The following is a 284,486-nucleotide window of genomic DNA, read 5'->3' as shown; positions in this document are numbered from 1 at the left end:
CTCATGTTCTCATATACACAAGACTTTTTTTTCAATTATGTTGAGTTAACAAATCAGAGTTAGTATACAAAATTTCTCATTTTGCATGTCCTCTTTCAAGAAAGTTTCTACATTGTTGATTTATTTAAGGAGCAAGGAGGAGGCAGGGCCGCCGTGGATTCCCAGCTGATTTGATGGCGTTGGCTGGTTTGTCTGGCTAGGATGATTTCGGGCTAGTGGGTTGGGGTGGCTGGTTTCAATGCTGGCGGAGGGAGAATTCGGAAAGTGTAGATAAGAGTTTTTTAAATTTTTTCTTTTTAGGTGTGGTCTAGACATTTTGTTTTTGTCAAGGGAATTTAAAGGTCCATGCACTTTTAATTAATTAATAACATAACTTTGATCATTATAAAAAAAAAAAAAAAGTTGACCTTGCATTGTTGATTTGTAAAATGTAAGATAAAAATAAATTCATCAGCAAAGTGGGTAAGAGCTAGAAATTTAGTTAAAATGTCATTTTTTTTGTTTTTTTTTCTGAAAAATAAATCAATGTTATTTTACAAATACAAAAGTTTTTTTCATGTTGCTATATGATTGATGTGCTTTTCAACTCAATCATATATACTTAAGCATAGTCTTGCGTTCAAGGTATGATGGACTCGGGACCCGGTCAACCCGGTGGCTGGACCGGTTCGGGTTTAATAAAAGACCAGCTGTGGCAACAGCCCGGCCAAACCCGGGCGACCCGGGTGAACCCGAACGAGACCCGGTTTTTTTTTTGTTTTCAAATGTGGGATTTGAAATCCATTAGTATATATACTATATGTTTCCAAAAAAAAAAATCATGTTTTTTCAATGTGGGATAAAAAACCTTTTGGTTTAAATACTTCAACTTAAAAGGATAACATTATATCTTTTCAATGTGGGATTTGAAGCCCTTTCATATATATACTCTATGTTCCCATGAAAAACACCATGTTTTTTCAATGTGGGATTTGAAACCCATTAGTATATATACTCTATGTTTCCAAGAAAAAAATCATGTTTTTTCAATGTGGGATAAAAAACCTTTTGGTTTAAATATTTCAACTTAAAAAGATAACATATTATCTTTTCAATGTGGGATTTGAAACCCTTTCATATATATACTCTATGTTCCCATGAAAAAAGTTATGTTTTTTCAATGTGGGATTTGAAACCCATTAGTATATGTACTCTATGTTCCCAAGAAAAAAAATCATGTTTTTTCAATGTGGGATAAAAAAACCTCTTGGTTTAAATACTTTAACTTAAAAACTTAACATAATATCTTTTTAATGTGGGATAATTTTTTTAAAAAAATATTCTTTTAAACTTCATAATATGTATAATCTATATTTACATGGATTTTTTCATATGAAATATTAAAATTTAAATTTTTTTTAATTTTTCCGGATTAATCCGGGTTGACCCGAGTTGACCCGGGTTGACCCATGAAACCCGGGACCCGGCCTCTTGGACGGGTCAACCCCTGGACCGGGTTTAATAACCATGGCTGTAGGAGCTTTTAGAGATCAAAAGACAAAAACTGAGTGTTTAGTTACATTTCATTTATGCATGGCGCTCAAATAGCCCCCACTCCAAAATAACTCATGCAGAAATTACAAATTATAGCTTATATGGCTTTTCCCAATTACTAACGTATTTTCTAGTAGGGAAATTCTTTTCTATTATGAATACTGAATCAATAACATATTTTTAAATATTAAAATAGTAATATATTAAATGATACTTTTTAAAATAAAACTGAGGCACTTATACATTAGATTAACTCATATTAACCCAAGATAACATTTCCATTCAGCAACATAAGTTATAAGATTATGATAACTCTATATAAAAAAAATCAGAATAAATCATGAAGTTCAATTCCTAACTAACAAAATATTAAATGATAAAATTGAAAAAAAAAACTCAATTTAAAGAAAAAGGACCCAAAAATTATCACAATCAGTCTAGGTTAAACTATCAAACTGACAGCAGATGTCATGACAATGGGATACCCCATGGAAAAGAATAAAAAAAAATACAAATCTCAATTCCTAACCAATCTAATGTTTACAAATGAAATTGAAAAAAAAAATCAAATAAAAAAGGAAAAAAAAGTAGAGTAAACATGGGTTAGCTTGCCAAACCCATGACCTCGAGCCATGAGACTAGCATAAGCGTATAGAAAGCAAATTGAAAAATAAATTGCAAAACTCAATTCTCAACCAATCCAATAATAAATGATGAAATTTAAAAAAAAATTGATTAACAAAAAAACATAAAAATTCAACCCAATCCAACTCGCCAAATATGTAACCTAGTTTATGAAACTAGAATAACTCTATGGAAATCAAATAAAAAAAATCACAAAACCTATTTCCTAACCAACACAATATTGAAGGATAAAATTCACACAAAAAAAAGATAAAAAAATTAAGTCAACTAAGGTTAACCTACCAAACCAGCAATCCAGATTATGATATCGAGACAACCTCATAGAAAAAAAAAATAAAAAATATACGAAGCTCAATTCCCAACCAATTCAATGTTGAAGGATGAATTTGAAAAAATTAATAAATTAAATGAATGATGAGAAATCTAACATCCAAAAAAAATAAAATCAGCCCACGTTACTATTTGAAGAGAGTTAGGCGTGGAAACTGAGGAGATAAGAGGAAAAACAAAGGAGGAGAGGAAATAAAAAAAAAAAAAAAAGAAGAAGGAGAATGGGATGTTGGATTCAAACCGGTGAGCCGCCATCATCATAGTTGCTAGTGAAGGAAGATTATGTCGAGAAGATTCCAACAGCATCAAGAAATGTCATCTCTAGAGTTGTGTGGTCATCGCACTCACTGCCCAAATATACTAGCCTCTCTCATATGTTAGTGTGTGCAACTATTTTTTTTCTCTTTCGTTCAATTTAGTCTCTCATTTGTCAAAAAAAAAAAGTTATGAACATTTGTTTCAATTATAATTTTGGTTTAAAAGTTTTCATTGTTTTAAAGATTAAGACCTTTTAGTCTTTTCATAAAATATAAAGATAAATATCCATTAAAATCCACAATAATGCATGTTGTTTTTTTAAAATAAAAATATTTGTTGAATTTTTTTTATACAAGGTTACTGCTTGCGCTTTATTATGGATCTCTGATATAAAAAATTGAACATAACAAAAAAAAAAGAATATACTTACAAATACCTTGTTTATTTTTACGTTTCAAAAACGTTTTTTTTTAAATTAAAAAGTTTTTTTTTCAAAATAATATTTTTTTTGATATTTTCAAATCATTTTAATATTTTAATATCAAAACTAATTTTTTTTTTAAATATTATTTTAATATATTTTAAAATAAAAATAACCACCGCAATCAAGAAAACATTTATAGGCAGCCATCACCAGAGACAAAAACAGAGGTGGACCACTCTCTCACAGAATACTGCTCCGCCGAAATCTCCTTCTTTCCAAGTCATACACCAGCACGCTACACTTGAAGCTTAGCCAATACCAGCGGCTGTGAGGAGGCCAAGCAGAATTTAATTAACAGCGACAACCATTTTATTTTAATTAGAGGTTCGATCCTCCTAGCCTCGAAGTCGTCTTGTTTATGCGTTTTGCTATCTATCATGTTTTGTCAGGTGCCTGCACGCATATGGTTAAATTCATGAACCGCTAATCTTTGTGAATATGCTCTTTTTATTTTAATTTATTTATTATTTAAAAAAATGATCTGAAAGCCTTTTTCTTGTGAAATAAAAAAGAGTTTTTGATTTCTAATCCACAATAAAAGTTTTCATGAAATTGTTTTTAGAGTATTTGATTTTGTGTTTGTGTGTTCTACTCGTAATTGTTTATTTATATTCCATAAAAATAAATAAATATTTTTTTTTAGAAAAACAAGAGAATCCAAATCCGCGTGTTGATGGATGCCTTGACAATACCTCTTTGACTTGTTTTTCTTATGAGTTAATGAGCTGTTATCCTACCAACGAATCACCCTATAAAGGTGATAATATATTTAAAGAAATAATAAAAATATCAAAAAAAAGTGTAGCATTTTTTAAATATTTTTTCTATAATGCATGTTAAAATTCTCTTTGTTTACTAGTTTGTTTACTTATTTATTTTTATTTTTTTATTATTTAATTTTTTGACATTTGTACATATCATGAGTCGATTAGAACTAGGTAAACCGCAAAAGGATTAATTAAGAGTAAGTGATGATCTATAAATCTAATTTAGATATAATGAAGGAAATGAGCATAAAGGCCTAATCCAATATTCATCATCTTTCTAGGTTCAACACTCACATTTAGAAGTGAGGATTGAACTTTAAAGTTAAAATATCCCAAATCACTTATTAAACCCATATTGAGTTTAGGCAAACAATTAAAAAAGTCCAATAAGTACATCATCACAAGTTCAGAATTTAGAAGCAATTTACCTTAGATAAAATACTTTAAGGTAAAGAGTTTTCTCTTTAGTATAACCAACTCATTTACCTAAAAATAATTGTATACCAGTTATGGTTCCTACTTACCATAAACTAGGTGGAGTCTCCTTATTCATTATCCTTTTTTTTTTTTTCTAATTTTATCGCGATGTCGGGTGTGACACTCTTAAGTTGTTTGGTTTTAACTCTCATATTTGGCTTGGTTTGGGTAGCTATCTCCTTCCTCTAATTTGACCTCTATGTCAAAAATAAAAAATAAAAACTTGAATTTTAAACTTATTGTGAACTACCATTTCTCTTTAGTAATTGATCCACCTTTATAGTCATATGCACCATGTCTTCTAACTTTGCATAATGTTGTAACTTAACAACATTTGTAATCTCATAGCGCAAACCATTCAAGAATCCAACCATGATATCTTCTATATTCTCTGCTATATTTACATGAATCATAATTACCTTCATCTTTTTATGGTAGTCCTCTACATTTTTAGAATCTTGAGTTAAACTTTGAAATTTCTTATACAACTCCCCATGATAATAACCAGGAACAAATTGTTTTTCTCATGATTGCTTTCATCTCATCCCATGTATCAACATCTAATTTTACCTTTTTCCTTCTTCGAATAGTTATGACAGTTGAAAATCAACTCCATTTTTTTCTCTTATTCTAAGTAAGCTAATGGATCATCTTCCTTTGAAAGTAAACATCTTTATTTTAATACTCCTAAGATTCCTATCCAACCCATCATGAAACCCAATATCTCTTATAACTCCTTTATAGCTAAAATTTTCATGTTGTGAAATCTCTTATCATCGAGATTTTCTTGCTGCCAAAATTTACCCCTTAGGCCGAATGAAGCATAATAAGGATTACTAGCGTCTTCATCCTTATTCTCATGAATAAACTCATCTACAAATGTAATAGCATGTCTTGCAAGCTTTATAATATTATAAACCCTTTAGGATACCCTTTTTGTAAAATAGCAATCACAGCCTCTTGTCTATCCATTTAGTCCTTCATATCATTAAACATCACATTCATCCACTCAAATTGATGTTACATGGCCTGCAAAACAAAAAAAAAGTGTTCTCTTTCTTCATTTTAGGTGATGAAACGTCTTTGGAAGACATCATTAAATTTGAAATTTTTGTTAGTGAATAAAAAAAATCCTAACACATATTTTATTATATATTTACACTCAAAGATATGTCATTGCACTCAAACTTCACTCAAAATTTGGCTTTTCACGATAGTAGTCTCATATATTTTTTCTTTTTATCTCTCTTGCTCACCTTTTTAGTTCTTTAAGAAATTAAACAAAAACAACCAAAAACTTCAATTCGTAACGTCCAACCAATAATTTCAAGAAACAAGACAATTAAGAAAACAAAAACAAAATGAATTCAAAGACAAAAACAAATTTTAAAATTAATATCAAACAAACGAATACCCATTAAAGAAACAAACTAATAATTTTAATTTTTTTAGTACTCAAAATCAATCTTTCGTAATTTCAATTTGTGGCGAAAAGCAAATTTATGATATATTTTTTCTTTTTTAATCTATTTCAATGGTACCTATAATTTAATAGAATTTTAGCCCAATGGCAATTTCATCATTACACCTTTTCAATGAATAGTGTTATGAGTTTAGGATTAAGTAAAACCTCTTTCCTTTTAAGTTTTTTTTTTTTTAATTTAATTTGATTTGATTTTAATGTTAGTGTTAATCTTTTTTTTTATATAGCTATCTTTTTCGTACTCTTGTATGAAAAAATAAGTTATATTGATAATTAAAAAAATTGTATATAAATATAATATAGTATAAAATTACTTTTATGAATTAAATATAATAATACTATCTAGGATGATGGAGAAATATACTAGTATATATACATCGTGTCCTATACAAGTGCATAGATAATGTTAAACAAAGCTATTTTATTAATTCTATTTCATTCTATTTTTTTGGCCTAGGATTAAGTAATTAGGGAGCTGTATTTTTTTTACCCCTTCGGTGCATAAGTGAAAGGAAAACAAAAACTACACCAACACTATCACAGCTAAAAACAGAGACCTCACCCCTTAAGGGACAGTATTCAATGGGATTACAGCTTCAGGATTAATCTTTCCTGCCAAGGACCTTTAGAATCTCCTTAATGTTAGAAATGTGATTAAAATCCGGGTGATGAAGAGAAACTTGTAACTTTAATCAACCTAAAGAGATAGAGTTGGAAAGATTCTACATTAATTATCTGATTAAAAAACTGTTTAAGCCGAAAATATATATTATTGATAAAAAGTTTTAGTAAAAAATTATTGAAAACAACTCAATTCGTAAAAAGGAAAGATATTTCTCTGTTTTATGAATAATCATTCATATGATCAAATATTTGATGCACATTATTATACGGATTCAATGAATATTGCTATTTTTTATTTTTTATTTTGGTTACTGAACTTTATTTTTTATTTTTTATAATATCAAATAAATAAAAAAGCAAAAGGGTTTTTTTTCCACCACCAAAGTCACCCTTTAATTTTAGACTTTTACTTTATGTCCTGAGCATTATTTTTCACTTTTCAATCCTTGAATTGTAAGAGATAAGTGAGAAAAGCACTGAAAAATGAGGAGAAAGAGAAAAAATATTGTTGGCACACTTCTGGGATGAAGAAAACTAATTTAGGGGCAATGAGTTTCTTTTGTAAAAAAAATGTCATTAAGGTGGTAATGAACTTTCATCTTGTCGAAAAATTAGTTCATGGCTTAGGAAATTTTTCATTTGATTTAATTTTAGGTTTTTTCAACTGATTTAAGGGTGTTTTAAGATTGAAAATAGATTTATTGATGTGCTTAGAGTGGTTTTTTTTTTTAATATTTTCAGGTAAAAAGAAATAGTTGAAAATGAAATTTAGAGGTTAAAAAACTCGGAAGTGACATTAATTTTACCATTATGATAAATGTTCTTTGACAATAAGCGACGCGTCATATATTTTTTTAAAACAAATAGAATGAATGATGTGTTATACGCGTCATATATTTTATTGAGTAGGTGCACCGGCTAACCTCTTCGATCCAAACACCTAGCCTTCTAGTCTCTCTTTTATTCATATTTTCACACAATTGCACTATAGATAAAATAAGTAAAATGGTATTTAAATTACTATTTATTTATTTTCATTGTTTTTAATATAATCTAATAGCTTTATGGCAATATTAACAAAAAAACAATTATTATTATATACCTAATATGCAAAAAAAAAATTACACATCAATATTCAATGAAAATAAAATTTCATTTTTGTTATTATTTATAGAACGTTTTTATTATTCTGTCACATTAATTAATTCTTTTTCTTTAGTCACATATAAAATATCAAGGCATTATTTTAACTTTTTTAATTAATTATAAGTTTTTATTTAAAAAAAAAACCCTTCTAATTAAAAGACAGGTTTTTGTTTAAATAATTAAGAGATGTATTAATAAGAAAGTATAGTTCAAATTAAGGAGATATATTTTCTACTTATTTTAACTAATATATTTTTTAAGAATTATTATTTTAATTGTCATTGCCTTTTATTAAATAAACACGGTGCTAATAAAACAATATATATTTTATTCAGAAAACAAATACACCACAAAGAAAATAATAATTTATTGAAACTTGTTCTTCAATCATGGAATAATAGCATGGAGGCAGGTTGACTACACGTGCAAGTAATGAATTTCAAATGAAGAGAAATCAACGGTCAATGCATATCTTAGCAAAGACCAGATAAATTCTTGGAAAGGTGCTTGAAGAATGATGCAATACGTCTTCTGTTTCAAGCTAAAAACCTAGTACTTATCTCGTAATGTTTCACTCTTTGCCAGTCATGTATAACTCTGCTTTTAGGCCATTGACTTCGACCTCTGAATCCCAAACCCTTGTCTCTTTTAATATCATGGCGTGGAACTTTTTCTTTTTTCTTTTTTGAACAAATGGCTTCATTCATGATACTTGACTGCCTTTAAGAAAAAAGAAAATAGTATAATTGAAGGAAGCTAATTATATTCAATAAAGAAAGGAAAAGAATGATTGTTAGCCATTCCTAATGAAGTTAAAATACACTCTGGAAAGATAAAAACCATGTTTGATAGAACTCTAACTCAAAGATAATATTGTATTTAAGAACTAAATGTATTGGAATAAACTTGAATCCAGAGATGACTATGTGCCTAAGAACTCCAAGTGTACAAACCCCTTAATCATATAATCAAATAACCCGCAATGAAGTTAAAATACAACTCGAAAAGCTAAAAATCATGTTCGGTAGAACCTTGACCTAGAGGTAACCATGTACTTAAAACCAAGGTATTGAAATAAACTTGGGCCTAGAGATAATCATGTATACCCAAAGTATGTGAATAATGCCACGAAATCAGTTAATCGTTGATAAGTCGGATGTATGATCTTTGTCCATGCAAAGAAATAATGTTTTACCACAAATAATCAAAAGAAAAAAAATTCATGTTTATTATCACCAAGTTGCCAAAATTTGCTGGTCCAAAAACATTATATAGACTCCTCTAAATAACTCTAATGGACTTATACTTTTAAGTTGTAAGCTAATGAGCCTAAACTAGGAATCAACTAATATAAGTCAAATAATGAAATAAACCCCTAAACAATATTTAATGGGCTTGAACAAACCCAAATTAAAAATAATTTTCCAACATCAAATCAATAAAATAGGATAATAAAAATAAAGTCTTCATGCTAGAATTCTTTCAAGTAGTTGAAATCTCCAAACTCTCCTGAATGGTGTTTTGGCCTAACTTTTAGTGTAGAAATTCAACTAGCAAACTTTGTTTTGATTGCTAGAATTTCCTTTCTTATATTACCTTCTCTTAGTCTCCTTTATGTGCTAGGAATACTTAAAAAATAATAAAAAGAAACCGAAGAGAAACATCCCAATTGATGTCCACATCAAGTTTATATAGGATTTGGAATCCTTGCAAAGTATTGACTCCAACTCTTTAATGAATCCAAGTCATATTAATAACCCTTGTAGTTCAAGCTCATGCATAAGTTTAGAGCTTAAAAAAGCCTTATTTAATCCCTCTTTGTTGTCCAAAATTAACCCATTATAGGTCTGGACTAATTGGATAGAGAATAGCCAAGAAAAAACAGTTTGTCGATGAATATGTCAAATTAGTAACAACAATTTTGACCAATTTAAATAATATGTTTCTGAACTCCGATTGACCTGGGATTGTACCACAAGATAGTTCCATATTTCTAGTATCTCTATGTAAACTTCAACTCGATTCGATGTATGATTTGTGAGATATGCTTGATCTCGTAAAATTAGTCAGTAAGCATTTTAAGACAAAATTCAGACCTTACTTGGTTTGTATCATCTCCTCCCTCTTTGAAAGAATTTGTCCTCAAATCTATAACATGAAAATCATCCCCTAAAACAAAAAAATTAGTATTAAGCTAAAAAATAACATCATTACCAAAGTCTGGAAGAACTTTGTTAGCAAAGAAGGTCTCTCTGATATACAAACTCTCTTTTTCAGTCATCTTTAATTTCAGTTGATCATTATATATTTGCTTAAGTATCAAAGGTACAAGAGTTATATGCCTTCCATCCATCTCAAAGGAATACATATTTATCAACTCATCATTCATAACTCTCTTATCATATTGTCATGGTCTACCAAACAACAAATGATTAGCTTACATTGGTATAATGTCACATAAAACCTTATCACAATATTTATCAATAAAAAAAAAAGCAATTAAAACCTGTTTATTCACCTTTACCTCACCACTATCATTCAACCACTATAATTTATAAGGTATAAGATGTTTGGTAGTGTGCAAGTTTAATTTTTATACCAATTCAGTGCTAGTTACATTAGTGCAACTACCACCGTCTATAATTAAGTTAGATACCTTATCATGAACATGACATCTCATGTGGAATATGTTCTCACTCTGATTGTCCAAATCATCCACCTTGACATGCATATTCAATGTTCTCCTCACCATAGGTGTCTTTCCCTCAACTGGATACTTAACACAAACATCATCAGCATCCTTCAATGGTGGCATATTCACCTCTTTATCCTCATTGGTTTCAACCACATTATTAGCTTTCATAACCATGACTCTCTTTTTTTATATATATTATGAAGCAACATGATCAAATCCCAAATAACAAAGGCATTTAATGTCATAGTTATGATAAATAAGAGTATCATTATTACATTTACTAGCAGGCAAAAAGTCTTTTTTTCGTTCTATAGTATTTGGCCTTACCCTCTTCATTCGACTATGATGGAACATACCTGATGTTATACTTCTGATAAGGTTTCAAAGGTTCTAATAGTTGGCTTTTCCAAATGGTACCTTTTTGTTTGAGTTGTCTCTCCACCTTTACAATCATATACACCATCTCCTTCAACTTCACATAGTAAAGCAACTCCATAATATGAGTTATATTGCAATTAAGACCATTCATAAATCTAAGCCATAATAGCCTCTTTATCCTCATCAATATTAGCTTGAATCAAAACAAGTTTCATCTCTTTAAGTACTCATCAACACTCTTTGTACATTGGTTGAAACTCTGCAACCTTTGATACAACTTTCTGTAGTAGTGGCTAGACATAAATCTTCTTCTCATAATGGATTTCATTTCATCTCAACTATCAAATTCCCTTTTATAAGTCCATATATTGTTTGTCACTAACTAATCCCACTATATAATGACATAGTCAGTAAAAACAATCACAAAAAGCTTGATTTTCTTAAGTTTCAAATAGTTGTGACATCAAAAAATCTATTTCAACTTCTTATCTTATTCTAAATAAACTTCTAGATCATTCTTCCCCTAGAAAGCCAATATTTTCAACTTAATTATACCTAAATCTCCACCAAACTCAGCATTATAATCACAATACTTGTATTTACCCTTCTAACTGAAATTTTCATCATATTTATCCCTTACATACCAATTATTATGTTGTTGTCCAAACCCTTCCCCATCGCTCATGAACATATTAACAAAATCAATATCACCCATATTTGTAAAAAAATTTTAATAAAAAAACCCTAATTAACACAACCCTAGTGCTTCACGTGAAGAAAATCGACAACGAAAACAAAAACTCAAATTCTATGAAAAAACAAAACAAAAAAAAGGAAAATAAAGGATATAACCTGATTTTGGAGCCTAGCTTTGATACCAACTAATATGAAACTCTTGATCACGTGGTCAAGCAACCCCCAACAAAGTTGAAATACAACCAAGTTGGTAAAATTTGTAGCTCTAAAAAAATTATATAGACTCATTTAAATAACCTTAATAGACTCCTTTTAAGTTATAAGCCAATGAGCCCAAATTAGGAATCAACTAACTTAAGTCCAATAATAAAATAAATCCTTAAACGATGTTTAATGGGTCAGAACAAACCTAAATTAAAAATAATTTTTCAACATCAAATCAATAAAATAGGATAATAAAAACAAAGTCTTTATGCTAGAATTCTTCCATGTAGCCGAAATCTCCAAGTTCTTCTTAGTGGTGTTTTGATCGAAACTTTTAGTGTAGAAATTCAACTAGGAAACTTTGTTTTGATTGCAACAATTCCTTATATTGCCTTATCTTAGTCTCCTTGATGTGCTAAGAATATTTGTAAAGAAAAAAAAAACCCAAGAGAAAGATCCCCTTTAATGCCCACATAAAGTCCATGTGGAACTTGGAATCCTTTCAAAAATTAGACTTCAATTCTTTAATGAATCCCACATCAAGTCCATGTGGGACTTGGAATCCTTACAAAGAATGGACTTCAATTCCTTAATGAATCCAAGCCATATTAGTAACCCTTATAACTCAAGTTCATGCACAAGTCTAAGGCCTAAATAAGCCTCATTTAATTTCTATTTGTTGTCTAAAATTAACTCATTATAGGTCTAGACTGAATGAGCTGAAAATAGCTAAAAACAAATACTTTATCGACGAATATGTCAAAACAGTAACAAAAACTTTGACCAATTTAAATATTATGTTTCTGAATATTGATTGCTATGAAATTTTACCACAATATAATTCAATGTATCTAGTATGTTTCTATAAAAATTTAGCTCGACATAATATATAATTTGAGAAATATACTCGATTTTTCAAAATTGATAAATATGCATTTCAAGGTAAAATTCAAACATAACTTAGTTCATATCATTGATAGTAATAGTTCTTGATAGGATGCTCCATCATTAACAATTGGGATTTCTAATTAGAAATCTTAAATTAAAGTTCAACAAAGGATCACGAGGGGAATTTAGGAACAATTGCGAGCTAAGAACTTATTGGTCCTCGGGACAAAAAAATAAATAATAAAGAATAAAACTGGTGAACCTAATAATAAGCCAGAAGTAAGCAATTATCCATTTTGCATGATCGATATTGACATTTTGTTGCATAAAAATCTCCCTCCTGAAATGCATTCATTAGTAAAACAAAGTAATATGTCCTTAAATTTTGGATGAAAGATATTGACATATTGATGAAAGAATGAAGATGGCATGGTGAGATGTGAGAAGTCAAACAAAGTAATATGTCCTTAAATGTTTTTCAACAAAACATATATAAAAACCTCAATAAAATATTTTTTTTGGACAAATTAATAACAGGGATCAATGGAACGTGGAGGGAATTTATTTTACGACTTTCACTTTCTTTGTGCTCCACTATTTATAAAAAAATATATATAAATGGAAACTCATATATTTTTTATAGATTTAACTTTTCCTTATATTTATATTAGGCTTCTAAGCCGTCTCTGTAACTTAGCTACTCATAATATATTGTTATATTTGAAGTCTTTTTTTTTTAATCTATCATTCAAATATAAATTTTCATATAAACTAATAAAAATATCCTAATTTATGAAACTCAAAATCCATATATTGTTTTTACAAACACAAGTTACATAAAAAAGATTTCATATTGTGTAATATTTTTATGATTATTTTTGCTAATAAATTAGATTATGTTTGAGTTTTTAATACTTTCATCAATTTGGATAAGAATATCTACCATAACCATAGACTTTAGAATGATTCTATATTTGATAAATTGAAAATAATTAAGAGAATCAGATATAAAATATAATGAAAAATTAATAAAATATATAGGGTGCGGCCATTTCACTATAGTAGTAAACATGTATTATTGTGTATTGCTATAGTGAAATTATTATTTTGCACTTGAGTGGAAAAAATCGTTGTCTTGGTTGTGAGGGTGCTTTGGTCTTTTTCACTTGTCATTTGATCATTAAAAGATTGTTTAAGGGTATCTAAGTCTTGTACACTTTTACCCTTAGAGTCAACAAAATTTAGAGTTGTTAACCCAGAGCTTTCTTTACTTTTCATTAACTTTTAAATAACATCTTTACCCTATGATCAAAAAAGTATTAGGCTGTTGGACAAGGATTTTTTTTTTTTCATTCTTCATATGTAGTTAAAATACGTATTTAACCTTAGAAAAGACACAAAATAAGGTTTGCGTTCGAGGGTGTACTTTCACATATTTTGGGTAATTACTAGGATTATGAGGGTGTTTTGATATTTTTAATTTAAATTTTTAAGTTTTTAATAATAAAAAAAAAGTTGCTGACACGTGTTAAATACTCGCTAGCTACGTATTCAGTGTCATCCAATGATCAAACCTTACCTTCCTCTATGTTTTTAGAAGCATCACCAAGTTCTCTTTCACATTATGTGCCATGTGACAAGTGAGATCAGCTAGTTTAAGATAATTGCCGTAGCTTCCTATCATGAATGATCAGCAAGCTCGACACTGTTGCCGCTTAATTATTTTTCTTGATCCTTGGGATAAATATCTATTAACGCTGTAATAGTGTTTTATATTTGCTGAGTCAGCTTGTTGACAGTTATCCTCGATCATAGCTTGATTGAATTTCAGACATGATGTTTTGATTAGAATGAAGAAGTTTTATCTCTAATTCGTCCAGTGTATAGAAAAATTTCAAAGGCCACGTCACTTTTGAATTGGAAAATTCTTCAGAGGCAACAGAGTCATCGTCATGTTATATCAGAATCACTACATCAAATCATGAGTGACGCGACATTATTGTGACTTAATACAAAATCTTAAATAAAAATACTAAATAAAATGAAAATCATTAATTTTTTAATAAAGAAAAATTAGGTTGCTTTCTCATCAGTACTGTCGGTATCTATTAGATTTCAACTTTTTTAAAAAAAAAATGGTCTTTCGTACTCAACGTTAACATAATTTTTTTGGGATAAAATAATCATACAATATCAATAAATTTCTAATCTTATTATTTTTTTTCTTTGTTTAATTTAAATTATTTAACAGGTATGATGAAAGATACCAGACAAACCGGCATAGTTGTTCCATATATGATTCTTTAATATAGTATGATGTTCAACATAAGATCAATCTTATATTAATTAATAATTTTGAAATATATAATTTAACTGGTCAGATTTTAAATTTATATTTTAAAAATTATTAATTCGAGTCTTATAAATTTTAGGGCTATTAAAAGCTTACATGATCGTTAACTTCAGGACTAGTTGAATTAATCGAATTACTCGCAAGCTAGGGAATTAATCGAATTACTCGTAAGCTAGCTTGAACACCCGTGTAAATCTTAAAAAAAAGGTATAAAAAGGGTATTTAAATGATGTGGTTGAAATTGTTACATCTAGTGATATAAATTTGAGAGTGATTTTTCACAGCATAATATAGAGTAATTTTTCAGCAATGCACCAAGGTGTGTATTTGTACTTGAAACCATCACCATTCAAGCTAGCTGACGGTGTAAAAGAGTGATTTCCCGGCGTTGCACCGATGTGCTCATGGTTTGCTTGCTTTCCAGCCCATAGAACTAAGAGAAAAGAACCATCGATATCCCATTAGCATGACCACATGGAGAGACGAGCTAAGCCAATATATCGCATCACAGCAACATTATGTTACATATCCTATCACCGTCCCATACAGTATATACCATATCATAAGCTGTTTCACTCAGCAACACTAAAACATTATCGCAATACGAAAATTCAGAGACCTATATAATTTCCATAACAGTTATGGTTTTTCCTTATACAGCAATGTTGTTCAAGCTAAATTATACTGATAAGCAAATGCTTGTGTACATGGAATCTAATCCTCTAACCAGCAACCCAAAAAGCAAGGCTATTTTCACTTGCCTTGTTAATAAAAGCGGCCTCCATCTTCTCTCTTTTGGAATCTGAATCCCAAGAGGTACCCCCAAAGAATCCAATATTTACAGAAATGCACTCCTAATTCTGCCTAACATTTCTCACTGCCTAAACCCATACCCACTTCCCGGTTGGGTCGAATACCTTAGCTCATATGGGTCGAGTAAGGTAGAAGAGAAGTTCGGTGTCATCACGCCCGAGTTTTGTTGAAAAGCCCCCGAGTTGCCATCTCGCAGCTGAGTTCTAACCCCACTTTGGACCTCCTCTTCAACCGAGGTCCCCATCCTCCCTGTTGATGAATCCGCGTGGCAGAGTGGGGGCATTGAAGGGACATGCACACCATTGACATTGGTATTCGAGTAATTCGCACCAGGCTGAGTTTGTAGGAGTTCAGGCAACGAGTTGAGCCCAGCAAGTGTCGCCCAGTCAAAGCTCCCTGAACCCAGATTTGCTAAGTTGATTTTCTCTTCGTGTTGCATTTGTTTGAGTGAGTTGGTTCGAGGCAAAGCAAAGAGCCGGTCATCAATCTCTGTCAATGAGTCAAGGACATCTTCCAAATGAGAAGAGGATGATGAACATGAACCATTAGTACTGTATTCTTTGCTTGAAACGCTTGACATGGATTTCTGTGCAGCACTTGAATTCTTCTTGTAAATCCGACACAATACCCATTCATCCAACTGTAACAACAAAGAAACAAATAATTAAGAGAACATACACACTGAGGGGAAAAAAAACATTTATATAGCACACAGTTGTTCACGAATAAATTTCAAGCAACCAAAATAAATAAATATCAATCGTAAGGATTGAATCAAAACAAATTAAAATCTGTGGATGGAATTTTGTTGTTGGTACCTTTGTACTTCCACTTTTGCGAGAGGATTCAAGAAGGCGATATTCATGCATGATCCAATTAGTTTTGGTGCCTTTTGGGGCTTTGCCAACGTAAAAGACCAAAGCTTTCTTGATGCCAACTTTACGTCCCTCTGTCGTGATTACTTTGTCAGTACCGGTGGCCTTCCAATACCCAGACCCGGCAACCCTGTTGGGTCGGGATCCATTGGGGTACTTGCGGTCTCTCGGACTGAAAAAATACCATTCTTTTTCACCAAATATTGCCTTACCTATTAACAACAACAACAACAACAACAACAAAGAACATTAACCCACTAAATTTGTTGATACTATACATACAAGTAATTGAGTTTTAAGTATGATTATAACTAAGAGAATATAATAGAGCAAGATTACTAATAATTACCTGGTAAGAACCACGGATCAAACTTGTACAAATCAATTTCGCCAATGATTTGCAAGGAGAAATGGTGACCAGCAACCTTCTTACACAAGTATTGCACCAAAAGCTCTTCATCAGTCGGGTGAAACCGAAATCCCGGTGGCAAGCTCAATTGGGCTAGAGGGTCTGTTTCTTGCAGTCCCATTTTTGCACACGGCTGTTCGTTTGGCTGGAGAGAAGAATTGGAGCTTCGATTTTATTATTATTTTCTGGGTTTTTCTGCTCTCTTTTTTTCATGACTAGTTGATCATGGAGTAATTTATATAGGGATAAGTACGGCCGTCCTTGTCTGGGTTGATGGGGTCTACTTTATTCTTATCACCGTTAAAAGCATGACACGTTCTCCATCAAATAGCCGACCTTATCCATGTGGAAGTGCTTACTAATGTCCGGTCGTGTTTGATTTTGCGGCAGCTGGACATAATATTTTTAAAAGTATTTTTAAATTAAAAATACAATGATATTTTTTAAATTTCTTTTTAGTTTTAATACAAATACAATTTAAATTAAGAAAAAATGATATTTTTTAAATTTCTTTTTATTTTTAATATGAATACAGTAAAACATCTAAAATACTTTCAAAAAATCTGTTTTTTAATAAAAAATAATTTAAAATACAATTTAAAAATCCAAACCCCAACTCTGGTGCATGAACCGTCACAGAAAAGGCAGTCATCTCTAAAGTAGACACGTGTCAGCATAAATATCACATTACGCACATTTTGCATGTCCCGACAAAAAGATTTAATGTGTCCAACCATTTATCAAGTGACGACACGTGGATGTTTTGTGGAGTGAAGTTAGGCATGTGATTGTTTTCTTTTTTCTTTTTCTTTTTCTTTTCTTGTTTTATGTTAACGAAAGGAGACTGTGGAAGAGAGGAAAAACAAAAAATAACAGAAGAAAAAAGAGGGTACAAATGGAGGCTCTTATATTCTGACACGTTAACGTTGAGGGCTTTTACTTTGTTTTTTCTATTGGAGAGGGTACGCGTAAGATTAGGGTTTCTTCTACACTAAACCCTCCATGGTCTGGCGTGCAAGATACCTTCTTTTTTTTTTTGGTGACTCACGTGTCATTTTAACGGAGAGATATATAAATTGGTGATCATGATTGATGAATGGAAGGTCAAAGTTCGAGAAAAAGCATAAAAATTAAAGGAGCTGGATTGTTATCATGATTAAGGTGTTTTTAGAATTATGTGGGCGTGGAATTTGAAAGAATTATCCCAAATCAATTCAAATTCAAAAATAGTTTAAGTTCATATATTAAAAATTAAAATATAATTTATATTATTTTTTTAATTAAAAACTATTTGAATCTAAAACTTGTATATGTTTATATTACTTTATGCTAAAATTTTAACTTATTATTATTTAGTTATTAAAACTATGATATTATATTAAAAAATTATTTTAATTTTAAATTTTAAATTATAAATTATTAGATGAATTTTTAAAATATAATTTATATTTTATAACATAGAGAAAAAATATCAAAAGATGAGAATTTTAGAATTGTTTGGTGGGTCAAGGAGCAATGGTAACATAAATTTAGAGATACTTTGGTATTTTATCTTCTTCTTTTTTTGTGAAGATTAAACTTTGACAAATTAATACAATATTAAATCCACTTGATAGTGTTTAATTTATTGTCAATTATCAAAAAAAGAAAAAGAAAAGACAGATATAGTAGCTTGAACGGATATTTTAATGGGACACGTGAAGATAAATAGTGAGTTTGATGAGTAGGCAAGTTTGGCATTATGAGTACACACATGGATGGTTCTGCTTCGATGAAGACTTGCAGCTGTCAGGGACACCGGAGATTCGGCACCTAACTTTTTTGTTGGCATTTAAGTTTCCTGACAGTTTTTGAGGCTCTACGCGTTGATTTAGTCTGATGATGCAAACTAAAGTCATCCATGATCGATGCTTCCATGAACTTACAGTCCTTCTGCATATTGGGAGTTAACGAGGGCTGGCTGGCTAGCCGGGGGGTGATTTTGCATAGCCAAAAACAAGTTCTATGAATAAATATACGACCTATTTGCATTCAGTGAAGAAAATATTAGCAATAAAGTTGATTGATTTGAGCCTTTTCTCATATTAGCGACAACAATATTGAATCTTGGCTTTTCAATACCCACGAGATTAGACTTGTTGGCTGGAAAATAAATTAAAAATTCAATTAAGTGCCGTCGACAGAATCTTATATTAAGCTGATTTCCTCGTAGTTTCAAGTGCAATACAATGTTCAAAGGGAAGAAAATTGATTTTGTAGCTTTGTTTTAATGGCTAGGAGGGTCAATAGGGTGTTGAAGTACAAACAAAAGAGAAGTTTCATTCCGAGCTTCACCTTGTTTGCTACATGGCTCTTACAGTACTTCAACATGACCCGCAGTGTTTCTTCGGAAATGGAATATTCAAAATTTTTCGGAATTCTCAATTTAGTTTTCGACATATTGTTAGGTTCTAGATTTTGGGTTTTATCAATTTTATTTTGATATTAGAACACTTCCATCATTTTATTTTCAATGACAGTTAAAAAATTCTATGAAATTTACCTGTTTGTTTTTTTTTCGAAAGTGTTTTTAAAAAATTTTAAATTTTTCTTTTATTATTATTTTTAAATTAATATTTTTTTGGTGTTTTTATTTTGATGTGCTGATGTCAAAAATAATTTTTAAAAAATAAAAAAATAGTTTTAGACTATATTGAGATTAATTATGTAAAATCTTACATGCAAGGGTAGGCTTGCTCATCAATAGTCCTCTAGTCTCCTAATAGTGAGCTCCTTGTATTTGTTAGGACCCATGGATTTAAATCATAGTTTTAAAATCAAATCTGGATGTGGATTTCAGACAAAACATTAGGTTACGAGTTAATTAACAGGATCGACCCATATTGATTATTTTAAAAAAATTAAATATTGTTTTAATAAAAAAAAATTTACAAATTAATAGCCAAGTTTTATTCAAATCACCACGTCATCTAATTTTTTAAACATTTAGTTAAGTGTTTGTTTTTTTTTTATTTTGTTTCTTTCAACTCAAACAAGATAGATTAGGTCACAAGTCGGCTAGAGCTGAGGGTGGTCCTAGTTTTAAAATATTGATTTAAATTTTTTATGTTTGGGAGTGTGGTTGTGATTGCTTTTCAAAGTGTATTTTTCTTAGAAAACTATGCCAATAATATTTTTTTTATTTTTTAAAATTTATTTTTAAAATCAACACATAAAAATAATTTAAAAATATATAAAAAAAAAATTAATATTTTAAAAATACTTTTCAAACACAGGAAGAAACGCTTACAAATAAAACATGCGGCGTTGTAAGATGAGAGTACTAGAATTATCCCCCTAGCCTAAATGATAAAAGTCTTGAAGTCCTAAAAATGATGAATTCGTAAAAATATAAATAATTTATTTAATATTACGAATGACTGAATAAGTAGCAACCGGATTACTCTTTACCTTCCATCCATGTAATGAATCCAATTTTCAAGAACACATCTGAGATCGTAACTTTTGTTTTCCGATCCCAACAAGCCCATAACTAACTTCGGAAATCTTAATCCAGCATGTATGGCCTAGGGTGGCCGGAGGAAGCCGGGCGGAAGCCCCCGTCGTGTGATGTCAAAATGGCCCATTGTGAGTTAACTTCAAGTTTCCAGGTAGCTTCAGTGTGGATTCAGAACAGTCAATCGAATAATACGATGTTCTAAGTGTTGGATTCCAAATTCCAATTTGATTAAGAGAGCCTTTTTGAAACAACCCATTTTGGTAAATGGTAAACAGCCTCAAAGCAAGACTAGGCAAGCCGCAAATTAGGAAGTCAATTGTCTCCTGCATGTTCGTAAGCCATTGCATTGCCATAGACAGGCAGCTTCCTTTTCCCTCTTTTTTTTTTTTTATTCATATTATATTTGATCAAGTGATTTTAATGCATCTTACATTCCTAGGTCAGAATTAACGTTGTACATGAGAAGATTAAGAGAGGGGAAGGGAAGTGGGAGTAAGGAGGTGAATGTACACACATTTTCTTTCTGTTTGAATGAGTGGTAAAATGAGAGGGGGGGGGGGGGGGGGGGGGGGATGAAAAGAAAGTTTATTTTTTTCAATATTTAAATGGAAAAATTTAGAGGGGAATTTTCTGAAAGTTGAAATTACTATTTAAATTTAGGAAGATGCTCATAAAAGAATGGATTATAATTTCCTACTTTTTCCATCCACTTTTTAAGAAAATTCTCCTTCGTTTTCCTCTTCTTTTCAAATAAGAGAAAATTCTGCTTTGCTTCCTCCCTTTTTCTTTACTTGCCTTTTCCCCTGCCCCAAACGCTATGCAACTCTACAAGTGGTTGAGAAATTTTATGGTGCACATTAAGTAATCAATCCATGTTATTAATATTCTATTAATTATTCCCTGAATATATTTTAAATAGAAAAATAGATATAATTAGGAGAGAAAAATACTAAATAGAGATATTTTTATCTCTTTTATATATCATGAGTTTCATTTTTAATTTATTTTTAAAGATAGACTCAAAAAATAACTGATAAAATACCACTGGTTAAACTATAAAAATAAAATGGTAAGTAGATGGGCCTTCAAGAAATCGTTACCTAAGTAATAAATATAACACTTTGGGGCATATATTATTCTGAAAGCCCAATACATTGAGCTTGTTTTTTTAGAATAATTATTCCTGTTGGATTTCCACAAATTTGGGGCATGAATTAGGAACCTCGAGTTGTAGCACTCGGCTACCTCAACATGCCCTCCACATAAGAGGCATGTTTTCTGAGAATTTTACAGCCACCACACGTCCAGAGAATATTTACTGCTACAATCATCATTAAAAACAATTTTGATCTTCGAAAATTAGAACAATTTATTGGAATAAGAGTGTCCTGGCACAAAACTTAACCAAAAAGAAAAAAATCCACTCTACTTTTTAGTTACTCCAATCCTCATGAGAGCAAAGAAAGCGATCAGGCGATAAACCACAAGCATAATCCCTAATACAGCCGCACCAAGAACTTGGCCATCAAGCCCCACTTGTTTGATTGCAGGGTAATCTCCAACTAAACAAACTCCGCCAGCACCACCACATGGATAAGTGTCTGTGGGCTTGAATTGAGACCCCAGCAACAGCTTGTATGTGTATTGGCTAATGGAGATGTACTTCACCCAGCTAATGAAGGCAGGGACGTGTGTAACATAGTATCCGCCAGCAAGCAGGAACGACAGCATGATCACCGATCCCATTATGGTAGCAGATTTTTGGTTCAACACCAGAGCACCAAGTGCTAGTCCTAGACCTCCTGATACTAACACAGAATACAAGAGAACGAACAAGGTATGCAAGAAGTTTCCTGGTGTGCCTTTAAGCCCTGCCATCCAGTAGGTTATACTTACAAAAATGGTAGGAAGGACTAGCTCCATTGGGAGGTCACTGACAATCCTTGACATAAAGTATGATGATAGTCGATACATGCCGGAAGATCGTTCCTTTTCGAGCATACTACGTTCTTGAGGGAAGGTGAAAATCGCTTGGAATAAAGGGAAGAAGCCCCAGAATCCTGAGTAAAAGAAGAGGAGCCCCATCTGCATTTGTATTTTCGGATACATATCGTTATTATACCGAAATAGGTCAAAACTAACTCCCTGTTGACGAACCTGCTCTCAGAAATGTTAGATTGTCGCAAAATGTTACCTGATCTTGTAGATGGGATACATCAGATTGCCACCACAGAAGCCCTGAAAGGAAAGCAACCACCAAGACCTGAGCAATCTTGAGGCCAGAGAAGGAGTCATGCTTCCTTTCTTTCACTCCTCTTCTCAACAATACAGAAAACTGTTGCCACCAAGTTGTTGCCCACCGTGCAACTTTCTGATCATTTAATCCATCTTGAGGCTGATCATCAATGTCTTGAACCTCTGACTTCAACTTGCTTGCAAGATTGCTCTTGTAGGCTGACACTAGATTCTGCTTGACTGATCCAGGAACCTCACTATTTGATGATACACCTACAACAGCATAAGCATACAATGTCCTCATTGATCATTTTTAATAATTAACTAAAGCCCAAGTTCAACCCATGAGCAATATACCAAATTCCTTGAGTTTAGTACAGTGAAACTATTTAAAACCTTGTCCGGCCCTCTGTTTCAAATCTCTATTTGTCAACCCAAGCATCTCTTCATTTTAGCCCTCCCAAAACTCTTGTACAATAATGAAACTATAAAATATTGTTTAATTATTATATATATTAGGTCCTTAATTAAACTATATAGTGTGGACTCCCTTAATGTTTTCTAGGGCAGCCCCTGGAGAAATTGGAGATGTGCATGAATGACACGAGGGATTCAAGCCAAAATATACAACAAAGCAACCTAGATAGTCTACTGTATAGAAATCTGTGAACGCAGGAAATTGGAAACCGCATAGGAAACTTGTAGAAAGTGAGTTAATTCCAAGTCCAGCATAAACACTTAATCAGATACCAACTAACTAATTACAAACATAGAGAGAACATTAATTCCACTTGAATTGCATGAATTTGGAAAACATTTCCTAGGTATGTTCTACAATTTCCAACATTTTTAACGAGTTTCGACATGGCTTTAATTTTCCACCTGAAACTTCTCCAAATCTCAACACTGCATGGGAACGTTTTCTGATCAAACATGCTGCCAAGTGTCAAAAGCCATCTTTTCCATTGATGGAAAGAAAACAAAAATGGATTCAGTTCATTCAACACGCAAGGCAGACATTGTTTCCTGACGTCCTTTAAGGATATCGACAGTCTGATTTTAAAATGAAACAAAGTGGGTGCCATATATCTATTTTTGGAATGCTAGCTAAAATGCGTGCATGAAATTGGTTTAATCACATTCCTAATTAGAAACTTTATCAGCTAAACCAAGTACAGGTAATTGTTTATCTGGAAACTGAAATACGTACCAGAAATTAAATCAGCTAAAGCTTAAAGCTACACACAATCAACTATTTAAGTATTTTAGACGCAAAGCACTATAATTAACAACCACTAACAAAGCACGCAAAACATTTTCAAGAAACATAGAAACAAAAAACAATCACTACTAGCTAACGATATTAGTAAAATTCCTCTATACAGTACATGTATGATATACCACAATTACTGTCTTTTAAGTAGATTAAGATAGAGATTAGTATAATTTCACATACCATTTGCAAGGTCCAAAAGGAAATCAGCAGGATTCATGGGAACTGCTGGAGCATATCCATTGCTGGAAAAGTAATCCATAACTTGTGATCCCTCCCCAAAGTACAGTGGGCTGCCTTCTGATAATAGCAAAACCTTGTCAAACATGTAAAATAACCTACTTGAAGGTTGATGGATGGTCATTACAATTGTTCTTCCTCCTTTTGCCAGCTCCCACAAATTGGACACAATTCTTTGAGCTGTTGTAGAATCAAGACCTGATGTTGGCTCATCCAAGAAAAGAAGGCTAGGGTTTATGAGCATCTCTTGTCCTATACTAACCCTCTTTCTCTCACCCCCAGAAACTCCTCTCATAAATGGGCCCCCAATGATGCTATTCTTGCACTTGGTTAAACCTAGTTGAGTAATCACAGATTCTGCATGCATGATCTTTTCTTCTTTACTAAAAGTATTTTCTAACCTAAGAAGGGCAGTGAAAACCAAAGTTTCTGTCACTGTTAAATGAGGGTAAAGAACATCATCTTGAGTAACAAATCCCATGTTCCTTTTCATTGAGTTGGAGAAGTTCTTGCCGTTATAGCTTATGTTCCCATCAAGTAGTCCTCCAAGTTTGCCTCCTAATGCGGTTAAGAGAGTTGTTTTACCACTGCCTGATGGACCGAACATGGCTAGCATTTCACCAGGTAGAACCTTGCCTGTGATTCCCTTTAAGATAACCTTTTCTTCTGCTTTGACAATCTTTCCACAAAAACCTGCTTTCGTAAGCCTGACCTTGTAGACTACATCCTCAAACTGTACGTTTAATCAAAACTAAGACTGCCTTAATATATAACGCAAGAAATGGATAAAAAGAAGAAGAAGAAGAAGAAGAAAACATGCAAAGAAACCATCATTTAATAATCAAGCCATTTATATGGAAAGAAAAAAGACACTAAAATTAATGGAAAGAGAGAATTCTTAAATTCTCATTCATCAGTACCCTCAAAGAAACAGCCCTAGTTGCTTTCTTGAAGATGGTTGAGACTCCTGGTTCTTCCTCATTTAGCGCCTCTATGTCAGCCATCTCTCGTTCCATGCTGGTCCCTCAATCTATCTCTAACTCTCCTAACAAAAAAAACCAAAAAAACCAAAAAAAAACCTCTCTTTCAATATATATTCTTATAACAAATGACAGAGAGCCAAGATCCTCTTTTCTTTCTGTCAATGTATGTATATGTAGAAGCACGTATTGTATGTAACACAAAAGTTGGGGAAAAAAAAAGGAGAGAAGAGAGAGGAGGAGGCTGGAATAGGGTTCATGCGAGATAAATGAGAAACAGAGAGATCAGTAGGGCGCTACCTGATCAAACAAAGGGAGAGATACTTGGCTTTTCAAGAGGACTGTTAACTTGTTGAGCTATTCACGGCTCTATATACTTTGGCTTTAGTTTAATTACCATAATTTTTAGTAGTTCGATAAATAATTATACTCCGATGCCTTTGTTTTTGGCTCAGCCACTCAACTGGTGGACCTTTTTTCTTTTTTATTATTATTTCTAATAGAGGTTATAGAAGGCCACTCACCTCAGTTGAGAAGCTATGCCTTAATAAGAGTTCTTGCATTTGGTGCTTCCTTTCCTTTTCTTCCTTTTCCTTTCCTTTTCTTCTTTTTTTTTTTTATTATTATTATTATTTCTAATAGAGGTTATAGAATGCCATTCAACTCAGTTGAGAAGCTATGGGATCTCACCTTAATAAGACTTTTTTCTTTTCAAGAATTTTGTCCTTGTAAGAAAATATCTATTGATTCTACCCTCAAACTTGTGTTTCTTCTAAGGATTATGTCTTTTTGAAGAAATTTTATTGAACTCAATATGTAACTAGTCAAATTATCATGTTATTTTAATTGTACTTAATCGAAAAACCTAACAAAAAAGCAAACTAGATGAAAATTTCCAATTGTAACTCCACCTCTAATTTTGCAAACCTAATTTCTAATTCACTCATTTTATTAATCAACAAGAAAATCCATCAAAAGTTTACAACTTTGATTTCAATTCTTGTTTTTTCTTACTTTTTACCACAACAAATGTTAAACAGATCAGAACTCTTTTTTCTTGGTTATATTTTTGTATCTAATTCTAATTCATTTATGGCTACTTCTTTTTTGTATGATTCTTATATCATATCAAGATACTCATACCATTGTTACATAAATAGAAAGAATTTATCAAACATTGAAGGATAAAATCGGAAAAAAAAAATCAATTATACAAAAGGATCCAAAATAAATAAAAAAATAGCAATTGAAAGAATAAGGATAAAAAATAAAATAAAAAATAAATTAGAGGACAACAATATTTTTTTATTGAAGGGTGAAATTGAAAAGAAAAAATCAATTTAACAAAATGACAAAAAATAGAAACCAAATTAAAAAATAAATCATAAATTTGGATTGAAGAAAAAAATTAAAAACAAATAAAGATTTTACAAAGGAAAAGGAAAGAAAAATTAGAAATCAAAAGAATAAGAACGAAATTAAAAAATATATCACAAATTAGGATTGAAAGATGAAATAAAAAACAAACAAAAATTCTACAAAAAGATCAAGAACAAAAAATAAAAAATCAAAAGAATAAGAATAATATTGAAAAACAAATATACAACAACTTGGAATTGAATGATGAAAATGAAAACAAATAATTTTTTTACAAAATGTTCAAGAACAAAAATTAAAAATCAAAAGAATAAGGATTGAAGTTAAAATTCCAATAACCAAGAGGATAACTATTAAATTTTAAATGGCTAGTGTGAATTTCAATGGAAGGAAAGAGAAAAAAGAGAGAAACAAAACCTCGCCTACACCAAATTATGCCACCTAAACTGTTGCGTGCCGCTTAATCAGGAAGAGAACGCCATGAGGATTTCAATGATATGACAGAAAGGAGTTTTTGCCTATAGGGAGGCACGTACGCGCCGCCAAAAAGGCGCGGGTTCCTCTCATGCGCTGATGAGTGCGATCCATGCACCAACACCTTCTTGATTAAATTATTATTTTATATTTATTAAAAGACTTAATTACTCTCAATCTCAATCAACTGCATAATAACAAATGAACCAAGTTGCAAAGACAACAAAGCCCCAGTACATAAGCTTTAAAATTTTTAAGTAGGAGTCATTTTACCGTGAAAAAAATAAAATTGACTAAAAGGCCTATTATGCTAGCTCTAAAAAAATATATCTTTAAGGTTAAATGAGTCATTCCATAGAGTTTAAAAAATAAAAAGACAATTATATCCCCAATACCTTTTATAGAGAATATTAGGAACCAAAACTAATGAAATTCCCTTCATTAATAAATTTGATTATTCTCTATAAAACAAAAATTAAACCTAATATTTTTTGTTTTGTTTTAAAGAGCTACAAAAACTATCCAAGTAATGAAGAGTCGGTTCTAGAAAAAACTAAAGAAGATAATCAGACTTATTCCATTGGCTAGACAAGACAATAAGTTGGAAAAATTATTCTTTATGGATTAGAACTAGGAACAAACTAAAGAAGATAATCCAAGAAGAGAGAGTGTGTGGGAAATAAAGAAGAAGAGAAAAATCATCAGAAAGGAAATGCAAGAGAAAGAAAGATGAGCTTGGGAGTTGAAATAGTGATGGCAGTGGTGGGTCTATGGGCTTTTGTTTTGCGGCCATTGGCAATGAGGTACGCAGGAGAGATGGTGGAAGTGATGGGTTATGCGTTATGGCAGATGATGAGAGGGAGGCCTTCTGTTAGTCTCTCTACTTATCTTCCTTATTCAAATTATTTTCTTCACTAATGGTGGATCACTACTTCAAATCAAGTCGAAGAAAGAAGCTGAGATGCAGAGTACAAGTGATAAAGTTAGCTGCTTTGCAAAGTTTTCTTGTTAGGTAGCAGGGTTTTCAAGGAAGAGTTTCTAAACATTAATCCCTTTTTTTTTTTTTTAATTTGTACCTTAATGAAGTGAAATAATTTTTAATTTCTAAACATTAACATTGATGAATTTTTCTTGTGCATGGTAATGAAATCTTCATGTGAATTTTACCTGTGCACGGAGTGTATATCTCTTATTAGTGAAATAATATCCTTCACATCTCTTCATCCTATAACCGACTTCATTGAAGCCGCTTATCCCTGGGTGAGTCATTCAAGGATTAGGTTTGAATCTAAAGAAAGAAACGTAGAATACAAGCAGCAGTTTTGATTGAATGATTGTGTACTAGTAATTCTTTTTTGGTATGTTTGTTTCCGGAAAATTATTTTTAAAAAATTATTTTTTAAATTTTTTTATATTTGTTTGTCATTAGAAAAGTTGATTAACGAAAAACACTTTTCAGCCAATGGAAAACACTTTCCAGTTAAAGAAAAATTTAGCTTGGTTTTCAGGAAAGTGTTTTTCTTTTATTTTGGGCGGAAAACACTTTCTGAAAGTTGTGAAAAATTTAGAAATATCATATTATTTGATGATTATATCAAATTTGATCCTCAAACTTTTGATTTCTATATATATTTTGTTTTGAATATTTATTTTTCAATTTCATCCCTTAGAATTTAATTTTTATATTAACTTTAGTCCTCATTTTTATAATTGTTATTTGTTTTTTTCTTATTATTTTTTAATTAAAATTTTTTATTTATCAAATTTGGTCCTCATTCTTTTGATTGTTACTTATTTTATTTGAAATAATTTATAAAATGTTAATTATTATTATTTTAATTTCTTCATCTTTTAATTTTTTTTATTTTTTAGATTTGATCTCTATTATTTTTATTATTATTTATTTTATTTGAGATAATTTATAAAATTATATTTTTTTCAATTTCATTCTCATTCAACTTTTTAATTTGTAAGATTTGTTCCTCATTATTTTAATAAACTTGAAAAAAATAAAACATTAATAAGTTATTTTCCAGCTCATTTTCTATGACATAACCAAACACTGGAAAGTGTTTTCCAACTTATTTTCCATTACACTACCAAACATCGGAAAATAATTCACTTTCCCGGAATTCATTTTCCTGAAATTCACTTTTCAAAAGGAAATTACTTTCCAGCAAACAAACGGGGCCTAAATTAAAGTTCATGAGTAATATTATGGCAGTCTAAATAATAATAATAATAATAATAATAATAATAATAATATAAAAGTACATAGGACTTAGTTATCCATCTAACGCTATATTCAATATTAAGATAACAATTACTTTTTAAAATATTTTTTATTTAAAACTATATTAAAATAATTATTTTATTATTATTTTTTAAAATTTATTTTTGACATTAACACATCAAAACAATTTGAAAATATAAAAAGATAATTTGAAGTAAAGAAAAAAATATAAAAATTTATTTTTTTTCAAAAACACTTTTGAAATGCAAAAATAAATATGTTCTAAGACTAATAGCTTATACTAGGTGTGGACCCATGCCACGATGCAAGGCTAACTTTTTTTTCATAAAAAATAATGTTTAGTTGTAGCGAACGCATTTTAAAGAAGGAAGAAAAATTTGTCACTTAGGTCATAGAATCAACTGAGTTAAATAAATTAATTTTATTTTAATTAAATGATAAAAAATAAGAAATGATAGTAGATGAACCAATTTTTTTAATAAAAATGACTGCGATAAAATATGAAAAAATATTTTATTTTCAAAAGATGACAAACAATATAGCTCAATTTTCAGCCCATTAAATATAAAATTATGAAATTGGGTATAAAAAAAGGACCTGGAAAAAATCAGCTCTAGTCAACCGGAGTTAGCATAAAAAACTTGTAATCCTAGTAATTAAAGTTGAGTCAACCTGAGTTATGCCACCAAATTTGCTGTCTAGATCATGAGATTAGAATAATCTAATAAAAAAATTAAAAAATCTTTTTTATATATATCAACTCGCGTTAATTTCTCAAATCTATGACCTGGATTATTAGACTTAAAGGACCTTATTTGAAAAAATCATGAAACTTAATTCTCAATTAATCAAATATTGAAGCATACAATTAAAAAAATAATTTCAATTATACAAAAAGATTTTTAAAAAAAAAACCTAAAAGAATAGGGATCAAAATTATAATAGAAAATAAATTTTATATTTTATTAAGGAGTGAAATGGAAAAGAAAAATTAATTTAGCAAAACTAACATACAAAATAAAAATAAAAATTATTAAAGGGTAAAATTGAAAAGAAAAACAATTTTAACAAAAGAAAAAAAAAACAAAAGAAGGAGGATCAAATTGCTAAAAATAATATACCATAAATTTGGATTTAAGAATGAAAATGAAAAAAAAAAAACTTTTTAATAAAACCAAGAAAAAATTAAAAATTTTAAAAATAAGAATTACAAATTAAGATTAAAAAATAAAATAAAAATTAAATAAAAATGTATAAAAGAGCTAATAACAAAAAAATAAGGGGCAATAATATCCTTCACATCTCTTCATCCTATAAGCAACTTCATTGAAGCCCAGTCAATTAAGAGGTACAAATAGAGTATATTGTATAGTTTTGAAATCCAGCCCGACCCGGCGAGTCGACCCGGAAGCCGGCCGACACGGGGCCGGGTTGAAGAAAAAATAGGAAAAGTCATGACCCGGTGTGACCCGGCGACCCGGTTGTCTCGGCAAAACCTGATCAAAAACTCGGTTGCAACTCGTTGACTTTTGTTTTTTACTAAAACGATATCATTTTGATTTTTTTTAAATAGGGATTGACCCGGGCGACCCGGTCAACACCCGGAACCTGGATCTTGAACCGAAACGGGTTTAAAAACTATGGTACATTGAATAAATAATGAAACCTTTAAAATTTATCCCTAGGTAAGTCATTCAAGGATTAGGTTTGAATCTAAAGAAAGAATCGTAGAATACAAACAGCAGTTTTGATTTAATGATTGTGTACTAGTAAATTAAAGTCCTTGTTTTCTCTAGGTGATTAATATTATGGCAGAAGGATCGAAGACTATCCTCATCACAAAACTTGGAAGTTTTGTTATGCCTTCCACTAACCACCTCTTGTTACAAGAATATTTTAGTTATTTCACAATAAAATTAAGATGAAAAAAAATTTATTTATCCACAATCAATTTAGTAATATTTAACGAGCTTAAAGACTTTAATATCTCCCATAATCAATGTTAAATTTTTTGATACGGAGAAAAATCATAAAACATAATGAACAATATTTTTACTCATAAGTTACAATATAAATCCCTCTTGTTTTAGCTTTGACTAGATCATTGTAGGGATGATTATTTTTTATTCGATTCGGTTTTTATCTAAAAAATAATCAAATCAAATTTAAAAAAAAAACCGAAATCGAACCGAAACCAGTTCAAACTCACCGGTTTTAATTCGGTTATTTTAGATCACTGATTATAAATCTTTTCACTTATTGAACCTTATGTGTTTTTCTTGCCATTGTTATGTTGTCTTTGTCGTACTTAGCTTCCGCCAACATCATGATTAAGTGAAATTAAAATTTAAAGCTCTAGCGGTTGGCATATCGGGGAATCCCAAGCAAGTTATAATATATATATAGGACTATGGATACTGCGAATGCCGCTAGGAGAACTACAATTCTTTTAAATCTCTTGGATATATCTATCAACATATTGGAGAGAATAATTTAACCTTAGTATGCAAAAATTGATCCATGTATACCATGCATGTAGCTGGAAATAAGAAGGAAATCGTATCCAATAAAAAAATATAGGCACTTAATTGGAGTAAATATGTATCTGTTTATTCCCTGATACCGGAAAATAAAAAATAAATAGAAAAAACAATTTCCCCCAGCCTGCTGTGAAAGTTGGGAGCGCATATATATATATACATTGAAAAGTAATATTAAAATACTGTATGGACTGACAAAACAATACGGGGCATAAAACTTTAATTTTATTACATTTCTTAGTTCTATGTTAATTCTTACATAAATATGGAACTATCGAGCTACATCTTAGAATATTAATGGCTACAATTATTTATTAAGCTTGCTACTTTGAGCTATGATTTATTACAAAGAAATAAGTGAGTACAATTAACTAAATAATTAAATAAATAATTTTTTTAACATTTTTTTGATAAATGAAAGATTGGTTTTACAATTTGTTAACACAAATTGAATGATAAACAGGCAGCAAAGGCTTCACAATGGACGATCTCTCGGTCGCATTGGAAACCTTCATCTTCAATGAAAGAGACATGTACTAGACATGCAATATTGGAGTGCTTTTACGGCGCTGCATCTGCTTTTCGCTCTCAATCTCAAGTAAGGTTTCGATGACAATATCCGATGCGCTTGTTACAACGTCCGACCAGTTCCTGGGAATTACAAAGGTAAAAACGTGAAGAAAAATCCAAATTTCACAGTAAATTGTTCAATTTGAAAGTGAAAATCCAGTTTCCATCCAAACAAGAGAAAGAAAGTTATGGTGATCTTTACCCTTTCAAGGAGTCGAAAGTGAGTCCTACAGTGTACTTAGCCTCTTCAAGAGCCCAGTTAAACCTCCGTATATCCTCCATAGGACATTTTCCATTGTTCACAACACGAAGTTGTGAGGGCTTAATGTCACAAAAGATAGGGATTACCTTTTTCTTTGACTCCATAATAAGAGCTAATTCATGAAGACAGAAGTATGACTCACAATACCGAGGAGAAAAAACAGTAACACCAACCTTACATTTCCTTATTGCACTATTGATATTATCAAACAACTTATCTCCTGGCTTCATGTTCTTGTTGTCCAAGAAAGGATGTAGGTTTAACCGGGAAAGGTGGTCGTAAAGCAAAGTAGCAACCGTTCTCTTTGTGTCGATCCCTCTGTGGTTAATGAAAACATCACAAGGTTTGGTAACACGATTTGCTAGGAGAAATAGGGATGAGCGATGCATGGTTACTAGAGAAACAATTTAGTTGTAGATCGTTCTCTCAGCAGATAATTTCTTTTCTTTTGCTTTGTTTCTTATAGCTTGTGTTGTTATTGTAGAAGGGTAGGTTGATGGCTTTACCTTATATAGAGTCAGGCCTGGGTCCTTGATTCGTTGGATTATTCTTTTGAAAAAAAAAAAAAAAAGGTCCCCTTCGTGGTTTAATAGAGAATACGTTCATCTTGATTGACTGTTTTACCTCTTCTGTTGAATTTGAAGGAAGAATTTTATATGAAAAGGTTGAAGATCAACACACAGCCGTATATATGTTCGAATTGACAGAAGATGAAAACAACAAAACCTTGACCACCTATAGGCTTTCTGCTGGGAATCATGTTGAACCCTTCAAAGAAGTTACGATCTTAAATAATATATTTAAACTTTAAATGCATGCAGGGACAGAACAATATATGTCAGCTTGACAAATACAAGCGAATTAATGAGGAAGAAACTGCAAAAATCACGTGGATTAAGACTCTCAAGGGTGTTCAAAGTAAATGCCACTATTTATGTACGATTTCTTACTATATATTTTCTCTAATATTATAAGGACAGCTAAACACTCATTAACCTAATATCCATCTAAATAAATTTAATTCAGGTATTTACCTCTTTCAAGGGTTTATTTGACTATAGGAAAATTCATCAATTAATCTTCATCGACTTCATAAAATAAAACCTTTCTTACATCGTGCTAAAAGGGCTACAAACACGTATAAATTAGTAATTATGTATCGAGTAACTTATTAAAATAAAATAGATTCAAATCTTAATAATTTTAGTTATTATATAATATAGCAAGAGAGGGCTACCTCCAAGATGCAACAAGTCTTTTAATAAATAAAAACAAATGTGAGATTGAAAAGCCTATTGAAATTAAGATATATGGTTGCTATTAATTAATTATGCGCTGGTTTTGGATTAAAATTTTAACTAATATACTAAAATATAATTATAAAAGTCTATTTTTCCCCCTAGATGTTGTATAGTTTTCATAGTTATTATTTTTTTAGTTCAAGATAGTAAAGGTCCGTTTTGGTCCCTAGATTTTCTATACTTTTCATATTTTATCCTTTTTGTTTTAGTTAAAGAGGGTAAAAATATATTCTGGTTCCTCTATTTTTTTTATTTATATAAAATCAAATCAAATCATGCGGTGAAAATACAATGAACAAATATACTCTCTCAGCATTATGTAGCCTATGAATTAAAGTTACATAGCTTTAGAGAGTGTGCTTTAATAAACTATGAGTTTATATACTTGGTAGTATATATATTCAATTATGATAACCTTATCCCCTACTCATCGAAGAAACCAAATTTATCTAACAACCTTTGCTAAATGGAGTTTTGAAAATGAAGCATAAAATAAGTTTAGAGGATAAGTACCATATGTAAAGGTCGTGACCTTTCCAATGGATATAGTTTTTGTTAAGGAATTGTTTGTGTTCCTGAAGATGCTTATAAGGATTTACATACAAAGATGAACAACATCTCTTAAGTATAAAGCCTTTAGTTTTTCCATTTTTTATTATAAAAAAAATATTATATTTAGTTTTAATATATTTTAGAATTATGTTTTCTATTGATTAATTTTAATACTATCATTCACGTGTCATCATCTATTATCATTTGTTTGAATCAATTGAAGAATTTGGTTAACTTCATATAAATTTATAATGAAATGTTTAAAATCATCAAATTAATAGCATGGGTTGTATTTGAAATTGAAGTTTGATTTGAATAAATGTAAAAAAATAATGATATTTTTTGTATCATTCATGGCAAGCTTGAGATGGATTGGATTCGGTGGTTGAAATTAAAAATCTTTCAACGGGTCTATAAGCACAAAGTCTGATCAAGGTGAGATGCGAAATAAAATCCTTATATTTTTAAGATGATGATGATGGTGATTAATTGGGTACGAGACTATATAATGTGTGATGATGTCCTCAAAAATCCAAGTAGTTTAGGAATAGAGCTTCCGGGTTAGATAATTAGTTAATCAATTGGTCCTAGCAAGCTCATCAATTTTTCCTAGTCAAGGTGGTTGGCAACTTATACTTAGTATTTGGTAGGTCAAAGTGGCTTGTAGCTAGTACCTGCAAAATGTTTTTTTTGATAAAGGTGAGGACTCTCCGATATTTAAATAAATACTTTTTAAAGAGAAAAAATAGAATAATATTTTAGAAAAAGATGTTCTGAAGGTATATATGTAATGGAGAATGAAGATTGTAAACTTTTGTTCTAAAGGTTTCATAATGTAATTATAACTCATGAATCTTATCCTTTTATGAAGATGAGGGTGTGAAATTAAATTTTTTTAACCCTCAAATGGTAGTTAAGTGTTAACCCATGGGGGTTTAGGTAACAACATTTTTTAGAGTGGGGTTTTAAAATATTGATTTATTATTTATTATTATTTTTACTGATTTCATTTAATATTGATTTAAAAATTATTGAGTCTTATAATTAAAACAAAATTATACACCTACCAAATATCTTTAATACTTTTCCATTAATGTATTTTTTTATATCAATAACATTTATTCTTTAATATTTAACCTTCAATTTTTAATTTGAAATAGCCTGCCAATTGCAGACACGAATAATGGTTTTTAACCCAAAATAATGTGGAGCTTGTACTGCAGGTTAATTAATTTTGACAAGTCATCACCTCAAGTAGTTGCGAAGCTAGGCTCAAACAAAAGTTGCGTGGAGCCTACCTTATTCTGAGTTTTCAACGTTGATTCTACTCTACATGCATGCATTACTTGTCAAGAAAGTTATTATTCATGTCTTGCTCACGTGATTTTTCTTTTATATTTTGACCAATTCTACGAATTCTTATTAAATAGTTAGTTTTTTTTTTGTTTTTGTAATGACTCAATATATTTTTATATTTCTTAATATATCTATTTTGTTTTTTTAGATAATATCCGATTCTTTAATTCGTATCTTTGTTACATTTCTCATTTAAATTGATAGAATTGTATTTTCATTATAAAATTATCCTTTAAATATATAAAGATATATAAAAAAATTATTGGGTTTCCTGAAACACATAAACGCGACGGAAATGATAAATTTAAATCTTTTAGGAGTCTCAAGGATCATGTTCGACAGATATAGGGTTATTAAGGTTTATACAAAGATTACTTGAAGATCAGATTTTATTTTTTACTTTGAATATTTACTTCAAGATTAGGTTGTCACAAATTATAAGTCGTTCAATTGTCTTGTCTCTCTAATAGTAATTCACACGAACTAACACTGAGAAATCTTTTAAACCCTTTTAGAAGAAAGAGATTCTTATACCTTAGAGTTCTAGATCTTTTTTTTTTTTGTATTAATTAGGTGTTTATAAATTGTACTCTACCCACCCTTTTCATCACAAAAAATAGAAGGAATAGCATTCTATTTATAGTGAAATCTAAAAAACCTTATAAATGGTAAAATATCAATTTGTCCCTTAAATAATATCACATATATTATTTTAAACTCATTTTAGAAATTTATTCAATCAAGTTCTTACTTAATTGTTTCTAGGTCTAGATTTGCATTTCCCTATATTAATTATATTCTAGTTCTCAATTTCTAAAAATTATTTATAATCAAATCACACTTGATTAATCATCTCAGTTTAATTTTTTACCAATAGTTCTTATGTGTGTGACCCATTAGGTTCTCATAATAAGTTGATCCAAATATAAATCATAATCCTAAATAAAATAGGATTAAATAAATTAAACAAATTAATTTATTATCAATTCAATAATTGATTGATTTATACTTGAAAATCAAGTACAATGTCTAGCAACATGTCATTAATCAGGAACATTTAGGAACAATGCTTTGATGCAATAGAAATTACATAATTATAACAACTTTATAATTTCTTTTGCAAAGTATTTTTGTCCCAAAAACTTTATTTTTACTCTAGATTCATTAATCAAATATTTAATAAATATTAAAGATAAATAAAATTTTATTAATAAATTAAATACACACACACTTGAACAAAGTTAATGCCACATATAACCAATTTATTGGTTACAGGAGCATATACAACAAAAAATTACTCAAAATATTTTAAGAAAATGCAAAAATATTCAAAATTGCTCAACCATTAAAATTTGAAGAAATAAGTTTTTTAAAAATCTAAATTTCATCCATATATAGCTTAAAGGCATTTTCAAAATGAAAGATACAATTTTGATAATTTGGACGGAAAGCTTTTGAAAAAAAAGATAAATTGAAATATATATATATATACATATATATATATATACATATATATATATATATATACATATATATATATATATATATATAATGAAGATTTATTTAATGATATTTGGAGAAAATAAGTCATTTTTATATACTATTTGGTTAACTAATTATAAAAATTTCAAAGAGGACTAGAAGAAAAGGACTTGTATGAGAATTAACAGGAAGAAATGAGATAGTATTACTTTTCAAGACATATACCTAACATTTTTATTAAATTTTAGAAACGAGAAAGAAATTAGAAAGAAAAGAATGAGAAAAACTAGAGTATACATGCAGAAGCCCACTATCATTTCCTTCTACTTTCTTGGAACAGTCAGCTACTGACATCAAAAACAAAGAATAATAAGAAAAAAGGGGTATTTCCTCGAAATTACATGGGAGTTTAATTGAGGGGAAAAGTAAAATCAGTCAACTTGACCTTTTTGCACAGTTGACTCGCAAATAGGTCATAATTTGACATGGCTCTGACATTTAAAATAAAATGTCGTATCCAAAGGAATGAGTGTTAGACATTTCAAGCCCACAATTTGCACATGATAATCACAACAGGCATCAATTGTAGGACGACTTGTCTTCGACGTGCTTTATGTGTATGTATGTGTTCATTTAAGGCATTCACATTTTAGAATTTTTAATTCTATCGGTAAAATTAATAAGATAATTAATTGATAACATGTTACGTATATAGGAGGGTAAAAGTTAAACTAATCGAAATCTTTAATTAATTTGTTGATTTCTACAATAAAAAAAATTAATTATTATTGATTTTTTCTACTCCAAACGCTTTATGTGAGCATGTTTCAGCTATAGTATTGGAATTATTTTTTTATAGAGAAAACATAATCATTTTCTAATTAAAAAATGTAAATTAGTATTCTTTCCACGCGTAATTCATGTATTCTTTTTGGACAAATTGTGCAATGAAAGGAAATAGTGAATTAACACAGCAAAAATAATTTAAGAAATATTAGCAATTTTTTTTTTTTTGATGTTACGGTTTGGTTTAGAAACGTGATATTTTATTAAATATTGCATTTATGAATTGTAACATGAATTAAAATGTAACATTGATTTCTGAACCATAACAAAATTTTAAAAGATGACATGATTCAGAATCGACACATCAATTAAATTCTAGTACCATTAAGTAGGATGAGCTGGTTGACCAGTTCATAATAGTCAATTAAACTAGCCGACCACTTGACACTGAAAAATAGAGGTAAGTTACTTTGTGAATAGTAATTTTTTTAGATTTTAATTGGAGTTTGCTTTTGAATCTACAAATTAGACAAAGATGTATATTTTGACACATAAAACATATTTAGAAGAAAAAGTTTATAAAATCATGGATTTTGTGTGAACCGGTCGACCAATTCATACAACTATATCAACCAGCCGACCAGTTGAGTTAGAGGATTGGTAGTGAGGCTACTGCCCTTCCAAGCATCAAATTTCCCCAACATATAAATCTAACAAAAAAAACATTTTTTATGAGATTTATTATTTACTTTGTTAATCTGGCATACAATTTAGTTAATGATTTTAGAAAGTTAAAAACTTTATAATTTTAACAAAATTTAGACAGAGTTTTTTCTATATAAAAACTATACCTAAAATTTTATCCCGCTTAAAAAAAACCTGCAAAGAACCACAAAAACCAAACTCAATAAATTCTCACATTTTATAATCAGAAGTAGCCCTACAAATACAAATAAAAAAAATTGTGTTTGTGTGTGTGTGCGCGTGCGCAAAATAAATCTCAAATACTTAAATAATACAACATTCAAGTAATTGAAATCCCAAAATATATAAACATAACTTATCTATCTGTTTACATCGTCTACTTGATGATCTGGACTCATCAATAGCACGACTGGATCCAGCTCCTACACATGCTTAAGTGGTCTCGTTTTCTGTCACGGCATCATTAAGAATTAATCTCTCTCCAAATATATTAAGTCTAGTGCAATAAACATCAAACCACTAAGACACATAGGTGTGACATTCGTTTTCTTTGTTAATATTATGAAGCACAGATATGGCCTCTCAATCATCTCATAGCATGAAGTCAACCTAATATTAATAAAATATTAATGTTAAATTAAAATATTAGTAAATAAAACCCAAAATTTAACATCTATTAATTATAAAAAAGATTTAATTACTTATGATATTTTAAATCCGCTAGGCATATTGCTCGTACTACATGTATCCTACTATGACATGTTTTCTTATTATGGCTTGTGTTATTGCATATACCACACCTATAATATGCACAATCTTCTCTTGCATCCATCTCATTGTGCAAACAAGTAGAAATTCATCGACCACACCTGAATTTCCATCCAGTTGAGTTTGCATCAACTCGAGGACTAATACAATCACTTCATTCTAACTTATTTGATAATGGACAAAATTACATGTCATATGCTAATCTGTAGCTATTCCATATGTGTGTTCTTTTTTTGTTCTCATTCAAGCCATTGTTGATATATTAAGTAGGAGTGTGTAAAAAAATCGATAAACCGATTAAACCGAGAAAACCGGAAAAAAAAATAACCGAAAAAACCGAACCGAAAAAAAAACCGAATTAACCGATTAAAAAATCACAAAGAAATTCCGGTTCGGTTCGGTTTTGATTTCTAAAGTCTGAAACCGAACCGAACCGAACCGGTTCAACCAGCCAACACTTAAAAAAAAAGTAAGTATAAATACAACATTTTCTAACCCTAAAATCACTTTTCAACCAGCCATTAGCCACCCCTTCTCTGCATATCCCTCCCTCCCTTTAGCCTCCCCTTCCCCTTCTGTGCATATCCCTCCCTCCATTTAGCCCCCCCTCTCTGCATATCCCTCCCGCTTCTCTGCATATCCCTCTCCCTTCCCTTTACTCTCCTTTGCTTTGATTTTTTTCCCCTCCCTTTACTCTTTGTAAACCTAAAGTTACAGGCTTTATGGGGTGCATGCATGATGTGGGTAAGTGCTAAGTTGTGGATTTTTTTTCCTTTCATTCCTCCCCTTTTTTTCCCTGTTGTGTTTCTTATCTTTTGCTTGTGTGGCTGCTGGTTTGGACAATTTATTCATACAAGTTTAAGCAAACAAACATGACATCTTTTCTTTATTATGCGTAGCAGAAGCTTTGGATTTGGAGGCTCTTGTTTTAATTGTGGGCGGTCGAGGCATAGAGCATCAAAATGCCCAAACAAGGAAGATTTTTAGTTGCCTTCTTCGACGTAGGGATTAGGGATTTTTTTGGGACTGTGAACAAGTTGGAATAATTTCGGTTTGAACCGGTTTGGAAGGGGAAAAAACCAAACCGAACCGAACCGAAATTAATCAGTTTGAACTGGTTTTCAGTTCGGTTCGGTTCGGTTCAAAAAATTAAAAAAAATAAATTGGTTTGGTTGTTTATTTTGGTTCAAAACCGGACCGAACCGGAAATGCTCGACCCTAATATTAAGTCCAACATATATATTCTCTTATACCATAAATCAAATTTGCACCTTCAAGGTTCATAACACATTCTCATTAAATCTTTTTTCATAGTCAGGTCTTTGAATTTGTTATTGAAGTTGCTAACAAAATATTAGGCATAATACCGATGGTATTCTATAGGTTCATGCTAAATTTCTGCTACTCTATTTTTTATGACTACATGTTTATCTGATATTATACATATACATGTTCAATCACTAGCAACGTATCTCTGTAAGCAAAGCAAAAACATCTCCAATTAGAATTATTTTCTTCATCAACAATTGCAAAAATAAAAAAATATATCTCATTATTTACATCAAAAGCAACTATAATCAATAAATTCTCATCATATCACCGATACAAATGTGTGTCATCAATATTAATAATTGGTCTACACTACTTGAAACCTTCAATACAAGGTCTAAATGACCAAAAAAAATAGAGTTCAATTATTGGACTTGGTATTCAATTGAATGTGCAATGTGTCACTATTTAACTATTTCATTTTTAATGTCGAATGTTTGTCTAACCTCCAAATCAAACCCTCTTGTCATACGTCTATGACTAAGTGCTCAATCATGATAAACAATAGAACTAGACCCAGAAGCATCTTTAAATTCAAGAATATAAGGTGTCAATTCATAATCAATATCAACATCATTATCAATATTATCATCAATATTTACTAACACGTTCAGGTCTAAAGTCTCATCATTTTCATTGTCGCTAGGCTTAAAATAGTCAAATCTATGTTGATCAACAAATGAATTATCAAACATAGTATCATCTATCCTTAGCATCAAATTATCCAACAATAAACTATTTTTACAAACTAACTTTAAAGGATCGATAGAAGTTGTCATAAACATAGATTTTGGTCAACTACTCACATACAATAACATTAGTTCAAACCACTTTGGACGAAAAAATTAGTCATTGTCTTAAAATTGTCATCACACATAATCGGTATATGATAATACTAATACTCACCAATTTGACACCTTCAAGTTATTTCAACATCAATATCATTATAATTTCACTCAAGTCCATGACAAATAATTTCTTTCATTTCTATCTAAATTACCATTTAACAACAAATTGCTCCTGCTATTATATGTGATAATAGTGTCAGAGTAATGACATAACATAAATATGTTATAAGATACTCTATAAAAAAAATTAAAAAAAAACACAAATTGAATTCTAGTCAATTGGATTTAATTTTAACTAAATTGCATCACCTCAACCTTTATTGGAAAAATTCATAGCATATTCAATCAAATTTCAAAATTTTAACATAAAAGCAAACTTGACCAAAATTAAACATAATTCATAATACCAAATATAATTGATATTTTTATTCTCAATTACATTAAATCAAACCCAAATTCATAGCAAATTAAAATAATTCAAAGAAAATATCAAATTCATCAACTTATCAACAACTCAATGCAATGTGTAATTTGTCATAATTATATTGTATACATGCTATATTGCATGAAATCATTAAGCGTGGTTAATTACATTATTAGCTGATTCCAACAATCCATATAAAATTTCTAATTCGAAAACTTATCCAAAATTAAACCAACACATAATTAATTGAAATAATTAATTCATAATTAATTTAATTTATTTTTATGTTCAACTATATCAAATCAACTCTAATTGATCATATACATAACTAATTTATCATTAATTCAACAAACCCTAAATTCACCCTAAACCCTAAAGTCAACCTAAACAATTATTTTATTTCAACTAAACCAAACACAAATTTATAGCAATGTAGTATGTTTACCTCGTAGGACTAGAAAAACAGCTAGGGTGGCAGTGGTATCAGTGGCTAGGACGGATTTTAAACACAAAAACATCCAAGGATACTAAGAGACTAGGATGGGTTCGATTTTTTATTGTTTTATAGGGGGAAAAAGTGTTTGGTGAGTTTTTTAAAGAGATAAGGATTGAGGGTGTTGGTCAGTTTAGAGAGAGGGGGGGCTATTTCGTATGTGTGTTCTTTGATCTGAGAAGAAACTTAAATTTTAATTGATGTCGTGCTTCTAAAGCGCGACAACTATCTTGTCGCACTTAGAAATAGCGACACTTAATAAATGTCACGCTTCAGAAGTGCAATAAGATGAAAGTGATATTTCACCAAATGTTTTTAAACTTGTGTTATTCTATTAAAATTTTTAGTCTTTTTAATTATATAAAGTTTAGGAGTGATTTAAGAAGTTTCTTTAATTATGTTTTATATATATATATATATATATGGTTTTATTTGGTGTTTAATTAGACATTTAATTAAAATAATGGGATTAATCTTTTTAAAAAAAAAGAAAATCGGGGGCACAATGGCTACCTCAAGAAATAAACTAGCTCGTCATTCCAATTTTACAATGTTAATGCATATTAAGTAAAGTGTAAAAAAAGTGAAGGTAAATATTGGAATAATAATGCTCATAAATTAGCATATAAAATCCTTGTTGATTGCAGTTCTTAATTATGAAAATTCTATGTATTGATTAGTTGGATCCGATACATTTATATACCGTTATTATCGATAAGATAAGGGTATAATTAATAATCAAGAACCATCAGAACTAAAAATTTAAATGGTTAATTAGAAACTGAAATATATTTATATCCAACAATCACTACTACTGTAATAATACAACTAGGCACCAGAACGCAATGTCTCTAGAACATACGCTCCATGCAGCTGCTGGTGTTTATGGAACTGGATAATATTTGTTCTTACACATGCACTTATATGATATAGGGCATGCCTCGGACTGAGCAAGGGAGGAACATAGTGAGCTAACAATTTTTAACACACAGGGTGTACATGACCCACAAGCATGAGAGCAATCTGGTAATCTAGAGCCGGCAATTTGAAGTGGGTGTGCTCCATTTTGCTTCATTCGCTCCCTCACTACTCCCTTCGAAGTTAGTGTCAGCCTCCCCATGGTGCTGTTTCTTTTTCTTGGCCATGTAGTATATCGTTCACGGTTACTATGACGACCTGTAAAACATGACATATATTGATAATTTTTAATAAGAAGAAGAAACATGCAATACTCGTTATATAGTTTTTTGATCATGGATCACTTATGATCCACACACATACATGAACGGAGTTAGGATTCAAATATAAAGGGGGTAAAGAGAAATTTTCAAGAAGTATGAGAGCAAATGTCTTGAAAGAAAAGGGATGGATTTGAACTACCAGAATTGATGGTGGCTATAATGAATTTTTTTGAAAAATAAAAGGGTGCAATTTCCCCTCTTCTCCTCGATGCAAGTCCCTAGCTTGTTGTGTATAAATGGTTAATTCTACGTCAAGATCGAAAATTGACCTCCATAAATCCTTGTGTGTGCATGTATGCATGTATGTATCGAATTGAGATTTGATATACAGGCTCTTTTCACTAGAAAGAATGTTGATCGAGTCTTACTTCTAAAGATTGATGTATATTCAACGAAGTGGAGATTAAGAAGTAAGAATATAGATATATTACGCACACAAAACTAAAAATCATGCATAGGACGGAGCCCTGTACTTACTAATTCTGACAGCAGACATGGTCATGAGTGGAATGATGAGAGCGGCAGCAACAAATATTGCCAAAACGTAGAAGAGTGGATGTTTCATTGCCCTGGGATTTAATTTCGTAAAATTATTGAGCCCTACAATCAGAGATAGCAAGAGGGAAGTGTGAGAAGGTGTGTATTTATAAGGGTTGGCGAAAAAAGAAGGTATTGAAGTGTGTCACAGGCCTTCTATGGGAAAGAGAGATTGAGCTCACATGAAAATGGGGAACCCAAAGTCCTCACATGGATTCGTCTTCCACACTGAATTGCCTGAGCATCTTGTGTCCCCCTGTAAAGTATGATATTGCCATGTGTTAAAATTCTGTTGGTTCTGTAATTAATGAAGTGCCTTGACATGGTTCTACATTGGTCAAAACCAAAAAAAAAACACCAGAAATTTTAAGACTTCAAGAGACTGAGAGGCAGATAAGCGCAAGCTTCTTGTCCTTGCCGCTTGGTTCTTGGCCTCTTGGGGCTGGCAGTGACAGCTCTCTCTCTAAAGGTAATATTTTACCCAATGATTTTTTTATTTATTTATTAGTATTTTAACATTTCTAATTTTTGGAAGTCTTTTTATGTAATTTAATTATTTTTTTCAAATTCAAATTTGCGTTTATTCCATTTTTTATTATTTTAAAAAAATATTTATAATTTTATCATGCCTCAACCCACATATAATTGACACTTAGCAATTAAATATAACATAACTAGATAAAAGGACAAAAACCTTAATGAATCAAAAGTACAAGGATACAATTAGTAAAAAATTGTTTAGGGAAAAAATTAAAAGACATAGGAACAAAACCTACCACTAACCTCTAAAGAAACGGCGGGACAGCTACAAGGCCTCTATCAATTGTTTGGGAATTTGGGCCTCTATTAATTATCTGGTAAATCAGGGCCTATAAATATAGCAGGCAGATCATTGTTATTGGGCCAATAAAAGCCCTTTGCGAGAGAACCGGGCTAGAGAAAAGAAGAACAGCCCATTTAGGCCCAACCAAGTCCTCAAGGAATAAGGATTCGGCAAGCACACTTGTTCCTTCTCTTTTCTTTTTCTGAGTGGTGAATAAACTATCGGGAAGCAGCAGAAGCAGCAGCAATAATAATACTCGTACATGAACAGATTAATGAATCTTAAGAAATAAATAGACAGTACCTTCCCCTCAAAACACAAGCATTATACTGTTTTGTCCAATATTAAAAAATCAAAGCATTATCCAGTGGTTAAGATGCGAGACAAGATGAAAGCATTTGTAAGAGAAATGACCCTTCTGGCTGCTTCTGTTTGTGGATTGTAAGTTTGCTTGTTTGGTAACGCTGGTGGTTGCAATTTCTTGTCGATTAGATGCAAGGTGAAGGTGACAATAGTAAAAGTAGGAATTTGAACCCAGAACTGTCACAGTTCACATGGTTGTCTGGTCATCATCATTGACAATTTGTCATCATAAACATAGCACATTCATGAAGCTCTGGTGAGGTGAATTGTAAGCTCATTCCATGATTTGCTCCATTCCCATCCACATGACTACATCTGACATTTTCAGACATTTTTTGTATTTTACTTCCCTGTAAAATTTAAGCTTTTCTTTGCTTGCTATCGGATGGCACATCATACATTGCCCTCTTGTTGACTGATCACTGTCGCTATATATATTGCGTAGCAGCTTTGGTCCTACACCACATGATGAACTGTGAAGAACTAATATTTGTACATTTTGGGGACTAATTTTGCTCATTGTCGAATCTTGAATTGAATAAAAAATTCTACACGCTCTTGTTCGTGTTCTAATTTATAGAATTTGAACGTGGGGGCTTGAAAAGTTTAATCCCTAACGTTCAAAACAACAAAAATGTCTGCCTCGGAGAAAAGAAATAGGTATGCTTGTGACAAAACCTGTTTTTCCGTCTTTTGAAAGCTTGCATTGCTTGCCTGAACTTGCAAGTAATAGTAATATTCTGAAGTAACAGACTCCTATATAAAATGGTGTTTAAATTATTATTTTCCTTATATTTTATAAGAAATGAAATTTTAATATTCTGAATTAACAGACTCCTATATGCTTGCAAGTAATAGTAATTATTATTTTATAAAATGGTGTTTTTCATTGTTTCTGGTTTTTTTTTTTTTTTTTGGAAGACGACCCTATGTTGATTCATATTAGCCTGCCTCTTCCAATGCAGCAGTACATTGATGTTTAGATAAATTTAGATTACCATTTTCATGGTACCTGCATTTATTTAGTGATTTTACATGTTGTCACAGTGACATTGAGGCGTAATACATATAAAAATTGATCAAAAGAAAGTCACAATATAAAATAATTTTATAGTAACTAGAAAATTCTAATTAATTTTTTTAGAGATTTAGTTAAAATGTTAGTTATATAATTGGACAGATAATAATCACTATATATATATCATATCAAGGGGAATTGTATTGTTGTTTCGTTAGTAATAATAAATTTATTTAATGTGCATACATGCTAAAATTTGCCTAAAATGATATGTGTTTTTGTTATTAATGGTAAAAGACTATTATAACCTAAGGCAATGATTTAAGATCTAGATCTAGTAACATGACTCAATTCTCTCTTTTAAAATGCAAGCATTGGATCTACAAGGACGTGAGCAGTGATATGCATAAGTATGTTAAAGATTATATTGATTGAAACATGTTTGAAAGTCATCACTCATATTCAATGAGTTTACGTGGGATTACACTGATCCAACCCAAATATATTAATCGCACCAAACAAAGATATTCCAAAACAAGAACATATAAATAAATTCAAAACATATAATCGTGAAAAATTTAAATTGACACAACAAAATGATTTTTATTTTATTAATATTTTTGGTATATATTTTTATAAAAAACACATGAAACATCTTAAAGTCATTTTGAAACACGATGTAAAATGGTGTGTTAAACAATTTCATTATCCATCGATCAACTTTCTAGAATAACATCCAATGATTGTTCATTTATCTTAAATGGGTCTATAAATAATAAAACTATTAATACACCATAATATTGCAAAAGAAAATATATTTCAAAGATAATTGGAATGCAATAAAGTAATGTGTTAAATAATTTCATTACCTACCAATCAAAACTCTAGAACAACAATTAATGATTGTTTATTTATCATAAATAGATCTATGAATAATTAAACCATTAATACATTATAATATTGCAAAGTAAAAGATATTTTAAAGATAGCTTGAATGCAATAAAGTAATATATTAAGTGATTTCATTATCCATCAATCAACAGTATATGACAACGACTAGCGACAATTCATTTATTCAAGGTGAATTTGTTGATAATAAAACCATTAATACACCACAATATTGTAAAAGAAGAAAACTATTTTAGGAATTTTTGAATGCAATAATATAATGTGTTAATTAATTTCATTACCCATTAATAAACACTCTAGGATAATGATAAGTGACAATTCATTTATTTTAGACAAGTTTGTGAGTAATAAGATTATTAACACACAAGATTGTGTGTTAAAACCATTTATACACAACACAACCAATAGATAACAACGTCATCACACATAAAAAAAAACATTAATATAACAAATAAAAACAATGCCACCACATAACAAAAACAATATCCACACAATATAACAATTCTAAAACACATCAACACACATCAAGTTTTACACTGAGATCAAATCATCATGCCTCGAATAAACATGTTGCAACCCTCCTAACCCCACAAGGTAATGATTTTGATCTTATTTCACCGTAAAAATAAATTTTTGATGGCATCATACTCTTGGAATTACCACACAATGGTATGGACCCTAACATTTCAAATATTTTGCAACAACATGTATGAAATTTAATAACATGTTAAAATTATTCAAATTCAAATATTTCATCAAAATATTCATAGAATTCAATAACATGATAACAAAGTCTAAAATAATCAATAAAATGTGTTTGGGTTCTAGAGCAACTAGGTTTAATTAAAAGTTACTGGAACAGTGATTAGCAGCGATGACAAATCTTATAGTGTTTGCTCGTGGCTTCATTCTATAGCGATGACAAATATTTCATCCACTGCTGCTGTTAGGACGCATCACCTAGCATATCAACCCTTTGAAGTAACCATCTAGGTGGTGGCCCAGTGGTAAGAGTTTGGGACCAAGCGGTTTGCTCCCTCTGTGGTCTCAGGTTCGAGCCCTGTGGTTGCTCATATGATGGCCACTGGAGGCTTACATGGTCGTTAACTTCAGGGCCCGTGGGATTAGTCGAGGTGCGCGCAAGCTGACCCGGACACCCACGTTAAACTAAAAAAAAAAAAAACCCTACTATGTACTTTGTGTCATACACCTCTAACCGAGGAAAGAGATCGAGCCTGGAAAAGGTTTGACTTTTCTTGTTCTTTTTTTTCTCCTTCCCGGCTTGTTTTCCGTTCTCTCTACTGCTTAGTTGATGCTCTGGTGGTATTAAAGGAATGCTTTGGCTGTGCTTGCGATGGTAGTACTTAATCGTCTAAAAGCTGAACCTGGAAGATATACTAAATTAATGTGATGCAGAAGACAGGCAGAACAAGCTGTAAAGGATGGTCAGCATAGGATCCACTGTTTAATATGTTCCATATATCTTCAGATCTTGAGAGAATTTTAGCATAACTGCTCTATGTAGCAACCCATAATTATTGAACCCCAATTATTGCCTCATCAATCTTGGGTGAATTAGCAGATGAATTAGCACCGGAAAAGTACATCGACGTCCGTTTGAGTAGTAAAGTCTTCAAATCAAAGGAAAATCATTATGCATTAGGGCCCCTAAATTCGGTATGACCATCAAATAATTAATTCCTTGCATTAATATCAAAATAATTCTTTTCTGGCACTCATGACAGCTACATATAAACCAACAACGAAGCTTAAGTCGATCATGGCCAACTGAGAAAACATTATGATTATAATTTCTTATCCAACTACAATTAGGAAGCCATACCCATCCATGGCCCTCCACTCAAATGGAAGTTCCTACATGATAAGCTATGTCCAATAAATAAAACCCTACATTAACTTCGAATGGCATTGTAATAATTACAGGGATTGAATCACGACAAAAGTTAAAATGAGTACGAGGAATATGTGGTAATTAAATCCAATTTAAGAGTGTTCCCCGTGGCATTTTCTACAATACTTTTGGAAACAATCTCCAGGCGAAAAGATCATCCCATCTAATCAAAGCATTAATGCTTCTAAGCCTGCACTTTTCTGTTCTATTCCAATGTACCTATTCTGCTCCACTCGTGCATATATAATTATTCATCACCTCTAGTTTAATAATTAAGTGGGTTTCTTAGACTGGAATTTATGTACAGAAACTAACTAAGTTTGAAACTCAAAAGTATTAGGAAATTCATAAAAAAAATAATTAAGTTTTATCATACAACTATCTCAATTCAATAACTTAAACAGTTAGATGAGATTTTAAAATATAATTTATATTATTTTCTAACACATACCCTCAAATGAAAGCTCTTTGGGCTTGAAACTTGCACAGGCTCACACCATTTTATGCTTGATTTTTATCAAATAAATGGGAATGGTGATATTTAAACTTGTAATTACTTGGTTATCAAGGCTCTGATACCATGTCATAGAATCATCTTAATTCAATAGTTTAAGTTGTTAGGTAAGGTCTCAAGATATAATTTATATTATTCTCTAACAAGTTTTTATAATCTAACAATAAATAAATATTTGAGTGCATATTAAACAAACTAATCTAAGTAATTTGTTTACTTAATTAAATACTATTCCTTCTTCTTTGATAATAGAATTATGTTAAACATGAGATTAAGTTTTTCTTAATCTCAATAACTATCTTTATTTTTTCCGAATGTGGTTCTCAATTTTTCATAATCATTTCTATTAAAAGATAATCCAACAAAAGATCAAGTGGCCCAGTTCTTTTTTATTTCATTAAAAATAAATATAAAAATATTTTATAAATATCAAGCAAAGTTACAAGGATTATACAAAGTCATCGTAAGCTTCTATAGTTTTCTTCCCTTCCCTTTTCTTTTCTAAGATTTGAGAGTTTCTTGAAATTTATTCCTTAGATATATGCCGCTGTTGGAGGGAACTTCTTCTTTTTTGGTCCATTTTGTCTTCAAATATAGAGGTAGAAATCTTGTTTATATTCAGTTAAATGAAGTTTTTATTATTATAAAAATAAGTTATAAATACATATTAACAAAATTATTTATACATGTAAATTTAGAGGACGATGTGTATATATAAAAATTATTTATCCTGGGACCAACCCTTAACCATCACTTCTCCTTTTTTTTCTTAACAAACATCAGCATCAACGCACCTTAGATCAGAATTCATTCTTTGCACAGGACGTAGAATGTCAGTTCTTGTGGTCAGAGAAGAAAGTGCCTGTCGTAATTTCGCATGGGACCCACATCCTTCAAACAAAAATCATCATCACAACACGCCAATCCAGCATCCATCTCCCTCTGTGATTTTAGCTTCATCATCAGCTCTAAACTCATGCTTCTAAGTATTATATGCAACTATCCAAACATGTAGCAACAAATCAAACTGTAAAATCAGCCACCCCTTGGTTTAACCCTTTTTCACACTCTCCTCTCTCTCTCTCTCTCTCTCTCTCTCTCTCTCTCTGGTGTTCTTTCTAACAATGGATTCGAGAACTCTTCTTGATCATGCTCTCTTTCAACTCACACCCACTAGAACAAGGTACATTAAAAGAATTCCAAGCCTAAATGCATAAACACGACATCTAATGTTCTTGAAATGTTTTGCGTTGTGTGTTTGTTAATGGGTTTTTTTTTTTTTTTTTTTGCTGGGGTGGATTGGTTCTTCTTGCATGAAGATGTGATCTGGTGATTTATGCTGGTGGTGTGAATGAAAAACTGGCATCTGGGCTTTTAGAACCTTTCCTTCAACACTTAAAAACTGCTAAAGATCAGATATCGAAAGGAGGCTACTCCATTTCTCTTCGTCCTTTGTCTCCTAATGCCTTCTGGTTCACTAAAGCCACTCTGCAAAGGTAACTACTTCCGTATCAAAATATTGTTTTTTCTTGTTTATAGTTACTGCTGCTCAATTTGATAATGTGACAGATCTTTTATTCACATTGAGGTACAGTCGTGGTAATTGGTATAGTGTTAGCTGTGGAAAAAATTAACTGGCAAAAAAATATTATATCGCAGATCTCCTCTCCTGTAAATCTTGCTCAATTTGACCAGATTTGGCTGACAAGTTGTAGTAGAGTTCGTAAGGGATTCTCTCTTATCCAGGTTTTTCTGGTCATAGAAAAAGCTAGATCTTTTAGTTGGTCTGTCGCTAGTAGATTCAAGGTTTGAGATTGATAATTGACTCAAATATTGTGGTTTATTTCATTATTAATCAAGATCATTGTTTGACATTTGGAGTGAATATGATGATTGGATAGGGTTTGAGATTGATAAGCTAGTACGGACCAAAGTTGACATGAAGTATTTCAATCTTGAACTGGGTTTTGAAGGTTTACCTGATCAAATCAGACTCACTGTTCCCTGAGTTTGGAATCTGAATTATGACAAATTGGTGGCTTAAAAATTGTTCTCTCTTTACAACGACCTTATAGCTGGTTACTTTGTGTAGATTTGTCACTTCATGATTGTTTGTCATTGCAGATTTGTGTGGTTTGTTAGCTCACCAGAAGTTCTTGAGAGATTTGTGACAATAGAGACTGAACTAGAGCAGATTGAGTGTTCAGTTCAATCAAATGAACTATTCAATGCAGATGCAGAAGGTATGCTTGGAACTATGTTCTTTGTTCGTTGGAATGGTACATGGTTGAAGCTCAATCTTAATAATTTGGTTACATCTCATATAGCTGTTGATATGAGTTTTCTGTATTTGGTGGCTCAATTGGAAAGTAGGGCTACACCTAACTTGTAATTGTCATAACATTTCTCTGGTGATCTTAAGACATCTCATTTACTGAACTAACCTGGATTTGAGAAAATCTTTCAGGTGCTGCTGGGAATTACCAAAAGTCATCTGCCTCATCTAAGGTATGTCACTTAGTTGAAACTCCCTGTGTAAGAGATCGTGGTGATTTTTTTCCTAAATCCTCACATCATAAATCTAGACCTGTACTTTGATGCCTTGTTTTTTAGTCAAGAGAAGATCACAGTGGAGGCAGTAATGGTGTCCAGGAAGAAAACTCCAAGTAAATATTTCAAACTTGCAAATCTTCAAGTCTGACGATATAATATACTTAATTGAAATGCCTTTAAGTTCTCAAGCATTGACTGTTCAATCGATGGTCATGAACAGGGTTCGTCTTCAACGTGCTTTGGAATCTAGAAAGGCTGTTCTCCGCAAAGAGCAAGCAATGGCATATGCTCGTGCCTTAGTCACTGGATTTGAACCAGACTGTATAAATGATCTTATCTTCTTTGCCGATGCTTTTGGAGCTTCACGTTTAAGGTATCATAAGGAATCATCTTGTAGTGATAAACAGACTTGTATTGGATTTTGCACGTTAATATGACAAAATCAATGGTCATCCAGCATGGATGTTCTCACTGAGAACTGTTTTCCCTTTTTAATCTCGCATCACCCTACACAATGCCCCCTCCTCCATTTGGAACTTCCCACCAGTCCTTGGGCTAAGTTCGCACTTGCTACAAAATGCCAAGGCAGTGGTGCAACTAGTTCATTTGGTCATCAATGAATGAAAAATGAGTATGTCTATTTAGTGTTGATTTTATGATTGCTTTGCATTTCTAGAATACAATCTAGTTTTATGAATTCTCTTCTTGTCAAGATTCTGGATGTTAGATTCTTTTGGCCTGAAAATATTGCAGTTGAACCTTCCCTGCTCCAAATTTTAGTTAAGGTTAAAAACCTATATCTGAATCCACGTAGGGAAGCATGCATAAATTTCATGGAATTATGCAAGAAGAAGAATCAAGATCGGCTTTGGATGGATGAACTAGCAGCAATGCAGGCATCTCAGTTGGAATTGCCTTATCTTAAGACTTCTGGCATTGTTCTGGCTGGCGAGGAAAATTACCCTGGTCAAATTGGTGGTCTCTCTGGTGGGAAGCACAGTGGTTCAATTGATGCATCTGACTCGGCTACAAGTCTTGGAAGTTTAGACCTAAACCAAGGTATTGTTTAAGATCCAAGTTCCTCTACCTCCTGTTGGTCATGCTTTGGATGAAGCTATAGTGGTTAATATTAATCTCTATCTGCGATGAGCATTGAGGTGCAAGTGCCATCAAATATGCCATGCCATTATTGTATTGTTGTAGCAATTGCATGCAATCTAGTAAGTAAATGCTGATTTCTGTTTTACTCTTGTATTGTAATGGCAATTTATTATTGTTCCTGAATTATCTGTTCTCTCTTTTGTTTCCCATAGTTGATAAAAATCAGTAGAGAACTAGCAATAGTTTAAGGTTTAAACATTATAGTACTATTGGCCAGTCTTTGATGTCGCATATATATCTTTACAGATAGTGGTTTGCCAACATCAGCTCAGATGCAATCAACTGATGGGAAAGCTCATATGCCAATGCCATGGCCAAATCATCATCCCCAGTTCAAGCACAACTTTCAAGGTCCTGTATTTCAACAAATGTCCCCATATCAAGGCTACCTTTTTCCTGGTATGCAGGTCGGCTCTCCATATTTTCCAGGGAACATGCAATGGCCTCCAAATGTTGATGATTCTAGCTATGGTCAAGACTGGGAACCTGACAACCGTGAAAAGCATAAATCATCCTCCAGGAACAAGAAGTCTTCTCGTCAAAAAGAACTGCAAGCTTCTAATCAAGATGAATCCACTGAGCCTAGTGATTCCAGCTCAGAGACTGAATCGGATGAAAATCTGCGAAGTGGCAAAAAGCAGGCATCGGTGGATAAGATGCACAGGAAAAGGCATGGGAAGAAGTCATCACGAAAGGTTGTCATTCGCAACATCAATTACATTACTTCAACAAAAGATGGAGAAAAGGGCAGCATGTCTGGCAGCACATCTGATGAGGGTGGATTTATTGATGGAGAAGCTCTCAAGCAGCAAGTACAGGAAGCTGTTGGTTCATTAGAGAGACGGCATAAATCAACCTCTCGACATCACAAGAAATCACAGCGCAGCACTATAGATGGTTCAAATGGTGCTACTGATCAGGAAGGCAAGAACATAACTGAAAATAATCGTGAAGGAGAAAAAGTAGAGCACTGGGGTGCCTTTCAGAGCCTTCTCATGCAGGACAGATATTTGGACTCTTTTGGAATTGAACCTCATCCTCCACAGGTTCACAGAGATGACTTTACAGCTAAGGGCTATGAGGAGGGAAGGTCATTGGAATTTAACGTCGAATCTGAGGGAATAAGAAAGCAACGAGCATTAGCAAATGATTCGTTCATCGCAGCAAAGAGGGGACCTGGTAATGAAGGTGAGTCTCGCGTTGAAAACTTTGAAGCCAGTGCAAATGGCCACCCAGTGATGAATAAGAGGGATAGCACATATGAGGAGTTGTTGTTTTCTCAAAGAGCTGGAGAATCAGGGAACTTACCCCGACCTACCGTTGCTGATTATTCCACTGAATCTCCATTAATCAAAAGTCAAAAAGAAGGGGATTGGTTTATTAGCAGCCAACTGGACAGGGATGATCACAGGGACCATAAACCATTTAGTGATGATTATGATTCATCATTAACTGGTGAGCATTTCCAATCTGAGAAAAATAAGAAGGAAGTTCTAGCGGATGACTCGTTCATGATCCAAGCTCGACCGTTAGTTGATGATCAGTCTGATTCACTATTACGGACAGACATAAGCATTGCTCCAGATGTAATTGAAGCTACTCTATATGAGAATGAAATGAGAGAGATATCTCATGATAAATCTGAAGCATTTGATGTCTATGAACCAGATGACCTTTACATGGTGCTTGGGCGGGATTCAGCTGCTGAGCATGCTCTACCATCTTGGACTCCAGAGATGGATTATGAAACAAATACTGCTCAAGATAAGCTTCCTTCTAACAGTATGGGAACCAATGGCAAAACAAGTGTAAATTCTGGCGGAAAAGTTGCTGGTAAAGAAGTCAGGTCAAAAGTTCCTAACGGATCTCTTGGTAGAGGCAAATCTGATATCATGTCAAGGACAAAGAAACCAACTTCTGCAAGCAGAACCACACTTCCGAAGAGCAAATCCGAGAAGGTATCATAGAAGAGCAATTTTAACAAGGATTTAAGCAAGTTTTAAAGCATTTCTCCTCTTTTTGTTTCATTCCCTTCATGGAAATCATAGAAGAGCTTCATCGTATCTGAAATTGTTCAATTCTGCTCAGTTATTTAACGTCCTGACTTGATTGTTCGCTTAGCTATTACTTAACCTCCCTTCTTTGGTTGACGTTTAATTTTATCCACTTGAAAACAGGAAGAAGTAAACAGGAAGAGAATGGAGGAGTTATTGATTCAACGTCAGAAGAGAATAGCGGAAAGGAATGCTGCTGGCAGTATTCCGGCGACATCTAAGAGAATCCCTGCAGGGAAAGTATCTACTTCAACTTCCATAAAGAATGAGAAGCCTAAAAGCAAATCTCCAAGCCAAGAGACAAAGAAAGCACTCTTTAGAAGTTCCACCATTGATCGCCTTGCTACTGCTCGGGCAACCACAAAGTCGCCATCAACTGAATTGAAAGCTGCCCAACCCAAAAAGGCAAACTTGAAGGCTAATGGTTTAGCTCAGAAGACTGCTGGTGCTGATAATAAGAAACCTCCGAACACAGTCAAATCTGATGTCAATAGAAAGAAGGTTGGGACAATAGCCAGAGCAGAGAAGCCTGCGGATTTATTACCTATGCAAGCAGCACAGTCTGCAGATGAAATTGATGGTTTCAAAGATATAAAGGAGTTACACAGTGTTGCTTCTACAGAGAATAATGCAGGAAATGTGATTTCAGCTGGTAACTTGGATGATAAAGGCTGCAATGGTGATTCACTCCACATGGACTCATCTGCCCCACATAATCACTCTAGAGCAGGTGACGAGGGGTTCTCTAAAGTAGCTCCAGTAGTTTGTGAAGACATAGAAACTTCTGATAATCATGGTGAGTACATATCTGAAACAATAATACATCCTGTGCTAGAGTCACCAAACAGGGCTCTGAACCCATGCGCTGTGGATATCAGAGAAAATGGTGCTTTCAGTGAAATTTTGGAGTCACCCGAAAAAACTGAAATAGAAATATCGACCCCACCACCTGATGAAATGAACCCAGAACCAATCCACTCCAGGAAGAAATGGAACAGTGAAGATCACTCTCCTAAAGTAGCAAAAGGGTTTAGAAAGCTTCTTTTGTTTGGAAGGAAAGGTCGAGCCTCTGCTGCAAACTGATCCCACAGGACAGCTGGTGGAACTTGTGTATATGCTGCATATCTGTTCAGGGAAACAAGTACCTTAGCCCTTCCCAACCTACGATTATCCCCCCACAAATAAAAAAAACCCAAAGGAAAAGGAAAAAAAAAGAAGTGAGATCAGGACATAGCTCTCATACGTAATAAGGCCTTTGGTGTTGCTGCCATATGAGTATATTTTGTAATTTATCAGGTTTGAGATTTTCTAGGTTGAGGGTGTAAAGAGTTAATTCTTTTATTTGGTGTGTATTTTGGTTCTGTATATCATACACGGAATACTTTTTGAATCACCTGTAATATTCATTCAAATTTCTGTCTGTTTGTATACCCAGAACTCCCTGGTGCTTTATTGTTTGGTGCAATGCTTTCATTTATTCTCAACGACTAGTTACATTCCATGATGAGGCATTGTTCATTAACTTGGTAGTTATTTATCTTGAACAACAAGTCTTTGAAGATTTGTAGGCACTGTTGAGCTTACAATTTATTCAATTGCATTCGTACTTAGAACATGGGATTTGTAATATCTGATAATGAAGACAGCAGCATGAACCCACATAGCCATCAACAATTGCTGTACAACTTCAATCGTTAAAATAACAGGAATTCACCGAAAGTAGTCAAGGGTACCGTTGATTAGATAGTGTGAAGGATTTGCATTTTTATTCATTAAACCCTACCACAGTCCACAAGACATTAGATTAGACAGCTGATAAATGTGATAGCAAGAAGTCTAGCCAATACATCCTCTTTAAGTTTTCAATAATAAAAGCTTTTGCGGTGCCTATATTCTGCCTTGATATCTGTAAATTTAGCTATTACATCTTCATAGTTTGGGAGCTTTGGGTGGACATGGCTTGAGCTAGATGAGCTTCCACTTTGCGCTTTCCAATCATCGATTGAACTATCTAAAGAACTTCGACCTTTGACTGAAATTCGGTAATGATCATTGCTCAAGGGAGGAGGTACAGGTTTCGTACCCAACCTTGGCTTGGCTGGCCTTTTTGTCACGTTACTGACACTACTAGGGCTTGTACTGCTATTCCAGGAGTCGACCACACTTCTAGGAGCTTTCTTACTGCTGCTGTGACCTTGACTCAAAGACTTCACTTCCATATCATCAAGATAGATAAAAGATGTCTGATGAATCGGGAGGTTACCATAAGATGAAGTGCTAGTTGCTGATGCTTCAAGATTTCTGATTAAAACTTCATTTTTCTTAGTCTTGATATGACTTCTACCCAGACTATCAGTACTGCTTCTGTCCATATCATTATAAAGTGACTTTGTTGTTGTTGGTGTCCTGGGTTTTGAAGCCGGTATGGAACTCTCATCGCTGTCACTGCAAATATCTTGGATGTCCAAATCCAAAACTTCAGCTTTCTGCACAGATTTTCTTTGTCATTAGAAAGACTGCAAATTCAGACTAGGAAACAGAACTAATAAAACAGTTGCTGGAGTTGAGTTTATTCTAGAAAAGGAGGCTAAAACTGTACAGAAAGTTTATACCAACTTATGCAACTCATAACTTTTGTTCATATGCTTGAATACTTCTTACAGGGAATGTTCCAACATATAAATTATAAACCCACCTCCTGCCATTGTGGTCTGAAACTATGCCCAAAGTCCTGAAATCCCAGATGAATATTGTACTCATAAGAGATTCCGTTTATTAGCCATAGCTTTACATCCTCTGGCACTGAATTCACAGATAAGTTCTCTTTCATCTTAGAATCCACAAGATTTCCAGGCAATAATTCAACATTGGTAGTCTCAAATTTGCTTCCATAACGAATCTTAAACAGGCTTCGCAGCATGTGTAGCTCTGGCAGGTCACCACATCTTGAGGAAGCAAATATTAAGTTTGATATTGCCTGGCTGACATCAATAGGCAAGCATTGCCAGGCTCTGCCGAAAAATATAGAGTGATGAATAGTATGTTTAGCCACAGAGCCATGAAGTAGTAGGGTATAAAGAGAGTTATGTGTGTGTACTGTTGTTGGCTAATGTGGGGCATACTGGTGATGATACATTCACATAATTGGTTGATCTGATCATATGCAGCCAATAGGCATTGGTCCTTGTAGAGTTGCTGGACCTACACCTCATTTTAAGAGAACTTTTGGTTAGCTGTAAGCTTATAGATACATATAGTGTATTATGGAAAGGATACATATATTTTATAAAGGAAAGGATCAAGATGGGAAAAATCAAAGGGTACCCTCGTTAAGGCTTGCTGAAGCCGGTCATTCTGAAGGAGTTGAGCGATGTCGGCACGCGATTGTCGTATGATTGACTCTCTCCTGTGCTTTTGTGCAGCTAGATGAAGCTGAAGTTGCTCTATCAGCCTCTTGCTGCAACACAAACAGTACAAATTACTGAAAGAACAGATTATTTGGAAATTGTGAGGAATGATTCTAATTCCTTAATGAGTTGTTAATTGAAATGTATCTAGCCTCTAGGAATATGTGAGCAATTTAGCCAGAGTGCCTAGCCTGACACCAATGAGCTAGTACTCTCACAAAGCAAGAAGAATTAGGACTCGCTCAAAAGATGGGAGGGGGTTCAACGGCCATTCAAGTCTAGTTTTTCTAGCTTGGTATGTTGAGATAGATGTGAAAGAATTCAAGACATAAGAGAACCATTATAGTAGATATGCCACTGGATCAATTCCATGAAAGAGCCTAGCAAGCACAAAAGGGTTTGCAGCGTGACCTAATTATAAACCAATGACGACAATGCTCACTCAACAAACGAGGCCACTGGGTAGTGAAAAGTACAAGCTTCACAGATTAACAGTTTAACAAATGAGGAAAGACATTAAAAAGAAAAGAAAGAAAGAAAGAAGAAGATGGTGTATATATGCTTACCACCTAGAGGCTCTTCTCCATCGTGAAGATTTTGTCCATGCAAGCACAATGTTGAGCACACGAGACCACATATTTTCTTGCATGCTTCATATGCAATCAAAGAAGAAAAAGAAAACGCAAGAACAGAGATGAAATGATATTTGGTTTTGGGATGGTTTCTTATAGGGAAGAGATAATCTTGAGGACATAATGTTTTTGATTTATGGTCTGAGGAACGTAGGATACTTAATTACATCATAGTTTCCTAATTTAAGAGAAATGCATGCACTGTAACAATCTTCAACACTACACTCCAGCTCGTTTCCCTTTTGGAGTTATTTCCTTCCATTTTCAAAGATTTCATCAAAGCAGGAAAAGGGTAAGTGAATATTTGGTGGATGAATCACGAACTGACCTTTTGACTATGGAGGGCTCTAAATTTCATACATAGAAAATAAATTTATAAATGAATAATGCATTTAACTCCAAATATATATCCATTCCAAGAAAGTTTCTAATAATATAAACTCTTTTATGGTTGATGTTTCTTTTTATATATATATTAAGGAGTATTTTTAGATTAACTTATTGAATTCCTTTCCCGACAATAATTTTAAAAACACACAAGTCTGAGTGTGGTTGCAGTTGCTTTTTAAAGTGTTTTTCATTCAAAAATATATTAAAATAATATTATTTTAAAAAAAAAATTATTTTTGATATCAGCGCATCAAAATAATCTAAAAACACTAAAAAAATATTAATTTGAAGTAAATAAAAAAATAAAAAAATTTCAATTTTTTTCAAAAACATTTTTGAAACGCAAAAACAAACAGGGATAGATCTCTAGGCGGTAGCTTAATGAATTTTCTTTCTAGAGAGAGACAAACATAAATATAAATGGAAAAACTAAAAGTGATAATAATAACTCTTTCTAAACTCAAGAATGATTTTGAATTCTCTTTCATTTTTTCTCTCATTTTTTATCTATTTTTATACGAAACCAAAGAAATTCTCAGATTTATTTATCTTAGTTCTTAAGTGATTTATAATTTTTTTGAAGTTTATTCAATCATCAATGTGGATAAATATACGAGGAAAATGATTTTCAAGCCAATAAATAAATATTTTTCTCTTCTCTTTACCCTTTATATGTTTTTTTTATCGATATGTAACAAAATGTTAGAGATCATCTCATGAAACAGCTTTTATTTTAGCAATTTATCAAAAATTTATCAAGAAAATAGACATAGAATAAGAAAAAGGTAATTCTTAACTTTTTGAGAACTTTATATTAACTATTTATCAAGAACATCACATATTTGATTTGTTTTTTCCCCTAAATAAAGAAAATAATGGTTTAAAAGAATAGTGATATCAAACAAGCATTGACTCTTTAAAGCTTTTAAGTACCCTTGAGTTTAGGCGACATGGGATTGCGTATTATCAAATTCAATCCCGTAGTTAATTTTTCTTTTAAATGAAAAAAAAAAAAAGCAAGAGAGATATGTATTTCATTGCCATAAGAGGATTAGCTCAAAATTTATAACTTGAAGGCCCAAAGAATGAACAAATGCAAAGGCGATAAAAGAGATAGTCAAAGGGCCTAGAGCCCATAATTAGAGGCAAACATAGAGCCTAGTCCAAAGTTCAAAGGCAGCCCAATACAAATTCGGAGAGCAATGTTTAAAATATTATAATTGAATTTAATTATAATATTTCCTTTAGATTTAATTAATAAAAAATTTAGAAAAGATATTGAATTCATTTCATTTTTTATATTACTCTCATCACTTCCATCTTATTCTTTTAAAAGTCTCAAAAAAAGGGTAAACATGTAATTTGAAAACGTTAATTTTAACATTAATTTCTCTTCTTTAATGTATTATGTTTCTTTTAATTTACTTTTGTATCAGTTTTTAGATATTAAATTTTATTTAAATTCAATTCTTTACATTCAAAATAACTTAATGAATTTACTTTTGTATCATTAAATTTATCATGAGTAATTAATCATTTGACATGATCGGGATTTTTGTATTAATAATTGCCCAATGGAGCCATAGTTTTCAGACCCGGCTCGGTCCAAGGCCCGGTTTCAGGTTTTGACCGGGTCACCGGGTCGCTCGGATCAATTCTTTTTTTTTAAATCAAAACAACGTCGTTTTAGTAAAAAAAAAAACAAAAGTCAACTGGGTCGCCGGGTCACACCGGGTTTTTTCTTTCTCTATTTTTTTTCAACTCGGCCTGGCTCTAGCTTCGGGTTCCTAGTCGACCCGCCGGGCCGGGTTTCAAAACTATGAATGGAGCAATGTATGCCAATATATATATATATATATATATATATATATGAAATTCTCCTTGTTCATCACATATTTTCCCACACAAACAAAAGAAGGAATAAAAACAAGGCATATATGCAATAATAACAAAGAAAAATGCTGGTAAATGCATTAAGAAATCTAAGAACACAAGTGGTTATTGAAGCTATGATCGACATCCATGCTTGTGTTCTTGCTGAAAAATTAAATTCTGTGCTTCATATTTGTGAATGACAAGATTTGTTGTTGTAGAGAATAATAGGGTGGCCCACGTGGCATCCAATTAGATGCTCGGATATTAACTGCACAACATGTAAGATAGTGAAATGACAACCAGCACTGAAAGCAAAGGTTCCCTTCTTCCCTTTTCGGCTTTTATATGCACCTACCCAAACTTCCTTAACAATCTTCGAAGAATCGCAGTATTTTTTTAAAAAAATGATTTTTTTAAATTAATTATTTTAGATTTTTAGTTTTTTTTTATGTGTTAATGATAAGAATAAATTTTTAAAAATAAAAAAAATAAATATATTATTTTTAGTAAAAACACTTTAAAAAATAATTACTACTACGATACCAAATATTATCTCCATCTTTATTTCTTAAATAATTTTTTATTCTTTAATTTTATTTAGATGCTACTTTTGCTCCAAGATTGATCTACTTGTAGTAGTATTACACCATCCAATGTTGTGATATTTTGATTTACTTACTCAAACTCTAAGTTTAATTATTATTTGATGGATTCAAATAAAAAAAATAAAAAAAAATTAGATAGATCTCAAATATCCTTCAAAATAGATGCAAAAAACACCATTTAAGCTTGGGCTACCAAACCCGAGCCCAATATACAACTGGGGGCCAAGAAAAATGGGTTCAAAGTGGGGCATGCACCTCAACACCCTCATTGGATCTATTTCTCTAAAATATCATTGTGCTTTATCTCTCTATAATGTTATTGACTTTACCATTAAAGAGTCTCCACATCCATCAAATGAGACCTTTTGCAGGCATCAGTTACCGATCACCTAATTTACCAGACATTACCTGCTACTACCACAACTACCGGTCATTTGACTTACCCGGCACCACCCGCTACTACCACAGCTATCAGTCATCTTGGATTACCAGGCACCACCTGATACTATAATAATTACTGGTCGCCTGACTTGCCAGACATCACTTGCTACTAGTTACCAACCCTCTAGACTTTTCATAACAATCTATTAGATGTCTTGATTATGGAGAATGAAATAAATTACTTGAAAGAAGAGATAAGCCAATTATACAACACATCAATCTTATTTCTCAGCATTTTAGATTTTAAGACTCCTCAAAGAGTACTCTAAATCTAAAAAAAAAAAACACATCAATTTTATTTTTAACATTAATAAATCAAAATAATTTAAAAATATAATAAAATTAATTTTAAATAATAAAAAATTATAATTCAACCGCATCACTGAACATCCTGTTAATTCACAGGGGACCAGTAATGATTTGGCTATTGAGACATTGTGAAAATTTGTAGAGAGTTTGAGGGCAAAACGACCCCAAGTCGCCACCTAGTAAATAAACACAGAAATTTTTTTTATTTTTTATTTTGAGTAGCCTTTACGATATGGAAGCGTCAGATTCAGATCTGGAGTTCCAGTTCTTCACTTCCTCATTGCTTCACCGACAATCAGTCACATCAAACCTTGCTTCATTCTTTACATTTATTTTCTTAGGGTGGTGATTTTTATTTTAAAAAAATTTTAACCCTTTCAAATATACCCAATAAATTATTTTTTGTGCTGAGATTACGGTTGAATTGTGTTTTTAAAAGATTTTGAATTTATTTTTAGTTTAAAATTATTTTTATATTTTTCTAGATCGTTTTAATATATCAGTATCAAAAATAAACTTTTAAAAATAAAATAAAAAATATTATTTTAATATATTTTCAAATAAAAAAACATTTAAAAAACAATTTTTATCTCAGTTTCAAGAGTTGTTTGAAAGTGCGTTCCAAACATCATTTCATGAAAATTTAAATTTAAAAAAATATATATTTTTTTAAATTATTTTTATATGCTGATATTAGAAATAATTTTTTAAAATAAAAAAATATATTTTTAATATATTTTAAAAAAATCCAAAAAACCTCTACTCAGTCCTTGCATGTTATTTTGTTTTTTTTATAACTTCGAGTGTCTGGATCAGCTTATATGTATCATAATTAATTTTTAAATTCATTAAATACCCTAAAAGCTCATTAAACAAGTAAAACACCACAGCAACAACAACCATACATATAAAAAATCGAACTTGAATGGAAGGAATTCCTGCTAGAACCGCTGGGCAACGAAATCAAGTGCATTTTTACTTAAGCCGGTTGGATACACATCATGATGAGAGGAATCATAACAGCATCATGTTCACGTAACATGGTGAGATTTGTACACACTCTTCGAAACCATAGAATTTATGTCATAGGATTTAAGAAAGCTTTATTTATTAAAATGAAACACTCTATCTTGGAATGTGTTAATTTAATTTATTTTTTAACTTTAACAAAAAAAAAATTAAAAATATATTTGGTCAAAAATAAATTTGATTTAAAAAATCTATAACTTGTTACAGAATTGAGTAGATGTATTGCTTTAATAAAAAAAAATTAAAACTTTTAACTAAAAAAAGTTTTGAAATTTATGAATTCTAGTTTGTCATTTTTTTTATCTTCTCAAAATTTTTTGAGATAGTTTTATCGAACATATAAAATTATTTAATTTATTTTTATTTTAAGTTATTTCTAAAAAAATAATTTTTAATTATTAATCAAAATTAAAAAAATATATGTTTCTTGGTAAGCAACTCTTAATCATAAAATTAACCGGTCTTGTCTGTTTGGAAGTGTAATTATGATTGTTTTTTAAAGTGCTTTTCATGTTAAAATATATCAAAATAATATTTTTTTATTTTTTAAAAATTATTTTTGATATCAGCGTATCAAAACGATCCAAAATATATTAAAAAAATTAATTTTTAATAAAAAAAAATAAAAATAAATAACGTTTCCAAACAATCTTTCACATTTAACTTCTACCACAATTTAAATCATTGGTATATAATGGCAATTAATTATCAAATTCTTTATTACAATCTACCAAAAAAAAATATTTATTACAACACGTTTCCCAAAACACCCTTGCAAGTAACTCGCCTACTCAAGGAAATATTTGCAGGTGACATCCCATTTTCAATGAACTGAATTGGGTATACTGTCTTTTTCTTTATAGGTAAAACGATTCTTTCATCTTCTTTTTTTAATTATTATTATTATTAGTTTATTTTATACCACCAGTACTAGTTTCTCTACTGCTTGTATGCTGGCATACTTCGGTCTTTTGCATATTTAGAGAAGAGGGAGGCAGAGAAGAAGCGAGCGAGAGAGAGATTACAGCAACATCTGTGAGGAGGGTTGTCGAATTGCTTTGCAATGGCTTCAAAACTGTTGTTGATTATAGTCTCTGTCTTTGATATCATAGCATTTGGTTTGGCTGTTGCGGCTGAGCAGAGAAGAAGCACTGTAAGTAAATATATATTTATAGTCCCTTCTTCAGTTTTCTTGGTTAATCTATTATTGGTTATGTGTACCAAGTCAAGGCATTCTTTTGTTGTTTTTGTGTTTCCTGGTTTTCTTGACGGTACAAATGTGAGGTTTTGTTAAAGGGGTTTGTTTGGTTTTCAAGAAAAAAGAAGGAATGAAAGAGAAAAGTACTAAATCTTGGATATGGGGAATACATGTTTAATTGTATGGTTTCTGGGTTTGTGAGATTTAAGTGATCCTGCTAATCTGTTTTGTTTGGTAGCTGAGAAATTGTCAAGAAAATGAAGAAAGAAGGAGTCTTGATTGAGATTATGGACCTAATGAAATGAATTTTCAGTTTTTTATCTGAAAATGTTTACAACATTTGATAGAGGGACAACAACAAAGATTGAGTCTAGATGCAAAAATATTTTGACTTGATGAAGCAAAAATCTTCAACGTAGAATTGGTTCCAAAAGTATGTTAGCAATAAAATTACCAGATCTGTTGATACAAATAGCATTTTAGAATTTTAGTGATGTAAAACGCAGATTACTCCCTTTCTATGACTCTTCCAGAAATGAACCGAAGCATGAGATGGCAAGTAGAAAGAAAACTTTCCAGGCAGATTTTGTTTTCAAGATTTATTTGTAACCTGGAACATATTAGAACTTTTTCTCAAATTGGCTGTGAGTTTTTTTTTTTCCTTAAGTATTTTCCCCCCTGTTATTGATTGATACTTAGCAGCTACCATTTTCACAAGGAGAGAGAAGGATCTAGATTGATCTTTGCATTTCACCCAGTCCACAAAACTTACCTGGCAATCACATAGTTTAGTTGCTGATAGCTGTACTTTTCTTTGTTGAAGAGAGGTGGGTTGTCCTTTTCTGGGGCCCTCAATGACGGGATTGTCTGTTATTGTGATTAGAAATTGTTTATGAAAAATTGAATTTTTTTATTTTTTATTTATTAAATTAATTTTTTTTTTGTGTTTTTAAATTAATTTGATGTGATATTGATAAAAATAATTTTAAAAAATATAAAAATATTATTTTAACATATTAATAAATAAAAAATAGATTAAGAACCAACCATTACCCTACTCTCTCAAACACTCGCAATCAGATTAACCTGCAAATCATTGTAGACAACCTGGAGGCGAATATTAAAAAAATATTATATCTTGAAAGTCAATGTGTGGCTTTTTAATAGATTTTGAAACTGCGTGGAGGTGCAATTGATATGAGAACGACGCATACTCCCCAAGATGGTTGCAACATGCTTGGCAGACCTCTTATTTGTAGTTTTTACCTTCTGGCCGCTGAGCAGTCGATTTTTAGTGAGGTAACAAATCAACAATATCTTGCTTTGCAGGCCACTGTCCAACCAGATACTGAAAAAGATTACAGTTACTGCATCTATGATTCAGACATTGCAACTGGCTTTGGTGTTGGCGCTTTTTTGTTCCTCATGGCTAGCCAAGTCCTTATTATGTTTGCCAGTAAATGCTTCTGCTGTGGCAAGCCTTTGAGTCCTGGAGGTTCTAGGGCTTGGGCAGTTATCCTGTATATAACCTGCTGGTAGGTGATGCCAATCCAAAGCTGAACTATAAACCTATCCATCATTGAACATAGATGCTGCTAACCTTTATCCATTACCATGTTATATTCGAGCAAGCTAAAGTTAGCAGGTCTATTTCTTGCAATGTATCTTATGGAACCTATGTTATCTTTTTCTGAACATCCTAAATTGTCCGTACCAGGGTGTTTTTCTTCATTGCTGAGATATGCTTGCTTGCGGGTTCAGTAAGGAATGCCTACCACACCAGGTACAAGAATTTTTTCGGTGAAACCCTGGATTGCCCATCATTGAGGAAGGGAGTTTTTGGGGCAGGAGCTGCTTTTACTTTGTTCACAGCCATAGTGTCCGAGCTCTACTATATTTGCTATTCCAAGGCCAGTGACAGCTTCCAGCCATACGGTGGAGATGTTGGTGTGGGTATGGGGACCTACAAGTGAGCTTGCTTTAATGTGTGATGTGACCATCCTATACATGTGAATGCCTAGATCTCTACATCGATTTGCCTCCTCCATTGTCTGTTTTTTGGGTTGCGCTTCATGTATTAAATGTTCATAGTTGATGATAGTTTGTATCTTAGATCATATTCCTGATTTTTTTTCTTCTTTCATCATGATGTGAATTTTTTGTTTTTCCCATACCCATCAATAATAGAAGACTGCTGTTTGTGTATCTTCAGGGTGTGTAAAAAACTGATAATGTCACCCTATTGACCAAGTAACCAATCTAGATGATCTTCATTGGTGTTGCTAAGCATCCACCGGAATATTATCCTTCTCTATCTTCATTTTTTTTTTAAATCTCTGCTTGGCAATAAAACTGAGGATACCCCAAGCAGGAAAACTAACTGTTCTGAGAATATAGGAGAATAAAAAGATTAAAAAAGAAGTTTGAGATCTAAGCAAAATAGAATGAATCCCTCGTTCTTGTAATTGTAATTGAGAACTTTAATCAGCATATAATTAAAAACAACTAAACTTATTGTTGGCCTCAAAAGCAAGGGTTTCTTGAAATGCTAAAGATACAGTGCAAAGTGGCTGGTAAGCCTGGGGCCTGTATTTATAAATTCTTCTACTGGCCAGTGGGCACTTCTCTGCTAGCTTGTGTTGACAAACTCAACTTTGTCGTCTTCTAGTTTATAAGAAGTTTCGAATAAGTTGGAACTACTCGTTTATTTTATTGCAACACTTGTCAACCAATTTTGTTTTACTGACTAAACTATTTAAAGTACTACTGTAGACTTTTTCCTCATCGCATCCTTGTTAACAGAGAGAGAGAGAGAGAGAGAGAGAGAGAGAGAGAGAGAGAGAGAGGTTGCTCTGGCATCAAAACTGCTATTCATGGTGGTCTTTGCCATTGACTTCATTGCATTTGCTCCAGCCCTTGCAGCTGAACAGATGAGAAGTACTGAAAGTATTGCTTCTCACCTCTTATTTTGATGGATGAATATATTTTTCAAATTTATTTTTTAGTCTAAATTCATATTTAAAAAACCTAAAATCAGGATAATAACACAACGATAAAGGAGTGAGGCATAATAACACAACGAACAGATGAGATGAATCTGACTTAATTCTAGATCCAATATTTTTAAATTTAACTATGCGTTGAGTCCAAATAAATATAAATCTAAGGAGTTGTCAAACCTAACATTCTTGATTTAAACTGTCATGCCTCTATCGGTGCTAAAAATATTGTATGCAGCATGATATAAATCAGGATTACAGTCTTCATTGCTGAGGCATGTATAATGTGGGGTTCCATCAAGAATGCCCAGAAGGCCAAATACAGGGCCATATTTGGCAATGGTGATTTTTATTGCCAGACCCTGAGACAGGGAGTTTTTGAGGCAGGAGCAGCTTCCATGTTGATCACCAGCATAGTTTCCAAGATGAACTTTGCCTGCTGTTCCAAGCCAGAGGGAGGGTATGAGACAGACAGTGGCGGCAGCAGTGAGATGGGAACCTACAACTTCACTCAACTAAGGTGATCAACATAATTGAAAGCCCGTTTTGTTTAATCTTTCTTTTTTTGTGCTTTTTGTATGAATAATTGTCTATTACTCTGTGCTCTAACAAGAACAGCAATTCATTTCTAAGACTTGTTTCTCCTTTTTCATTTCCTTAGATTAAAAAAAAAACTGAGTATTTATTTTCTAAGGGGAAAATTGTGAATTAAATCTCAATAAATGGCTTGTTTATCAAAGGGATATCTCCACTTGACTACTTGGGTTTTCCATTAAGGGTGGCCCATTAGGATGGTCAGTGGTGCAATCACTAGAACCCTAGTCATGGGCTTATAGTTATTGGACCAATGCTCAATGAACAACTTGAGTGTGCCTTCATTTTCTGGTTCAAACAGCCACCTTAATCTTGGACCTTTCAAATCCACCCAATGCACTACAGCAGGATTATCATCTTACTATCAAAAGGTGATCACTGCTAGAAGTTCTCTGTCAATTGTTTTTTTTAATTTTAGGATAACTTGTTTTCATTCTATGTTCCGGGTAGATCAATTTTTTGTTTTTACATAAAAACAATGCTCATAATGCATTTTTTCATAGAAATTTTATTTTTTTTAACTATAGACCTGATCATTTTAGTAGGTCTAAAAATAACCTGGATAACCAGTAAAAATATAGTTTGGCTAAAAAAAAATCAAGATGATATTTTTTAAAAATATTAAAACGACAACATATTAAATCAATTCAAATCAACTCAGGTTAACGTACCAAGTTTGTTATCCATGTCATGAGACCTTGATAACCCTGTAGAAAACAAATAAAAAAATTAAATATGTCAATCAACTCAATGTTAAAGATGAAATTGAAATAAAATTCAACTAAAAAATGAACTGAGTGAATCTGTGTTAACCTATCAAACCTGAATTATGAGATTGAGATAACTCAACAAAAGATAAATCGAAATAAATTATGAAACTCAATTTTCAATAAACTCAATGTTTGTATGAAATTAAAAAACACACAAAAAACCACTTGAGTCAACCTAAGTCAACCGGCTAAAACATAATATAGATCATGAGATCAGGATAACTTTACAAAATGTAAATCGAAACAAATTATAAAATTTAATTTTTAATTAAACTAATATTAAAAAATAAAATTGAAAAATCAACTAGAAAAAAAAATAAAAAAAACCATTGGCTATCAGGCCAAACCAATTTGAATATTTGCCTACAATATTTTAGCTTATAATTGAGTCACAAGAATTAGTTTAGACAGTTTCTATGTTTTTTCATGGAGTTTTTGTATTTGATTGCGTGATTATAATATGAAGGATCAAATTGAAAGTAATTAAATTTATAGAAACAAATTGAAAACTTAATTTAAAATATACGGATATAATAGTACCATTAATTTTATCAGGAAGCAAGCTATGAGAATACAACATGCAAAAAGGTTATTGGTATGACTTATTTATTTGTTTTTTATGAAGTGATATTTAATATTAGATTAATTAAAATCTTGATCAAGTGAATTAGAAGTCAAAATACTATTTAACGGGGTATGATGGACGGAAGTCTAAAGAATTCTAACGGAGGCGGTGCATTGCTTTAATCTGATAATTTAAGAGTTAAAATCATAAAATTAAAAGATTAGGGACTTATTTGGATTTTACCAAAACTTCGGACTCCAACAATTACCCTTAATATTATTCTGCGGCAAACCATGGGCCAACAATACCCACCCCGAGCCAGTAGCCTCCACAGTTTTATTTTTATTTTTTTGAAAATATTGCTCTTTTATAAGTAATATTTAATGGACGTGCAACGTCGTCCATATTGACTCCAATTAAAATATTAAATACCCTAATTGGACAATAAAAGCAGAAGAGGAAAGCTAAGACAGCTTCAACATGGATCCGATCCCATGTCCAAACGCACAGCCTTTTTTCTTTTATTTCTTTACGAACTTATCATTTTGAGCACGGTAGCTTGAAATTAATTTTTTTTTTTTTTAAGAAGTGGTCTAGTAATAAAAGCTTGAAATCAAGAGGTTTATTTTCCTATAATTTTATGTTCGAGCCTTGTAGTTACTAATATGATTGTCACTGGAGGTTTACATGGTCGTTAACTTTAAAGCATGTGAGATTAGTCGAGGTATGTGCAAGCTGGCCTGAACACTCACGTTAATAAAAAAAAATTAAACTATTTTAAAAACACACAAATTTATTTTTTTTATTTTTTTTTTTCATGCCCAGAAGGCATCAACCATGGCTCAATATGGAATTATGCAAAGTGCACGTGTACACCCTTGAGTAATAAAAAGGTTTTTTTCTCCTGTTTTAAAATAGACTGTAAAAAAATTATGAATGGCTTGTTTAAAATCAATTAAGAAGAGACCGTACATGCATGATTAGTTTAGAGTTAAACTATCAAAACAAGTTGATTGTAGCCAATTGCCAGCGACAGCCACTGGATTATCCAAGAGATTACCATGCATGCATTGCAAATTAAAGTAAGATCCACTTGCGAAATTTAAACAAACTCGAAGTTCAACTGTATTTATGGAAAATTTAAAATTTTATTTTAGATTTAAATTAATTTTTTATATTTTTATTATTTTAAAGCGTTGATATCAAAAATAAACTTAAAAGTTATTATTTTAATAAATTTTCAAGTAAATAATAATTAAAAAAAACTACCATATTCTCGTATATGCCCCTATTTATCTGCCTATTATTGAACCGTACTTATGATGACAATTAATAAATTATGGGAGATTTAATTGAATTCTTAAGTGGAAAGCATGTTGTATCACTGTCACAACTCCACATTTCCTTCTTTCTTCTGTCTGTTTTTTTTTAATTATTATTATTATTTTTGAACAAGGAATCCATTTCAAGCTTAACACAGCTGTAAGGAATCAAGCCACGTGGTGTGTTCCTCTTTGTTCTGAGCATAGTTCTAGTGGCACTTCCGGAACATCTTATTGGACCCATCTATCACTAAACTTGATCACATTAACTTCACCGATTTTTTTTTATTAGATTTTGTTAAACAATGACAACTAGACATTCAAGAAGAATTAAATTTTTAGGAGATTTTAGTTGGTGGAGATTTTTTTTAATTACATGATTTAAATAAATTATGGTTGAATAAGAAATTAATCTCAATAAACACTTAGTTTTTCTAGATTTAATTCTAGATTCATTGTAGTTAATATAATTATAAAAATTAATTCTTATTAATTTTTCAACATTTTAGTTTATTTCACTATGAAAAAGGGGTGAAGGAAGAGTTTTCAACTTGATTTTATTTATTTGTTTTTACATACGTTTCCTCGCTATCAATTTTTAGTGTTTTTCTTCTTTCTTTTTATACTTGGGTTTTCCTTCCAAATCTAGAGCTTAAGTTTATCTTGTTGAAATATATTTGAGTTACATAATCTTTAATTCAAAGACCAATATGGTATTGTTGAAATCTTGAAAGATATATTACAAATATCATAGTTATACAAATGTGTAACAATAAAGTCTTCAATGCAAAGAATTCATCATCGACAACAATAAAAGATTCATTACTTTAAAGTGTTTCAGCAAGTAAATACTCTTCTTATTATAATCTAAGCATAGTTAATTTTATTATTAATATGCAAGTTATGATTTTTTTTATTTTATATCAATTATAAGTTTAAATATATCTTTAGTATGCATGTTAGTATTCTATTATTATTTTTTGTGTTGAAAGCATGTTTGTCACTAGTTATGTTTGTACATGCTTATAGTTTTAAACATGTATAAACTCTAAGCATATTGGATATTTTCTTATTTAGCATGCCTTTGTGATAATAAACTAAATATATTTATTCACTAGTCTAATATATATATATATATAACTTTGATTTACATTAACCAAACTAGAAATATAACATTTCACTACCATTCTTATCGAAAAGGATTTACTTTCAAAAGGTTGAGATAAAAATTGGACTCTTTAGTTGGTTTTGCTACTTAATTTTGATGAATTGATTAAATTATAAGATATATATGTGTTTGTTTCCCGCGCTTCGTCGCTGGCCGAGAAATGTTTTTTACATAAAAAAATGTTAGGCTAAAAAAAAATCTTGAGTCATTGGTTCAAGTGAAAATTTAAATAATACGAAAAAAATTGGAAAAAAAAACAACAAAAAAAGTAAAAAAAAGAACAATACATAAGGGTATTTGGATTATCAAACAACTTAATGCTAACCTAATTGAAGGAAAATCGTAAAAAAGCAAGCTTAAAAAAGAAGAAGAAAACATCAGCTTAAAACAAAAGAAAAAAATCAAGAAAACTAAGGTGAATCTACTAAACAAAGTCTAATATTTAAAACTTGCAACTCGTTGAATCATGGACTCAAGTTTAATCAAAAAGCTTAACTGTCAACCAATTCAATTTTGAAGAATGAAATTATTGAAAAAATATTAATCAGAAAACTTGCTAAAGCTAAAAAAAAAAAGCCAACAAAAAGAATGAGGATAAAATTTAAGAGAAAAATAGCTAAGGAGGATGAAATTTGAAAAAACAATTAAAATCATCTCAAACAAAATAAATAGCAATTAAAAGAATGAGTACTAAATTTGAAAGATTAAAAATCATAGGGTATGAAATTAAAAAATATTTGTAATTTGATAGGATATTTATAGATTAAAAAAATAGTAGGAGGTGTAATTGAAAAAAAGTTATAGAGGGCTAACCAGATAAAATCAAACAAAAAAAACCCAAAAAATAAAAAAAATATGCTCAAAATGGAAAGAAGAAAAAACAAACGAACCTAGAAGAACCTTATAAACCTGGTGTAATATTTAAAACCTGCAACATGTGAAATCTTGGAGCTAGGTTCAATGAAGAAACTTAACTCTCAACAAATTTAATTTTGGAGAATGAATTCAAGTAAAAAATATTAATAAAAAAAACTTGTAACAAAAAACAACAACAAAAAGAATAGGGATAAAAATTGACAAACTAGGAGGATGAAATTTGAAAAAATAATAAAAATAATCCCACACAAAATAAATTACAACTAAAAGAATGATGATCAAATTTGAAAGATTAAAATCATAGGGGGTGAAATTGAAAATATTTGTAATTTGATAGATTATTTATAGATTAAAAAATGGTAAGATTGAAATAGAAAGAAATTATTGAGGGCTAACCCAATAAAATCTAAACATAAAAAAATAAGAAAAAAAAGATAAAAAATAAGAAAACATCAATTTAGAAAAAGAAAAAAAAACCAAGCACACCCAACGAACCTCTGAAATTTGATAGAAAAATTAAAACTCAAGGATGATGCAATTTTAAAAAAATAAAAAACAATGCCAAATAAAATAAACAACAATTAAAGAAATGGGGACCAAATCTTGAAGATAAAAAAAACATAAGGGGTGAAATTGAAAAAACAATTATAAAAACCAAGCAAACCCAGGTAAATATCATAATCCTAGTCAAATTTTAAAAGATGCAATTTAAAAAAAAAACAATGCCAAATAAAATAAACAACAATTAAAGAAATGGAGACCAAATCTTGAAGATAAAAAAACCATAAGGGGTGAAATTGAAAAAACAATTATAAAAACCAAGCAAACCCAGGTAAATATCCTAATCCTGGTCAAATTTTAAAACCCAAGCAACCCGTGAAACCTTAGATTCGGGTCCAATCAAGAAGTTTATTATGAGCCAATTTAAAAATATAAATTTTAAAAACTTGCCAAAGCAGAAAATCTAATGATCAAAAAAATATGAATTAAATTTGATAGGAAAAAAACAAAGAAGAGTAAAATCATAGAATAAAATCATTTATGATTAAAAAAAAAACTTGCAAAGGCTAAAAAATTGACAATAAAAAAAAAGAAGGATTAGATTTGATATGTAAAATAAGCAAAGGAAAGTGAAACCGTAAAAAAATCAATTGAAAAAATAGCAGTAAAAAAAATAGAGAACATATTTAATAAATTATTTAAGATAAAAAAATCATAACAAAAAAAAAAGGGATCAAATTTGAAAAACCAAGAAATTAAAAGGTTGCTCTTTGATTTTTAAGGGGTAGCGCAAAAATCTAAGGAGCGGAGAGAGTAGAAAGGAGGAAAGAAACAATATTTGCCAATGCCAAACCCCCAAAATCTTGGTGCACACACCGCCTTATTTGGTCCAGGGTGCCGAGATCTTTTAATTGTCACCCTAGAATGTGATGTTTTATGGTTGAACAACCCCCTACACGTTGTCTGAAAACCGTAAAGTTTATCTACACACTGGCGTGTTTCCCACACGCTTTAACATGTTTTCTAATTATATTTATTAAATGTAATTTAAAACAATACCCCTGAACATCCTTGAAAACTACAATGAAAACCCTTGGGATGAGAGCTCATTTGGTTTTGTCTTTAAGGACATTAAAATAATTATATATTTTTTTAAAATTTAAAAATAAAAAAAATATCTACAATTAGTAGGTATTATATTATTTTATTGCAAAGTTAAATTAATAATTTTATTATACAAAATAAAACAAAATTATCAATCTAACCCCATATAATTTAAAAATAAAAAAACGATAACATCATGATAAAAAGACAATGCTACCCCTAAAACTTAGTGCCCTGTTTTTTTTTTTTTCAATGACAAATTCATAATTACACTATTATTAATGAATCATAATTTTCTTAGGGTGTGTATGTGTGTCTATATATATATATATATACATATATATTCGAATTGTTTAAAACTTAGTGTTAATGTCACCAAAACTCAAACCTATCGTTTTTGCCGAGGATCTACATGGTCACCAAAAATAAAATCTATCTATTTCAAACACCACTTCGGCTCATTATCTAGTTTCAACACACAGCATGCATTTTCCAAATACAGCATCCCAGCAGGATATAGACAAATTATATATATATATATATATATATATATATATATATATAAGATGCATGCATATATAGACAAATTAAATCATCAAGTAAGAAGCACTATGTTTTATCCACGTGGCTTCTGTTTATAATTAATCTCGTGAGATCGATCAGGTGGAAGTCTTTAACGTGCTTTCAAAATGTAACTCAGTTGCTCGATCGATCATGAGAAAAATTATACATGAAAAAATTTAAAATATTTAAGAAATATTTTTTTATTTTTTTTTATGCATGTCTAACAAGTAAGACCTTGAACAATAGAGTTTGTGTCGTCACTCATTCTTTTCTTCCCTTTCCCTTTTATGAAAAGTAGGATTATATATGGTTTCCAAGATATGTGGAGAGGAGCAGCAATATTTTTTTGTGGTGTATCGTTTTGATATTGTAGGGCAGAACAGTGTTCATGAACTTGGCCGGCACACGAGCATCGACGAAGTCCAGAGGCAGGCGAGACACCATTCTCGGTCTCCTATGCAGAGCAACTTGGCTGTTAAAAAACACAAGCTCAGTGCATCTGGTCCCTCTTGCCGTGGCTGCGACGCCAAATATTTTTTTTTTAAGATGAAAATGAATATTCAAAATAATTTATACATATCTTGATTAATTCTATCTTTATAATAATTTAAAATTTGTTTACTTATTTATCTATACATGGATATAATCAAAACAAAGATGGTCTGCTATACCTTAAAAAAAAACAAAAAATCAAAAGAGAGGCACATAATACGGCAAGTATATTACACGAGGTGATGTACGTAGCCCATGTCTCCATGTGTTCAAAAGATGCTAATTCAAGTGTCTTTTAAAAGTTTAATTTTTTAATATTTAAAATTATTTTTAATATTTTTAAATTATTTTAATATACTACATTAAAAATAATTTTAAAAAAATATAAAAAAAATTTCAAACCATAATTACTACTGTACTCTCGCATACCCAAGTCGACAAAGCATAATTATTGATATTCATGACCCTATTTATACTTGATTTGATGTTCTAGTGGGGCAACGAGCATTTCCAGACAAGATAAAAGAATGATCTACGGAGAGCAAGCAACAAAATCTAGTAGTCGATGGATTATCATGCACCACAGTGTTTTTTTCCTTCTTGGGAGAGAGATGACATTTGTCATTGTGTGGTGGTCATGATTGATCACGTCCCCAGAAATTATTATATACGGAAAGTATTATAATAACATCAACATCACCATCATTAGATGGTAACTTTTTTTTTTCTCCAAGGCAAAAATGAGAAGAAATAAAAACTTTGTTTTTTATTTGAATTTTGATTGAGAATTTTTTTTAATTTTGTTTTCATATTATTTATAGTTGAGAGTTGTGCTAGTCTTTTATCTTTTTTTTTTCTTTTTTTTTACAATCATTCATTAACATGATAAATCTTAATAGTTTATCTTTAAAAAATATTTATTTAAATATCAAAGATTCTTTAAATACATTAAAAAAAACTTTTTACATGTATTAGTCAGTGAATACCCTATCTTACCAAACACTAGTCACTTTAACTAGAAAGAATGAATTAAATTATCAGAATCAAGAGATTAACTGATTATCCAATACATAAACATTGTCGCTAAGCTACTTTGATTTTTTAGAACATCATCAATTGGCGTTGTTTGTGAAAAACTTATCAAAAGCATCCAATTTCTTTCTGATAACATTTCCAAGTCATTCCAAGATACACAATCATGACACAAATGGGCTAGAATGTTTAATGGATTTAACCATTATCACGAACATTTATGCTCATTCGGACTTTCAATAGCTCATCAACCAAATGCAACCCCTCACTCAAGTTATGTTGGTCGCTCCTGGGTAAAATCAGGCTTTGTCATCTCAAAAAATCTTGGCACTTGCAGCAGGCCCACCCTTGGAAGGGATTGACCAGAGCATACCTTTTGCAAGTAGTAGCCATCATCCATTTTAGCTTACCAAACACTAGCCACAAGTCATTTTGGCTATCAAAAATGGATCAGATTGTCAAAACCAAGAGATTAATTGATTATCAAAAATATAAGTCTTGCCCCCAAGCTGCTTGGATTTTTTAGGACATCATCAATCAGCAAACTGACTTGATTATTTGGTATTGTCCAACTTGCAATCTATGTTATCCCATCAGTAATCACCTCGGAACCTTTGTCTTTCAATCATTCAATTCTAGCATATGATGCTTTAGGCTTATAAACTTGATACCTTTAATTTATTCGAAGGGAAATTTGTGCTTCATTTATATTGCATATCTACCCAGGGACTTGAAAATAAAAATCTTTTCAAGCATAAAAAACTTGCCTTTTATCTTTTGTAAAATATTGTTTTTATTATGATTTTGATTATGATTAGTATTTATAATATTGATTTATTTTTGGATTTTATTCCATGACTTTAGCCCTGCTTGTTTTATCTTTCCAAACTTTTTTTATATTTGTTTATCATTAGAAAAGTTGGTCAATGCAAAACAATTTTCAATCAAATAAAAATTTGGTTTGCTTTTTAAGAAAGTGTTATTCTTTTTATTTTGAATGCCATGTTATTTGTTGGTTATATCGAATTTAGTCCTCACTCGTTTGATTGCTATATATTTTATTTTGATTGCTTTTTTTTATTTCTATTTATTTTATTTCAAATAACTTATGAAATTGGATTTTTTTTTCAATTTTATTCTCCTTCAAATTTTTAATCTGTCAAATTTGATCCCCATTCTTTTAATAAAATTAAAAAATAAAATAAAGCATGAATAAACTATTTTTCAGCTCATTTTTCATGGTATAGCCAAATATAAAAAATTGTTTTTTAACTTATTTTTCATGACACTACCAAACATAAAAAAATATATATATTTTCTAGGAAACCATTTTCTAAAAGACTTTTCAACAAACAAACAGGGTCTTGATGTTATCATTACGTTAGTGTAGGTTTCTTATTAATTAACACTTTAATTTTTCATTGTTTATATAAAAAATGAAGTATATGGTTCCATGAAGTAACTGTGGCATTTGATTTTTCATCTTAATTTTTATAATTGTTGTAAATCATTTTTGATCCTTTATTTCTCAAATATGTTTTCGAAAAAAAAACAAATCAGAAAAAATAGGGAGTAAAATAGTGATCAAACAAAAAAAAATGATAAATATAGGAGTTTAAATCCATCTCCAAAACATTTAAATGATAAAGAAAAGAAGATATCGAGAAATAAAATACAAAAGAAAAAAAGATAAATATAAACAAGAAGAATTTGAGATAAAAAGGTAAATAGTTAGTAAGTTATAGGTTAGGGAAGAGCTACCAACGGGAGAAGAAAATCATAGAGAAAACATATAATATCATGAGAAAGAGACTAAAAGGCATCCACAAGTAAGGGGAAAATACACAAAAAGATTTCAAAAGAGACTCGAGAGAAAAAATAAAGAGAGAATAAAAAAACACACAAAAAGAGAGAAGCCAAAAAAAATATATGAGAGAATAGAGAAAGTAAAGAAGAGAAGAAAGAAAGAAAAGGAAGAAAACAAGCCAATAATAAACTCTTGGAAAAAAAAGGTAAAAGAAAAATAAGCCTCCTACCAAAAATCAAGGAGACAACCATTGTCATTTCCTCACACCGCTAGAATTCAATATCCTAACTTGACTACTATCAGAAACTCATTGTCTTTATTTTTCTCTCTCAATCAAAACCCTCTCCTTCATTGCAAGATACACCATTTCAATCTGCTAAACTCTCTCATATCACACCAATCAAAACCAATAACCATATCTCGAACATCTTTGTCTTCCTTTCTCATAGTTAAAACACTACAACAAACTCCTTCCTCTTTATTTGCATAAGGAAAAAATTGATTGTTAACTCCCATGACAACCTCCCTCTATATAATAGACCCACAACTCGATCATGACTTAATTCCCACCAAATCCACCCAAAAATCAACCCATTTTTAACATGAAATCACAACCTCTAAGTTTGAAAAAAAAACTCCCTAAAAATCTCAACCATCATCACAACCCAAAAAATCAAGTTTTTCTATGTTTTTTTATAGGTTAGTGGCAGTTATTAAAGAACATGTGTCACCACCTTTCTAAAAATCCAATCTACTAGCACATAAAGGACACACATTGATATTGCCTCATCTTGATTTCAACTGTTTTTTGTTGATTTTGAAGGTCATTTTTAAACCTATAATGTGTTAAATTTTTTATTTTGAATAAATGTTAATGTATTGTTGGTTTTTTAATCTTTTATGAATTTGTGTTTAGTTTGATCAATTTGTAATTTGTTCTTATTGTTTTGATTTGAAATATGCCAATTGATTTATAATTTTTATAACCCAAAATCAAATCATGAATGTAAATCTTATTAAGATGTCTCCTGGAATGTCGTGTTAAGGGTGAATGATAGTTAATTGAAAGTATGGATATAATGAATATGTTTTTGTTGCATTTAAAAAAAAAATATTGATGCAGTAAATATATTTTTGTATGATTGTAATATTTTTCTTGTAACTCAAAGTCGGTTCAAAATTGTAAATCCTAATTATAATTATACTAACTTTTCTGCACCTTGTTTTTTAACTACACCAATTATTTTAGATTTATTTGTTCCATAGAAAAGTAGTTAATTGAATTTAAAAAATATTTAAGAGTAGTCTCAATATAGTTAAATGTTGTGTTTAAAATTGTTCAAATCTTTTTTTTTATTAACATAAATATTTGAATCAGCTTACATACATCTTAATTAATTTTACGAATCTTGAAATTAATAATTATATAAATTTTTAATAACCAAAAACTTAAATTTATAATTATTAAAAATTAAATTTAAAATCTAACATCTCAACCTTCTCTTTACTGTTCAAATCTTGATTGGTATAGTCTTGGAAATAAATATTAAAAAAAAAACAGTAAATTTATATTATCCTCCATTTATTTTTAACAACAAAAGTACAAACCTACTGTACGAGTGGGGATTGGACATGAATAGACCTTCCAAGTATCACGTGATTAATGACAGAAAATTCATTCCTATTGAAGAAAAAAAAAAAGGAGTGGACAGAAAAACCATGCCCTGCATTGACTTTCTCAGGTCTCTATTTCTCAGTCTTCTTTTCCCCTTTCCTCCCTTTCCTATTTGGTGTTGATCAAAATCGAATCTTGGACTTTTATTGTTTTTGAAATTCAATTAGTTTTTTAAATTATTTTTTTCTTGGATAAATATTTTTTAATATTTTCCATGATTTTAATATATTCATAAAAAAATAAAAAATAAAAAATAAAAATATCTTACTGATGGAGGCAATAAGGTATATCCCTCATAATTCTTTTGTTATTATCAGAATAATTAGAATAAATCAGTTTTTTTATATATATTTTTATTATAATAATAGGCTTCCTTTTAAAATAATATTCTTAAACATGGTAAAATAATAGGCTTCCTTTTAAAATAAAAAATTATTAAGCTGTCATGGAAGGTTTTTTTTTGTACTTTAAACTTGAAATATTTTTATATAATCAAGATAAAAGAGAAAAATTTGATATTTTAATAAAAATAAAATATTATTTTTAAAAAAATAATTGGCACGGACAAACCAAGCACTAACAGGTGAGAGATACCTGTGTCATTTAGGTGGCACATGAGATGTCTTCTGGTGGTCTAATGGTGGCTTTCAAGGTATCATTTGAATCATCTCGGCTACACCTCCATCCCAGGACAATGCATATGATCAACAAACCATCAATTTATCTTTGACGAGCTTTTCTTCTTCTTCTTTTCTTCCTCTTCGATTTTTATGTTTGCCCTATAATTTTTCAAAGCAGCCTTTCAATTTATTTTCCTTTCAAATCTCATCTATGTTCTTTTGATTACTATTTTTTTTATTTTGGATAATTTATAAAATTATAATTATTTTTCAATTCCATTATCCTTTAATTTTTCTTCATTTATCATATTTGGACTTCATTCTTTTAATTATTATTTTTTTGGTTTTTTATCCTTATCCTTATCCTTATTTATTTTATTTTTCAATCACATCCCTCGTTATTTTATTTCATTTGATTAGTATACCAGATTTGATTTTATTTTTTTATTGTTATTTTTATATTTTCCTGATTTATTTTATTTTTCAATCTCATTCCTCGTTGTTTTATTTCATTTATTTTTTATACTAGATGTGGTCCTTGTGTCTTTTGATTGCTATTTATTTTGTTTTTTAATTTTTGATGATTGAGAGTTTTGCTTTGTGACTTTTTTCAAATTTGCATTATATGGAGTAACTGATCTCATGACCCGGGTCAAATTTTTTGAAAATTAACCTAATTTGACTTTGATTATTTTTTTAATTATTTGTTTTTTAATTTCATCATCTGACATTAGGTTAATAAGCCTTCAACTTCATGATTTTATCACTTTTATTTTTATGTTGTTATCTTAGTTTTCATATCCTAGATCGCAAGTCTGTCGAGTTAACCCAAGTTGACTTGAGTTTTTTTGTATGTTTTTTTAATCACTATTTTTTTTAATTTTGCTTTTCGTTATTTGGTTTGCTTGAGAGTTGACCTCTATTATTTTATTTAATTTTTTTTTATACAGGGATATCTCAACTTCACAATCAGATTGCGAATTTGATATGCTGACTCGGGTCAGAGTTTTTTGTTCTTTTTAAAAATTAATCTTTTTTTAATTTTTTCTTCAATGTTTGATTTGCTAGTAAAGAAACTTTTGATTTTTTTTCTCTTTTTATGAGGTTATTTATTTCTTATTTAAATTTTACTTTGTTATCAAATGATATCATTCATTTAAGAAAATTTATAAAGTATTTCTTATAATATTGACAAGCTTTTATTTATTTTATTAGTTATTATTGCTGTTTTTTATTATCATTAAATTTGTTTTTATATAATTACGTTACTAAATTAATCAAATTTATTAAATCATTCAAAATGGTAGTCAGGTCTCAAATTTTTCTCTGTTTTTTTTTTAAAGAGAGCTATCATTATCTGTATATTTGTATTTTTTGCATTAGATAAAATTTAAGTCAGTAGCAGTGTAGCGCAAGCCATATCTAATGATTACTGTACGAGAAATAGTACATTAAAAAGAAAAGGAACCCTATGTTTAGCTAGCTTGGATCCTGACCCTTCATCTTTCTTGAAATCTGGATCAAAAAAATAAAATCTACGAACCTGAAAGCAACTTCCCTAGAGTCTACAGTCTACACTCTGTGAAACAACATCATCCTACGAGTTAGAGAGGGAGGAGAAATTCACGAGATGGTCCCCAAATGTTGCTGAAGCGGTAAAGACCAGCCTTGGGATGTCGCTGTCAACTTCCCTTAATTAACACAGTAATGGGCTGGACAACATGTGTGTCTTCTGTTCAGTGGGCTTCAATGCCAACTACTAAAGTCCTTTTTCCCCCATAATCAAGCCCACTGTTAAATTCCATAGAGTACCCTCTGAATCTTACTTTCTCGTTTAGTTTTTTACATAAATTATTAGGGGCAAACTTGGGATTACGGATTTTTTTAAAGTTGACTAAATTTTTATTAGATCAAATTGTATCAATTCATTTTCATATTTTTTCTTAACCAGGATCAATTTAAAGCTTAAATCAATCAGTTACATTGGTCTGAATTTTATAACTATAATGTTTTACGGTTACAATTTAGTTACAATTGAGGTAGGGTATTCATGGTTTGTAACTATGATGTATTATGGTTACAGTTTAGGTTAGAGTATTCATGGCATTTCAATTTGCGTCATTATTGGTTCTCCCATGTGGTTGTTCTAACTTTTAAGAGGTTAAGTGAAAATCCGATAACAAACTTTGCAGTTCAACATCTACATGGAAGGAAGATTCAGCATTGATCTTGAGTGTGAAATTTAATATTTTTATGAGAGTTGAATTTTTTAAAAGTAAATATGATATCTGTGTAAATTTTATTGTGGATGAGTTGTGTAAATTTTTATTTTTTTTCAATTTGGTTTTTAAATTTTTTTTCAGCAATTTAATCATAATTCCAATTAATTTTGATTGCTTATGAAAAAGATAGAATTAAAAGAAAAAAAAATTGAAATGAAAAGGACACCAAACATGGAGGGCATGCTATAAATTTTGCAAAGATGTATTTTGATCCTTAAATTTTAAAAATCACACAAATTATACAATTTCAGTACCTCAATATTTTTCCAATTCAATTTTGATATAAAAAATTATTTTTATTGCTTTTTAGTTTCTGGTTGGGAAAGCGAAGAGAGAGAGAAAGAGGTCGTCGAATTTTGACTATAGAGACTAGAGAGAGAAAAATATCGTTAACATCGATTTAGGCCATCAAAACGGACGATATTTGTGTCAAATGATTTTATTTGATGAGGGAAGTTCATATAATTTTTTTTTACTTTTAAATTTCGTGGAAAAACATATTTGGGCTTGGGTTAATTTTGATTTTCAGGGTGATTTTTTTAGGATATAAATAAGTTTATCACGGTTCTTACGATATTTTATAAGTGTTTTGGGTCAGAAACTGGTTTTTGAATAAAAAACTTAAGCCCCGATTTTGTTTGGAGAACCTATTTTAAATAACAATTATTTTTTCAGTTATGCATTTAAATTTGAAGAGTTTTTCTGATTCATTTATAATTTTTTTTTTATCTCTTATAGATTAATTTTATTTTTAAAAATAATTAAAAAATTATTTTCAGATAACATCTCTAATACGTACAACATTGCATGATAATGTTTTTTCCTTTTATTTTATTAGATCAATTTAATTTGTATCTCTATTTATATTATTATTTGTTTAAAAAAAAATTATTTTAATAAATACAATCGAAAAAATATTATCTGTTTCAACTAATATAAAATGATATGTTGTATGCCATCCATGAATTAAGTCTTTCTGTTTTTGATATAATCAACAAGAAAATGATTGATTGAAAAAAAACTAAAAATCAAACCAAAACTTCTTGAAAAAAAAAAGAAAAAAAAAAAGAAATAATCGAATCATACCCGTCATAGCACTTGGAAGATCGGGATTCAACTTTTAATATTATATGCATTTTTCAATAGATTGGAGGATGGCATTCTTAATTTTTTTTTCCAATGAAAATACATTGTTAAGATCTAAACGAAAGGGCGGCAGGACAAAGAAAGTCAAGCATGAAGGGGCAAAAAACAGAAGCTGGCACCATGTAAGCCTTGGGATTAAAAAAAGGAGACATGTTTTTTTAAGGATAAAAATTACGTACTTTATTTAATTATTTTTTTCGGTGACGAGAGTGGATTACAACTTAGACGACCTCACATCTCCACCCTTCAATTTTTTTTTTTTTTTTTTTTAACAGTAAGGTATTATTTTTACATAAATCCTTCAATTTACGATTAATTCTTGAGCAAGCCTTCAATATACGATTTAATCCATTCTTGATGCTTTTTTTTTATGATAAGAAATGAAGATAAAAATGTGAAAAACAAATCCACGAATTATATAATTAAAATCTTAAAAAACATTTTTTAAAAGAATACCATGTATATTTAACATTCAAAGTCACTGTTAGAGAATAATATAAATCATATCCTGAGACCTACCTAATAGATTAAACTTTTAGGTTGAGATGATTCTTTAACATGATATCAAAGTCTTGATGACCAAGTGGTCACGGGTTCGAATCTCGTCATTTCTATTTATTTGATAAAAATCAAGCACAATATAATATAAGACTGTGCAAGTTTCAAGTCCAAAGGACTTTCACTTGAAGGGGTGTGTTAGAGAATAATATAAATCATATCTTAGGACCTCACTTAACAACTTAAGTTACTAGGTTGAGATGACTCTTTGACAGTCACATACATTAATTTTGATATTTTTTTTTTCTGAAATAGTATACTAAGTCCATGACTTAAAGAAATTTATTATATAATTGAAATTCATATTTTGTTATGTCACAACAGTAATGGTTATGTGGCTATCGTTGCAAACTCAATGAATTTTGTTACACTTCAGGAATTATTATTTTTTTAAAAAAATTATTTTCATTTTCTTGGTTTATGTTATATTTAACCACTAATTAATTTATGTAAATACGAATCTTAATATATAATTACATTATTTAATTTATGCATATTATTTTTAGGTATATAAGTTTTATATATTTCAATTGCATTTACATTGCATGACTATATCAAAATACAATTTTTCAGTAGTTAAGAGCATTATCAAATTAGTTGAAGCATCGACCAATATTTTATTTTCCAATGATTTCAAGAATGTATTTTTTTACATCAATTTAATATATTTAAAATAATAATAATTTTCTAGTTTTTTATCTCTTAATATATAGAGTTTGGATATACTTGAGAAAATAAAAAGAAAACAATGTAGATAAAGAATGTATCTTTTGCTTTTGAAAATATAAAAATATATTCTAAAATTATTTTATATAATTTTTATTTTTATATTTATCTCAATAAATAAATATATTTATATTCCACATGGTTAAAGTGGGTGTTTGAGAGTGTAGTAGATATTGTTTTTTAAAGTGTTTTTTTTTGGAAATACATCAAAATAATATTTTTTTTATTTTATAAAATTTATTTTTAATATCAATGCATCAAAATAATTTAAAATACTAAAAAAATTAATTTAATAATTTATTTTTTAAAAATAAAATTCAATCTCAAAATTCCTCACGGCAAATAATCAAAGCATATGGACATACAACCTCATCATGACAACCAACCTCCATCTTTTCCATTTAATTTAATTTCTTTAATCTTCAACACAAAAACCACACCAAATAAAAAAAAGAAAGTCCAGAGCAGAAACCTTTTCTTACAGTCTCCAAAATCTCTCTCCCAGCCCAAACACAAACACCACGCACAAAAAAAGCATCACCAACACCTCTCCCCTCCCTCCCATCCCACCACATAGGGCTTCGTTCCCTACTGTTTTCTCTCATCGGATCGTCCTCCCATTATCCATTCCACCACCCACAAGTCATTCACACGCACCCCCTCAAACCCACTCCCCAAAAAAACCGTTTCTTTCTTGGAAACCCATTTAGGGCTGTTGTTTCTTTTCTATACATATGCATGATATGCCCCCTTGACACTCTCTCAACAATGACCCCTCCTCTTAAACCGATCAAAAAATGAGCAGAAACGACACCACTACTGACAAAAACGACGGTGAAGAAGAACAAGTAGTAGTAGTAGAAGAAGAAGAAGAAGAACATTTTTACGAGTCATTGGATCGCATTGCTTCCTCTTCTTGTTCTACTTCCAACTCCGACTCCGATCCCGACCAGACCCGTTCCAATTCCCCTCGTCTTAACAGCAAACTTCATGTCAGTAATTACGATGTCTGGATCTCTCAACCCGAATCCATCTCCGAACGCCGCCAACGCCTTCTTCACAACATGGGTCTCAGCTCCGACCCCTCTCTTTCCCGCTCCAAACCCGAAACTACCCACGGTGATTTTTACTTTAAACGCTCTGTCTCATCGGATCGTTTGATTGCAGAAAAACTGAGTGGCTCGGTTTCCAGTTGTTCTTCTGCTATCCACCGATCGAAATCAGACGGTGGTGGTGGTCGTTCTGTAGATCATGATAATGATTTTAATTCGTGTTGTTCTTCGTCTTCTGTTTATTGTTCGCCTTCTTCCATTCTTTTGCAAGATTCAATTAATGTAAATAGTGATGACAGTAATTATAATAGTAATACTAATAATAATATTAACAACAGCAAACTCAGCAATAATGGATTTGGTGTTGTTGGTTGTGGTAAAAAAAGCAAAAGCAAAAATGGGGCTTCTCCGAAAGATGGTAGTAGTAGTGGTAGTGTTAATGTTGTTGTTTCGCCGAATAAGCCGCCTTCTGGGAAACAACATTGTAGTAACTCCGCGAATTCTAATGAGAATTTTAATGGGAGCTTGTCAGTTGGGAGTTCTGTGGAGTTCGCGGAGGAGTTGGAATGTAGTGGGTCGGCGGATGCGGATGGGGCAGTGGCGGCCGAGGGAGAGGTGGAGGTTTGTACTATTAAGAATCTTGATAACGGGAAAGAGTTTGTTGTTAATGAGATAAGAGAGGATGGGATGTGGAATAAGTTGAAGGAAGTTGGGACCGGGAGGCAATTGACAATGGAGGAGTTCGAAATGTCTGTTGGGCATTCGCCCATCGTGCAAGAATTGATGAGGAGGCAAAATGTGGAGGATGGGACGAGAGGAAATCTTGATTCCAATGCTAATGGAGGGATTGGAGGTGGGGTTACAAAGTTTAAAAAGAAGGGTAGTTGGTTTGGGAGTATAAGGAGTGTGGCGAATAGTGTGACAAGGCATAAGGAGAGGAGAAGTAGTGATGAGAGGGATACTGGATCGGAGAGGGGAGGGAGGAGGTCAAGTTCTGCTACGGATGATAGCCAGGATGTGTCATTTCATGGACCAGAGAGAGTGAGGGTGAGACAATATGGGAGGTCGTCTAAAGAGTTGAGTGCACTTTATAAGAGTCAGGAGATACAGGCTCATAATGGGTCTATTTGGAGTATCAAGTTCAGTTTGGATGGGAGGTATCTAGCAAGCGCAGGTGAGGATTGTGTAATTCACATTTGGCAGGTTAAGCAGTCAGAGAGGAAAGGAGAGTTGTTGATGGAGAAACCAGATGATGGGGGCTTAAACTTGTTGTTAATTGCAAATGGATCTCCAGAACCTAATCTGCTGTCACCACTTGTGGATAGTCATCTGGAGAAGAAGAGGAGAGGGAGGTCATCTATAAGCAGAAAATCTCTGAGCTTGGACCACATCTTCGTGCCAGAGACAGTGTTTTCTCTCACGGATAAACCCATTTGTTCATTCCAAGGACATCTTGATGACGTGCTTGACCTTTCATGGTCCAAGTCTCAGGTTAGTTGGTTTACAACTCTGTTATTCTATGCTTACTATTTTTGTTTTAAAAGCTGCACGCATTCATCAATGATTTTAAAGTTCCAAGTATTGATGTTTGACGTTTCCAGGTTCTCTCCCTTTAGAAGTGTGAATGCAAACTGATTTAGTGATCACATGCCATTTTGCTATGACGTGGTTAAAGTAATTCCTCTCTTGTTGCATTGAGCAATTTAAAAGCTTTTCTCCATTGCATAGGACGTACTTTTCTCTCCAATTTCTTTCTCACTTTCGGGTATTATTTTAAGAAGACATTTTTTTATCTGCCTCGATAGAATGCTAAACCAGATAGAGTTTTAACCACTTGCCAGTGTAGAAGTTATGCCACTCCTTTTGCTGTATTTTTATCTCACTTGTATCTGATTTGGTTTCTCATTATTTCAACAGTGGTCTTGTTGGACTGTTTAGAGCACATATGATCTAAATTGCAGCTTTTATTGAAACTGTTTTTGTCCGTGTGAGAATGAGTAATTTAGGCAAATAGATCAAACATGGCACAGAGCATGGTTATAAAACCGGTCAGCAGTCCTATATGTACCTGAATTCATATTCCCCTGTTGATCTTAAATAACAAGCCTGGGAACTCAGATTGGATTAGAAATGTAGAGTAACTTTATAGTTCTAGCCTGAGAATTACTCATCTCAGATTTGAGGCACAGGTTGGATGCTGGAACCAGTGAGGGATTTTTTTTTATAGTTTAGTGGTGAAAATCTGTCGAGTAGGCGAAAGTGGCACTGCATGTGCCTTGAAGGTTATCTAAAGGATTGCCTGGGCTTGAATATTATCTAACAGCTATTGATTTCTGGTTAAATCCATTGACCAAGTGGTAGGCAAGATTGTAATTGAGTTTCCGTGAGCAGTATTCAACATGCTCTTTTATTTTTCTTACCTGGACAGCTATTTTGAGACTGATTTTCTTCTTTGAGAACTTTTATGGGAAAAGAGACCCCAATTGGCTGCTCTGGCATGCTTATAGTAGCGATAAGATGGATGATCATCATTTATGTTATGAGAGAGTTTGCTCTCAAATTCTCTGTAATTGGGCTAAGTGGCCTGTCTTGCATTAATTAAGATGTTGGCTGAGATGTTAACTGGCTGGAAGGGGAGATCCTTTTGACATTGCATAATGGGAAGGTTAAGGTTCTGTTCTGCTAGTAATCGTAAGCTGGATATGTATTTCTTCTCAATCTCTTCTTCATATTTCCTTTTCTTATGGCACTGGCACCGGTTTCAAGCATTCAGTGATTCAATACTTTTCCGGAGAAATGGCCGGTCATCACCTATTTCCACAAATATTAGAGTAAAAAACCTTGATGGATTCTATAGCGTGGCATGATTAATTTGGAAATGAAATGTTAAGTTGCTGAGGGACATTCTGAGTTTAGAAAACTGCAGAAACATTTTGCTTTCATCTAACACTGGTTCAATTGGAAGGAAATTGGATGCATTGAGCTTTTTTTTCATCATTATGTTTTTCCCAAAGGAATAGACTACACTGGTATATGAGAGATTATTAGGTTCTTCCATGTAGCTTTCCTCCCTCACATAAAAGTGGGACCTATGGGTAGTTATCATGGTGGGTTGCACTTTCATGTGATTGACAACATGACTTTTCAGCATGTGAAATGTGCAGTGCATAAAATGTACAGTAATGAAATTTCATGAGAAATGTGCAATCATTTGTTATTATTTTTGTCATCATTAGCACTGGTTCAACTGGAAGGAAATTGGATGCGTCAAGAAAACTAGTCATCGTTGTGCTTTTTCCAGAGGAAACTACTACCATATGGTCCTGCCCCTGCTACCAGCTTCTAGTCATAGGATCTGAAATGTATTGTAATGAAATTTCATGAGAAATGACCAAATACTTTGGTATCGTTTCCATCACCGTTTAAGTTTTTTAAGTTGGATGAATGGAAACTGAGCAGAAAGTTTGGGTATAGAAAACTAATCCAGTCTTTTGGATGGAATTTGTGATATTTTTCACTACACTAGAAATTCATGGCTTTTGGACTGCATTTCAAGTTGGTAAAGAAGATTCCTTGTTTTCAGATGCTGTGATCTGCCTATTCTAATCTCATCTCAATTTTTTATCTTATTGTTAGTTTTCTGACAATGCCACTTTTTCCTTCATTATTTTAATTTCCACAACCTCCTTTGATCCCTTTATATTCTAGTTAAAGTAGTCTAGATTTCATTGGCTGCAAGGGGATTGTTGGAGTTTGTTCTGTCAAGCAGTGTTGTCACCACAAATTTTGTTGTGGGAGATGATAAGAAGTTCTGGGATTTAACCCCACCTTGATAGTATTTCAGAAGGAGTTTTTGGATTTATGCTATTTTAGCATATTTTGCTCTATTGTGATACAGGGATGCACGCGCCCTCTTTAAGAATTATAAAACTAACAGTTTATCCTTGCATATCCTAACAAAATTCAGTTTTTTTCTTTTCCCAGCACCTGCTTTCTTCTTCTATGGACAAAACAGTGCGACTGTGGCACATGTCTAGCAAAACTTGTTTGAAAGTCTTTTCTCACAGTGATTATGGTAAGTATTTCCCGCCTTGCTTTTTAATACTTATCTTTGTGTAGTTTATAACTTTATGACCTGCCAATTATAAAGCTACTGATATAATTGGCCTTCCTTTTCAAGAGAAGACCTCATCTGTGATAAACATGGAAGACAGAAGTTCACACTTTACTGCATTTTGAAAACCCTAAGTTCACACTTTACTGCATTTTGAAAACCCTGATTCACTAGCTCAATGACAAAATTCTACATTTTCTCAACATTTAATGTGACTTTTGTTGATTGGCTAAACATTTTCTTTTACAAGATGGTCAGAACTAGTAAAATGTTTTTTCCTTCTCTTCTTTCCTTTAACTTTGCTAATTGCAATATTTTATGGATTTCCATGGTGCAGTAACATGCATCCAGTTTAATCCTGTTGATGATAGATACTTCATTAGTGGGTCATTAGATGCAAAAGTTCGCATTTGGAGCATTCCTGATCGTCAAGTTGTTGATTGGAATGATCTGCATGAGATGGTCACTGCTGCTTGCTATACTCCAGATGGTCAGGTAGGCTTTTGTTTGCCTTCTGTATATAATAGGCAAAACTTCTTTGCTTAACAAAGTTTTATGGTTTTCTGAAGGGTGCACTTGTTGGTTCACACAAGGGAAGCTGTCGTTTATACAACACATCTGGTACAAGTTGATTCTTACTCACCATTCTCTAATTTCACATCCTCACTGACAGCTAATTATTCTCTTGTTGTTTGTCTTTGCTTCTCAGAGAATAAGTTGCAACAAAAATGTCAAATTAATCTGCAGAATAAGAAGAAAGCTCATCTAAAAAAAATCACTGGATTCCAGGTAATTTGATGGCAATAGTATGATGTATATAACTCCAGAGATATCGCGTTTAGTTTATATTTGAAAGAAAAATATGTAATTTCTTGATGTGCCACTTTTTTTCCTAGCACAAGGCGCAACCTGCTGTGCATTTTTAGCAACTGCATCTTTTATGTCACTTTCCATTCTCTGATCAATTTTATAAACAGTTTGCCCCTGGAAGTTCATCAGAAGTGCTAATCACATCAGCAGATTCTCGAATTCGAGTCATTGATGGCTTTGATCTGGTTCACAAGTTCAAAGGTAAGAATGTGGGCTTATCATTTCTCTTCTGATCTTTTCTAGCCAAATTGTAATGACAATCATGCATGAAAATTTCACTTGAAACCTGACTTGGATTATTAAGTTGATAGTACCAAAAGAAGTACGCAATGAAAAATACTTTGAGCCAAGAATTTTGGCTCTGTGAATTAGCAAATCCTAGCCCATCAAGTCTTTGATTTGTAGATTTAGAAAACAGCTACCATTACTACAACCTCACACATTGCCAATCACTGGGACTTAAGAGATACCATCAGTTTTTTTCTACTCATCGGTGCTGAAATAAATTTTGTCTTGGCGCCAAACCACAGCAAAACCATCACAAACTTCTCAAACTCTGTTTCGGAGCATGCCTTGAGGCACAGTGGTTTCCCTCTGCATTAAATCTTAACTTTTGAGTGAAATTTCTCATGTGCATGTTACCTTGGGAGGTCAGGCATATGCCTGACCACTCATGCTTTATACGTGTTGGCATGATGCCCCAAACTCTTGGATGGTTGTGATTTTCAGTTGGTACATTTGGCTTTTCATGATCGAGTGAAAATGGTTGCTTCTCCTGTGTTGGTTAAGTGATTCCATTATAAGTATATAGCCTATATCTTTTTTTTTTTTTAATTTTTTTTTATCATGCCTTCTTTTGGTTTATCTTTTTGAGTCAATTGTGCATATCATTTTAATTACAAGAAAAGGAAAGACATTTGTTGACAACCTTTATTAGATGGAATATTGAATTGTAAGCATTTTTTTCATTTACCAATATTTTCTTTGGTTCAGTTAGTAACATAAATTGCTCCTGGACTTTCTTTATATATATATATATATATACATATCCTTTTACATTTATACTCGATGAACTTTTGTATATTTGATATGATATCTATTTACATGTGTTGTGTGTGTTAAAATTCTCAAGGCTTATGCCTCATGAGAGGTACAAACCCTCACCCTACACTTGCCTTTTAAAATGCTGTCCTGAAGCACTGAATCCCAAATTCCATGGGTTCTCTTTTGAGCGCTTTTTTGAAGGGAGATATACAAATATTTTAATGGAAAATTAAGAGGACTAGAACTCAATCATGTTTATTTAATTTTCCATAACAGTAAGTTTCTCTTTTCTTTTTGTGCATATCCAATAGCTGCTGACATCGTAGTCAAAGGCTTGTTTACGTTGTTAAATATCTCTGATTCTAGTTTTAAGATAGCGAGGCTTGTTTTGAAAACTGAGTGAAGTTTATGTTGCCCCTTCATATCGCATATGCCGTATGCAGTATATATGTTCCAGCTTATGCATGCTGGATAAGTTTAAATTTTGGGTTATTCTGGATGTTAGAGGAGAATTTATGTATGACAGTCTTGCTGTGGCAATGCAAAGATCTTCTAAGTTATGCTAAATTCTAGCGCAAGTTTTCATAATGTCTCAAATATTTTGGCCTGTCCATTGCTTGAATACAGACAGTTAATGCTGTGACAAATAAACACGTTGATCCTGTATTGGTGAAAAGAGGATGAATTACTTTCAGATCATAATCTTCTTGAATATATATAGTAGATTTGTCTACACAAGTCTTTGAAACACCTGAAAATTTGCGTGGATTTTTCAAGTGCACCCTGTATTATAGGATTCATCCCCCATTCCTTCCTCAATCTCAGTAACATGCTTGTAATCAGGGATTAGTCAATAAAGTGGTTATTGTGTTGGTCAGTAGAAAAAAAGAACAAGTTTGCTCTAGCACAAGAGTCAATGGGAATCAATCATATAGTTTTTTTGTACGAGGTAGTAACAGAGAATCCAAGCCAAGATAAAGTCGAGCATGTGTAGGAAATTGGTGACAAACAATGGCAAAAAATCGAATCATGTAATATTAAAGCACCCAAATTGATGTAGAACGAGGTAGGAGTCTACATACGAATAAGACAGTTTAGGAAATGCTTATGCTGATCGTACTCTCTTTTTTTTAAGATAAAACTGATTCCGTGTAGCTCATTTGTTCTTTTGTAAATTTGAACTGTTGAAACTTGCTTGAAACCCATGCTCTAAAGCCTAAAACTTTCTATTCAAGGTATGAAACTAAGTGCATGTGATTGCATTTTGAATATAGTAGCAGTAATGAAAATATCTATTTTAAGGTTTTGACAACAGTGCATGATCTTGTTTTTAGATTTCTAGGCTGGAAGTACTATCTCTTCAACTTTGAAGGTGACAATCTTCCAGTAAAATAACTTGATAGTGTAGGTCTTGAAAGTATAAGAACTGATCTCTTCAGCTGCTTCAATGGTTGTTTCAATCATCAAAAGCTGAAAGGTTTTCTATGACTCCATTTTAATGCTTATCCTCTGAAAATCAGATATTTGACAGTGCATGTTGTCTCCCCCCCCCCCCCCTCCCCCAACCCATGCATTTTAGAATTTTATTATTCTTAAAGGTTAAGTTGATGTTTCTGTGATAGGGTTTCGTAACACCAACAGCCAAATCTCAGCATCCCTCACAACAAATGGAAAATACGTGGTCTCTGCTAGTGAGGATTCATATGTTTATGTGTGGAAGCATGAAGCTGATTCCCGACTTAGCAGAAGCAAAGGTGTTACTATCACACGCTCATATGAGCATTTCCTTTGTCAAGATGTATCAGTGGCCATCCCATGGCCTGGCATGGCTGACACTTGGGGACTACAAGATACTTTATCAGGAGAACAGAATGGCCTTGATAACCATCTTGATGAAGTTTCCATTGTCAATCACCCTCCTACTCCTGTTGAGGAAGCAAGTAATGAGGGTTCACAATCTTTAACTGGGTGCACCAATAGTCCCATGAATGGAATTATTTCTAGTGCAACCAATGGTTACTTTTTTGACAGAATATCAGCAACATGGCCGGAGGAAAAGCTTGATTTAGCAACAAGAACAAGGAGTCATCATGCCAGTGTGGATATCTCCAATGGGTTAAGCCAAAATGTGTCTGCCTATGGTATGGTGATTGTAACTGCCGGCCTTAGAGGGGAAATCAGAACTTTCCAAAATTTCGGATTGCCAGTTCGAATTTAAGGGGCTGAAATGGCAGCCTCCGTGCAGGGAGTGAATGAGTTGGCAAACCAGTACAGTCCATTTTCCTCATTGGCAAAAATGTGTACAAAGATATTTGGCGAGATGTGTAATATTAGCGAGTTCCAATTCTTCTTCCCTTGTGCTTCAGCTCATCCAATGTTGAGTGCAAATGGATAGGCATTCTGATGAGCTTTGAGAAGAATATAGATTTGTTAAACAACAAAAAGAGGAAAAAAAAAATACACCGTGAATTTAGAAACCGATGTATCTGGCACGTCGGGAATTGTAGAGCTATGAGCATGGAAAAAATCTTACTCAATTAAAATGAAATTCTTTCATATTCTTGAATGGTCAAGTCAAGTCTTATAGGTTCTATCCCATTTTTGGTTCTTCAGTTATTGGCACTCTGGAAGGGACTTCTCAGGAGTATATTTTTGTTTCAGAATCAACTGACAAGTACAGACGTGCCTATTTCAATCCGTTAGGCTAATTTAGACATGTACAGTAGCAGATCGGCTTCACTATATGAGCTTTTTGTTAATCCTATGTTTGTTCTAAACAGCTGGTAAGATTACACATCCCAAAAGTTACCGCATCTTTCAGCAGCTAAAGAGGGCAACCGTTTACCTTCCATCAACTCATACTGGTGGATTAGCTGAGAGAGAGCTAGCAGTCGCAGGTGATAGGAGAGATGGACCATGGACGTGAACCAAATCAAAACCATTTCTGTGGAAGTCCATTGTGTCTTGAAAGAACCAAACCCATTTAAGTCCCCACTTAGGAGTCAGGGCCATTACTGCAAGTGGGGTCCCCTCCACTTTGTCATGGCTCCTTGGCTCCAGTCTGCAACCAATCCCCAAACCATGGCGAGGCTGGCAAAACCTTGGCTCAATTAGAGCAACCCTTGATCCAAAACCCAAGAATTTGCCCCCCCATTTCCTGCCATTTCAAGCACTTCCATACCTCCCTGCCCATAACTAAGTGTAGTGGAAGTTTTTGTGAAACTGACCACAATATCCCTAACTATTCATGCCATTTTCATATGAAAAAAAAAAAGGTAAAAAGAAGAAGAAGAAGCTGTTATATCATGGGAAATCCAAAACACAAAATCTCATTGGTTACTTGGAACTTGAAAGTGACGTAGAAGATACATTTGCTGCTAAATATCTTATCCTGTCTGCCAAACATGTCCTACCCCCAAGTATATAAATACACGTCAAATAATATCTCTTCCAAAACACACTCCCTTTACACTGCTAAGCTAAGCTCTTCACTTCAGTCAGTACTGTAGGCAGAATATACTGTCCTTAAACAACAAAGGACTTGGAAACTCGATTTAAACAAGCATAGAGAGTTTGCTTTGCAAGTGGGAATGGCTCTTCAGGCTGCTTCTTTGGTTTCCTCTGCTTTTGTTTTCCCCAAAGAGGTTAGATGCTAGTATTGCTTTCTTACTTGATGCGTTAAAGGAAGATTTTAGTGTTGATTTAGGCAATTGTTTTGTCCATGCAGGGAAAATCTAATGCATATTTCAAGGATTCAAGTTTGTTCGGAGTTTCACTTTCAGAACATGTCAAAGCTGACTTTAGCTCTTGTGCATTGAAGTGCAAGGTAGCTACCGTGTCAGTTCATTATTGCTTTCTTTTTTATTTAAAGTAGCAAACAGAAGGGATTTTCCTAATGAATTCATTTGTATAATATTATTCACTGCAGAGGGAATTCAACCAAGGAGTTGGGGCTGTAAGAGCCCAAACAATGGTCGCTGCTACTCCAGCACTCGACAGAGCTTCTTCAGAAAGCAAGAAAACCCTTGGGCAGGGAACTTGCATTGTCACTGGTGCTTCCTCTGGATTAGGTCTGGCAACAGCTAAGGCTCTAGCTGAGACTGGAAAATGGCACATAATTATGGCCTGCAGGAACTTCCTGAAGGCAGAAAGGGCTGCAAAATCAGCTGGCATTGCAAAAGAAAACTACACCATTATGCATTTGGACCTTGCTTCACTTGACAGTGTCCGCCAATTTGTGGATACCTTTAGGCGATCAGGGAGGCCACTTGATGTGCTAGTTTGCAATGCAGCTGTTTACTTGCCAACTGCGAAAGAGCCTGCATTCACTGCTGAAGGATTCGAACTTAGTGTTGGAACTAACCATCTGGGTCATTTCCTCCTTTCAAGATTGTTGCTTGAGGACATGAAGAAATCTGATTACCCATCAAAACGTCTCATAATTGTTGGCTCAATTACAGGTATATACAGTATAATACATTTAAGGTTTGCTTTGTTTTGAATATGTTTCAATTGGTTTTGCTAAACGTGGTGTTGTTTCTGTGAAATATTTTAGGGAACACAAATACATTGGCTGGCAATGTACCTCCTAAGGCCAATCTCGGTGACTTGAGGGGACTTTCAGGGGGCTTGAATGGACTAAACAGATCAGCCATGATTGATGGTGGCGTGTTTGATGGTGCCAAAGCCTACAAGGACAGCAAGGTCTGCAACATGCTCACCATGCAAGAGTTCCACAGGCGTTTGCATGAGGAAACCGGCATTGCATTTGCTTCCCTTTACCCTGGTTGCATTGCCACAACAGGCTTGTTCAGGGAGCACATTCCCTTGTTCAGGCTTCTATTCCCTCCATTCCAAAAGTACATTACTAAGGGCTTCGTCTCCGAGCACGAAGCTGGAAAAAGACTTGCTCAGGTAACCAAAACAATGAAAACTGTAGAGATAAAAATGCTCAGCTATGATTTTGTACAACGCGCAATAACATTATCTGTTCTTTTTGTAAAGGTTGTGAGTGATCCAAGTTTGACGAAATCAGGGGCATACTGGAGCTGGAACAAACACTCAGCTTCATTTCAGAACCAGTTGTCTCAGGAAGCTAGTGATGCAGAGAAGGCTCGTAAAGTATGGGAGATTAGCGAGAAACTTGTTGGCTTGGCCTAAATGACAAGGGCTTGAGAGAATTTCTTGTCGAATAATCTTTTCCATGGGAGAGGATAATGTTAATGCAAAAAAGTCTTTTTTGTGAGTTTGGAGTTTGGATTCGGATTATTTGCTTTTGTAAACAATTTTCCCTTTTTAGATGTAGATGACTTTGTAGCAATCGCCTATAAAATCACTAAACCATATCGCAAAGTTCATATTTCTCTGATTAATGTAGCAGTCTCCACACTTTCAAATCAGATACTAAATGGAATGTTTTGTAATAACCATGAGGTGTTTGTGTTGTTTTGCTCTTATGACACCAAATTCATGCAGTGACCCAAGTTAGACAAAGTATTTTGACGAGATAAATACAGGTGTTTCATCCATTAGAAGGAACCTTGACTTTTGACTAAAAGGACCACAGTGGTTTGTAAAATGTTGTAGTTTCTAATCATTTTCACTTTTCCAGACCAGAGTTGGAAGAGTTTCATTACAATGTCTATCCTTGTTAGTAAAACTCTTTCTTTTTATCAAAAAAATAAAAGAAAAAAGGAAAGGAAACCTTTAGCAGTATTCCCTAACGTGCATTCTCTACTTGAGAAGAAAGTAATTCATAAATTTAAAGAGTCATATATTCAAGAAGTTAAATCCTTTCAAACAAGTAAGACTAGAGATTATGGTCTTGGATTGAAGAACAAAAAGGTGGATGCAGCCATCTGGAAAGTGTCAGCGATGACTTGTTCAATCTCATTTTTAGCACAAGAAAAGGAAAGGTGATTCTTCCACTTTGGAAGAATAGTTCTTGCTTTATGAGACTGACTCTTTCTTCATTTCTTAACATGGATGAGATTGGAAATATCATCAAACATCGCAATAGTTTATTTATTGATTTATATGAAAAATTAGCATTATTTATTCGACTATTGATGTATTTTCACAAATTTTTTAGGCAGGTAGGCAAACCAAAATGCACAAAGTCAATGACAATCCACACAAGCACTCATGCGTAGACAAATTCCATTAGCACCTAGGCTACTTTACGCAGATGGCATCACATAAAAGGATTACCTCAGCTGCTTTCGCAAGGGTAAGAGCAAACCCAGGAGTCCCATGACATGAATGCACAAGATGATCTGATTCATTCCCTTCACTTGAAGGACACTTGCCACTGGGAAAACGATTCCTGATCATGAAATGTAATGTGCACTTGACATCCTCCACCTCATCTGGTTTCAGTTCCATGTCCATCAAAGCATGCACGATCCCAGCAAGTCCATGGCCAGCACCCCAGTACTTTTTCCCTTGCGATTCATACATCAACAGACATCTTCCCTTGCTTGCCAATCTTCCAGCCTTAATTATTTCATCCACAAGGGTTCTCTGTATAAGTTTCAAAGCCAAATTAGAAAAAGAGTTCATTCTAATCAATAAAATTATTGAAAAGAAATTAAAGAAATGTCTTACTCTGCAGCTAGTAGAGATTTTTTCTTTACCAATATGCTAATTTAAAATGGGCAAGCCCACAAGAACCCAGCTCTCCCATATAATAACTCACATGGAAAATCAGTAAGAAGTTTGATCTGCTGAATAAGAAAATTATATCAATTAACATTTATTAACGCAACCAACTTTTGATAGAAAAATGCGTAAATGGGAAAGAGATGCAACAGGCGCCTCTTTGACTGCGCTAAATAATGATACAGTAGCCTTCTGTTCCCAGCGTGCTTTGCTGCGAGAGCACCAAGAGCACAAACACAGTCTGTCCACATATAAATGTCACACGCCTGCAACCCCGATGGATCGCATAAGCCAATACAAGTAGAAATATTTGTTTTCCCCAAGGATTGGGAAGGCACACCAAGAAGGTAACCTCTACTTGAATTCAAAACTAGGTGCCGGCTTCAAGCATATTAAAAAACTTGAGCATTTACAGTGATAAGCCAGGCCAGGATCAAATTCAAGATTGGGCTAATTTGAGCATTTCCACAAACCAAATCCTTGGGGAAAGGCGAAAAGAAGAAGAAGCATGGGATTGACTAAGAAGAAGTTTTTGCACTCGTTGCCCGCATGGAGACTATGCAGCTCAAAACATAAGGAGCATTTTATCAAATTGATGTGAAATTCGGCCTTCTTAAATGGCCATATTCATTAGGAGATTAAGCTTGTAAAGACTTACGATCAAGTAACAAATATCTTTACAAAACCTCTAAGTTCTTGAAATAGAACCTTTGTTGCGCGCAGCAGTATCAGGTGTCAGGCATGTTATTGGTTCTTGAAGCCATATGTCAGACATATTGAAGGGTTAAGTTACAAAACCCGAGGAGATACAATATATACTCACATCTTAACATTAAAAAAAGTTGTTCTAATTTTTTTTATAATTAAATTATATTTTTATTAATTATTTAAATTGTTTTTCAAAATATTTTTTTTATAATTTAATTTTAAATTTAAGTTAGATAAAAAAATAAGTAAAGAGATTTTAAGATTAATATTCGAGTTTAATATATTTTTAAGATATATTAATCTAAAATATGATCTAGATTAAATTTTATATTAAATTAAATGAAATTAACCCATTCAAAATATATTTTTTAAAATAAATAAATAATAATAATATTATTTTATTTTTACTTCTTTAAATCTTAAAATATTTTAACCTGTATATCCTATAACAAGCTCATGGACCGGACCTGTTTTAGTAACTTTGATATCTATTCCTAATATCCTATCTTTGTTTGAATGATAGGATCCATATCATATGTGATTACTCGGCTTTGAGCCCATCATGTATTGGGCTTGAATCATTTAACAAAAGTCCATTGGGCCCTAAGCACTTCCGACACCTCTTCCCCCTTCTACTTCTCTAGGTTTTTGTCAGGGTTTTGCTCATCTCTTACAAAAACTTGTTCCCTCAGTCTGCAGCTCTCTTCCTCCTCTTCAGGTACTAACCCTTCTCCTGCTTAATTCTATAAACAACTCAGCTATAGTTTTCATGGTTTTGAAGCTAAACGTTTCACGGATTTCAGGTGTCATCTGTACGTAAACAAACACTGCCATGGGAAAGAAGAGAAAGCATAGTGAGACACAGGTCATTGAACCTGCAAAGAAAGATGAAAGTGAAACAGAGAGACCTAAAAGGACGCTCTTGGGTTGGAAAGATAAACCTGAAGAGAAAGAGACTGAATCCCTACCTCCTCATCAGGGTGGTTTTAGAAATAAAGAGAAAGTCTTGGTTACTTGTTCGAGGCGTATTAATTACAGGTTCCGTAAAGATTTAATCTTTTTTTTTTCTAATATTTGATTTCTGGGTTTTGTTGGGTTTTTGGGGGGTTGTTGGATCTTGTTTGTGCTTGAAAGAATTGTTGGTGTTGCAGGTATAGGCACTTGATGTTGAATCTGGTGTCACTTTTGCCACATTGTAAGAAGGATAGTAAGGTTGAGTCTACAAGTAGTAAAGGCGCAACGTTGAATGAGCTTGTTGAGTTGAAGAATTGTTCTTCTTCTTTGTTCTTTGAGGTGAACTTTAGCTTCCTTAAACAAACTATTTGACATGGTTAATTCAATATTATTTGTGCAGGTGATAAAAGGCTTGATGCGTATGCTAACTCATCAAATGAATTAGTGCTGTTGATAATTGTTCCTGATGATTGCGTGGTTTAGTAATTTGAAGGAAAATAACTTAGTAACTTTGAGAGGAGACTTGGTGATTATATAAATATTGAGATTAGGAAAAAGAGAACGGTTGGTGATTTCTGTTCTCCTTTCTCTCTATATTTCAGTGCCGGAAACATAAAGATTTGTACCTGTGGATGGTCAAGTGCCCCAGTGGTCCGTCTGTGAAATTCTTAGTCAATGCTGGTATGTTAATTTTTTTTTTTAATTCTAGCACTCTGATTTTTTTGACAATCATATTCTGTAATAGGCATGAACTTGTTGTGTTCAAGTGCTACTGTTTGCAGGATCATAATTTTTGCACATGCATTTAATGGGTGCTGGGAGGGGAAAGTTAGCGAAATCTTTATAGAGATTCACTTTTTTTTGCTATGGTTTTGAATATTTGTGTGGAGTTGGAAATCTCCAAAACATTTTCTATTTTTAAGCAGTTGTTATGGTATAGAATAGTCCTTTTGACTTCTTGTGGCATTTTGGTTTGGGAGCATTTGAAAATTTGCTTTTCATTGATATCCTGTGGCACTGGAGAGCCATTGTCCTGATTTTCCTTAATCCTATTCCGTGTACTCTACCATGGAGGATATCCTGTACTCCTTTTTGTAATTTTCTTCTTGTATTAAGAGGAAGTAGCCTAACCAATGCAACTTGTCTTGTTCATTTTAGTGCACACAATGGAAGAATTGAAGCTTACAGGAAATCATCTGAAAGGGTCTCGACCTCTCTTGACTTTCTCAGCTAACTTTGATAAAGATGCTCACTGGAAACTCCTGAAGGAGATGATCATTCAGGTATTTTGTGTTTCCCATCTTAGAAGCAACTTTTATCTGCATTCTATCTTATAATACATGGCTGAAACAACTGGAATCTCCATTCTTTAAAGACAAAATCGTGAAATACTTGTCCAAAATCTCTTTTAATAGCAGTCTTCCAGGAAATATTGTAGATAAAATGATTGATATTCTTGGTACCTACAATGTATGGCTTTGTCACAAAAGTATTCTGATAGAGACTACCATTTTGTACGTCTTGTTTCTGGTGCTGTGATAGCAGAGACATCCATGAAGCAAATTTTTCAGCTCACTAACCTGTTCATTTCATGAATCCCTACCTAGTGATTGCTTGGATGCTCAAATTTTACTTTCCTCGTGGTTATATTTAATTTCTGATTCCTTTACATATGCTAGACCAAAAGTTGATGATGTACTCAGCCATATGTGAACTTCAGAAGTCTTTTCATATGATACTAAGATAGTGGCTTCTTTGCCTTTTTTTTGTCAGATATTTGGAATCCCAAAGGATCACAGGAAATCTAAGCCTTTTTATGACCATGTCTTTGTTTTCTCTATTGTTGATGACCATATATGGTTTCGGAATTACCAGGTAAATTATACATTTTTTTTTAAGTCTACTTCTATTGGAGCATTTATGCAATTTCTGCCTTCAAAAACTATTTTTTCTGTTGCCCAATACTTGTTACACTTTACAGTAATTTATGTTAACATTTTACTGACTTTATGCTCCCAACTTAGAAATGACAACAATTAACGAGTTAACATCCTACAAGTCATTCTAGCTACAATTTAACAAATGAAGTGGTATATTGAGGCATATCAGAGCAGAAGACTTGCTTGCTTGTATTTGGTATTTTGGAATCTAGTAGACATGCTACATTATCCGTTTGGTATCTCTAATCAGAAACCTGCATATGTTAAAAAGTTAATTCCTTTCCCTTTTCCCCCTTTCCAAAAATCTCCTATGCAGGGATTCCTTCTTAAGTTCATGAAAGCTGATTGGTTGTCTGTAGCCTTTCCAGATAGCTTTTTCATGTCCTGGCTTAATGTTTTATATATTAGATGATCATTTTATCAGATTGAATCCGATTGGAACTGCAAGCACTGCTATCAACCAAATAGTCTATTCATTGGACTGCTTGCAGTTCCATTGAAGCTGTTTGTTCCTCTGTTTTATTCCTTCCTGTTTTCATATACATTCTTAAATTGCTGTACTGCTCTACTGTATGGCTTTTGCTTTAGCCCGTGCTAAAGAAATAACAGGGATAGACCACTTGGATATTAGAGACTGGTTTAGCCATCCAATCCTCCTATAGATGGTTGTATCAGAGATGTTATCCTTTTGGTGCTCTTTCAGATGCAGTAACCAAAATTACTCAAGTATCCTTTTCGTTTAAAGGTGTTGGCTGTCATAGTAAAATCTGTACTGATGAACACACAATGCTGTCTTCCATTAGTCTGTGGGATAATTGTCTCAGATGGAGCTATCAACATCCTTATTCACCAATTAGAGCCACATTGTTGACAGTTACCAAAACTCAGTCCCAATTGTTTGATTTAATGTGAACACTCAGAAATCTTATAAAGGCAAAGAAGCACTGCTATGTAAAAACAATTTTAGACCTATAAAGTGGTTGCTGAAAATGGGCAGATGCACTGCTATGTAAAAATCCTGAATTTTTATGTATAATTCTTGATGTTCCAATTACATGTAAGTGTCGTAGCAGTGTTTTTCTGGAACGCTTTCTAATTATTATTTTTTTATATTTTTTTTGTATTTATTTCATGTGAAGTTTTTTCCGTGTTTCATTAATCTTTGAAACTAACTCCTAGCATCTCGTCCTCTTCTTCTTCAATATAGATATCTGTTCCTCATAATGAAACAGATAAAATGGCTCGAGGAGGCCTGGATAAGATGACCCTTGTTGAGGTTTGCACTGACATACTTTTGAATTTGTACACGGTGAAAAACCTGTAGTAGTTATTAATTTTGAAAGACTGGTTTGGTGCAGGTTGGTCCAAGATTTTGCCTGAACCCTATCAAGATTTTTGGTGGCAGCTTTGGAGGCCCAACATTGTATGAAAATCCGTTTTTTATATCACCTAACCAGGTCAGCGAATTATCTACATGTTTAGTTTGAGTTTTGGCATCACAAGTATGATTAGCTTCTCTTTAGTTAGTCAAGAGTTCCTCCTTTAATGATCTATAGTAAGTATTCACCTTTTCTAGGGTTTTCCATTGTGACAATTGTTTCTTGTTTAAAATAACCATCACGTTTTGCTAGTTTCATGGTTGAGGTTTTTCCCCTACTGGCTTTATTACTCTATGGCAAGTTCAGGAATGTTATAGTATGCTGTTTATTCATGTAGTGGCATTTTTGTTCAGAGGTTATTTGGTCTTTTATTGCCACCTGCTGTGATTATATACAATACGATTTTTTTTTGTTCTAATATTTTGGCATGAATGACTCAATATGCGGCTTCTTTTCATTCTTGCAGATTCGAGCATTGGAGAAAAAGCAGAAGGCTGGGAAGTTTGCCAAGAAGGTCAAGGCCAAGACGAGGAGGAAGATGCACGAGCTATCAAATCCATTGGAGCCTGATGAATTTGCAGACATGTGGAAGGAATGATGCGCTTCTCGTACCTACGCTGTTGATGATCTTATATCACCTTGTATTCTTAAAGAAAAATTTCTCATTTTGGTGCTGTTGCCTTCATTGGCATAATTTTTGTCCCCGCTCTGGATCAGCTTATGCATTTTAACCAGGTTGGTATTTATGGCGGACCATCTTTTCCCATATCACAGAGCTTCGACTTGAAATTTCTTTACACAATCATGCGGCAAGTCTTTACCTTAACTTCTGCTGCGGTTTTCACCCTGCAACTATGAAGTCGAAACCAGCAATCATGAAATGTTTTTGACAATTAAGTAGAGTAATGGATCAGTATTTGTTGAACAGCATGGCTAATGCCTTTACGTTCAAGTGTGCAAATTCAGATTGATTCTCCAAATTCATGACTGGGCGAAAGGGGTTTTACCGAGGAGGTTTGCTTGGGGCTTTAAATGCTTCGTGAAAATGAAATAAATAAATAGAAACGCTCTGCGCACCGAATGTACACGTATCACTCTTTCTTATTGACATTTGTACTGAGTGAGAAGAAAACAGACCACAAAAAAAAAAAGCAAGAAAAGGAAAGAAAACAGACGACGTGAAGAAAATAGATCAGTTTAGAAGACGTTAGCTCTTGCTTGTAGTTCTGATCCGGCTACAAATTGAACACAGCAAATCCTTGATCAGCTGTGTGATTCCCATTCGGTCCAATTGGCCTCACTTCCCCTACGGGGTAAGCTATTAATTCTTGTGAAGACATCAACCTTGAAATTTGCACCACACAGGAATCCTTCGCTGTCGGTCCTTGGCATGGCTCTAACTTTGTTCATCGGATGCTCAAAGCTCATCAAACCTCCTTCACTATGGAAGATAAATCCTGCACATCATCATCATCATTTTGATGAGTAGATCACCCTTGAGAGAAAGGTTACAACGCAAATCCAGACTGTGCAGACTGCTAGTGATGCCAGTCCAGCAAAAACATTGATGTTATTTGTGAACTATATATGATTAGCCATTACTATGACAGTACAAGGTACCTGTTGGGAAGGGAGCAAATGATTTGGCACAGCCAGCTTTTATGATTTCCAAATCATCAGAAATCACCACAGAGCCATCTGCTGCTATACCCCAGTACAGCTTAACTCCACCATCGGAGCCCTGAGACCATACAACATAATTAGAATCAGGACCGAGAAAACCAAACGTGCTTGAATGTGATTTGAACATATATAGCTCATAAGATTCTAGTGACCAATAGACAAATGAGTCAAAATGATGCATTAAGCATACCAGTGCAGCGAAAACGGTTCCTGCCTTGCTATCGTAGATAACAAAAGCAAAGCTCCCATCAAGATCCTTGACAACTTGATCAGCTGGATATGGACCCCTGTCACGAAGGGTCTTGAAAGCTTCTATCACAAACATGGCCTCATTAGTCCCCTTTGTTAATCCATACTGCTTATTGAGTGTGCATAAATTGTTCAAGCTTCCAGAGAAAAGGCAGTATATACCCTCAAAACCACAAAACAACCTGCACATATATGATCAACAAGACAGTAATTTAACAATCTGCGAATGAATCAAACCACAAAATGTTAACAGTGGAAAGGAAACTCAATCAATAAGGAGGTCGTACCTTTGTTGTGGAGAGAAAGGGCTGTCTTGGGGAACATAAGCAAGCACTGCAGCTTCACCAAAGTTTATGGAGAAAGTCTTCTGAGGGTGGTGAGAAAGAAACTCACTCAGAGTTTCATCAGGAAGCTTAGGCTTCCTAGTACTTCTTTGAGATGCTGGACTATTAAGCTCCTCAGGTGGGTTAGCAAAAGCTTTGTGAAATATTGCCAACATTTTCTGATCTCTCTCTCTACTTAAATTTCCAAGATTACACTCGCACCAAAACGGATAATATTGCCCAAAATTTATGCCTTCGAGTTCTTTTTAAAGAGTTGATGATATATGATCACAGAAGGAGAGGTAACCATTAAGTTCTTTTGTAGTATTTATAGGATCCGTTTGAGGCACAAGGTTCTGTTTTTGTAAAGTGGACAGAGGCAATATTATCCATATTCATGGGGTCATGGAGCTTAAGGATGATCGGGGATAAGGATCCTCGTACTTCAATGCATTCTTATCCACTTCTAGTTTTGTTTTTTTTTAATCTATTCAGAATTTTTCCCATCCCCACCCCCACCTGCTGTAGTTGTTCTGTCCCTGTCTTCACTGCTCTTATTTGTCAATGTTATAGTGGTATTTGTTCGTATTCTTCATCATGGGCTACTTAAGTCAAGTCAAAACTGAGCTTTAAGCAAATCAACGTTGGGAATCTATTATTCAATTTTGTTTTTCTTTAAAGAGGAAAATGAATTAATTTTGCTGGAAAAAAAACAAGAGTGTTTTGTGATTCGTTTGTGAGTTAGCATGATGGAACACAGATAAATAAATAAATAAATTAAACCCTATTGGATTCGAATTTATCTGACATCCATCACTGAATCAAAATTCTACCGATTTGTTCCTGTATTGTTAGCAAGAACAATAAAGCCTCCTGCAGCAAAACGTAATAAATTATTTGCCAGGGAGATAACTAGCCATGGATTCTCCCTACAGCCATCTGTAAAATCATTTTTCTTAGAGAGATTCCTAGTCAAAACATTACTGTGAAGCTTTTGATACTGAGAATCCACTAAACATTTCTTCAAAAGATCTTCATCAAATCAAGTTGCTTTGTGTGGAATTAAGGGTAGAAGCTCTTAACCAATAGCTTGTCATGTTCCATAATCCTTGGATTTAACGAGGCAACTTGCTCACGATATGCACCTCTGTTTACATAGATTTCTTGAATTTCTCGTTTTTTACAGTGTTTCATTTGTTTTTAATCAAGATTTAACAATCTTAAGTGGAAGCACAAGTCAAAAAAAGGGGCTTCATCATTAACGTTAGGTAAGGCGATGGGAATGGCTTATCCAAAAAGTGATCACCGTGACAGAGACAGGTCCGCAGCAAAAATTTTCTGTGTGCGTTTTTAGTGTTTCTGTGGGTGCTATGGTTTTATCAAATAACCAAGTCGTCTGGAAAAAGTCACATAACGTTAGAGATAAAACCAGATACTTCACCCATCGTTCGCCGTCGGTAAGATATTTTTTTATAGAAAAAAAGTAAGATATATATAGATTTTTTTACGTGTTTTTGTAATTAAAACAATTCTAATTAAAAATTAAGAAGTTTATGTATAATATAATCAAATAAATAAAAGACTATATCTGTTAATATTTACAAAACAATTATAAATGATAACTAAAAACAAAACTGAAAAAATTAAGAGATAAATATATATTAAAATATTTAATTTCACAAGACGAGATATTTACTCGATTGTGTTTGTTAATTTTTTTTAAATAAATTTTTTATTCAATCAAACAATAATATAAATAGAAACACACATTAAATTGATTGAATAAAATAATAGGAAAAAAATTACCAAGTAAGGCTGTACATATTAGAAATATTATCTGAAAATTAAATTTTTTTATTTTCAAAAATAAAGTTCATCTCCATAAAAGATTAAAAAAATTATAGATGAAACGGAAAAACCTTTTAAAAAAATTAAATGCATAACAAAAAAATAATTGTCATTTAAAAGAGGTTCTCTAAACAAAATAAAAGAGAGAAAAGATACTGATATAAATATAAATAAAAAATAATTTTGAAAAAAAACATTTATTTTAAAAAAACATAAAAAAATACTTTTTTCAAAAAAAAAGAGAAGAAAAGTTTAAGCGCTGCTGGGCATGTCAAGTTAGGTCAGCCCATCAGGCTCATTTTGTTAGGGCCTGCGCAGCTGGGCCATTTTTTCTTAGCATTTGGGACGGATGACATGTTGTTCATCCTAAATTTGTTTTTTTAAAAAAAATTAGCTGACGTGTCACTTGTATTTTTAGTGGCCAGAAAAATGGGTTTATTGGTTCTTTAGATCCAAAAATTGAATTTTCAACCAATATTTTACCAAAAACACCTAGAAAACATTATAGGCAACTTGATAAACTCATTCATGACCTCAAAAAACCATCCTAAAACTCGAAATCAACCCGAAATAAAAAATCTTACCAAGATCAGATATGTTTTTCTTAGCGGTTTCAAGGTAAATAAACTCTTAATATGAGCTCCTCTCATCAAAAGGAGCAATTTGACTCAAATTTCAACTTTTTTGGTGTTTGTAATCAATGTAAGTGGAGATTTGTTTTTTCTCTCTAGCATTGGATTCCAATGACTTTCTCTTATCTCTCTCATACTAGGGCTAAAAAATAAAAAAAATAAAGTTTTGGATCAAAATTGATCTTTCCCTTTAATTTTGGAAATTGAAAGTGCCCAATAACAATAATTTATAAAAATATAGGGATTACAATAAATATTGTGTCCAAACTTTTTAAAGCCACTCATTCCCTATGTGTTTTCTAGCTTAGTCCCCTAGCTTTCAATCCCCCCTAATAAATTGACTTATAATTTGGTCCCATAAGTGCTAAATGTAAAAGAAAATGATAAAAAAAAAAAAAACATTGTGAATTGTTCATCAAAAGTGTCTTGTGAGGGGATGTACAATGTATTTTGCACAGTGGACCCCATGCCATTTAGCTTTTTAGTTAATATTTTTCACTATAATAATGTTTCTTTTCTTTAGTTTTTTTCCATTTTGATCCCTTATTTTTTTTATTTGATTCTTCAACGTTGTGTTTATTTGGGATTAGACTAGGCAAATTGCTTTGGCTGCTTTCAATAAGGGATCTTAAGGTGTCAAGAAAAAAAATATTGCTTGTTTGCCAAATTTCGATAGGATTTTATTGATTTAAAATAATAAAGCTATAGGGACTAAATTTGAACAAGTAGAGAATATTCAACAATTGATTTTTAAGAGATCAAAATTAAAAATATACAAATTTGGGGATAACGGTAAATGGGTAGAATAATTTGGTTGGTGCATGCGTTGCACATGCTAGTGTTTAGGATGTTTTCTCCATCTTTAAACGACATGTGAGACATCATGCGGGGGTCAAAAGCCACCTTTTGTGGAAGCGTTGGAAGTATCATGACGTCTTCTTTCTTTGGGGCAACACATAGTGGCTAGAGTGGGATGGTTTGTCATAAATGATTTTTCTCTCTCTTTTCTCTCTCCTCCTATCGAAATTCACACTAGCTATTCAAAATTTAAGAGTTACCCATTTTTTTATTGAGATTTCAACTTCAGTTCTTATTCTTTTTATTTCTAATTTTTGTTCTTGGCTCTTTTATAAAATTTCGGTTTGTTTTCAATTTCATCATTGAATTCAAATTTGTAATATGTTAATTTTTTTTTTATTTGGGCCTTATTTTTTTTATTGTTTTTTGTTTTGTTCTGGGTCATTATGTTAAATTGATTTTTCTTTTTAATTTTACCTTTCAATAAAAAATTATTAGTTGTCCTCTATTTATTTTTTATTTCAATTTTGATTGTCATTCATTTTATTATTATTTTTTTAATCCTTTTGTATAATTGATTTTTCTTTTTCAATTTCATCATTCAATATTTGGTTGGTTGAGAATTGGGCTTTGCAGTTTTTGTAGATGAGGTGCTTTTGGTTTAATGACCCGAGTCATAAGTTTAAAACGTTAACATGGGTTTACATCATTGTTTTTTGTTTTTTTAAGTTATTTTCTTTTTTTATTTCATCATTTGATATTTTTTTATTTATTTAAAAAAAGCTTTGTGATTTTCTTTGCTTTCTTTTCTATTAGGTTATCTTAATCTCATGATCTAGGTCACAAGTCTGACATGTTAACTCGAGTTGGATAAGACCTTTTTATGAGGTATCCTTTTCTTTTAATTTTAATCCTTCTTTAGTTCCTTCCTTTAAAATTTCTCTCTTTGAAATTAATCTCCATCATTTTTAATGTTTTAGCTTTTTATCGGGTTATCCTATTAGAATGTTCTGAGTCGCGATGTTTAGTTGTCTTACCCATAGTTTTTAAACCTGACATGATGGTTGACCTGACCTAGGGCCCGAGTCATGAGTTTTGACCAAGTCAACACCATAATTTTTTTTATAAAGCAAAATGATGTTGTTTTTGTTTAGAAAACAACAAATAGTCAATGGGTTGCAACCGAGTTTTTGACCAGGTCTTGCTGGGTCAACCAGGTCACCAGGTCAACCCGGGTCTTTGACCACGTCTCATAGGTTTTTTGCTTTTAAACCTGGCTCGGTTCTAGCCCCTGGTCAGCCGGGTCCCGGGTTGACCCTTCAGGTCAGATCGAGTTTTAAAACTATGGTCTTACCTAGCTTTGATTTATTTTTTAGGTCATTTTTGTTTGTTGATTTTTTTTTCCAGTTTCATCATTCTACATTTACTTTGTTGGAAATTAGGCTTTGTTATTTTTCCCATCTATTTTCTATTGGGCTATCCCATCCTTATTATCCAAGTTGCAGGTTTGTCATGCTAACTTGGATTTACTCGGGTTAATTTGTTTTTGTTATTTTTTTGACTCAATTTTATCTTTTTGTATTTAGTTGATTGAGAATTAAGCTACGTCGTTTTTCCATTTTGAAAAATGATTTTTTTTTATCAAGGTTATCAATTTTTTTTTTAACTTGGTCCATTTGGTTCATTGCGTTTTTTTATCATCTAATTAAAATAAATCAGCTTATTTTATCCAATCGAGTCTATGACTCGAGTCGCGGATTTGTCTTTCTTCTTTAGAATGTGCTTGTGATGACTGGACATTGTTTTTTTACGCAAAAATAATAATAATTTGGCTCGTGATATAGCGCAGGTCCACAAATCTAGTTTGGTTTTATTAGCATATTGTATTTTACTGTAACAGTTGGAATTTCTTAACGTAAAAAAAGAAGATAATAAAGTGATAATAGTTTTTTAAAAGGAGCAAGAAAAATTTAGGACCCACGTCATTAATTTGAATGAATTCAATAAATTTGGTTAATTTAATAATATGATTAAAAAAACAAAACAATGATAAAAAAAAAATCATGCTTGAATATTATTGGAATTTAGTTTGTTTGATGGAATTCTAGTGAAAATAGGGGAGGATATGTTGGAAAGACGAGAAGGAGGTGTAAAGCATGCTTGAATGTGGTTGAAAATGGTTGTCAAATACTGAAATTTATGGCATTATTTTGTAATTATTTATACCATGGGCAACAAATATTCTCAATAAAAAACAAAGCAACAACTATTTCTAAAACAAACCAATGACTCTTTAGTGGCATTTTTATTATTTTTAGTCTTCATGGACTCTTTAGTCATTATCTCAAATATAATAACATTTTTTTTAAATAAATACATTTTTTTTGCTGACTTGTTTTGGCACCAACTCCTAAGGATGTAAAGTGTTACTCCCCTTCAAAGTTCAGGATGCAAGGTGTAATATTTAAAAACTTGGTTGCAACGTGAATAAATGATCAAACCATGAGATGCTTAGAGTAATTTACCCTAATTTAAAGAAAACAACGAGGGACGAAACTAAAAAAGAAAAGAAAAATTAAGAAATTGATAAAAAAAAAACAAATAAAAGAATGGAGACTAAATCTGGTATGAAAACTAAATGAAAAAAATAATGAGAGATGAAATGGAAAAACAAAAAAATCAAGAAAATAAAAAAAAAACCAACAAACAAAGAAACAAAGAAACACAACAATCAAAAGAATGAAAACCAAATATGATAGATGAAAAAAATAAAGGATGATGAAATTAAAAAAAAAAGTTTATAAAATATTTTAAATGAAATAAATAATAAGCAAATAAATACAACCAAACATAAGGGAGAATAAATTGAAGGGCTGCTTTGAAAAAATGGAATGGCAAGCAGGAAAATCAAGGAGAGGGAGGGGGGAGGGTATAAAAGGCCACCAGCACCATATTGAAGGTCCATTAGCTACACGCGCTGCCAGAGATTAAAGGGTCACAAAAATGTTTCGAACGTTACCCCAGAACCAACCATTCAGCCATTGTACGACGCCTCACGCGTTTCCCAAATGGCACGGGTGTCTCCCACTTGATGGTGCGTTGCATGTGCCAACCATTTTTTATTTTTAAATAATATTTTTTATTTTTAAAATATCAAATTGCCATTGTGTTAACTCAATTATATATATAAAAAAATTCCGGGTTGAAAATACAAAAAATCCCTTGGATGCCAGCTTAATAGTTTTTTATTTTAAGGGTAATTCTGTTATTTCATTGTATTTAAAAAAAAAAGAGAAAAAGATGAAGAAGCCCCTGGATGCTAGTTTAATATTTGTTTTTTGCTTTTAAAGGTAATTAAATTATTTTACTATGTTAAAAAAGTGAAAAGATCAATTTGCCCAATTTATATGATAATAATCAATGAATCATGTGGAAAATACCATATTGCTCCCCATAACAAGTTAGTTAATTTTGTTTAATAATAACAAAGTAGTTATTTTATTGTTTCAATTCATAATAAACTATATACACGGTGAAAAAGTAAAGCCTTTTTAGGTTTTTTTAGACAGTGTTTGTCTAAGAAGTTGCGTCTGCGTTTTCTTAAAACGCAGATGCAACAAAGTTTGGTAACAAAAAAACATAGGTTACTGTTCACGGGTCCCACGAAATTTTGCGTTACAAACGCATGGAAAAGGAAAGCAGGTGGGAGCTGCTTCTTGCAGCATGCCTCCATTGTCGCACTGTTCACGTGAACAGTTTTTTTTTGTTTTGAAAAACAAGTGCAGTTAATTGATTTCACTCGCACTGTTCACGTGAACGTGAAGAATAATTTTTTTTTTGTTTTTTTAAAAAATTAGTTTAAGGTGAATTAAATTTATTCATACTGTAATCTCAATTTTATTCCTGATAATATTTTATCTAATTTTATTGCACGCTCAAAAAATCATGGAAACTGTAGTTCTTGTCGGATGAATTTTGTATGTAATGGAATTGTAGATAATTTCATGGAACAATAAAATTTTTTTATATATAAATTATGATTTATTTCATGATGTAATAGCAATAGTTAAATCTACAATATTTAAATTAAAAACCATAAATATTAATATGTATTTTTTAAAATTATTTTATAACCTCAATTTCAAAAGCATTCTTAACCAAACACAATAAACTACTTTTTGTTCAACCTCAATTTTAATCACAGTTTTAACCAAACACCTATTTTTTCAAACCAACCTCAACTAAAAGTACTTTTTATAAAACAATTTTTTTCAAACCACAACCACAACAGCTATCGCAATACCAAACACACTAACTGTCATATAAAATTCCAGTTTTATCTCAAATATTCGTATGAATAAATATTTAGTTTTAATGCATGCAATTCAAACCCTTTCATGTCATCCCTTCTCAAATGGGTCATAATCTGCTTTTCTTTTATTATACTTTTCTTTCTTTCTTTATTAAGAACATGTTTAATATAAAGGTTATAGAAGTTGAAAACTACCCTTGTATCAATTAAATTTGTTTCTTTTATTTTTAGAAAGAGATTAGATTTTAAAAGAGGTAATTGTTACTCTTCAAGTGGGCCTGTTTGGGATTAAATTTTAATCTCCAAGCTAGGATTTAACCTCCCAACTTTATTATTATTATTATTATTTCTTTCTATAATATATTTTTACATCAAAACACATAATTAAATAATTTCTATTCTTTCATCTTCGATCATTTTTTATATTAATTATTTTCTTTTTATTTACATCAACAATTAATCTATTGATACAATTGTTTTTAAAAAGGCAACAATCTCGGTTGGGCTATAACCAACTCAACCAAGAATGGCTCTTCATTTTTCTCATGTGGTCTCAGGTTCGATTCCTATGATTGCTAATATGATGACCACTGGAGGCTTACATGGTCGTTAACTTTAGGGCCCATGGGATTAGTCAAGGTGCGTGCAAGCTGTCTTGGATACCCACGTTAATAAAAAAAAAAGAAAAAGAATGGCTCTTCATTTTCTGTGTTTTTTTTTTATGGTTTCTATCCTTGACATTTTTTTTGAGATATGAAGATTTAATAATGTTTTAGATCTTGATTGTTGGTCAATTTGATAAGGTATTGATTTAATTTGTGGCATTAAGATACAATTACAAAAGTAAGGACCAAATAAAAAACAAAAAAACCAAGGTGACCAATCTTAAATTCACATAAAAAGTTATCTTTAGTCGTTATATTCTACATTGAATTTGTTTTAGGTTTCTTAGTTTTGGAAATTTAGTTTTTGGTGTAAAACTTTATTTTATTTATGTTTTAACTTTGAGTTTAAGAGATGAGAAAAAAAATCACTAAAAAATAAGAGAAAAGAGAAAAAGTTGTTAGTTGGCAATGTACTGACATTATAAAAAATTCTTCTTAGTGTCAATGATTTTTATTTGATGAAAGCAGTTCAATGAAGATGTTTTTTACCTTTTATCTTATAAAAAAATGGGTTGAGAAAGATTTTATATATATATATACTAATGTAGAGGTGTTTTAAATTAAAACAATTAGTTTATTGAGATTCTAAAGGTGTTCATTAGATATTATTTGTTGAAAATAAATAGAAAAGTTTTTGACTTCTCTAATAATAATAATAATAAATAGCGGATGACATGTCATTCACCTTTTGATCCAAGTAAAAAGAAGAGGTCATGCACGTGCTCGACCTTTCAATCTCAAACTCCTATCTTTTTTTAATGGATCATACATGTTGGCTCGCCCAAACCTTAACATCTAGCTTTATTTTGGCCTTTAATTTTATACCCCTTCAATTTAAGTTTATTTTTATTAAAATAAATAAATAAATAAATTAAAAATATATTTGGAATATTATTTTATTAAATACCATTCAATCTTTATTTTATTTTTGAATAAGATTATATCACGTTTTTTTATAATTTAGTAAGCATTCTTTTTATATAATAACCCTTAATGATATTTTTTTTGTGAAATATTATTTAGTCCTTTCTTGTGAAGGTCTATTTTTAGTATCCTATAATTAAATAAAAAACAAATTCTTAAAAAAAATTATTCAACCCAACAAAGTTTATGACTCAAGTCCTAAGTTAAATTGGGTTGTTCTAGACTGATTCTAAATATTATCATCTCAATATTTTAAAAAAAAGTGAAACAAAAACATATTGACAATATTTTTTAGTCAGATCAAGGTTTTACTGGGTTGACGAACTCATATTTGAACCCGTCAAGTCAAACAAGTTACACCAAAACAACTTCAACTCAGTTTAATTTGAAACCTGGACCAAACAAAATGCCACATCTAGGGCCAAGTTAAATTAATAAAAAGAGGTGGAGATATCCTAGCAAATTATTTTGTTTTGATATAATTTGAATCATTACTTTTTCAAAAGAAGTATTTACATATAATCAAATAAAAAAAATTGATTAGCTTCATAAGACATGAGATCATGTTTTTTTATTTGCATTTTTTTCTTAAAAATAACTTTTCTTGGTTTAAAAAAAACATTAAAGTCTATATATATATTTTTACATTAAAAATAGATTTTGATACTATCCGCAACGAAGAGCGGTAGGTAGTCTAAGGCCGTGTTTGCGCACCTCGTTAACAATTGCTGAATCTTCAAATTTTCAGCACTCGATGACCATAGCCTGATAACCTATAATATTCAGATATTAATTTGTGGGAGGAAGAACACTCAGTAGATAGTAGAGGCCCAATGTTGGCTTTATATTTATCGACGACCATAGCCTGATCCATAGAAAGCCCATTACATGAATATGACTGGCGTTGTTGGAGTGGGCCGCAAATTGGACTCCTATTTTAATGCTCCTTCATGGGTGTTGAGGAGTTTTCATAAAAATAAAAAAAAACAAAATTCTTTTTAGATTAAATTTGTTTTAATAATATTATATGTTGATATTAAAAATAAATTTTAAAAAATAAAAAATTATTATTTTAATTTAATTTAAAAAAAATATTTTAAAAAATAAAACAATTATATCTCAAGTTACCATCTCAAATACCTCAAGTTCCTATCTCAAATTTCTCAGATTATTATTTTAGGAGGGATTGAAAATGTAGTAATAATTATTTTTTAAAATATTTTTTATTTTAAAATATATTAAAATAATATATTTTTTAAAAAAATATCTTTAATATTAATATATTAAAACGATCTTAAACAAAAAAAATTATTTTTTTTAAATAAAATAAAATTTAATTTTTTTCAAAACATTTTAAAACATAAAAATAAACTATCTCTTAATAATTTCTTTTTATTAACATAAATTTTCAGTATATATTTTAACTAATCTCATAAATTTTAAAATTAATAACCATATCCGATTATCCTGATATTTATAAACTAAAACCGATAATCTCGGAGACCAAATCACATAATAGTGTCGGTGACTACATGTCCACGGTCCACAACTTCTGTAAGGAAAACGACAATGATAAGCTGCTGCACATTTCATCACCCATCACTTGTCTTGTCGTTTTGAAGTGAATTAATATTGGAATCATATGCTTTAATTAATTTCTTGACTTTTTCAATATTGTGGACCCAAACAACAAATTTTGTGTACTTATCTTGTCGTCACAGACGAAACGTACGGCTCTTGACAGCTAATACCATCCATGAATTACTCGAACTCCATAGTAATAAATCATGTGATTCCATCTTGACTTTTCGGCTTTGAGTATGTTCTTGAGCGATGACTAGATTCCGTCTTCGCGCATGGCTTAATTTGGTTCTTTGCAGAGTGAATGGTGGACTATTAGACAAAAAAAAGAAGAAAGAAAAAGGGTAGAGCATGTTTAGAACAAATTATTTAGCCAAACTCAAGATTGAAAATTTGGGCTAAGCTCTTGGTTTCTTCGATTGGTAGCGCGCAGAATATTATTTTGGGTTTTCTGAGTTCTTAGTTTTGGAGCTGCTGCTGCTGCTGATACATATCTTTCTGTCACTAGAGATTTGAAAAGGAAACATATACCAAACTTGGAGCAACTTGGGAAGAAGAAATATGTGCTGCTTACAGTATTTCAGTGCACACACAATTTCCATCAGAGAGTTTTCAGGTGGTAGATGATTAATATATATTTTGGCATGGCTGCTCCCATCTGTCACTAATTAAGAACTGATGGCTCAGATCTGGAAATTAGGTCAGATTCCCTATGAACTACTGAGGTGATAGGCTGGTGTCTTTGTCCTCCATATCAAAAGCATAAAAGAGCAAATTGGATAACATCGATCCTTCAAACTTAAAAAGCTCAACCAGTAGACAGGAGAACATGTCTAGATGCGTTTAGATCTTTGCCAGCGAATGCCACTCATGCAAAAATATACCAACTTTATTTTTTATTTTTTTAAAAAAACTAACATAACAGATGACACCCTTTTGAAAAGTTTTTTTTTAAAAATATTATAGTTTCTTCATAATTGTTTTTCTAATCACGGTTATTATGTATACATCAACACAATTTTTTATTTTCAAGACCACCGCTCATAGGAGAAAAAAACCTCTAAAATTAAATATATAGTAGTTGTAATTTAATGGTAAAAACTTGGGATAAAAAGATTTATTTCTCATGTGATTTTAGATTCGAGTCTTGTGATTACTAATATGATGACCATTAGAGGCTTACATGGTCGTTAACTTCAGGACCCGTGAGATTAGTCGAAGTGCGTGCAAGCTGACCCGAACACCCATATTAATAAAAAAAAACTCTAAAATTTAAAAAACCCGAGAAAAAACAACTTTTAAATCATCTAAAACACTTTTCGATCCTTCATCAAAACACTATAATTATCTTCCCATTATCTCCACAAGTATTTCTATATAGAATTGCATGTTATATATGTTCAAGGTCGTATCAAGCATTGGAAGAATATCTTCGAATTGCATGTTGTATATGCTCCAGGTCGTATCAAGCACTGAAAGAATATCTTAGAATAGACTAATCTTCACTAGGTTTATTGAATGCAAGCAATAAGCTATATATTGACATTTTCATTAAAAAAATAACCTAGCTAGAAGATGTATATAACCCGACAATTTGCCAGAAAATATAGTGAAAGATCCAAGGTTCTGTTGTGAAATTGAATGGGAAGTGTTTTTTTTCCTTCTTGATAAAGGAAATGGAAGTCTTTAATTTCTTAAGAGGCAGGTGTATGATCTAATTTTATAAGGCAAAGTTGGAGTCTGATAATATAGGGCAAAGTTGCCTTCTATATATTCCATGAACCATCTATAGCCAATATTAGTCCACACAAATGACTTGTCTTGGTGCATGAAATCTGTAAGAGGGGCAATAATTTGATCCAGACCCGATGATTTCCTTTATATCTTAATTAAATAACAGTAATTAATTAAGAAGCAATAAAATTGTTTATTTGATTTTCTTTGGTTCATAATAAGATGAGAAGAGCACAGCTCCATCGACCTTAAAACTCGTCCTCTCCTCCTTGTTTGATCCTGAAACAAATGAGTACAAGGGGATGAAATGCCCAGTACTATTGGTCATTGATCATATAATTTCAGTTGTGTATAAAATATTCTTGATTGTGCATGATTTCGTCTCCAAAAAGGTGGTTTAAAAATAATATAAAATGAACTCCAAATAATAATTAAAATTATTAATTTTCTAATGTCATTATAATGCAGCTCTATACGTTGGAGTTTGAAAAAAACTAAATAGAAGTGCGAATATTCGACGATTGGCTAATCAAACATCAATGAACTGTTTGATGATGTGGTTAAGGTCTAGGGTTTTTTTTTAATGGCAAGACACACAGTAGTGTGACTGCAAAATGATAATTCCATGCATGTGGGAATATTCGTCAACGAGGCATACATACGAAGAAAGACCAACAGTAATTCAATGCCTTATCAGTAGCTAATCTTTCTTCTTTCAAGAAAAGATTTTGTGTTTAAGATTTCGAGTCAGGAATTCATAGCAATCGATCATCTCTGGTCTGAGAAATATTAGCTGCCGAAATAAGATGCAGTAGGTTCCTTTACTGAGGTAGCTCCCAACGCCTCAGATTTCGCCTCTATAGAATCTGACAACGCAAACCCCATCATCATACCAGTGTCCCATGTCTTCTAACAAGAAAGATAGAACATAATTGGAAAGGAATCTTAAGATCAGTATAGTACTGGTACAATCCAAAGATCTGTCCAGAAACGAATCAGATCACCAGTGCCAAATTGAATCTGACAAGAGTTCAAAGAGCAGCTGACAAGCTTCTTGACCGCCGATAATACGTGTGATTTCGTCCCAGATCACCAACAAAATGAGGGATGCCGGCATTCACCGAAAAGGGATAATACTTCTACCGTATAAACTGTTCCCATCCTGAATTACGATCGAGCCACTCATTGTCCATAACCACTTGAAGAGAATGGCTTTATTCTCTTAATTTTCCACACTTCCACTGCATAGAAAACCGCCTCTGCAAGAGTTTCGAGCTAGCCTCAAAACCACACCGACTAGATTTTGAAGCTAGATATAAATTAGAGAGGAGGGTTGGCAAAAACAGGCATGATCACAAGACAAAGTCTACCACCCAATGATAAAGACTTTCTCTTCCAAGATTGAAACCAAGCCTTGGATCTTCTAAATAACTGGTCTCCAAGTAGACAATCTTCTAGGACTTGCACCAATAGCTAGGAAAGCCCAAGGTATTTAGGCTGGTAAGGAATCTGGTTTGCATGTTAAAACATCCGTCATACCCGCCGTATGGACATCATCTAAGTTGATAGATACCGATCAGTGAATTCAAATTAAACAGAGAGACCTTCAGCCACCGAATTACAGAGGAAAGGGAGAGAGGGTCACCACTGCCGTTTTGGACAATGGAATGTTAATTTGCCTTATTCCTTGATATTACACTTTAGCCACTAACACTGGAAAAGCTTACTTCTAAATGATGATTTTTCACCGAAGGGCCTCCTCATGTCAACTCTCATTTTCTCGGACTTCATTCATTTTTTTTTTCATTTCACTGTGGCACCAAACTCAAGCGCACTAGTGGATTGCTATAATTAACTTGCCCCAGTCTGGTCCCTCTTAGGACAAGCACAAAGGATCAGGCTTTTTTTTACTTTTTTTGTTTTTGGTCTTTGATTTTTTAGGATTTCATGTTTCAGTTATAAACTATGTTTGTTTTAGACGAGAAAGAAAGTGAACGGTCTTCCTCATTCTAGCAATGAAAAAGGGCAATCATATTGTCAATGGGTTCACCTTCCATAGAGGGGTTCAATGCAAATAGAATTTCCTTATGAAAATGTTGAGAAAAGTATATTGCTACTCATAAAGTTTGTTTATTTGGTTGAATTTTAGTTTTTTAGGGTCATTTTAGCTTTTCTAGAGTTTAAAATGGGTTTATTGAGGTTTCTAAAATATTTTATTTGAATATTTTTAGATAAAAAAATAAAAAATAAAGTTTTTAAAATAAAAAAATCAGACCCTAATTTTTCAACCATAAAAGTGACAAAAAAAAAAAATAGAAGCCAACACATCACCACCTGTTATTTTAAAAACATTTGTTAGGCAACATGTCATCCTTGTTCCAAAAGAAAAAAAGTCCCGGATCTAGGTTTTAGGTTTCAGGTTTTAATCGGGTTGTCCGAGTCAATTTTAATTTTTTTAAAAAATTAAAACGACATCGTTTTAGTAAAAACAAAAAAGTCAATGGGTTGCAATCGAATTTTTGACCGGGTCAACCCATCTGGTCACCTCGGGTCAACCGAGTCCCGGATCGATCCGCCAGGCCTGGCTGGGTTTAAAAACAATGCCATTAGGCATCCAACTTATTTTTCAAGGACCTAGCATACTTTGTCTTTTTTTTTTATATATATTCTTTTTAATTATTTTTTTATGATAATATTATTAATTACTTTATGAATAATTATGCATTAATTTGATAGGTAAAATATTTAAAATAATTTTTTTATTAATATTTAATAAGAATAAAATATGTATATTTTTTATTTTTTAATATATAATATTTTTCAAAATTTTTAATACCAATTTATGATTTTTTAATTTTGTAATTGAAACTTGCTTTCACAATCATAATAGGTTTTTATATAAAAACAATACATCTTATTAAAAAAATTAAATAAAGAAGAAATCCATGAATAATAAAATTAGTTTTTGATTAAAGATAGGCGTTTTTTCTTTTTAGTTCAAATCATTATAATTTTATAAATATTTTTTCATATTATTGTTGCTTTTTATTTAATAAACTATGACGCTAATAAGAAAATTATTTTTTTGTCAAGATAAAAAATACATGAACCAGAAAAAAACTGAAAAAAAATCTTTCTCAATAATTTTATTAATTATTTCTCTTACAAAAATATATTTTTATTATTGTATAATTAAATAAAAAATAAATTCAAAAAATGTCTGCGCTACAGTGTGTGGACATTATCACAATTGATTAAATATCAGCAGGGTAAGTTTAGCTCCTTTCTTCATTTGCATTGATAGGATTATACCAATAAATAAAAGTTTATTTTACAAGATTTCTCTTCACACTTGTAGAAAAGCTTATTTCTCTATACTCATTCTCTCATATCCTAATAATAGTTAATGTTTTTATACTAAGAAACTTTAAGGTAATTGGAGGATGAAATGTTATTTATGATGTTATATAAGATGTAGATTTTAAAGTGAAATGTAGGTCAAATTCGCATCAAATTAACTTTGATGAAGAATCAAACACGTGAGAAATATCATTTGATATTTTGTAGGTGTTATTTTTTAAAGTATTTTTTACTTTGAAATATATTAAAATAATATATATATATATATATATATATATATATATATATTAAAATTTACTTTTAATATCAGCATATCAAAATAATCTAAAAATATCAAAAATACTAAATTAAAACAAAAAAATAATATATATTTTTAAGGTAGTGTTGGGTATTATAACAGTGGTTATTTTTTAAAGTGTTTTTCGCTTGAAAATACATCAAAATAATATATATTTTTTATTTTTTAAAATTATGTTTTCACATCAGCATATCAAAACGATCCAAAATTATATAAAAAAATTAATTTAATTTTTAAATTTTAAAAAATATTTTTTGAAAACAAAAACAAACATAATCCAAAGGTTAATGTTTTTGTTGTTGAAACCGCATTTCGTGAATTTTTGAAAAACAAAATTGAAATAATATTTTAAAAAATTGAAATTAATTTTTTTGTTTTCTAAATTATTTTAATATAAAAAATAATTTTAAAAAATAAAAAAAATATATATGTATATATATATTTAAATAAAAATATTTTAAAAAATAACTCCAAGGAATCCACTTCCTAAATGATTGTGCTGTTTTCAATTTTTTTTTTTTTTGAGAATTGATTATTTCACCTTGCTAATAATTAATGTATTGACAGATAATACAGAGCAGAGTCACTGTTATATATAGCTTCCTGATTCCTTTTTTCCTGTTAGAAAGGTGACTGCTCTCTCCCTCTCACACAGTATATTACCTCCTCGCAGTAAAGTCGATGGCAAAAGGCCAAAAAAGTCACCATCTTAACAAGAAAAAGGAATCATGAAGCTGTATATAATAGCGACTGCTCATATTGTCTGTCAGTCCATTAATTACTTGTATGCACATGTGATCTGTTAAAAATTAATATAATATTATTTTTTAAAATTTCTCCATTATTTTATAATATAAAATTAAAAGAATTGTTTTAAAAAATAACACAATTCAGAAATTTTTTCTTGAGAGAATGACATAAATTAAAAATATATTTAGAAATTAACACAGTTTAAACACAACTATGCTTCTAAATATTTATTTTGTACATGACTTTTATTCTCAATATCAACAGTTTTTTAGTCAAAACCAAAAGTTATTTCTATTGCAAAACAATTAACCTCAACAAAAATTAAATCAAAATTTTATGAAGATTCAATGGTAAAAAAATAAGATTTAAGATTTAATGGCAAACGCTTTTGACATAGTCAGTACCATTAGAAAGATCTCGACATGACGATTCTAACTACACATTGAAAGACCACCAAACAAGGTCATAATTAACTCTAAATTAACCCCGAATAAAACTCCTAATTAACTATTAACTTGTTCATTGGTGTTACAAGAAGTGGTTAGAATCGTCTCGTCGAGATCTTTTTAACGATATCAGACGTGTCAAAAATAATGTGTCCTCGGTGATCTATTTTTTTTTTCTTTCACCATTTGTCTCTTTTGTCACATCAACTTATCTCATTGCTATATTTTTTTGCCATTAGATCTTGAAGTTTATCTTTTAACCATTGAATATTTATAAATTTTTGGATTGATTTTTGTTGAGATTAATTATTTTGCATGAAAAATGCTTTTTTGTTTTGACTGAACAACCCATATTAGAAATAATGGTTGTCTACAAAAATAATATTGAGAATAGCGGTTGTGTACAAAACCAATATTTAAAAATGCAGTTATGTTTAAATTGTGTTATTTCACAAATATTTTTTTAAATTATGTTATTCTACCAAAACTTTTTCGAAGCTTTGCTAGAATGGTAAAAGATCCCAATTAAAATGACTTCTTACATAATATAAAACCTTAATAATTAATAGGGATTCAAATGTCATCAAAAAGTTTAGAGTTTCACTATAGATAAAGGTATAAAAACGCCATGGATCGCAATAGTGTTATGGATTTTTTTGTCACTCAAACTATTTTCTCTTTAATTTTATCCTTTTAAATTTAGTTGGTTTATAATTAGACATGATAGTTTACTTCAGGTGCCTTCATATGAGGTTCTCTCGAAGTCAAAGAAAAATTTTCCACTCAGTTAATGCTCGATTTAGTAAACTAAGATTTAATTTTATTAATTTAGAATAATTGAATCTTTAAAGACTGAATGTGAAACTAAAATAAATATTAAGAGACTAAATTGAATAGAAAGGAAAAACATGGTTGGCACATGTAGTACACGAGAGTGTGAGAAGGCCCGCTATATTTGAATGGCACGTGTAGTAGCCACAGACATTCGAACACGACCACCGACTCTCTTTAAAATAATAAAGTGTGCTGTAATTTGTTTTTAAATGTCAAAATTGGTCTTTATTTTTTTAATTTAATTTTTTTTTCAAGTTGCATCCTTAAATATTAGGTTGGTTAAGAATTGAGATTCTTAGTTTTTATTGGTTTGCTTTATATGAGGTTAACTCGATATCATGATTTATGTCATAAATGTAGTATTTATTTTAATTGATTTTTTTTTTCAATTTCATCATTCAACATTGGGTTAGTTAAGAGTTGGACTTCGTGATTTTTCTTATCTGCTTTATACAAGGTTATCTCAGTATCATGACCAAAGTCGAAGGTTTAACAAGTTCGCTCGAGTTGACTTGGATTTTTTTTTGTTACCTTTTGTTTTTTTTTTCAAATTCAACCTTCAACTTTGGTTTGGTTGGGAATTGAGAAATTAGACTTCGTGATTTTTTTCTATTTACTTTTTATAAGCTTATTCAGTCTTATAATCTGGATTGTGGGTTTGACAACTGACTCGGGTTGACTCAGATTTTTTTTTCAAATTTTTTCTTTGACATTAGGTTGGGGGGAATTGGGTTTTATTTTTTTGTTCAATTTGCTTTATATGGGGTTATCCTATTTTCATAACTACGATTGCAAGTTTTGGAGGTTATTTCGAGTTGACTTAGGTCGTTTTTTTTTTAAAATCGATTTTTTTGTCCAGTTTTGTCCTTCAACATTTTATTAATTTAAAATTGGGCTTCATTATTTGTTTCAATTTGTTTTCTATGAGATTATCACTGTCTCATGATGTGGATCGTGAATTTGACAAATTATCCTAACTTAGCATGAGTCAATTTAATATATTGTTGTCTTGGTATTTTTTTAAAAAAATATATTATTATATCATTCAATGTGCATCAAATTTTAAATTCATGATAAAAAAAATAATTACTAGAAAATATGTTAGAAATGCCTGGACTTTTTCATGTTTAGTAAAGAAATTTACGTGAATCACGTCACCAATCTAGTAATTTTTTTTATTATTATTATATTATAAATATTTATTAAATAATACAAGTTCAAGTCTAATTAACAGATTTCAATTAAACGAATATATTAAATAGTAATAAAAAAATATTTTTAAAACCTTACTTAACATTTAATATTTTAAGTTCGATTCTCTGATATAATTCAATCTGCTTGACAAGACATTTGACATTGTATATTCAACCTAACATTTTGAATTTTTGCTTGGTCTCAACTGTCGATTTAGCTTAAAAACTCAAAGATAAAAATAAAATATAATTAAGTTGCTTCCGACTTCCATAAAGGCGATGCAAGTTGGGGATATTAAACTGCCAGTTTAGTCCAATTTTTAATCCCCAACTTGTGTTGGTTTACTTCTAAAGTTGGTCTAATTATGATTTAATTGTGTGCTAAATTAATTACTAAAGTTGCTTCTCAAATTAAGCCAAAGGACACATCAAATTGATGGCATGGATAGCTAAATAAAGTGATTAGAAAAGAGAAGAAAGCACTGAACAAGCTCATGGGGTCTCGCTAGCCTTCTGTCGATCAAAAACTAAAGAATTAATAGTTTTGCTAATTAGGGTTTCGATTTCCTCGTCATCCATGACCTAACATGTTCTTGACGACCTTTATCGACAAATTTAGCATCTCAAATTCAATGTTTTTATATGAAAACCATTGTTGAGCAGGTCACTTTCAAAAAGGCTGTGTGGGTGTTTGTATATATTAAAAAACGCTTGAAAAGTTTTGCATTCTCCAGCCAACTTAACTTGGTGGTTTAAATAATCACACGGTTCAATGAGCTTGTTTGATATTGATATTATAGTTGTTTTTTAAATATGTTTTACTTAAAAATATATTAAAATAATATATAATCTTTTAAAATTTATTTTTAATATTAACCTGTCAAAACACAAATATATTAAAAATTAATACTATTTTCACGAGGTTAATAAAGTGTATATGTGTACGCGCGCACAAATCGTAGCATTCCAACAAGAAGTAGAAGAAGTTGGAAGATAGGAAATCCTGAGTGGTAGCTCAACCGGTCAGGTCTTGAATTTGTTCCTCAATGGTCACGAGTTCGAGTCTTCTTGGGACCACTGGATATGCTTATATGATTATTAACTTCAAGGCCCGTAGGATTAGTTGAAGTACATGCAAGCTGACTTGAACACCAACATTAATATAAATAAAAAATTAGAAGATAGGGTGAGAAGTGATACAGATTGTAACATGAAAAAAAACCATAGTCTCATCCTGCAAAGAACTCGAACACAAATGTACAAATACATTCTAGTCATAAAATGTTATAATTATGCAAACAAGTCCTTAGAACGAGAAATTTTACTTTTTTTTTCTTATGTTCTTGCCTCGACAATCTTCAAAGAATTACTGAAAGCAGTGAGTTATAAGTATAGATTAATTCCTTAATTTGAAAAAAATACACAATCACATGATTATTTATTCAATCTAAAAACTGGTCATTAAGAACATGTTTTTTTTATATTAAATTCATGTGATGAAAATTAATCTAACCAATCAAGAAAATGAGTGGTCATTAGTCAATAACCTTGTAGTAATAGGCAACTAAATCTGACCAAATAACAACTTGGCGAATCTAAAGATTTATTGTGATTAAAAATAAGGTGAAGGATGCCCCACGCGCTTAGCTCATTTTCTTTTTTTGGACGTTTTCCGATATGAATATGAAATTAATTTATCTTTTTTTTTTTTTTCAAAATGACAATTCTAATACTTTCCTCGTGAGGAAAACTGTTCTGTAGAGTGTTAATTGGCTATTCGCCATGGATCACGATCATCAATCTGAAGCCGTCCATTCAGATGGATGAAAAACTCAAATAATATGAACAAGTTAAGGCACAGGGAATTAATTATATATCCAATACAATATTTATATCAATATAAAATTAAAATCTATTATTTTAAGAATTACAAGATAATAATTTCATTATAAATACATATATTTTTTTAATTATTATTAACCCCTACACCTAAAAATTTATCATTTCTGCTTAAAATCTAAAAAAAATATTTTTATTATTACTTTTTGCTTAAAATCTTTTAAAATCTATTTATGAAAATTAATGGTTCAATCTTAATACAAAGATAGAGATCAAAATTATGAATTATTTAAATTGATAATTGTAAAAATATCAATTTAACTTTGTTATGTTTATATTTTTGTCTGGAAAATTTCATATCAAGAAGTAACTTCCTATTAGTTACTTATTGGAATTTACTTTGAAGAAAAAGATAAATACAAGTGGAAAAGACTCTAAAATCCATGTCTCATAAAAATAATAAAAATATTTTTATATAGTATTTCTTTCTTTCTTTTATTTTTATTTATTTATTTCTATAAAATAGATTTTACTAATTAACTGATAAGATGTCACTAAAATACCATAAAATTTTTAGTCTTTATCTTATTTGTTTTATTTTTTAGTGGAACACAAATTTATCTAAAAATATCCCAAAGACACTAATTTTTATCTTTATCTTTATAATTAAATATATTTTTATTTCTCGTGTCTTTGTTTTTATTTATAAAAAAGCAACAAAACAATACTATAAGAACACAATTAAATTATTTAAGTTTAAGTTTTTATATATTAATATCGTATATTTAGATATTTGTTTCGGAAGGGTATACCTTGTAATTACTATATTTTTTAAAACAGCAAATAAATAAATAAATCTTCCGCGCTGTAAATTCATGTTTAGCACGGCATGTATGAGTGATTATGCTATCAATGTCCAAACAACATTAGAACTATGATAAACGAATGAAACCATGCATACAACTTAGGAACAATATATTTTAGTAGGAAGTATTTAATATATATTATGGTAATAATTGTTTTTTTAAAATATTTTTTATTTAAAAATATATAAAATAATATTTTTTTTATTTTTTAAAAATCTATTTTTAATATTAAAATATTAAAATGATCAAAATAATATTAATTTAAAAAAATAATGTTTTTTAAAAATATAGGGACACTGTAAAAATAAAACAAATGTCGTACATGAATATAGAGGCCGTAGCCTAGTCTCATGCACAAGGACACCAATCTCAAACCTTCCACATGCACTGATGACCCCACATGGAAGTCCGACCCCAGACAGATGGTCAAAAGTGAATGTACCCTTATCTTGTAAGGCAATGACCTATCATGCATATCCTCTTTTTTAAACACGTGTACAAATACCTGTCTGTCTTTCCATGCGAGGAAGCATTAATTAATATATATATATATATATATATATATATAACTGCATGAAAGGGTGGTTTTAAACAGTGTAAATTAAATAAATAAAAATAAAACGGAACGATGGTTTTAAATAGCGTAAAATATTATAACTATAAACTCATTTCTAATGTGAATTGTAATAGTAAAATAATAAACTAACAAAAACAAGTAGCTTGGTTATTGAAGATAATGTATTTTTTTTTACAGTAAAATAATTTATTTATTCTTAAAAACAAAAATATTAAACTGGTGTCTAAGGATTATTTCGACTCTTTATTGTTTAAAGCACAATAAAATAACTTAATTATTTTTAAATTCAAAAATTCTTTAATTGACATCACATAATTTTTTTGTATTTTTCATCATGATTTTTTTTTGTTATAATCATGTAAGCTGAGAGGTAAATTAATATTTTAATAGATATAAAATAATATTTAAAAATGAATAGTACTCGATGCGTGTGATGTACGCACTAACATGTAGGATGTTATTACCGAAGTTTGTAATCACACGCCACAGTCTATCAGTGTTGACAACACATGAACCCCATGCATCAACATTGTCATCTTTGATTCTAGTTGGTTCGTGTATAATTCATGCCGCTCTATAAGGTAAATTTCAAAATCCAATGAATTTTAAGCAATTTTTAGTATATTATTGAATTTTTGTGATAATATATTTGTTAGTGTTGATGATGTTTAATCGATTATGTATTATCATGAATGATTATGAAAATTAAAAATGTTGGGTTCAAACCAATGTGTGACAACCCCGTGGTATAATGCTGATGAAAAATTTATTTTTAAGGTGAAATAAGGTTGAAATCAATACCCCACTATGGACCGGGTTAGAAGGATCAAGATTGATTTTAGTTTATCTGAGATGTAATGGTTTAGTTCTGGTGTTGAGATTTTTATGTGTGAATGTTTGTGTTGATGTTTGCTTGCTTTTAATGAGTTTGTGTCAATAAATAATGGATAAATTATTTTTATATATAAAATGTTAATTTTGTTTTTTTGTGTGCATATATATAAATAACAAAGAATATTACATTATTTATGTATTTATATGTTAATTGTTTCTATTATTCACCGAGCAACCCAAGATAGAATGGTTTCGATGTCGGGCCATGCCCTTGGAATTTTTCTTAGCAGGTAATAAATTCAATTAATACATTATCCTTTTAAGATGTGATTCTAAACTCTTTTTATGTGTTAGTTATTTTTACTTACCATTCATAATCTGATAGACAATTAGGCAGGGTAAACCAGTGCTTGAAGACCTACTAAGATGCATGACTATGCATAATCCAAAACAGTGGAATTCTTGGCTTACCTTAGCTCAATAGTTGCACAATTCTAGCTACATCTCTATGATCAAAATGAGCTCTTTCCTGGATATTCACCTCCTAATACTGAAATTGTGTTACCTGAGAAGACTTTTGTAGAAGCTGTGGAGGATATGTTACAAAAGAGGTTTGAAATGGATTTCAATCTTCAGCGATAACTAGATATGGCTAGAATCAGTATGAAGCAAATAGCTGATAAAGGAAGGACGAAAATTGAATTCATGGTGGGAGATTGAGTGTTTCTCAAGTTGCAGCCATGTGAGCAGACAACTGCAGCTTTGAGGAGGAATATAAAACTGAACCCGAGATATTTTAGTTCTTATAAGATTATTCAGAGAATTGGGACAGTGGCTTATAAACTTCTCTTGCCTAAAATGAGTGCAAATACATCTGGTGTTTCATGTTTCATTGCAAAAATAATATAAAAAAAAGATTGGTGTAAATGTTGTGGTTTCTTCTAAATTTCTAGTAACTGATGAACTTAGAAAGGTTAAGGTGAATCCTGTAACAGTTTTGGACAGGAAAATCATGAGGAAATGAAATATAACGATTACATTTGGATTGATTGAGTGGTAAAATATGTTTAAAGAAGACTCAACTTGAGAAAACCTTGAAGAACTTCAGCTACAATTTCCAGATTTTGATGTCAATTCATGAGGACAAGAATTACTTATGCAGGGAGGAATTGCCAAGACTACTAGTTCAACTTACTCCCCACTGTGTAAGTTGAATTACTCAATTCCAGATTTTAACTATCACTTTTTAATTGCTAACAGTAATTTCCACCAAGATTATTAGCTTCCTTATTAAACTTGAATACTTCATCTTCTCTGTTTTACCCACGTTCCATAACAATTTCAATCAAGAATTTGTTTGGAAACCAATTGAATAAAAAAAAAGATTGTTTGTGCTTAGATAACTAGTTAAAAAGTTGGATACCTTTTGGTATTTGTATCAATTTTTCAAGTCAATTTACATATTAGTTGAGAGAAACTATCCTCCATAAATAATTTCAAAAACACATTCTTACAGCGATCAATACAGTAGCTTTTTAGTACTAACTTCAAAGTTAAAAAGGATTAGATTTTCTTAAACACCGGAGTCACCCTTGAAATTTGGTATTACTAATGATGATTTTCTGTCGGAGTAAGCATGTGCAAGATAGACAGATAGATAGATGCTAGTCATGGCGATATAATTTTACTTGACAGTAATTACGTTTAGTCATGAGTTATGACAGATAAGTGCAAGAAGACTATCTGGACAGCCTGCAACAAGAAGCCGACAAAATGCAGAGAGCATCTTCCATTAACTTTAATTAATTATGTTAGCATAAGAGTATGTATGCGGTCATCTAAGATTTTCGTAGTAAATTCTTTTTTCAGTAAGAATTCTGAATAATGAATTTGGTCTCACAAACTGTTCTTGACTCCACCAAAGACATATGTGTGAATTAATGAGCCCTTTCTACAGTAAAAGCTCCAAAACTTGCAATAAATATCCAGAGTTTACACATGAAAGTTCCAAGTTGAAAGCTGAAACTCACGTGTAACAGCAGCATTACCCATTACACACCAGCAGCTGATCTGTACAGCCTGCAACAAGAAGCCAACAAGAGTCATAGACCCCACAGTTTTCTGTGCAATGTGTACCGTACCTATAATATCATCATCAACCCTACACCCTCCTGTAACTCCATGTTTTCCTTTATAAATACCCTCCTCCTAACCCTACAACAACAGCCTCCATCACTTGCTTTGCTCACTAAACCTGTTCTGTTTTTCGTTGTCTTTGCGAAAGTTTTATTAGATTTGCTCATTCTTGTATGGCAGTGAGTTTACTTGCACGTGAGATATCTGACCTCTGCTTAGGCAAGCCTGCTTTGAGGTCTCTCTCACTCACCACAACGATAACTGAAGTTCTATTTGCTCTTAAAAACTCTGATGATAACTTCTTAAGTGTATGGAGTTGTGAGCACACAGCAAAAACTAATAAAGACTACAGAGGCAATTGTGAAGAGGATGGCTGTGATGTTGGTGAGTGTAAATGTGTGGGTAAAGTTTCCATGGTGGATGTAATATGCTATCTTTGCAAAGACGAGAACTTGTTGTCCCCTTCTGATGCTTTGAAAGCACCTGTTTCTGTTCTCTTGCCTGAGATTCCTGGAATGGTTGTTCACGTGGAACCAACTTCAAGGTATTGAGAATTGTGCTTTTTGGAGTTTTACCATGTTTCGTCAATTTCTTCAAATTTCCAGCTTTTCTTTTTCTGTTTTTATTGGTGTTCTTATCTGGGTTTTTATTGATTTTTCAGTTTAACTTTCTTTATGGGAGTTCCCAAGCTATTTATTGTTTGCTCAAAGGCAAGCTTGGTAATAATCCCTTTAGTCTAAAATTTATAATTTTCTTTCATTATTTCTGTCAGTTACTTCATTAGTCAAGATCATTTCTTGATCAGGTTTATGTAACAATTTAAGACTTGTTCTTAACCATAAATCTATCCCAATTTGATTTATAGAATCAGGATGTTTTGGTATCAAATATGATCCTCCCCCCTTCCCTGTTTTTTTCTTACACAATAGGCAGCAATTTGAACGCCAATAGTTTAGTCGCTACACGGATTTGAGATTGTGTTCTGTTTCTTGCAGCTCCACTAATAATCACCAGCTTTTTTTTTTTTTGTCTTTCAGCTTATTGGACGCAATTGATCTCATCCTCCAAGGAGCCAAGAATCTAGTTGTGCCAATAAAGACCAGATATAGCTCCAGTTCAAGAAGAAAACAGCACCAAAAACTCTCAATCACCAGCCCCACCATCCACAATGGCCGGGAATTCTGTTGGCTAACACAGGAAGACATAATCAGATTCTTCCTCGGCTCCATTGGCCTCTTTGCTCCACTTCCAGCTCTCTCTATTGACACACTTGGCATTATAAGCACTGATTATCTTACTATCGATTACCACTCCCCTGCTATCTCAGAACTTGAAGCCATTTCTGGTTCTCTAGCAGACGAGAATTCCGTTGCAATCATTGACAGTGATGGCATCTTAATTGGGGAGCTCTCTCCATTCACTCTAGCCTGCTGTGATGAGAGTGTTGCAGCTGCAATCACTACCCTTTCATCCGGGGACTTGATGGCCTACATTGATTGTGGAGGACCCCCAGACGACCTTGTCAATTTGGTCATGACGAGGCTTAAAGGGAGAGGCCTAGAAGCAATGCTGCAAGAATTCACCAATTCTAGTTGTTACTCAACTACTAGCTCATGTCATTCACGGTCTTCATCGTCATCATCTGATGAGGAGTCAGGGAGCAGCACCCCATTTAGTGCGCTGCAGAGACCAGGAAAGTACAGCAGGTCCATGAGTTACTCAGCCAGGATGGTGAGGAGGGCAGAGGCAATAGTTTGTCATCCCAAGAGTTCACTTGTGGCTGTGATGATTCAAGCAATTGCTCATAGATTGAATTATGTGTGGGTCATAGAGGATGACTGTAGCTTGGTTGGGATTGTCAGATTTTGTGATGTGTTGAAAGTTTTCAGGGAAAGTATAGAAGATATGGCCTAAAAAGATGGGGAGCTTTTTCTTCCTTCTTTTTTTTTCTGATGGCTTTATCGTTAACGCTGATCTGGTGAGATTAGATCAAGGAAATAAGTGGTAGGAAAACTGAAGGAGGAGTTTGGAACCCTTTTTGATACGAGGAGAGTTGGTCTTTGATTGTATAGTTTGTATGTGTTTTCTTTTTACTGGTGGGGTTTTGAATCTTCTGTGCCTTTTCTACTTTTAATTATTGAAGCAGAACAGCAGGTGCAGGCAGATTTGACATGATGCTCCTTTTTTGTTTAATCATCAAGTGTTTGCCTCGTGGATCATGATTTTGTTGAAGATTATGTCATGTGTGTTGATGTTAATTCATAGTTTAAGTGAAGTGAAATGGCATGGACTCAAATCCCAATGACTCAGAATTGCGTTTTAAATCGTCTTTTTAAAAATTTAAAAATTTTATTTTTTATTTTTTATTTTTTATGTGATGATGTAAAAAATAATTTTTTTAAAATAAAAAAAATATTATAAATAAAAAACATTTTAAACAATAATTGTTATTATAATCTCAAAAATACCTTAAAAGGGTGGGTGAGTGTGTTTTTCTTTATTTTGATCCATTTTTTTTCCTTTGGTTATTGAATTTTTTTAAAATTTTTTTTGTCTTTATATGATGTGTTTACGGGGATTTAGAATTGATAATTTATTTTAACTTGTTTTTTATATGGTTATTGTGGTATCAAAAAAATATCTCAATATTAAATTAGTATTAAAAAAATATCTCAGCATCGCAGAATGATCTATTTTTTTTTTAAAAGTTCAGTTAAATAAAAACTATTTTTTAAAAAAAACTAAGTTATTAAACTTTAATCTAGTTTGCGAGTGTGGCAAGGTAACTCTAGTTGCCCCGGTTTGCTGGTTTAGCGAGGTACTTTTTTTCCCCTAATTGGACTTGAATATGTGATCGTCTATTTTTTTTATCATATAATTAAGAAAAATAGTTTTAGAAAAAAAACATGTTATTATATTTTAGAAAGTTCATGGGTCTGTTGACGAGTTTTGCAAATTTAACTTTTTTATTTTTTAATTTTATCCTTCAATATTAGGCTAATTGAAAATTGAGTTTTATAATTTATTTCGTTTTTCTTTCTATGAGATTATCATAGTCTTAAGAAAAAGTCTCAGTATTGGTTTTGATGCTCGATTTTGCGATCATCTATTTTTGTTTTCATAAAGTTAAATAAACAATAGTTTAGAAAAAATAAGTTATTAATCTCAATGAAGTCCATTACTCGGTTTGGAGGTTTGATGTGTTAACTTGGGTTACCCGATTCACTGGTTTAGCGGGTTTACCCATCAAACCTGATAAGTTTTTTTTTTTAGTTTTTGGTCCTTTAATATTTCTAATTTTTTTTATTTCACTTTTCTTTAATATTGGATTGGTTGAGAAATGAAATTCATGGTTTATTTTTTTTTCTCTATTTTCTATGATCTCAGATAAACATTTTTTTTAGTGTTGGTGCTCGATTTTGTAAGTATATGATTTTATCATAAAATTAAAATGAAAATAATTTGCAAAAATAACGAAGTTATTAAACTCATTGAAATTCATGATTTGGGTTGTAGAGTGATCGAAGTCAATTCAATTTGACATTATTTTAATATTAAAAAATAAATAATTAAAAATCGAGCTAGATAAGTTAGGTTATAAGTTTTTAAGATCGAACCATTTAATTAGATTTAATAATATTATAAAAAAATTCTATACTTGTAACACGTGGAATGTAATAGTTCCTATCTATAGCTAGTGGGTTTGATTAGGTGTGCTCAATACTCAACACAGCTGGAATATGTTTCAAGGAATGTTTAAAAACAATTTGTTGAAAAGGAAAGGGAACTGAAATTTCCACTCCGATTCTTTCTCTGCAATAACAAGTCATTTTCTTTAATCAAATTGAAATTTTACCCACTCATGGTATCTTGTATATCGTAGCCAACAAATGAAGAAGATTTTCTTGTCCTATTCCCACCAACTCACGATGACTCGGTTTCCGATGCAGATGTCTACAATGCACATAACGCATGGCATCCGCTTGTTCTCTGATCCTAGAATTGCAGTCTCCCTCACATGATTTCTTTTCGGACAGCTTTCAAGCAACTTTATTATTCTCGAGCTCCACCCTCGTGGTACTCCCGAAATAATTTTGCAATTACAGCTAAGGTTCTTTATATTTGCCATAGGAAACATAGCTAGAACTGTCTCGAATTATGCGAGGTACCATGGATTAGCACCACCACTACAAAGAAGATGAAGAATGGTGATCGAATTTTCAAAGATTACGAATAGAAGAGAGGTCTGCTGTTTACATTCAAAAGAACCTATGATTGGATCGTGCTCTTTCAGACAGCAATGGCAAATAAACTTGCAAAGGAAAAGTGGGGGAAATATGTCTAAAGACTATAAGCAATTTCATGAATTGCACTACAATCGTTACTACTAAAGAAATTTACAGTCAAGTTTTCGAAAATATGAGACGACTCAATCTGGTGTGCGAATATTAACTCGGATGAGTTGAGTAGCTGTGGACGCTTCTGATATAACAGTGGCATCCACAGAGCAGAGAAGGGTGTCTAAACTTGATCTTCATTTGCCTTCCGAAGCAAGACCTGTATCATCTGCTGTTTCTTGAACAAAGATTTCAGTCGGCTGTAGGCATCCCCTCAATGTGTCATGCCCAAGTTGTGCTCTTTCATTATCTCCAAATCCAAACATTTGGCCCTGGTTAGTAACCACAACAGTGTGGTAGAGGCCTGTGCTGATCTGAGAAACATGACGAGCTCTTAAGCTATCAAGGACTCTAGGTCTCATCACTTTATCAGATACACCCCTATCAGGAAAGCCAAGGCTACCAAATCCCATCCACCCAAAGCCATAAACAGAACCCCCATCAACCAGAACAAATGTTTTCCTTTTTCTTGCACAAACCTATAAAATAAAAAGCATCATCACTGGTTGAGTCTCGGATAAAGTATCATGACAAAAAATATTAAATAAACATGCAAACAGAAGCTTGAGATGCTAACTTAAGCCAACTCAACTGATTGTCATTGATATATGATTTTGCTTGACAGAAATATGATTTTTGTAGCACCAAAAGGTTTTGTATGCCATTTATCATAATAAACTCACACAAAGGAGAGAGGAAGCAGATATATGTTTAGAGAAGAGGAAAGGGGAGGAACTAGAATGAAAGGAGAACGTAAAGGACATAGCAAACAACCAGGAGGAACAGTGCAAGTTGCTAAGGTTATGGAAGTATTCTAGTACTGATCCAAATTCCAAAAGTTAAGAAGGTGTGACGCAATCGGTGGGAGAGAAGTTAAGAAATGATTATTATTTAATCTTTGTTTCTATATATTCAAGTATTTCTTGTAAACCTAATCTATTTAGCAAACCTAAGAAGTCATAATACTATACAAAAATCCTAGTCGTTTTGGAAATTATTTTGTGCAGTTACGAGCTTTATTTAACTTGTTATAAATACCTATGTGGAAAGTTTTTCATAGAATTGAATTATGGAATAAAATTGTGCTACTAAGTTAATTGAAGACTTGGTGCCTAGAGTTTTCTTCCTCCTCTTCTTTATTTTCCTCTGGCTTTTCTTTCTTACTATAAAATCTGCTGCTACGGCTCACCAATTGTTGTTAACAAGTTTATTATAACCCAGAATTCTTCTAAACAAGTCCCTTAAAAACATTAAACTGGTTATTGTAAACACATCCTAGGATTTCAGTTCTACCCCCAGTTACCAAGAACCATAAACTGCCTAGAAAACTGATACATGATATGCATAAGTTCATAGTGGGGATGTGCTCAATTTACTTCAAGGAGGCAAACAGAAAAGGTTGACCAAACCTGCACAGCAAGGTGGCTCTTAAGGCAGTTCACAAGTGCAGGAAGAGTCTTATCAATCTCATCGCCGTGGCCTAACGCTCCACAGTAACCTTTTCCCCAACTATAGACCTACAATCACCAGGACATAGGTTAGAGAGGTTCTTTGACAAGTTCATAATCAGCAAGACTAAGCATTATCAATGAAGCACAGTTCAACTTGGGTGCAGAGACTAACAAATCCACTTGAATCAAGTGCCACTGCATGCTCATCCCCAGCAGACACGTGGACCACATGAATATCCTTTCTTCTAAATGTCTGGATTGCACGTGGCCGGAACTCATCATGTTGCTCTCCATGACCAAGACACAAATTAGAACCAGAACCAAAAGAGTAAACTACACCGTTGTCAGTTACAGCTAAAACGTAACTGGGACCAGCAGCTATTTGAACCACAGAACCAACTCCCTCAAGCAGTTCAATGATTTTGGGTGTTGGTCTGTCTTGTGTGTCACCATGACCAAGTTGCCCATGTGTGTTCGTTCCACAAGTATAAAGCTGGCCTTGTCTTGTGAGGAACACTGTAAAGTTAAGGCCAACAGCAACCTGAAACAATTCCCAGTTTTTTTTTTTAATTTAATTAAAAAATCAAGAGAAGAAACAAAAGCAGCTGGTCAAAGTCAAATGGTCCCAAAACACTAACAATATAGTGTTGAAGAAGCACACAATTGCCTAGCAGGAAGAAAGTACAACCCCCATGCTTAAACTAAATGCTTTTACCCGTATTTTAATCAAGTCTTCAAGAAAATCAAGTAAAACGTGATTCTGCAGAAAAGTCACTGATGCGTAAAAAAATTAAATGAATATCAGAAAATTAACTCAGCATTGGAGACAAGGCACAGTTTGCTATCCAGGCAGCTTGGTATTAACCGCAAGACAATGGTTGGATATAGCAGGAATTGTTATCTTAAAACATATCAACTTAAATAAGAAAAGCATTGTTAAGAAACAAAAGCCCTTGAATGTGTATTGGTCATAAGAGCCTCACCAAAAAGGCTGAGAACAACAATTTTACATGTTACTTTAGATCATCCAACACCAGCTAGAATACATATCTGTTACCTAGGAACCCATTAGAGAAGGTAGGAACACTCTTAAGAAGTGACATCAATAAGAATACAGTATAGTGATATGTATGTTACCTGCTTGCATGGAACTCCCTTCAGTGCCTCAACTAGCCTAGGCCTAAATATGGGGCGATTAGTATCATTGTGGCCGCAGCAAAATGATGAATTATCACCGCATGTGAAAACCTGCATCATTAAATAGCATCATCTGAGGGACATGACAAATTATCAAAACCAAACTCGTGATTATTAAACCATGTGTCAACTGCCACTCGGAATACAGTATGTGTTTGAAAGCTTGTTGATATAGTATGTTTATCATGCATAAAAACTACAGCGACATTAATAAATCACAACCATCATTTGAAAACAGGAGATGCATGCCACATAGTTGAGGCTTCTAGACAACACAGAAGCAATACACGTCCAATGTTACCACAGTCTTATAATGAAATATGCAGCATAATCACCCTTAATATTCCCAGACTGCATGAGCATCAACAGAACCGTTTTTTAGTAGGAAGTCTTGAACTCCCAACTTCTCAGACAAAGGAAATTATGGAATATGAAAATGAGAAATGGCAGTGCTCTAAATTACTTGCACCAACATTTTCTTTAAAGCATCCAATTCTATGAAACAATAGCATTCCTAAAACAATGAAACTGCATTTTTTTTTTACCATTGATGCTGGGTCAAACATCATTCACACATGAAACCACCAAAATTTAAGAGCCTAACCATGTAGCAGCTTGCTCAGTATTATTATTTTACTTTTTATCATCCCCACTGTGGCCCTCTAAAGGTCTACACCAAAGCCTGCTCATTCTAGCAATTAGTTCAGAGCAAAACAAATGACTGATGAAATATGAAGTGTGACCAATAACAAACCTCTCCGGACTGCAAAACAAAAGCAGCATGATTATGGGAGGCTGAGACTTGGATCACATAAGCCAAAGATGGGAATCTAATCCGTGTGAATGCTACACATTGTGTTGTTTCAGCACCATGTCCAAGAACGCCACACAAACTGGAACCACAAGAATATACAGATGAATCTCTGATCAGCAATGTGTGATATCTTCCGGTTGTGACCTGCATCTGTTTATTTAACCCAAAGAGAATAAACATTGATAACTCTTCTAGATGCATCAGCCTAAATATGAAAACGACTAGGATACCAAAAGGAAAAAAAAGATGAAAAGAAATGAGAAAGAAAAAGAAAAGGTAGGCAAGGTTTGGCACAAATCACAAATTTATTACCACATGAACTTGAATGTCCATCCTTTGTGGAAATCAATTATAATTTTCCTAGTGATAAGAAAAGGGACTGTAAATAATTTTCCTAATATTTCCTTTCTAGAACCTTGACACTACTTTGTAACATATGCCAATTGATACTAGGTACCACTCTACATTATTGATGCAATAGCAAACAATAATAGTCATTAGACTCTAGATTCCCTTTCTAATATTGGCTTGTCCTGTCTTAGTTCATAATGAGAATGCCAACAGCGATCTTCCCAGCCGTCATAATTCACAAGGAGAACAACCACGACAACATAGCTGTTAGGACAAAAGCCTAATAACATCATTTACTGCAAAATAAATGTTGAGAACATGTAGAATCTAAAGGATATAACAGAACAATATAATTACTTTTGCACTTGTGGAGTTCTTCAATCTTTTATTTGGAATGTAAGAATATAAGAAAGAACACGTACATTGGATGCTGAGGTCTTGACCATGCCTGACGATTCCTCCACGGCTTGCAAGAACCTCAAAACCCGCTTCCAATTCCCTTCACATCGACCAAACAACCCTTTCTGAGCATTCCACCCCATCCCACTATACACTCTATGAGACACACACAGCTGATACGCTGCAAAGTCCACCAGCGACCTAAACTTTTGAGGGTACAACCCATGACTCCCTCCAAATGTCCTAGAAGTCAACTCTAAACACGCGAGGTCAACCGCACTGAGCCTACCAGTGGTCAGTATCTCAAAAATCAAATGTGATGGCAAATCCTCGATGGAAACCGATCTATTCTTATCGGCCATTTATATCAAGTTCCTCAGTTTTCACACCACACCACCAATCCTTTACCCTCAGAATCCAACACTTGTTCTCCAAAATTGATAACAATCGACCTCAATTCAACAAGACCAAGCTCAAACAGGGCCGATAAATAAGCGAAAATGTATCAAATTTTTAGGCGAAATCTATTGTGATTAAAGCAACATATGAAGAAAACAACATCACAGGGAAGAAAAATAGAGGGGATAGAATACAACAAAGGGGGTCCAAGTGAGATTTTCAAATTATGTTTTCGATACAATGATTGGAAATAAAACATCAGAAGAGAAAATATTCTCACACAAACTCCCAAAAATTTAATCAGAGAAATTCTCCAAAGCCAACAGCTTAACCTGCAAAATTGAGCGCAATTCAACAATAAATTAGATCAAAATTCACTTCTCAAACCCAAAACAGAATGAAATGCAAGATCTTGAGACACAAACTTGATTAAAAAACCATCAACAACAAAAGGGTTTCAGTAAAGCTCTCAACTTCAAGACAACAGTGAATAAAATGTGAGATTTTGAGATGAAAAATAAAAATCAATAAACAGAAAGGGGTTTTGATGACTAGTGATCGCTCACCAAACCGACAAAGAAAGCAATAGAATTTCACTTTTTTAGTGGTGACCGAAATGTAGCCAAATTGAGCACAAAATGAAGAGAGAATTGAGGAAAGGTAGGGTCTTGAAGGTGTCTTTATGGCCACATTTTTCTTAGATGTCAGTCAGTCATGGTATCTCTCTCTCCAGATTTTAGTTTTTGTTTTTTTCATTTTATGGTTTGATTAGTAAGAAGGAGAGATGGTTGCATTGGAGCGAATTTGGGCACAGAAGGAAGAAAAAGTCCTTTCCAGGATTCTACTCGCTGGACTTCACTCAAATTTGCCACCGTTTTGCGGTTGACACGTGGAATTCAGTGGAGTTGCCATGTGCGATAAATGAAGTGGTTTTGGCGTCAGCTTTGCAACCCTGGGAAGACGAAGGATGGAGTGACCAGATTTCGCGCGTAGATGAAGGGTGCGTCTTGCGCACCCATGCAACCGCTGTTTTGTTAAATTTTATTTTTTATTGCTACAAATTAATTTTTTTTTTATATTTTTAAATCAAAACTAATTCTTTTTGTTTCTTTCAATTATATTATAGATACTTTTTAATTTAGTAGTTACAACGATAGCTATAGTTTTGTGAATGTTGCTATTACAATGGTTAAAAATAAAAGTTTGTTTGATTATAAGATGTTGTAGCATAAGTTTTATATAAATAATATAAATAAAAAGCTTGAAAATTCCCGAAAACAAGCTTTTTATTTGTGGAAATTTAATGGTATGTTTGGAAGTATGGTTGCGGTTGCTTTTCAAAGTGTTTTTCGGGCCGAAATGCATTAAAATAATATTTTTTTATTTTTAAAAGATTATTTTTTAGATCAGCGCATCAAAACGATTCAAATATATAAAAAAAATCAAAATTTTTAAAAATATTAGTACAACTGCGTTTCCAAATGCTCACCGAGAATCAACACTAGATTTATCATTAAAAAGGATAAATATGTAATCCATACATTCCATATTAATTGAAATCAAGAAGAGTTATATGTTTATATATAAAATAAGTTTATAATTCATCCCAGCATCAATTTGGCCAGCTAATATTTCTTTAATTCTTCAGATTGGCTGGCCCCTTCGGGCCAATTTTTCTTGAGGAAGGCAAGTAGCTATTTCACTGTATTAAGTTTCCCATTGCTCTGCTTAATTTCTTAGCAATGGCGCCTGCTAAAGTCATCGAAGACTTGACCTGTTCATTCCTTAATGGCTAATCAGAATATAGAAGAAGTCCTTTCTCCTCCCCTGTAAGTAAACACCCTCACAATATTAATTGCCTCTCTCGTCACCGAAAGCACAGCAATAATTATTATGAGCAGCGAAGCCATGGACTTCTCTGAAGATTTTCAAGGTTCCAGGAAATCGACCAATTATTTCATAACTTGGGGGGCAAGTCATCATCTACTAAGCCAGCCAATCCCGAGAGTTCTTTTCTTATAAAAATATTGAGACGTGTTTGGGTGTTTGGTAAAGTAATAAAAATTATTTTTTAAAATAGACAACAATGGCAGTGCTGCGCCAAAACAGACACTAAGCATCAAAAGCCCACAAGCTATTTCTTATACCTTTTCTTTTCTGTCACACGGGCCAGCCTGCATTTAAGGCCGTACTGTCAACGGACCAATATGACCTAGGCCCATTATAGTTTTAGGCATCAACAAGGTTGATTATTTTACAAATGACCCAGGCCCATTATATTTTTCAGATGACCCAGGCCCAAGTTTTTTCTGCTGTTAGTTTTAGCTTGTTTTGTTTTTGGTGTCTGTTCGTGGCACAGTTAGGTTATTAATCAACTTCTTTTTGGATTCAGGTTCGGATATGGAGAGTACCAAACCTGACCCCTGGTACCCTGTATCACACTTGTTTTCCATTTCACTCATGGAACACAATTAAAAGTCTCGTGAGCCTTCATCAACCAGGGACCTGAAAGGGTCTTTAAACACTTGCCCAATTCTCAATAGTGTTGTCTTGCTTGTCTGTATAGATAAAGACAATGGAGGCAGACTTGATGCACCATGATAATCAAGAAGATGGAGCAGAAGAAGAAGACTATGTGCTTCTTGATCTTGATGCTGTTTTTGCCCAAGTTGATATTTCTCCAGATACACCATATGTTCTTTCTGTAAGTTTTAACTAATCCCTTCTACAATTTGCTAAGTTTTTGTTTCTTTTGACACTGAAGATTGTGTGTTTGAGTTCTTTAACATCAACCCACTTCAATTTCTTTGATGCTAAAGAACATTATGTAGTTTACTGGGTTTTGAATTTGCATGAACACTTCCATGCCATTACTTATTGAATTTTAATTATGTAGTTTTTGTTTGCTATTTTAAGCCGATAAACTGTATGTTGGACTGTGGTTTACAATTTCTGAAAAATTTGTACAGATTTTAGGTGCTGCAATTCATGCTTTATTACAATTGTTTTTTAACGAGTAAGGAGCCCTTCTTATTTTGAGTTTACTCGAGCATGCCATAGTTATAATTTTTTATCATTGAATTCGAATTGTACATGCTTTTGCTAGAATAAGCTGAAACAATTGTGTGTTTGTATTTTGATTTGTGACTTGCTAGTGCGGATATTTTTCTTTGTTTTTTTAGCTGTTGCATGTCATGTATTATTAAAATTATGTAATAAACAAGAAGGCCTTTTGATTGTTTGACACCACCCCGTATTGAAATATTGCTTAATGCTGCTGCTTGAAGGATTCAACAAGGAAAAGCCTTCACTAAGCCTTCACTGTTTTTTTAGCTGTTGCATGTCATGTATTATTAAAATTATGTAATAAACAAGAAGGCCTTTTGATTGTTTGACACCACCCCGTATTGAAATATTGCTTAATGCTGCTGCTTGAAGGATTCAACAAGGAAAAGCCTTCACTGTTTTCTGATTTTCTTCAACTTTATTGACTGGGTGCTTTATTTTTAGTTCAAAAGGATGATGATGGCTTCTAATTTTCTTTTTTGGCTCAGAATTTTGTTGACTCGGTATGGCTTTTCCTTGGGATCAATTGCTTTTATTTGTTTTGCCTGCTAATAAAGTTAATAATTTGCTTTTGCTTTTATTTCTAGAGTGTCTAAATTCTTCAAACCATTGATTTTTTTCTTTTCATGTCAGCATTTTTCTTTTAGTTAATCATTTGTTCGAACTCTAGGGTCTCCACACTGCAGAGCCAATATTGATTATAGATGACAAAGTGAAACTGGTGAGTGGATGGCTTGACATATCATTTATTTGTTTTTGTATTCATTTCGAGTTTGAAGGGCTATAACATGGCTTACTTTTTCAATTGACTGACAAATTGATAACAAACATATGTTTGGTTCATTTTTTTTCGCTTTCGCAGATTGGGAAATATGAAGATACAATCGGTACATGCTTTGTTTTCTCAGAAAATGGTGAGCTTATCTCTACTTGTCTTCTTGGGTTTAAGGAACTAGACTAAAAAGAAGTTTTCCTTGCATAAATTAACCACCTAGCTGACTTGAGGGTATAATATTCTAGTTTTGTGCCCCCCCCCCCCCCCCCTCCTATCAATCATACTTTGGTTACCATGATAAATTGATTGATTCTCAATTTTGGTCCTGTTATTGGCTTTTATGGCAAATATCAAGGGAAATTGAATGATTCTACTGCATAACAGAACTATGAATGTCCGCATATGAATCTAGATGTAAGTCTCAAAATATGACTATTATTTAGAAGTTATTGCACTAGACTGGCTAAATTAACTTCCCATTTATGTCAAATATTATAGTGCGTTTTTTTGTGTAAACTTTAACAAATAAAACCTGGATCTAAGAGCTAGGACATGGGATCATCAACTCACCTTTGGCCTTTTGTTTTCAATTAATTGTTTATAGCAATGGTTCACCAAGAGAATTGGATGATTCCAGAGGGGGGATTTGATATTTGTTATTGCAATTCTGTTAACAGAAAAGTGTGTTTGCAGAAGCTGCCCCTTTGGTTCTAGAAGAGACAGGACCATCAGAAGCAAACCTTTTTGCAGGCAGATGTATAGTAGATCCTAACCAAACTCCAACTAAGGAGGTGAAACCAGTTGCACAGCTCCAGAAGATCCTAAAGTTTAGGTTGTTAATGGATGAGGATGTTCAAGATGTCAACATGGAATCAAAGACGTGAAATTTGTGAGTAGAGAAATCCACCTTCAGAATTTCGATGCGAATATTCTTTTCTGTAAATGAAGATGGTTGGCCTAGCTAGTTGATGGTAAATGCTGATTATTTAGTTAGGTAGTTTCAGATAGAATACCTTCTGTTCTGCTGTCAGATTCTCTCAAGTCCCAGTAGTTCCATTTGCCCTACAGCATGTATACTGTTTTCTGAGTCCTAAAAGTCTGCAAGTAGTTTTGTTATAACAAAACGTCTGATTTCAAACACACTAGTTTTGAATTGTGTTCACTTTATGGCAGAAATCAAGTTTTTCTCCAAGGATTTTATACTGCTAGATGCTAGAAAGGTTAGCATTACATTAGTTATGTCAGGGCAATGATATAATGTCATGTTTTGTTAGAAGTAATGAATTCTATAAAATAATGGTCCATTGTGTTTCTTTCTATGCTTGGTTGTGCAATTTCAAAATTGTAATGTAATTGGGGATTATAATTGTAATGAATTATTATATTACAAGCAATATATATAATTTTAATTAAGAGTGACCATTTGGGATTTAATTGAAAAAAAAATTATCATAAGGATTACGGTGTAAATTTTACAAAATACAAGGATCCAAGAATTTTAAATAAAGATCAATTATTAATTAAATAGAAACTAAAATGAAATTTTATCAAACATCCTCTATATTATAAAAAGTTTTACAACCAAATATAATAAATTATCCCACATATTTCATGTATCTTGATAGTGGTGATTAAAGTGATTTTTATTTAGTAATGTATAAAAATAATATTTTTTAATTTTTAAAAATTTTATTTTTAATATTATTTTATCAAAACGATTTAAAAATATAAAAAATAATTTTTTTTAAAGCCTTGCAGGAAGAAAAGTCTCTTGATATGATGCTTTTAGTTCCACAATTTACAAGCATGTGCATGGATACAGTGGCATAAACAAAGAGGCATGAGATTGGCGAGACAATTCTGGGGAATCATCAACTAGAACATATTGTTAGACAAGTTTAAAAAATATGATCACCACCAGGAGCAGAGCTAGAATTATTTGTTTGGGTAGCTAAAAATAATATAATAAGATATAATATTTATTTTAATTTATTATACATGAGTTGTAAAAAAACCCAGCATGATTTAGTTTTATTCAAATAACTTATTACAAACATATAATGACCTTTGTATAAAGTAAAAGGTTTGGAGCAATACCAAATTGAGTCAAAGCAATGAAGTTAATTTTATCTTCATGATATATCCATCACTTTAATGTTGTTGGTCTTTATACCTATCAAATATAAACATACAAAGTATATAAGAAACATTGGCTAAAGCGAAGCATTATTTTATGTTTGATAAACTTTGAAATAAAGTAAAAAATAATAAAGAATGATTCTTACATATTTATTTTAATTATGTTCGTCGTTCTTTCATATAATAGAAATCATCGATTATCATATCAATTGTAAATCTTTCAACAATTTCTTTTACTATATAGACAATCAAATAATTTGCAAGAAAATCATCATCCATCCGATTGCGAAGTCTTGTTTTAACAATCTTCATCGCTGAGAAAACTCGTTCAGTAATTGCTGTCGAAATAGGAAGAGTCAAAATAAATCAAATCAACTTATCAACTAATGGATAAATATTTTTCCTTTTTTTTTCAAAAAAAAATCAATTTTTTTATTTTGTTCATGATTTAACCTAAATTCAAAACATATATCGTGAGAAAAAATTGATAATTTTGGTGGCTCTGCTAAAAACAAAACATAAAAAAAAATCCAAGCATAATCAAAACAAACCAATAAAATATATATAATTAATTAAAAAAAATCACTATCAAGAATTCAAAAAACAAATGTTAAAACTAGCAGATCTGAAAAACAAAAAACAAAAATAATAAAATTATAAAAAAACACCTCATCAAATTCTTAATAAACATCTCAGAATAAAATAAAAATATATTTTAAATTTAAATTATCACTACTCAGTCACCTTGTTTTTGTTAAATCAAAGATAAATTAATCGGTACTCTACTTTAATTTTTTTACAAAAAAAATTTTGTTTTTGTTTGTGATTTGTATCAATCGGCTGCGCAGACATTTATATCAGGGCTGTATCAGGGCTGTAGGGAGAGAAAAGGTAACAAAACACATTGATAATTTTATATTTTTTTCTTTCCACGTAGGCATGTAGGTAACATAAAATCAAGGCAAAGTAAAGAATTCAAAAGTAAAGCAAAGGATAGCAAATATATTTACTGTACACAGGTTCATTTTACTGTACACAGGTTCATCTCATTAACCGTGCTCTTAAAAAATTTAAATTTTTTTATTAAAATTTAATATAATTTATTCGTTTTTCATTGTTTTGATGTACTAATGTCAAAAATAATTTTTAAAAAATAAAAAAAATCATTGGCATGCATTTCAGCACAAAAAATTATTTGAAAAATAACCGCTACCACACTACCAAACACCCTCAAAATAATATTACAGTTCCTCATATTTAATTACCAAATAATAAAAATCAAATGTCTTGCAGGGGCCAGGCCCTGCTTGCCACCCCTTCATTCCACCCCTGATCACCACCATGCTAAAGAGATTAGTGTATGACGCTGAGTTCAAACTTGGATCGCTCCTTTGGTCTTAGCTCTAGCCGTAGGGAAGCGAGCTCCCTCGACCAAAGTCTCTCACTTGCAATAAAGTCTGGATACCAAAAAACTAGAGCAACAACAGAATTTGCTGCAGCAATAAAAATACACATTACCAGTAAAAAATCAAAACATGTTCTGTGTAATTCAACTAGAACCAATTCGAATCACGGTTCAAATCAAGCTTTTGTGTAGAATTAGTTTTATAAACCAAACAATACAGCCCCGAGTTGGGAAATCAAGCCTTTCAAATCATCAACTTTGCAAAAGACAAAAAGAAAAAACTTGGAAGCGGCATGAAGATTCTGAACAGAAAAATACAGAAGCGAGTAAGGTAATTTGGAGCTGAAAGAGATGATGGAAAGATGAACAAGCTAGTGCTCTGGTATTTTGTCCATCAAATATTTCAGAACCGCTTTAGTTCCCCTATCCAAAATTGTTCTCCGGATGCTGCAGCAATAAAAGTACACATAGAAAGTAAGTAACGACAGTGGTTCAAATTCTCACAAAAACGATGAACAAAAGAGAGGGTCTGCTCTTGGTCAGTCAACCATGTTTGATTGTTTCATAACGAAAGAGTTCTCGGTATTGTCATTTAACCATTCATAAGACTTTATGAAAACAGGAAGTCTCTCTTTCTTGACAATCATTGAGTCCATTTTTCTTAAGGTAAGAAGTTATATATAGCCCAAGGTAAAATTCTTCTCGTGCATCTTTGCAAAGAGACTTTCCTTTAGTCCACACTCAAATAGACTTCAACCATTGAAGTACAAGAGTATGAAATGAAATTACTATGTGAAACTGTCCAGAAATCTAATCAATTGGAAATTAAGCCTTAACCAGAGCTATAGCTGGTCGGTTTGCATGAATCCATTTTTACTTTCTGTCATGTAGGGCAACATCCTCTGAAGTTAATAACTTTTTCATACCACAGAAATATTTATGAAATTGCAGAGTCAACAATGGTAAAAAGCATCTCACCTTCTCAATGGATTTCCATCAAGTCTTAAGGCTTGGAGGCTCGGCTCAAGCAAACCCTGATGAAAGAAATCATGTAAACCAACTGAAGGAAACATCTTATCTAATTGGAATGCAGTTAAATCAAGCTTGACAAACTAATTAGGTGACCCACTTTATAGACGCTACAACAAATTTTAGTGGTTTGCTGTGCAAGTTCCAATTTCAATAAGAAGAAACAAAAACAAAGAATAAAAGTTGTGTAATAAGAAAGGCTAAGCTAAGAACCATCCATGTTATTATAATGAAAGCTGCGAATAAATTTAAGCAGCACATATAGAGAGTTCCTACAGTTGTCATAATTTATTTGCTCCAAGCATGCAAATTCAGTACATTAAATTTTGGAGCCATTTATATCAACACAAAGGGGAAAGGACTAGGTATCCTCACCAGCTCCGGAGGAAGTGCTGAAATATTATTGTCAGACAGGTCAAGCTCAGTGAGAGAGGTGAGATTTTTTAACCCCTGCATGTCATATTAGCAAACAATCAAGGACTCAACACCAAGAAAATGCACCATAAGGGAAAGAAGCTGCTTGTTTTCTTTTTTAAGAGAAACAAGATGTATTAAGTAATTCAATTCTATTCAAATTTAAATGTCAATAGTTAAATTAGAAAGACATTGAAGAAAAATCTATAAAAGAAATGATAAGAGTTTAATTTCTCTACTCAATTAGTAATATCCCCAGAGCCCACTTCTTTCCAAATGGAAAATGAAAGACTACCATCACAGTAGCAGGGCCAACATATTTCAATAACCGAAAAAATAAAAAAATAAAAAATTCAAATAGATGGCTGGACCAAGAAAAATGGCGTTCTTGTCCTATATGGATCCTTTTCAAGCTTTGTCTATCAACATTAAAGCTATAAAAACTATGCTGACATTAACAAGTTTCAAGTAAAAAAGAAATCAGCAGGTGCTTTGGTAGGTGAAATTCTTTTTTTCTTAGAAAGCAAATAAACTACCTCTGGAATTGAGTGAAGTGAGTTTTGGCTCAAATTCAGGATTTGCAGTTGCTGTAAGCTCAATATATCTGATGGGATTTCACGTAATTGAACTTGTCTGTCAAAGTAATACAGAAGTTAAGACATATCAAAAAGATATTAGAGAAATATTTAAACAAAAAAACCTAAAAATGCACAGAACATGAATCACATAAATACACACACATTCACACATATGTGTGTGTGGACGCAATCAATGCATGTATTTTTGAATGCATGCATGTATACAAGCTTGTTATAATTTCCAGCCAACTGCTGAGCTGACCTGAGGTAAAGCTCTTTCAAATGAGGCAAGCTAGAAAATGCTGGATGACCGAGCAGTGAAGCTGGATTGCCACTGAGATCCAGAATCTGAAGCATAGGGACTGCTTGAAATCCATCTGATGGAATCTACAGGTCAAGTAAAAATAACCGGATGACAAAGACAAACAACTAAAATAGACAAAATGGAGTTGGAAATCCATCTAATGGAATATTTTGATAGGGCACATGACAATGACTTTGATAGTCAGAAGCACATATTGAAATACAAACAAATGGAGAACTATCAGCATAGAGTTGAGCGCCATCCCCATCACAACCACAAAGTTGCCTATATGCAAATCTTGACCAGCAACATAAAAAGGATAACAACAAGAACCGTGTGTGTAAGAGAGAGTGGGAGACAGAGGGGGGGGGGGTATTAGGTTAACAAAATCATTACAGAATATGGAACAACTAATAACTCCTACAGCTCAGCTGATTCATTTCATGTCTCTGTGAGTGCATCTATGAGAGAGAGGGATGGGGGGGGGGGGTATTAGGTTAACAAAATCATTACAGAATATGGAACAACTAATAACTCCTACAGCTCAGCTGATTCATTTCATGTCTCTGTGAGTGCATCTATGAGAGAGAGGGATGAAGGGAGGTGTTAAGTTAACAAAACCATTACAAAATATGGAACAACTAAATAACTCCTACAACAGCTGAGCTGGTCCATTTCATGTCTCTATTGTATTGTGTTATATTTGGATACAGGACAGAATCATAAACTAGAATCCTTTTACCTGTGTAAGTGCATTGTTGTCCAGCTTCAAACATATAAGATTGGGAAGTGATTTCAAAATTGCACATGGCCAGTCACTAATCTTGTTTCTGGATAAAATCAAACACTGCACATTTAAATAAATTTTAATTTGTATTAGTACCAGTTTCAGGTTATTTAAAATGCCTGCTGATCAATGTTTGACACTCAAGACCAGGCAGCGTCCAGTCAAAGCCAATCATAAATGACTTACACAAGAATCTAAGTAAGAGGTTGACAAATTAATTCTAAAAATAGTGAATGAAAAAGGTAAGCTCCAATGTTGATCCATCCAGAAGAACATCCCTGCACCAATATTTTTTGGTTTGCATACAGTTCACAAGATCAGTCACTGATTAATGATTCAAGGTTCAAGGCTTCAAGCCACCTCAACATATTGGAATCAGATAAAACAATCTCCTGCCCACAATGCATTTGGTATGGTTATACCTCATTAAAAACTTTTTGAAGAATACCAAAAGGAGAAAACAAATTTCAAATTTAATGAAAGAGAGAAGGCCAGCTTCGATGCAGAAGTTGGCTCAATATAAGGTAAGAGAACAGTTGCAAATAGAACATTTTACATGAATGTGTCCAAACTCTTTGAGCAAAAACAGAAATAAGATGAGCCAAAAAAACTTGCCTGAAGGGAAACACACAAGGAGAGTTCAAGTGGCAGCTCTTGAATAGAATTCCTGGATAGATCAACCTTTACAATTTCATTTGATTCCCATACTTCTGATGGGACAGCACTCAAACCCAGCCCTTGTAGAGAGAGTTCCTAAAAGCACAAATATCAAATGAGACAAAAAAAGAAGATAGGCAGTATTAGTTTAGCAAATTGCAAGTACAGGTCCCAGTTGTAAGTTCAAATGGATGCTGAAATTATACACCTAAGTTTAATCAACTACCAGAATCCCCTCTTTGCAGAGAAAGCTGGTAGACAAAAGTGATGAGCTGACAGTATTGTATATGTGCTAATGAAAGGTAATTTCAGTAAAAACAAGCGAACAGATATCCTCAATATTTCAAATAATCTGCAAGATAAGGTTACATGGAAATGATATGATGGTACCTTTGAACTGACAGACAATCTAGCTGTCATGGAAATTAAATCCTTCTTCGCTGGAGTAGTTGCTTTAGAATCTACATGAGAAGCAACGCATTGTTATTCAAAACGATATGTAATTAGAAATCATGGAAATTTGGTATTGAATAAAGAATATGAATTCCAACATCAGCAGAACAAATTAAGCAAGAAAAAGAAGGAATTATCAAGTATGGTGCATGGATGCACAAACCTTCTCCTTCAGAGAGTCTACTTCGAAGATAATTCAATAAAGTGGCCGTGGGTCCAGAAACCAATGAGCTGGTAAATAAGATAAAAAAAAATATCTGATGAGGTCCCATTGATAGAAAAATTGTAACATCTACCAAAAACCAATGCCATGCCTTGCACCTTCGAAGAGTTCGCAATGGATTGCCATTTAGCAGGAGTTTCCTTAGAGTTGTCATCTTCCCTAGGCAACAAAATACAAGATAACCCGTTATTCATCTGTCATTTCAATATTAAATGATCCACAATTTTCAAATTCCTCTGGCTGCCTAAATAGGATAAATCAAAATAAAGAAAATTGAGAAAGAAATATGGGATTAAAGGTTATTGAATTGAGCTGCAGGGAAGAATTGAGCTAAAGGCATCGCATGCAAAGCAAATTAGACAAGAATTAAATCTTTTTACATACTGTGAGCGCTAACCTTACCAAGTTCAGGGGGCAATCCAGTCAAAGAATTATTTGAAAGATCCAGCATTGAAAGCTGTAATTTACATGCCTCCGCAGGAATCTCCTTCAACTGATGAATAAAAAGTAATCAGATTGCAAGTCATACTTTAATGATCCATTACACTGAGTTGGTTAGATGACCATAGAAGAACATCATTCTGCATAACTTTTATTACTTGATTTAATTAACACTGGAAATAGTTGCAGTATTAAATGCACGAGGGACAAATTTCAAGTCTGATGGAATAGAAAGGAACATGCAACCATATGAACTATTCCAGTTGGCTAATGCAGCTAACCTTTTAAAGCTAAATTGTTAATTGGCACAAGTCAATAAAGTATTAAATGAAAGTTTCATGATCCTGATATAACACAATAATTTAAACAGTTTTCCTGTCAAGTGAAGTTGAAGAAAAGTGATGCCTTGTCCCAATAACTAAAAGTAGAGAGTTTTCCTTTAAATAAAAGGTATTCATATCAAAGTTAAATTTAATCAACTAGCTACCTGGTTTGAATGGAGATCCAGTGTCCCTAATCGAGAAAGTGCCCCTATTTCTGCAGGTAAGGTAGACAGCGCGTTGTTCCTGAAAATTGGAGGTTCCAGATGCCAGATGAGTATTAAAGATGTAACATTTGTACTCCCAACACTTGAAAAATTCAAATGTTATTTTAATCAATGGGTGAGATAACAACCCCATATAGAATTCTGCAAGGGAACAACAACCCATTATTGAGGGAGGGATTGTTGAGATTCCTGCAAAACCAAATGCAGAGAACTTATTAAAATGGGCAGAAGAAATATGTTCAAATGAAAAAAAAAAAAAAAAAAAAGGACATTGTGCATAGTAAGTTCTTAGATAATCCACTCACTGTTCTGATGAAGGTCAAGGCGGATGAGTCGTGAAAGGCTTCCAAAGTTATCTGGTATATCACTCAGCAAGTTTTTTGCTACACAGATTGCATGAAGAAAAAAAGAGCATTCAAATTTTCTACAGATGTGAAAACAGGGATTAGGCCGTGAGAAACAAAACAGCTACTGCAGATAATTACATGCATTAAATTCGGTAAGCATGGTCCACGATGCCATCAAATTCCCAGATAACACCTTCAACTTATTTCCCTGGCAAGGACCAAAGATATAATAAACAAATCAGAACTTTTCTATCCTATATTGTTACATAACTGGAGCCCCAAATATATCTAACAAAAGGCTGAAAAACCATCATTGACTTCTGTAAATAATAAATCCTGGTAATACCTCCACATCTACTTTTGTCAGTTTTGAACACCTTGCTAGATCTTCAGGCAAGCTGGTGATAGAGTTGTTTGATGCCTGGAGAAAAAGTATCACACAGCAAATGTCTCATGTGAATCATGGATGACACTGACAAGTGTATTTATGTATTCTGATGTCATGCCATGTCATGCCATGACAAAATGTTGTTCCAAAAGTGAAGGTTCATTAACAGTAGGTATCATGCAAGCCTCTCAAGCTCGAACTTCACAACAATGAAGATTGCAAGAATTCTCATGCTAAAAAAGGAAAACAAATCAGCGCATCTATTCATCAATAAATCATGATTCAGCATTACCTTCAAGTCAGATAAAGCCAAACATCCTCCTAGTGAGCTCGGAAGCTCCCTCAGCTGATTGCTTGAACAATCAAACCTAGGCCAAAAAACATCAAACAATCAAACACACTCACAAACACCGATACACCAATGCAACCAGAAATATGGATAAAACCAAGCCTAATTGTTCATTAATTGGAGAAGGCGCCTACTTGACGAGAGAAGTGGCTGATCCGATTTCGTCAGGTACTTTCTGAATCAAGTTAAAAGAAACATCTAATAACTTAAGCATAGGGAGCCTGTCAAAAATTAAATTCAAAACAAATCACATACACGTAAATTTTAAAAAAAAATCAAAATACGAAATCCTACAAATCAGGAAGAAAAAAATTAATTACTCACTCTCCTATTGCAGCTGGAAGCGCAGAGAGCTTGTTATGGCTAACATTCAACACAGTTAGTTGAGATAAATTCTTAAGGTCTTCCTTTATTGCCTCAATATTATTATGAGCCAAAATCAGCTTTTGTAGCTCCACATTCTGTGTAAACAAATCAATGAAAACCGCTAGTTCAGTTAATTAAATTAAAGAATCTATACACTGAATTATGTTAATCAAAATTAAATGAAAACATTATGATTTAATTATAGAAACATTTACCTCCCACCATTTTTCACCTTCACCAACGGCGTCCAAAATTTTGTAGACCTCATCAGGTACTTCGCTGAGAGAGCGGTTGGAGAGGTTAAGAGAACCGGAGCTTCTTGCAGCTTTCAGAACGCGATCCATGCTTTCTTTGACATGCACTTTTTAGATCTGTACCTTGTTTTTGATTTTTCGAAACAGAAAGAGAGACAGGAAGAGGCTTCTATCTATCCACTCTCAGGTGTTCACTAATACGCCCTGTTTCGCGTTGTGGTTCATTGTTTTTTAATTCTTATTTTTTTATTTTTAAATTAATTTGTATTTTGTATTATTTTAATATGCTAGGTCAAAAATATATTTTAAAAAATAAAAAAATATTTTAAAAAATAATTTTTAATACACTGATGTTTACAATTATTTTCTATCATTTGTGTTTTCTATTTTTTAAAAACCAATTTTGAAAATCTAAAACTTATTTTATTTTAAAAAAGAGTCAATAACTTATGATTCAAATTCATAATTTTGTTTTTATAAAAAAAAACAATGTTCGAGCATTTTTAGCGTGTTTTGAAAAGGTAAAAAATAAATCTATGACTCATATAATAAACTCGTCTAGGTTTAATAAGTTGGTGTCACTTAATTAAATGATAAAAAAACAATGAAAATAAACGAATTGAATTAAAAAAAAAGTGATCACGATGTCCGGATAAAAAGAACGATTGTTAAAAAAAAATCACGAAACTTAATTTTCAGACAACTCAATATTGAAGGATAAAAAAAAAACAAAAAAAAAGATTGATATCAATCTCAGTGAGCATGTTAAACCTGCGACATGAGTCGTGAGACCAAGATAACCCCATAAAAAGCAAATTAAAAAAAAAGTATGATGCTCAATTCCTAACAATCTAAATGTAAAAGCACAAAATAAAAAAAATCAATTAACAAAAATGATCCAAAAAAACACCTATGAATCGGGATAAGTTCACCAAACCCCGCCAGTCGAATCATGTGAATAGAATAACCTAATAGAAGGCAAAGCGAAAATAATTATGAAACTCAATTATAAAATCAACTCAATTTTGAAGGGCAAAACTGAAAAAAATACTCAATCCTAAAAAAATATAAAAAAGAACCTAAGTCAGTCTCGACAAACTTGTCAAACTGACAATCTAGGTAATAAAGCTAGGATAACTCCATAAAAAAAACAAAGAAAATCATGAAGCTCAATAACAAACTCAATGTTGAAGGACTAAATTAAAAAAAAAAGTAAATTAGTGTAAAAAATGATCTAAAAAAAATATCAATACCAACATAGGTTAACATTTCGAGCCCGTGACTAAGGATCACCTCATTAAAAAAATCAAAAAACTCAATCCCTTATCAATCAAATTTGAATGATGAAATTGAGAAAAAAATCAATTTTAAAAAAAAGAACTCAAAAAAAAAACAATCAAAAGAATGAGATCAAATTTAATATAAGAACAAAATGATATGATATCTTTTAATTTTTGATAAATCAAAACAAAATTTATGGAGAGGGGAGAGAAAAGAAGGAGGAAAGGAAAGAAAAGGTAGTTGGAGCCTTACTGTCGCTCCTACGTCGACATGCACCACCTCACCATAATACCCTTATCACGTCGATTCCAATGCTACCAAGGATGACATTGTTTGGCCACTAGAGAAAGCCACACGTCGCTAAAACCCGATGGATTCACACGCGCCACTTGCAACGTTACCAAGGATGGTGGTGTTCGGCAATAGAAGAAAGGTGCACGCGTCGCCAAAACACAGTGGTTCCTTCACATGCTAGTGGGTGGGTTGCACTCACTAGCCAATTTGCCCCTGCCTATTCACTTCAACCCACCATATTTATTTTAGTTTTAACTTTAATCCCTTAACACTTAATTATTTTACATCAACAAAATTTTATTTTATTTTGTCAAACCGGGCATTAACCGCATGTTAAAATATTTTCTTGATACTTTGAGAACCTCATATTTAGGCAATCAAAACAAACAAATAAATCAAATCCCAAATAAAAAAAATGTAAAATGATCAAATAAAAAAAATAAATAATAAAAAAACATGAATTTTTTTAATCGTGCAAATCAATCACTGATATTAGTAAAAAAAGGGATTGAACTTTTTGTTTATGCTTTAAATTTGATTCTAAAATCTCTAATTCTTATAATTCAATGAAATTAAAATTATTTTGCCAAACTGAAAATTAATTGAGTAAAAAAACATTTTTTTGACACTACAAGATCTTTATATATAAATATCAAAACAAATCACCGAGATCAATTCTAAATTAACACAATATTAAATATTAAAGGAATAAATAAAAAAAATAAATTATAAAGCCAAAATTATATTTTAAAAAAGCAAAACATTGTACGGATCTACAGAGTTTTGCCTCACAAGCCAAACTTCATTAGTTATAGCTCTTAGTTTTTTTTTCTTTAATTTCAATATCAATCACATATCTTAAATTTTTATCAGCATTACATATTTTCGTCAGTTATTGCAACTAAAGTCGTAAATTATTGACACGTGTTATCTGCACATAGTATGGAATATTTTGTTGATATACTTTTGTATCTCTACAAGTTTTTTAATTTTTTAGTTTGATTCCTTTAATTCATCTTTATTAAAATCTGTCCTTAATTGAAAGTTTTTATGTCCTCCTATTTTACACGATGTATACAATCAAACTTTTTTTTTTTTACTGTAATTTCATTTTTATTTTTTTATAAAATATTAAATAATTTTTCAAAAACAAAAGTGATATTTGTGTGGCATGATTTTTTAGAAATATGGAAGTTAGTTTATCTATTTTAGATACTTCTATTTTTTTAAACCATTTTTTATTTGATAAATTAGAAACTATTTTAAAAATGTATTTGATAGTTTATAAATGGCATATTTTCAGAAAAATTATTATGTAAAATTGATGTATTAATTTAGAATTCAAAAAACCTTTTAATGTATGTTTTTTTAGAAGCCCTGAAGATAGTGTCTGTTTAGAAGTGTGGTAACAATTTCTTTTCAAAGTGCTTTTTCATTTAAAAATGTATTAAAATAATATTTTTTTTTAATTTTTTTAAAAATTATTTTTGACATTAGAATATCAAAATAATTTAAAAATATATAAAAAATTAATTTAATAAAATAATCAGGTTTTCATGAAACACGATTACAAACCCGTTCCCAAATAAACCCAACACTCTTCAATTGCTTATCTCTCCTTCCTTACTTTAAGCCCATTACTTAAAAAATCAATATGGGTAAGATTGAAAAGTGGATAAACCAATTTCCAATATTTTTTTTCTTTAAAACCCACTAATCCAAACTCACCAAAGCACCGAACTTTCTAATTTCTAAGACCTCACTTAGTATCCATTTCACTAAAATGGAATCTCCAAGTTCCGTAAAGAGATTTCTTTGTTCACTTGAAAAACCAAATCTCAAAACTTGATTTGGTTGAAATGAATCCAACTCAAGAAAGAAATAACTTTTTTTTTTTTTAATGTTATTAACTCAATAAATTAAACCCAACCTCCAAAAGAAATCTAAAGACTAGAGAACCCAGATTCAATAAAAACCCAGCCTCTCGTTTGATAATAATAAAAAAATTGAATCAGAATGAAATAACCTCATAAAGAGAATAATAAAACAAATCAAAAGATCAATTACCAAAAAATAAAACGCTAAAGGAAAAATTATTTTTTAAAAAAAAGATAAAAAGACTTGACTCGAGTCAACATGCCAAATTCATGAACTGATTATGAGGTTGGGATAACTCCATAAAAAATTAAAAAAAACAATGGAGGTCAACTCTTAAGAAAATTAAATAGTGAAAGGTGAAATAAAAAAAATCAATGAAAAAATTTGAGTTAACTCAGGTTAACTTGATTAACCTGCTACCCAGGATATGAGAATGAGATACCTCCAATGAAAGAATAAAATTGATTTTTTTAAAAAAAAAAACCTTTAAAAGAGCAAAGTCAGAATTAGGCCAATCTTTTAAATTCGTGACCTGGATCATGAAATTGAGTTACCCTATAGAAGACAAACTAAAAAAAAATATGAAACAAAATCCTCAATCATCCAAAAAAAATAGCGATTAAAAAATAAAAACTAAATTTAGTATAAAAATTAAATAAAATAAAAGAATGAGGCTTGAAATTAAAAAATAAAATAAATAAAGAAAAAGATAAAAAAAAATCAAGAGAATAAGGGTTAAATCTGGTATAAAAAATAAATAAAATAAAATAACGAGGGATGAAATTGAAAAATAAAATAAATCAAGGTAATAATAAGAAACTAAAAAATAGCAATTAAAAGAATGAAAACCATATATGATAGATGAAAAAAAAAATTAAGCAAGATGAGATTGAAAAAAAAAATCAAATTTGATAAATTATTTCAATTAAAATAAATAGTAATCAAAAGAATAAGAATCAATTATGAAGAAAGAACAAATTAAAAGGCTGCTTTAAAAAACTGCAAGGCAAGCACAAAAATTTAGAGGGAGATAGAAAAAAAGAAAAGAAAAGAAAAGAAAAGATCATGAAACTAGAGTGTTTTTTGCCACGCGTGCTACTAAGAGATGGTGGGGGTCATTGAGACGACTCAAATGATGCACGTGCTTTAGAAACTTTTGTATTTAAAATAATATTTTATATTTATTAAAATTCAAATGCCTCTCTCTCACCTTGAAAACTAAGGTGAAGAAACAAAAATAACTTCTACATACTAATTTAATGATTTTTTCATAACTTTTCTAATGATAAATATATATTGAAAAATTAAAAAGTAATTTTCGAACAAAGAGGAAATTAGTATTTTTGGGTAATAATATCCATGTCGACTGTAGCGTTACAATTAATAAAATCACAATATGATATTTTTACAAGAAATATGAAGGGTCACGTCGGTGAGTTGTCAAGATAGTTGGCGGGTTATTAATATCTAGAACAACAATTAATTAACAAAATAAATGTTGCATGTCCATTATATATTTTAGTAGTTTCAAAATATAAAAAGTCATGTTGTAGGGGTTCGCATTAATTAAAGTAGGCTTTCTATAAGCGTCATTTATTTTGAAATATTAATTTATGTGTTGATTAATGAGTTAAGTGCTCATAAATTCAATTAATATGATCAAATAAAAATCAAATTTATAGCTAGTGGTGGAGGCGGGGGCTGGCAGGGCCTCATCCCCAGCCCCTCCAAGTATAAAATAATTAAAATTTTAATTTTTCTAAAATAATTCTTTTAATTTGACTTTTCTTAATTATTTTTTCTTGCTCCCCCCTGTTTAGAGCATATAAGCTTTCTTGGAAATGAATATTTATGTTGAGTTTAGTGTTGCAATTAATAGAATTACAATATTGCTTGATTTTTTCTTGAGAGAAAAAAGAAAATACGAGAGGATTGCTTGAATGGAAAGAACAAAACGTGAAGGACAACCAAACGAAAGCGCTAACAGCAGAGGGCTGCTAGTTCTAGGGCCCTAGCGCGAAAGCCAGCCCTTGCGAGGTAGGGTAAGCTAGAGAAGATCCATCCGCGCTGACGCAGGCCCTTCAGCTTGTTTGCACGTTGATTTGGACATCTCAACAAGAGAAGACAACAACATGCACTCGAGCAAGTTGTTCTTCATAAGAAATTAAAAAAAAATATATATATATTTTACAAATTCCATTTTAAAATAAAAGAGACTGCTATGGTGCAATCTTCGGAGGCTACAATGCATATTCCTTATGCTCAGGGTGCCATGCTATCTAACACCTCGATATGCATTTTTATAGTATTCTGGTCGACCGAGGGAGGAGATACATAAAACATTTATTCTTTTTTTTTTTCAAATTTAATGGGAGGGCTGCCATGAGAAAAAAAAATTAAAATATCAAAACTCATCAAGAATTTAATTTACTGGTACAAATTACTAGAAGAGACCTTGCTTGAAAAGATGTATAAACATTCCTCCCTCGAATTAATTCGATTAGAAAATAAAGACAACATTTCTACGTCAATTAATTTGATTAGAAACAATGGTTGAAGTCACGAATAGATGTAAAAATACAAGGACTAATTAATATGATTTTTTTTAACCAATAGTTTAATTAATCATTTTGTAAAATGTAGGAACTAATCAAATGATAATTAATCGGTTACCAATAAAGTGTTGGTCTAGCGGTTAAGACACCGTTATATTCTTGCAAGGATAAAAATACAAGTTTGATCTCTAGAAAACATACTTGTTGGGAGGAGTAGCTACAAATCCTGAATAAAACTAGTTTTACTTTTTAAAAGAACGTGAAAATACTCACATAAAAAAAATGATCATCGGACATTTCTATTCTGAATTTATGGTGTGCGAAATTGTAGTTGTGAGAACAGAAACAAACTCCATTCCTTCATTGCCAGCAATTCCAGCAACCACGAAGAATGTTGGGACAACAAGTAATTGGCCAGCCTCTACTTTGGTGTCCAGGGCTCGCTTACCACTGATTCCTACAGCTTGGACGCGGCCACTGCCGTCAGCAACATCAAAAACTTAACCGTGCCATCGGCAGTGAACGATAACCGGTGGAGGTGAAAATATCATGTACGGTTCTGTAGAGTGGTAACAAGGATAATTTATTTGTTAATTTTTCTATCATCACCCTATAAAAAAAAAAACTTTGCCTTATATAAAATTGTCAAAATATAATTAATTTCTAAATTTAAAATCACTACTTATATATTTGGTATTGGCTATAATTCACAAGAACATTCTATAATTTTAGTAAGAAGCGAAGGGTAAAGAATTTACCCGCTGTGAAAGATTATATTGCTCGAGAAACTTTAAATCATGTCAGGGTAAAGGATCATCAACATGAACGTTCTAGTGCATTGCATTGTAGGTTGTTGTTGGCTTTCAATTTCACATGGTTAACACTTTTCTTGAAGAAAAGGAAATTTAGCTGCTGTGAATGTCCTAAACACACCACCCCCTTTTACATCAAACGCAGCCGATGCAGTTTGCACACCATTTTTTCAACAAATTTTCCTTGTTAGAAAATGACTGAAGGTCTAACACTTGAAGAAAGTGGGAAAAAGAATACAATAATGAATTCCTTTTCAAAAAGTGCTTTATATATAAGATAGGCATACTTCTGTTTGAAAATGACATGAGCACCAATCTTTGATGCCCGAATAGAATGTGGAATGGCGAAAAAGACTGTCATTTTCACTTTGATTTTGTCACTGGATAATAAGCTCTGGTCACCCAACCCGAGAGCTTTAAGACCAAGACCAAGACGGCCAATAGTATTAGCTTCTCCCTCGCATCTCTTTCCTCTTTTGCATGTAAACTCTAATCCATTTTGAAAATTAAATTTTATTTTTAGCTGTTGGAATCTTGACTAACTTACGTGTATCTCAACTAATCTCTCGAAATACTAAAATTAACGACCATGTATGCCTTAAATAGCTTTAAGATTTGTGGCACTCGAACTGGTAATCTCTAAGGAGCAAATCTAAGATCTGACCAGTTAAGTTATACTTTTCATAATTAAAAATTAGATCTTTTAATAGTACTAGATAGGGATATTTTGCATAGGAAGATATTTCTTATAATATTTTCTTAAATATGTGAAAAGGCTATTTTTTATTTGAAAAAGGTCTCAACTTTTATGGATAATTTTATGATATTTCGAAAGTTCTGTTGATTTATCCTAGAACTAACATTAACACCACCAATAAATTTGACGGGAATATTTAATTTGGTTGTTACTAAAAGCTATAAAATGAAGATCATTAAGATGATACAACAAGAGTTCACCTATAATGTAATCTTCCTAAGAAAACAAATTATTTGTTAGGACAGTCAGAAGTTAGAAAACGAGAACTGCTTCTGAACAAAGCTTAAAAGGTATTTAAAAATGTGGTTGTGATTATTTTTTTAAAGTACTTTCCATTTAAAAATGTATTAAAATAATATATTTTTTATTTTTTAAAAATTATTTTTGATATCAACGCATCAAAATGATATAAAAACATCAAAAAATATTAATTTGAAGTAAATAAAAAATAATTTGTTTTAAATTTTTTCAAAAATATTTTTAAAATACAAAAACAAACGGGTTATTAAACTTAAAGATAGTTAATAGAATAACTCATTCCAAAATAAAAAAAAAGTTTAGTTTTCAAGTTAACACCACTAATTTTGTGGTGGTATCAATTCATTAGAATTAAGCTAAAACAATCAAATATCCATTAGGGATATGGAGGAGGAGGGTATCAAGGTCCTGACTCGTGAATCACAATGGTGGAAATTTGGGGCTCAATATATCCATGTTGATGGTGGCTAGATAAGCATTAAAGGTCTCCGTAGATAACTTTTAACGCCAAAAAAAAGTTATGTTCAAGCAATCATTGAATGTGGATGGAGAAGTTTTGATGATTTTTTTTTAATATTAAAATAATAATATATTTGACTTGTGATAAACAAGGATCACATATTAAATATATTTTCTAGTTATGGATCCCGCTTAGTCTAATTATTTTATGTTATTTTTTATTTAATTATATGCTGATGAAGATAGATAAACACTCTAAAAAAATCATCTAATATTACCGACTATGTAAAAAGAACGCCCCCTGAAATTAAAAAAAAAAAACAAATATAATCTTGTTGGAAACAAGCTAAAGTTTCAAAAAATAATAACTCAAATATAATTTCAATTAATTTAAGAAATCAATAAAGTAATATATATATATATATATATATATATATATAATTTCTAATTAAAAAAACTTAAACCAATTAAATTATTTGAAAAATGACCCAAAATTAACTAAATTGAATGGTTTTTTGAATTGTTTTTGATAATCTCAATTAGAAATCGTTTTTTTTAAATTAAATTGGCTCGGTTTTGATTTTTTAAAAAACAAATAAATAAAAAAAAGCTCATTATAAACCAAAGAGCTATTATAAGCTAAATACAAATTGAATCAAAACTTGTAAAAAACAGTGCAACTAAAATGCTCATAAATTAAATTAAATTTATCAATATATATAAACATAAAATCCAACCCAATAATTCAGTTTCTGCTTTTTTCTTTTTCAATGTGGACAGGTTTTGTTTCTGTTTTTCGCTCTCTGTCTCTTTTCCTTTGCTATCTTGTCACTTGTCAAATGCAAGGGGCGAAAACAACCAATTAAAAGCTCCATTTGCACGCACTACATAAAGAAGGGAACTAGCTTTTCATAAAGACCGTTTCTTTTTTCTTTCTTTTTTTGTCAGATAAGAGGGACAGAGAGAAAGGTAAAGGGATCAACTGTGATATGCAACTCAGAGAACGCCATTCACTAATGGCGGGGTTCTGGCGTTTTCTCTAGACATACGGGTAAAGGAAGGAACTTCGAGTAATGTATGTTTTTGTAGAGAATTTAAAAATGGTTCCAGCATTAATATCATTTAATTTCTACTATCAGAAATTGACTTTTAATCTGATCCAAAATCAGACCAATTAAGTTAACTGATGCTGATAAGAATAAAACACAACAAGATTTGTTATAAGTAAAAACTCTCAAAGACTAAAAAAAAAAACTCCTTAAATACTTAATTTTATCAATCCATGTCTCACTTGCCAAAATGCTTTTATAATTTTTTATATAGAAAAAAACTAGAAAATCCTATTAATATTAAATATGAAAACTAAACTAGAAATCTATTCCCTTCAAATAAAAAAACAGCTAGAAAACATAATAATACACAATAGAAAATTAAAAAAAAAACAATTAACTAAAAAATATATATTTTTTCAAAAAAACTTATGCATCATTTTCCTATATTGAAAGGAAGTTATCATCGAGTTCAAACTTTAGTAAAAAACCATACTCCACCACAAACATCCTTTTGTGTCTCCTCTCAATAAGGATCTTTAACACCTTTGTGTGGGTCATTTCATCGTGGATCCTACCACTAGGATTTTCAATAACAACAATTGACTTAGACAGAAACAACACACTAGTTCCTGTATATCTTTTTTCTAAGAGGAAACCTCCTCCTCATCTACTACACGAGCATGTTTGATTGTACGACCTTTTATATTTATGGTTATTCAACAACAAAAAACAACTAACCACAAGTATTTACTAGGCTCTGATATCAATAGACGTAGAGCTATGATACCAACTAATGCAGAAGAATATATATAACATAAGAAAGACAACAAGCACAAGCAATACAAGGTTTTACTGCAAAAATCCTAATTCGAATCTTTATTATTCAATATTTTCTCTTCAAGTAGTTTCATTTTCTAAAAGGCTTACAACTCAAATAAACCCAAAAAACTAACCTAAACAAACTAGGATACCAAAAAAAAAAAAAAAAAAGCAAAAAAAGTCCTAAACAAATAAGAAGGAATAAAATTATTAAGCAAAATATTTAATTTCATAAACTAAATAAGAAAAATAAAAATAACTAAAGATAAATAATTTTCTTTAAAATATTTTGCAACATGTGGATTAATAGTAACTTTTTTTTTTATCTCTCCATTTTTTTCTACCCCGATATCCTTTTTTTGTTATTTCATCAATTTTTTTTAAGATTAGAAAATACATTAGCAATACTAATATTTTTAGGTACACAAAAGTTTTTTTGATCCGACCCACAACGTAGTGTTAACAACTAACTAGTACAAGCTAAAGATGCAAACTTGGCTGCGGTACATCAATGCTTTTGGAGTTTGAAAGTAAAAGGGATCAAAAGTTAGGATTTTGATGTTCATATTTGTATACTATATGTTTTGATGAAGTTGTAGAGAATTTTCATAGAAAAATGTTGAATTTTCTTGGTTGATAAGTTATGGGCCTGAGTTGTACCTGTAAAACCAGTCTCTCATAGACAAGGGACACTCTAATGTTTAAGTTAGTATTTAAATTTTTTCTCAAGTGATAACTAGGTAAAAATTCAAGAAGATAAAAATATTATTTTTTGTGTGTAGAGAAGAGATGTGTGCTCTATTTCATGTTAAAAGTATTCTCTGTGTAATGTTATTTAGATGAATAATCTTTCTTCTCTCTCAAAACCTGATGATATATATAGCATTAGAAAATACCTAGAGAAATATAAGTGAAAAGTACTATTCATGAATAGTACCATTCATATTACTATTCATGAATAGTAATGAATAATAAACCAAGATGAGCCAAAGTAGCTCGGTCAAATCAAACCCTGGAGCTCAAATAGGTCTTGACCAAGGGAAGAGAGAAAGAAAGGAAAGACAGGCTTCGGCCTAACCGGGTATAATTTTTTTTTTTTGTATTATCATTAGCCCCTTAAAGTCTTGTAAACATACATGTTTGGAAGACTTTAACCAAGAGGAAGAGAAAATAATTATAGTGAATGCTTGCATAAAAATGTTAGTTGTATAGGCATGTCTTTGGATGTTTTTTTTTTTTGAATTAGTGAGAGATTTTGTCAATGTTTTATTGAGAAAGATCCATGATCTTTTTAGAGACAATAGACACAAGGACTTAGGCACAGTTGGTAATGGGGGCTTGAAGATAACGGTCACAAGGCCGTGGTGACATTGGTCACAAGGCCGTGGTGACATTGGTCACTAGGACCTAGAGACAAGTAGTGGTAGAGACCTGAAGAAAATCGATTGAGGGACCAATCGATATAATAAAGATTAATCGATACTTCTTTATGAAAGTTTCATAGAGACCCTATATGTTTGGAGACATGAAAATGCACTATTTTTTATTATTTTTTTCAATTCAAAAGATGATGAAGATATAATTTTTGAGATTTATCTTATTTGAGGTAGTACATCATTAAAATTGTTTTTTGTTTGCTCATATTTTATCTCCCTCTTCACAAATTCTTGGAGGTACCTTTTGGAGATTCTATCTCTTTTGTGAGTGCATGACACTTTTTTTTGTGTCATGTCCATAATCAATGTGAAAGAGGCAAAACTTGTTAGGGTTTCTTGTGTTTGAACCACTTTTCATTGGAGGTTGGTATTGTAAGAAGTCTTTTCCCTTTATGGCAGCCAACATATCAACATATGTTGTTATGAGAGGTGTGGTCATGAGCTTAGATATTGTTAGGTGATCAAGGATGTGCCCTTATATGCTTCTTTTGGATGTTTGTGTTGGAGATTAATGGCGTGGTGAAGACTTTTCTTATATATGGAAGTGTGGGTGACCTTTTATGATCATGCTAGTTTATTCCACCTTAATATAATCTCATCTCATGTTTGATGCTAAAGACATTTTTGCTAGGGAGTGTGTATAACATTTTCCATAAAGAATAGTTATAGAATCAATTGATCATGGCTTCAGTGATGATGGGTTCACGCAGATCATTCATGCTTATCATTTCCTCATTGAATCTCCAAAGACATGCCCTTGTGTTTTCATCATCTCATTGTGTGATGATAATGAGATCTATAATGCTATTTTTAGCACGAATGTTGGTGCTAAAATGAGAGATGAACTTTATGTGTTACTAGCTCCAGGATGCTTCTAATATTTTGTACGTGCTCTCTAAGATTTGTATGGCTATCATAGTTATCTAAGTTGGCTTTAACATCTACAGAATCCTTGGTGAGGTGAGTGTGTAACACTCTGTGATAAAATAAAGACTCTTTTACTTAGTGATAATAGTATGAAGAAGTTGGGATTGGTGTTGTCTCATGCACGTCATGCTTAGTTTTTTTTTTTAGTTATGGGGAGCATGCAAACGAGAAGACTAAGACTCAAAAGAATATTGATGAAAACAACCATGTTTGTGGCTTGGATTTGATGGGGTGTGGTGGCTTATTTAGAGAGTTGGAGTGTGGAGCCTATTTGGTATGTTATTTTGTGTAGTTTTTTTTTTATTGAAATTGAAGTTGTCTTTGTACACCTAGTGCTATGGGTTGACTTTTCTGTTGGTTGTACTGAAGAGAGCGAAGCTATTCTTGTATGGCAAGAGCAAAGTTATTGAGTACTTGCATTTACTTAGGTGAACTGGAGTCAATGTGGGGAGATTAGTTACTCTTCCATGTACTGAAATCCCGTTAGCCACGAATTGTTTTTCGTATAAATTGAAAAGGAATGAAAAAATTGTTTATTTTGGTTCCCACAGACGATGCCACTCATGAAGTCGAGAAAAATTTTCACAGAAAAATATTGACTTTCATTTGCCAATGAGTTCCGTGCTTAAGTTGTGCATGTAAAACAAGTTCCTTATGGAACAAGAGACATTTTGATACTTAAGTTAATATTTAAGCTTTTTTCTCAAATGATAAGCAAATAAAAATTCAAGAAGATAAATTTATGTGTAGAGAAAAGATGTGTGTTCTCTGTCTTGTTAAGAGTGTTCTTTGCGCAGTGTTGTTTAGATGAATTATCTCCTGTTTATTTTAAAAGTTGAGGATATATAATTTTGAAAAATATGTCGAAAAAATATCTAGAAAAATACATATGAAAAAAAAATTATTATTCATGAATAGAATAATATCATATATATATATATATTATTCATGAATAATAATAAATAGTAAATCAAGGTGAGCTCAAGTAGTTTGTGTTGTAGTAAACTCAGTTTAGAAGGTCAAGGAAAGCAACCATCAACCACCACTTGCAGTCACCAGCTGTCAACCGTCTCAAACACCACTTGCAGCCAGCCACCAGCTGTGTGCCGCCAGCTGCCTTCACACTTGAAGTTTGATTTTTTTTACTTTCAATTTGTGTATAAATAGACAGCTAAGTTTATGTTATATGTGTGGAGAGATTAAAGAGAAACATTAAAGAGAAAGAGAGGACGTGTATTAAGAGCTTTTGTTTAGTTATTGTAAGCTTATTATTGTTGAAATAAAACAGTATATTTTATCCATTCTGAGTGTTTCAAAGCCACCATCAGTGATTTCTCTCACCAACAGTTTGATCAAACTGAGCCTCAGAGATTGGTTTTGTCTCAGCCAAGAAAATAGAGAGAAAAGGAGGAGAGAGAGAGAGAGAGCTCGGTTGGGTTCCAAACTTTTTTTTTTGTTTGTATTATCATATTTATATATATGATTACACGAGGAGCAGGATGATGGAGTTAAGTTTGTGTTTCTTTTTTTGGTGGTTTTGATTTCTGGGAAGCGAATTTGGTTGCTTGTTGTCGTTGTTAGTTTAAAATTAAGACGGGCTTTAGCGGTGTTAAGATTTAAAGACAAAAGTTTGCGTGTCTGAGTAGGATTGCTTCGAATGGAAGAAGATACAAAAGAAACGAGATCCTTGGCCTTAACTCCAACATGGTCAGTTGCAACTGTGTTGACAATCTTTGTGGTTGTTTCTCTGATTGTGGAGCGCTCAATTCACAGACTAAGTAGTGTAAGTGACATCTTCTTTCTACTGTCTATTATTTTTTCTTGTGTTCTTACCATTTTCTCCTGATGTTGCATTTTGTCATTGTTATGATTTGTGAGGTACTACACTGTATTTGTGCAGAATTTGATTGTTTTTCCTTCCTTTCACTCTATTACTTAAAGTTCAAGGTACATAATGGATTTTCTTAATATTTTATTTATATATTTGATCCCTTTGAAACCTGGGTATATATGGATATATCATTCTTGATGAAAGGTTTTGCAAGCAGTAAGGCACTTTGCTTGGCAATTGATATCTGCCACTACTTCTTTTCTGATGTTTAGAGGAATTTGAGTTTCTAAATAGCTTTTATTGACTTTTTGAGGGCTTTTAGTTGATACCTCTAGCTTTCTGTTTGGTTCTTGGTCATGATTGTAGGCTGAAATCTCATTGATTATTACATAAAATGCTTTAGATGTGAAAATTACATTTTGGAAGACTGTTATGGAAGCACCAGCTTCGTTAACTTTGTTTCAGCAGGTTTATGATAAAATTTCACATGTTTGCTTTAGGAGAACTCAATATCGACAGATGAATTGAAACAGAATCTGTCAGATTATTTTTGGTTGCATTTTCTTTTCTGGAATGCCAGTGTTGGTTTCAATAGCTTTGGCGTCTAATCTGAGATTTGATTCTTTGTTCATTTGTTTTTCAGTGGTTGCGGGAAACCAATCGGAAACCTTTGCTTGCAGCTGTGGAGAAGATGAAAGAAGGTATTTTCCAAGTTAAAAAAACATCAGATGCTGCAGAAAGTTCATCTAGTTCTTTAGCTTACAAGTAATTTTTAATCCCCTTCCTTTCATATTTTTTTTCACTAATTTTCATTCACAAGTGTCATTTTGTACTTGTCTTCAGAGTTGATGCTGCTTGGATTCATATCACTTCTTTTAACAGCTACCTCAAGCACCATAGCCAATATTTGCATTCCATCAAAGTTCTATGAAGGCAATTTTGCTTCTTGCACGAGTCCAGAGAATGATGAGGAAATTAAACAAAATTCTTCCGAGGGACGTAAACTAGTGATGCTTCCTGTTCTTCCTCATCCACTTCGAAGAATGTTGAATGGCTTGGATTGGAATACCTGCGAAAAGGCATGTCATTAATTCATCTATATAAAACGTTGTTGAGGATGTTGCAATATTGAATTTTCAAAGCAGCGAGTTGATAACCTTCTTTTATTATGGCATTCGTTTTCTCAATGACAAATATTCGATTCTGAAAACTGTTTGACGTGCAGGGATATGAGCCATTCGTGTCATATCAAGATCTCGAGCGGTTGCATCGCTTCATTTTCGTCATGGCAATCACACACATTTCTTACAGTTGCTTAACAATGCTGCTGGCAATTGTGAAGGTTATGCATTTTGAGCTGTTGCTTTTGGTTGTTGTATTTAGAGTAATACAGTATTTTCTAGTCGAACTTGTTATGTCTTTTCCCAGGACCCGGGAGAGGAAATTATGTTGACCATAAAAACCATCGTCTTCCTGAACTGCAGTTGATCAAATACAAGATACTAGATTTGACTCATGAAACAAGAGAACCATAATCTCGTTATCACCATGACCAACTGCCTAACATTGTAATTGTTTCACCAGATTCATAGTTGGAGAGTATGGGAGGATTTGGCTCGTTTGGACTGCCGTGATGTATCAACAGGTAAAGCCTTAGACAGGAAAGTGCTTTTGAATAGATTTAAAAGTTTAAACAGTAACAAGTGCTGCCCAATTCTTTTTGCCTATGTCAGCTTTATACTTGATGGCTGATTTAGAATATAACTACTTAATCTCTCTCTTCTGTATGCACTATTTAGCTTGTCCTTATACATGTAAGTCTAGATGCTAGAACTTTTAAAGAGATTGAGATTTTATTGTTTGTATTCGAATGAAGATACTTAGGAAAAAAATAGGAACTCGCAATAAGTTTCTGTTGTTTTCTCTTTTCTTCCTCTCTTGGCATTATTTTTCAAGCGATACCTTCACCTTCCAATATCATTTCAATTGAGAATATTTATTCTTAGAAATACTGCTGTATCACAGAAATCACGACTTAGTAATCTATTCTGTAACAGAAATCAATAGAGAAAAGACATTGCGAAGGCAAACAACCTTCGCAAGACAACGTACATCAAGCCCTTTGGTCAAGAATAGTTTTCTTATCTGGGTGGTAGGTACAAAACTCTCTTTCTTGCTCTTTAATGCTTTCTATGTTGTAATCGATGCTTGCTTGTTATTACCTCAAATTCTGCAATAGAATTAGAGCCTTCCCATCAGGCCTTGTTTTTGTGTTGGTCATCGTTTGATGTGTTTTATCAACTTGCAGACATGTTTCTTTCGGCAATTTGGACCTTCAGTGGCTCGCACAGACTACCTCACTCTTCGCAAGGGCTTCATCATGGTATGATCTGCTGTTATCTGTTAGCCCATACTTGAAGTAAATTTTTATTTCTCAAATAGCATTTACAACATTGCAAGGGGCACATAGGAAGTTCTACTTTTCAACTAGCATTTAGGATTTACTATCAATGCAATATGACACTCTCCTCCAGGAAAAAGAGAGGAGTAGGGGTGTTATCATCCCAGAATCAACCGAGGAATTCAATGGTATTGTACTAGGGTTTAAGAAAGAAGAAGAAAATGAAGTGTATATATACAGATACAACGTGAGCGTCTTTGCTGATATACTGTTGGTAGTATCAGTGATGCTTTATTGACATCCATTCCTCTTTGTTTTTTCTTATTCATGGCAGAATCACAACCTCTTATTGAAATTCGATTTTCACAGCTACATGATTCGCTCTATGGAAGAAGAATTCCAGAGAATTGTTGGTGTGAGGTAACGTCGTCTATGTACTTTGAATGTTTCTTGTATTTTCAGGCCATTCATCTGCATGATTGAGCAAGGAGAAGATGGACCAGCTAAATGCCTGTGTGTTCAATGCCTTGCAGTGGTCCATTGTGGGGATTTGTTGTTGCATTCATGCTGTTTAATGTGGAAGGTATGTCTATGAGAGTGAAAAATAATTAATGCTATGAATCGCTTTGTTTTGCACTTGCCATTGGGTAACAATATACGAATTTCGGTGAGTATTAACAAAACATTAATTAAAACATTTATGGCTAATTCACCGTAGCCACTCATAAAAAATTATTCATTAGTGTTTTGTTTTGTTTTTTTATTTAATATTTTTTTAATTTAACATTTTTATAATTTTATTTTTTAATATTAGGTTATTCTAGAAATTGTATTTTGTAATTATTTTTAAATTTTCTTTCTATTATGTTATATACTAGTTATATGAATTTATTATTATATTTTAATATTTAATACTGGATTTGTTGGAATTGAGACTTGATATTTTTTTTTTCAATTTGCTTTCAATGTATTTATCATGATCTCATGATCTAGATAACGAGTTTAACAAGTTAACTCGGGTTGATTTGCGTTGTTTTTTTCTTTTGCAGCTTTTTTAAATTGATTTTATTTTGATTTCATCTTTTAATATTGGGTTAGTTGAAATTGAACTTCGTAATTTTTTTTTATTTGCTTTTTATAGGATTATTTCGATTTCTTGACTCAGGTTATGAGTTTAATGAGTTGATTCTGTTTATTTTTTTGGATTTTTTTAACTAGATATTATTTTTTTTAATTAAGTTTTCTTATTTTTTTTTATCTCCTTTCTATGTATGTTGCTATATTAATATTTTTAAAAGATATTATTTAAAATACATCAACGCTTAGACAGTTATTTACGTTTAAAAAAATTAATCAGCCCGCAACATACAATCATAAATCATAAATGATCTGGTGTTGTATGATCGGGTTATCCTAAAGTCTCAATCTATCTTACTAATTTATGGTTTGTTCGCTTTGGAACCTTTCAACAGGATCTAATCTCTATTTCTGGATATCCGTCGTTCCAATCACTGTAAGTGCTGCAGGTTCTTTTGAGTTTCAGTTTTATCAATCACTTGTATGCTGCAAATGGAATTTTCCTCGGTAGAAACAAAAAGTATGCAGTGAGAAACAGACATTTGGAAGGACAACAGATTACACGTAACGAATTTTGTATTACTTAAGTCATTGCACTGGGCATCTCTGATATTTCATGTCACGGGCAGCTTGTTCTTGTAGTCGGTGCAAAGCTACAACATGTTATTGCGACCTTGACATTAGAGACTGCTGGCCTTACTGGACACTCTGTAGAAGGGAAGCTGAGGCCTCGAGATGATCTTTTCTGGTTCAAGAAGCCAGAACTGTTTCTGCCATTGATCCATTTTATCCTGTTCCAGGTAAGCAATGCTCACTGTGATCAGTTGCTCAAGTTAAAATGGTAACATATACCGTCCTTTCAGTTCCTTCTTTCCTAGAAAATGGTTCTATGGTGTTGTGCCAAAGTAGCATAACTGACATCTCGTTCTTTTCTTTCTCTGAAATGTGATTGCAGAATGCATTTGAATTGGCTTCATTCTTTTGGTTTTGGGTACCTCCTCTACCCTGACTTGATCATTATTCATTGGACTGCGAGAGTTCACTTTTGTCCTTTCCTTCTTGACATCAACCAAGCTCAAATTTATTATAATTTCCGTGATTGTTTGAACAAAAACCTCACTTTTTCCTGGGTTGATTCAATGTTTACGAAAAGAATGTGTGATAATCACTGACCAGAAGAATCAGAAATGAGGAGATACAAAGTTTTTTCTTTTCCATGATGAGGTGTTGAATCTGTACGTTGAACTGATCTGTCTTTTGTTGATTAATTTACAGTGGCAATTTGGGTACAGATCCTGCTATATTAGGAACCATTTGCAGGTGTACATACGACTTGTGTTGGGGTATGCATACATCTGAGATAGTTGAGACTTTCTTGAGGATTCATCAGCTTTTACAGCTACTGCATTATTGTATTATCTTGTAGGTTTGCTGGGCAGTTCCTCTGCAGCTACAGCACCTTGCCACTTTATGCACTTGCTACCCAGGTATATCATTGTTAATTTGGCTGAATGACCTCCCTTCATGAGAGTCTCTTTTATTAAAATGGAAGAATTCTGATTTACATTTCATAAAATCTGCTACTATTAACTATAATCTCGGCCTAATTATAGAAAGCTAATTACCCTATGATTACACAAATATTTACAGCTGTTTTCTTGACATAAATAATAAATATGTATAAGGAAACTAATGATTCTACTGAAAAGGAACATGCTGGGCAGTTCCTCTGCAGCTACATCACCTTGCCACTTTATGCACTTGCTACCCAGGTATATCATATTGCCACTATATGCACTTTTCCCCAAGGAAAAAACTGGTCAATTCATATTATATATGCAAGAAAATACTAATGCATAATCTACTAGTCAACAAATATCATGAACAAGACATTAGAAGCACATAATCTACCACAATCTAGCTAGTTTTAACTTGTATCAGATGCAGATACACCACAGCTTCCAGTAACAGAGACTTGACCGCCAATATAGCCCTTCAGCCTCATGGCATATGCCAGCTGCATGTGTCTTTATTCCTGGGCTTGTTGTCAAATCCAACCACAGTATCTAAGAGAAAGAGAGGAGACACTAATGAATATATTGTTGTCTATGCAGTGTATATAATGCAGGAGTTATATAACTAGCTAGTGACTGGCAATCAAATGCAAATGCATGAACATGTCCAAGTAGGACGTCTGAAGTTCTTCATGACCATGTTTATGCAGTATTGTGCAAGCACCTAGTTTATGAGTGTACCCTCAAATTTACCGTTCATGCTGATACATACGAAAGAACAGTGGCCATGGAAATTATTTCTAACGTCAACATTGTTGAAACTAATAAATTTTGACAGCCTGATTTGTCGGCTAACAAACCTCAAGTTTTTTCCTTCTTATTATCTTCTCCACCTTTTCCTTTCTGGGAGCGATGCTGTGGTGTTTTATCACAATCCATTACCAAGCAAGGGTTTTGGAACAAACTTCATATATTTTTAGACATGAGAATAAGTCATGATGTCGAGTCCTTTAAATTGCCATAAATTTTTTATGGCGTTTTAAGAATTGAAATCATCTTTATCCACTTGTGAGTAGAACAAGCCTCTCTCTTCCTAACTAGTAACATGAAATGCTTGAGCAGGTTTTCATCGGGTTAAGGTGGTAGCATTATACCACATTTTTTTTGTTCAATCATTTTCTGGTCATTATTAGCATCACGTATTGTTCTCTCCCTTTTACCAGATGGGAACAAACTATAAGCCGGCATTATTTCCTCAAAGAATAAGGGACACAATCCATGGGTGGGGGAAAGCAGCAGCTAGGGGGAAGAGAAGGCATGGAATTGTCACAGATGATTCTACAATGCACAGAGACACAAGCACATTAATGTCAGAGGAAGACAATCATCATTTGCTTGATATTCCTGAGAATGATGCAGATCCAGTCACTCAAATCGAGTTGCAGCCAGCTTCTTTTATTTCAGTTAGTCCTACCACAGTTGCCAATGAAACTTCAAGCGGGGTAGCTACTCCTTTCCTTCGACACTCAGCTTCTGTTGCTTCATCAGAAACATCAAATTTTCACGTGGAAGATATTCGTAGATCATCTTCTATGCCAGTTAGAAGGTAGTAAATTGGACTTATTCTGCCAGGAATGTAGGCTTTGTAGGGATCTTGTAAAGAACAAGGGAAAGAAATACACATAAGTACTCCGGTTGTTATATATTTCCTTCAATGTTTCCTTTTATTTATTTTTATCTCATTTCTAACGCAGTCATGAATCGTCATTTAACTTTTTAGGAGATGCCTATTTTTTTATTAATACTCTCTATTATTAAAAAAAAAAAGCAACTAGAAAATGCAAGAGTTTTATATAAATACACACACACACACACTTTTTAATCTTTTCTTTTTTTATTTCCTGAAGAAGATACAAGAAGATTGTTTAAGGCAACAAGATTTGATGGTCATCCTGCTTTTCCAAATGTTATATGATTTTTTTTTGTATGGGTAAATTGATGTGTTTGTGTCAGGCTGATTCTACTTCACCTTGTATCTTTCTTATTCTCCATTGATAGCATGCAATGGTCAACTAAAAGGATACTCGTTTAGCTCTGTTTTTATTTTTATCTTTTTTGAAAGTACTTTTGATTGAGATCTGAGAGCAAATATTCGAAACATTTGAGGAAAGAAACTGAGCCTAGTCTCGAACTACATTTCAACTTTGTATAAGAAAAGCAGAGACTGTTGTGCTCAATTATTGGTTTCTGCACTGTTCGTGACGATGCGGCTTTTTAGTTACCCCTTGTTCATGGACTCCATGGCTCCATGCTTGCAATGGATTGGGAGCCTCACGTGGACTCCATGGCTCTATGGCTGCAATGATGGTTCCGTGAGATTCGTGCGGATGCCATGGCTCGATCTGTGGCTACAACGATGGATTCGCGTGCTTGTGGACTCCATGGCTCCTTGGTGACAACAGACTCGTGAGCCTCGTGTGGACTCCACGGCTTTGTGGTCGTGATGGTCGACTGATGAGCTACATCTTCTTCTTTGTCATGGTTATCTTTCCAATTATAGTTTCAACCCTTTTGATTGAATTTTAGCAATCCCTAGTATAATAACCTCTTTTTTTTTAATTATAGCATTTAATTTTTATTTTATAAAACCCGGGTCTTGAATTGCTACTGTCTGAGGATCTGGTCGACTGGTTAGCTTTAATCAGTCGACCGGTTAACCTATTGAGGCTACATCGACCTCCTTTTTCAAATCTGTCTCTATCTCCTAGGTTATATCTAGAGCCATCTTGTTTCTCTTTTATAGAGAATTTTGAGAAGAGTGCTTATGCACCCATGGTTTCTTGAATTTTACTGACTCTTTTTTTATGGGCTTGTAGTTTTCTCATGAGATCTTGAATTGTTAAAAACAATCTATATTTTGCGATTTCTCTATTGCGACCACCACATAGTAGAATTTCTTCTGTAACGATCGTAGGATCTTTTCTATCACACACATTTCTTCCATCTTCTCTCCATGTCTTTTCATCTCATTGTATATGGTTAATACTCTAACAAAGTATTCTAAAATATTCTCTTACTCAAGCATATGCAATTTTTTAAAGTCACCTCGTAACTTTTGTAGGCAAACCTTTTTTACGTTATCAGCTCCTTAGTTTGATTGTTGCAAAACTTTTCATGCTTGTTTGGCAGTGGTTGCGTCAACCACTGTCTCAACAGTGGTGTCATCCAAATATTGATGAATGATTGTGAGTGTTTGTTGATCGTTATTTCATGCCTTTTGCATGGCCTCCCTCTGGACAGGTGTCAACGTCAATCCTTTCGCAAGCTCTTTAAAGCCTTTTGCAACCATTTCTCACACATCTTGGGAATCTAGCCAAGTTTTCACACAGATACACCAAATCTTATACTTATCATTTGTCAAACAAAGAGACTAAAGTGCGAAGTTTGAATTGCCATGTCAAACAATCAGAAAACGTTTTGATACCACTTGTTGAAAGAAAATCAATTCAGGACAATAATGCTTTATTGCAAAGCTAAAGAACAAGAGAGAATTTGAGAGAAAGGTATATATATATATATATATTTTATTAAGTGTTTTTCTCTAAATTTGGGAGGTTCTCCAAATATTTATTTGTTTTTATCTATAACAAATTCAATAAACATAGTTGTTCCAATTCGCTACTTTATCTTAATTATACGAAAATGTATGAATAACTTGTTTTATTATTAAACCTTATTTCCTAAATTCCTGACATTTAGGAAACTAGGATTCCTTTACTTATACTAAAAAATCGTTTTTTTTTTATCATATGAGAAATTTGTAAATATGATATTCTAGATAATACAATATATTTAAGTGGAATCAAATGCTTGAAAAAATATAAAAATATTATACTTTAGGAATCTCATGAATTGATTGTGTTTCCTTTTTCACTTCATCAATATTTTGAAATTTGAATTTCCTGAAAGATTTATTTTTTAATCGATTTTTCCAAATCACTTGTTGAAAGAAAATCAGTTCAGACTATGAACAACAAAAAGAATTCATCCAAGTATCTAAGTTTTTAAAATTGTGTATTTAATACACAATTTTATACTAGAACAACAAAAAGAATTCATCCATATACATGGATATCAAATATGGGTAATTTGCATTCTCTCTTCCTCGTTGAGCAATCTCTAACAGAAAAGGAATTAAAAAAAAACCTAAATCAAGGTGATGAAAATGTAATTCGACATGCTTCGGAGCCTATTTGACACCCTGACAGCCTCTTGGCAACACGTTCTTTTGAATTATGAGTCATGCCCCATCCAAATCTGATAGCCATCTTCTCCAAGACCAGTGCATTCTTTATGAAATATTCCGCCATTTCTATCTCCGAGAAATCCCCTTCAAAATCTACACACTCAATCACTTTAAGGCTTGACCTCATGCACCGTGGCGCGAATTCAGGATTTCGCCATTTGGGAATTGCCGAAGAATTAAGGCATACAAGACTTCGCCATTTGGGAGTATCCTTAGCCTGAACGGTTAAAGCCAGTAAGAAGAAGAACAATACCGATCATGCTTCCAGAAAACATTGCGCACGTATTTATCTTGTAGGAACTAACCTTGTCCTTGTATAAGATGAAGACTTCCAGCTTAACAGAGCATTTGAGTATCTCATGCAAAACCATCCAACGACAATCTCCACTAGCTTCAATCTCCAAACGAGTCAAGTTCTGAAAATTAGGCAGATCTTCGAAGCAAGGCAACTTCTTACGAACCGCGTTTGATAAAATCTGTATAGGGGTAAACATGTGAGGGGGTGCGTCATCAGACCACTGAAAATTTAAGCACAACAGTGAAATGAGGAAGAAACTTACCCTCATAGTAGTCCCACACAAGCGTAAGATCCTGACAATAGGCATGATCAGTCTCAAGAACTGAACCGCCATGTCAATATAACTATCTAGTTGTATGATGAAGAAATGTGTAAAAGCAACACTGATGGATGCCTCGACTAGTGAGCACGGAAGTTGCTGCATGTTTAACTCCTCGGACACGAAATCAGTTAGTATAAGAAGCTCTAGGTTTGGGGTATCAAGAGTGAGTGCTCTGCAACCAGGATCCTTCCTGTAATAACGAATACGCGTGAATCTTATGGTCAAGCGTTTCAGTGAGCTTGAGCATACACGTAAAGCGTTCCTGGATTGACAATATTCATGTTCGATTTTCAGTTCTTCAAGGACTGGGGAACCTGCTAATAGTTTCTCTATGGAAGCAAGATCGTCAAGCATCGGGAGTCCTTCAAGATGAAGGACCTTGAGACATGAAAAGCGCACACCAACACCAAGAAGATCAATAGCAATTCCATAACTAAGGTTCAAAACTACTAATTTCTCACAACTAAAAACTCTCCGAGGCAACGGAACATGAGTAAGTAGGGGTATCCAAAGTATAAGCTCCTCAATATTGTCCTTAATCGCTGCATCAATCCATTGACTTAAACGGGAAGAAGGATAGTTTCCATGTACGCGGAGACGAAATTTTGTAATGGAGTTTTCACGTGAGTTATGAACATAAAAGAACCTATCCATGAAATTCCCAAAGATGATCTTACTTTTCGATGTGCGATCATCAAAATCAAAATTGGGAAGTGATCTCCAGAGTTCTCTCCAACTTTTGGACAAAATGCAGGTACACAGAGCATCTTTAGTAGGAAGAAACGAGAGTATATGACCAATTATCACATTAGGCAAGCTACTAATCATATCTTTATTCACCTCCTCGCAGCGTTTTCGTTTATCGTCTTTGGCCATTGTCTGGAAAGGTGAAAAAGATCAAATCTTTAAAATCAAAGTAACTTAAAAGAAACCAACAAATCATACCACACTTGGAATAATATAAGAGGAAAATCGTTAATCAAATTATAATATCATTTGTAAAATAAATTAAAGAAATGAAAGGGGAAACCAGCTAGAATTAGAAGAAAGATGCATGTTGTTGAATGGTTCGAAGAAAAAGAGAAAATTACAAAAAAAAAAAAAAAAGTCCAAGAAAGGAGGACAAGATCAACCAAGAAGGTATGTAATTAAGAAAAAGAAACTAAACACTAACCAGGATTAACAGAGAGGACTTTATTGGGGCAAAGATATTAGTTTTTCTGAGGAGAATCAATGGTGATAGTGCAGTTTGGCCTGGGCTTGACTTGACAGTGATGGCGATGTAATCCTAGCCAGCTATGGACAGCAATTCAGAGAGAAGGAAGAGAAAGAGAGAGGAGGGGATCAGGAGGATTTATACAGTGAGCTCCAAGGCTGCCTCCAACGAACCTCTCTCATGAACGAGTGACACGTGTTAATATAACTGAAGGAATCTCCTAGCTAACAACTAACAAGCTACCTATTAATTTGAGGCAACATCCCACAGGTATGCTCGTTTCTCATAAATGAAAAACACACACACACACACACACAATTTTTTTTTTTTATTTATAATTTTTTTAAAATCTTTTGTGTGGATGAATTTTATTTTTTAAAATGAATTTTTTTTCCTAAATGATATTTATAATATATGTAGTCTTGCATAGTATGTTTTTTACTTTTATTTATTCAATCAATTTAATATATGTATCTATTTCTATTATTATTATTTTATTTAATAAAAAACTTATTTTAAAAAATAAATTTAGCAAGCACAGTCAGGTAAATATCACATCTTGCAAGATTAAATATCTTAATCTATATGTCTCTCGATTTTTTTAATTTTATTTTTAGTTATCTTTTATGGATTTTTTCCCCATTTATTAACATATATAATTATTGATTTATTTGATTATATGTATATATGTTTTTGTTTAGAATTTTTTAACTATAAAAATATGTTGAAAAAGCTAGTATATAAAATTTTTTGTTGAAAAATAAAAACTAGCCCATAGAAAAATGTAGATAAGTATCTAATTAATTAACAAAACTCTAAAACATGTGGGATTTCTATTGTAGAGTGAAATACTGTGGATTGCAAGTGCTTTTACTGTGGATTGCACTGTTTAATAAAAAAACTAAAAGAGATCAATAGAGGGATCAATGAATTACTATATACATAGAGTGATTTCAATGTGGATTGCATTATAGATTTATTGTGGACACAGACACATTGCACTATGGACGACACTATAACAATAGAGTCTTTGCACTGTGGGCAACACTGTAGCATCCCAAGGGGTGTTCCCTGCTATGTTTTTGGTCAAGAATTGCGGCTGGCGAGGTTGCCTTCTTTGCCAAGAGCTGTCAAGCCAGACCCAAATCGCTTTCAAAAAGTGCAGCCAAACCCACCAACTATACCCAATTAAATTTTTTGGGCGTTGCCTTCTCTGATTTAAATTTATTTTTTAAAATAAATTGACGAAATTTTTTTATATTGTACAAAAATTGGGTGATGATAATTTTTTTTTTTCCGTTTTAGATTGGGTTGAATTTCCTAATTAAATCATGTTTGATTTTGCGTTTCAAAAATTATTTGAAAAAAATTTGACAATTTTTAAGTTTTTTTCTTTACTTCAAATTAATATTTTTTTTATGTTTTTGTATTATTTTAAAAAAATATGTTGAGCCAAGAAATTTTAAAATTTTTGATTTTTTTCTTTATTTCAAAACAATATTTTTTTTTGATGTTTTTGTATTATTTTTTAAATAAAATATATTGAGATTGTGTGTGACTGGCAAGACCCAAGAAATTTATTTTTTTAATTTTTTTTTACTTCGAATGAATATTCTTTTGATATTATTTTTAAAAATATTATTTTTAAAAAAATTATGCTGAGATTGGGTCTGGTTATGTAGCCAGATTCATGGTTGTGTTGGACTCTACCTATCAGCATGATCTAATAGTGTTGGGCCCTACTTGAAGCAGGACCCAACACTTAATTGAGCCCTGCTTCGATGTTGAGTCCTTTTGCAACCAGGCCTAGTAGCTTGGGCCATGCTAAGTAGCAAGACCCAATAATAATAGGCTCGACCTTCCAGCAAGATCCAATGTGCGTTGCCAAACCAGGATGATTGGGTCCTGGTCCACTAAGAACACTTGACAATGCAGCAGGCATCAGAAACACAAGCTCAATAACAATTCATTTTAGCAATTGAACAGGCTATAAACAAGCCTATAAGGCATTTTTTCTCATAAAGAGAGAGATTCATAATTATCAATATTACAAGGGAAAGAAAAGCTTCGAAACCGAAGAGGGATATCCTGATTTGCTTGCCTACTTGATTGCTTCCTAAACATGATGTGCATTTCTCCTAGAATAGGCTGGCTTACGGGGGTTACAGGGAACCAAAAATGCTTGGAAGTGGCACTCCAATAGGCACTAAAATTAGATTTTTTTTATTTAAATTTATTTTTCAAAATAAATTGATAAGATTTTTTTAATAATGACCAAAAATTGAATGATGATATTTTTTTTTTTTAGGTTGGGTTGAATTTTCTAATTAAATCATGTTTGATTTTGCGTTTCAAAAATTCTTTGTAAAAATTTGATAGTTTTTAAGTTTTTTTCTTTACTTCAAATTAATATTTTTTTTATGTTTTTGTATTATTTTTAAAAAAAACTTTGTTGAGATTGTGTATGGCTGCGAAGTTAGACCTAAGAAATTTTAAAATTTTAATTTTTTTCTGTACTTCAAAATAATTTTTTTTTTTTATGTTTTTGTATTATTTTTTAAATATATATATTTAAAAAAATATATTGAGATTGTGTCTGGCTGAGAAGGGACACCCAAGAATTTTTTTTTTTTCATTTTTTCTCTTTACTTCAAATTAATATTCTTTTTAATCCTTTTGTATTGTTTTTTTAAATGTTTTTTTTTAAAAAAATTATACTGAGATTGGATTTGGCTGTGTAGCCAGACCCATGGTAGCGTTGGGCCCTGCCTACCAGCAGTACCACCACTGTTGTGTCCTTCTGCCAAGCATGACCCAATGATGTTGGGCCCTGCTGTCTAGTAGCGGTGGGCCCAGATGGGTACTCGGTTGCTTGGTCCTTTTACCAAGGCCCAAGTTTATTGGTTATGGCTCTGCCGCTAGACTCAATGATAGTGGGTCTGGCTGCCTAGCAGCGGTGGCCCTAACTGCCAGCAGCACGACCTAAGAAAGTTGGGTCTTACTGTCACCAGGACCCCACAGCGGTGGACAATTGGATTCGCACCCAAGTTTATTGGATATGGCTTTGCCGCCAGACCCAATGATAGTAGGCTAGCTTCCCAACAGCGGTGGGCCCAACTTCCCAATAGGACCCAATAAAGTTGGGCCCTATTGCCACCAGGACCCAGCGATATAAGTTTTTTTTTTTTAAAAAAAAAGTTTGATTGAGAAGCACCATAAATAAAATACTTAGCATGATAATTATATTATTGGTAAAATTTTAAATAGTTTTTAAATGAAATTATAAGTTTAATGCAAACAATTTTTTTTAATTATTATATACCTAATATGCAAAAACAAAATGAAATAAAAACGTGCTCATGAATATTCAATCAAAATAAGTTTTTTGCTCTTTTTAATAAAATTTTTACATGATTTAATTTATCACATTAATTATTTTTTTTTGCTTTCAATTACATATAAAATAAAAACATATTATTTTAATATTGTTTTTTTTATTAAAACTTGCTTTTGAGATCTTTATAAGTTTTTATTTAAAAAATTATGTTTCCGATTAGAAAACAAATTTCGTTAAAATAATAAAGAAATAAAATTTAGATTTAATAGATATATTTTTCTTACTTGTTTCAAATGATTGAAACTTTTAAGAAACCTTTATCTTAATTATTGTTGCTTTAATAAATTATATTTTTCTTGCTTTTGAGATCCTAACACTTGATTTTTCTTTGTTATGTCTCTGCATGTTAAGAAAAGTTATGTAAAGGTTGAATTTAATCCCTGAAGTTCAGAAAATTTTTAATTAACCTGATCGATCATGCATAGAAGCAGAGATAAAAAAAAGAAATCATCCATATATGAACATCGTAGGTTTACGTTCTCTCCACCTCGTTAAGCAATCTCTAACCGGAAAGGATGCCGGAAAAAAAAAGGAAGAAAAGAAAGAAAGAAAGAATCCTCAAGGTGAAAATACAATTCGACATGCTGTGGAGCCCCGACGACACTCTGTCAACCTCTCGGCAACACGCTCTTTAAAATCATGAATCATTTTCCATCCATATTCGATAGTCATCTTCTCCAAGACCAACGCATTCTTTATGAGATATTCAGCCATTTCTATCTCCCCCAACTCGCTTTCAAAACCTACATACTCGATCACCTTAAGGGATGACCTTAAGCACCGGGGCACGAATTCAGGATTTCGCCATCTGGGAGTTTTCTCTGTCTGAATGATAAAAAAGTTAGTAAGAAGAACAATACCGATCTTACTTCGAGAAAACATAGCTTAGGAGAGCATATTATAGGAACTAACCGAGTCCTTGTATAAGATGAAGACTTCCAACTTAGGAGAGCATTTGAGTATCTCATGCAAAACCAGCCAACGATCATTTCCACTAGCTTCAATCTCCAAACGAGTCAAATTCTGAAAATCAGGAAGATTGCCGACACAAGGCAACTTCTTATGAACTGCGTCTGATAACGTCTGTAAAGGGGATGTCTATGTGAGGGAGGGAATGATCAGACCATGGAGAAATTAAGCACAACAGTAAAATGAGGATGAAACTTACCCTCATAGTAGTATCACACAAGCGTAAGATCTTGACAATCGTCATGATCGGTCTCAAAAGCTGAACCGCCATGTCAATATAATCATCTACTTGTATGGTGAAGACATGTTTATAAGCAACACTGAGAGCTGCCTCGACTAGTGAGTACGGAATCTGCAGCATGTTTAACTTCTCGGACACGAGATCAGTTAGTTTAAGAAGCTCGAGGTTTGGGGTATCAAGAGTAAGTTCTCTGCAACCAGGATCGTTCTCGTCATAAGCAACGAATGGGAATCTTATGATCAAGCGTTTGAGTGAGCTTGAGCATATACGTAAAACGTTCCTGGATTCACAATCTTCATGTTCGATTTTCAGTTCTTCAAGGACTGGGGAACCTGCTAATAGTTTCTCTATGGAAGCATGATCATCAAGCATCGGGAGTTCTTGAAGATGAAGGACCTTGAGACATGGAAAGTGTACACCAACACCAAGAAGATCAGTATCAATTCGATAACCAAGGTCCAAAATCACTAACTTCTCACAGCTAAAAATTCTCCGAGGCAACGGAACATGATCCGCTGTGTATATCCAAAGTTTAAGCTCCTCAAGATTGTCCTTAATTGCAGCAGAAATCCACGCACTCATACGGGAAGAAGGATAGCTTCCATTTACTCTGAGACGAAATTTTGTAATAGAGTTTTCACGAGAGTTGTGAAGGTAACAAAACCTATCCATGAAATTCCCAAAGATGATCTTACTTTTCCATGTGCGATCATCAAAATCAAAATTTGAAAGTGATCTCCAGAGTTCTCTCCAACTTTTGGACAAAATGCAGGTACACAGAGCATCTTTAGTAGGAAGAAACGAGAGTATATGACCAATAATCACATTAGGCAAGTCACTAATCATATCTTTATTCACCTCCTTGCAGCGTTTTCGTCTATCGTCTTTGGTCATTGTCTGGAAAGGTGAAAAAGATCAAATCTTTAAAATCAAAGTAACTTAAAAGAAACCAACAAATCATACCACACTTGGAATAATATAATTAAGAGGAAAATCGTTAATCAAATTATAATATCATTTGTAAAATAAATTAAAGAAATGAAAGGAGAAACCAGTTAGAATTAGAAGAAAGATGCATGTTGTTGAATGGTTCGAAGAAGAAGTGAAAATTACACAAAAAAAAGGTCCAAGAAACGAGGACAAGATCAACCAAGAAGGTATATGATTAAGAATAAGAAACTAAAAAAAAAAAAAAGAATAAGAAACTAAAAACCTACCAAGATTAACAGAGAGGACTTTATCGAGGCGAAGAGATTAATTTTTCTGAGGAGAATCAATTTCGCCTGGGCTTGACTTGACAGTGATGGCGAAGTAATCCTAACTAGCTAGGTAGCAGCAATTCAGAGAAAAGGAAGAGAAAGAGAAAGAAGAGGGAATAACGAGAAATTTATACAGTGAGCTCCAAGGCTGCCTTTAACCAACTTCTCTCATGAACGAGTGACACGAATTAATATAACCGAAGGAATCTCCTAACTAACAACTAACGAGCTAACCATTTTTTTTATATACAGCTGCATCCCTCCACACTATTTGTACTCCATCTAGATTGAAGGCTAGCGTTATGCCACAGGTCAACTGAAAAAAATAATAACATAAAAAAAGAATGTTCACAATTAGAAAATTTATCATCATTGATAAAATATAAATTAGTGACGGATTTATAGATGAAAACTTGTCATCAGGAGAGGTTCTCGCTTGAGATTTTAGTTCTATCAGTAATTCAGTCGGTAAAGTAACTTATTGATAGAAATACTGACAGAATATTCACGCTAAAAAATAAATTTTCAAACCATTTTTTTATCAGCCAAGCTAATCCATCGATAAATATTATCAATGGATCAATGGTGGTCTAATCATAGGCAATCAACATGGGGAGGTCTAAAATTTTTCCACACCTCAAAACCATTTGACTCGATCATTCTCTTTGCATAGGTGTGGGCGTCATATAATTGCAAAACCTAGTTAAAAAAAATTAAAACAAAAAAATATACAGAAAAAATATAACAATTTTACAAAAAGAATTATAATTGACATTTTACAAAAATATAACAATTTTACAAAAAGAAAAAAAGTTGACACGGTTTTTCCAGACTCGCCTGATCACCATAGAGTTTGCCTTGTTCCAACAAAAAAAATTATAATCATTTTCGTAAAATAATTAGTTTCTAAATTTTAATATATGTGAGTGTGTGTGTGTGTGTATGTGTTAACTAAAACTATTGATTATTTATCTACTAATTTTAAATTTCTCTCACCAAGCCTTGTATATAGACATTCATTCAGGATGCTCTCTAAGCTAATTCCATTGAAACCAAGGCATTTATATCGACATTTTCATTGTCAAAGTTATCGTGCGAGCAACTTCTATATCTGTGAACCTAAAAAGCAATTAATTAATGAAAAACTATATAAATACTTAATCAATTCATTAATTAATGTTATATGCGAGAAAAAGTTTTTTCTTAGATGTTGTGATTTGGCTTCCATTATGATATAAGCTTGCCAGAAAAAGGTTCTCTTCCAGACGAGATGTCAGATTTACGACATGTATTTGACGAGCCTGAGTTGGTAGCATGTACAGTAGATGTCTCTTCATGATCGGCACCTAAATGCACCTAAGGTTTAGCAACATTATTGCTTGAAGAAGTAGAAGCACTCCTTCTCAACAATGAACTTTTTTCTCGGCATTTAAACAATATAACTAAAATATAAAAAACAAGAAAATAAACAATAAAGCATATTCAATTCAATTCGTAATCTATGGTTTATGTGTGTTTTGTATTAGTGCATATATCTATTTTTAACAAAATCTTGGCAACATCTCCCTGTATAAGACTCTACCTAAAAGATTCTGAAATTTTGAATATCATTTTTGTCGATACATGATATCGCGGGACACCTATATTTTTTTCGATATTGAAAAAAAAATTAGGGAAAATAAAGATTTTATTAGAGTCGTCATCTAGCAATTTGAGGGAACTAGAAATTCTAAATTAGATATTGGTCCCGTGTTGGGTTAATTATGATTAAGAAAAGATAAACACCACCCTTCAAACATTCTTTCAAGTGAAAAGTTACCCTTACTTGTGTTTTCTCTAATTTTATTCAAATGTTATAATATTCTTAGCTTATTTGCAATTTATTTTTTAGAGTTAACGTCGGTCCCTAAAAATAAGAGACATGTCAAAAAATAACATCAGTCTCTAAAAATAAAAAAACTTTTCAAAATATTGATGTTTAACCCTAAAAAAAAGAGTTATGTCTAAGTTGCAAAAACAAAAAAGGCATAATCCATATTTGTTTTTAAAATTTTGATATTGGTCCTATTTTTTTTATAAAAAAAAGAAGACATGTCGAAGAATAATGTTTCTCCCTAAAAAGGAAGATTACGTTGGAATCGCTAAAAAATGGGCATGACCCATATTTGAGAATTGAGCTTTAAACTCACGCACGACGATGGGATAAACTGGGTGTTGAACCCATATTGTCATTTTTTTTATATTTATTTCGGGTATTTTACAAAATACAAAAAAAAATACCCTTGAATACCCCTACAAGTCCTCAATACTACCCTTGTATAAATTATAAAAATACCCTTGGTGGAGCGTGTAGCTCACACATGGCCACTATTGGAGGGGTTAAATTTTACGGTGATATTTCGGGCAAACAAGGTTAGCTTCTGGTAGATTGTGGTGAGAGGATTCCTATGGTAGTGGTGATGTTGGTCATTGATGGTTGAAGAGAGATATTCGATGGTCTAAAGCTTTGGGTGGCTGAAGGTAATTATGGACTTTTTCCATAAAGATAAGGTGGAGAAGGAGATGAAGACCACCTGGGGTTTGCTCGCGAGGAGGAGAGGAGTATCTTTTGTGATGTTCCAGCGACTTACATTGGTCGGAGTTGGGACATTTAACTCTTTAGAAGAATGGAGAATCACCGACGAGAGGAGAGAGAGTCTTATGAGGTTTGCTACGATGTGGACGTGCGCATGGTAATCTAGTGCACTTGGAGCTTGTGGACTACTGGATCACTCCTCCAAAGTTTATTCTACTGGTAAACGAAACTGTGATTTGGAAGCTCAGTCTAGATGGCGCTTACTCTTCTACGAGTGCTTGGCAGTTCTTGAAATTGCGTCCATACAAGGTTCCTTATCTTCAATAATTTCCTCCAGTTCCTTGTGTACTGTCATTAGGAGTTTTGAGGCTCCAGATGCTTCTCTCCTTCAAAACGTTGCCATTGACACCAAGCTGCCCATAGAGAACCTGCTTGAAGAAACATGTTCCAAACACTATATAAACTTTCTAATCCCATTACACAAGCATAACTCCATTATTTGATCTTTCTAATAGCCAATCCCTATTTCTTATTAGGAAGAGCAACACAATCCCAACAGAAAATTCATCATTACCATTTCAAAGACATGCACTACATAAACTTTCTTTCAATAATTTTGATAACTGGTCTGGGAGAATAAACATGCAACACCAGTATGTTTGAAGGCTAAAAATAAGAGTGGAGTTCACTTGAAGTATCTCGGCGAAAGAGAGAAGTTTTGACGTCAGTGCTGAAATCTTTGTGTGATCTTGTCAACCAGCACCTGGTAATCTGCAGATTTAAGTCTACCAGTGATAAAAGGAACACCCAAGTACTTCACTGGAAGGTTACCCATTTTGAAGCCTGGTGGACTTTGAAGTTCAGTAGCTTGTTAGAAAAATAAAAACACAGAAATTTGGCTTATTAGGAAAACAAAAACAGAAGAAAGAAAGAAAGAAAGAAAAGGAGTAACCTAACCTGAAATTTCATCAAACAATTCCAGTATACATAAGCCAAATTAACCAGCACAACTCAACCCAACCTCCCGGTCCCATGATTACAGGGATCGTCCTCTAAATCTCTCTGGTTCATAATTTTAACCTTCACAGCTAGCTAGCATCTCCTAACACAAATGGATTACATAAAGCTAATTAGTTACTAAAATACAAACATACAAAAGGGTATTGAATCCCCCTAATTCGAATTCTTTTACACATTATCAAGAAGCGCTTAAAAAGACAGAGTAGAAACCATTTACCTTTTTACCAGACCAATCCATCCCGCTCCGTTCTCACAATCATCCCTTCTTTCTTTAATCTAATTTCACCATCCACGCGATTAACTGCATTCCAAGTCCACACCGATATTCAAATGCAATCACAACCCACCATCACCATCACCTTCTTGCACAACCTAAAGGTATGATCAGCAAATCACAACCCATTTTGAAAAAAATAAAGAACAAAAGGCTAGTAAAAAGAAGAAACAATACAAATCCTTAAAACCTCCAAAAGCAAGACGAAAGGGGTTCCCCTTTTATTGGAACCCACAAGTAACAGACCCCACCCACCCATAAAAATAATGAATATAAACCTCAAATCCCGAAGACAGACAGACCGATCCATCCATCATCTTCTGATCCAATCCAACCCAACCCTCTTATAAAATTAAGCTTCTTTTCTTTTCGTCACTTGCTCTGCAACTGCAAGCAGACGTATGCTTCTAGTACGGTACCGTACGTATGTTCACAGAAAGTTTGGCTCCCTTGACACGTCAGCAACGGATCCATTAAAAAGGGAGAAGGCCCCACCCAACCCAACAAAGACGGTCCCCAGCCCACCAACCTCAGCCGAGCCTCCTCGTATTTGTTTTTGTCGTCGACTAGTGCTGACAGTGACAGGAACCAACTTAATTACACGAAGTATGTTCGATTCCCTGGCGACCAACCATATTTTGCCACGACACCAATATGTAATATATAAATTAAGAACAAAACAAGAGAAGTATGTTGCCTTCTACATGCATGTTCTGTTCGTGTGAGTTAGTTAGAGCTTTCAAAATTTTCAGTGACCGTTGGAAGCGCGAACCCCTCAAACCCTAATATTTAGATGGGTGTAGCATAACAATTACACGTTTTGTTTTTAATCTGTAAGTTTGTTTCTTTCCTCCTCTTCATTCTTTGTTTAGGGTTTCCAGCTGAGAGTCTCTTCTTCTCTCTTTTACTCAGTCATCCATTGCCATCCTTCTTTATCAATAATAATCATATATATAAAGAAAGGGAGGAAGTCTCTCTCCATCTCTGTTTTTCAATTACTGCAGTGCTTAATTTGATCTTCAAGAATTAATCATTCTTGATTCTTGGTTCTTGGTTCTTGGTTCTTGGTTCTTGGTGGTTTCTTGTTTTTCTCTTGTTCACATTAATTATCTTTCTTGATCCAATCCAAATAACCCTCAATACATCCACTGATCTTCTGAGTAAGTAACAGATTCGATGGCTATATCCCAGTCACAAACCCTAGCAACATTAACTCCAATCCAACTACTCCCTGGTTATAGATTCAACCCTTATGATGAAGAACTGGTGCGCTTCTTTCTGTATCCCAAACTCACTAACCCTTGCTTTACCACCTCTGCTCCTGTTAGAGATTGCAACCTCTATGCCTGTCAACCTCTCCAAATCTGGAACACCTTCCACAGAATCCATGGTGAGGATGTTTTCTTCTTCACTGACCTCAAAAGGAAAAGCCCCAATTCCAATGTCTCCCGCAAAATCGCTGGTGGCCCTGCAACATGGCATAGAGAGGACAAAGACCATCAAGTATGTGTCCAAATTGACAAAAATTATAGTGTCACAGCCCTCAAGAAAGGCTTCAGTTACCGAAATACTCAACCTCACCAACCTGGCTGCAGTTGGATGATGTACGAGTATAGCTTGCCATCCCTTTCGCAGGTCACTGTTTTGTGTCAATTGAGAAAGAAAGACGACGACAACACCCATCAGTCGACGCAAAAAAACAAAAAGAGGAAGAGGGCCGATGCTGATGGTGTTGATGATGCAGCAAACACCATATCCCAGAAGGCCAGGGTAGATCAACACGATCAGCAGCAACATAACATGGGTTTCTACAGGGCATCCGAAACTGTATCTGAAGAAGTGGTGAATGGGGTGAGATTTAAAGATTTTGAGTCTTTTTATTGTGAAAATGTGCAGGATTTTGACAGTTGTGAGATGGCTGCCAATTCCATTACATCCACAACTGGCCATGTTTCACCAACTACTGTATCCACATTGAATCCTGACGAGAACTTCAAACCATTTGAGGTTTTTTGCATCGACAATGACGGGGAAGCTGCAGCAAACGAGGATGACGATTTTCATCAAAAGATTCTTGAGCTGCTAAATCCCACTGTTTTCTCTGACGAGGCGGATGTTGTTCCAGCCATTGAAGTAGCACCTATTCAGGCTGATGGAGTTCAAACTACACAAGTAGGGTCGAATCTGATCGAGGTTGTCTGCATCGACAATGATATTGGGGAAGCTGCAGCCAAGGAGGATGACGATTTGCGTCAAGAGATTCTTGAGATGCTAAATTCCACTGGTTGCTCTGATAAGGCAGATGTGGTTCCAGCCATTGAAGCAGCACCTGTTCAGGTTGATGGAGTTCAAGCTACACAAGTGGGGTCGATTCTGATTGAATCCTTTACATCTGAAGTCGTTGATCATCATCCTGACTCTGAAGTTTCTGATGATTCCAGCCTTAGCAGCGATTGGATAGAGTCGTTTCCGCCAGCATTTGCACAAGCAAATCCAACATGCGGCCTGATTCAAGAAAATAAGATTCAGATGATTCCCAATCCATTTTTCATGGACTGTTTTTATTGATGTCATGTTTTCCTCTTTGTTTATCCACGAGATTAGAGGCTGTTGTCATGTATCTATGGAAGCTGTAGATCGATCATTCTTTTTTTATATAAAAGGGCATGGAGAGTTCTTTAGTACTATAGTCTATTTTTTACTCACTTCTAGATAGCTGCTAGTATCATCTCCTATTTGGGATCCTGGAAAGCTATTTGTGTAGTGTTAAGGACAAGGGATATAATCCTTGACAATAATGCTATTTAATTTCTTTTCATCCTAAATTCATCAACTAAGTATCTTATCAACATTGTTTCTAGATTTTGTGTCTATTAACCTAATAATATACATTAGTATGCTGTTTATGAATTATTGAATTACATTAAGCAATTTTTGCAAACACACATCACATCCTTAAAGGCACAATTGATTCCTTAATTAATAACAGTACTAATGCAATACATGTTCGAACTTCAAAATTCAAACTAGAAATTAACTCTGCAAACAGATAGGAAAGTGGAATTATTAAATGACAAAGCAAGTGAATGCAGCTAAACAGAGGACATGCCATTAACGATTGCTTTACCTCCTGTCTCTTACTTGAGTTGAATTATTTTACATTCCTCACGATTGCCCCTACGAGTCTGATTCATGGTTCAAAAACTATTATAATCAAAGAATCATAGGTTCTTAGGGTTACAGCAGCACAAAGAAGAATTAAAATCACCAACAATAAGTGGAGACTCAGTACCTTCAGATTATCCTCTTTATTCTTTAAGAAATTGGGGGAATTACTGGATATTTTGGATAGTATAAAACAAGCTTAACCCATTTGGGTTTACTAAACCCGCCTGGGCAAGCGGGTTACTGAGTTTTTAACAGAAATCGGAATAGGAGTTCCATGATTATGTCACAAGATTTTTTATCGCCATATACAAGGGCCATACCAGCAGCCTATGAGATGTCGACACCTTGTCTTGATGAACTCTCAACGATTACTCATCGATTATAGCCATCGATAACACACATCTCTTCTCTATGTACGAAAAATACATATTTTATTTTTTTGAATTTTTACTTGCTTATTACTTGATAAAACCAAATTAAATACTGATTTAAATATTAAAGTATCTCTTGTTCAACGATCTCATCAATCAGGAAAAATTAATATTTTTTTTTGTAAAGTTTTTCCACGACTTCATCAATATGGAACATCAATATAGGACAAAAATAGAAACCAGTAAAGTTTTTTTTTTTTCTTCTATAACTATGTTTTAAAAGTGCAATTGGGTTGAAAAGAAATTAAATTGATATTTTTTAGTGTTTTTTAATGATTTTAATATGCTGGTGTCAAAAATTAAAAAAAATCATTTTGATACATTTTCAAACAAAAATATTTTTAAAAAGTATCTTGCACCACAATATCAAACACATACTAACAAAGAGGAGAAAACAAAATTTGTGAGATTCAATTGCTCATTTTGGTACCATAAGGTTATGTTTGTCCATAATCAACAACACTATTTATTTCGAAACCAAATTATTTGCCCAACCTGCACGCTTGGGCAAATGATCTTTTTTTTCATAAAGGGTATATGACATGTTATCTACCTTTTCTTTTCAAAATAAAAAATGAATAGACAACAAGTTGTTTGCTATGATAGATGATCTATCATCTTTTTCCTAGAATTTAATCAACAGGTGGCTGAAAATCAATAGAGATGACTTTTTTTTATCACAAATTCTATTTTCACCTATTTCTTACTTAAAAGATAAAAAAACACTCTAAAAACCTAAATAAACTCATTTATAGCATTAAATAACTTAAAAATGGGTTAAAAAAACAAAAATCTACCCAAATTAATAAAACTTCTTGAGCCCACATCTACTAATGTGGACAAGGTGAAGGCCGAACAACAATATAATAGAACTCCTCTTGTTTAATGAAACTATTTGACACTAAGATCGATTTTTTTTAGAGTTAGAATCGGTGTCAACCAATCACTTTCTCTTTTCTTGTTGTTTTCATGAGTCTATAGCTTAGGGATTGAAAAATTGAGAAAATAAACTTTTAGAAAAAAAATAAATATTGTGAGTAATGTGTAATTAGTCATATATTTTCTAGTGAACTTTTGGAACACAATGAAACTACTCTCATTGGATGGACTCATTTGTCACCAATTTCAACTTTTTTCATGGCCAAAATTGGTGTTAATCAATTACTTTTTTTTTTTTCTCGTCATTTTCAAATGAGTTTCTATCTTCTCTCTCTAGCTCAAGGACTAAAAAATAGAAAAATAAATTTTTGAACCAAAATAAAAATTACAAACAATGTGTAGTAAGTCATATATTTTCTTCATATTTTACATGTTAGTCCTCTATCTTTAAATTCTGTAGTTTTACTATAATTTCAAGCCTGATTTATTCAAATAAGATTATAGAAGGGTATGATTGAAAGGAAAAAAAAAATCAAAAAAAGTAATTGTTTTCACTATTCACATGGACAGAAACTGTCCCGTGTTCTAGTTGTTTTGTTAACTACAATACATTAAAGTGTTCGTATTTATAGCTTTCTAAGTATACTAACTTGTCATTTTAGTCCACATAATTTTACTTATGTTTCTCATATTATTGATCTTGGACTGGTTGTAATATTTTGTACCACTGTAGTAGAAACGATGCCTTGCATTGTTTATTTCCCCTCTCTTCCAATGATATAAAAGCCATAACCTTGATGACTGCTGTTTTCAGGTGTTTGGTAGTAGTTTAGGTGTGGGTTTTGTTATCTAACTTTAATAAGAAAATTCGAAGGATATAGATGTAGATCCCATTTAAAAGGACGAGGATTTTTAGAAAGCTGTTACTGGAAATGCTACAATGGTGCCATTGGATGGTGACGAAGATGGTAGTGGTGGTGTAAAGTCCTTTAAAATGTGGCAAATAAAAAACATCTAGGCAAAATTTGTATTAAATCTCCTTGGTCACATTTTAAATTGTGTCATAACAAGTGCCATTCAGGGTGCTCATGAAGCATTGCTTTACAGGAAGAAAATAGGTTGGCAAATACATTTCAAGATAATCTCTCCCTTTCATAATAATTCTTTAACACAATAAAAAAAAAAAAAAGTGAAAGGAGATTTCAATGGACGATGATGAAAAGGTTTCTATTCATGATCTTCAGTAATTTAAAAATTTAAGTCGTCAGGTAAAATCTCAAGATAAGATTTATATTATTTTATGACACACTCCGTTCAAATGAAAGTTTTTTAGGTTTTAAACTTATACAGACTCACATTATCTTATACTTAATTTTTATCAAATAAAATAAGATGGTGAGATTTAAACCGTGACCACTTTGATCAACAAGACTCTGATATCAAATAATCATCTCAACCCCAAAAAATATTAAGCTATTAAATCTTATTCATCGAAATAAATGTCAAAAAAAAAAAAACTCTATAATCAAAGAAACTTATTAGAGGTAAGAGATAGCAACAAGAAGCAATTGAATTCCAATACATAAGACCAGGCTATAATGCATATATATGGTGCAAATTCAAGTAAAAGCACTAGCCGTATAGTTCCTCCAGCTTGGCTTGCTTCCCATTGACGTATAGCTTCGCATTATCAGTTCAATCATCAACATGCATCCAAACCACTTGAATTATATCCATAGCTTGTTGCATTACTTTTGTCAAGTAAAACTAGGCTCTCCAAATAGGAACCAATGAAGGTACGGGAAGGTTCTCCCCAAATTCGAAGATCCCGAACTAGCTGGCTCTCCAGGTCACCGGAAACTATCCAGCCACGCTTCTTCTCCATTAAAAGTTCCTCCTTCCTAATTCCCAATGCTCTGGGAACACCCTCCCCTTGTGCAGCAAGAGTCAATACCAATTTGGTCCATGACTCCACCACACCATACTCCTTCATCACCCATATATGGAACTGAACGGAAGACAAAAAGCTAGCCTGGCATACAGAGATGGAAGATTCTTTATATACCATAAGGGACATACATGAGGGCCTCACATTAGCCAAACAACTAGGCAATGCAATCTCAAGAAAAATCTCATCACTCATATCAAACCCCAAAACCACATTAGAAACCCCTTCATGTTGGTCTGCCCGATAAGCAATCCAATGAACAACTCCATTCACAAATGCCGATGAAACACGCTGATCAGTGTCATATCTCAATGGTCCTGTCTGTGGAATACCCCTCCAAGAACCCTCATTAAGTGAGTAAAGCGCTATTTCTGGGAAATTTTCGCTGCGAAACTTTGACTTCTGAAAACTGACCATCCTTATCAACTTGTAGTCATTAGCACGGGAATCATAGCCGAATCCAACAAAGGAGTATACAGGACCCAGGATTCTAGGTTTGACAATCATGTATTTTTGTATCAATGGATTCCAAAGAATGAAGGATACTATAAGACTTCGGAAAATATTTGCAAGGCAAATTAAGCCATTGGAAGAACCGATGACATGAAAATATGATTCGGAGCTCTTGAATGGGAAATGAAGTTGCATGTGCTCATTGAAATCCTGGTTATCAAGACGGAGAGAGTACTGCTCTTCTCTCTCCCTTGAACAGAGTCGAAGTAGGAAAAGATTTTGACGATCAGTTGATGAAATTGTATGTTGAAGATGCTTGAAAATGAAGGTTGGGCTCTTTATGAGGGAGTTCCAGGACTTGCACAAACTTGTGCATCGCAACAGGGATTTTATGGGGAGTTTGTAGAGGATCTCTTGTATCAAATCTTCAGACAAATAATCAGACATTTTTTTATCTGCTTAGCTTTGCTTTGCTTTTTATGTTCTTGGCAGCAGAGAGAAACAGGAAAGTAAGCAGGTCAATTGGGAAGGAAGGGTAACGTTCATCAACGGTTGTTCAGTCTGTATCAAGTTTAACCCAGCTACTCAAGAACCCTGTTAATTCCAAATAAGCATAATAATAGCTTACAGTCTTGAAGAGAAAACTCCCCATACCTTTCAAAAGTGTGAATTTTTTAGCAACGGCAAGCACAACCAATACCTAACCAGCCAAAAGGTAGAATTCTTAATGGCAAGATTAAGACTTTGGGGTCTTAATGAGAGCTTAAATGCTTGTAATAAAGAGCAATCAACAAAAGGAATACAAAACTTTTCTTCCTCTATCATCACATGGACGAAAGAACAGTATTTAGCTTGAAAGCTTAGATGATGACAATATCTTGTAGACCCAAATGCATAAAATCAATTAATAACAAGAGTATCAACAAAACCCGAAAAAGGAAAGCGAGGAAAGATTTAACTTGGAAAAATTGCAGCTACTTTCTACACTACACAATCAAGTTTCAAACTTTACATGATGTTATAAGAATAAAACACGGTGGGTTATAAATTAGTACAAAGAGTACCTTGGAGGAAGTAGAAAGCCAAGCATGGTGGTTTGTGTCAGTCGTTGGAACTTAGGATCAGCTTGTTGATTAAGAATAAAAACCAGCCGGCAACTTTGAAAACCATGACAGTCAATGCTCAACTCTAACGTGGCATTCCGTAAGCAAAACGAAAAAGTAAAGAAACTCTAGTCTGCCTTGTAATAATGGTCAAATTGTGTTTATCTTCCAAAAGCAGGCAACCTTGAAAATGAGGCCTGATTAGGTTAGCAACTGGCTGGAGAAAGAGAATTTCTCGTGAATATGGTGCGCCCTGCAATTGGCCCAAAAACACCCCATCTGTTGAAAAGAACCCTCAGCTCCAAAGTTCAATTATTATTTTTTAAATTAATTCACCTTCTCGACAATTCTAAGATGTTATAGCAACCCTTGTAACATCCCTGAATATGATTGTAGTGGTGCAACAGATTGCGTTGATTTCATTGGTTTTGTAATATTTTTATTTTTCACTAAGTTCTCTCACTCTATAAAAATGTTATCAATTATATAAATAAATAGTAAAATATAAAGAGTAATTTTTAAAAACACTGACAGTATTTAACACTTTCGAAAGTAATTTTCTCTTTAAAAAAATATTATTTATAAAGATTTTGAAGTTTTTATTTATTTGAAAAAAGATACGGTGTTAATTGACACTCAAACTGGTACAAGAACACCCTTTACTGATATTTTACAAACAGATATTATTTTTATTTTTTATTTTTGTTCCATGGTAGAATCCTCTAAAATCAATCAAAACTAAATCTCCTCCCCAAGACATTATTAAGAGTACCTCGTATGCCTCTAAAATGTTATTTGATGTTTTTGGCAAAGCCTCCTCCGAGCAACTTGCGGTTTTTTGAGGCGAAAACTGAAGTGGGCAGCCTCCAAAGTCCAAGACGTGGGAGAACAAAACAAAATACTAATAATAAGGACAATAAATAGAAACGGCACTGGCGACTTTTCCCTTTACTTTCCAAGTTCATTCACCAAGTAATATTGACTAGATTATCAAATTCTACTGAGCAACTGCGACATAAGCAACTTATACATTAGGATGTTTCATTGAGTAAGTCTCTGCATCTCATTTTGATCACCCAGTGTCTCCATCAGAAGAGGAGGAGCATATTGTGCTGTCCCCTGGTGCTCCTCCGAATCCTGACAGAATGAAAGAATGATAGCATCAATTGACATCTCCACCACAGCAAAGAAGAGAGTTGCAACAACGTAACCGAGAGCCCAGCAGACCTGCACACGTACAGAAACGCACAAAATAAAGACATTTTGAATCACTGGTTTCTATAGCATAGAAAAAGTACCAAGGAAAGATATTGTGCAACTATTTGAATATCTAGATGTCTGGCTTGGAATTAAAGCACATACCAGCACAGGAAGCAGTGGGGAGGAAATCTTGTTATGAGCTGATCTATATTTGTGGGTATCCAACATCAGGAAAGCAAAAAGTGCACTTGAGAGGCTGACACATAACTTTCCAAGATATAGAATGACATCTCCAATCACATTCACCCTCCCTATTCTAAGGATGTTGCTGATGATCAATTCAGTTGCAATTGCAGAAGCTCTGCAGAAGCTTTTACCTGTTATAGCTATCTGCAGAAGTCATGAAAACAATGGATAAACAGTGAAATTCAAAAGGTAAAAGAAGAAAAGAAGAAAATAGCATACGGATCAACGAAAGAACCATGCTTGAACAGACAATGAGTCCTAAAATAAATTCTGGGAGTAAGGAAATGTATTATGACATGGTGACAATTGTGTGACTGCCAATAAGAGAAAACAACTGATTCCATTCCAGAGTTTTTTAAATAAATAAAGCAGGTAAAGTCTTTGGAACAACAATGGGTATCCTTATTCATCCTTCAATAAGGACATAATTGGGGACTGTACTGCAAATGGCAAGTCCCATTGCCATATTAGATTACCATGACTTAACAGGGCATATCTTACAAAATGTACCCAAGCAGCCATGCAAGACATGATATGAGAAATTGATAGTTTTGAACCTTACCATTATATAAGCATTGCGGTTCACAGATCTTATAATCCACTCAATACATTGAAAACAAAACCGAGAAGTGTGATATGCTGTCCTTCCCATACAGCTTTCAGGAGTAGTATTAGCAACTTTCAGTTTGCGACGAATTGACTCAAGTATGAAGCGAACAGATTCCACAAACGACAACACCAAGGAGCCAAGAGCCACAGAACCAAGGCTGTACCGTATAAGCTGCTTCATAGAGGAAAAAACAGGTAGGAATGGAATCTCTGGCTGCATTGCGAAAAATAAACAGCTTAAAAAAGTCTGCTCAGGTAACATAATTTGCAAAATATTGATTATAAGTACATCTAGATTAGTTAACTAATGAACAGAATCTGTCATATGCATGCAAACAAGTCCAGATTTTTTGGCCCATAGGCAGTCAACACACTACCTCAACTTTCAGAGCTGCCACAAGTGCTTCACTTTTGATGGAAAAAGCTAACACACAAATTCAGTCATCAGGCCACCCAAAGGGCAGGAACTTCACTATGAATGTAACAGAGTAGTGTAACAGCAGGAATTCAATCTGAATAAAGAAAGCTACTGTGTAGTACCTAATGAGTATTTCAATAGTCAATCAGTACAACTTGCACATACAAAGCATCTGAGCTCCACAAGTGCTTCTGAATGCACATAGGGAAAGAGTTTACATGGCATACATACAATAGTTGAAATCCATGGAATAGTAAGGCGGGAAAATTCAGTGTAGAGGTCCAAATTCATTCATACAATAAAACAGATGAAGTAAAAAATATCTAGAAGCACCAGTTAGTCTGCATCCCACTTCTCTCCATATCCAAACTGGAATACAATGTAGGTAATGCACCCATAGGTAACTGACAATTGCAGCTTTTGTTGATCAGCAAATGCTTTATTATTATGCAAACATAAAGAAACCATTCCTATGGATACTAAAAGCAATCAAGTCCAGAGTGGTCGCAGTAAGGTTGTGTCAGAATGAGACCATCCCATCAAAAGCATATAACGCAAGCATTTCATGGATATGATGAATTCACATAATCGATTCTTGCATAATTTTCAATACTAGACGTATGATTTAGTGTCTTACCGATGTCTCACCACGAGCCCAATAATAGGAGGCAACGGAACCCGCAATCACAGTTGAAGAGCAAGCTATAAAGAATTGGGTGGCCCAGTAACAACCAAATAGGTGGAAAAAAATTGCAATTGATATGTGGGGAGTATAATGGATGCTATAACCACAGCAACGATCACAGTTGACCCTTTTTGATACAAGATCATATGCACAGCAATTGGAGTTGCAATTGTTCTGGACAATCTGGCCGGAACTAAACAAATAGAATGCAGCTGCAAACCAGAACATATAAAAGATTCCAAGGATAGCATATGGCATCACTGGAAAGATTATGAGTGCTTGAACTTCTCCTATGACCTTTGCAGCAACCTGCATACAGATTAAAAGAGTACTTCATTCATTCAGAATTGCATCAACCTATTCTGTGGTTGATCAATAATGAATACCAAATTGTGCCTGAAGATATAGCTCATCACAATTAGACTATTGAGAAAGTGGTATTCTCGCTTTTCAATAAAGAAAAAAGAAATTTTTTCATATGCTCAGGCACACCATCTGCAAAAGAAGCAATCCTGGGAAATTTTCTAATTCTAGAGTACGGATTTCAAGGTACTAGATAGTCCTGTCATTTAGAATTATTGATCATCCAAGTGCTGTACATCTATTGAGCATATCTTGGTAGTCTAGTAGTTGATAGTAGTGGTATATCTTGATTTGGCACCACGATTCAGTGGAATCCAAGGTGCAGATGAGCTGAAAGGTAATCCAGTCCAGAAAGGTGTTTTAACAATCAGGCATTCCTAACACTTGCAAGGGCAATGCATAATTGCATTTATAAGTTCCCAGCGAAAGAATAAGAATTAAGCTGTGATCTGGTTGGCTGTATCACTATAATCTAGTTCAGGAATGGACCACAATTAAAATGCAAATACATCTTCAAAACTTCCCTCAATTAGATTTACCAGATTATAAGTTATTGAGGTTGGAGCACTAAAATCTGCATTACCATTGAATGGGCCTACGATTGTGAGTCTTCCATAACTCATAAGTTTCTAGAAATCATTTATTCATTATTATATTTTAGTTTGAGTTAGATATATACTAGCCTTGAGGACAGATGTAGCCATAAGGATTCGGTGGACTATGGCAATTGATGTAAGGATGGAAACAACCATTATAAAAGTCATCAGAACAGCAGCAGCGCGGAGATGATTTAGCTCCTGAAAGATGAAAATTACTTGAGTAAATAACATGACACATGCACATGCAAAAACCACAGCAAATCATGATATTAGAGAGGGAGAGGGGGGGAGATAATCATATACTCATTAATGAGGAAACCCACCCGTCCAAACACGTGGTAGTACGGATCATGTGCACCAATGATAGGGGAGATCGCATCATTCCCAATCCATCCAGCTAAATTAGACAAAAGCAGAATAAACTCAGGTTAACATCTCCACAGTAATTATTGCCACATTCAGGTGTACAAGGAAACTTCTGTCACAATACTTGGGACCATTGAGACCAAAATAAGTTAGCTACAGAAAACTAAACTTTTAGAACTGGAGAGTCAATCAATGCTGAACAAAAAAGGGCTAAAAGGAAACTCTTTGTTTAAAAACTTAGGAAGAACTACTTCACCAACAAGAGCAGAAAAGCTACCAGAACAACCACAACCCAAAACAGGGACATCTTTATTTCGTTTAGCATTGTAAAAAGAAAAGGTACTTGTTTTCTTATTGGTCAAGCTAAGCAGTGCTACTGCACTACATTAAAAGAATTGGCTAAATCCATGATTCCAAGTTTTTCTAAGTCCACCCTCATAAGAATTACCTTTACCAAGATTGCCAACATACTGCTGTATCATAAAGCAATAGAGCTAACCTTTAAGGTAGTAAAACATTGTTACTGCAATAATGAGAATATTAAAAAGGGCAACTGTTATCCAAGGCATTGCAGCAACAAAATGCCGAATCAGCAGTAGCCAGATCACTGATACAAATAGTGGCAAGAGTCCTCCACAAACAATCAATACTGGCCAGGACTTTTCAATGTCAGCCACGTATCTCTGCATACAAAACATAAATGATGAACTTTGACAGCAGAAACCCAACATGTATAGTTGTCTCCATGGAAAAACAAAGTATGCATATGACACAGAGAGGGAGGAATAAAGTAATATAATTCACTTATCCACTGGTATAATCATTCTAAAGAAGCAATGCAGGGGAAAGTCCCCTAACCTTCAAAACTGATGACCGAGCATTGATGGACCTGTGAATGGATTTGTCTATTATAATGTCCTCATTGATGTTCACTCCACCCATTTGCTGCCAATGTCGCATAGATACATTTGATGCACGAGCAACATATTGGCATCTCCAATAAACTGAGATTAAACATACACAATTTTGCAAACAAAAAATTGAAGTTAAGAACCAATATGCCTGTAATCAATCAACATAGTTGCACCCTAATATCCTGGTGATAGTACTTCAGAAAGTTGTGCCTCGCAAACAGAATATAGTTTACTTACCATTTACACTTGGGAATATCACAGGGTAACAGGGACCCTGAAGTTGAAGAGAGGTGTTTCTCATTTCAGGAGTGAGGAACTCAAAATAGTCATAGTTCCTATCAATCCAATCATCTACAGAGAGACGGATTTCTCCTTCTGGATAATCACACACCCAATTAAGTGCATCTTCTGAGGGAATGGGACAGTCCAACAAGCATATAGTCCGAGCATTAGCCAACTTGAATTGGCTGTTCTTCAAACCACTAAGATAGACCTGGTTAGGATTTAACCAATATGTAAGCTCCAATTCACGAAGACCAGGGTGTGCATGTCTGTCACCACAAACATTTCCTTTGTAGTCCAGCCCATAAGTAAGCCTGATAAGCCATAGCAAAAGCAATCATAATAATGAACAACAAAGAGCAAAATGTAGATGGAAAAAAAAAAACATATCAAAGCAAAACTGGAAAATACACACAAGCAAAGATGCTTAATGTAGCCAAAATCTACATACAGTAATTGCACAGATTTGAAGTAGCAACCAGTCAATGTGAAGCAATGTATCGTTTGCTATCCAAAAAACATGTATTATAAGTTGCCAACACCTTCAGTGGGAAATTTATTATCTCACAGTCTAGAGCTCAAATTTGGCACTAGAAAAGTCGAAAATCTCTATTGACCTGTCAAATACAAAACCACTTGACCAAAATTGAAGAGAGATTTTCATTAAAACTTGGGATGGCATTCCAAATTCCCATTTTCAATTTTTGCTTCATTAATTTTCTTTGCAACCAAACAGATAAACAATAAAAAAGCTAAAAAAAAAGAAAACAGAGAGACTTACGTAACATATGGAAGTTCTAAATTTTACATGAAAGTAAAGACTACTCAGATAATATGAGCAAATGCATAGCTGCCTTTTTTTTTTTTTCTAAATACAGCTAAAAATAACAAATTTAATAAATTAATACTAACAAATGTTAAAAAAAGCGATCCCATTTAAGAGACAGCAAATCTTAACATAAAAATCACAAATAAGCAAAAATTACCAAAGAAAATAAAGATACCCCATTTGGGTTTTCGAAGTGAGTATGTTTATAAACAAAAGCTAAAAAAGATACTTGCCTTAAAGGGTTTCCTTTGTTGAATCCAAAGCTAGAGTTAACAACCATAGCAACCCAGAATGCTATGAAAATAACAAGAAATGCAACATCTCGACATTTCCTGTTGTGTCTAATGATTCCACCAACTTGAGTACTCCCATCACTTGAAGGGTACCTCCCTATCACTGCCCCTAAGGGTCCTCTCATCTCGCTACACACACTGCCACTGTATGTATCTCTTGCTCTCTTATCTCTCAATGTTCAAGAACTAGAGAGGGAAAGTAGGGGTAGAGGGAGCGGGAGAGACAGAAAAGGGAAAGTATTTTTAGTGAGAGAAAAAAGGGAAGGGACAGTAGAGTGGAAGCTAAAAAAGGGTGTGTTTTAGATTTGGAATAAATTTCAGCAGTAGTTTAATAATTTTGCTTTTGGTTTTAAGACAAAGATACCATTGATATGTTTTTGCAGAGATTAAGAGAGTTTAGGGAGTGTTTGGATGGGAGTGAGTTTTAATTTGTTTTTTATTAAAATTTAATTATTTTTTAAAATTAATTTTTTTAATATTTTTGGATTATTTTACTGTATTATTATTAAAAATAAATTTTAAAAAATTAAAAAATATTATTTTAATATAAAAAAAAAACATTTTAAGAAACAAATATTTTGAGAGAATCCATGTACTGCGGCTTTTGAAGTGGACGCTCCTGATCAATTGGCTCTGCTTTGGAGCTTAGCTTAGCTTTTGTTTTCTTTATTATTTGTTCCATCCCATTCCCATTCCCATTCCCACCACGGTTACCAAAAAGTCCATGAACAAAGAATATATATTTGTTTTACACTCCTTGCCTATTTAAATCTATAAATACGATGGTGTTTATTTTATCATGACACTTTTCTATTAAAAATAAAATTTTAATTTTTATCAAGACATCATTGTGTCTAGCAAATAGTTTTTGCCTATGAATTTTTTGAACTTTTATTAAAATTTTCTTTAATTAGAACTCTATTTTTTTTATTTATGTATTTACTTCTTTTCTATTAATAATATGTTTTTCAATAAAAAAAAATTAAATCGTGTTTTGACATACACAAATAATTGAGAATAACCCTCGGGACGATTAGATGATAGGGTTTCTAGATGCCTGGTTTTGGTTATATGGCTACATAATGTAACTTTGGCTTTTCATCAAATTTCGATAGTTTTTTTTATTTTAAATTATTGTTTTTAGTATTTTTGTGTCAATATATTGTTTTCATATATTAATATTAAAAATAAATATTAAAATATTAAAAAATATTATTTTAATATATTTTTAAATAAAAAACATATGCGGCAGTCCCAAAAGGCACCAGTCTCTGTAATTGTCGCAGTACCAAAAGGCACAAGTCTCTGTAATTGTCGCACAAAATCCTTGACATTTGGTTTGGGCTAGCTGGTTCAGAGCACCTCCACTTCACTTTGGATCTGAGACACTATACTACCCTGACAAGTAAAAACACCACCTCCACTGTCGACGCTTCTTTACAGAAATTTAGCATACGCCGAGTCCCTTTTTTTCTCACTTTAGCTGTTGCTGTTTCCCTTCATTTGGTCAACAAACCCAGCATATGTCCCTGTAGAACTTTGAAAGCTACCGGTACCTTTCATGTAATACAAGCATGCCTGGCGCTGGAAAAATATGCTGCTTGCTTGTGAAGGAAAGGTGCTCAAGGAATTGCGGTCTCGACTATTTAATTTCCCTTCTTTTTTTTATCTCCTTAATTTTGTGCGCTCTACAGGAAGCTTAAGATAAACAGAGAACAGTGAGTGGAGGAAACAGAATCTACATCAGTTGTGCATCATCGTCTTCTCTTTGTATTGGGGTGTGCTAATTTATGTTCACTTTTCGATGAATATATCTGTTGGATGGTGATGCCTAACATGCAAGTAAGCTTTGAAGACATCACAGCCTAGCACAGAACTTCCACTTTTGCATCTAGAAACTTAAACCCGTCCCAAAAGTTGGCACAACTCGTTGCACATAGATGGCATGCGGTAGGAACACTTGCAATGCGTAGAAAAATCAGAATTAACATTACTGCTGATACAATGGCTGCTAAATACAGCATTCCTATGTAGCTGCAAAAACTGGAAGTGCATAGATGATGAGAAACACAAATGCCTAAGCCCCAAAACATTAAGAAGATCCATTTGTTTTCCTTGGCAGTCAACTATAAAAATCAACACCAGAAGTGATATCTTTGGCAGCTTGGTGGTCAGGATCCATGTGCATGTTATAAGATGAGAAATACATGAATCTGTAATAGTTTAGGCTTTCGCGTTAAAGCTAGTAAGACTCACATAGCAACATCTGGGTCCAACCTTCTTTGAATAGCAGCCGCGGCCTATAAATGTAATGTGACTTATCAATGATAAGCTGGAGAAAAAAGATATAATTGAACAGCAAAGACAAAGCAAGATTGTTTTCATCACCTCAAAATTGCCAAGCTTGTACTGGTAAGCCATCTCTTCTCTCAGCTGGGCTTGTTCTTTCATTGCTTGTGCCTATTCAAATCAAGACGATGAGACAAGCATAATTTCCTAGCGCATCTAGATTTCAACAAATAATCCATAATTAGAAAGGGAAAGGAAGCTAACCATTCCACTCTGCATAGAACACTTTAAGGCTTCCACCTCTGCTTCCTTTTGCTTTTCACGTTCTCGCATTAGTTCTTGCCTGGAAGAAATGAATGAAAATAATTGGAAAAAAACAAAAACAAAAATATAAAGCTGTCATGGCTTTCAGTCAACGAAACCAGCATTGGTAACAAAACTTGAAAGACAATTAATGTAATTTTTTTCTTATGTTCTGCACTTCAGCAGTTCATAACTAGTTCAAATTACCTAGTGTGGAATTACAGGTGTACTTGTTTATTTAGTTTGAGGTCCCTAGCAAAGATTAACTGATCAACTTAAAGAACTTCAGGATGCATAGCCATTTCGGACTAGTTTTAAAAGAAAATAAAACATACAAAACATATTTACAGGTATAAAATCAGCCATATTAAACCAGATTAAACCATTAGCTCACAAAACACAAAAATTAACATTCTATGGAAAATCTCCACATTTTCAAACTCTAAAGAGAGAGTGAGGAGTGAGGAGTGAGGAAAGATAACAGGTGACCAAGAAGGACTCTTGGAATCAAGGTTAAGAACAAATGAGAAAGAACAGGGAATGATGCATGTGTATGGAAAATTGATTCTTAGAAGGATAGCAGCAGCAAGTATGGCAGTATATAAATCAAATAGCATTTAGATGTAACAACCTACGAAAACTGCAACAAAAATGGAATGCCAGATCCCTTTCAATTTATTAGACTGAGATTGTGAAGAGTGACATACCGACGCTGTTCTTCATCATTAAATACAGTACGCTCTGATGCCATGACCTTCTTGAAACCTTTCTTCAGTTCCTTTTCCATTTTATGTTGGTAATAAGCATCAAGGTTATAATATCTGAAACCACAAAAACAGAGCAATTCTTTGTAAAATCTAACTAATATAATAACAGTTTCTCATGGTTTTAACTGAATTTAAATTGGCAGCAGGGATAGACCATTCGCCAATCCCACCCAGTCCTTTTCCTTTTTACCTAGTAACGTTATTGCCCTTGTATTATTTTCATAATGAAACATTCAAAGTTCCTTTCAAGGAGTAACACAACTGAAGAGAGTATATAAGCATCCATGTGATATCAGAAAAGATACATACTTTTTGGAAGGAAAAGTTGCCGTGTTATGATCCTCCATGAATCTGTAAAATCATTGACACTAAGAAATTAAGACAGTACTCAAAATTCAGTTGGAAAGTTGCACCAAAGCTGCATACTAAGCTATATTTCATCAGTTGTTTCTCTGATGAAAGAAATGCATGGAATCAAGAATTTTTTATGTACTTACTGTTTGAACATTTGCTTCTCTTCCCAGTTTGGCAGGGTTTCTAGATTCACCTTTAAAGAGATCCAAACAATTAAAACATGACCTATAGCTCCAAATAGCATGGTCCACAGAAGTAGGATAAACAGAATATAAAAGAATTCACAGAATTAACATCATTAATTTCAAGTTTCAATCCATCCCCACCTGCCTATAAATAACTCCCCCCCCCCCCCTCCTAAAATATAAAAATAAAACGTAGCATGGGTTAATAGAAAAACCATAAAACAAATACCTGTTTCACTTCTGCCAGCCATGCAGTGAACTCTGGTCGTTTATTCCTACAAAATAGAGATTAATATATAAGATCACTGGAGTACAGTTATGCAAAAGAAGGATGAAATCTAAAGCGAGTATAGAATTTATCAGACAATATGATTTGACAGGAAAATGGAAGTGGTATTGAAACAAGTTTAATAACATCACAGCAACCTCAAACTCTGAATGAAGCTTAAGAAACAGCATAACATGTGAAGCAACATGGAAGATGAATCAAGGAAACATTCTTAACATGTCAACAACATGGAAGATGAATCGAGGAAACATTCTTAACATGTCAATTTACTCCCAACCACTAATTTAGCATTCCCGAGAACCTAGGTCTCTTATGTTTGTCTGACCTAATTTATTAAATGGAGTGTGAACATTTGAAAAGAAGGTTGACCCAAGGGAAAACTAGTAATTCTCAACCAATGGTTTACGCACAAGATGAAAGATTTAGAAACAGAAGTTACAAAACCTAGAATCCAATCAACTTTGAAGTACAAATCCTCATGTGACAAAAAGCCAAATCACTCAACTCTATTAGACCTAGATTCTTGTACAGATCAAGTAAAAAAGTAAAGTCCAAGATTTTCAAAATGAAGGTTTTGTATTTAACATTACCAAAATAACTGTTGGACATCAAACATTCAAACTTCAACATATTCCCTTAACTGAATTTGCCATCAATAAAACAAACGAGCAGCATAAAATATGCATAGCTTTCACAATTTCGTAACAAAAAAGCGTCAGTGACAAAATTTCTACTGCATATTTATTAGCCAATCCCTTCCAGCAGACCAAAATCTCAACATATGATGATGCAAAAACATAAACAGCTCAATTCTATAGGCCTCAATATGACCCTGATACTAAGTTACTGTGATTTCAGGTTTCTCATTTCCACTACTTTTCCTTAACATAATTTTGTCCAAGGCACCCAAACAAGCAAAGAGAAAAAAACAAGATGAGGAAGGAAAAGTAGTAAAATTTGTAGAGCGAGCTAGAAAGCAAGCCCAAACTCTCAATTCATTGAAGAAGAAGAAGAAGAAAAACTGAAAAATCCAACTTAATAGGCCTATACATCCTACCTCCACTAACTTGCTACAATGATCTAATTTCCCATTTCCGAACCCTAAAATTATTATTATTCAAATTTCATCTACTTTTACACACACAACACTTAATAATACTGCATCTTCAAAATTACAAAAAAAAAAAAAAAAAAAAACATTTTTTTATTATAGAAAGACTAAAAAAATCATACCACATATCAGTTTCTCGAATAATCCCATACTTGCCCCATGAATTAGTAACTGCTCCCTTTTTCCCTTTCTCCTTCTTTTTCTTTTCTTTCTCCTTCCTTTCCCTCTTCTTTTCTTTCTCTCTTTTCCTCCTTTTCCTTTCCCTCTCTTCCTCTCTTTCCCTTCTTTTCCTCTCCTTCCTCTTCCTTCTTCTCCTCTCCGATTCTTCACTCTCACTCGAATAATCCGACTCTGATTCCGGCTCCGAATCGGAGCTTCTTCTACTTCTGTTCCGTTTCCGTGACTTTCGCTTCGATTTTCTGCGTTTGGTGTCTTCGTATTCTGACTCCGACTCGGAATCGGTGCTATCTCGCGATCTCCTCCTTCTATGTGATTCGGATTCGGAATTTTGTTGTCGAGATTTGTCTTTTGATTTCCCGCTGCTTTCTACGACGTCGCCACCTTTATCCGACGCGGTGCCGTTTTCATCTTTGGCCATTTTTTTCTCCTCTCGTGGGTTTTAGGTTCTGTGGAAGATAAAGTGAGATTTATAAAGTAGATTATGGTTGAGTGAGCTCGAGCTAGATAGTGCCCTGTTTGGATTCTAATTAAAATTAGAAGACCAGAAAACACTTTGAACTCCTCCAGCGTGAAGTTCCAACCCAACAATTTTTTTTTTTCAACCAAAAAAAAAAAGCAAAAGGAAAGTGGGCTTACACCAATACTGAAAACTTATAAAAGCCCATTTCATTGTGGATGTTGTTTTCATGTATCAGTGTGTTTAGTAAATATTTTTAAAAATATTTTTTATTTAAAAATATATTAAAAACTTATTTTTTATATTATCAAAACAATATGAAAATATTAAAAAAAAACATTTTTAAATTTTCATACTATTCAGAACACAATTCTAAACAAAGTAAAACCATGAAAATATTAGAGAAGTGTTTGTGGGGATCAACATTTTTTACTGCTAATTACTTTCAATATTTAACAAAATAATTTCCCAGTGATTAATTTTGAGGGGAAGGGAAATGATTCAAATATTTCTCCATACAAATTTGAAAGCTGAAGCTAGATTGTCGAAGAATCTGAAAGCCCTTTTCACTACTTGGTTGAATGTGCACATGCACCTTGCCAGGATTTGGCAGCATCTAGTCTAAGAATTTGGGGAGAACCAGTAAAATCGAGCGACTCAATCGTTATACTTGCTGTCTTGAACTAAGAATTGTCTTTGTTTCCTCATCTTCATCTATATTATCAGCAGCTTTCATGCTCTCTAAAAGTCCATCCACTTCTTTCCCACATCTGATATACGACTTGATGAGCGCATGATACATTTCCCTACTTTTTGGGACCTTAGTCTCCAACAAGCCCACAAATGCTTCTACTTCTTGGGCGTCCCTGTTATCACCAAGCCAATTCAATATGTTGGATATCATTGCAGGTTTCGGTCTCCACCCGTTATTTTCTGTCTCTGCAGCCAGAGCTTCTTTCATGCATTCAAAAGCCTTTTCCATATTCTGCTTATCCATATACCCTGCTGAAATAATAGACCAACTACTTGGATTTTTCATCTTTTGTTTTTCTATTATGTCTTGAAGCATTGCCTCGGCTTTTTCAGGTAAACCTTTCCTAGAATACCCGATCAGGACGACATTTGGAACTCGAAAATCATAATATTGGCAAGATGATTCCCAGTCCTGCAGCAATTTCTCAGCTTCTTCAAGGTGACCAAGCTTGACTAGAGATCCTAAGATGGTTATATAATCTCTATTGAGTTGCTTCTTGCAGTTGGCTTTTGCAAGCTCCCACAACCTCATCATCTCATCCTTGTTCCCAAGACTTGCATAGAGCGAAATCAAATGATTGTAGCCTAGTGCATTTTTATTAACCTTCTCTTCACATTTTTTCAAGTAGACAAGTGCTTTCTCTTTCAGACCTGCTTCTAGATAGATATTGGCTACTGTAGCAAATGTTCTCCAGTCCATGGAGATATGCGACTGGCTCTCCATTTCTCGTAGAATTTTCTCCACATTATCAAAGTCAGATCTTTCCCCATAAGATTTCAAGCAAATTCTGTAGCTGAAAAGGTCAGGGGAAATGCCATTCTCCTTCATATCTGAAAGTACATCAGGAACTTTCTCTAGCAGGCCAGTGTTCACATAGAGGCACATGAGATCATTGTAGTTCAAAGCAGTGGAAAAAAAACCCAGCTCCTTCATCTTCTGCACATGGGAAAGGGACTTTTCAACAAGACCACCTCTGACATAACAGTTCAAAAGAGCACCATATGTTTTGTGAATTTTATCCTTTTCATCCAAGTTTTTGAAGTAGCTCTCAGCAGATTCCAGTCCATGAACTTTGCCAATCAGATCCAGCCGCACAGCATCGTCAGATGGTGAGAAATTGCAGAGCCTGTTGCTACTCATCCACTGAGAAACCTGCACAGACCAGGATCCAAACAAAAAATATTAAGAGATGTTGAACCCTTTAGCTGAAAGTGCCAGTCAAGATTCAGACATTAACTGGCGCTAAGAAAAATTTAGCATTCAGGTCTTCGATACAAGAGATATGTTCAGATATTGGCATAATAATATGTTAAAGCAAGGGTTTGAGAAATTGAATGAATATGAAAAGAAAAGAAAAGGAATGCGGAGCACTTCAAAAGTTCCTCTTTTCCCTATGTTTAATAGTGATTGTTAGTAAGAGGCACAATAATTCCAACACACAGGTCATTGGTATATGGAACACAGATTCACAAGAGAGGTTCATAGCATCAAATAAATAAAACTACAATGTATATACAAACACAGTAATTATGATGATTACATTTAAACAAGCTCTGATATCTAAGAAATTTCAGTACCACTAAGACCAGCCCCATGAGGATAAATCCCTCTATTTCCCATGCATCAAATAGAAAAAAACTACAATAATGCAAAAGATTAATACAACACCTGGTTTAGCAATGATTCACCAAATAGATTCAAAATTCAAGCCTGATCTGCAAACAAGAACACAATAAACAAATTAAGTCATGCCTGGATGGTTGCTTGGGATTCTTACATCAGTACATCAGGATCTGTACAATTCCCCCCATTTGATGGAGAAATATAATGCACGGGCCTAACAAAGAGGTCACGGGTTGAAGACCTGAGAGCAGCCAATTCATACAAAAAATGCTTGAATGGTATGACTTTCTCGTGCTCTAATTCCTAAGAACCGATTTCAGCAGGAAGTAACTGGGTAATGGCATTTTTAAGAATGCTAAGGCCTATCATTCACGAATCTTGGTGACTTGTTAGTATTGAACTTGAATGAGATTAACAAAGCTACAAACACTTAAGGCAAAAAAAAGTAGCTCCACGACAGCTATTAGAAAGGAAGCAAAATTGAATATATTTGCTTTATTTCATCTTAAATCCACTTTCTTGATTTTGATTTAACATCATTATCGCTAGCCTCAAGGAATAAACCGGCATTAGATATCAGACTGAGCTTCCCCTTTTCACTTTCCACGTTTCTAGAGAATACATAAGCCTTAATTAAAAACAAGGCCAAATGAGCCATCACTCGAGTTGTTCAATCCCAGAAAACTCCTCCTCCCAAGTTCCAACTTAACGAAATTCAACTTGTTACTTGTCCATTCATTTATTGAGAGCAATACAAGAAGTCAAAAGCTCCCTGATCCTAATCAAATGAACCCAACAAGCATGAAAAACACAAACAAATATTTCAGTTTTTCTTTACATTTTCCCATTAGCAAATACAACTGCAGACATAATTAAAAAAGTTGCACCAAGCACCGAAATTCAGTAAAAATTATCCATTTCTACAATACAAAACACAATCCAACACAAAACCTACATTTATTTTCCTCTCCTTCCCCCCAAGTTTCTCATCAATCAAACAAGGGTTTTGGTTGCAGAGTATCAAAATCAAGTCACTCATTGGCCACTAACCTCAAGAGCTTGTTTAAAGCGTTTGCGTTCACGAAGGCCTTTAACAATTGTTCGAAGCTCGTAGTCTTTAACTTTCTTGCCCTCTTCAACCCACTGATCAAGCACTGGAGCCAAACTGATACGTGGGTCACCAAGTGGACTGATTCTAGAATAAAGGTTGTTCCTTTGAGTTGTTGCCTTTTTGAAGTATGATCTTCTCATGATTGCATTTGCTACCAGGTTTTGGGTTCTGTTTACAAGAGAAGAGAATAGCGCTGCCATTTAGGGAAATCGAGAATTCAGTTATTACAGTGAAGGAAGAGAGTGGATGGTAGTTTTTCTGGGTTAATTGAGGGATTTGGAAGAGGAACTTAGGATTAGGGTTTTAGAGGGGTTTAAGCTGGTGGGAAGCTCACTCCTCTTAGGACTTCGAGCCTAAGAGCCTCCTTTTGGAATGCGGGGTTTAAGAGAACCGTGTTTTAAAAAACATTAATTTTTTTATATATAAAAATTAATTTTATTTTATGTGTTTTGAATCGTTTTGATGCGCTGATATCAAAAATAATTTTTTAAAAATAAAAAAATATCATTTTGATGCATTTTAACACGAAAAGCACTTTGAAAAACAACTACAACCACATTAATTATCAAACTCGACTCACCTTTGATCCGTTAGAGTTTTGGTTGGAATCATTTTTTTTTATTGAAATAATATATTTTGGTTTTAGGATGTTAAATATAATTTTAAATTTTAAATATTTTTAAAATTTAATTACAAAGTGTGTGAAAACTTTGCTTGAGGATTACTAATTGTTCTCATAGCAAATCAAATTAAATTTAGTTTATATATTTTATTATAAACTTTTAAGGTTTAGATATTGAACTTTTTAGGCTTTTTAGTATTATAAAAAATAATAATATAATTTTCTATATTAAAATAGTAATTATAATAATAATAATATTTGCGAAGCAATGCATCTATTTCTTAAATATAAGACATAATGATATTTGTTTTATATAATAATAACCAAATATTTTTTTTTATTAAAATTTTATGAGAAAGTGCAAATTATAAAACACCTAATAAATTTATAATATAAAAATTATAAATTAAATAACCATAAAATTAATTAAATAAACAACTAAACAAATACAAAATATTAAAATTAATATAAGTATTTAGGTTTAAGATTGTTTGGATTAATCAATTTCAATCGTTTAAACTGAGGCTGTATAGCATACTAACTAATAATAATCACAAAGCTTAAACATGTAACAAATTAATTTTAATTTTCTAGCATGAACAAACATCACTGGGCCATATACAGCCTCGCAGATTTATAACAGCACCACGAAATTTCTCACTATTTTCTCTTTCTTTTTTTTAACTCTACTTCTGTTTATAACAGAACTTTGTAAAACATTTTTTTGATTTAAATAGGATGATTTAAATATAATTATATTATACTTTAAAACGTGTAGGAAAATTACTTTACATGTATTGTATACATAAAATGTTTTGTAACTGCAGACCACACTGTAGATGTTTAGAGCATTATGGAAAGCGTTGTCTTTTTAATTTTTTATTTCAAAAACTGTTAACATGTATTAGGTCAAGATATGACCGTGTAACCCAAAACTATTTTATTTAGGAGTGTGGTTGTGGTTGCTTTTCAAAGTGTTTTTCGTGCCGAAATGTATTAAAATGATGTTTTTTTATTTTTTAAAAACTATTTTTGAAATTAGCACATCAAAACGATCCAAAACACAAAAAAAAATTGAATTTTTTAAAAACATGATTTACACCGTGTTTCCAAACGGTGATTAAATCTGACAAAGATTTTACTCCCAAAACTATGGTATAGTTTTGGGAGTAAAATCTTTGTCAGACTTAAATACTATTTGGAAACACGGTATAAATCATGTTATAAATAAGTTTTTTTTATATAAAGAAAAGAAACTTACTGGTACCCTTTATCAAATAAATAAGTTCAAGGCCATCATCGTAAAAAAAAAAATATGATCATAATTTAACTTATAAAATTACACGTTTTTACATGTAAATATACATCTAGCATGTAAATTTAGAATAAAAACATAACTTAAAAACTAATAAAATCATACTTAACAAAATTAGTAAACACAATTAAAGTAATACAAACTTATGATTTTGCATCGGAATTTAGAATTTAAAACAAGTATAAATACTTTCAAATTAACTTTTTTTTCTCAACCCTGCCACTCTCTCTTTGAAAACATTTTTTTTTTGTTTTTTTTACTTTGTCCTATTATCTCATTCTCTTTATTACTCACATTAGTCAAACAACACTATAATTATAATGAAAAAGTATTTTTAAAAAATTTTAAATTTTTATTTTTTTTAAATTAATATTTTTTTGATATTTTTAAATCATTTTAATATATTTTAAAATGAAAAACATTTCATAAAATAATTATTTCTACATTCCCAAACACCCCTTAACCAGCATTCGCAACCTCAAACCACCACAAGCAGCAAACTCATCCATGTTGTACATTGGATCGAGTACCATTTCAGCCTCGATTTATCTTCTTCGTCATCACCAAGCTCCATCGTCAACATGTGCAGCCAAAGGGAGCCACTAGGGACCTTGTTTGATAAGGCATGCACTGTTCATACTCTTCAAATTTTCTTTTTCTTTTTTGTTTTTGGGTAAGGAAATCATACAATGAAAATGAATACCTCAAACAACTTTATCTATTTTATCACTAAATTGATTGGCTTTTATATTATCATCAAAAAAATTGCTATATTGATGCAGGATTGGATTGCATTGTGCTGAATTAACAATGACCAGAATCATTGACAGAGTTGTAACCGGATTTTGCCGATTTAATCGGATCATCCTGAGTTTTGTCTTTTTTTATTATTTTAAAACTCAGCCCGGTTCCAGCCCCTTGTCGACCGTCTTGGATCGACCCGCCAGACTAGATCAGATTTCAAAACTATATCGAAAAAATCCAGCGTTTACTATTAAGAAAAAGATTCTTTTAAAAGACTTTTATATTAGGCCTTAATATTAAGAGTTATGATAAAAAGAAAAAAAAAGTAAAATCTTATAACTTAATAAAAAACTTAAAAATATCATTAATTTTATATTTATTTGAGCTCGGCGATATGTTGAGTCTAGAAACCAATCAAAGCTATATTTATCAAGGCTCTAAAAATATCAAATTATTACCATGTTTTTTTTTTTATCTTTTTTAACATGAATTTTAAATAAAAATAACATTTATAAGACATGATAACTCATCCCTCATAAAAAATGGCAAACCAAAACAGAAAGAGTAAGGAAAGGTTAGATTTTCCTTTGTAAACAATCTCAGCAACTATAATACATAAAATTATTGAAGAAATTAAGTGCCTCCATTTTATAGACTACCAGATGCCAATATGCACTGTTGTCGGGTGTTTATTTTAGAATCTGGATCCATGCTTTAATTTCTTACTCAGAATATGGATATTTCTTTTCTCTTTTTGCTTGAGGATTTTCCGAGTAGATAATTAATGAAATTGAATTTAAATAAAAATGCTTTTTTTTTTCACAAAGTACGGAAAATATATACCCCATGAACATAGCAAGTACTAAGCAAATGCATGTGATGCTTATAGCCTGCCATGTGATTGAATTGGGTTTGGTATTGCATTTTGGAAGTTTTAAAAAAAAAAATTGAATTTTTTTTATTTTTATCTTTACTTCAAATTAATATTTTTTTTATGTTTTCAGATCATTTTGATGTGTTGATATCAAAAATAATTTTTAAAAAATAAAAAAAATATTATTTTGATATGTTTTAAAATAAAAAACACTTTAAAAAGCAATCACTGCCACACTTTCAAATACATAATAAGTCACCTGTCGGTGTGTCTATGTCTAGCTATTAATATGATAATGATACTATCCATCTTCTAAAATAGGGCTTATTGTAGAGAACTTTAATTTAACTTTTTTGTGTATCTTTCATATGAATGAGTTCATAAAGTAGTGTTTGTCACTGTAATAATTATTATTTTTTAAAATATTTTGTTGTTGGAAAATATATTAAAATAATATGTTTTTTATTTTTAAAAATTTATTTTTTATATTAATATATCAAAACACTTTAAAATTAAATATAAAAAATAATTTAAATTAAAAAAATTAAAAATCTTCAAAAATATTTTTATAAGACAAAAATAAATACATCGGTAAATAATAACTTTTGATCGAAGGAGGATTATTCCTTTTTTTTTTTAGGAACACTGAGGAATAATGGGATGTTTAAATTTGGTTTTAATGTAGGAATTACAGCCTAGCTAACTAAAAATTAAAAAGGTGTTGGTAATTGATGAAGTCGTATATTTTACGCAGGTTTGAATTAGTTCTTTGAGATTATGATAGTAGTGGTGTTTCAAAATATTTTTTATTTAGAAATGTATTAAAATAAATTTTTTTTATTTTTTAAAAATTATTTTTGATATCAACACATCAAAACGATCTGAAAATATAAAACAAAATTTTATTTTAAGCAGAAAAAATAAAATAAAAAATAAAATTTTTTAAAATAAAAAAAAGTATTGAAAAAGCTTCACTTCGTTTAATTTCTAGGCTTCATGTAATATTCCCATGCACATGATATCAAAATAATATTTGCTAAATTCGGGGACTATAAATGACGCAGTTCAAAGCCCAAAACATAGCGAAGCTAAAAAATTTAAGGAGGGCAGGGCAATTGTTCTTGGTGTAGTTTGAAAGTAAATAAAGACAGATTTTTATCTCAGATGGCAAAGAAATAATTTTTTTTAGGTGTTTATAATCGTGAGTTTTTATTGTATAATAAATTAACTAAAAATAATAATAAATAAGTTTTTCTAGTGAGATTTTTAATGTTATTATATAAATATTTATATGTAAAAAAGATTGATTTTTTTTATTTTATAATTAATTTTAATAATTATGACTTTTATGATAAAATTCAATAGTAGTTATTTAATTTAATTTAAAATATAATTGTTTCATTAACAGTTATATAATTTTTTTAATAGTTTTTATTAATAGTCATAATATTTTATTATAACATTTCAAGTTTATATAAACCTATTACTATATAGAAAGAGAAAATATAAAAAAATGTATTTTTTTTCTTTGTTTTTTTTATTTTATTTTTTCAGAGGTGTAGAGGGCTTCACTTGATATATGAATAATATTTATCATTTAATATATATATATATATATATATATATATATATATATATATATATATTATTTTATTTTTTATTAATTAACAAATAATAGCAGATAATAGATATTTATTGAATACTAGAAACTTGATAAATAATTTATAAATATTTAAATTGATAAATAATAGATAGACAGGATTAGTCTAGACTGAGAAGTTAGCAAGTACCTCTCAGATTTTCTTGACCAACAAATATACTTGTATTATATTAGAAATACGAAACCATTTAGATTTTGCTTTGGAAAGTAGTTCCCCTCGGTTTGAGAGTTAATCTAGGAACTTTTAAACAGCGATACAAGATTTGGAACACTAATGACTGCTCAACTAGTTTAGTTACAGACTAACTAATTAAAGCAAATGAAAGAATTACCTAAGATCTAAACCAATTAAGGGATTCCAGGTAAGAAGAAAATCTTCAATAATTCATCACAGGCAATGAGGGACCTGTATAATTAAACAGACTGCAGAACTTGGAATAAGTCAAGAACTTATGGTTTAAGATTTCCGAGGGTGACATCCTAGTTTTTCTTAGAATTTACCACTCATTTCCTTCACCAATTTGGAATACCGGTTGCGTGTGATCCTGACTAGTTGATATTCAAAGGTTGTCAATTTTCCTCTCTTTAACTTTCGAACTGTAGGAAATGGATCTTCAGCACTCAATAATCTAAAATACAACTCAGGAAAAATGGCAAGCCAACATAAAGAATGGCAACGATTTGTGCAAAAATGTGGAGGAAAATCTCCTAAAGAGAGTTACTAGAAAAAACTTTACAGCGGATTGTCCCTGCAGTGTGTATGTTCATCACCTATATACAAAAGCTCTAATATGAGCTAGTCAAAACAAGAGAAGGCACAGAATGAAGCAGCAAAAAAGAAAGATGGACACTCTGTTTAGAGACTTATCAAGCTGCATTTCCTGCCTCCTCATCCTAGGATTGTTACTTCCCATGAGAGGATTTGTGTAAGGGTGGGCAAACATATTCGTGACTGATGTACCAAAAATCCTTGAGCACCCCATCTCGTTGAACATCCCCATCATTGGATTGAAAAAACCTGTCATTACCGTACTCCGAAGGTTTGATGAGGTCATGGCCGCATAACCTCCATGAGGATCATGGAAGTATTGTTGGTGTTGAAACGACTGAGACTGTGGATTGAAAGAATTTGAATGAGGCTGCCGACTTTGACGTGAAGTATTTGTACTCGCAGTATTCAATCCCGAAGGGAGTGGCCTACGGGGTAAGGCTGCATCCACCGATGATCCCATGGATTTTGATTCTGATGAGGGTGGGCCGCGGCCATAAAGGGGAACCAATGAAGTTGGGGAAATAGCAGCCTTGCAGACTGGGCAGCTTGGCTGCTGCTGAACAGCATCAGGGGAGGAGGTTTTAACATGGAGCCATTTGTACATGCATGGCCAGCAATATAGGTGACCACAGAAGGTGACAACAGGGTCATGTGCTGAGTCTAAGCATATATTGCATTCGAAAAGGTCACTGTCATTGTCTGAGACTGCTGCTGGGGCTGGGATGGATTTATATTTCTGCTCGAGTCCAACAACTTCCTCAGATTCAAAATGTGCCTCGTGATCAAAGAAGTGATGTTCCATATATATCCACACGTTCTGCATTAAAAACAAGGTTTCTTAGCATATCAATGGAAATATTCATAGAGAGACCCTTCTGCAAGTGCACAAACTATGTGTGTGTGACAATGCGTGAGAGACCAGAAACATACAGCAAGAGCCATCTAATGGCAGAAACAAAAGAAAAAGGAAATATTCCAGAGAAAAAAGTATCCGCTGTATGCAATACAGTTCAATTGCCAATAATACTCCTTCCCAGAGACCAGGTATTTAAAGTTTCAAACACAGATACGTTAAGCATCCAAATAAGAACAAGCAACTAATAAAGGGGGAGAGCTAAAGTTTCAAACAGCAAAAGGCTAAAGTTTTGAAGTGGAATACTACAAAAGGACAGAATTGGCCTGAAGTTAATCAAATGAAGAGCCATGTAAGAAGATTCCTCAACCCATCAACCATATATGAGAAGAACAAAACTACGGGTTACAATTAGTCTTCCAAGCAAATAAAGAGGTCAAGAGGTTGTGACTAGAACGGCAGCAGAATAGTTTATGTTGAGTTCACAAGAGATCAAGAGGTAGATGACTGGAACAGCAGCAGAATAGTTTATGTTGAGTTCACCAATCTTACATATCTAGCACCTTAAGATCAGAGGGCCACTTGGAGCTATCTAAAACCTGTAACAAACTAATATGCTCCCAATTACAAATTTCTGGTCCAAAAAATACTGAACAGTGCAACGTTTTGGGCCATGAATTAGGGTCTTCTTCTACAATTAAACTGATTTCTAAAGCACTCAGATTCTTTCACATTGAAAAGTGCCGAAAGGGTAGTCACTAAATTGCTTTCAAAGACCAATTTTTTTTTATCCTCTTAACACATAAAATCAAGAAGAAGTTTGACAGCCAAAAAGAACCAATCAAAGTTTTAAATCTTGAGATTAAGAAAAACATGAAAACTCATTATCCTTTCTATCCGAAAGCAAAAGGCTTTAATAACTTCTGACTCAAAAAGTATCGAACAAAACTTTGAAAGAAACATACAGATAATCCAAGAGAAAAACAATTACGCATTAGCAGCTTAATTTCTCTCACCATATCCATGCCATTACTATAGAAAGACAACAAACAAATCCGATAACATAATTTCTCTCACCATTCCAAAACACCCACAAAAAAAAAACTACAGTTCTATCACGATTGCAAAAGAGATCAAAACCCCAATATTAAAATACTCAGAAACAAATCAAAGTCTAGATTGACATAAAAAAATCCCCACAAAGTTTATTGAATAAAAACTCAAAACAAGAAAACAACCCCACAAAAAGAAAAGCGAGAAGGAGATGATACCTATTACGTCGTAAACACTGAATAAGAAGAAACAGAAGAATGCCCTTAAAAATAATGCAGAAACTATAATGCAGTCTCTTTAACGCAAGAGGATTTGAGTTTCTGGACAGAGAAGGGAGAGGAGGGAGAGAGATTTGAGGATGGAGAGGATCAACAACGTATATAAGGAAGGATGTTAAGGATAAAAAATAAATAAATAATATATAAATTAATTTAAAAGGAAGAAAAACAGTGGGCCTTTCCTTATTACATGTCCGTCTGTCTGTGGGTGGGGGTACATAGATTTGCTGCTACCTAGGAGCGTTGCTTCTGGACCGCTTATACTCCACCACGTGTGAATTACGTGTCATCATATATCACTTCGTTTCGTTTCATTTCAAACTCTATTTTTGGTGATGTTCTAAAGTTAGTAGTTCTACCTATAAGGAATATTTTGTTATTTCTCCAAAAATAAGAAGATAAAAGACTAGAAAAAAACCTCTTATTCTTCAAAGTGAATAAAACAAAATTTATTCCTATAAAAAAAAACCTAAAAAATTTATTATAATTTTTTTATTACATCCTTATAGTTGTAATCACCTTTGAGAAGTGAAACTTTGACAAGTAAATATTAAATATTCTAAATGTTTTTTATAATTACAATATTCTTGGGTTTTAATATAAAACAAACTCTTTAATTTTACTAAAATTTAATTTTTTTTTACTAAAATTTAATATGATTTGTACGTTTTGGATCGTTTTGATGTGCTAATGTCAAAAATGATTTTTAAAAAATAAAAAAACATCATTGGCATGTATTTTGACACGAAAAGTTATTTAAAAAGCACCCGCAACCACACTGCCAAACACGCTAAATCAATATATAAAATAGCTTTTCTCCCACTAAAATGTTATTTCTACACATTTTATTAAAAAATCTATAACAAGTTATAAATTTGTAACTTGTAAGAAAAGGATTCAAGAGATGTAAAGCCCGTAAAAGGATTCAACTCGGCTAACTTGTAAGAAAAGGAAGGGTGAAAATAAAGAGAAGAATAAAGAGAGCATAATTGAGTCAGAGCAATCTTAGAAGCAAGCTAATCTAGATAAGCTGACTCTTAGCTCCTAGCTACCTATATTCAAGGGTTGAATTGAAATGCTTTGGATCTACTTATAGCCACCTTGGACCGCACCTACCAACCTCTTCTCTAGACACTGGACAGCAGCCTACCGCCCACTGTATTAGAAATTTAGAACGTTCGGGAAAGGGTACCATGTTTCTCCATCCGCAGCAGGAATTCTTTTTATTTTTTACTTTTTACTTTTTAAAAAAAAATTCTTCAAACTTACACGGAATTATACTATTTAATTTTTAATTTTTAATTTTTATTAAATAAATAAAAATGATGAAATTTAAACTCGTGACCGCTTAATTATCAAGACTCTGATACCATGTCAAAGAATTAATTCAATTTAAACAGACTCTAAGTTGTTAGGTGATATTCTAATATATGTTTATATTATTCTCTAATAGGAAGCAACATGAATATTGCTCTTTGGATCTTCGCAAGTCCCTTGAGTTTTGAGTATAATTTAACTTAGTTTTTGTAGTTTAACATGATTTATTAATTGATCCTTAGAGTTCTAAAACTATATAATTGATCCGTATTTTTAAATTTGTTTATAATTTAGTTCTTTTGTAAATTTCATGATTTTTTTTCATTTTTTTTTCTTTCTTGAAAAATGGAATGAAAGATAAAATTATGTAAGAAAATGGAGAATTTTACTTTGAAAGAGCGTATTAATATGTTATAATTATCCTCTTGAGTTTTTATGCCCATCTAGAGTTAATTAGTGATTTCAGACGTGTAAGAACTTAATAATTTTATAGCACCAAACAATCTCCATGATTTTCTCAATTAGGTCCCTAAAAAGAATATGGTTCTCTTGCTTAAGATCTTCCTTTTTCTAATACAAGTTATATTTTCTCGAAGCAGAATCTTATTATTGCATAAGATATGCAATGTAGATGGAAAAAATTAATGGACATAGAGGGAGGACTTGATTGAGGAATGTCGAATATCTTTGGGATTCGATTGATAAAATGTATAGATTTGACACCTTATTGAAAATCGGTACATTGCTGGGGGACTAATACAAAGTTTGCCCAAACACTTTTCTGGCGTATTTTTATTATAAACAAAAAAATAATGGAGAAGATGTTTTTTCCTACATAACTATAATTCTATTATTTTTTAATATTTATTTTTAACATCAACATATAAAGTAATAAAAAATAATAAAAAATTAATTTTTTAAAAAACATGATCCAACCTAAAAAAACAAACACTATAACATATATCTTCTTCACAACCACCATACAATTCCATTCCCCTTCCTAGCCAATATTATATGTTTCTTTTCTTATTCTTTTTTTATATGATAATTTAGTGTTCTATCTTATTAATAATGAATTCTGGTATAAACATAATAATGCAATGAATTATTCCCTATTATAATTAAGAAGAATAAAATAAAATTACGAGCATCATTAATTATATTTCTTAATGATCACCGACTGATACACGCAGACGATGTGAATCCTTATCCTTTTTGTGATGGAATCCTTATCTTAATTAATCTAATCTCTATTTTAAATAAGTGTATGGATCTTCGTCAGCTTATACTTGCCTTCCGCAGCAAGAAATGGATGTAAACAAATATTACACACGTAGATCTTGCCACACACACACACACACACACACACACACACACACACACTTAGTTATATGACCGTTATAAGCTGAGAGTTAAATATTTTTATGTTTTATAAAAAAAATTATATATATAGATTTTTTAAAGTATTTTTATAATTTAAAAAATCTAAGTTTAAATAAAAAAATTTATGTATATATGTAATCAAATAAATCAGAAATTATATATGCAAATAAATAAATAAAGAGTCATTAGCGATACTTAAAAATAAAACTTGAAAAATCAAGAGACAAGTGTAGATTAAGATATGTAATCTCGAAAGACAGGACATTTACCTTGTTGTTTTGCTAAATTTGTTTATTAAAGCAATTATTTTTAATTAAGCAGATGATAATAGAAATAGAGACACGTATTAAATTGATCGAATAAAATAAAAGTGGTAAAAACATCATGAAAGGCTACACATATTAGAAATATTATCTAAAAATATTTTTTTATTTTTAAAAATAAATTTCATCCATACAAAAGATAAAAAAAATTATAGATAAATTAGAAAAACTTTTCAAATTTAAATACATAACTAAAAAAATTATTATTATTTAAAAGAGACTCTTCAAACAAAAAAAAAAGGTATTGATTTAAATATAAATTAAAAAATTCAAGAAAAATCATTAAAAAATCGGTAATTTAAAAACAGATTAGAAAAAAATTTAGAAAACAAAAAACAAAGATTAGACGCTATGGGCTAGCATATTTTTGTATCCTAAAAAATAAAAACCTTGTTTCATCTTTTAATTTTCTTTCTATCCTAGTGAAATTTAGTTTGATGCCATCTCACTCCTTTTCAATTTATTTTAATAAATAAAAATGTTTTTTAGTGTCATCAAAACACTAGCGCACTCATATATAATGCATATTTGGTATTATGATAACGGTTACTTTTTAAAATATTTTTAATTTAAAATTAGATTTAAATAATTTTTTATTTTTAAAATTTATTTTTAATAGAATATAAAAATAATTTAAAAATAAAAAAAATTAATGTTAGATAAAAAAAAAATCAAAATTTTAAGATACACATGCCAGCCCCATTACCAAACGCTTCGGGACAACACTCTCATGAGGAAACGAACAAAGGTAAAGGTAGCTTCTACTTGACAACAACCATCTTTGATTGATTTTTCAAAGATCTAACCTTGAAGATTTCTGTTTTTATTTAAATTGAAAGGAGGGAAGCCCTGAGAAGACAGACAGCTTGCCGACATAACGAATCATGGAAAAGAAACCTCGAAAGAACAAGCCAGCCTTCCTTCTAGACAGCTGAAGCGAATCGAACACTGGTAAAGGAGGAGAAACCTCACAGGCATTGAACATTGGTCGGCAGAGGACTCGGGATTTTTCAATTTATGGAACTATTTCTTCGAGGAGACTTTTCTCTTCCACAGTGGTCGTCGTCTTCTTCTTCTTCTTCTTTGGATCCATCGGGATCTTTTAGGTTGGAACTAGTCACCTCACATGTTCTTCATCGGTCGAATCAAGAATTAATTTATAACGAAGAAAACAAATAATGCAGGCGATGTTAATTTTTTAACATCAAGAAATATTTGTAGCGTAAAATGAGAATTTAATACACATGTTTCATAAAATAAATCAATAATTATACATAGATTAACATAACTAGTCTCGTTAATTTTTCATATTTAATTAGATGTCAATATTCTTTTAACCAAAATAATAAGTTATACTTTATTAAAATAAAATTAACGAAAATCTATAAGTGCTGAATTTTTCACTGGATACCAATACATTGTACATTGAAATAGAGTAATGATTGTTTTGCTTTTACAAGAAAAATTATTTAACTTGCTTTATTGAGTAATATGGTATTTTTCTTATGTCCTGTGGCTCATTAGTTATTTATAAATTGATCGAGGAAGGAAGTTCTTTTTATATTTTGTTAGTACGGTAAAATAATTTAATTATATTTAAAAATAAAAAGTTATTTAATTTTTATCGAGGGACTTTTTCATCTTTCAACATTTAATTTATTAGAAACTGATCTTCATGCTTCTTTTTTTTCACTTTCTTTTCTATAAAGTTATCTTAATTTTATGTCTATAATTATGAGGCTAGTAGGTTAACCTAAGTTGACTCAATATTTTTTTTTGTTGTTCCTTTTTTTAAATTATTTTTTTTCAATTTCACTATTTAACATTAGGTTGTTTGATAATTAAATTTTATAGTTTTATTCAATTTTATTTTGACAAGGTTACCCTAATATTGTGATCAGGTCGTAGTATTTACATGCTGACTCGGGTGGGCTCGGGTTGGATTTTTCAACCTTTTTTTATTTTTTTTTCAATCTCATCATTCAACATTTTATTTGCTACAAATTGAGCTTCTATTTTTTTTTTCATATTGTTTTATACGAGGTTGTCACATTCTCATTTAATTTTTGTTCTGTTATCAAATAAGATCTTTCAACATTTGTTTTTTTTTTCAATTTTATCTTTCAGCATTTTATTGATTTTATTGATTGAGGATTGGTATTCATGTTTTTTTTTCCCCACTTTCCTTTCCATAAGGTTATCCCAATCTTTTATCCATGGTCATAGGGTTACCGGGTTAACCCGATTTGACTTATGTTTTTTTTTGTTCTTCTTTTTATTTTATTTTCGATTTCGTCTTTCATTATTTTTTTATTCATATTATTTAAATTAGTCAAGCTCAAATTTCTTTTGCTTTTTTTAAGAACACTTGTGTCACTTTGACATCCTTTTTTTACGTTGAAAAAAAACTAAGCTGGTCCACGGTGTAACTCGAGCCACCTATCTAGTTTTAGCTATTTAAAACAAGAAGAAAAAAATATTTTTTAATTTAAACTCTATTTTCTTATTGATGTTTCATTTGATTTTTTTTAATGAAAACATGTTTTTAAATTGCAAGCATTGTTTTCTAAACAAAAACCCATCATGATCTTGAAAGAATTTCTTTAAAAAAAACATTAAAATAAAGTATTTGTACTTAATATATGATTGAAGAAATGTTTCTTGATAAATGGGATAAAATCATATAAAACTATTTTTTTTTTAAAAAAAAAATTATGTTAATTGAATATTCATGAGCTTTTCTTTTCATATTAGGCACATAATAATTGGAAAAAAAAATGTTAACATGCTCACAAAAACCTATAATATTATTTGAGAAATATGAAAAATTTGAATAATAATTAAAATTTAATGTTAATTTTTTTTATAGTTCATTTAAATAGAAATCTAATAAAATAAATAAATAAAAAAACATAAAGAGCCAGCCCTGACACTTTCATTTCTAAAACTCAAGGACTTAAAAATATATAAAACAAACTTTTGGATCAAAATTAAAAGTACAAAAACTAAAAGGACTATAAAGGATGAAAAATGAAAATATGTAAACCAAAAATAACTTTTTCACACGAATTTGAGAATGGCTACGCAGTTTCTCCTTATTTTATACATTGGTTAATTTTTGTTGAATCTTGTCCTTCCATAGCAAACCATATGAAAACATGCCCAAGTGGGCGACGGGAATAAATATCCACTCAAAAGTCCAAAACATGCAAGGCAGAAACAAGAACCTTCTTAAATGAGTACTCTACGTCCTATCAGACCATCATTTATACGAGCAATTACTGGACAAGGGAGATAACAAGGTCTTGTATTGCCATGGCAGAGTCGATACATAAACTCATGCTAGAATGAACATTTCAGATGGTTACAATTTCATGCCCAAGAATATATGACAGCACTTCCAAATGAGTAAGGGTACAGTGTCACAAAATCCAAATCCTGTAAGAAACAACTGTCACTACAGCACAGCACCGATTTTCCATGGTGGTCGTATAAAAAGACCCCAGAAAATCTAATAGAGGACATCTGAGTCTAACCTAAAAAGAACAGTTGAACAAATGATAACACACCAAACTCCCGACACAATCAACAAATCACTCCTGCATCTATTTCAGATACTAAGACTTGAAGTAGTGGGAGTGGTTACACACAAATATTGCAACTTAGAATCCGATGAATTGATGGTCGTTTGGTTGACATGAAGAGACATGTTCTAGTTTTTCTCCTCAGAAAGAACGTACTTCAAAGCCTCTTCACTGAAATACATCTTAAAGAGTCGAAAAGCTACTCTCAAGATGAACATTCATCCATCTTTGAGAAAGAAAACTAAAGCCTCTAAACAAGGCCGACAAGAGGGAGCAACTGGGTAAAGATTGCAGCTATGAGGAGGTAGTCCAAAACAAGAGCTAAGACCCACCCCCACTATTACCAAAGCACAGAACATTAGATTAACTGACAAGCAGTCACCCTTCATTTATACTGCAGAACTTGCAGATTAAGAAAAACAAAAATTGCACTGGAGACTAAAGAGATATAAATGGATTATCATATGACAGAAGCATGTGAAATATAAGAATCACATGCTACAGATCACCTCATCATTGATCATCTGTTGTCTACAGTGGCATTAAAAAATGCTTTTGAATACAAAGAATTGGAGGTGTCTTGTATTCAAGAACAGTTTGAAACACAGTTGTTCCAAACTTGATGCATCCCCCAATCAACTTACATCAGCACACAAAGACTCCCCTATGGAATTAGGATGAGAGTGTTCCATACCACAAGGCCAACTGAGAATCTCTACTTAACTTCTCCAATATTCCTTCAAAGCTTCCAAGACCAAACATTCCCAGCAATCAATATTAACATCAGATAAAAACTATACACCTATTGAGACATTGGCTCCAGCTCCCCAAGATCTCTGGCCGAGCATTTTGATTCAGTGAATGGTATGACCAGGCTGGTTTCAAAAAATTTGGTCGACTCATGCAAATCTTGTACATATAGTTCTCTGTATGTGTGTCATAGGAGATGACTAAAAATCATTTCAGTCATATTGGTTTCCTCAGCTAAACAAAAAATCAAACAAAAATCAAAAACTGAAATTTTATGCCTTTCAAACCAATCTGCATTGGTAATATAATGGAACCGCATAGACTGAAAGGCTTGTGTCAATTATTGATTAGCTGAACCAACTTCATGAGGCATGTAAAGAAGGATAAGCCAATAATTTGCAGATTAATCTACATTGTGCAAAAAGAAGCTACTAAACAGGCATTCAACTAGACAAGACACATATGGTTACCGAGATTATCTAGAGAAAACAGAAAATACAGCTGCATCTGATAACTATACAAGGGCAGATAATATATATAAATGCTGCTTCTGTGACTTACCACCTGCATTACAAGAATTTCTCGATACTGGTGGTTAAGGTAGTTTTGGGAACAGCACCAATAATGGCCTCTTTCTTCTCACCATTTTTAAAGATGATAACAGTGGGAATGCTTCGAATCCCATACTCAGTTGCAATTGAAGAACAGTCGTCAGTGTTAAGCTTGTAGCACTTGAGCTTTCCAGCATATTGATTTGCCAGTTCATCAATTACAGGGTGAATCATCCGGCACGGACCACACCATGGAGCCCAGAATTCAACCAGAACAGGGGATTCCGATTCCAGCACAAGTGACTTCCATGTTGCATCAGTAACAGCGGGCACTGCGGTTCCAACACAAAGAGATGTGAGCCATTTCTACATAATAATTAATTCCAATTATTTAATAGTAAACCCTTATTTATGACTTCAATATCTAAATTTACAATTTTATATTAAAAAATAAAAATATTAAAATATTAAAAATCACAAATAAAAAAAAAGAACGAAAGATGGGATTTATGATCTGGACCTTTAACAGCAATGTCCTGCGCTTCACAAACGATCCTTCCAGCACAAGCGAGTCTAGAACTACTCTGACTCACCGATCCGAGAGAGCGATTTACAGTCGATGAAGAATGAAAGTGAATCTTAAGGCCTTTGAGTTGTGGGAAGCGAAGCGATCTCCGATTAATAGTTGAAGCAAAAGCAGTGACAAGCGTAGTAGTAGGTTTAGGCAAGACAGCAGAAGAGCGAGAAGGAGCGGTGAGGGATTCAAGTACAGTAGCCATGTGGAGAATCGTATTATCAGCTCGGGATTAGGTCTCTAGAGATCGAGAGAATTGAAGAAGACCAGTGAGTGATGGAGAGAGTGATGGAGAGAGATGGGTGATGATGATGATGATGATGATGTAGATAGATCTTGGTAATGTAGCTGTGTTTGCAGTTTTTTTTTTTATAAATTATTTTTAAATTAAAAATATATTAAAATATATATATATATTTTTTAAATTTATTTTTAATATAACATATGTTTCAAAATTATATAAAAAAACTTAATTTAAAATACAAAAGCTCAAAAAAATTTAAAAGAATTTTTTGATTTTTTTTCTTCAAATTATTTTTTCAGTTATTTTAATATATTTAAAAAATAAATTTAAAAAACAATCACAACCATAAAATCAAATAGATTCTAAAAAAACAAATTAGTGTAACATGAATTTATTATGTTTTTCAAATAATATAACTATGACTAATAAAAAAATAAGATCACTCATGTAAAAAATCTCAATTCCCAAATAAAATATTATTGAAAACAAATATATTCTTAAAACCCTCTGAATAATATTTTTAATGAAGAAATAAAGGTTTATAAAGTTTGTCAAGAGAATAGAGAAGAAACTAGACTATGAAATGTAAGCATAAATTTCATTTTTTCTTGCACTTTCAAGGGGTTAAAAACAAATTGCGTAGACTGGATGAAAGTCAAGAATATGATTTATAGGGATTTTTTAATTATAATTTTTTGGGTAATTATTTTTTGCCGGGATCCATGTGTAGGCCTGCATAATGAGACTCTTAATTTTCTTTTTTGGGCAAATAATATATTGTTCGACCCAAAGTTTTTTTGAAAAAATAAATTAGATGACACGTCACTTGATTTATCTAGATTACTGTCATTGTGGTTGATAAAAAATCAGGACTTAAGTTTTTTTTACCCAAAAACTTGTTTTTCAACTAATTGTTTTACTCAAAACATCTATAAAACACCGTAAAAACCGTGACAAACTTATTTATGGCATCAAAAAATCACCTCAAAACATGTTATAAACCCGAATCCAAAAATCAACCCGAGTTTAGATATGTTTTTTCATGAACTTTAAAGGTGAAAAAACTCATTATATTAATTATTCTTATCAAATGATATCATTTGACATAAATATCGACATGTTTTGAAAGATGTAGAAGGATTGGGGATGATGATGATGTATGGAGTTGAAAGAGAGATTTTGGTGATGTATATGTATTAACAGTTATTTTTAAAGTGTTTTTAGATTAAATGTATTGAAATAATATTTTTTTGATATAAAATATCAAAATGATCCAAAATTATATAAATTTCAAACAAATTCAAAGTTGTCATCTATTTTACCTGTTTTATTTTCACTTCAGTCTTCTGTTTTTCAATTAAACCCTCCCTCCAAAAACAATAATGCAATTGAGTGCTATTTTGGGTTCAAAAAAGCTAAATTATAAAAAATTAAAATTTAAGGAACAAATTGGAAATTGTAAAAAATCATTGCAGTAATCCATTACGATTTGTGAGATGCGGAACAATAATGATGCTACAATGAAAGAGGAGCTCTTTTAGTTTCATTTAATTTGGATTTTTCAATAATATATATATATATGGTGTGATGTTTTTACTGTAGCTACACTATTATTCACCCTCACACATTTTACTATGAATTACAATAGTGGAATGTTTTTAAAATTTTAATATGGTCCTCAAACTTTTTTTTTGTATAATTAAGCCCAAATTAGAGTCAAATTATATTTTTTTACGGGGTGAGGATTGAATTGTAAGACAAGTGACTGAAGTGCTACATTACATGGATAACATAAGTGGCACATTCAAATTTATTGGTGAAGTATATTTTTACCCCCCATTTTTTTTTTTTTTTGCTATAAGGTGACCAGTCCTTTGTATTTTTTAAATATTCATTTATGTACTAAACTTCAATTTCAACATTTTTAGTTTTTATTGGGTGAGAGGAGAGAGAGAGACAATCATTAAAATCTGGTCTAGAGAGAAAGGCGTTGTTTCAACTATTCTAACCACCAAAACATTAGATTTTTATTCCAAATGGTTTCATATGACAAGGGGAGTTTGAATTAGGTGTTTTGTTACTTTGAAAATGCCTAAAAAGACATATATGAGTTAGAAAAGAAATTGGGTTAAAAGTTGATTCTTGGTTTTGGATTATTTTTTTGTGCTTTTGGAGGTTAAGAATGAGTTGAAAGTGGTTATGAGGGTGTGTTTTAGGCATAGTTTTGAAACCCGGCCTGGGACCCGGGGCTGGAACCAGGCCGGGTTGAAGAAAAAATAGGAAAAGTCATGACCTGGTGTGACCCGGCAAAACCTGGTAAAAAACCCGGTTGCAACTCGTTGACTTTTTTTTTTTTTACTAAAATGACGTCGTTTTGATTTTTTTTAATAAAATAGGGATTGACCCGGGTGACCCGTTCAAAACCCGGTGACCCGGAACCGGAGCCTTGGACCGGGCCGGGTTTAAAAACTATGGTTTTATGTGTTTGGGGTTGAAAATTTGATTTTAAAGGACAAAAATCAGACACCCTGATTTTCTAGTCACTATATTGGTTAAAATTTGGGTATGCCAAACAACACATCATCTTCCTTCTTTTTTTTCAAATTGATCTGGGGCAGATGATATTATCTTACAAAAAAAGGCCCCGTTATTTTACAAAAAAAAACCCCACGTGGGCCTAACATTGCAGGCTCGCGTGCAGGTCCTTTAGTCATGGCCTAGATGGTAGGTCTGGCCTCATTCTTTGCTCTATCTTTTTTTTTTAAAAAATTTAAATAATTTTTAAATTTGTATTTTACTTCTCTATTATTTTTTGCTTATTTATCATTTTTTAAATAGTGATTAGTTTTTAAATATATTGAATTTGTTTAATTTTTTAAGAGTTTCATATTATTCACTTGTAGTTTTTTTTAATATTTTATATATATTAAATTTATTTTTAGAAATAAAAATTATTTATTTATTATGATATTTTTAATATGTGTAGCCTTACATAATAGTTTTTTCCTTTTATTTTATCCAACAAATCTTATGTGTTTGTCGATTTCTATTTCAATTTTGAATTAAAAAATTCATTACATTCAACAACGTAAATTACCCTTATTATGATATTAAATATCTTGATTTACATTTATCTTTTATTTTTTCTAATTTGTTTCTTTAAGAAAAAAATTACGAACCCAAAATTGGTTTGTTGGGGTGTCTTTTTTTTTTTAATTATTATTATTGAACTTGACTTTTTTTCGTCTATTTATTTCTCATATTCTAAAAAAAAAACAGTTTCATAGAAAAGGTCTAACGAGTTTAACTTTTTTTTTTCCATTATTGTTTTCAACATCTTAGTATTTGATTGAAGTTTGATTTTGCGATTGTCTCTTTTTGTTATCATGTAGTTAAATAAAAAATATTTTTTAAAAAAACAAATTATAATCTTACTGGAGTCAACCAATAACCTGGTTCACAGGTTTGGCGTGCTAGCTTAGGTTACCCGATTCATAAGTTTAATGAGTTCACTCATTGGTTGCATATGCCTTTTTTTTGTTGGTCTTTTAATTATTTTTAATAGTTTTTTCTTGATTTTATCTTTTAATACTGGATTGGTTGAAAAATAAATTGTGAATATAATTATAAAATATAATTTAGAAAAAAATATATTATTAAACTCAATGGAGTTCATGATACGAGTCGCTTAGGGACTGAGATTGAGTCAATCTGTTATCGTCTCAATAACCTTTTTGAAAAAAGATATCATTTTGATTTTTTTTAAAAGCCAAGTCATGTTTTTGCCAACTATCAAGATTATATTTAGATCCATGAAATCAATCAATTTAATTTGGGCTAGCTCCCGCACAATTTAGTTGGAAACTTAAGTTAGGTAAAGAGATAGATTGCTAGGTTTCAAGAAAATCAGTCCGACCTGCGACGGAGCGCAGATTAATTGACTAGTATGTGTGTGTGTATGAAATAAAATAAAAAAAATTCAACAACCGAAAAAAATAACAAAAAAAGAAAAAACATTGTTTCAATCCACAATGTTTCGTATATGGAGAAACATATATTTTCTCTACACCTTTTAGACATTGCTATAAAACCTAGACTGACTTGTCAGGTTGACATAGGACCTGATCGAATTGGGGCTTGGATCGATTCAAGTTAAAAAAAAATAGAGAAAGGAAAAAAAATGTATGTCTTGATCAAAAACCCGGGTTGACCACCCATACTCGGTCAATCATTTCATTGACTTTTTATAAAACGACTTCTTTGATCTATTTGTTTTTAAAAATAAAATTTAAAATTAATTCAGGTTGACCTTCCTGACCCATAAGCTGGATCTTGTTTTGAGTCGGATTTTGTAACTTTGCTTGTAGATTCTTTGTAACATTGATATAAGAAAATCTAATGTTTTTTTTTTTTTTAAAAAAAATACTAGATAGAATTGATAACTTGTTGGTTGCATTTGAATAATTTTGATATAAAAAAAAGGGAAAAAAGTCATGCAAATTATCACCTGGTGTTATAACTTATATATGTTTGTATGCATTAAATTTTTTTTAAAAAAATACTTTAAAAAAATAAAAACAAACACGTAATATCAAGGCTGTAGCTTGTCCCTGTATTTCTACAGCTAAAAATCCCAGCACCAAAAGATTCGTAACTAATACGATTGATCTTTGACTATCTATCATGATCAAAAGAGAATTTCAAGCCTATCACCACAGCATTTCCATGCTTTGGTCTTGTCAGCATGAACACCCAGACTGCTACAGAGACCTTGACTATAACAACGCCCCTGTGACTCCACATGCAAGAACTATCCAATCACACGATGCAGACTTACCTACGCTTGCACGCTTCTACAAACTACTATTGGTCAATGCTTTGTTGCTTGCACATCCCTACAATCAATCTCTCTTCATAAATCACAGGCTATCAGCATTTTTTCTCCATAGAAGACCAGAAGAGCCGTAGCTCCACTCTCTGTCTTGGCTTCTTGTCTCTTTGTTTTTTTGTTTTGGTTCATGGACGGCATGGCCTCTCGAAGATATCAAGAAGAGGAAGCTGGCTCGAAACAACATTATCCCACCGTTCAAATTAGTCAACAAGAAGCAACAGTAATGACCCAAGATAGGTCTCCGACAGAGGAATTCAGGATTAAGCTTGCTGCCATTGCTTTAAGCTTAAATGTAAGGTTAAGATCTTCCGACATGCCAGTCGACATGCAAGAACGAGCCCTTCGCTATGCAAGATCGTTTCTCGACAAGTCACCATCATCAGCAGCTCCCAAACCCCGCCCCAATCTTACCCTCCTTGCTCGTGCCCTCAAAAAGGTCTCTCTTCTCTCCATCTCCAAACAGTATGTATGTTCGGCTCAGTAGTTCTTTGATACTCCAGTATCAGAGGATTTAACTAGTGGCTAATCCAATGCCATAGCAGTAATCGTTTTCATTTTCAAAGTGATTCTAGCTAGCATGTTTTAATTAACTAGTTATGTAGCCATATGGAACTGAGTCTTAAAAACGGAGCTGGGTTGTGTTTTGGACAGGAATTTGACTCGGCATACGGGGTGGCATGGCACTGCGTGGTAGGGAAGAGTTTTGGGTCCTTCGTGACTCACTCACAAGGTGGGTTCATTTACTTCTCAATCGACTCGCTGTTTATTCTTCTCTTCAAAACAGAGGTGCAACTGGTCACCGAATTGGAACCTTCTTCTCAATCAGTAGACTCGCTCTGAAGGTTTCGCAAAGGATAACTGATTAAGTTTAGTCCCTAACTTTCCTTTTCTTTTTAATATCTTAAACTTTGTAGTCTTTATTTTATTTTATTTTATTTTTATCAACAATGTAGTCTTCCTGTCTATTCTTCAAAAAGCACGGTCATCGTGTCAACTTTGTGCATGGTCAAGTGATCATATTTCCTTTCATACTAGACTCACAGTATTTTTCTAGTAAAATATTTAGGTATTGAAAATAAGTATTTTTTTAAAATAAAAATTTAATTATTTAGGTTATAGTTTTGAAAAATTAAATAAACTGATTTTATTTGTATTATATAAAAAAGATAATTATAGCAAACGTTAAAATTAATATATATAAAAGCCATCACGATAACATGCGGAAAAAAAAAAACTTCTCCAAGAGAAAAAAAGATGATATCATTTAATTTTTAGTTAATTAAACATGGAAGGACATATTAGATTAAAAAAAAAAAAGAGAATGGTGTGAAATATCTTATGTTTAATTTTTATCAAATAAATGAGGGTGATGAGATTCGAACTCGTGACTGTTTGGTTATCAAAACTCCCATACCATACCAAAGAATCATTTCACCCAAAAGCTTAAGTTCTTAAATGAGGTCCTAAGATATGATTTATATTATTTTTTAACACGGGTAAAAAAAAATAGTGTGAGCCAATCCGAGTCAGCAGGGTAGACATGTACTATGGATATTAAAGGGCAAGCTAGTCCAAATTAAATTGACAAACTTGCATCTTAGGTCATGATATCGGGATAATTCGATAGAATTTTTTTTGAAGATAATTACAAAACCATTAAAAAAACAACGTTGAACGACGATATTAGAAAAGAAAATTAGAAAAAAAATGTTAACCCCCATTAACTTTTCAAACTCATGACCTGGATCATCAGATCGGAAGCAACGAATTTTTATTTTGAGAGTTAAATTGAAAAAAATAAAAATATTAATAAAAAAATAATAATAATAAGGATCAAGATAATAATAAAAATAATACACAATTAACTTGGATTGAAGGGTAAAATTAAAAACAATAATTTTTTTTATAAAAGAGTTAAGAAAAAATAATAATTAAAAGAATAAGAATGAATTTGAATATACCAAAACATTATAAGAAAAATTAAACATATAGAATTTCTCAACGTATTTTTTTACAAAGATAAATGTTAAATGTAAATAAAAAACTTATCCACGTATCTAATTATATCAATCACAAACTATTTTGTGGATAAATAAAAAAAGTCATCAACAATAAATAAAAATATAATTGGAAAAATTGAGAAATAAATATAGATCAAGATATTTAATATCGCAACACGGGTCATTTACCTGGTTGCATTTAACAAACTTATTTATTAAAATCAATTTGTAATAGTAATCAACACACACATAAAATTTATTGAATAAAATAAAAGAAAAAAAGATTTTATGCAATGCTACACATATTAAAAATATAGTTAAAAAATAATTTTATTTTTATTTTTAAAAATAAAAGTTATCTATATAATATGTAAAAATAAATTATAGATAAATCACACTAACCTCATAAATTAACAAATTAAACATACCCAATATAATTAAAAAATAATCATTATTTAGAAAAACTAAATAAGCTAAAAAATCATAGAGAAAGGGCATTAATTAAAACATAAATGCAAAAATTATTTTTAAAAATACATAAAAGTAGTATTTAAAAAACAAATGAGAGTGTTTGGCTTAAAAAACACCTTTGAAACCTTTTTAAACCAATTAATTACTTTTAAAAATATAAAAACCACGAACATGAGCTCTCTCTCTCTCTACGGTATGGCTAGAATGACATGATTGATTTTTATGGTATATGTCTGAATTTTTTTTTATGGGTAGAATGTAAATATATGTTGACAGATTTAACTTCCAATGACTAAGAGAAGCTCTGTTTAATCAATGATCAATTTGGACTTTACATGGTAAATGATAACTAGGTGTATTTATATACCTAAATATTGGAATTTTTTCATGGAAAATAAGATATAATCAATGGAAAAACTTACATGATAACAAGCATAAAAAATAATGCTTGCTCTACATGAAAAAAGTTGTGTTTATAATTTCAGAGCCCGTGAAATTAGTTGAGGCGTGTGCAAACTGGCCTGGATATCCACGTTAATAATAATAAAAAAAACTCAAATTACTTAATTTTCTGTCCCTTTTCCCGTGCTAAAGAAATTTCCACCACTAACGGTAAAAGGTAAAAAATATTATTTTTATAAAATTAATAATCTTAAACACAAATTCATTATATAACAAAGCTATTTTTCTATAATTTATAAATATTTTAATTTCTCAATAAAATATTTGATCTCATTAACTAATGTATATTTAAACACAAGTAGGCATATAACAAGCTTCATCAAGAGCTTAACACTTCTTTAGTTTGTTTTCTTTTTCCTTCTCTTTTATTTTCTTGCCTCGTCTGTTATATCAACATACATTTATTTTTTGACATATTTTATTTTTAAAAAATTTAAATAAATTGTTAAACTGTTTTTTTTTGTTTTAATTTTTAATTTAGTTAACCAGGACAAATGTGGCTTATATAAGATAGGAAGGTATGAATTTTTGAAATTACAAACACTCAAATAAAAAAATAAAAACACACACTCGATTGAAAATAAAATGAAATGTTCGTCCATACTAAGAATCTAATAGAAATACTTGATATATATTTTTAAATTCAACACTCAAATAACAAAGATAATAGTTGATAGACTCGAATTAAAAAAAATTAAAAAACCAATGATTATAAATTGAACGGGTTTTTTTAGTAGTAAACTAGTTATGTTCATTTTTCTTGGACATGACAAAGAATTTTACTTCTAGTGATATCCGAACCATTATAAATGAGAAAGAAGAAAACCATGCTGAAATTAATATAATTTTAGTATTGTTGTTCAATCATGTTTTTTTAATGTTTTTGATTTTTTTAAAGCTTTGATTAATATTTTTTTATCGTTTTAATGCAATAAAGTTAAACATTAAAAATTAAAAAAATTAATTTTAATGTATTTTCAAACAAAAAATATCTACAAAAACAAGAAAAATATTTAAGGTTTTAATATTCTACATGAAAAAAGTTAAGAAACATTTCACGTGGATGTAGGCTATATATAACTATTCCATATATAAAAGTTAAGAAACATTTAATGTGCATATAGTCAATATATATCCTATAAAAAATTAAAAAATAATCCATGTGAATGGAGGATGTATATATATACCACATGGAAAAATTTAGAAATATTCCATGTTTTTTATGGTTATATATATATAACTATCATACATTGAAAAGTTAAAAAATATTTTATATAAATATAGACTATAAATATAGCTGGCTATTCCATATGAAAAGTTATTAAACATTTCATAGAAATGTAAGCTATAAAAAATTATGTGAGATAAAGTATTCACAAATTAATTTTACATTCTTTAGACTTATTAAACAAAAATATAAAACAAAAGCCCGGGTCTCACCCAAATTACACTGGGTCACCACCACAGTATAACTATAAGCAAGCATTCCCATCCAAAGATTATTTTGTGTTGCTCAAAACAGAACAAAATAACTATGCACATCTTGTCTAAGAACCTGTTTATTTTTGTATTTCAGAAATATTTTTGAAAAAATTAAAAAAAATTATTTTATTTTTGCTTCAAATTAATATATTTTTAATATTTTTGTATTATTTTGATGTGCTAATATCAAAAATAATTTTTTAAAAATAAAATAGAATAAAATATTATTTTAATATATTTGTAAAATAAAAATATTTTAAAATATAATTTTCACCGCAATTAAAAACACCCTGCTCAAATAAGCGTTTCCTTGGCAGCCACTGATTATCTGTTTCTTCCATGATTACACGCAAACATATATGGGCACAGAGGAATAAAGATGGTTCTGTGAAGTGGGATGGTTAGGTAACATTTCCAGACTTTTCTCATTTGTTCTTCCCGATGTTGATATTTATCTTGTTCTCTGTGTCCTGCTGATTCATCCAGAATGCTAAATATTTTAGCATTTATTTATTTTTATTTAATTACATAATAATGAAACTAAATATTCATAGAAAAGATAATAAATGAAAGGGATACTTATATCATACTTCCTAGGATTTGTTTCGGATCTCACTTTTTCATTGTAGTTGGAGGAATTAAACTTTAAATCCTATGTGAAACAAAAAAAAAATTAAAATGATCAAGAGACAAAAAAATATTTATCTTCTATATAAATCAAGATTTAAAAATAATTTAAATAAAGTTATGTTTATCATGATCATTGAAAGTTAATTTAAGTTATTATTCAAACTCTTTAATTTATTAAAAAGTCATAAATACATTTGGTTATTAATACGTTTGACTTACATAAAAAAATCTATTAATAATAACTTGAGTCCCCTCATAATCTTTGTAGATTTACATGGTCGTTAACTTCAAGACCTGTAAAATTAGTCGAGGTGCTTGCAAGCTGACCCGAAAACCCACATTAAAAAAAAACCTATTAAGAACAGAGTAAAAATCTTGATTTAATTTTAAATCAATATTCTTAACTTATAATTTATAAATTCCAAGTAATGAAATGTTTTATGAGACGTGATAAATGTGCAAACTAATCGATTTAAATAATTATGGCTCAGAGAAATCAATGATCCATTGACTCTTTAGAGCACATATTCTCAAGTTGACATGACGGCATCCGAATGAACCACCAAACATTTGCATGTTAGGAAGATAGACACGCAGAAAAAGCGTGGTAGGTGCAGCAACTACAGGCCCCATTTTAATTTGTTAGACTTCATATTTTATGCGACACATCATTTTCTACATGCTTAATATTCACTGAGAATTCAATTTCAGAAAATTATAAAAAACAAACAAAATGATTGGTGGAATATTTTTTTATTGATACTTTTCAATAATTATAGAGATGAAATATTTTGGTTGAAGATTCCCAATTATTATAATGATAAAATTATTTTTGTCGGTAAATAACGACAGAATCACTGATAAAATAAAATAATTTAAAAATAAAAAGATTTTATATTTGTGAATCCGTCACTAAAATAACATGTGTTGGGTTGTGATATTAAGGTTCGTTGGGTGTGTGTATACATGTGTTGGGCTGGGTCCTATATAAGAAAAATGTTGTTGGAATTTTGTTATAAATTGATAGATGCACTAAAATAAAAAAACATAAACCTATGATTGAGATTTTAATTGAATATTCTTAGTTATTTAGTTATATTGTTTAGATGTTGACAGAAAGTATAGGGTCAAAACAGAGCGCTACTGCATCGTCAAACAGTATTGTCCATAACCTTTTAGTTCATTTAGATTTTGATCATGAAGATACACGTGATATACCATCTAACGATGATGACTTGTCAATTATGGGTCGCAGATCTATGGTCCTATATGTGAGGGATTCATATTCCAGCAAGTTAATTGAGAAATAGAAGCTGAATGTAAGCATGTAAAAAAAACTAATTTTATTCAAACATAACATTAAATTAATGTTAACATGTTTATTACTTTGGAGTTAATTATTTCATTTTCAGGTTCCTAAATTTAGAAGCTGTAAGAACAATAACATCGATGATGAAATCGTCACTGGATGTGCCTTTTTTTCAATGGAGTCAACTTAAAGATCATTCAAAATGGAGGCTTGTGGTTGATGCTTGGTGGAGAAAGTTCAAGGTTAATACGTAATCAACACTTTTAGTGGATAAAAGATGTTCTTAAAACTTGGAAACTAATTATTTTACGAAAATAATTTCAAGGAAAAATTATGGTGGGATGAGACAAACTCAAAGGTGGCAAGACAGGTCTAGGAAAATTATAGCTCAACTAGGTTAGTTTTAATTTGTCACCTGTAAATGTTTATTTGTAAAATTTTAATATATTTTTCGTTATATTTTTTTAGTTTAATGAATTTTTGAACCAGGTTGTGTAATTTATAATATGAAGCACACATCTATGCTAAAAGAAGAGCTGAGTCAAATAACTTTAAGGCGTGGAAGAATTTTAGACCTTCCCACACCACTAAGAGTAACTAGGAGAACTATCTAGAGTTTTATACGTCAGAAGGTTTTAGTTGACGTTCAAGGAATGGGTCCTCGAACAGAAACAAAGAGACTCACAGTTTCATTAGTAATATACTGACAAGTCACTTCCTTTTACAAACCATGCAAAACACCTTATAAGAGAGCTTGTTTTAATTTCAAGTGTTTTTCTTAAAATGGTACTTGTAATTTGTGTTTAACTAAGACATATTTATTTTACAAGCTACACAGCTTGCGAGCGAGCCTATTCTAATAGAGTGGTATATGGAAACACATATACAGAGGGAGAATAGACAAAAAGAGATGCAACAGTTTTTTGATAGCCAAATTGAGGTGTTTATTGTAAGTAGACTTTTTGTATATTGTTTGGACTAATGTTTTCTCATCCATATCTCTGACTTGTTTTTCTGTGGTGTAGGGACAATATAACATTGCCATGAGTGAAAACATTGAGAGGACCCTTCAACTCATCCAGAATATGGTCCGAATTTGAAGTTGAAGGCTGGAGAAACCGGTGGACCTTATAAGAATCGAGTTTATGGTATCTCTACGACTATGGCCCGAGATATGAGATCAGGTTGTAGTGTCTCGACTCTAGGCACCCCACAATTCAGCCCGAGTCAACCATCACTAACCGTTGAGGAGTTGGTTGAACAACGAGTTGGTGCTCTGACGGCTGAAATGAAAGCAAAGTATGAAGCACAAGAAAAAAAACTGGAGGAGATCATGACAAAGTATGAAGCATACTTTTCCTGTCATTACCCTCTCCCCTACGAACATTCACGAGATTTCCCTCCACCTCCACCTCCACCTCAACCTCCACCTGGAGCTTGTAATTGATTTGCATATACATTTGCAATTGATTTTTACATTATATAAATTTTGTAATTCAATTTAATTGATTTTTATAGACATTTGTAATTTTTTTACATTATATAAAATTTATTTTTCAATTTAAATTAATTGTTTGATGTTGTTTAATTTCATTGTGAAGTTGTTTTATAGCATTTAAAAAACAAACATCTTGTTTAAATACCAACATAATTTCTGTCATAAAATATTCAATCTTTTCATCAGAAAAATACAAAGAATTATTAATTATTTTGACCCACCACGATGGAAACATCGAAGCAATATGCCATCGATGTTCTGTCGGCGAAACCGTTAGTGAGGCAAACATATTGCAAACAGAAGTATCCGTTGGTAATATTCACCGATAAAATTGGTGACAGATATTGGTCGGTTCCTTTTTAAGGACCGATGACAATAATTCGTTACTATATCCATCAGAATAAAAATCAACAATGAAATTACCGACAAGTATGTAACAACGACGAGATATTTTTAAACGACATGTTTTCATTAATAAATTTTTTAGTGATTTTTACACCAACAAAATTAGTGTGTTTATACAGATAGAATATTCCATAAGTGTTTTAAGTTTTTCTGGTTGTGATTATATTTCCCCGTGGTAGTTAGTACGTTGCTATGTTTGCTTGAGATAAAATTGCTTCAGGTGCGCGCGGTCTCCCTACGATTCATCTATATATGGCCTGTACTTCATGACGCCCATCTAACACTGAAATGGACTTTTCTTTGATGGAAACATCTATCTTGGTTAGCTTTATCAACAAGCACTGTTGATAATGATCTTACATAGATGACAAACATGGTTAATTAGCTTTATGTTGGCTAGCTAAGACTGTTCTTTCACAAGTAGGTTGCGCAAATGGTAATTCGACCAACAGAAAGAACTTCCACTAAGATTTGATAGTGCAAGCTAGCTAATCAATCCATTGCATTTATGGTCGACAGTAGCAACGCTAGCACTCCAACAAAAAGTCTAAACATATTCTTAAGCAACAGTAATCTGCCAACATCTCAAGATATTTGAATATTCAAGGTGAAAGTGATCTTACTGAAGGAAGAATATATATAGCAAGGTTAACTTCCATTTTCTAACCTGATCATCATAAGGTGAAAAACTGGCTAAGAATTGACCTAAAACTATGCCTAAAGCAAGCCATTGTTTCTGGCGTTTACAGTCTTTGTTGCTCCAATATTGCCAGGGATGTGTGTGGAAGCAGTTTAGATTAAAACTCTGTTTTACCAAAAACCTGAAAATGGAAGTCTGTTTTACCAAAAACAGAAAATGCATGGAAGGAATCTGGACAACGCCATGCCAATAAAAAGTGGGATATCATTATTTAAGTAGGGACACGAAGGAAATTGGCTTTGACTGCACTCTAGAGTTGTTACTGAGCTGAAAACATCTACAGAGACACATCTGGTTCATGAGGCTCTTGTTCTAGTTTTCTTTTTATTTTTAAACTTTATAATTTCTCCACTTAATCAACGAAACAACCCTCCTTCAACTCTCTCTATAAATACTGGTTCCAAGCTTCGATGTGCACACAGTCCCAAAAAAGAGCGGCTTCTTTCTTCTAGCTTGCTCCAAAAGAAGAAACATATCAGAAAAATGGGCGCCTCTCTTCTTCCTCCACCAGCATTTCTGGCAGTGTTTCTCTTCTCATTTGTCACTTTGTCTGTCAATCCTGAGCCTGCACTTGCCATTACTAGGCACTACAAATTTGATGTATGTGTTACATGTGAAATGTAACTACGCTTCTTTTTTTTTTTTCTTCTTAGTCGAATGAGTTTCGCACTTTATTTTTTTGACAGTATAGAAAATAAAATTTTACAGGTTATGCTGCAAAATGTGACACGCCTTTGCCATACCAGGAGCATGGTTACAGTCAATGGGAAGTTCCCGGGGCCTCGCATTGTAGCTAGAGAGGGTGATCGTCTTGTTATTAGAGTGGTCAACCATGTCCAAAACAACATCTCTATTCACTGGTACAAGGACGACCTTCAATTTTCACCAAGTATAATGGTCCTTCTTGTATAGAAAAGGCTGTGTCTAAATCTCAGTTTATGTTTTCATTGATCCATGCAGGCATGGGATTCGACAGCTTCGCAGCGGGTGGGCCGACGGACCAGCATACGTAACTCAGTGCCCCATACAAACTGGACAAAGCTATGTGTACAACTACACCATTGTAGGACAGAGAGGCACTCTTTGGTGGCATGCCCATATATCATGGTTAAGATCAACTCTCCACGGTCCAATAATCCTTCTTCCCAAACTCGGCACACCTTACCCATTTGCTAAACCTTACAAGGAGGTTCCAATCATCTTTGGTAATCAACTACAAGAAATCAAGCTACTTTGAGGAGCAAATTGAAATATTTGTTGATTTTTTTTTTCCTGTTGAGGGAGTCTATGTCTGCTAACACAAGCCACAATGCAAATAAATTGCAGGGGAGTGGTTTAATGCAGATCCAGAGGCGATCATTAGTCAGGCAATGCAAACTGGTGGAGGCCCAAATGTCTCTGATGCTTATACTATCAATGGACTTCCAGGGCCATTGTATAACTGCTCTGCCAAAGGTAAAATATTTTAGCTGATCAGTCGGCCTTCTACGACAATACTGAGCCACCTTCTTCTTCTTCTTGTTCTTCTTTTTTGTGGCCTTTTCCTCCCTCTTTTAACTTGTGTACATGGTACCTGGCAGATACTTTCAAGCTGAAGGTAAAGCCAGGGAAGACTTACCTTCTTCGCATGATCAATGCTGCCCTCAATGACGAGCTCTTCTTCAGCATAGCAAACCACACAGTCACAGTTGTTGATGTTGATGCTGTTTATGTCAAGCCATTTGATGCCGAGACACTTCTCATTACCCCTGGACAAACCACAAATGTTCTTCTGAAAACCAAACCCGACTACCCAAATGCCCAATTTTTCATGTCTGCTAGACCTTACGCGACTGGTCAAGGAACTTTCGATAATTCAACTGTTGCTGGCATTTTAGAATATGAAGTGCCAAACAAAACCAGTCAATCAAACCACTCCACCAAGAAACTCCCACTCTATAAACCAAATCTACCACCACTAAACGACACTTCATTTGCTACAAACTTTTCTAGCAAGCTCCGCAGCTTAGCCAGTGCAGACTTCCCTGCCAATGTTCCTCAAAAGGTTGACAGACAATTTTTCTTCACTGTAGGCCTTGGAACAAACCCATGCTCTAAAAACCAAACCTGCCAGGGACCAAACGGAACGAGGTTTGCTGCTTCAGTCAATAATGTATCATTTGTAATGCCAACCACAGCTCTACTCCAAGCCCACCATTTTGGGCAATCAAGGGGTGTTTACAGTCCTTATTTTCCAATCAGTCCACTGATCCCTTTTAACTATACTGGCACACCACCGAACAATACTATGGTGAGCAATGGAACAAAGCTAGTTGTTCTTCCTTTTAACACAAGCGTGGAGCTCATCATGCAGGGCACTAGCATACTTGGTGCAGAGAGCCACCCTCTTCATTTGCATGGTTTCAATTTCTTTGTTGTCGGTCAAGGTTTTGGGAACTTTGATCCAAGCAAGGATCCCGCAAATTTCAATCTTGTTGACCCCGTTGAAAGGAATACTGTGGGAGTGCCCTCTGGAGGCTGGGTTGCTATACGGTTTCTAGCAGACAATCCAGGTTGGTAATTAATCATCATTAGTATATGCAATACATGCAAATTAACATCCTATCTTTATCTTAGATGATTAAGTTTATGAACGTAGCATCTTGGTTTGCTGACATGTTATCATTTGTGGATGATGGCCATCACCCAGGCGTATGGTTCATGCATTGCCATCTAGAAGTGCACACAAGCTGGGGCTTGAAGATGGCTTGGGTTGTCTTGGATGGAAAGCTTCCCAATCAGAAGCTGCTTCCTCCACCAGCTGATCTTCCCAAGTGTTAACTTTCAAGGCTTCAAGCTGCTTTTCAGCTACGTTGAGACCAGAAACTTCCCTGATTAAGTTTTTTTTCTTCGGGTTTTCTCTGTAACCGGCTTGTTTGTTTCTTTTCAGTGTTTTTTTTTCTCTCATGAGCTTTAGTTTCCGAGATTATTTTTTGTTACCGTTGTTGGAGTTGAGGAAGGAAACGAATATCGTCGAACCTTTTGATTATTTAAATTGCAAGCAACATTTCTCTATTATTTATTACTTATATATATTCATAAAAGGGCATGGAGATCAACCTTTAAACTGAATTATTCTGAACACGAGAAGACTCTTACAGCTTCTTCATCAACAACCACCATGCTATGAAAGCAATTGTTCATGCTTTCACCTTCAAGGCAACTTCTTCTGCTTTTATCTCTCAATTTGGATCACGAATTCATTAAATACACATTTCAAGTCAGTCCCCTCCACTTTTAAAATTAATTAAAAGCACTCAATTGATATATTTCTAAAAATACAAACACTCAAATGGTAATAAATTTTATTTCTTATACTATTATTTATTCAAGCTAGAAATAGTACAGCAATACTATAGAATAAGACATTAAGAACATATATAATATGGTGGTGAATTTTTGTTAACGTTTATATCAAATAAATGAGATGGCAAATATAAATATTAATTATAAAAGGATGATAAATGGAAATGATAAAAATACCTTAGGAGTTAGAATAAGATTTTTAAGGAAATGGGTTAATAATAATAATTGTTTTTAGAATAAAAAAGTCACATCTAAAAATCGATTTTTTGCTGCTAAAAGTCATTAGAAGCGGATCGAGGGTGTTTGAGAGTGTGGTAACTGTTGGTTTTCAAAGTGTTTTTCATTCTAAAATACATTAAAATAATAATTTTGTTTTTTAAAAAATTATTTTTGACATCAGCACATTAAAATGATTTGAAAACATAAAAAACATATAAATTTAAAGCAAAAAAAAATAATTTTTTTTTTCAAAAGCACTTTCCTACCGCAGTGTCAAACTTTGTTCGCTGCAAAACCGCTTCTAAAAGTGGTGTACCAGATAGTTTTAAAAGCGGAAAAGTATTTTGCCTCCAATATAACGGTTTTAAAAGCAAAAAACATGGTTTCTTAGAAGCAAACGAGCACTTTCACACACTATTTTAAGACTCATAGTGGATTTTTAATATAATATTTTTTGTGTAGGTTGCCTCATCATTCATGAATCCTTATCATTAAAATTTCTAATAATAGCAACTGACACATATAAAAACAACATACTAGTTTTAAGATGTCTTTTTCCAAAGAAAGAGCCTCCTTATTCTCTCTGACACGAGTACGTCCAATTCTGCAACCTCTTTCAACCATGATTATTCAATAGAACACAACAATTAACCACTAGGAATAGTTGGACTTTGATACCAACTGATGCAGGCGGAAACATAACAAGGGCAGCAACAAGTACAAAAACACATAAAATATGATGAAATAGGGTTAAAATAAAAATCCTAAAACTTTTTTTCTTGAAATATTAATTTGATCAAATCTACTTCTTTAGAAGGTTAGAAATGCTTTTAAATAGGCTAAAAAATCAACCTATACTAAAAAATGGAATCAAAATCCTAAAATATAAAGAAAAATAACATAAATTCCGAAACAACATAAGAAATCCAGAAAAATCAAGGAAAATTAACAGAACAAGAACTTTTAAGAAATTCTTTTAGCGAACACCGAAAGCCTAATAAATGTTGTTATATAAGGATCTTTCCCAAATAAATTATGTGGATGACCTAATAAATGTTTTTACATACTAAGTCAAAATAATACAGTGGCTTAAATGAACCATAATTTTTTATTTGACTGTTGGGAGTTCAAACTTTTACATGAGATTCTTAAGGACCAGTTCCATAAGGAAGCTTCTTCAGAAATCCATCCACTAGACATTTTTTAAAATTAGGCTCGGTTAATCTTTTTTTGTTTTTTTTTCTTGATTTTTTTGGATTTCTTGTGTTATTTTGAGTTTTGTGTTATTTTCCTTTTTATTTTAAAATTTTGATTTCATTACATAGTTTAGATGACTTTTTAGCCTATTTAAAAACACTATTAACCTCTTTAAGAGGCAAAACTTTGTCAGATTAATATTTTAGAAATAAAAATAAGATTTTAGGGCTTGTTTTTGTTTTATCCCTGTTTCGGCCTACATCGGGTCTTTTTATGCTTGCTTGTGTCCTTGTTGAGCTTCTGCATGCATGAATGGACAAGGAACTTGTTACAATTCAACAGTTGCTGGCATTTTGGAATATGAATTATCACCCCCAAGCCTTTCATTCAAACCACTCAATTACAAAACTCGCACTCTATAAACCAAATCTACCACCTCTAAATTACACTTCATTTGCTACAAATTTTACAAGCAAACTTCGTAGCTTAGCTTGTGCTGGATTCCCTACCAATAATATGCCTCAAAAGGTCGATAAGCAATTTTTCTTCACAGTAGGTGTGATACAAACCAATGTTCTAAAAACCAAACCTGTGAGAGACCAAATGGAACAATGTTTGCAGCTTCAGTGAACAATGTTCCATTCGCAATGCCAACAATGTTAATTTCTGATGATGTTGATTGTATGTGAACATGTGTAGGATTCATGCAAAGCCATCTAGAAGGGCACTGATTTTTAAATATTTTGGATATGTTGCACAAGACAATTAGACTTTTGAATCTCTTTTTGAACTATTGACCTCGTGGGAAATTAATGTGTTTTCAGATCTTAGGTTACTGAACAGGCAGAGCCGGGCAGTGAAACTGAACAATGATTCATTATGTGCTGCAAAGAAGCTATACAATTTAGTCCCGGATGTTCGTAACCATTTTCAAATAGCTGAGATGAAGGTCTACAAAACATATGAAGGACATATAACTCAGTTTTGTTGTTTCGAAGCCCAAAAAGCGAGTTGAAAAACAAGGATTGAACCAGCCCGAAATTCCTGCACTGCAAAGACTGTTTCGGTTTATAGCCCATATCTCAACGCTCAGAGGTCCAAAAATTGCAAGATCAGTGTCGCTGGAAAGAAAATTTGATTCTCTACAATTTCTCCAGAAATAGAGAGTTTTTAATTCGCACGTTTCCTACCTCAAATCTGGCCCGCAATGTCTGGGTAGGAGAAATCAATGCAGAAAAGGAAATTTTCTTCATTACTGCAGGGGTAGAAAAGCCACAATATAAAAGAAGAGTTACGGGGTCTGAAAAACAGAGGAGAGACACTTGGAAAACCCTATAACAGAGCAAAGAAAAACAGAGGAGGCGGCACCAAACAGGAACAAAAAGAACAGAGGCAAAAATATTGAAGACCGAGAGGACACCTATCTCTTCCACTGAAATTCTCTGCTTTTGAGTGATGTTCATCGTATCAAGTTTGTTTCTCTTTAATTTAACTATGGAGTAGACTTTTATTCTGGGATTTTTGATGTAACCTTACTATGAATATGTGAATTAGACTTTTATTCTGGGATTTTTGATGTAACCTTACTATGAATATGTGAACAATTTCTTCGATTGAATTATTACATTAAGATGTTGAGTATTTCATTCTATGTGTAATGCTTGCGTGTGTTTGGCCAACATCTGCATGATTTAGAATTCAATTTGAAACTGAGAAGTGATAATTGTTTTAGCTATTGTTTGAAATACCTTAAGAAATCTATAGGATAGAGATATCCTAGGAACTTTTGTAGTCGATACAGGTTTTACAGTACTTAATAAATTTCGACAAGTTCAGGACTTTCATAGAGTATATGAAATTTGTTTGTCGAAATAATTTATTGATGCTCGAGAGAGATTAATATTTACATTAGGAAAACCTGATTATCAACATTAGGAGTAATTAATTTAATCGAGAAAGTTCACATAAGCATAGTTACGGTAAGTCAGAAATCCTAGAACCAGTACAATTGAATTCATTAATATTTAATCATTTTTTGTTTGTTTTTTTTTAATCATTAATTTTTGTTTCATAAACTATCTCATTCGATTCCTCAAATAGATCATAATTTAAAAGACTTTGGTAATTAGTAGTAATTTTTACAAATCCTCGTCGGACGATACTCTACTCATCACTTTATTACTTGTTACGATTCGTGCACTTGCGAAATTAACCAACAAGTTTTTGGCGCCGCTGCCGGGGATTTTAGATAAAATTACTAATAATATCAATATAAATTAAATTTGATCTAATTTGATTGCCTTTTGTCTTCAGCTTTTTAGGTGTGTTGTCTAGTGCATGAGAAGCAACAAAAACCAGCCGTTGCTACCTTATAATTCTGAGATTGAGAGAACTGCAAGGGGATTAAGAAAGAAAACGCGAAAGACTCAAAACAGTTCAGGCATCATGGCAGACAATGAAAATCCTGAGCAAGACACACGGGTATTGAGAGATTTTGCTCTCCCACAGGTGACAGGAATCCGTTCTGTTATCAGGAAACCAAGGATTGAGGCCAATAATTTTGAGATCAAACCAGCAATACTGCAGATGATTCAGACCTCAATTCAGTTTTATGGGTTGCCAAGTGATGATCCTAACGCCCATATTGCAAGTTTCTTGGAAATTTGCGACACATTTAAGCATAATGGCGTTACTGATGATGCCATTCGCCTCAGACTGTTTCCATTTTCTCTGCGAGATAGAGCGAAGAACTGGTTAAACTCCATGCCTGCAGATTCAGTTATTAGTTGGGAAGATTTAGCTCAGAAATTCCTTGCTAAATTTTTTCCACCAGCCAAGACAGCAAAAATGCGCATTGAGATAGCTAACTTTGCCCAACTTGAGAGTGAACCATTGTATGAGGCATGGGAGAGATACAAGGATTTGCTCAGGCGATGCCCCCACCATGGACTACCGAAGTGGATGCAGGTGCAGAATTTTTACAATGGATTGAATGCCTCCACAAGAACACTAATTGATGCAGCTTCAGGAGGAGCTTTTATGAGTAAGTCACAGGATGATGCTTACAACTTATTAGAAGAAATGGCTATGAACAATTACCAATGTCCAAATGAAAGAAGCATACAGAAGAAGACTGTCGGGGTGCATGAAATTGATGCAATCACGGCATTAACAGCTCAAGTCCATTCACTAACTCAGCAACTGAAAACCACTCAACTGTCAGCAAATGCCATCCATACAACGTGTGATTTTTGCCATGGAAATCACACAAGTGAAGAGTGTCAGGTTGGGAACCCATTCTCTCAAGCAGAGCATGCTCATTTTGTGTCAAACTACAGCCGGCAGAACAACCCCTACAGTGCAACATATAATCCCGGTTGGAGAAATCATCCTAATTTCTCTTGGAACAATCAAACTGTCATGAATAATCCAGCCATGCCATCTTCAAGTGAGCACATGAAAGAGAAATCAAAACTTGAAGAAGCTATGACATAATTAGCAAACAACACCAGCAGATTCATGACTGAAACAAATACTAATCTGCAGAACCAAACAGCTTCTATTCGAAATTTGGAGGTTCAAGTTGGTCAGTTAACCAACATGCTCATGGGTAGACAACAAGGAAATCTACCAAGCACAACTGAAATTAATCCTAAGGAGCAATACAAGGCCATAACTTTACGAAGTGGAAAAGAAGTGGAGCAGACCGCTGGAAACAATAGTGCAGGAAGAGAAGAGGAGGAGCAAGTGGCCAAAGCACTTCAGAATATGAAAAAATCTGATCCTCTGCCAGAACCAACGCAAGAAATAATGCAGAGAATTCCATTTCCACAACGTCTCAAGAAGAATAAACTTGATAAGCAATTTTCTAAATTTCTTGATGTGTTTAAAAAATTGCAGATTAACATTCCTTTTGCAGATGCTCTTGAACAAATGCCAAGCTATGTGAAATTTTTGAAGGACATCCTCTCAAACAAAAGAAAGCTAGAGGAATATGAGACTGTTGCTCTTACTGAGGAATGCAGTGCCATTTTGCAGAAGAAATTGCCTCTTAAACTTAAGGATCCAGGGAGTTTTACTATACCATGTTCCATTGAAAATTCTATATTTGAAAAAGCTTTATGTGATTTAGGTGCAAGTATTAATCTCATGCCTTTATCTATTTTTAAGAAGCTTGGTTTAGGTGAAGCAAGGCCAACCACAGTAACACTGCAGCTAGCTGACAGGTCATTGAAGCATCCAAGGGGCATAATTGAAGACGTACTGGTGAAAGTGGGCAAGTTCATCTTTCCAGCAGACTTCATCATACTGGATATGGAGGAGGATAATGAGATTGCTATCTTGCTTGGCCGGCCATTCTTGGCCACTGGAGGTGCGTTAATTGATGTGAAGAAAGGGGAGCTGCGTTTAAGGGTGAATGAAGAGGAGGTGATTTTCAATGTGTTCAAAGCCATCAAACAGCCAGATACGGGGGAGAGTTGCTTCAGCATTCAAGTGGTGGACTCTTTAATTAATGACAAAGTCAAGCTTACAACTGACCCGTTGGAAGCATGTTTGGTAAATAATGTACTGGAAGAGGATGCTGAAATAGCAGAATATACATGTTGGATGGACTCTTTTGAACCTAACCGCAGAAGATACTTTGAAGATTTGGGACAACCAGCACCAAAAATAAAATCAACCAGTGAACAAGCACCGGTTCTGGAATTGCAACCTCTGCCAGAACACCTTCGGTATGCATATCTTGGAGAAGCTTCCACCTATCCTGTGATAGTCTCTGCAAAGCTGACCAAAACAGAGGAAGAAAAATTATTGAGGGTGTTGAGAAAACATAAGGCAGCTCTCGGGTGGGTATTGGCAGATATCAAAGGCATCAGTCCCTCTATTTGCATGCATAAAATTCTGTTGGAGGATGAAGTCAAGCCAACAGTAGAACATCAGAGAAGGCTTAACCCGACCATGAAAGAGGTAGTCCGAAAAGAAGTTCTAAAATGGTTAGATGCTGGTGTTATTTATCCAATCTCTGACAGCTCATGGGTGAGCCCAGTTCAAGTTGTGCCAAAGAAAGGAGGAATAACAGTGGTAAAGGATGCAAACAACAACTTGATACCTACTAGACCGGTAACTGGATGGAGGATTTGCATGGATTATCGAAAGCTCAACAAGGCAACACGCAAAGATCACTTCCCCCTACCATTCATTGATTAGATGCTGGACAGGTTAGCTGGGCATGAATACTACTGTTTCTTAGATGGTTATTCGGGATACATCCAAATAGCCATTGCACCTGAGGACCAAGAGAAGACCACTTTCACCTGCCCTTATGGTACTTTTGCTTTCAGAAGAATGCCTTTTGGGTTGTGTAATGCACCAGCTACTTTTCAGAGGTGCATGATGGCTATCTTTTCAGATATGGTGGAGCAGATCATTGAGGTCTTCATGGATGACTTTTCTGTATTTGGAACTTCTTTCGATGATTTCCTTGCAAAGTTGGCATTGGTGTTGGAGCGTTGTGAAAAGACAAACTTGATTTTGAATTGGGAAAAATGTCACTTCATGGTAAAGGAAGGTATAGTGTTGGGGCACCGGATTTCAGAAAAAGGAATAGAGGTAGACAGAGCTAAAATTGAGGCAATAGACAAGCTTCTGCCGCCAACTACAGTCAAAGGGGTTAGGAGTTTCCTTGGTCATGCGGGATTTTATAGGAGGTTCATCAAAGACTTCTCTAAAATATCCAAACCGCTATGCAGTCTGCTGCTAAAAGACACAAAGTTTCAGTTTGATGAGGAATGCAAGACAGCCTTTATGCTGTTGAAAAAGAAGTTAGTGACAGCTCCTATTGTAATTGCACCAGATTGGGAGAAACCATTTGAGCTTATGTGTGATGCAAGTGATTATGCAGTTGGAGCAGTACTGGGGCAACGGAAAAATAATGTGTTTCACACCATATACTATGCCAGCAGAACACTCAACGATGCCCAGCTCAATTACGCCACAACCGAGAAAGAGTTGCTTCTTGTGGTCTATGCATTTGATAAGTTTCGGCCTTACCTGATGGGAAACAAAGTACTAGTGTATACTGATCATGCTGCAATTAGACACCTAGTGTCTAAGAAAGATGCCAAACCTAGACTCATCCGTTGGATCCTATTACTGCAAGAATTTGATGTAGAAATTAAAGATAAAAAGGGGACTGAGAACGTGGTGGCAGATCATCTTTCAAGGCTGGAATTGACACAGCAGCTGGAGCCTAAATTCACGGTTATAAATGAATGTTTTCCTGATGAAAGACTCTTAGCAATTTCCACTAACAAATTCTTTCCTTGGTATGCAGATTATGTCAACTTTCTTGCAGGTAAAATCATACCGCCAGATTTTTTTTACTAGCAAAAGAAGAAATTTTTTTCTGAAGTCAAACACTACTTTTGGGAGGAGCCGATACTCTATCGGCAATGTGCAGATCAAGTCATCAGGAGGTGCGTTCCAGAAGAGGAAATGACAAACATATTGAAGCATTGCCACACACTTGAATATGGGGGGCACTTTGGAACTCAGCGCACTGCAGCCAAAGTTCTGCAATCAGGTTTTTATTGGCCCACTATGTTTAAAGATGCTCATGCTTTTGTTATTGCTTGTGATAGATGTCAGCATATTGGGAATATATCTCGACGAAATGAAATGCCACTGCAGAATATCCTAGAAGTTGAATTATTTGATGTTTGGGGCATCGATTTCATGGGACCTTTTCCTTCATCATATAACAACAAATACATTCTCTTAGCAGTGGATTATGTATCAAAGTGGATCGAGGCAATTGCAATGCCTACAAATGATGGCAAGGTGGTACTTAATTTTCTACGAAAGAACATCTTTACCAGATTTGGTACTCCTCGAGCCATCATCAGTGATGAAGGAACTCATTTTTGCAACAAGCAGTTTGAAGCACTGCTATCTAAGTATGGAGTCAGACACAAACGAGCACTGGCTTATCATCCTCAGACAAATGGCCAAACAGAGGTATCAAATAGAGAGGTGAAGCAAATCTTAGAGAAAACAGTAAGTAATTCTCGGAAAGATTGGGCACGAAAGCTAGATGATGCATTGTGGGCATATCGGACAGCATTCAAAACACCATTGGGAATGTCTCCGTATCGATTATTTTTTGGAAAAGCATGCCATCTTCCTGTTGAATTAGAACATAAGGCATACTGGGCAATGAAACAACTGAACATGGATCTGCAGGTTGCAGGTGAGAAAAGAATCCTGCAACTTAATGAGATGGATGAATTTCGCAATGAGTCCTATGAGAATGCCAAGATATACAAGGAAAGAACCAAGGCATGGCATGACAAACACATTGTACGCAAGGAGTTTGTCCCTGGTTAGCAGGTATTACTTTTCAATTCACGGCTCCGCTTGTTTCCTGGTAAGCTCAAATCACGGTGGTCAGGACCATTTACGGTTGTGAAGGTATTTCCTTATGGAGCAGTAGAGGTCACTCATGATGAAAAGGGAACATTCACAGTGAATGGGCAGCGTCTGAAGCATTATAGGAATGGAGAGTCTATTGGAAAAAGGGATGATATCCCTCTCACTTCATCTTAGCTAAATGGAAAAGTCAAGCTAATGACTATAACTAAGCGCTGATTGGGAGGCAACCCAAAAAAAAAAAAAAACCTTATTGGTTTTATTGAGTTGTGCAGGGATTGATCATACAAGCAAATAACCAGGAGCAACAACAAACTCACACCCACATAGTTAAAAGGAAGTATTCGTAAGCCTTTCTATTCTTTGTTTTTCCATTGAGGACAATGTGATATTTAAGTTTGGGGGAGACATTGCATGCTTTGACTATGAAAGACACTGCACACTAGAACCATGAAAACAGAGGGTGAAAAGTGATATGCATTTAAGACCAACTTTGACATTTTTAGGTGCTTCATGATGTATCCATGATATTCCTAGGCTTAGAGTGGATAATATCTTATAAAGTTGGATTAAGCATGACTATTTTCTGTTGAATTATTGAAGTACACTTTTCCAACACAGTCAGGTGAATTGTGTAGTTATGCATAAGAGATAAGTGTGCTGTTCTTTTTTGTTATTACCCTCTAAGAAAAATATCAAAACAAGGAGTGATAATGAGTATGAAAGTGAATGAATAAGTATATGATGTGTATCTACTCCAATGTTTTGAGTTGCTTAGTAACTAGGAGTATTCATCATAAATGTTTACTTTTATGTCAAACGGCAGCTTAAAATATGAGTATGCAAAGCATTTTAAGTTTATGACCTGTTAAGTAACCGGGTGCATTCATCACAAATGTTTGTATTCGCGTCAAAAGACAAGTGATAAATTTTAAAAAATCACCCTTGTCAAAAGACAAGTAAAAGTGTGTTATTACTCCTAAAGTTGGCTACCTTGTTAAAAAAAAAATAATAATAATGGCAGAATGACTGTGCACGGTTCAAGGATGCTAAACACATGAAACACATGGATGAGTTGGAAGTTTGTACAACGGTCTGCACAGAGAGTAGGAATGCTTAGTTTTCCATTATCTAATATTGTCTATGAGCTAAGTCAAGAAGTGAATGTTGCATGATGGAGCCTTTTAAATGTCAAAGTTGAACTTATCATGAGCTTTTAGCACTATGCTTTCATGGTTTCCTTTTTGCTTGAGGACAAGCAAACATTCAAGTTTGGGGGTATTTGATAAGGGAATTTTTAGCATGTATATTTTCTGTTATTCATGCTTGATTTTTAAATATTTTGGATATGTTGCACAAGAAAATTAGACTTTTGAATCTCTTTTTGAACTATTGACCTCGTGGGAAATTAATGTGTTTTCAGATCTTAGGTTACTGAACAGGCAGAGCCGAGCAGTGAAACTGAACAATGATTCATTATGTGCTGCAAAGAAGCTATACAATTTAGTCCCGGATGTTCGTAACCATTTTCAAATAGCTGAGATGAAGGTCTACAAAACATATGAAGGACATATAACTCAGTTTTGTTGTTTCGAAGCCCAAAAAGCGAGTTGAAAAACAAGGATTGAACCAGCCCGAAATTCCTGCACTGCAAAGACTGTTTCGGTTTATAGCCCATATCTCAACGCTCAGAGGTCCAAAAATTGCAAGATCAGTGTCGCTGGAAAGAAAATTTGATTCTCTACAATTTCTCCAGAAATAGAGAGTTTTTAATTCGCACGTTTCCTACCTCAAATCTGGCCCGCAATGTCTGGGTAGGAGAAATCAATGCAGAAAAGGAAATTTTCTTCATTACTGCAGGGGTAGAAAAGCCACAATATAAAAGAAGAGTTACGGGGTCTGAAAAACAGAGGAGAGACACTTGGAAAACCCTATAACAGAGCAAAGAAAAACAGAGGAGGCGGCACCAAACAGGAACAAAAAGAACAGAGGCAAAAATATTGAAGACCGAGAGGACACCTATCTCTTCCACTGAAATTCTCTGCTTTTGAGTGATGTTCATCGTATCAAGTTTGTTTCTCTTTAATTTAACTATGGAGTAGACTTTTATTCTGGGATTTTTGATGTAACCTTACTATGAATATGTGAACAATTTCTTCGATTGAATTATTACATTAAGATGTTGAGTATTTCATTCTATGTGTAATGCTTGCGTGTGTTTGGCCAACATCTGCATGATTTAGAATTCAATTTGAAACTGAGAAGTGATAATTGTTTTAGCTATTGTTTGAAATACCTTAAGAAATCTATAGGATAGAGATATCCTAGGAACTTTTGTAGTCGATACAGGTTTTACAGTACTTAATAAATTTCGACAAGTTCAGGACTTTCATAGAGTATATGAAATTTGTTTGTCGAAATAATTTATTGATGCTCGAGAGAGATTAATATTTACATTAGGAAAACCTGATTATCAACATTAGGAGTAATTAATTTAATCGAGAAAGTTCACATAAGCATAGTTACGGTAAGTCAGAAATCCTAGAACCAGTACAATTGAATTCATTAATATTTAATCATTTTTTGTTTGTTTTTTTTTAATCATTAATTTTTGTTTCATAAACTATCTCATTCGATTCCTCAAATAGATCATAATTTAAAAGACTTTGGTAATTAGTAGTAATTTTTACAAATCCTCGTCGGACGATACTCTACTCATCACTTTATTACTTGTTACGATTCGTGCACTTGCGAAATTAACCAACAGGCACACATGTGGCTTGGATGGCTTGGGTTGTCTTGGATGGCAAACTTGAAGATCAAAAACTGCTTCCTCCATCAGCTGATCTCCCCAAATGCCAACATTAAAGGCTTATATTTACTTCTCAGTAATAGTCAGACCATAAACTGTTCTGATGAAAATTTTATTCTCTTCTATTGGTTTCTTAAAACTAATTCTATTCATCGGCCCTTTTCCAGATTTGTTCTTCCAAAATGGAGGCTTGTGGTTGATACTTGGTGGAGGAAGTTCAAGGTTAATATGTAATCAACACTTTTAGTGGATAAAAGATGTTCTTAAAACTTGGAAACTAATTATTTTACGAAAATAATTTCAAGGAAAAATTATGATGGGATGAGGTAAACTTAAAGGTGGCAAGACAAGTCTAGAAAAATTATAGCTCAACTAGGTAAATTTTAATTTGTTAATTGTAAATGTTTATTTGTAAAATTTTAATAATTTTTTGTTATATTTTTTTTAGTTTAATGAATTTTTGAACTAGGTTGTGTGATTTATGATATAAAGGCACACACCTATGCTAAAAGAAGAGCCGAGTCAAATAGCTTTGAGGAATGGAAGAATTTTTTATCTCTCCACACCACTGAGAGCAACTAGGAGAACTATTTAGAGTTTTATACGTCAGAGGGTTTTAGGAGGTGTTCAAGGAGTGGGTCCTCGAACAGAAACAAGGAGACTCACGGTTCCATTAGCAATATACCGATAAGTCACTTCCTTTTACAAACCATGCAAAACGCTTTATAAGAGAGCTTGTTTTAATTTCAAGTATTTTTCTTAAAATGGTACCTGTAATTTATGTTTAACTAAGACAAATTTATTTTACAAGCTACACAGCTTGGGAGCGAGTCTATTCTAATGGAGTGGTACATGGAAACACATATACAAAGGGAGGATAGACAAAGAGAGATGTAATATTTTTTTGATAGCCAAATTGAGGTGTTTATTGTAAGTAGACTTTTTGTACATTGTTTGGACTAATGTTTTCTCATCATATCTCTTACTTATTTTTCTGTGGTTTAGGGACATTATAACATTGCAATGTGTTAAAACATTGAGAGGACCCTTTAACTCATCCAGAATACGATCCGAATTTGTAGTTGAAGGCTGGAGAAACCGGTGGACCTGATAAGAATCGGGTTTATGGTATCTCTATGACTATGGCCCAAGATATATATGAGATTAGGTTGTAGTGTCTCGACTCTAGACACCCCACAATTCAGCCGGAGTCAACCATCACTAACCGTTGAGGAGTTGGTTGAACAACGAGTTGGTACTCTGACGGCTAAAATGAAAGCAAAGTATGAAGCACAAGAAAAAAATCTGGAGGAGATCATGACAAGGTATGAAGCATACTTTTCCAGTCATTACCCTCTCTTCTACAAACCTCCACGAGATCCCCCCACCTCCACCTCCACCTCCACCTCCACCTCTACCTTTGAGCTTGTAATTGATTTGTATATATATTTGCAATTGATTTTTACATTATATAAATTTTGTAATTCAATTTCATTGATTTTTATAGCCATATTTAATTTTTTTACATTATATAAAATTTATTTTTCAATTTAAATTAGTTATTTGATGTTGTTTAATTCCATTGTGAAATTGTTTTATAGCATTTAAAAAAAACATCTTGTTTAAATACCAACATAATTTTTGTCAGAAAATGCTCAATCTTTTCATTAGAGAATTACAAAGAATTATTAATTGTTTTGACCCATCTCGATGGGAACACCGAAGCAATATGCCATCGATGTTCTATCGGTAAAACCGTTCATGAGACAGAAGTATCCATTGGTAATATTTACCAACAAAATTGACGACTGATGTTGGTCGGCTCCTTTTTCAAGGACCGATGACAATAATTCGTTGCTATATTTATTGGTATAAAAATCAACGGCAAAATTACCGACAAGTATGGATCATTGAAGAGATATTTCTTAATAACACGTTTCCAACAATAAAATCATCAGTGATGTGATTTTTACATCGACAAAATTAGTGTGTTTACAGTACCGACAGAATATTCCTCAAGTGTTTTAAGATTTTCTGGTTGTGATTATATTTTCCCGTGGTAGTTAGTGCGTTGCTATGTTTGCTTGAGATAAAAATGCTTCATGTGCGGTCTCCCTACGATTCATCTAGCTATGTATGGCCTGTACTTCATGACGCCCATCTAACACTGAAATGGACCTTCTTTGATGGAAACATCTATCTTGGTTAGCTTTATCAGCAAGCACTGTTGTTAATGATCTTACATAGATGACAAACATGGTTAAGCTTTATGTTGGCTAGCTACGACTGTTCTTTCACAAGTAGGTTGCGCCATTGGTAATTCGACCAACTGAAAAAACTTCCATTAAGATTTGATAGTGCAAGCTAGCTAATCAATCCATTGCATTTATATGGTCAACAGTAGCAACGCTAGCACTCGAACAAAAAGTCTAAACATATTCTTAAGCGACAGTAATCTGCCAACATCTCAAGATATTTGAATATTCAAGATGAAAGTGATTTTACTGAAGGAAGAATATAGCAAGCTTAACTTCCATTTTCTAACCTGATCATCATAAGGTGAAAAACTGGCTAAGAATTGACCTAAAACTATGCATAAAGCAAGCCATTGTTTCTGGCGTTTACAGTCTTTGTTACTCCAATATTGCCAGGGATGTGTGTGGAAGCAGTATAGATGAAAACTCTCCTTGTTGCTGAAAATGGAAGTCTGTTTTACCAAAAACGGAAAATGCATGGAAGGAATCTGGGCAATGCCATGCCAAAAAAAAGTGGGATATCATTATTTAAGTAGGGACGCGAAGGAAATTGGCTTTGACTGCACTCTAGAGTTGTTACTGAGCTGAAAACATCTACAGAGACACATCTGGTTCATGAGGCTTGTTCTAGTTTTCTTTTCATTTTTAAACTTTATAATTTCTGCACCTAATCATCGAAACAACCCTCCTTCAACTCTCTCTATATATACTGGTTTCCGAGCTTTGATGTGCACACAGTCCCAAAAAAGAACGGCTTCTTTCTTCTAGCCTGCTCCAAAAGAAGAAACATATCAGAAAAATGGGTGCCTCTCTTCTTCCTCCACCAGCATTTCTGGCAGTGTTTCTCTTCTCATTTGTCACTTTGTCTGTCAATCCTGAGCCTGCACTTGCCATTACTAGGCACTACAAATTTGATGTATGGGTTACATGTGAAATGTCGTTGGCAAAGCACCTAAAATTGTTCAAATATTCTCTCTTCTTGTTTTTTTTTCTTCTTAGTCGAATGAGTTCTGCACTTTATTTTTTGACAGTATAGAAAATAAAATTTTACAGGTTATGCTGCAAAATGTGACACGCCTTTGCCATACCAAGAGCATGGTTACAGTCAATGGGAAGTTCCCGGGGCCTCGCATTGTAGCTAGAGAGGGTGATCGTCTTGTTATTACAGTGGTCAACCATGTCCAAAACAACATCTCTATTCACTGGTACAAGGACGACCTTCAATTTTCACCAAGTATAATGGACCTTCTTGTATAGAAAAGGCTGTGTCTAAATCTCAGTTTATGTTTTCATTGATCCATGCAGGCATGGGATTCGACAGCTTCGCAGCGGGTGGGCCGATGGACCAGCATACGTAACTCAGTGCCCTATACAAACTGGACAAAGCTATGTGTACAACTACACCATTGTAGGACAGAGAGGCACTCTTTGGTGGCATGCCCATATTTCATGGTTAAGATCAACTCTCTATGGTCCCATAATCCTTCTTCCCAAACTCGGAACTCCTTACCCATTTGCTAAACCTTACAAGGAGGTTCCAATCATCTTTGGTAATCAACTACAAGAAATCAAGCTACTTTGAGGAGCTAATTGAAATTTACGTTGACTTTTTTTTCCTGTTGAGGGAGTCTATGTCTGCTAACACAAACCATAATACAAATAAATTGCAGGGGAGTGGTTTAATGCAGATCCAGAGGCGATCATTAACCAGGCAATGCAAACTGGTGGAGGCCCAAATGTCTCTGATGCTTATACTATCAATGGACTTCCAGGGCCACTGTATAACTGCTCTGCCAAAGGTAAAATATTTTTGCTGAGTCGGCCTTCTACGACAATACTGAACCTTCTTCTGTTTTTTTTGCCTTTTTCCTCCCGCGTTTAACTTGTGTACATGGTACCTGGCAGATACTTTCAAGCTGAAGGTAAAGCCAGGGAAGACGTACCTTCTTCGCATGATCAATGCCGCACTCAATGACGAGCTCTTCTTCAGCATAGCAAACCACACAGTCACAGTTGTTGATGTTGATGCTGTTTATGTCAAGCCATTTGATGCCGAGACACTTCTCATTACCCCTGGACAAACCACAAACGTTCTTCTGAAAACCAAACCCGACTACCCAAATGCCCAATTTTTCATGTCTGCTAGACCTTACGCGACTGGTCAAGGAACTTTCGATAATTCAACTGTTGCTGGCATTTTAGAATATGAAGTGCCAAACAAAACCAGTCAATCAAACCACTCCACCAAGAAACTCCCACTCTATAAGCCAAATCTACCACCACTAAACGACACTTCATTTGCTACAAACTTTTCTAGCAAGCTCCGCAGCTTAGCCAGTGCAGACTTCCCTGCCAATGTTCCTCAAAAGGTTGACAGACAATTTGTCTTCACTGTAGGCCTTGGAACAAACCCATGCTCTAAAAACCAAACCTGCCAGGGACCAAACGGAACGAGGTTTGCTGCTTCAGTCAATAATGTATCATTTGTAATGCCATCCACAGCTCTACTCCAAGCCCACCATTTTGGTCAATCAAGGGGTGTTTACAGTCCTTATTTCCCAATCAGTCCACTGATCCCTTTTAACTATACTGGCACACCACCGAACAATACTATGGTGAGCAATGGAACAAAGCTAGTTGTTCTTCCTTTCAACACAAGCGTGGAGCTCATCATGCAGGACACCAGCATACTTGGTGCTGAGAGCCACCCTCTTCATTTGCATGGTTTCAATTTCTTTGTTGTCGGTCAAGGTTTTGGGAACTTTGATCCAAGCAAGGATCCCGCAAATTTCAATCTTGTTGACCCCGTTGAAAGGAATACTGTGGGAGTGCCCTCTGGAGGCTGGGTTGCTATACGGTTTCTAGCAGACAATCCAGGTTGGTAATTAATCATCATTAGTATATGCAATACATGCAAATTAACATCCTATCTTTATCTTAGATGATTAAGTTTATGAACGTAGCATCTTCGTTTGCTGACATGTTATCATTTGTGGATGATGGCCATCACCCAGGCGTATGGTTCATGCATTGCCATCTAGAAGTGCACACAAGCTGGGGCTTGAAGATGGCTTGGGTTGTCTTGGATGGAAAGCTTCCCAATCAGAAGCTGCTTCCTCCACCAGCTGATCTTCCCAAGTGTTAACTTTCAAGGCTTCAAGCTGCTTTTCATCACCTACATTGAGACCAGAAACTTCCCCAATTAATTTTTTTTTCTTCGGGTTTTCTTTGTAACAGGCTTGTTTATTTCTTTTCGGTGTTTTTTCTCTCATGAGCTTTAGTTTCCGAGATTATTTTGGTTACCATTGTTGGAGTTGAGGAAGGAAACGAATATCGTCGAACCTTTTGATTATTTAATTTGCAAGCAACATTTTTCTATTATTTATTACTTTTATATTCATAAAAGGGCATGGAGATCCACCTTTAAACTGAATTCTGAACACGAGAAGACTCTTACAGCTTCGTCAACAACCACCATGCTATATATGAAAGCAATTGTTCATGCTTTCTCCTTCAAGGCAACTTCTTGTGCTTTTATCTCTCAATTTGGTTCCTGAATTCATTAACTACACATTTCAAGTCAGCCCCCTCCACTTGTAAAATTAAAAGCACTCAAATGGTAAAAATAAATTGAAATTTCCATGCATAATTGATAAGAAAAAAATAATTTTGCGTAACACTAAAGATGTTTACTTATACTATTTTTATTTTGTTTTTTTTTATTTGATTTTATCATCAAGAATATACTCACAGATGACATTCGGTGGCTTGTCAAATAATATTTCAAAATGGATTTTCTATTTGATTTCCACATTTTCTAAATGGATTTATTAACCGAAGAAGTGTAAATCAAAATTAATGAGTAATATTTCAACTACTAGAATTAAAAACAAATTCTCCATAAAGTGTAAATAATAATAATAATAATAATAATAATAAAAGCAATATTTATTCAAGATATCATTGTACCTACTGTCAAAAACATCAGTTCAAATTTCATAAATTGGTGAATCTAGCCGGTCAAGAAAACAGGAAAAAAAAATGGCTCTCTTCTTCCATCACCAGCATTTTTGACAGTTTTTTTTTTCCCCTTATCATTCCTTATCTCGGGTCTCCATCCTGAGCATACTCTTGGCATTACAAAGCAATATACGCACTACGGGTGAAATTGAAAACTTTTAACCGGATAAACATCTTAAATATGATTAAATTTTAAAAAGTTTGTAATTTATAAAAATTTAAATCGGTCCTATCAAGAAGTTTATTATAAATTAATTTAAAAATATAAATTTTCATAACTTATCAAAGCAAAAAAAAAAAAAGAACAAATCAAACACATGACCTACTAGAACATGAAATTGGGATGATCTTATAAATAAGAAAGCAAAAACATACTGTAAAAAAAAATATTAAAAAAATGCTATAAAGAAAGACAGAAGTCGACTCGGGCTAATCTTTCAGATCTATTAATCGAGTCATGGACCAGGGTGACCCCATTAAAGGCAAATCCTAAAAAAAAATAAGCAAGATTCTTAATCAAACAAATATTGAGGGATGAAATTAAAAAAAAACAATACAAAACAAAAACAAATAGCAATTAAAAGAATTAGGACTAAATTCAACATAAAAATTAAATGAGATTAAATGTTTAGATAAAAATCAAATTAAATTAAATTTTTAGGGATGGAATTGTAAAAAACAAATCCATTTAGAAAATAATTAAAAAAGTAGCAATTAAAAGAATTAGGATCAAATTTGATATAAAAATTAAATGAAGATAAATACCTAGGGGTGGGAATTGGAAAAAAAACAAATCAATCAAGAAAATGATTCAAAACAAAACATATTGCAATTAAAAGAATGTGAACCAAATCTGAAAACAAATAAAAAAAATCAAATGACCAGGGATGAAATCGAAAATAAAATCCAATTAGAAATAATCATTGTAAACAAAACAATTGCAAATAAGAGAAGAGAGACTAAATCAAAAGAAAAAATAAATTGAAGGACTGGTATGATTTTTTGCATGACCAACACGCAATCCGAGAAAAAAAAGGAAAAGAAAGAAAGAATAGAAAAGCAATTTTGGGTCGAACAACGCCGAATCACCATACACGCGCCACTCAAAGAGAAAGAGGACACCAAGACAAATCAAATGATGCGGATGACTCACAATTACTACCACTAGAGCCAGCCGCACATGCCGCCAGAAGGCGACTGAGGCACTGATGCATGCCTTGTGCAACAACTTTTTCAGTTTTTTTTTATTTGTACAAAACCAAAAATGCCCTTAGAACTAAACAATAATAACAAACAAATTATGATGAAATTACAACCAAACCCCTGAAACCAAGGCTAAAAAATTCAAATGGTAAGGGTAATGTAGTAATTATATTGTTTTATCAAATATGAAAATATAAAAACACCTTTGTGCCGAAGGTATTATATTATTTTATACAATTGTTACATTAATAATTTTACCGTGGATGAAAAAACACAATTACCAAAATAACCTTATTCACTCCTCAAAAGACAATATTTATATTATGGTGAAAAATTCACAAAACTCTCAAAGCAAAAGTAAAAGATAAAATGACTAAAGAATAAAATAATTATTATTATATTATAATGAATAGTAATTTATGTCTCGAAGCAATTGGATAGGGGATCGATTAGTTTTTCTAGGTAATGTATGTGTTTAGTGTTCTTTAACTCAAAAATTATCGAGCTAATATTGTCACACACATCAAATTGAACTTCCATGGGAGAAAAAGAAGTCAATTCTTTGTTTTTAACATTAATTATCAAAAACTTAGTTTATGAGGAATCAAATTTTGCAGGTTATGTTACACAATATGACATCCCTTTGCCACATCAAGAACACTGTAACAGTCGAAGCAAGTTCCCAAGCCAGTCATTGTAGCTAGGGAGTGGTATGTACAAAACAATATCTCAATCCATTGGTACGTTGTGCTGGTAATTAAATCAAGGCTATAAAAACATTGAGCATATTTCTCATCTGCTTTATACAAATGGCACCTGAATGTTAAGGCTGGAAAGACTTGCCTTCTTCACCTGATCAATGCTGCACTCAATGATGAAATAGCAAAGCATACACTTATAGTTGTTGAAGCTAATGCTGAAAGAAAGAAAAGGTTTGTTACGAATTAAAATCCTCGACCACTAAAAACATTATACTATTGAAAGATAATTAAAATATTTAGTTTTTATTTATCCAAGTTTCTCCATATTGAAAGGAACTCGTGCTCAAGTTCAGATCTCGGTCAAAAACCATAATCCACAATGAATATCTTTTTATACATATCATTTCATCATGAGTTCCTAACACAATATCTTTTGTACAGGTTGTCTCATCGTGAATCCTTAACACAATACTTTTGTGCATGTTGTCTCGTCATAGATCCCACCATTGAAATTTCTAATAATAGCAAATGACACATATGGAAACAATATACTAGTTTTGAGATGTTTTTTTTTCAAGAGGGAGCCTCATCATCCTCTCTGACACGAGCACGTCCAGTTTTGTGACTTCTTCCAACATTATTCAATAGAACACAATAATTAACCACTAGGAATCGTTGAGCTTTGATACTAACTGATGCGGGCGAAAACACAACAAGGGCAACAACAAGTACAAAAACACATAAAATATGATGAAATAGGGTTAAAACACAAAAAAAAAAAAACCTTGAAACCTTTTTTTTTCTGAAATATTAATTAGAAGGTTAAAAATGTCTTTAAATAGGCTAAAAAATCAACCTATACTAAAAAAATGGGATCAAAATCCTAAAATACGAAGGAAAATAACATAAATTCCGAAACAACATAAGAAAATCAAAATATTCAAGGAAAATTAGCAAAATAAGAACTTTCAGGAAATCCTTTTAGCGAATGTACCATCAAATGCCTAATAAATGTTGTTATATAGGGATTTTTTCTAAACAGATTATGTGGATAATCTAACAAGTGTTTTTATAGACTAGTGGGATAGAGCTAAGCCTAAGAGGAGATTTAGTAATGTCAAACTAACATAATGGCTTAAAACAATCATAATTTTTTATTTGATTGTTGAGTCGAGCTCAAACTTTTACTAGAGATTCTTAAGGACCAGTTTCATAAGGAAGCTTCTTCGGCAATCCATCCACTACACAAATTTTTTAAAATTTGGCTTCAAATATATTTTTTTGTTATTTTTCTGGATTTTTTGTATTATTTTGAATTTTATGTTATTTTCCCTTATATTTTATGATTTTGATTTCATTACCTACTTCAGGTAGGTTTTTAGCCTATTTAAAGACGCTGTGAACCTTGTTGAGAGACAAACTTTGTCAGATTAATAAAGATTTTAGAGCTTATTTTTGTTTTATCCCTGTTTCGGCCTTTATCGTGTCTTTTTATGCTTGCTTGTGTCCTTGTTGAGCTTCTGCATGCAGGAATAGACAAGGAACTTGTTACAATTCAAGAGGTGCTGGCATTTTGGAATATGAATTATCACCCCCAAACCTTTCAGTCAAACCACTCGATTACGAAACTCGCACTCTATAAACCAAATCTACCACCTCTAAATTACACTTTATTTGCTACAAATTTTACAAGCAAACTTCGTAGCTTAGCTAGTGCTGGATTCCCTGCCAATGTGCCTCAAAAGGTCGATACGCATTTTCTTCACAGGAGGTCTGGTACAAACCAATGCCCTAAAAACCAAACCTGTGAGGGACCGAATGGACCTGTGATGATGTTGATTGTATGTGAACAGGTTTATGGTTCATGCAAAGCCATCTAGGAGGGCACACATGTTCGAGGATGGCTTGGGCTGTCCTCGATGGCAAACTTCCAGATCAGAAGCTGCTTCCTCCATCAGCTGATCTTCCCAAATGCCAACATTAAAGGCTTAAATTTACTTCTCAGTAACAGTCAGACCATAAGCTGTTCTGATGAAATTCTAGTTTTACTCATCGGCCCTTTTCCAGATTTGTTCTCTCTGAGCAATTTGATCTTTAGAGATTACTTTTATTACCCATGTCAGAGTTGAGGAAAGCAAAATAATGCAGGGATTTTATATCAAATATTTTGTTGCTGAAAGTACGAAATGATACTGACACAAGTGAAGATTAATTATCTGTTTCCCGTATCATTCCTTTGCCCTATCTACAGTCTATACCATGGAGAAGACGGCAGAGTCCATGCAGTAACAGGGGTGCACCATATGGCATCAACGCCTAGCCTACATGGTGTCCATTTAACATCGTGGGAGATCAGACCAAAGTCTGATGGTCATGGGTCCAAATCTCTACCAAAGTGTTGAAGTATGAGAGAGAATGGTTTAAATCACAAAGAGGATGAGTTGAAAATTCACCACTCATCTCTGATGCAAACTAGTAAATCACAACTTGTACTTCATTACAACACAGGAATTTGAGAAGGATCGTTGAGCCACTAATTCCATTTATTTAAAAGGCTCGGATAAACAACATAAATAAACTGAGAGGGTTTATAACTAAAAATAAACAAACAAACAAAACCAAACCAAACACTTCAGTTATTCCCACTTCTATTATGATGCAGGCAACTCATCAACTGTATGCAAAATGCTGCATGATAGTTCACTGAACTTGGTAAACAGAAAGGAGAAGAAATCAACATAATAAATGAACCTATAAAGAATACTATGGCACTATCTGACTATAATATTAGAAAATGGCTAGTGAAACCAATAACCAGCGTCTTACTTGATTTCCCTTTCCCCTGAACCTGTATATTTAACACACAGACAACTAATCCACCTTATAATCTAACCTCTGGCATAGTTAGTATTGAACTAAGACAAGTTTTGCTCACGCATCAAAGTTTCTATCTTTTCAACATCTTCTGGAATGTCGACACCATGCGCCTCATGGTCAACTTTTATGACCTGCACAATTTATATACATTTCTAAATATTGAAATTTCAGCAAGCACAACCTGAATTCTTATTGAAAAGGAAACTAAAAATCTAATTTTTAGTCGATAAAAATTGGAAATACATGCAGAAATCTGAGGATGTGAATGCTACAATAGAAAATAAAACAAGTTGGGGGGGAAGGCAAATTGGCTTACAATTTCATCGACTCAGTTTCATTCCAAATTTCCTTCCATATTAACCTATTTTCCGCTGTCCATAATGCTAAATAGGATGATTTCAAAATAAAATTGGCTTTACTTTTTTATCCAAACAATTTTTTTATGGGAGAAGAATGGCAAAATGGGAAAGATTCTCCCATCGCAATGGGTCATCCAGAAATACCCAAAAGAAATAATTTTCTTTCATTAAAAAAACAGCCTCATCTGGGGCCTAGGCCATTTTGTAAAAGAAATTTTCAGCACTCCAGAAAAAGGTGCTCAAAATGCACACAAGAGCTAGAAGTTCTTGCAATGTGAAACCAATTAAGCAAGAAGTTTAGGATAGAACAAGCCAGTCAAAGGGAAGAGACAATGGAAATTTAAAATATTACCTTCATTTTATAACCATTTTCCAGGACCTTAAGCTGTTCCAGATCCTCTTCCAGTTGCAGTGGAGTTGGTTGAAGCTCAGGATATATCTTCAGAAACTTTGCATCATAACTCTGGTTGGACATGAGATGATATGCAGTGTTGTTAATGTGCAGGATGGATAACAACAATGTGGCTGAAAAACAGAAGCCAGACAGACAACCCAGCAACCACTCAAAAAATGAGGAGAAAACTTAAAAAAAAAGATGCTGTTTTCACACCTGAATTCCAAGATGAAGCAAATATGGAAATTGTGGATTGACCTTCCCCGATCTGTGTCAAGTGGGAATATAATTGTTAACAGTCCAACTAAAAAGAGTTACAAAGAAAATGAGGACAGCCCACGTGTATTTGATAAACTCACTTGTTGTAAGGAATTAATCCCCTTGAAAAATAGATAGCGTAGCCTTGATTGTCCACCACACATTTCACTCGATTGGGATCAAATGCATCTTCAGGCTTCAAAGAGGTTACAGCTGTGCTAAACACAGCATCCGGGGCTGCCTGTATCCATATGCATAATAGAAACCTTCAACGAAGCTCAAAGTATAAAATAATGTAAAGTACTGCAATAAGATCAAACCGATGATGTATAATGTTTGAGATGACTTTTAAGCTGCACAGCTCATTCATTTTCTTCACTTCACAGGATATTTCAAGTTGCTCAAATAAATCTTGTGAAAATATTAAAATTTATAAAGATAAACATGAACTTCTGTTAATTAGATGTATTGTTCATGTTTCTGGAGATGTGTATTATGAAGATATATAAATTCACCTGCAGGGATTTAACAATTCCGTCTATTATCTCAGGTTCAATGAGAGGCTCATCCCCTTGAATATTGACAACCACATCATATTTCTTATCTAGTTTTTGAAGTGCTTCATTGCACCGTTCTGTACCTGCACAATAGAAAAAGAATGTTAACCATTGGCAAATCACATAAAGTTCAGATTTACAATGAACAACAAAGATACCTACCATTTCGACAAGATTCTGAAGTCATTACCACATCAGCACCAAATCCTCGACAACATTCTGCTATTTTTTCATCATCTGTTGCCACAACTGCAATGGAAAAGATAATGAAAGAGTTCGTAAACACATCAAGAAAAGAAATTAGACTATTCAGCTCACAGAAAATAATCTTTTGTTGATCCTATTCACATCATCGTTGCAATTGCTGTCTCCAGCATTTTCAATGCCAACTGCAGTGCGCCCCCCCCCCCCCCCCCCCCCCCCCCCACATGGAGAAAAAACAGAAGGCTACTAACAGCAAGCAACAGTGAGCAAGTTTGGCACAAAACAGACAACCTTTTGGTGATGAACACAATAACAAACCCAAACTTTAGGCATCTAAATTGGTTAAAACATAACCTGATGAACAAGATTAGCATTTAGTTTTAACCCATAAATCATTCAGGTGCACCACCCTCTACAGATATATTATAGATGACAAAGTTGCATGAAGCAAAAAGGCTCCCCGTTAAAATTAGGTGAAGCTCGAGATAGTTACATACCTATATGATCCAGTGTAGTTGCCAGTTTGGCCCTTTCCCAAGTTCTCTGTAGATAATCAACTAAAAGTGTGAGTATATATAGCAGTTTTCTTTCCTCGTATCAAATAGTACACTATAATTCAAAAGGTTTCATACAAGATAAACATGCCATCAGATATCATATAGATAATCCCACTTCTTTTTGTTTCGAAAGATGAAAATTTGACAATGAAAGATCAATTAATAAGAACGCATTTCTTCGCTAATCTTTACTGCTCAGTTTCAGGACGAGATCAACTTAACATATAGTGCCCCAGAACCATGCTGTCGTATCCAACCATAACACACGTTGATCCTTCCGAGAGAGGACATTAATTCAAATCAAAATTCAAAATAATTTCACACAAGCTCGGTTCGGCCCGAAACAGAACTGAAAAAAGTGTTTACTTGTGGAAAGTCACATAATTTCATATATGTTGTACAATTAAAGATACCAAAAACTATCAAAAACAGGCCTAGATGGGCAGTTTGATGAGCTTCTGCAACAAAACAAATTACTAATCACTTAATGAATCCGAATATATAAAACCCATACCAGATCTCATATCAAATCACTGAATAACACCTCCAAAATTCACATACAAAACTAAAAGTTAAGAGATGCAAACACTTCAAAAGAAGAAATGAAATGAAAAGGAGGCTAAAGGGTACCTGGATCATGGGTTTGCCAAGGATATTAACAAGTGGCTTGCCTTCAAATCGAGAAGAAGCATAGCGGGCGGGTATGATACCAACAACCTGGCTCCTAAACTTTCTGTACCGAACCAGATAAGCACCAGCGCCAATGGCCGCAGCAATTGCAGCTCCGGCTACAATGCCGTGCACGATCCATGATCTGGTCGATGAAGACCCAGAAGAACAGGAGGAGCACATTGACATGTTTGGTTGTCGTGAGTGTGTTACTCAGGCTTCCCCGGCACTTGTAATTTACTAGGCACTTGTAAATCTACGAGTGATTACTGATCAGTCATGCTGAGTGATGACTGTGACATAGTGACATTTTCGGAGGAGGAAAATACCCTCTCTCTTTTTTTTCTTTTCTTTTTTCAAACGAACCAGGGGAATCTTTTATTAAAAACCTGAATTGTTGAACCAATGCTGAATTTAATTTTTAAACTTTTTTTTTAACTATAAATATTTAAGTTAGTTAGGTAACAAATTATCTAAAATCTTAAAATTAACGACCTTTAGATTAAACTACACCTTTTAAAATTAATTTTTTAAAATATTTTAGGATCCAAGTAGTTACCAATTTTATTTTTGGTAATAGAAAAAAATCTGGTTATGTGGATTATATGTTTTTAATTCATAATTTTTTATAATTAATGAGATTGTAATTGTTTTTAGATTAAATTTTAATTAGTTAATTATTGTCCAAGAAGAATATTTTAAGCGCGTTAACATGGTATTTTTGACATAATTTTTCTAAATAAATTATATTAGATTAATTTGATTATTTCATTGTCTAGATAATAGGTGGGTTTGACTAGATTTAATAATTTTATTATTTATTATTTATTATTTTTATTTAATTACACAATAATAAAAATACATATTCACATGAAAGATAGCAAATAAATTTATAAAAAAAAAGGGTTTTTCATCAAAATAACCTTTTCTTATTCTGGTGAAATTGTTAACATTCTAATAAAAAAATATAATATTATTTAAGAACCATGTTAAAATTTTCTAATAAATTAAATATAATATTAAGTGTTTTATTTATAGTGCATTTCAATTAAAATCTATATAAAAAAAAAAAAAAGATCACAGTAAAAGGCAATCTAGTCAAAGAAATTGAGTTTGCATGTCTGGCTTAATAAAAACAAGGCCCGGTGCTTATGGGTTTTAATTCCAGGCCCATGTGCTTGAAGTTCCTTATATATATTTTTAAATTTTTAAGGGTGGATAATATATCATTAGTTCTATTTGCTAATGACTTTCTCTTTGCTCTTAAATTTGAAGGGCTAAAGCATAATAAAACAAATAAAGTTAAGGACTAAAACATCAAATATTTAAAAAACAAGGACCAAAACTAAAAAAAATCAAGAATTGAAATGTGCTTTCCCATGCCTCATGAATAATAAAAGAAGAAATAGAAGGTTGTCTCTTTGTTTCTATGTTAAATTTTATTTTTATTATTTCGGTTTTTTTAATAAAAAAAATCAATTTATATTTTGTAATACCGAGCATCATTTCAAAGTTAGGATATTTTTTAACATTGCAAATAAGATGTATCACATAAATTAAAAGGAATTATTAAGCTTTAAATCATGGGACATAACATGAAAGGATTAAATTGAAAAAAAAAAATTAAGTAATCCAAATGAGTAAATATAGAAAGATCCAAAAAAATAAAGGGGACGAACTAGGTGCACAATCTGCAATCTGCAATGTTATATTGATAAACATTTTATTTGTTAGGATATGCTTCTCTTTTAATGTTTTCTAATATGTGAAGAATATTAGATGATCTTGATATTCAATTAAAGATCAATTTTATAAATTTGAATTTAAAGTTATATCTAAAAATAATTTAAAGAACAAGGACCACAAAAAATAAAAAACATATCTAGCTTTTCCAAAGGCACATAAAACTTCACATTGGTCCCTAAAGTTTCAAATTATTCATATATTAGTCCTTGTTGTTTGAATTTTTTAATTTTTTAATCAAAAATTTATTTTATTACATTTTAGTCTCTAGATATCAAGGAAGGATAAAAAAATTTATTTTAATAAAATTATGAGAGAGAAAGTATCTACTCAACTACATTCTAACCATTATAAAAAAATTTAATATTGGAGTTATTAGGTTAGTCATAGAAGAAATTTAATGGAGATGACTTTATCTTCTATCCAGGTCTAAAAAAATAGATCAAGATTAGTAAATTTTGCTTTAACTAGGTTTTTTAAGGGGGTAAAAGATATTTTTAGATTAAAAATATCTTTTAAAAGTTTTAGGATATTTTTTAGATGTTTTTAAATAAAAACAAGTTAAAATTTAATTTTTAAAGTCTAAAATACTATACTCTAATTTTTTGGTGAATAGAAATGGATGATGATTTATTCTTGTATTTTTATTTATTTATTTTTTTCTGGAGATCCAACGCCAACTTTCAAGGATGGACTAGAATCTAGATATAGAAATTGAACCAAAGATTCCTGACAAAGTCATTATAAACTCCAGCTATATCCCTTGAATTGTTAAGTTAAAATGGATGCTATTACATCATCTGAGAACTTTTCCGCCGCCTGGAACTTGTCAAGAAGTCATGCCGGCCATATGCTAGTAACCACACAAAAGAGTCTATTAGTTTGCTATAGATGATAACATGTTGAAAGAATCTACTTTATAGGGTTTTTATGAGGGAAAAAAATGTATTTTTTAAATGTTAGTTTTAGGAGGAATTACTTAACAAATTTGAGTTCTTCCCTTGAATTCACATTATACCATGGTGTTAGAATAATATACTTATTTAAATAAATAAATTAAACACCATTAAATGTCGTCCACGTCTTCCTTCTCCTGTGTTCCATCCCGCGAATACTGATCGATTAAAGTGTATGTGTGTGTGTAATTGGAATTTTATAATTTTAAAACCCAAAAAAAGAGGAGAAATATGAGTTCAGGGGAGGAACAGACTTTGCTCTTGGAAGATGAACTCCTACTACAGGTTTTTCATTCTCTCTCTCTCTCTTGGTGCTGATTCTTCTCCTTTGTATATATGTATTTGTAACAGATTATTGAATGTTATGGAACTTGTTTCTGGGTTTTTCTTGTTTTTTTCTTCCAAATCAAGATTGAATTCAAAGAATGAATAGTAATTCAAATTTCAAGTAATTTGTTCCTTTTTTTTTTTATGCTTTCGGATATTGATGATGATTCTGTATAAATTTGTTTCTTCCACAGACTGTTTCATAGCTAGATAAGCATCACAGACGCAGAAATCTCCAACCAGTTTTATTCTGTCTGATTTCTTGTCTGCATGTTTATGTTTGACTGCTCAAGTTGTCTCTTTTGTGATTCTTTTGTCTGTTTAGCTTTCATCCATGCGTGCTGTATCTGCCAACTTATTTTTTTCTCTTCTCAAGTCTCTGCCCAAGTTTCGTGGTAGTAGCGTTTATGTGGCTTTTACTGTCTGAGCTTTATAGATAGGAGAGTTAATAGGGTGTGGGTGGTAGATGAGATGCAACAAAAGAATGTATTAAATCTACTTGCGGGCAAATCGTGCTTGTGTCAGCCAAGCACAAAGGTGGACTTGGCGTTTGAGTAAGGTTATGTCTGTGATTAAGCTCTTTCAGAAAATGGAAATGTGCTTAGTGGATTTTGTTTGCATCCATTCTAACATGTACAGGTCAAAAGGGAATCAATATTTTTGCCACTAACTAGCCCCTTCTCTTCTCTTTTCTATTTTTTTTCCTTTTGCTAATTTTGAACTTGCTTGAGAGATGGAAAGGGTTTTGCTTTATCTTTGAAACTCCAACAGCTTGGTGTTGCAATGTACAAGCTTTGTTTACAGGCAACTTGCCTTGCAGCTGTGACCACTGTCTCTCTCCATAGGACATTATGATTATGGATGTCTTGCAGTTGGTGGCATATGTGATAAGTGCCATGGTTTCACCAATTTGCTGGTCACCAATTACTGAGGTTAAATCTGGATAGCAAAGCTTCTGCTGGGGTGTCGTAGGGTGGAGTCATGGCTAATAGAAGATTGTTTTGGTTGCATTTGATGTTTTCCTTATTTGATGCTGAATTGATGATGGATTGCTAAGTTTCAAGAATTCCATGTTAGAAGCATCATGTCCTTGTCAGATATGGATAGCAGTCCCATGTAATGAAATACTTATGGGACTCATTTCTAAATCTGGACGTGCAGGACTCAGTTTATTCTAGAGGAAAAGATATTCAATTAGCTTGAGATGTCGTGTCCTAGAAAATCTGATATCATTCGATTCCAATGCTTCGACAGTTATCTGTATCTGATATCTATCTCCAAGTCCGTCTAAGAATTTTCATGAACAAATGATGAATTTCTGTGATTTGTAATCATGTGTGAATAGGGGTGTGCCTTAGCTGTCAATCCTCTGCTTTCTTATATTCTTAGAATTTGGTGTGTTTCCATATTGATACAGTTCTGTCCATGTCCTGTAATTGTTTCCATGCTGCATAGAGGTTGGACCAGACACAACAGTCTTACCTCTAATTTTCTGGTGGCATTTAAAAGATCATCAGTACCCTTTTTTAACACCAGCCAAAATATAACTTCATAGTTTATCTGTGATCATTATAGGTGCCCATTAAACACCGTTAAACTAAAAACCAGTTTGCATCTTGCACCATGTCTTTGTCACATGTTTTGTATTATATTTGTAGAACAAAAATAATGGACTCCACACAGGAGATGGCTCGGTCGACATTAATGGGACGGCTGTTCTTAAGCAGAAAACTGGAAATTGGAGAGCATGCTCTTTCATATTGGGTACTGATTATTATATTTCACATTAGTGCATAGCCTATGCTCTTTCTGACTTCCATCATGCCACATACAGGAAATGAATGCTGTGAACGCTTGGCCTACTATGGAATTGCTACTAATCTGGTCTCCTACCTTACTGGGAAGCTACATGAAGGAAATGTGTCAGCTGCAAAAAATGTTAACATTTGGGCAGGAACTTGCTACTTCACACCACTCATTGGAGCCACTTTGGCAGATGCTTATTGGGGAAGATATTGGACCATTTCTGTTTTCTCCACAATTTACTTCATTGTAATTATGTGCTGAACTCGTTATTTCTATTCTATGCCTACATCTCTGATCAGTACATTTCTGTTTCTTGACCATAAAGCTCAAAATCTTGCTCACATCTCTCAAGTCAATGGAGCTTCTCTGGTTCTAATTTCTTTTCATTTAGTCCAAGGGGTTGTCTACTGCTGCTACACTATATGTTCAATGGTTAGCAATAAAAAAAAATTGTTCTAGTTATGCCAATAAACAGGAAAACTTTTATAAAAAGCCTGAATGAAGTTTTGTTGATTATGTGAATTTTTATGTGGTAGGAAGTATAGGTACAAGGTTAAGCAAGTCTATATTTTTCTACACCTGCATTGGTTGCTTTTACCCAGATGTAATCCATATTGTTTTCTTCAAGTGTTGGATTTCATCATGTCGATTGATGCAGGGAATGTGTACGTTGACTCTCTCAGCAACTATTCCTGTATTAAAGCCAGCTGAATGTATAGGTTCTCTATGCCCTCCAGCAACTCCTGCTCAGTATGGGGTATTCTTTTTTGGCCTCTATCTGATTGCATTTGGGACAGGTGGCATCAAACCATGTGTTTCATCCTTTGGGGCGGATCAGTTTGATGACACTGATCCTAAGGAAAGGGTAAAGAAGGGGTCCTTCTTCAATTGGTTCTATTTTTCAATCAACATTGGTTGTCTTGTATCAAGTAGTTTAATGGTATACATTCAAGACAAAGCTGGGTGGGGGCTAGGATTTGGAATTCCTGCATTGTTCATGGGCATAGCTATTGCTATCTTCTTTTCAGGCACGCCCCTTTATAGATTTCAGAGGCCAGTGGGGAGCCCAATTACTAGAATGTGCCAAGTTGTGGTTGCGTCATTCCATAAGAGGAATTTGGAGGTTCCCCAAGACATTAGTCTCCTATATGAAACCCAAGAAAAACACTCAACCATTGAGGGAACCTGGAAACTAGCGCACAGCAATGAATTGAAGTATTTTTCTTCTTCTTTCTCCTTACCTGATCTACTTTCCTCAGTTTTGAACTAGCCATTCTATTTGATGTGCGTTTTTGCTATCAAAATTGATTGTCATCCAGTGAAATAGTGATTTACATATGCAAGAAGAGTTGAATCTTCTGTTTTGTTTTGTATCCAAATTCAAGAGTTGATCATCAAATGTGAATAGTGGTTAAGAATGGCCTTTCTAGTTAACACTACAATGCCTTATTTGAGGCAAGTTCAAGCATAACTTATAACTCATGCAAGCATAGTGTGAAGAGCTGTGCAGAATACACAGAAAATTTTCATATTCTGTGAAGTTCATACCCTCTCTTATTTTAGCTGTTAACTACTCATGTTTGTGTAAGCTTACACTATGCAGTTATCTGTTTTTTTGCTGACACTTTATTAATGTATTAACGCAAGCCCACAGTTGAACTCTGCTCACTCTTCCCCTTCTAATATCTTGTCATGGTTCCCCTCATTGCATTCTTTGAAATATATATTTATTAACCACGCAAAAGAGGCTTAAATAATGGCATGTTATTTTGTGGAATACTTTGTATTTATTCTCTATCTGGCAGCAGAAGAATCACTGACTTTTCAGTTGAATTGAGTTTTGGCAGTCTGTTATTGGACATATGGTCCTTTATCTGTTCGCCTTTCCTCTGAACTTCGTCTTTACAAGGTCTACTTGCAATTTCATTTGGTGTTGAGACTACATATTAATGGGAATTTTGTTTAGTTTATGTGAAGAGATTTTATGCTTACATATTTATTTTATCTGATATGCCAAAGGAGCACTGGGAAGAAAGTTTCAACAGACCTGTCTCTGCCTTAATGAATTCCTTTTTATTGATTTGTATTGCCTTATCCTCATTTTAGTAAGTTTGCCTCATCATTTAAAAATGCACTAAAATCTTTTCTCAAAAGAACTTAACTAAATTCCTATTTCCTCTAGATGCCTTGATAAAGCTGCTATAATTTCAGAGGCTGAGATAAAAGGTGGGGACTTCAGTGATCCATGGAGGCTTTGTACTATGACTCAGGTGGAGGAATTGAAGATTTTGATCCGCATGTTTCCGATCTGGGCTACAGGCATTGTCTTTTCTGCTGCCCATGCCCAAATGAGTACAATCTTTGTGGAACAAGGGATGCTGATGGACAAGACAATTGGTTCTTTCAACATCCCTCCTGCTTCTATGATCACAATTGATGTTATTAGTGTTATTTTCTGGGTTCCAATCTATGATAGGATCATTGTTCCAATTGCAAGGAAGTTCACTGGCAGAGAGAGGGGCTTTTCAGAGTTGCAGCGTATGGGAATTGGCTTGTTCATTTCTATGCTATCAATGACAGCTGCTGCTTTGCTAGAGATTAAGCGCTTGCAGCTTGTAAAAGAGCTTGGATTGGTTGGTGATGCTGTTGCAGTTCCTCTCAGTATCTTGTGGCAAATTCCCCAGTATATGTTGATGGGTACAGCAGAGATCTTTACATCCATTGGTCAGCTTGAATTTTTCTATGAACAGTCTCCAGATGCCATGCGGAGTCTATGCAGTGCTTTGGCACTCCTGGCTGCATCTTTGGGTAATTACCTGAGCTCTTTTATTCTGAGCATGGTAACTTACCTCACAACCACGGGTGGGAAGACAGGATGGATACCAGATAACTTAAATAAGGGGCACCTTGATTATTTATTCTGGCTTTTGGCTGGGCTCAGCTTCTTCAACTTGCTGATCTACACTATTTGTGCAAAGAGATATAAAGAGAAGAAGGCCTCCTAAGGTTTTTACAAGAGGGGAGGCCTAGTAGCCCCGTGGGAGAAGGTTTGATTACAATGGTTTGTGCATAAGCAACAATTATTCTACTATGACATTATTTCCTTCCAGGTTTGAAGGAATGTATATTACGTTGGTTTAGTGCTTATAATAAAACCCTTTTGGTTTAATCCTGTCCTAGTAAGATTTGTTTTGTAATGATTCAGGGGATAACAGCCAGCTTATTAGTGCTTTCTTGTTGAAATAATGGATACAGCAGGTGCATGATACAATCTGCTTTGCGTTTCCACAGACAGGTTTCTGTCGAATTAGTAGTTTAATTGCAAAATGGGAATTACCCCACTTCATGTTTTATTGTTTGGGTTAGTTAAGACACTTTTGAGTCCACCTGCAATAGATCTTCCCTGCATTTCTTTGGCCACTAACCACTGCTAATTGTCATACAGTTTTATCTTTCTGGAGTATAACTGATTCTCATTCCCTGAATTGCCTTGTCAGCATACGGTTGCCTTTCTTTTTGGATCTACTCTTGCATACTAGAGTAGTTTGAACAGATTTGTGTATACAACTTACAGCATCCTTATTTGCCAAAGGACTGGCACTCCATTTCTTGCAGTCTTGGAGAAAGTTAGATTCTGAGAATTGCAATTGCTGCTTCATTTTTTATTTTTTTTAACAAAGGAACGATGTGTCTCTCTCTCTGTTTT

General features: G+C 32.7%; 28 protein-coding genes and 1 non-coding gene across 38 annotated transcripts; 12 read left to right on the top strand and 17 right to left on the bottom strand.

The window, feature by feature from the left end:
* Positions 1-15,554: 15,554 nt before the first annotated feature.
* LOC7460841 (NAC domain-containing protein 72) lies at positions 15,555-17,285 on the bottom strand. Its single transcript, XM_002316881.4, has 3 exons — positions 16,999-17,285; positions 16,593-16,861; positions 15,555-16,414 (listed from the first exon to the last, which is right to left on the bottom strand). The coding sequence occupies exons 1-3, from the start codon at positions 17,177-17,179 to the stop codon at positions 15,836-15,838; spliced, it is 1,029 nt and encodes a 342-aa protein (XP_002316917.1). The 5' UTR covers positions 17,180-17,285; the 3' UTR covers positions 15,555-15,835.
* A 4,575-nt stretch (positions 17,286-21,860) lies between these two features.
* On the bottom strand, positions 21,861-25,647 carry LOC7460840 (ABC transporter G family member 9). The gene is made up of 5 exons (XM_002316880.4): positions 25,586-25,647; positions 25,226-25,350; positions 24,249-25,038; positions 22,752-23,065; positions 21,861-22,642 (listed from the first exon to the last, which is right to left on the bottom strand). The coding sequence occupies exons 2-5, from the start codon at positions 25,319-25,321 to the stop codon at positions 21,983-21,985; spliced, it is 1,860 nt and encodes a 619-aa protein (XP_002316916.3). The 5' UTR covers positions 25,322-25,350; positions 25,586-25,647; the 3' UTR covers positions 21,861-21,982.
* Positions 25,648-32,297: 6,650 nt separating this feature from the next.
* Positions 32,298-33,206, bottom strand: LOC7460839 (TIR-only protein). Its single transcript, XM_002316879.3, has 2 exons — positions 32,703-33,206; positions 32,298-32,581 (listed from the first exon to the last, which is right to left on the bottom strand). Exons 1-2 carry the CDS (start codon positions 33,149-33,151, stop codon positions 32,467-32,469), a joined length of 564 nt encoding a protein of 187 aa, XP_002316915.2. The 5' UTR covers positions 33,152-33,206; the 3' UTR covers positions 32,298-32,466.
* Positions 33,207-50,910: 17,704 nt separating this feature from the next.
* Positions 50,911-57,343, top strand: LOC7460838 (COP1-interacting protein 7). The gene is made up of 9 exons (XM_024581065.2): positions 50,911-51,306; positions 51,443-51,619; positions 52,248-52,366; positions 52,591-52,631; positions 52,737-52,789; positions 52,897-53,049; positions 53,491-53,735; positions 54,084-55,795; positions 56,015-57,343. Exons 1-9 carry the CDS (start codon positions 51,248-51,250, stop codon positions 56,972-56,974), a joined length of 3,519 nt encoding a protein of 1,172 aa, XP_024436833.2. The 5' UTR covers positions 50,911-51,247; the 3' UTR covers positions 56,975-57,343.
* A 287-nt stretch (positions 57,344-57,630) lies between these two features.
* Positions 57,631-58,926, bottom strand: LOC7462349 (uncharacterized). The gene is made up of 2 exons (XM_024611628.2): positions 58,587-58,926; positions 57,631-58,377 (listed from the first exon to the last, which is right to left on the bottom strand). Exons 1-2 carry the CDS (start codon positions 58,809-58,811, stop codon positions 57,754-57,756), a joined length of 849 nt encoding a protein of 282 aa, XP_024467396.2. The 5' UTR covers positions 58,812-58,926; the 3' UTR covers positions 57,631-57,753.
* Positions 58,927-65,507: 6,581 nt separating this feature from the next.
* LOC7462348 (uncharacterized) lies at positions 65,508-67,982 on the top strand. Its single transcript, XM_002317478.4, has 3 exons — positions 65,508-65,732; positions 67,107-67,312; positions 67,495-67,982. Exons 1-3 carry the CDS (start codon positions 65,643-65,645, stop codon positions 67,748-67,750), a joined length of 552 nt encoding a protein of 183 aa, XP_002317514.2. The 5' UTR covers positions 65,508-65,642; the 3' UTR covers positions 67,751-67,982.
* Positions 67,983-87,021: 19,039 nt separating this feature from the next.
* On the top strand, positions 87,022-96,231 carry LOC7462346 (uncharacterized). The gene is made up of 7 exons (XM_024580958.2): positions 87,022-89,121; positions 91,615-91,705; positions 92,082-92,239; positions 92,314-92,365; positions 92,454-92,533; positions 92,722-92,815; positions 95,281-96,231. Exons 1-7 carry the CDS (start codon positions 87,376-87,378, stop codon positions 95,874-95,876), a joined length of 2,817 nt encoding a protein of 938 aa, XP_024436726.1. The 5' UTR covers positions 87,022-87,375; the 3' UTR covers positions 95,877-96,231.
* Positions 96,232-96,976: 745 nt separating this feature from the next.
* Positions 96,977-99,084, top strand: LOC7460837 (protochlorophyllide reductase, chloroplastic). Its single transcript, XM_002317475.4, has 5 exons — positions 96,977-97,302; positions 97,386-97,484; positions 97,587-98,118; positions 98,214-98,572; positions 98,663-99,084. Exons 1-5 carry the CDS (start codon positions 97,249-97,251, stop codon positions 98,816-98,818), a joined length of 1,200 nt encoding a protein of 399 aa, XP_002317511.2. The 5' UTR covers positions 96,977-97,248; the 3' UTR covers positions 98,819-99,084.
* Positions 99,085-101,653: 2,569 nt separating this feature from the next.
* LOC7460836 (ribosome biogenesis protein BRX1 homolog 1) lies at positions 101,654-106,065 on the top strand. Of its 2 annotated transcripts, none has more exons than XR_002976811.2 (9): positions 101,654-101,744; positions 101,830-102,064; positions 102,178-102,319; positions 102,583-102,661; positions 103,139-103,263; positions 103,754-103,855; positions 105,128-105,196; positions 105,279-105,475; positions 105,766-105,993. XR_002976811.2 is itself a non-coding variant. In XM_002317474.4 (9 exons), the coding sequence occupies exons 2-9, from the start codon at positions 101,859-101,861 to the stop codon at positions 105,895-105,897; spliced, it is 954 nt and encodes a 317-aa protein (XP_002317510.1). In that variant the 5' UTR covers positions 101,654-101,744; positions 101,830-101,858; the 3' UTR covers positions 105,898-106,065. The 2 variants fall into 2 exon arrangements, 1 of the variants encoding a protein (XP_002317510.1); XM_002317474.4 differs by having other exon boundaries at positions 105,279-105,377; positions 105,766-106,065.
* A 317-nt stretch (positions 106,066-106,382) lies between these two features.
* LOC7462344 (stem-specific protein TSJT1) lies at positions 106,383-108,001 on the bottom strand. Its single transcript, XM_002316875.4, has 4 exons — positions 107,519-108,001; positions 107,173-107,413; positions 106,920-107,040; positions 106,383-106,756 (listed from the first exon to the last, which is right to left on the bottom strand). Exons 1-4 carry the CDS (start codon positions 107,728-107,730, stop codon positions 106,563-106,565), a joined length of 768 nt encoding a protein of 255 aa, XP_002316911.1. The 5' UTR covers positions 107,731-108,001; the 3' UTR covers positions 106,383-106,562.
* A 25,184-nt stretch (positions 108,002-133,185) lies between these two features.
* Positions 133,186-135,418, top strand: LOC7460835 (CBS domain-containing protein CBSX5). The gene is made up of 2 exons (XM_024611763.2): positions 133,186-133,725; positions 134,219-135,418. Exons 1-2 carry the CDS (start codon positions 133,355-133,357, stop codon positions 135,093-135,095), a joined length of 1,248 nt encoding a protein of 415 aa, XP_024467531.1. The 5' UTR covers positions 133,186-133,354; the 3' UTR covers positions 135,096-135,418.
* A 1,962-nt stretch (positions 135,419-137,380) lies between these two features.
* LOC7462343 (ultraviolet-B receptor UVR8) lies at positions 137,381-143,118 on the bottom strand. 4 transcript variants are annotated; one of them, XM_024581658.2, is made up of 7 exons: positions 142,615-143,096; positions 141,814-142,521; positions 140,981-141,190; positions 140,167-140,277; positions 139,202-139,570; positions 138,988-139,095; positions 137,381-138,057 (listed from the first exon to the last, which is right to left on the bottom strand). In XM_024581658.2, the coding sequence occupies exons 2-7, from the start codon at positions 142,150-142,152 to the stop codon at positions 137,716-137,718; spliced, it is 1,479 nt and encodes a 492-aa protein (XP_024437426.2). In that variant the 5' UTR covers positions 142,153-142,521; positions 142,615-143,096; the 3' UTR covers positions 137,381-137,715. The 4 variants fall into 4 exon arrangements, with proteins under 4 accessions (XP_024437426.2, XP_024437427.2, XP_002316910.4 ...); XM_024581659.2 differs by having other exon boundaries at positions 142,756-143,096; XM_002316874.4 differs by having other exon boundaries at positions 141,814-143,096.
* Positions 143,119-144,542: 1,424 nt separating this feature from the next.
* Positions 144,543-147,347, top strand: LOC7460834 (uncharacterized). The gene is made up of 4 exons (XM_002317472.4): positions 144,543-144,893; positions 145,926-145,976; positions 146,118-146,169; positions 146,724-147,347. The coding sequence occupies exons 1-4, from the start codon at positions 144,765-144,767 to the stop codon at positions 146,912-146,914; spliced, it is 423 nt and encodes a 140-aa protein (XP_002317508.3). The 5' UTR covers positions 144,543-144,764; the 3' UTR covers positions 146,915-147,347.
* A 2,311-nt stretch (positions 147,348-149,658) lies between these two features.
* LOC7462342 (plant intracellular Ras-group-related LRR protein 6) lies at positions 149,659-156,919 on the bottom strand. 2 transcript variants are annotated; one of them, XM_024611456.2, is made up of 20 exons: positions 156,673-156,919; positions 156,416-156,552; positions 156,226-156,312; positions 156,035-156,110; positions 155,701-155,775; positions 155,493-155,562; positions 155,313-155,390; positions 155,136-155,196; positions 154,948-155,026; positions 154,417-154,512; positions 154,118-154,173; positions 153,960-154,027; positions 153,734-153,804; positions 153,302-153,439; positions 152,642-152,746; positions 151,858-151,982; positions 151,554-151,650; positions 150,979-151,053; positions 150,553-150,608; positions 149,659-150,021 (listed from the first exon to the last, which is right to left on the bottom strand). In XM_024611456.2, exons 1-20 carry the CDS (start codon positions 156,799-156,801, stop codon positions 149,946-149,948), a joined length of 1,755 nt encoding a protein of 584 aa, XP_024467224.1. In that variant the 5' UTR covers positions 156,802-156,919; the 3' UTR covers positions 149,659-149,945. The 2 variants fall into 2 exon arrangements, with proteins under 2 accessions (XP_024467224.1, XP_006377774.1); XM_006377712.3 differs by having other exon boundaries at positions 154,118-154,178; positions 154,422-154,512.
* A 13,637-nt stretch (positions 156,920-170,556) lies between these two features.
* Positions 170,557-177,765, top strand: LOC18103379 (MLO-like protein 11). Of its 3 annotated transcripts, XM_006377710.3 has the most exons (15): positions 170,559-171,022; positions 171,714-171,771; positions 171,914-172,149; positions 172,296-172,412; positions 172,655-172,715; positions 173,128-173,222; positions 173,379-173,453; positions 173,806-173,891; positions 174,005-174,054; positions 174,944-174,984; positions 175,178-175,348; positions 175,504-175,539; positions 175,824-175,891; positions 175,975-176,035; positions 177,286-177,765. In XM_006377710.3, the coding sequence occupies exons 1-15, from the start codon at positions 170,897-170,899 to the stop codon at positions 177,670-177,672; spliced, it is 1,668 nt and encodes a 555-aa protein (XP_006377772.3). In that variant the 5' UTR covers positions 170,559-170,896; the 3' UTR covers positions 177,673-177,765. The 3 variants fall into 3 exon arrangements, with proteins under 3 accessions (XP_024467572.2, XP_006377772.3, XP_052301219.1); XM_024611804.2 differs by lacking the exon at positions 175,504-175,539 and having other exon boundaries at positions 170,557-171,022; XM_052445259.1 differs by lacking the exon at positions 170,559-171,022 and having other exon boundaries at positions 171,716-171,835.
* A 2,423-nt stretch (positions 177,766-180,188) lies between these two features.
* Positions 180,189-182,356, bottom strand: LOC7460832 (F-box/LRR-repeat protein At4g14103). The gene is made up of 4 exons (XM_024611536.2): positions 182,163-182,356; positions 180,929-181,867; positions 180,674-180,844; positions 180,189-180,585 (listed from the first exon to the last, which is right to left on the bottom strand). The coding sequence occupies exons 2-4, from the start codon at positions 181,862-181,864 to the stop codon at positions 180,274-180,276; spliced, it is 1,419 nt and encodes a 472-aa protein (XP_024467304.1). The 5' UTR covers positions 181,865-181,867; positions 182,163-182,356; the 3' UTR covers positions 180,189-180,273.
* A 3,703-nt stretch (positions 182,357-186,059) lies between these two features.
* LOC7462340 (F-box/LRR-repeat protein At4g14103) lies at positions 186,060-188,326 on the bottom strand. The gene is made up of 4 exons (XM_024611554.2): positions 188,029-188,326; positions 186,770-187,708; positions 186,514-186,684; positions 186,060-186,426 (listed from the first exon to the last, which is right to left on the bottom strand). Exons 2-4 carry the CDS (start codon positions 187,703-187,705, stop codon positions 186,160-186,162), a joined length of 1,374 nt encoding a protein of 457 aa, XP_024467322.2. The 5' UTR covers positions 187,706-187,708; positions 188,029-188,326; the 3' UTR covers positions 186,060-186,159.
* Positions 188,327-197,869: 9,543 nt separating this feature from the next.
* On the bottom strand, positions 197,870-200,122 carry LOC7460830 (F-box protein CPR1). Its single transcript, XM_024611512.2, has 2 exons — positions 199,883-200,122; positions 197,870-199,518 (listed from the first exon to the last, which is right to left on the bottom strand). Exon 2 carries the CDS (start codon positions 199,263-199,265, stop codon positions 198,120-198,122), a length of 1,146 nt encoding a protein of 381 aa, XP_024467280.2. The 5' UTR covers positions 199,266-199,518; positions 199,883-200,122; the 3' UTR covers positions 197,870-198,119.
* A 716-nt stretch (positions 200,123-200,838) lies between these two features.
* LOC7460829 (choline transporter protein 1) lies at positions 200,839-207,083 on the bottom strand. Its single transcript, XM_002316869.4, has 10 exons — positions 206,666-207,083; positions 205,559-205,917; positions 205,266-205,411; positions 204,907-205,090; positions 204,365-204,438; positions 204,126-204,239; positions 203,032-203,388; positions 201,930-202,190; positions 201,284-201,511; positions 200,839-201,148 (listed from the first exon to the last, which is right to left on the bottom strand). The coding sequence occupies exons 1-10, from the start codon at positions 206,848-206,850 to the stop codon at positions 200,963-200,965; spliced, it is 2,094 nt and encodes a 697-aa protein (XP_002316905.4). The 5' UTR covers positions 206,851-207,083; the 3' UTR covers positions 200,839-200,962.
* A 1,608-nt stretch (positions 207,084-208,691) lies between these two features.
* LOC7460828 (uncharacterized) lies at positions 208,692-212,757 on the bottom strand. Its single transcript, XM_024611543.2, has 8 exons — positions 212,146-212,757; positions 210,853-210,898; positions 210,582-210,631; positions 210,394-210,435; positions 210,025-210,138; positions 209,279-209,357; positions 209,114-209,185; positions 208,692-209,025 (listed from the first exon to the last, which is right to left on the bottom strand). Exons 1-8 carry the CDS (start codon positions 212,619-212,621, stop codon positions 208,978-208,980), a joined length of 927 nt encoding a protein of 308 aa, XP_024467311.1. The 5' UTR covers positions 212,622-212,757; the 3' UTR covers positions 208,692-208,977.
* A 273-nt stretch (positions 212,758-213,030) lies between these two features.
* On the bottom strand, positions 213,031-216,516 carry LOC7460827 (pentatricopeptide repeat-containing protein At4g21705, mitochondrial). 2 transcript variants are annotated; one of them, XM_024611854.2, is made up of 3 exons: positions 216,088-216,228; positions 215,083-215,129; positions 213,031-214,566 (listed from the first exon to the last, which is right to left on the bottom strand). In XM_024611854.2, exon 3 carries the CDS (start codon positions 214,552-214,554, stop codon positions 213,325-213,327), a length of 1,230 nt encoding a protein of 409 aa, XP_024467622.1. In that variant the 5' UTR covers positions 214,555-214,566; positions 215,083-215,129; positions 216,088-216,228; the 3' UTR covers positions 213,031-213,324. The 2 variants fall into 2 exon arrangements, with proteins under 2 accessions (XP_024467622.1, XP_002316903.2); XM_002316867.4 differs by lacking the exon at positions 215,083-215,129 and having other exon boundaries at positions 216,088-216,516.
* Positions 216,517-222,043: 5,527 nt separating this feature from the next.
* LOC7460826 (E3 ubiquitin-protein ligase RMA3) lies at positions 222,044-224,425 on the bottom strand. Its single transcript, XM_002316866.4, has 2 exons — positions 224,260-224,425; positions 222,044-222,952 (listed from the first exon to the last, which is right to left on the bottom strand). The coding sequence occupies exon 2, from the start codon at positions 222,935-222,937 to the stop codon at positions 222,164-222,166; it is 774 nt and encodes a 257-aa protein (XP_002316902.4). The 5' UTR covers positions 222,938-222,952; positions 224,260-224,425; the 3' UTR covers positions 222,044-222,163.
* Positions 224,426-231,996: 7,571 nt separating this feature from the next.
* LOC7462339 (uncharacterized) lies at positions 231,997-233,134 on the bottom strand. The gene is made up of 2 exons (XM_052456912.1): positions 232,748-233,134; positions 231,997-232,559 (listed from the first exon to the last, which is right to left on the bottom strand). Exons 1-2 carry the CDS (start codon positions 233,004-233,006, stop codon positions 232,246-232,248), a joined length of 573 nt encoding a protein of 190 aa, XP_052312872.1. The 5' UTR covers positions 233,007-233,134; the 3' UTR covers positions 231,997-232,245.
* A 4,816-nt stretch (positions 233,135-237,950) lies between these two features.
* On the top strand, positions 237,951-238,965 carry LOC7462338 (dynein light chain 1, cytoplasmic). Its single transcript, XM_002317470.4, has 2 exons — positions 237,951-238,372; positions 238,588-238,965. The coding sequence occupies exons 1-2, from the start codon at positions 238,064-238,066 to the stop codon at positions 238,774-238,776; spliced, it is 498 nt and encodes a 165-aa protein (XP_002317506.3). The 5' UTR covers positions 237,951-238,063; the 3' UTR covers positions 238,777-238,965.
* An 8,308-nt stretch (positions 238,966-247,273) lies between these two features.
* On the top strand, positions 247,274-249,921 carry LOC7462337 (laccase-17). The gene is made up of 6 exons (XM_002317469.4): positions 247,274-247,493; positions 247,602-247,753; positions 247,854-248,098; positions 248,220-248,348; positions 248,474-249,445; positions 249,583-249,921. Exons 1-6 carry the CDS (start codon positions 247,377-247,379, stop codon positions 249,711-249,713), a joined length of 1,746 nt encoding a protein of 581 aa, XP_002317505.3. The 5' UTR covers positions 247,274-247,376; the 3' UTR covers positions 249,714-249,921.
* Positions 249,922-254,501: 4,580 nt separating this feature from the next.
* On the bottom strand, positions 254,502-254,605 carry LOC112323447 (small nucleolar RNA R71). Its single transcript, XR_002976893.1, has one exon. It is a non-coding gene; the product is annotated as a small nucleolar RNA R71 (small nucleolar RNA).
* Positions 254,606-264,826: 10,221 nt separating this feature from the next.
* LOC7460825 (laccase-17) lies at positions 264,827-267,530 on the top strand. Its single transcript, XM_002317468.4, has 6 exons — positions 264,827-265,065; positions 265,203-265,354; positions 265,455-265,699; positions 265,820-265,948; positions 266,055-267,026; positions 267,164-267,530. Exons 1-6 carry the CDS (start codon positions 264,949-264,951, stop codon positions 267,292-267,294), a joined length of 1,746 nt encoding a protein of 581 aa, XP_002317504.3. The 5' UTR covers positions 264,827-264,948; the 3' UTR covers positions 267,295-267,530.
* Positions 267,531-272,643: 5,113 nt separating this feature from the next.
* On the bottom strand, positions 272,644-276,290 carry LOC7462336 (3-deoxy-manno-octulosonate cytidylyltransferase, mitochondrial). Of its 2 annotated transcripts, none has more exons than XM_002316864.4 (8): positions 275,910-276,281; positions 275,220-275,265; positions 274,681-274,767; positions 274,477-274,601; positions 274,063-274,202; positions 273,920-273,971; positions 273,662-273,772; positions 272,644-273,081 (listed from the first exon to the last, which is right to left on the bottom strand). In XM_002316864.4, exons 1-8 carry the CDS (start codon positions 276,135-276,137, stop codon positions 272,989-272,991), a joined length of 882 nt encoding a protein of 293 aa, XP_002316900.1. In that variant the 5' UTR covers positions 276,138-276,281; the 3' UTR covers positions 272,644-272,988. The 2 variants fall into 2 exon arrangements, 1 of the variants encoding a protein (XP_002316900.1); XR_002984633.2 differs by having other exon boundaries at positions 272,999-273,081; positions 273,662-273,834; positions 275,910-276,290.
* A 2,128-nt stretch (positions 276,291-278,418) lies between these two features.
* LOC7462335 (protein NRT1/ PTR FAMILY 8.3) lies at positions 278,419-284,070 on the top strand. Its single transcript, XM_002317467.4, has 5 exons — positions 278,419-278,932; positions 280,633-280,738; positions 280,809-281,026; positions 281,439-281,995; positions 282,963-284,070. Exons 1-5 carry the CDS (start codon positions 278,879-278,881, stop codon positions 283,783-283,785), a joined length of 1,758 nt encoding a protein of 585 aa, XP_002317503.4. The 5' UTR covers positions 278,419-278,878; the 3' UTR covers positions 283,786-284,070.
* Positions 284,071-284,486: the final 416 nt, after the last annotated feature.

Source organism: Populus trichocarpa, chromosome 11 (assembly GCF_000002775.5).
Source record: "Populus trichocarpa isolate Nisqually-1 chromosome 11, P.trichocarpa_v4.1, whole genome shotgun sequence".
Lineage (NCBI taxonomy): Eukaryota > Viridiplantae > Streptophyta > Magnoliopsida > Malpighiales > Salicaceae > Populus > Populus trichocarpa.
The sequence above is the reverse complement of the archived record's forward strand: the minus strand, read 5'-3'. Positions and strand labels throughout refer to the sequence as shown.

What these genes read in the sequence shown, in the direction of transcription:
- LOC7460841 (XM_002316881.4), bottom strand. Translation starts at nt 17,179, where the DNA reads ATGGGACTGCAAGAAACAGACCCTCTAGCCCAATTGAGCTTGCCACCG. An exon ending in TGATCCGTGGTTCTTACCAG is followed by an intron (nt 16,862 to 16,998) that starts GTAATTATTAGT and finishes TGTTGTTAATAG; the next exon opens with GTAAGGCAATATTTGGTGAA. An exon ending in GCAAAAGTGGAAGTACAAAG is followed by an intron (nt 16,415 to 16,592) that starts GTACCAACAACA and finishes TTGTTGTTACAG; the next exon opens with TTGGATGAATGGGTATTGTG.
- LOC7460840 (XM_002316880.4), bottom strand. Translation starts at nt 25,321, where the DNA reads ATGGAACGAGAGATGGCTGACATAGAGGCGCTAAATGAGGAAGAACCA. An exon ending in CTAGGGCTGTTTCTTTGAGG is followed by an intron (nt 25,039 to 25,225) that starts GTACTGATGAAT and finishes TTAAACGTACAG; the next exon opens with TTTGAGGATGTAGTCTACAA. An exon ending in TATCCCATCTACAAGATCAG is followed by an intron (nt 22,643 to 22,751) that starts GTAACATTTTGC and finishes ATACAAATGCAG; the next exon opens with ATGGGGCTCCTCTTCTTTTA.
- LOC7460839 (XM_002316879.3), bottom strand. Translation starts at nt 33,151, where the DNA reads ATGCATCGCTCATCCCTATTTCTCCTAGCAAATCGTGTTACCAAACCT. An exon ending in ACTTTCGACTCCTTGAAAGG is followed by an intron (nt 32,582 to 32,702) that starts GTAAAGATCACC and finishes TGTAATTCCCAG; the next exon opens with GAACTGGTCGGACGTTGTAA.
- LOC7460838 (XM_024581065.2), top strand. Translation starts at nt 51,248, where the DNA reads ATGGATTCGAGAACTCTTCTTGATCATGCTCTCTTTCAACTCACACCC. An exon ending in CTCACACCCACTAGAACAAG is followed by an intron (nt 51,307 to 51,442) that starts GTACATTAAAAG and finishes TCTTGCATGAAG; the next exon opens with ATGTGATCTGGTGATTTATG. An exon ending in ACTAAAGCCACTCTGCAAAG is followed by an intron (nt 51,620 to 52,247) that starts GTAACTACTTCC and finishes TTGTCATTGCAG; the next exon opens with ATTTGTGTGGTTTGTTAGCT.
- LOC7462349 (XM_024611628.2), bottom strand. Translation starts at nt 58,811, where the DNA reads ATGCTGCGAAGCCTGTTTAAGATTCGTTATGGAAGCAAATTTGAGACT. An exon ending in TCAGACCACAATGGCAGGAG is followed by an intron (nt 58,378 to 58,586) that starts GTGGGTTTATAA and finishes AAATCTGTGCAG; the next exon opens with AAAGCTGAAGTTTTGGATTT.
- LOC7462348 (XM_002317478.4), top strand. Translation starts at nt 65,643, where the DNA reads ATGGCTTCAAAACTGTTGTTGATTATAGTCTCTGTCTTTGATATCATA. An exon ending in CTGAGCAGAGAAGAAGCACT is followed by an intron (nt 65,733 to 67,106) that starts GTAAGTAAATAT and finishes CTTGCTTTGCAG; the next exon opens with GCCACTGTCCAACCAGATAC. An exon ending in ATCCTGTATATAACCTGCTG is followed by an intron (nt 67,313 to 67,494) that starts GTAGGTGATGCC and finishes TGTCCGTACCAG; the next exon opens with GGTGTTTTTCTTCATTGCTG.
- LOC7462346 (XM_024580958.2), top strand. Translation starts at nt 87,376, where the DNA reads ATGAGCAGAAACGACACCACTACTGACAAAAACGACGGTGAAGAAGAA. An exon ending in TCGTTTATACAACACATCTG is followed by an intron (nt 92,366 to 92,453) that starts GTACAAGTTGAT and finishes TTTGCTTCTCAG; the next exon opens with AGAATAAGTTGCAACAAAAA. An exon ending in TCTGGTTCACAAGTTCAAAG is followed by an intron (nt 92,816 to 95,280) that starts GTAAGAATGTGG and finishes TTTCTGTGATAG; the next exon opens with GGTTTCGTAACACCAACAGC.
- LOC7460837 (XM_002317475.4), top strand. Translation starts at nt 97,249, where the DNA reads ATGGCTCTTCAGGCTGCTTCTTTGGTTTCCTCTGCTTTTGTTTTCCCC. An exon ending in CTTTTGTTTTCCCCAAAGAG is followed by an intron (nt 97,303 to 97,385) that starts GTTAGATGCTAG and finishes TTGTCCATGCAG; the next exon opens with GGAAAATCTAATGCATATTT. An exon ending in CTTGTGCATTGAAGTGCAAG is followed by an intron (nt 97,485 to 97,586) that starts GTAGCTACCGTG and finishes TATTCACTGCAG; the next exon opens with AGGGAATTCAACCAAGGAGT.
- LOC7460836 (XM_002317474.4), top strand. Translation starts at nt 101,859, where the DNA reads ATGGGAAAGAAGAGAAAGCATAGTGAGACACAGGTCATTGAACCTGCA. An exon ending in TGAAGGAGATGATCATTCAG is followed by an intron (nt 103,264 to 103,753) that starts GTATTTTGTGTT and finishes TTTTTTTGTCAG; the next exon opens with ATATTTGGAATCCCAAAGGA. An exon ending in ATAAGATGACCCTTGTTGAG is followed by an intron (nt 105,197 to 105,278) that starts GTTTGCACTGAC and finishes GGTTTGGTGCAG; the next exon opens with GTTGGTCCAAGATTTTGCCT.
- LOC7462344 (XM_002316875.4), bottom strand. Translation starts at nt 107,730, where the DNA reads ATGTTGGCAATATTTCACAAAGCTTTTGCTAACCCACCTGAGGAGCTT. An exon ending in GAACCGTTTTCGCTGCACTG is followed by an intron (nt 107,041 to 107,172) that starts GTATGCTTAATG and finishes GTATGGTCTCAG; the next exon opens with GGCTCCGATGGTGGAGTTAA. An exon ending in ATTTGCTCCCTTCCCAACAG is followed by an intron (nt 106,757 to 106,919) that starts GTACCTTGTACT and finishes GATGATGTGCAG; the next exon opens with GATTTATCTTCCATAGTGAA.
- LOC7460835 (XM_024611763.2), top strand. Translation starts at nt 133,355, where the DNA reads ATGGCAGTGAGTTTACTTGCACGTGAGATATCTGACCTCTGCTTAGGC. An exon ending in CACGTGGAACCAACTTCAAG is followed by an intron (nt 133,726 to 134,218) that starts GTATTGAGAATT and finishes TTTGTCTTTCAG; the next exon opens with CTTATTGGACGCAATTGATC.
- LOC7462343 (XM_002316874.4), bottom strand. Translation starts at nt 142,152, where the DNA reads ATGGCCGATAAGAATAGATCGGTTTCCATCGAGGATTTGCCATCACAT. An exon ending in TTGTTTTGCAGTCCGGAGAG is followed by an intron (nt 140,278 to 140,980) that starts GTTTGTTATTGG and finishes TTAATGATGCAG; the next exon opens with GTTTTCACATGCGGTGATAA. An exon ending in AGGGAGTTCCATGCAAGCAG is followed by an intron (nt 139,571 to 140,166) that starts GTAACATACATA and finishes GAATTGTTTCAG; the next exon opens with GTTGCTGTTGGCCTTAACTT.
- LOC7460834 (XM_002317472.4), top strand. Translation starts at nt 144,765, where the DNA reads ATGGAGGCAGACTTGATGCACCATGATAATCAAGAAGATGGAGCAGAA. An exon ending in ATACACCATATGTTCTTTCT is followed by an intron (nt 144,894 to 145,925) that starts GTAAGTTTTAAC and finishes TTCGAACTCTAG; the next exon opens with GGTCTCCACACTGCAGAGCC. An exon ending in TAGATGACAAAGTGAAACTG is followed by an intron (nt 145,977 to 146,117) that starts GTGAGTGGATGG and finishes TCGCTTTCGCAG; the next exon opens with ATTGGGAAATATGAAGATAC.
- LOC7462342 (XM_024611456.2), bottom strand. Translation starts at nt 156,801, where the DNA reads ATGGATCGCGTTCTGAAAGCTGCAAGAAGCTCCGGTTCTCTTAACCTC. An exon ending in CCATTGCGAACTCTTCGAAG is followed by an intron (nt 154,028 to 154,117) that starts GTGCAAGGCATG and finishes CTTATTTACCAG; the next exon opens with CTCATTGGTTTCTGGACCCA. An exon ending in GATTGTCTGTCAGTTCAAAG is followed by an intron (nt 153,440 to 153,733) that starts GTACCATCATAT and finishes TTGTGCTTTTAG; the next exon opens with GAACTCTCTCTACAAGGGCT.
- LOC18103379 (XM_006377710.3), top strand. Translation starts at nt 170,897, where the DNA reads ATGGAAGAAGATACAAAAGAAACGAGATCCTTGGCCTTAACTCCAACA. An exon ending in TCCATTTTATCCTGTTCCAG is followed by an intron (nt 175,349 to 175,503) that starts GTAAGCAATGCT and finishes ATGTGATTGCAG; the next exon opens with AATGCATTTGAATTGGCTTC. An exon ending in CTTCATTCTTTTGGTTTTGG is followed by an intron (nt 175,540 to 175,823) that starts GTACCTCCTCTA and finishes ATTAATTTACAG; the next exon opens with TGGCAATTTGGGTACAGATC.
- LOC7460832 (XM_024611536.2), bottom strand. Translation starts at nt 181,864, where the DNA reads ATGGCCAAAGACGATAAACGAAAACGCTGCGAGGAGGTGAATAAAGAT. An exon ending in TGTGTGGGACTACTATGAGG is followed by an intron (nt 180,845 to 180,928) that starts GTAAGTTTCTTC and finishes ACCCCTATACAG; the next exon opens with ATTTTATCAAACGCGGTTCG. An exon ending in TCATCTTATACAAGGACAAG is followed by an intron (nt 180,586 to 180,673) that starts GTTAGTTCCTAC and finishes TTAACCGTTCAG; the next exon opens with GCTAAGGATACTCCCAAATG.
- LOC7462340 (XM_024611554.2), bottom strand. Translation starts at nt 187,705, where the DNA reads ATGACCAAAGACGATAGACGAAAACGCTGCAAGGAGGTGAATAAAGAT. An exon ending in TGTGTGATACTACTATGAGG is followed by an intron (nt 186,685 to 186,769) that starts GTAAGTTTCATC and finishes TCCCCTTTACAG; the next exon opens with ACGTTATCAGACGCAGTTCA. An exon ending in TCATCTTATACAAGGACTCG is followed by an intron (nt 186,427 to 186,513) that starts GTTAGTTCCTAT and finishes TTTATCATTCAG; the next exon opens with ACAGAGAAAACTCCCAGATG.
- LOC7460830 (XM_024611512.2), bottom strand. Translation starts at nt 199,265, where the DNA reads ATGTCTGATTATTTGTCTGAAGATTTGATACAAGAGATCCTCTACAAA.
- LOC7460829 (XM_002316869.4), bottom strand. Translation starts at nt 206,850, where the DNA reads ATGAGAGGACCCTTAGGGGCAGTGATAGGGAGGTACCCTTCAAGTGAT. An exon ending in GATATTCCCAAGTGTAAATG is followed by an intron (nt 205,412 to 205,558) that starts GTAAGTAAACTA and finishes GTTTAATCTCAG; the next exon opens with TTTATTGGAGATGCCAATAT. An exon ending in CCCCACTGCTTCCTGTGCTG is followed by an intron (nt 201,149 to 201,283) that starts GTATGTGCTTTA and finishes GTACGTGTGCAG; the next exon opens with GTCTGCTGGGCTCTCGGTTA.
- LOC7460828 (XM_024611543.2), bottom strand. Translation starts at nt 212,621, where the DNA reads ATGGCCAAAGATGAAAACGGCACCGCGTCGGATAAAGGTGGCGACGTC. An exon ending in GGCTGGCAGAAGTGAAACAG is followed by an intron (nt 210,632 to 210,852) that starts GTATTTGTTTTA and finishes ATCTCTTTAAAG; the next exon opens with GTGAATCTAGAAACCCTGCC. An exon ending in GCAACTTTTCCTTCCAAAAA is followed by an intron (nt 210,139 to 210,393) that starts GTATGTATCTTT and finishes TTGTGGTTTCAG; the next exon opens with ATATTATAACCTTGATGCTT.
- LOC7460827 (XM_002316867.4), bottom strand. Translation starts at nt 216,348, where the DNA reads ATGGCAGCGCTATTCTCTTCTCTTGTAAACAGAACCCAAAACCTGGTA. An exon ending in GCTTTAAACAAGCTCTTGAG is followed by an intron (nt 214,567 to 216,087) that starts GTTAGTGGCCAA and finishes TGGTCTGTGCAG; the next exon opens with GTTTCTCAGTGGATGAGTAG.
- LOC7460826 (XM_002316866.4), bottom strand. Translation starts at nt 222,937, where the DNA reads ATGGAACATCACTTCTTTGATCACGAGGCACATTTTGAATCTGAGGAA.
- LOC7462339 (XM_052456912.1), bottom strand. Translation starts at nt 233,006, where the DNA reads ATGGCTACTGTACTTGAATCCCTCACCGCTCCTTCTCGCTCTTCTGCT. An exon ending in GCAGGACATTGCTGTTAAAG is followed by an intron (nt 232,560 to 232,747) that starts GTCCAGATCATA and finishes TTGGAACCGCAG; the next exon opens with TGCCCGCTGTTACTGATGCA.
- LOC7462338 (XM_002317470.4), top strand. Translation starts at nt 238,064, where the DNA reads ATGGACGGCATGGCCTCTCGAAGATATCAAGAAGAGGAAGCTGGCTCG. An exon ending in TTGCTCGTGCCCTCAAAAAG is followed by an intron (nt 238,373 to 238,587) that starts GTCTCTCTTCTC and finishes TGTTTTGGACAG; the next exon opens with GAATTTGACTCGGCATACGG.
- LOC7462337 (XM_002317469.4), top strand. Translation starts at nt 247,377, where the DNA reads ATGGGCGCCTCTCTTCTTCCTCCACCAGCATTTCTGGCAGTGTTTCTC. An exon ending in CTAGGCACTACAAATTTGAT is followed by an intron (nt 247,494 to 247,601) that starts GTATGTGTTACA and finishes AAAATTTTACAG; the next exon opens with GTTATGCTGCAAAATGTGAC. An exon ending in GTTTCTAGCAGACAATCCAG is followed by an intron (nt 249,446 to 249,582) that starts GTTGGTAATTAA and finishes GCCATCACCCAG; the next exon opens with GCGTATGGTTCATGCATTGC.
- LOC7460825 (XM_002317468.4), top strand. Translation starts at nt 264,949, where the DNA reads ATGGGTGCCTCTCTTCTTCCTCCACCAGCATTTCTGGCAGTGTTTCTC. An exon ending in GTATAACTGCTCTGCCAAAG is followed by an intron (nt 265,949 to 266,054) that starts GTAAAATATTTT and finishes GGTACCTGGCAG; the next exon opens with ATACTTTCAAGCTGAAGGTA. An exon ending in GTTTCTAGCAGACAATCCAG is followed by an intron (nt 267,027 to 267,163) that starts GTTGGTAATTAA and finishes GCCATCACCCAG; the next exon opens with GCGTATGGTTCATGCATTGC.
- LOC7462336 (XM_002316864.4), bottom strand. Translation starts at nt 276,137, where the DNA reads ATGTCAATGTGCTCCTCCTGTTCTTCTGGGTCTTCATCGACCAGATCA. An exon ending in TTCAGAATCTTGTCGAAATG is followed by an intron (nt 274,602 to 274,680) that starts GTAGGTATCTTT and finishes TCTATTGTGCAG; the next exon opens with GTACAGAACGGTGCAATGAA. An exon ending in AAAATGGTTATAAAATGAAG is followed by an intron (nt 273,082 to 273,661) that starts GTAATATTTTAA and finishes TAAATTGTGCAG; the next exon opens with GTCATAAAAGTTGACCATGA.
- LOC7462335 (XM_002317467.4), top strand. Translation starts at nt 278,879, where the DNA reads ATGAGTTCAGGGGAGGAACAGACTTTGCTCTTGGAAGATGAACTCCTA. An exon ending in AGCATGCTCTTTCATATTGG is followed by an intron (nt 280,739 to 280,808) that starts GTACTGATTATT and finishes TGCCACATACAG; the next exon opens with GAAATGAATGCTGTGAACGC. An exon ending in TCTCCACAATTTACTTCATT is followed by an intron (nt 281,027 to 281,438) that starts GTAATTATGTGC and finishes CGATTGATGCAG; the next exon opens with GGAATGTGTACGTTGACTCT.